The 236,680-nt window shown below is 41.8% G+C and overlaps 1 protein-coding gene across 1 annotated transcript; it reads right to left on the reverse strand.

Moving 5' to 3' along the window:
* Window positions 1-16,979: 16,979 nt before the first annotated feature.
* syt14a (synaptotagmin XIVa) lies at window positions 16,980-217,827 on the reverse strand. The gene is made up of 8 exons (XM_064925577.1): window positions 217,768-217,827; window positions 152,043-152,090; window positions 133,048-133,200; window positions 88,929-89,144; window positions 63,814-64,085; window positions 46,564-47,013; window positions 45,807-45,996; window positions 16,980-23,490 (listed from the first exon to the last, which is right to left on the reverse strand). The coding sequence occupies exons 1-8, from the start codon at window positions 217,778-217,780 to the stop codon at window positions 23,177-23,179; spliced, it is 1,656 nt and encodes a 551-aa protein (XP_064781649.1). The 5' UTR covers window positions 217,781-217,827; the 3' UTR covers window positions 16,980-23,176.
* Between the last annotated feature and the right edge of the window lie 18,853 nt (window positions 217,828-236,680).

Below are 236,680 nucleotides of genomic sequence, written 5' to 3' on the forward strand. Positions count from 1 at the left end.
ACTCAGCCTTGTCTCAGGATAGTAAGTTGGTGATTGAAGATATCCTTCTAGTGGTGTGGGGGCTGTGCTTTGGCAAAATGGGTTGGGTTATATCCTGCCTGTTTGGCCATGTCCGGGTGTATCATTGGACGGGACCACAGTGCCTCCCGACCTCTCCTGTCTCAACCTCCAGTATTTATGCTGCAATAGTTTGTGTCGGGGGGCTAGGGTCTGTCTGTTATATCTGGAGTATTTATCCTGTCTATCCGGTGTCCTGTGTGAATTTAAGTATGCTCTCTCTAATTCTCTCTCTCTTTTTCTCTTTCTTTCTTTCTTTCTTTCTTTCTTTCTTTCTTTCTTTCTTTCTCTCTCTCTCTCTCTCTCTCTCTCTCTCTCTCTCTCTCTCTCTCTCTCTCTCTCTCTCTCTCTCTCTCTCTCTCTTTCTTTCTTTCTTTCTTTCTTTCTTTCTTTCTTTCTTTCTTTCTTTCTTTCTTTCTTTCTTTCTTTCTTTCTTTCTTTCTTTCTTTCTTTCTTTCTTTCTTTCTTTCTTTCTTTCTTTCTCTTCAGAGGACCTGAGCCACAGAACCATGCCTCAGGACTACCTGGCCTGATGACTCCTTGCTGTCCCATGTCCACCTGGTTGTTCTGCTGCTCCAGTTTCAACTGTTCTGCCTGCGGCTATGGAACCCTGACCTGTTCACAGAATGTGCTACCTGTCCCCGATCTGCTGATTTCAACTCTTTAGAGACAGCAGTAGTGGTAGAGATACTCTGAACAATTAGCTATGAAAAGCCAACTGACATTTACTCCTGAGGTGCTGACCTGTTGCACACTCTACAACCACTGTGATTATTATTGTTTGACCCTGCTGGTCATCTATGAACATTTGAACATCTTGGCCATGTTCTGTTATAATCTCCACCCGGCGCAGCCAGAAGAGGACTGGCCACCCCTCATAGTCTGGTTCCTCTAGGTTTCGTCTTAGGTTCTGGCTTTTCATGGGAGTTTTTCCTAGCCACTACGACACCTACATTGCTTGCTGTTTGGGGTTTTAGGCTGGGTTCCGGTACAGCACTTTGTGACATCGGCTGATGTAAGAAGGGCTTTATAAATAAATTTGATTGATTGATGGCAGTGGCAAGATGCATCCAGACGAGTAGCAATCACCCAGCATAGAAACAGATGCATCAACAGAAGTCCCAGAGGCACCACAGCTATCATAGAGGCCATCAGACTCAATAATTTTAGGCACAAGCGAAGAGTCCCTCAGCTGAAACTTTGTCAGAGAGAACCAGAATGCAACCCTCCTCTGTTGGGACAAAAGCGCATAATTCCGAACCAAATCCAGAACTAGACCAAGAAACTGAATGCGTTGAGCCGGAGTCAAACAAATGTGAATCCCTATGAATCCCAGACACTGAATATGGGAAACCAGAATGCAGTGTTGATTGTCACCTGTTCCCTTAACTCCGCTACAGATAGGTCGATACTCTGATCCCCTGGCACCGCACCGCACCAGTGCCAAATCCACCTCCACCACCATAGAAAAGGAGCGGGAGAAAGGGGAGGCCCAAAAGGCAGGACCAGAAATTCGTAGGCCACACCCTCAAACTTAAACTTGAGAAACTTTCTGTGAGGAGGATGTATAGCCACATGAAAATACGCATCCTTCAGATCTATGGGCGGGAACCAATCGCTGGGACGCACCTACTGCAATAGCCAGCGAAGTGTGGGCATTTTGACCTTGCAAACATTGAGTTGCTTGTTTACAACATGCAAGTCCAGGATGGGACATAAACGCTCCATCGCTCTTGGGTACTAAGAAGTACCGGCTGTACCAACTGCTCTGTAATTCTGACACGGAAACCACCCAAATAGCCTGTTTTTTGGGTGGTTTCAAGACAGGCGCTAGGACCTCGTGGACCATTGATGTAATGATGCTACAAAAGGAGTAAGCACAGCGAACTGCAAACCCTGCCTTCTTGTCACCGTCTTTATAACCCATGGTGAAACTGCTCATGCCCGCCATTGAACAGAGCACACTGCCAATGTCCCATATGTGACCCGTTTCAGGAAACAAGGTGTATGACGCAGGTCATGAATTCACAGGAGAGCTATTTGAATGTTTTTTTAATCAAATTGCGTTTATTGGCAGAAATGCCTTCTAGAACATGTGAAATTTCATGATAATAATAAAAGTGTATGCCATCTGTAAATACAAATCATGGACGACGGACCTGGTGCCTTGAAAGGATCCGTTACCGAGAGGGTAAGCCACAGAAAAAGACAAAAACCTTCCCACTAGCCAGAAAAATATTAAATAGAAGTAACAAATAATTAAAGAGTAGCAGTAAAATAACAATAGCGAGGCTATAGACAGGTGGTACCGGTACAGAGTCAATGTGCGGGGGCATAGGATTGTCAAGGTAATTAAGGTAATATGTCCATGTAGGATGAGTTATTAAAGTGACTATGCATAGATAATAACAGAGAGTAGCAGCAGCATAAAAGAGGGAGAGGGGGCTAAACAAATAGTCTGGGTAGCCATTTGATTAGATGTTCAGGAGTGTTACGGGTTGGGGGTAGAAGCTGTTTAGAAGCCTCTTGGAACTAGACTTGGAGCTCCGCTATCGCTTGCTGTGCAATAGCAGAGAGAACAATCTATGACTAGGGTGGCTGGAGTCTTTGACTTGTGGTCGGAGGCCGAGCAGTTGCCATAACAGGCAGTGATGCTCTCGACTATTCAGCTGTAGAACCTTTTGAGGATATGAGGACACATGCCAAATCTTTTCAGTCTCCTGAGGGGGAATAGGTTTTGTCGTGCTCTCTTCACAACTGTCTTGGTGTGCTTGGACCATGTTAGTTTGTTGGTGATGTGGACGCCAAGGAACTTCAAGCTCTCAACCTGCTCCACTACAGCCCAGTCGATGAGATTGGAGGCGTGCTTGTTCCTCCTTTTCCTGTAGTCCACAATCATCTCCTTTGTCTTGATCATGTTGAGAGGTTGAGAGGTTGTTGTCCTTGCACCACACAGTCAAGTCTCTGACCTCCTCCCTATAGGCTGTCTCGTCGTTGTCGGTGATCAGGCCTAACACTGTTGTATCATCGGCACACTTAACGATGGTGTTGGTGTCTTGCATGGCCGTGCAGTCATGAGTGAACAGGGAGTGCAGTAGGGGACTGAGCACCCCTGAGGGGCCCTGTGTTGAGGATCAGCTTGGCGGATGTGTTGTTACCTACCCTTACCATCTGGGGGCGGCCCGTCAGGAAGTCCAGGATCCAGTTGCAGAGGGAGGTGTTTAGTCTAGTGTGTGGAGTAAAGGTGGTCTAGAATTTTTCCCTCTGGTTGCACATTTAACATGCTGACATACAGTGCCTTGCGAAAGTATTCGGCCCCCTTGAACTTTGCGACCTTTTGCCACATTTCAGGCTTCAAACATAAAGATATAAAACTGCATTTTTTGTGAAGAATCAATAACAAGTGGGACACAATCATGAAGTGGAACGACATTTATTGGATATTTCAAACTTTTTTAACAAATCAAAAACTGAAAAATTGGGCGTGCAAAATTATTCAGCCCCCTTAAGTTAATACTTTGTAGCGCCACCTTTTGCTGCGATTACAGCTGTAAGTCGCTTGGGGTATGTCTCTATCAGTTTTGCACATCGAGAGACTGAAATCTTTTCCCATTCCTCCTTGCAAAACAGCTCGAGTTCAGTGAGGTTGGATGGAGAGCATTTGTGAACAGCAGTTTTCAGTTCTTTCCACAGATTCTCGATTGGATTCAGATAAAATAACACCTTATGGAACAGCTGTGAAGCAACACAAACATTGGCACAAACATGGGCACACACACACACACACACACACACACACAATAACATACGCACTATACATACACATGTATTTAGTGGTGGAGTAGGGGCCTAAGGGCACAAAGTGTGTTGTGTAATCTGTGAATGTATTGTAATATTTTAAAATTGTACAAACTGCCTTAATTTTGCTGGACCCCGGGAAGAGTAGCTGCTGCTTTGACAGCAGCTAATGTGGATCCATACTTAATAGAAATACAAAATACTGCATCTGATCTGGCAGACTTACGAATCACAAATACTTAATTTGTAAATTATGTCTGAGTGTTGGAGTGTGCCTTGGCTATCCGTCAATAAAAAATAAAAATAAAAGCTTGTGCCGTCTGGTTTAATATGAGGAATTTGAAATTGTTTATACTTTTACTCAAGTATGACAATTTAGCACTTTTTCCACCACTGGATGTGGCTGGGGGTTATAGCATTTCTTTCACATGAGCCATCAATTTAGACAAGTATGTCTGGGTAAGATTAATCTAATATTTATAAAATCATTTTATCTGGACACTTTCTGTTTACCTGGGATTTTTTCCTTATTGTAGTTTGCTACCAGTTTTAGTCTTAATCTTTACTACACTACTCACTGTTTAGCATATGACCTCACATGTGCATCCTTAAAGAGATGGGTGGGGCTGGTTTAAGAGGGTGTGAATAATGCTGAATGGGTGTAGACAAAGGAGAGCTCTCCAGTAGGTACTAAAAATATTCAAAGGCCCTTTTCTCAAAAGTGAGTTTACAAGTTTATCAACTTTCAAAGCAGAACTACTTTCCCATTGTTCCTCAAAAATGCAGTGTGGTTAATAATATACCATGTTGTAGCTCTGAGTCTCTACTTTTATTTAATGTAAAAAAAATTATAATCAAATTTTGCTACATAAGACCGATTTGAGCCACTCAGTCACATATTATCTCCTGAAGGGGCAGAGCTCCACCCTGAGGACTGGGATCATTAGTTCATTTTGTCATGCTTGTTTTCATATCCACCACTCTTGACAACCGTGTGTCTGAAATTGGGGACGGAACTGTATTTAATATGCCCACAACTGGACAATACTGCACTCTCGATACCCCTGAACACTGAGGAACCTTGGGTAGAAACTCTGTGTTTTCGCATTACTGCTGTTCTGATTCCCGGCCCACAACTTTTACTTCGGCAACTAGTAATGTGCCCCCCCCATTGGCCAAGCCACTTGGGAGCACTGTTGCCCCATTAACTGCTTGGGGTGGAGGGCGTCCTGTTTTTATTTCTCCACGAAATAGGCTGAGCCAAACAACTTTGTTGGGGAAACTGGCTCATCAATATACATCCGTCTGTCACTCTCAGGAATCTGGGCCAACGTCAACCAGAGGTGGTGCTGAGCCACCACCGTCGCCCCCATGCTTTTCCCCACAGCCAGGATAGTACAGCGGGACAGACACAGCACAAAATCTGCCGTAGCACGGATTTTGTCGAGAAGCTCTTAAACCAGCTTTCCTGCCTCTATAGTCTTATTCAGCTCCTGCAGCAAACATGATACATATGCAACATTGTTTTAACGCCGGGAGAGTGATGGGTGTGGAGTCAGACACAGAGAGCAGAAGGTAGAAGGGAGAAAACGCTTTAATGTCCTCAATCATAGAAACAGGTACAAACATGGGTGAAGCCCAAAACACAGGCGCAACAAACCCAAAACCATTGTTACGAAAATACAGGACAGCGAAAACCCAAAAGTCAACACCACTAACGTAAAATAACCACAAGCCCGCACAAACACCAGCGGGCTAAACAAACTTAAATAACACCCATCCTAAAACCCCAACAAGGAACAGGTGAAAACAATTAGACAAAAACAAACGAAAAGGAAAAATGATCGGTGGCAGCTAGTAGACCGGCAACGACGACCGCCGAGCGCCACCCAAACATGAAGGGGAACCACCTCTGGTGCAAACACGGGGGCCTCTCTGCGGTGACGGTCAGTGTTCCTCTTCTGCCGTCCACTCGCCTGACGCAATGACTCCTGGACGGCTCTCCAGGTCTCCTTAGAGCGCTGCACCCACTCCTCCACTGCAGGAGCCTCGGTCTGTTTCTGATGCCATGGTGCCAGAACCGGCTGGTACCCCAACACACACTCAAACAGTGACATGTTGGTAGAGGAGGTGCTTAGTGAGTTCTGGGCCATTTCAGCCCAGGGGATGTATCTCGCCCACTCCCCTGGCCGGTCCTAGCAATACGACGCAGAAACCTACCCACTTCCTGGTTCACTCTCTACACCTGCCCATTACTCTCCGGGTGATAACCCGAGGTCAGACTGACCAAGACCCCCAGACGCTCTATAAATGCCTTCCATACTCGGGACGTAAACTGGGGACCCCGACCAGAAACGATATCCTCGGGCACCCCGTAGTGCCGGAAGACATGGGGGACTGCTTCCGCAGTCTATAGGGCCGTAGGGAGACCAGGCAACAGGATAAGACGGCAGAACTTCGAGAACCGATCCACAACGACCAGGATCGTCGTGTTCCCCTGAGACAGTGGAAGATCCGTAAGAAAGTCCACCGATAGATGGGACCACGGCCGTTCTGGAATGGGGAGGGGTTGTAATGTCCCTCGTGGCAAGTGCCTAGGAGCCTTACTCTGGGCGCACACCGAACAGGAGGAGACATAGAATCGCATGTCTCTCAACAAGGTAGGCCACCAGTACTTCCCTCTAAGACCTCGCACCGTCCCCAAAATATCCGGGTGACCTGACGAGTGTAGACTATGAGCCCACCGAATCAATTGATCACGAACTGCGAGCAGCACGTACCTACGACCCTCCGGGCACTCTGGAGGTGAAGGTTCCTCCCTTAGTGCCCGCTCAATGTCCGCTCAATGTCCGCTCAATGTCCACCTCCCATGCTACCAGCTTGGCAGCTGGAATGATTGGAGTGGGATTGATGGACCGGTAATCACTGTCGTATAGGCGGGAGAGCGCGTCGGCCTTAGTATTGAGGGAACCTGGTTGATACGAGATTGTAAAACGAAATTGGGTGAAATACATGGCCCACCTTGCCTGACGAGGATTCAGTCTCCTCGCTGATCGGATATACTCCAGGTTACAGTGGTCAGTCCAGATGAGGAAAGGGTGCTTAGGCCCCTCAAGCCAGTGTCTCCACACCTTCAGGGCCTTAACCATGGCCATCAACTCCCGGCCTTGAAGCGGTCACCCTCCATTACCACCCCCTAGGTGGAAATGCGATAACCCAGGAAGGAAACGGCTCGTTTGGAAAACTCACATTTCTCCGCCTTCACGTACAGGTCATGCTCCAGCAGTCACTCAAGAATCTTGCGCACCAGAGACACATGTGCGGCGCGTGTAGCGGAGTAGATCAAGATGACGTCAATATACACCACTACACCCTGTCTGTGCAGGTCTCTGAGAATCTCATCAAAAAAGGATTGAAAGATGTCTGGAGCATTCTTTAACCCGTACGGCATGATGAGGTACTCATAATGGCCAGATGTGGTACTAAACGCAGTTTTCCACTCATCTCCCTCCCGAATACGCACCAGATGATACGCGCTCCTGAGGTCCAGTTTCGTGAAGAATCGCGCCCCGTGAAAGGATGAGGTATTGGTTAACTAAAACCCACAGTGATGGAATTTAGACCTCGATAACCAATACACGGACGCAAACCACCCTCCTTTTCTTCACGAAAAAGAAACTCAAGGAGACGGGTGACATGGAGGGCCGAATGTACCCCTGTCCCAGGGCTTCCTTGACATATGTCTCCATAGCCAACGTCTCCTCCTGGGAAAAAGGATACACGTGACTCCTGGGTAGTGCAGCGTTTACCTGGAGGTTTATCACGCAATCCCCCTGTCGATGGGGTGGTAATAGGGTCGCCTTCTTCTTACTGAAGGCGATAGCCAAATCGGCATACTTAGCAGGAATGCGCATGGTGGAAACCTGGTCTGGACTCTCCACCGTAGTCGCACCGATGGAAACTCCTAAACTGCCTGAACACTCATCAGACCACCCCTGGAGAGCTCCCTGTCTTCACGAAATCCTAGGATTGTGAATAGCCAGCCAGGGAATGCCCAGCACCACCGGAAACGCAGGTGAATCGATAAGGAACAGACTAATCCGCTCCTTATGATTCCCCCGTGTAATCATCTCCAGAGGAGTCGTGGCCTCCCTGACCAGCCCTGACCCTAACAATCACCCCCTAAGGAGTGCACGGGGAAGGGGGGGTCTCCTTTAACTAATGGAATACTCAACCTCTGGGCGAGTCCGCGATCTATAAAATTCCCCGCTGCGCCTGAATCGACTAGCGCCTTATGCTGGAGAGAGGGGAAAGACTTCATGAAGCAAATTAACAAAAACATGTGACCAACAGGAAGCTCTGGGAGAGTGTGGTGCTGACTCACCTGGGGTGACCAAGGAGTGTTCTGCCTGCCCTCTCGACTCCCAGATGGACTCCTCCAGCACCGACCGGAGGTGTGCCCTCTCCGGCCACAATGGGTACAGGGGGAGCCTCCTCCTTCGGTCTCCCTAGATGCAGCCCCTCCTAGCTCCATCGGGATGGGAGCAGGGGGGCCAGGAGGTGGAGCTGACAGGACCCTTTCAGAACGTCCGCGAGCAGCCAGCAGATGGTCGAGCCGGATTGACATGTCGATCAGCTCATCCAAGCTGAGCGTAGTGTCCCGACAAGCCAGCTCCCCGTGGACGTCCTCTCTTAGGCTACACCTGTAATGGTCTATCAGGGCCCTGTCGTTCCACCTCGCTCCAGTGGCCAAGGTCCGGAATTCCAGCGCAAAGTCCTGCGCGCTCCTCGTCCCCTGCCAGAGATGGAACAACCTCTCACCTGCCGCTCGGCCCTCCAGAGGATGATTGAACACGGCCCGGAAACGGCAGGTGAACTCCAGGTAGTGGCCCCTCGCTGAGTCAGGCCCGTTCCAGACTGCATTGAACCACCCCAGGGCTCTACCCGTCAGGTAGGAGATGAGGACACTCACGCTCTCCTCGTCCGAGGGAGCCGGCCGAACGGTGGCCAGGTAGAGCTCTAGTTGTAACAGGAATCCCTGGCACCCCGCCGCCGCTCCATCGTACTCCCTCGGAGGCATGATACGCAGAGCACTGGCACCGGATCCCGGGGAGGAGATGGTAGAGTTGCTGGTGGGAGGGTAGGTGGGGTAGTAGGGAGACCACTCCTCTCCCAACGGTCCATCCTCTCCATCATTTGATCCATCGCTAATCCCATGCGATGGAGGATGGACGTATGATGAAGGACTCTCTCCTCCATCGTGGGGAGAGGGGTGGTCGCTGCGCCTGCTGACTCCATATGGTGGGTGCAGGCTTCTGCAATGCTGGGAGAGTGATGGGTTACAAAAATACCGGACAGCAAAAACCCAAAAGTTAACAAACACCACTAACGTAAAATAACTACAAGCCCGCACAAACACCAGCGGGCTAAACACATTTAAATTACACCCATCCCAAAACACCAACAAGGAACAATTAGACAAGAACAAACGAAAAGGAAAAAGGGATTGGTGGCAGCTAGTAGACCGGCGACGACGACCGCCGAGCGCCACTCGAACAGGAAGGGGAGCCACTTTCGGTGGCCGCCTGAACTTCAGCCTGGCATACTTTGTCCAGCTTATCCACCAAGAACCGGCACTGTTTATTTGGAACCACCGAGCTAGGAGTAGCCCCCTTGTTAGCCTTTGGAGCTAAGTAACTCGCCAGCTTTACATCCATCGGCGGCGTGCAAATGAGCCCAGTCTCCTCCATACCATCTACATTCATGAACTCGCCATAAACTGGCCTGGCTGAATGAGGGGTATCCTTTACCTTATTGGCTAAATCTTTAAACAGGGGGTAAGCAATGCTTCATTGCTGCAGGGACAGGAGGTAAATACCTTCCCCCAAACCTGGAGGAACTAGCCAATTCAACCCTTAGTTGAGCTGCCGCCCTACGACACATCATAAAACGCACATTAACCACCAATAGTTCACGTTCCCCCGCTAAATCCAAAGCTTTAGGCTGTTCCGGATTGATGTCATCCGATTCACACTCTAAAAACCCCCCGGAGCCAACCACGGATAGTATATCATCACCGGAATCCGGACACTGCCTGAGAAAACAGAATGAGCTTCACTCGGCCGGGATGATACCCATATCTACTCCAACCACCGCTGCTGCTTTCTCCTGACCTTAGATGACCCCATTCCCAAGGTCATTATCACCGGAAGACCCTTCGCCAGCAGCCCTAATCTTTCTCACAAAGTAAGCCCACCGTCAAATGGAAGTTGAATCCAGCCGGAGACAATGGTCAAACAAACTGGTCTGAGCATGTTCACTCCCCAGGCAAACAGGATAGCACTAGTGAGTATCTTTCATTTTCTGTGTAAAACCACGGTCGGAGGTTCAAACTTGGCTGGTTAGCCTTTTTTAACTTACTTTTACCACTGGCCATCTTACGCAAGCAAGGAAACACTGGCCACACAAGCAGTGCAAAAACAAATCCTACCCTAGCAAGAAAGAGTTAGCTACACAAGCAGAGCAGAAAGTAGTTTGCTTTTATCAAACTCAAAAACCGATACCAAGACCCAAAACTCATAGCATCTAGGGGAACGAGTACTCTCTCCCCACTATCAGACACCTAAGTCAGTGCTGAATCTCATGGTCTTCATGTGCTTGAAAAGTTTCTAAATTGCATGACACGTTCTTCCTTCAGGCGAGTTGAAGAGCAAAGAATTGAGGAAATGATTGTGAGCCCTGGTGTTATAGCCAGGAAGGTGGAGTTTCCAAGGGCGGGCTCGGCATCCATTGGCCTGTTGGGTGGGATTTCAGTTTTCTTCAGGTTCAATTTGATTGGTCATTGACTCTCCACAGTATGCTATTTAGAGTGACCGACTGAAAGGGAACCTTGTATTTATGTGGTGTTTTGACCTCAGACGCCAGAGCATTAACAGCTTACTAAAGGTGGTGTTTAGTTTATTAATTCGACCGTTTTTAAAAACAAGCACACATAAAACTTAAAATCCATACATGCACATGAATAAAATCATTGAGGATAACACACATTAAATTCAGGGACTTATTTCCATTGTGGTCCTCTTGACACAAGATGGCTAGACAAGATCAAACACAGTATGGCAGTGAAATAATAAAACAAAAGCATAGAAGAAGAACATCTATCTCGTCATTCCAGTTACATCGTAGGAGTTAATCATATGGGCACAGAAGACATATTTTTACTTTATTTTTAAAACTGTCCAGAGAGGACTTTGTTTTTATAGGCAGAGGCAACTCATTCCATTATGAGGCTCCAGTATAAAAGAAAGTACCTTACCCAGCATTACTCCTGAACCTGTATGAGCACACATCAGCAACACCTGATCTGGTGCTGTGATTGTGTGCATCCCTAACACGAGGAAAGTAAATCACTTAGATATCTGGGCGCAGGACCATGAATACTCCTGTAAACCAAACCTAGTCTAATCTGGGACACCCTAGCCTCAACAACAGTTCCAGAAAGCAGCTCCTGCCTATGCGAGTACGTGGACTCACCTTCAATATTACCCTGATCAGCATAAACTGGGCTATCTGGAGCTTCCCCTTCATAAGATTAGATATTGAATGTTTCTCGGAGGGTATTGTTTTATTTCGGAATGTTTTTTATTTTATTGTGTATTCATTTATATTTTTTTCTCAGGTCACCATTGTAAGTGAGATACTGGTCTCAATTTGGCTGAATAAATAACAGTAAATAATTTTCGATTTTATATACGGTGCATTCGGAAAGTATTCAGACCCCTTGGCTTTTTCCACATTTTGTGGAAATATTTCAGCTTAACATTTTTAATAAATTAGCAAAAATTTCTAGAAACGTGTTTTTGCCTTGTCATTATGGAGTATAATGATTCACTAAAATGTATTAAAAGATCAGAGGCAGTAAGGATGACCAGGGATGTTCTCTTGATAAGTGCGTGAATTTGACCATTTTCCTGTCCTGCTTAGTATTAAAAATATAACGAGGACATTTGGGTTTCAGAGAAAATGTGTGGTACATTAAAAAGTGCATTATCTTATTTTGGAATGTAGTGAAGTAAAAATAAATATGGTCAAAAATATAAATATTAAAGTAAAGTACAAATACCCCCCAAAAAATGACTTGTTCTAAAATATTTTAACTAAAGTACTTTACACCACTGCAAACCTACCCTCCCGAGGCTGCCGACAACAGCCAGGCATTGTCAAAACTTGTAAAGAAAGTTGTTTATTTTGACGGACGGGGGAGAGATCCATTTATCGTTTGGAGAAACAATTTGTAAGATACGGTATACATATTGGTAACCATCTGGATGTCACCGTGACATGACATTTAGCTAACATACCTGTGCTCAGGAAGAATGACCAGTGCCACTGGTGTTGAATCAAGGTGAATACCGAAGTCATTTGCTTCCTGCAGCTGTTTCACCTACCGCTGGTGGTAACTAGCGTGGCCAATTGTTTCCAGCCCACTATTTGGAGAAGGATAGCAGCCTACATGAAAAATAACTTGTAATATTGGTAGTAACAACCTCAACGTCACAGTGATAGTCTATTATTGCTCAATGGGGGAGTATGTGTTGCAAGCCGAGGCACAATTTGTCCCGCAGTATGGAGAGGGAAGTAGCTGTCTAGCAAGTATAGCCAATATCAGGGTGACAGATAAAGCACAGCTATTGCAGTGATTTTCACAAAACATTTTTTTATTACTCCATTCAAAACAGAATTATTCTGAACCTGTTGATAATGCTGCCAAATATTTTATGTTGAACAGGAAATTACGGTCTTGTCGCGACTTCCGCCGAAGTTGGTGCCTCTCCTTGTTCGGGCGGCATTCGGCGGTCGACGTCACCGGTTTTCTAGCCGCCACCAATCTATGTTTCATTGTCCATTTGTTTTGTCTTTATTGTACACACCTGGTTTCTATTACATTATTAGTTCTGGTTCCCACATGGTTTTTGTGCGTGTTTGTTCTGTGTTTAGCAGTCACAACTATATGATGAGCTGGATTGTTTTCCCTACGTGGAATTTATTTTATGGTCGTCTTGAATAAAGTCTGTTATCTCATCCTCTGTTTCCTGCGCCTGACTCCGTTACACCTGCTGCACATCGACCCATTACAAGTCTTGGGACCAAGCCAAGACCTCATTGGTTACATTGATAAAGGTCAATGCGATTGAGTATCGATTGTGTGGATTGAGTTGTATCGGCAGAGCTTACCTCTGTGACCGGGCTCTCCTCATAATGAAAAGCTCATCTCTCGAATTGAAGAGGCACATCACATCATAGCTCGAATGTGATATGCACTTGACATAATCGTTGGCACCGCTTAATACCATCATTGTGATTTTGACATCCGAGGTGTGCTTATGTTGTTTGTAACTCGACACAGCCCATTCCTTGCACCAAGTTTTCATTATACATTGTTTAATTATATAGTTAAAAAAAAATCCATAGTCCTGGAATATATGCTCTAGCATGCTTAATGGAGAATCTCCATTGAAATAGCTTTTTATGATAGAATAGGTGTAATCGGTGTCCAGACAACCAGCCGGTAAAGTAAGAAATAATTTAAAAAGGGATGTCCTATTGAACATATGATATTGTATCTAATGTAGGGGAAGTTGAATGAATGGGCTGCTGCATAAGATACCACTAAATGGTTATTGAGTTTCCTTCATCCTAAATTAAGATATTGAATTATTTTTGCCATGTCTAATGAATGTATATGATGCTACTTTCCATGATGTGGACAGTATGTGTTATACATTACACAAGCTGATGTTTTGACCACATATAATTGGACAGAATTACACATCATTTTTACCTCGAGATATATAATGTTAGCATACAAGTTTATAGTCAACACAATGACAGAAGATAAATAGCTTAATATGGGTCAATATCTTTGTTTTGTTTTTACTTAAATAGCAGCCTACCATTGTTAACAGCGATATCCTATGGCGGGTGGTAATTCGTTGAAGTTAACAGAAAAAAAGTGGTTTGTTCTGTTTTCCTTGAGAAAAGCATCCCGAAATCAACATCTGCCAATCTAAAATATAGAGATAAGCATTCTACAAGTTCTAATCTAACCAACCATATATAGTTTATTCCAAGTTACCTTGTGGCCTTTGAATTGTGGTAGTTTAAACAGCGCTACACCCCAAACGTTTGCCCCTGTTCTATTGATTTCAGCGGGATATCGATGGAAGTCATTAACAAATAAAGTGTTGCATTACACTTACTGCATTGGTGGCCTACTTTACTCAAAATACAACACTTCAAAATGTATCTTGCTGTCCTCTACAACTGGTCCTCTAACCAGTGAGGTATTCCCAGATTCCGTGTGTTTTTTTAGCTCTGTGTGTTTTTTTTAGCTTAGTTTGTTTTAACAGGACATGTAACCTCATCTTTCCCATCTTGCACAATTGTCAATTTTTGACATTTGGCTATTTATCAATATGTCTTATCAACAGGAAGCAACGACAGCATCATTTTCAACTTACCTTTTAGAAATATAAATGGAACTTTCAACATTAATTTCCAATGGTATTGTACTTATTCAGTTAAAAATTGCTGAAATAGTCCAAAAACATGCTGCAATTGATTTATTTTGATGATATACCAGAAATCACCAAAATGGGTTTGCCCTGCCTACTAATGTCTTGGTTAATGTTCTAAGAATGGACGGAAAGTATATACAAAATTAAACACTAAGACAAAGTAGTTGTGTTTGATGCCATAGAAATCCTTTTTTAATCAATAATAATCATAAAACACATTCTTACAAATCAAATCTGATCTCTAGTACACAGGTGAGTACAGAAGTACATTTACACACAGTGACACAAAGTCATAGTAATTCCCAAGAGAAAAATGTATAGAGCCGATCGAATCGGTGGTATAGGCAGTTTTTAAAAAGCAAGAAAATGAATCAAAAACTGAATAAAACTACTATGTAAATCAACTAATTGACAAAATAATAATAATGCAAAGCATATAACATACTTGTAAACATGTTACGTTTCAAGCCATGGAAGTGTGAAAGATTTACAAAAAAGGGTGCCAAACCTAAATGTTTTCCATATTATGCAGAGTCACTGTGCTGTGTCCTTTGTGCTATCAACTGCCAGCCTTGGCACTTTCTATGCACCACCAGTGCATAATGCCAGTGGTGGAAAAAATACTCAATTTTCATACTTGCTAAAAGTAAAGATACCCTACTGGAAAATTAGTCAAGTAAAAGTGAAAGTCACCCTGTAAAACACTACTTGAGTAAAAGTCTTAGAGTATTTGGTTTTAAATATACTTAAGTATCAAAAGTAAATGTACTTACTAAAATATACTGAAGTATCAAAAGTAAAAGTACGAATAATATAATTCCTTATATTAAGCAAACCAGACGGCACAATTGTCTTGTTTTTATTTATTTACGGATAGCCAGGGTCACACTCCAACACTCAAACATCATTTAAAAACAAAGCATTTGTGTTTAATGAGTCAGCCAGATCAGAGGCAGTAGGGATGACCAGGGATGTTCTGTGAATTTGACAATTTTCTGTCCTGCTAAGAATTCAAAATGTAATGAGTACTTTTGGGTGTCAGGGAAAATGTATGGAGTAAAAAGTACATAATTTTCTTTTGGAATGTAGTGAATAGTTGTCAAAAATATATCAAGTAAAGTACAGATACCCCAAAAAACTAGTAGTTAAAAGTATTTTTACTTTAGTATTTTACACCACTGCATAATGCATTATTAATAGTTTATAGTGACTGACAGTATATCACTCCATGCTGCATTATGAGCCCAAATTCCAAAGTGAATTATAAGACTATAAGCATTCATAACACCTTTTATAAAAACTTATAGGCCATCAATATATTCAGAAATAATTACATTCTGCATTCTAAAAACGTTATATACGCTTTTATCACAGTTTATGGCTCCCTATGGCAGCATGTATACTTTAAATACCTATAAATGCATTCGCATTGCGTTACACACAGGCGGGTTGTTGAGTGCAAGACACCGCAGGCTAATTCAGATTTATCTGTTGTAATGCTGGTGAAAATCTGTGAATTCTGTCATAACATGACACAAGCAGATGTCTTCTTAGTTGCTGTTTCTTTGGTAACAAAACATATAGGTCAATGGTGTTATCATTCGGGAATGTCTGTCAGCGTCTGACAAAATTTGCTGACACTAGAACTTGTCTAACAATTACAAAATGTATAGGAAAGGTTTGAAATGTGTATCATCATGCAAGGGTACATTGTAATAACAAAATGTGCCATGGGATTTCAGTGCTGGTATTTGTGGAGTCTAAAATTTGAGTAGATTTTTCTGTATATTAGGACACTGTTTACACACTGTTTACACACAGTAAATAGGCAAATACCAGTAGTAACTGTGCAAGTGGGTACATATAATGTGTTAAAAATGGCAATAGGATTGGGGTGTTACCTCATAAAAAATATTGACATCTTGAGAGACTGCCACTGGATGATTGAAACATTTGGTGGAGGACAGACACTTTCACTCTTGTCTTATTCTGCAACAAAAAGCATACACCTCTGATTGAATAGCTTTGAGAGAGAGAGAGAGAGAGAGAGAGAGAGAGAGAGAGAGAGAGAGAGAGAGAGAGAGAGAGAGAGAGAGAGAGAGAGAGAGAGAGAGAGAGAGAGAGAGAGAGAGAGAGAGAGAGAGAGAGAGAGAGAGAGAATATGTGCTGGTGTACTGTGGGACTTCTTGTGGAAGTTGACAACATATTTTCCTTTCTTATTTCTTTATCCTTTTTGGGGGGAGATGGGGGTTACAAGCTAAAGAACTGTACAAGAAATACACATTGCTTCTCTAAGTAATGCTGACAACAGCACTTAGAGACAACATCCCCCCCATACATTTAGTTTTTATTTGTATTATTCAATTCCCTACAGCATCTTATTTTGACAACAACAAAAAAAACAGGAAAAGTGTGTTGCTTTGCTCTACTGTTCAAATTATTTATCCATATATAAAGAAATAAATCAACTAAAGTGTTTGAACAACGTATGTGACTAAAAACAACTTCTCACAGAGCTATTTCCCACTATCAATACAAAAATAGATCAACATTTTCTTTAATTTATTGTATACAGGATGTAACAATCAAGAAGTGAGAAGTATCTTTGCTGTAGTCAAATAGAATAGAAGTAGTGGAACATATACAGGAATTGTGATACTCCACAGAAAAAGCAACAACCACGTACCAGCCATACTAGTTGTGCACTTTGAAATGTAATGCAAAATGATTTAATTCTGTCCGGAGTGACCGGTAGTTTCTTTTGTCTCCTTTATTAAGTTGGACTTTTTAAATTATATGCTTTTTGCAAATTTTGGCACTGTAACGTTGTGTGAGAGTTGTGAATGTGCTCCATTTGTCCTTTACCCCCACAAGAAAGCTCACTGGACTCCATTGGCCTTTGAATGGATCCTACACCAACAGGAGGATCAATAACGGGTAGAACAAGAGCAATGGCCCAATTATCTCTCCTCCCAATGTGTGCACTTGTTCACTTCTCTTCAATGATTTGAAAGGAAATTACTCGTATAAGAAATATGGAGGAAACTCCCACTAGCCCATGTCTCCACCAATCCAATGCTTTTATATTTGTTGGAAGTAGTAAACAACTGCACGCTTTAGGAGAAACCTAGAGTGTACGGCAAGTGAATGGGATTCTTGTTGTGCCACCACAGCACACAGCACCAGGGGTCAGGGAAAAGAGAAATAATAGAGAACAGATGAGTGACAATGCTATATTAGACAGACAACGGTGTGCAATGTTGAATTCAACTGAAACGGTACTAAACAACCAGTTGAAAAGCGTTGAGATTATGGTGGCCCAGAGGGTGATTACTGTATGGTGCGTTGCACAAGGTTTGCGATGTCAAATGGTCACATCCATATTTTTTAAAATTGTAATTTGACCCAGGTCACACCCATATTGATCAGGCCACATCTCGCCACACCCACCAAACGGGTGCAAAAGTACCTCAGAAGCTGTTGAAGAACAGTGCACACCATTCAAGGAAAACATGTCGTTCAGTACAATCCGTCACACAACGTAGCAAACGTTGAAGCAAACTGAATGCAGGTACAAATAACCAAGTGACACATCATTAGATAAGGCTGCTAAAGATCCCTATCCATCATCGTTATACGAAGGCTCAGAATTCCCTTGGTTTTGTGAAAAACTTGCTAAGTTGAAGGGCATGTGTGTTACTTGCACCTGCTTGATTGACCACCAACAATTATTCACATCTCCAGTTTGCTATTGTTATTAAAGTAGAAGCTCAAATATCTCCTACTAATATTGTGCACTCAAAGCGTCACTTTTTGGTAATATGACAACACACATCAGGAGTGCTATTCCCCAAGCACTTCCAATTAGAAAATGTGTGGAGAGTACATGTGCAATTGAATCTGGATCAAAACATGCCACCTTTCTAACTCAAACTCCCCACGTACATTAGGCCAGTAACGTCATTGTGAGAAACAAGCAATGCTTAAAAGTTTAGACCAACCAGTCAGATTGGTATGTGAGAGTGCAGTCACTTAGCTTAGAGCAGGGTTCTCCAACCCTGTTCCTGGAGAGCTACGGTTCTGCAGGTTTCCGCTCCAACCCTGGTTCTAATAACTAACTGGTTGATAATCTGAATCAGGTTAGTTACAACTGTGGTTGGATTGAAAACCTACAGGAGGGTAGCTCTCCAGAAACAGGGTTGGAGAGCCCTGGCTTAGACCATTCACTCATCAAGACAGTTTCCTCTTTTTCCATTGTTAATCCCGGTACAGGTACAACAGCTGAGACGAGACGGTTTTATGCTGTTTTAAAACAATGTTTTCTTGATCTGAGCAGTCTAGTTTTAGAACATCTCAAGTTGGCTTCTGGAATTTCCAAGATTCAACATGTCAAACCTTGGCTAAAGACTTGAGATGAGATGGGTCTTTTTAGCCAATCAGAGAACAGTGTGCTGAAGTTATGTGTTTAGCCAAGCAGCTGTTTTGCTGCAATCAGTTAGCCTAGTCTCAAAGTGGGCCCTGTTTCTGGTGCATGTATTTCATGATACTCGTTTGTTACAACAAATGGCAATTTTGTTTCAAACTTTTATTACGTCATTGTAAAGAGGGAACGTTACTGTGGAAACGGTCTTAACCGCATCTCTTGTATTTTTTACCTGAATGCCCCATCTTTAGTCTGCTGTTCTACAACACAACATTTTAAAATGGGCTAGTTTTTCTAATCTTGCCTCTCATTATGTCGGCTGTTGTATCTGTACCGGGCTTTAGTCTGGTACCCTATTAATAAGCATGTTTATATAGGCCTATTTGGATCAGATATTTCACTCTGGGAAAGGGACTAGGCAAGCGCTAGTCAACAATCATCAGACAGCATGCAGTTTTTCTAAACAAATTGCCACACTTGCTGAAAATTAGCCAGCTGTATGTTGGTCTTGACTCAAAATGAACCTGTGTATAGTTGGTCCCATGTTTCATGAGCTCAAATCAAAGATCCCAGAAACTTTCCATACACTCAAAAAGCTTATTTCTCTCAAATTGTGTGCACACATTTGTTTATATCCCTGTTAGTAAGCATTTATCCTTTGCCAAGATAATCCATCCACCTGACAGGTGTGGCATATCAAGAAGCTGAATTAACAGCACGATCATTTCATAGGGAAATAAAAGGCCACTTTAAAATGTGCAGTTTTGTCACACAACACAATGCCATAAGTGTCTCAATTTTGAGGGAGTGTGCAATTGGCATGCTGAGTGCAGGAATGTCCACCAGAGCAGTTGCCAGAGAATTTAATGTCAATTTCTCTACCATATGCCACCTGAAACGTTGTTTTAGAGAATTTGGTAGTATGTCAAACCGGCTTTACAACCGCAGACCATGTGTATGATGCCTTGTCTGCTAGCAGCTTGCTGATATCAATGTTGTGAACAGAGTATTCCACGGTGGCGGTGGGGTTATGGTTTGACCAGGCATAAGCTACGGACAATGAACACAATTGAATTTTATCGATGGCATTTTGAATGTACAGAGATACCGTGCCGAGATCCAGAGGCCCATTGTTGTGCCATTCATTTGCCACCATCACGCCATCATGTTTCAGCATGATAATGCAACACCCCATGTCACAAGGATCTGTACACAATTCCTGGGAGCTGAAAATGTCCCAGTTCTTCCAAGGCCTGCATACTCACCAGACATGACACACTGCATACTCACCAGACATTGAGCATGTTCGGGATGCTCTAAATTGACATGTACAACATCATGTTCCAGTTCCCGACAATATCCTGCATTGTGCTTACTTACTTTATCGTGTTCTTCTTATTTGTTATTTTTTGTATTACATTGTTATTGATTACTGCATGGTTGGTGTTATAGCTTGCAAAATATCATTTCACTGTAGTTGTGCATGACATTAAAACTTAAAACTAGACAAACTAGTTCTCTGTATCTGAGCCATTCTTGAATTCTGGTGGCATTTGGGCATGGCATTGTGAAAGAATACTTAATTTTTCATGCATTCTGGTAATCTTTACATTCTACATAAACTAATATGGCAGCTTAATTACTTTAAATAATATTGACTAATTATGAATACATTGGAACAATGTACTAAAGTGATATGATTCAATTTAGCTTACAATGTAATTTACCTTCATTTAACTAGAGTAACACCAATGGCATTTTGTATTTAGACATACTAGAAGGTTGTGATTAGCAGAGAATGCTCAAAGTCCTTGTCTATCTTTGCATTGATCGATTTTCAAGGAATAACACCAATGGCATAAACTTAGGGACACACTGTATTTGTTATTCATACAAATAAAGGTATTTTAATAGCCTTGTTTTTATTTATCTATACAATATGTTAAATCATTTTGTTTACTTTCTAGAGTAATAATTGATCGTTATCTCTAAATCCGCAAAACATGTCACTACAACTCTACCAGGTCACTGCTTGGAGAAGCCAATTTGCTTGCCCTATGTACTATAAACAATACATAAACATAAAGTTCTGCAATATAAAGGACTTGCATTATATTTTATGATTGATAGAGTTCAAAAACATGTATGATGTGAAACTATTTGCAATTTTAAAGGGTTTTCATGTTTGAAAATGCGAGAGCGCAAATGCCACCACAATTCAAGATCTGTTCTTGATGTCAGAATGCAAGCTCACAACTCAAAACACACTGCAAAACACACTGCAAGTTTTCAGACCACTAGACTTTTTCCACATTTTGTTACGTTACAGCTTTACTCTAAAATTGATTCAATTGATAAAATTGACTGTCTACAAACAATACCCCATAATGACAAAGAAAAAAGAGGTCTTAGAAATGTTTGCAAATGTATAAAAAATACAAAACTGAAATATCACAAACTACATAAGTATTTCGACTCAGTACTTTGTTGATGTACCGTTGGCAGCGAAAGCAGCTTAGAGTCTTCTTGGGTATGACACTAAAAGCTTGGCACACCTGTATTTGGGGAGTTTCTACAATTATTCTGTGCAGATCCTCGAAAGCTCTGTCAGGGTGGATGGGGAGTGACGCTGCACAGTTGTTTTCAGATTTCTCCAGAGATGTTTGATCTGGTTCAAGTCCAGACTCTTGCTGGGCCACTCAAGGACATTCAGAGACTTGAAGCCACTCCTGCGTTTTCTTGGCTGTGTGCTTAGGGTTGTTGTCCTGTTGGAAGGTGAACATTCACCCCAGTCTGAGGTCCTGAGTGCTAAGGGGCAGGTTTTCATCAAGGATCTCTCTGTACTTTGCTCCGTTCATCTTTCCCTCGATCCTGACTAGTCTCCCACTCACTGCCGCTGAAAAACATCCCCACAGCATGAAGCTGTCACCACACTTCGCCGTATGGATGGTGCCAGGTTTCCTCCAGACGTGCAGCTTGACATTCCAGCCAAAGTGTTCAGTTTTTGTTTCATCAGACCAAAGAATCTTGTTTCTCATGATCTGACTCTTAAGGTGTCTTATGGCAAACTCCAAGGGGGATGTCTTGTGCCTTTTTACTGAGGAGTGGCTTCAGTCTGGCCACTCTACCATAAAGGCCTGATTGGTGGAGTACTGCAGAGATGGTTGTCCTTCTTGAAGGTTCTTACATCTCCACAGAGGAACTTTAGAGCTCTGTCAGAGTGACCATCGGGTTCTTGGTCACCTCCCTGACCAATTGCTCAGTTAGGCCGGGCGGCCAGCTCTAGGAAGAGTCTTGGTGATTTCAAGTTCTTCCATTTAAGAACGGATGCCACTGTGTTCTTGGGGACCTTTCAATGCTGCAGACATTTTTTGGTAGGCTTCCCAAGATCTGTGCCTTGACAAAATCCTGTCTCGGAACTCTATGGACAATTCCTTGGACCTCATGGCTTTGCTTTTGCTCTGACTTGCACTGTCAACTGTGAGACCTATAAAGGCAGGTGTGTGCCTTTCCAAATCATGTCCAACCAATAGAATTTACCACAGGTGGACTCCAATGAAGTTGTAGTTATTTCTGTTTTTTATTTGTAATACATTTGCAAATATTTCTAAAAACCTGTTTTTGCTTTGTCATTATGGAATATTGTATATAGATCCACAACATTTTTTATTAAATCAATTTTAGAATAAGGTTGTCATGTAACAAAATGTGAAAAAGTCAAGGGGTCTGAATACTTTCCGAATGCACTGTAATTACTTAACAATGCAAAAGAGCACTGCTATTGTCAAAACAGAATGTATTCATATTCCTCTCATTGTAAAATTACATGAGAGAATCGATGATTCATCCAGGTTTAGCATTAAACAGTGCAGATATGCAATAAATACTGTATCTATCTTTGCTTCCCAAATACATGTGGAAACAATAGATGGAGCAGTAAGCACTCATGAAGTAATATGATCTCTTTCAATTACAGCACAGATTTTGCACTGTAAATATTTCACCCAATGTGTCAAATTGTAAATGTGTTGCAACCATGACAAGATGCTAGGACCCTGCAGGGAATTTCGTATCAGCTTTGACAAGTGTTCATCCTAATCAAAGACGATTTAAAAAATCTGGCATATTAAGTAACACTGTCAAGTCATTTGCCATCGCCTAGACCACATAACACCACCCACCATGCCCAACCCATCAACCCAGTCCACATAAAGAATGTTTCACCTGCGCAGAGACACCTATGGGCTTAGCCGTGCCCCTGTTCCCCATCCCTCTCTTCCTTCTTCTCAGCCACCTTTGCTTTCTCCTGTATTCTGTCGGTCTATGATTCCAACAGACTGTGCCACCGGCAGACCTGCTGTCCTTTGGACTCTTTCATCTGGGTCCAGTGAGTGAGTTCCTCCTCTCCAGAGCTGTTGAGGCCTAGCGAGATCCAACCGATCATCTCCTTGCGCTTCATGCTGCGCTTGTTGTACACGGAGAGGATGAGCGTCACGTCTGACAGCTGGAAGAGGGCAACCTGGAAGACAAACGTCTCCTTGTATGTAGGGTTGGGCTGGCCATGACAGATCGACGTCTTACACTTGGACATCTCCTGGCCCATTGAGTTCAATAAGGTCAGTTTGACATATGTATCTAAAAGGAAGAAATGGGGAGAATGATTAAGGACTAGAAACAAAACAATTCTATATCTCAAATGCTGAGATACAGCTTATAGTCCAAAAATAACAATTGAGTTAGATTTTTTGAGGGGTGACAAATATGAAGAAAAAATGGGGGGGGGGGGGGTACATAATACAATAAATGGATAAGCTACAGCACGGCAACATGCAGAACTGAACATACCCCCATGGGAAGGCAATTACGGAAGCATACAAAATGTATTACATCATATCACTAAAGTTATTCCTAGATCATTCCTTATTCAATTACCTCCCAGAAAAACAATGTAGGGATTCAACTCCAACTATTAGAAAGTGAATAGTCATCACTTACTTTATTTAGTATTTTATCTACAGGCAAAAAACCCTGAGACAACAACTGATGACATCCAAGGCTGCAAACCAAATTGGAAGAATCAGCGGCAAGCATAGCAAACACAAAGGCTTTGATCACGTTTCGCCTTTGGCCATATCATAACCATTTTCCATAATGTTCCATATTTCTACTGCTGTGAATGAGTGGGTAAGGCATGAATTGACAGGGCTTTTATAATGATCAGTGCCATCTGCTTTTGAAGGCCTATACTGTAGCTCTTTGCCTTGAATTCAGGGGATCTCTTGCGCTCTTTGACACTAACAAAATAGACTTCTTCTTTTTTTTAGCTTGCTGTAGAATGGCTTAAACTGTAAAACTGTTGGTGTCTTAAGAGGCCAGTCATGGTGGAGAAGTTCTTGTACCATTGTCAATGAATGAGAGGGGTTGTGACAGCTGATTAATGTGCCATTTCCATCCTCAACTACCTGTGCACTCACAACTTTGCATACAAATTCAAAACATAATTCTGACTTCACAGCTTTTAGATTCGTCAGTATAGCCAGATGTTACTATTTCTGTAAAGTCAATCACATCTGAATTTAATCAATATTCAGAAGACAAAAACTCCCTAGAGAACACCTGCTGACCGCACAAATAAATTCCCATGTGAATAGCGATATACTGTAGCATCAAATGAATGTAATAGAGCAATTACAATTACTTTTGGTTGACTGATGCTTTATTGCCAATAGATTTTCAGAAGCTTTAACTTCACTGGGAAAGCATTTACGCAAATCTCCAGAATTAAAATGGCTGTTCGTAACATATTGTAAAATATAACGTTACAATACTATAATAAAACAAAATTGTATGGAGAGACAGACAATTGTTATGAAGTACAGTGGGTTCCCAAATTGACACCTTTGATAAAGATAAGCAATAATGACTGTATAAAACAAATAGTTCAAATACTGAGCTATATTTTATGCTCCAAAAAATTGGGAAATTACAACGAACAACAATATAAATGCAACATGTAATGTTTTGGTCCCATGTTTCAATAGCTGAAATAAAAGATCCCAGAAATGTTCCATACGCACAAAAAGCTTATTTTTTTCGCAAATTTTAAGCACAAATTTGTTTACATCCCTGTTAGTGAGCATTTCCCCATTGTCAAGATAATCCATCCACCTGACAGGTGTGGCATATCAAGAACCTGATTAAACAGCGTGATCATTAGAGGTGCATCTAAAAGGACAATGAATGTGCAGTTTTGAGGGGGTGTGCAACTGGCGTGCTGACTGCAGGAATGTCTACCAGAGCTGTTGCCAGTGATTTTTTTGTTCATTTCTCAACCATAAACCGCCTCCAACAACATTTTAGATCATTTGGCAGTATGCCCAACCGGCCTCACAACTACAGATCACATGTATAGTGTCATATTGGCGAGCAATTTGCTGATGTCAACATTATGAACAGTGTGTGTTCCATGGTGGTGGTGGAGTTATGGTATGGGCAGGCATAAGTTATGGACAACGAACACAATTGCATTTTATCGATGGCAATTTGAATGCACAGATACCGCGCCATTCATCCACTGCCATCACCTTATGTTTCAGCATGATAATGCACCGCCACATGCCGCAAGGATCTGTACACCATTCCTGGAAACTGAAATGTCCTAGTTCTTCCATGGCCTGCCTATTCACCAGACATGTCATCCATTGAGCATGTTTGGGATACTCTGGTTCGACATGTATGACAGCGTGTTTCAGTTCCCGTCAATATCCAGCAACTTCACACAGCCATTGAAGATGAGTGGGACAACTTCCAACAGCCTGATAAACTCTATGCAAATTTCATGCTGCATGAGGCAGATGTTGGTCACACCAGATACTGACTGGTGTTCTGTTCTGATCCACACCCATACCTTTTTTTTAAGGTATCTTTGACCAACAGCTGCATATCTGTATTCTCAGTCATGTAATATCCATAGATACATGTTTGAATTGACTGATTTCCTGATATGAACTGTAACTCAGGAAAATCTTTGAAATTGTAGCATGTTGCGTTCATGTTTTGGTTCAGTATATATTATTTTATACTAATACAATTGCTCAGAGAAACAGATTTTGTTTAACAAGTAATACTTTTTTTCTCAAAAAAGGTTGGGGGCTAAATTATTGACACCCCTAAAACTTATTATAAATAAGTAGTCAAGTAGTATTTGGTCCCATTTTCCTGAAATGAATGGTAAATAATACAATAACAATAATAATAATCGTACAAAAAAAAAGTATGAAAATGTATGCGGTCATTATTGAAAGTCACTCTGGTTAAGATCGTCTGCTAAATTACACATTTTTAAATAATATATTGTGTCATCTTGGAATCACTTTTATTGTAAATAAATGAGACATTTCTACATTAATGTTAACAAATAACCCTGAATGAATTGTGAATAATGATGAGTGAGACATTTACAGAGGGTCAAAGATCATACCCCCAAGACATGCTAACCTCCTCTGTTATTGGTAATGGTGAGTGGTTAGCATGTCTTGGGGGTATGATCTTCGACCCATACTCATCATTATTCACAGTTAATTCAGTATTATCTGTAAGCATGGTAGCATCCACATTAATGTAGAAGTGTCTTATCTTACTTACAATAAAATCTTATTTCAACAAAATATTTTACTCTGAGTAATTATATTAGTATAAAATAATATAATTTCCAAATTTTTGGAGCATACAATATAGATCTGTACTTGAATTATTTATTTTACACACTGATTATTGCTCATCTTTACCAAGGGTGTCAATAACTCTGGACCCCACTGTAGAATATGTGCCAAAAGACTGCAATGTTTATCACCAAAGTCACCAAAAGCAAAAAGTTGGCCTGAATTACTCTTAATATGGAGAAGCAAGCTATCATGATTCCCACAAGCCCACATACAATGAAAAAAAGCAGGGAGCAAGGCTCAGGGCTGGACGGGGAAATACATACATGAGAATAACCAGGAATGGGGAGAAAGTGAAACACACACACACACACACACACACACACACACACACACACACACACACACACACACACACACACACACACACACACACACACACACACACACACACACACACACACACACACACAGAGAGAGAGATACATATACTGTTCAAAGCTTTGAATTAGCAATGTTCGGTAGCACTTTATAATAACTCCACGTAATAAAGAATTGATAATGGATTAGTAAAAAGTTTATTCCTCATTTATGAATCATTACTCCCACATTTTTAAATGTTAGTAACATAGTTATTCACACATTTATAAACAACTTTTAAAATATTGAATAATGATTCATAAGAAAATTAATAAGATATTTAATATAGGTCCCTATAAACCATTTACTACTCATTAGAGCACTAAATCTAGCAGATTCATTACTCACCAACAACAGCTGCAAATTCCAATAAAACTACAAAATGTTTTGAAGTTCACTTTCCTTGCTTTGTTTAACCACACTATCATGAATCAAGCAAAGAAGTTGTGTGCGTCAGAGAGCAGTATTTATTTAGTTTCATAGAACAAACGTACATCGTATTCGGAAAGTATTCATACCTCTTGACTTTTTCCACATTTTGTTACGTTACAGCCTTATTCTAAAATTGATTCAATTGCTTATTCTTCATCAATCTACAGACAATACGCCAATGACAAAGCAAAAACAGGTTTTTCTTCACATAAGTATTCAGACACTTTACTCAGTACTTTGTTGAAGCACCTTTGGCAGCGATTATAGCCTAGAGTCTTCTTGGATATGAAGCTACAAGCTTGGTACACCTGTATTTGGGGAATTTTTCACATTCTTCACTGCAGATCCTCCCAAGCTCTGTCAGGTTGGATGGGGAGCGTCGCTGCACAGCTATTTTCAGGTCTCTACAGAGATGTTCGATTGGGTTCATGTTCAGGCTCTGGCTGGGCCACTCAAGGACAGTCAGATTTGTCCCGAAGCCACTCCTGCGTTGTCTTGGCTGTGTGCTTAGGGTCGTTGTCCTGTTGGAAGGCAAACATTCACCCCAGTCTGAAGTCTTGAGCGCTATGGAGCAGGTTTTCCATCAATAATCTCTGTAATTTACTCTGTTCATCTTTTCCTCAATCCTGACCAGTCTCCCAGTCCCTGCCGCTGAAAAACACATGGGATGGTGCCAGGTTTCCTCCAGACGTGATACTTGGTATTCAGGGCACAGACTTCAATCTTGGTTTCATCAAACCAGAGAATCTTGTTTCTCATGGTCTGAGTCCTTTTGGGCCCTTTTTGGCAAACTCCAAGCGGGCTGTCATGTGCCTTTTACTGAGGAGTGGCTTCAGTCTGGCCACTCTACCATATAGTCCTGTTTGGTGGAGTGCTGCAGGGATGGTTTTCCAATTGGAAGGTTCTACCATCTCTACAGATGAACTCTGAAGCTCTGTCAGAGTGACAATAGGGTTCTTGGTCACCTCCCTGACCAAGGCCCTTCTCCCCCGAATGCTTAGTTTGGCTAGGGGCCAGATCTAAGTAGAGTCTTGGTGGTTCCAAACTTCTCCCATTTAAGAATGAGGGAGGCCACTGTCTTCTTGGGGACCATCAATGTTTCAGAAATGTTTTCCTACCCTTCCCCCAGATCTGTGCCTTGACACAATCCTGTCTCGGTGCACTAGGGACAATTCCCTTGGTTTTGGCTCTGACATGCACTGTCAGCTGTGGGACCTCATATAGACAGGTATGTGCATTTACAAATCATCTCAAAGGATGGAATGGAAACAGGATGCACCTGAGCTCAATTTTGAGTCTCATAGTAAAGGGTCTGAATACTTAAGTAAATAAGGTATTTCTGTTTTTTATTTGCAAAAATTAATGTATGTATGTACAGTACCAGTCAAAAGCTGACACCTACTCAATCAAGGGTTTTTCTTAATTTTTTACTATTTTCTACATTGTAGAATAATAGTGAAGACATCAAAACGATGAAATAACACATATGGAATCATGTAGTAACCCAAAAAAGTGTTAAACAAATCAAAATATTTTTGTATGTTTGAGATTGATGATGACAGCTTTGCACACTCTTGACATTCTCTCAACCAGCTTCACCTGGAATGCTTTTCCGACAGTCTTGAAGGAGTTCCCACATATGCTGAGCACTTGTTGGATGCTTTTCCTTCACTCTTCGGTCCAACTTATCCCAAATCATCTCAATTGTGTTGAGATCGTGTGATTGTGGAGGCCAGGTCATCTGATGCATCACTCCATCAATCTTCTTCTTGGTCAAATAGCCCTTACACAGCCTGGAGGTGTGTTGGGTCATTGTCCTGTTGAAAAACAAATGATAGTCCCACAAAGCACAAACCAGATGGGATGACGTATCACTGCAGAATCCTATGGTAGTCATGCTGGTTAAGTGTGCCTTGAATTCTAAATAAATCACAGACAGTGTGACCAGCAAAGCACCTCCACACCTCCTCCAAGCTTCACTGTGGAAACTACACATGCAGAGATAATCTGTTCACCTACTCTGCGTCTCACAGTTCCAACGGTGGTTGGAACCAAAAATCTCAAATTTGGACTCATCAGACCAAAGGACAGATTTCCACCGGTATAATGTCCATTTCTCATGTTTCTTGGCCCAAGCAAGTCTCTTATTTTGTGGTTTCTTTGCGACAATTCGACCTGATTCAAGCAGTCTCCTCTAAACAGTTGATGTTGAGATGTGTCTGTTTCTTTTATTTATTTGGGCTGCAATTTCTGAGAGTGGTAACTCTAATGAACCTGTCCTCTGCAGCAGAGGTAACTCTGGACTTTCTTTCCTGTGGTGGTCCTTATGAGAGCCAGTTACATCATAGCACTTGATGGTTTTGCGACTGCACTTGAAGAAACTTTCAAAGTTCTTGAAATTTTGCACCTTGACTGACCTTTATGTCTTAAGGTAATGATGGACTGTTGTTTCTCTTTGTTCTTGCCATAATATGGACCTGGACTTTTACTAAATAGGGCTATCTTCTGTATACCACCCCTACCTTGTCACGACACAAATTACTGGCTCAAAGGCATTGAGCAGGAAAGAAATTCCACAAATGTAGGCCCACCTGTAAATTGAAATTCATTACAGGTGACTGCCTCATGAAGCTGGTTGAGAGATTGCCAAGAGTGTGCAAAGCTGTCATCAAGGCAAAGGTTGGCTACTTTGAATAATCTCAAATATAAAATATATGTTTTATTTGTTTAACACTTTCTTGGTTACTACATGATTATGTATGTGTTATATGTCTTCACTACTATTCTACAATGTAGAACATAGTGAAAATAAAGAAAAACACTGGAATGAGTAGGTGTTTCCAAACTTTGACTGGTACTGTATATATATATATATATTTTTTTTTTTATACAAATGCGAAAATAGTTGTTTCATAAGTATTCAGCCCCATTTGTCTTGGCAAGCCTAATTCAGGAGTAAAGTTTGGCTTAACAAAATCTCATAATAAGTTATATGGACTCACTATGTGTGAAATAATAGGGGTTGACATGATTTTGAGTGACTAAACCTTTCTCTGCCCCCATACATACATCTGTAAGGTCCGTCAGGTATTTAATACCAAGCACATATTTAACTACAAAGACCAGGGAGCTTTTTGAAAGCTTCATAAAGAAAGGCAGTGATTGGTAGATGGGTAAACATAACAAAATTAGACAATGAATATCTCTTTAATCATGGTCAAGTTAATTCTGATGTGGATTATGTATTAAACCACCCAGACACATAAAAGATACAGTGTCCTTCTGAACTGATCTTCAGAACAGGAATTAAACTGCTCAGGGATGTTATCATATGGCCATTGGTGATTTTAAAACAGCTACAGAGTTCAATGGTTGTAATGGGAGAAAACAGAGGATGGATCAATAACATTCTAGTGACTCCACAATAATGACCTAAATGAGAGTGAAAAGAAGAATACAAATATACAGAAAAAACATATCCAAAACATGCATCAAGGCATTAAAGTAATATTAGATAAAAACACAGCAAAAGAATACACTTTTTGCCTAAATGCAAAGCCTTATGTTTGTGGCGAATCCAACAGAACACATCACCGAATAACTGCCTCCTTATTTTCAAGCATGCACCCCGGTATGGGTACGCTTGACATGGGCAAACACTAGGGAGATTTTTAGGATAAAAATTAACGTAATGGAGCTAAGCACAGTCAAAATACTAGAGGAACCTTTCAGCAGGACAATAACCTACAACACAAGGCCAAATCTACACTGGAGTTGCTTCCCAAGGACACCGTGAATGTTCCTGAGTGGATTTAAGTCTTAACTTAAATCTCCTTGAAAATCTGTCGCAAGACTTTGCTGACTAGCCATGATCCCCAACATCTTGACAGAGCTTGAATAGTTGTTTAAATTATATTTTACAATCCAGGTGTGCAAATGTCCTAAAGACTTATCCAAGAGGACTCACAGCTGTAATCGATGCCAAAGGGGTTTCTAACATGTATTGACTCAAGGAGCTGAATAATTATGCAACGACTATATTTGAGTTATTTCATTATATATATATATATATATATTATTATATATATATATATTATATATATATTATATATATATATATATATATATATTATATATATATATATATATATATATTATATATATATTATATATATATATATATATATTATATATATAATATATATATAATATATATATAATATATATATTATATATATATATATATATATATATATATATATTATATATATATATATATATATATATATATATATATATATATTATATATATATATATATATATATATATATATATATATATATATATTATATATATATATATATAGTGCCTTGCAAAAGTATTCGGCCCCCTTGAACTTTGCGACCTTTTGCCACATTTCAGGCTTCAAACATAAAGATATAAAACTGTATTTTTTTGTGAAGAATCAACAACAAGTGGGACACAATCATGAAGTGGAACGACATTTATTGGATATTTCAATTTTTTTAACAAATCAAAAACTGAAAAATTGGGCGTGCAAAATTATTCAGCCCCTTTACTTTCAGTGCAGCAAACTCTCTCCAGAAGTTCAGTGAGGATCTCTGAATGATCCAATGTCGACCTAAATGACTAATGATGATAAATACAATCCACCTGTGTGTAATCAAGTCTCCGTATAAATGCACCTGCACTGTGATAGTCTCAGAGGTCCGTTAAAAGGTTTGCTGGGGCGGCAGCGTAGCCTAGTGGTTAGAGTGTTGGACTAGTAACTGGAAGGTTGCAAGTTCAAACCCCCGAGTTGACAAGTTACAAATCTGGCATTCTGCCCCTGAACAGGCAGTTAACCCACTGTTCCTAGGTCATCATTGAAAATAAGAATTTGTTCTTAACTGACTTGCCTAGTTAAATAAAGGTAAAAAAAAAAGCACAGAGAGCATCATGAAGAACAAGGAACACACCAGGCAGGTCCGAGATACTGTTGTGAAGAAGTTTAAAGCCGGATTTGGATACAAAAAGATTTCCCAAGCTTTAAACATCCCAAGGAGCACTGTGCAAGCAATAATATTGAAATGGAAGGAGTATCAGACCACTGCAAATCTACCAAGACCTGGCCGTCCCTCTAAACTTTCAGCTCATACAAGGAGAAGACTGATCAGAGATGCAGCCAAGAGGCCCATGATCACTCTGGATGAACTGCAGAGATCTACAACTGAGGTGGGAGACTCTGTCCATAGGACAACAATCAGTCGTATATTGCACATATCTGGCCTTTATGGAAGAGTGGCAAGAAGAAAGCCATTTCTTAAAGATATCCATAAAAAGTGTTGTTTAAAGTTTGCCACAAGCCACCTGGGAAACACACCAAACATGTGGAAGAAGGTGCTCTGGTCAGATGAAACCAAAATGTAACTTTTTGGCAACAATGCAAAACGTTATGTTTGGCGTAAAAGCAACACAGCTCATCACCCTGAACACACCATACCCACTGTCAAACATGGTGGTGGCAGCATCATGGTTTGGGCCTGCTTTTCTTCCGCAGGGACAGGGAAGATGGTTAAAATTGATGGGAAGATGGATGGAGCCAAATACAGGACCATTCTGGAAGAAAACCTGAAGGAGTATGCAAAAGACCTGAGACTGGGACGGAGATGTGTCTTCCAACAAGACAATGGTCCAAAACATAAAGCAAAATCTACAATGGAATGGTTCAGAAATAAACATATCCAGGTGTTAGAATGGCCAAGTCAAAATCCAGACCTGAATCCAATCGAGAATCTGTGGAAAGAACTGAAAACTGCTGTTCACAAATGCTCTCCATCCAACCTCACTGAACTCGAGCTGTTTTGCAATGAGGAATGGGAAAAAATGTCAGTCTCTCGATGTGCAAAACTGATAGAGACATACCCCAAGCATACTTACAGCTGTAATCGCAGTAAAAGGTGGCGCTACAAAGTATTAACTTAAGGGGGCTGAATAATTTTGCACGCCCAATTTTTCAGTTTTTGATTTGTTAAAAAAGTTTGAAATATCCAATAAATGTCGTTCCACTTCATGATTGTGTCCCTCTTGTTGTTGATTCTTCACAAAAAAATACAGTTTTATATCTTTATGTTTGAAGCCTGAAAATTGGCAAAAGGTCGCAAAGTTCAAGGGGGCCGAATACTTTCGCAAGGCACTGTATACACACAGTTGAAGTCAGAAGTTTACATACACCTTAGCCAAATACATTTAAACTTAGTTTTTCACAATTCCTGACATTTAATCCTACTAAAAATTCCCTGTGTTAGGTCAGTTAAGATCACCACGTTATTTGAAGAATGTGAAATGTCAGAATAGTAGAGAGAATGATTTATTTCAGCTTTAATTACTTTCATAACATTCCCAGTGGGTCAGAAGTTTACATACACTCAATTCGTATTTAGTAGCATTGCCTTTAAATTGTTTAACTTGGGTGAAACGTTTCGGGTAGCCTTTCACAAGCTTCCCACAATAAATCAGGTGAATTTTGGCCCATTCCTCCTGACAGAGCTGGTGTAACTAAGTCAGGTGTGTAGGCCTCCTTGCTCGAACAGGTTTTTCAGTTCTGCACACAAATTTTCTATAGGATTGAGATTGAGGCTTTGTGATGGCCAATCCAGTACCTTGACTTTGTTGTCCTTAAGTCATTTTGCCACAACTTTGGAAGTATGCTTGGGGTCATTGTCCATTTGGGAGACCCATTTGCGACCAAGCTGTAACTTCCTGACTGATGTCTTGAGGTGTTGCTTCAATATATCCACATAATATTCCTCACTCTCGATGCCTGATGCCATCTATTTTGGGAAGTACACCAGTCCCTCCTGCAGCAAAGCACCCCCACAACATGATACTGCCACCCCCGTGCTTCACGGTTGTCCCCCTTATTCCTCAAAACATAATGATGGTCATTATGGCCAAACAGTTCTATTTTTGTTTCGTCAGACCAGAAGACATTTTTCCAAAAAGTACGATCTTTGTCCCCATGTGCAGTTGCAAACAGTAGCCTGGCTTTTTTCTGCCGGTTTTGGAGCAGTGTCTTCTTCCTTGCTGAGCGGCCTTTCAGGTTATGCCAACATAAGAGGGTCCTGTAAGGGTCCTGTGTGGCTCAGTCGGTAGAGCATGGCGCTTGCAATGCCAAGCGTCGTGGGTTCGATTCCCGCTGGGACCACCCATATGTAAAAGTAGTGGCCCCAGCCGACTTGTAAGTCGCTTTGGACAAAAGCGTCTGCTAAATGGGATATATTATTATTATATTATTATATTATAAGACTCGTTTCACTGTGGATATAGATACTTTTGTACCTGTTTTCGCCAGCATCTTCACAAGGTCCTTTGCTGTTGTTCTGGGATTGATTTGCACATTTCGCACCAAAGTATGTCCATCTCTAGGAGACAGAACGTATCTCCTTCCTGAGCGGTATGACTGCTGCATGGTCCATGGTGTTTATACTTGCTTACTATTGTTTGTACAGATGAACGTGGTACCTTCAGGAGTTTAGAAATTGCTCCCAGGGATGAAACAGACTTGTGGAGGTCTATCATTTTTTTTCTGAGGTCTTGACTGATTTCTTTTGATTTTCCCATGATGTCAAGCAAAGAGGCACTGAGTTCGAAGGTAGGCCTTGAAATACATCCACAGGTACACCTCCAATTGACTCAAATGATGTCAATTAGCCTATCAGAAGCTTCTTAAGCCATGACATCATTTTCTGGAATTTTCCAAGCTGTTTAAAGGCACAGTCAACTTAGTGTATGTAAGCTTCTGACACACTGGAATTGTGATACAGTGAATTACAAGTGAAATAATCTGTCTGTAAACAATTTTGGAAAAAATTACTAGTGTCATGCACAAAGTAGATGTCCTAACCGACTTGCCAAATCTATAGTTTATTAACAAGAAATGTGTTGAGTGGTTGAATAATGAGTTTTAATGACTACAACCTAAATGTATGTAAACGTCCGACTTCAACTGTATATATATATATAAATATAGTTCGAATTTTTCTTCCCCAAAAATACAATTCAATTATAATTTTAATCCCACTTTGTACCACAATAAAATGTGAAGAAATCCAATAGATGGTCGGCCGAAGCCGAAAACTTGAAGTTGATCGATCCCTGTTGAGGGAGGAGCGGAGTTTCTTTATATGACAGCAAAACATTCTTACGATGACAAAAATGTGTTAGCACCTTCAATTCTTGCACATTTTCTCATAAAAAGTATATTTCAACACTATCTGTTCAGGCAAATTTGCCAAACTGCTAACCTTGGAACCAATCAACTGCTATACCTTAAAGAAACATTATTTTATTTAACCAGTTAAGTCAGTTAAGAACAAATTAATAATTTACAATGATGGCCTACCCCGGCCAAACCCGGAAAATGCTGGGTCAATTGTGAAAGGTCCAATTGTGAACCGGTTTGTGATACAGCCTGGAATCAAACCGGGCTCTGTAGTGATGCCTCTAGCACTGAGATGCAGTGCCTTAGACCACCGTGCCACTCAGGAGCCCCCTATTCAATCATACACTTTGCATAGAAACCCATATAAAAGCACGTAGATGTGTGTGTGTCATGTATGCTAGAGTGGATGTTTAAAACAGACAGCTGCATACAGTGCATTTGGAATGTATTCAGACCCCTTCCCTTTTTCACCATTTTGTTGTGTTACAGCCTTATTCTAAAATGTATTAAATAAAAAAGAATCCTCATCAATCTACCAACAATACCCCATAATGACAAAGCGAAAACAAGTTTTTAGACATCTTTGCAAATGTATTAAAAGTAAAAAATGTATTCAGACCCTTTAAACCAAGCCATGAGGTTGAAGCAATTCTGTAGATCTCCGAGACAGGACTGTGACGAGGCACAGCTGTCTATCGTTGTCTCTGATTGAGAACCATACTTAGGTAGCCTTTCCTACCTGTGTGGTGTGGGTAGTTATTTTCTGTTTAGTGTGTTTCGCACCTGACCGAGCTGTTTCAGTTGTTCTTTTGTTGCATATTGTTCAGCTTTACCATTAAAATGACAAACACGTACCACGCTGCACCTTGGTCCTCACCTTCTTCCACCAACGGCCATTACAAGGGCCTCCAGCATTCTGAAATGGAAGTTAAGAACCACCAAAACTCTTCTTAGAGCTTGCCACCCGGTCAAACTGAGTAATTGTGGAAGAAGGGCCGAGCTCCAGAGTTCCTCTGTGAGATGGGAGAACCTTCCAGAAGGACAACCATCTCTGCGGGAGCAACAACATCTCAGCCACGAAATGGTAGGCCACACTCACGGAACGGGACTGCAGTTCTGAAACGAGTAGTGAGTAAAAATCGTCTGTCCTCGGTTGCAAAACTCACTCTGAGTTCCAAACGGCCTCTGGAAGCAACATGAGTACAATAACTGTTCGTCGGGAGCTTCATGAAATGGGTTTCCATGGCCGAGCAGCAGCACACAAGCCTAAGATCACCAATGCACAATGCCAAGCGTTGACTGGAGTGGTTTAAAGCTCACCGTCATTGGACTCTGGAATAGTGGAAATGCGTTCTCTGGAGTGACGAATCACGCTTCACCATCTGGCTGTCCAATGGATGAATCTGGTTTTGAGAACGGATGCCAGGAGAACGGTACTTGCCCCAGTGCATAGTGTTAACTGTAAAGTTTGGTGAAGTAGGAATAATGGTCTGGGGCTGTTTTTCATGGTTCGGGCTCAGTCCCTTAGTTCCAATGAAGGGAAATCTTAATGCCACAGCATACAAAGACATTCTAGATGATTCTGTGCTTCCAACTTTGTGACAACAGTTCGAGGAAGGACCTTTCCTGTTTCAGCATGACAATGCCACCGTGCACAAAGTGAGGTCCATACAGAAATTGCCCAGAGCCCTGACCTCAAACCCATCAAACACCTTTGGGATGAATTGGAACGCTGACCGCGAGCCAGGCCTCATCGCCCAACATTAGTGCCCGACCTCACTAATGCTCCTGTGGCTGAATGAAAGCAAGTCCCTGCAGCAATGTTCCAACATATTGTTTCATGTGAGACAAAAATAAAAGAATGAATAAAATAAATCATCACAGCAAAGGAGTGTTTGTGAGCTAGAAAATGAACATCCTGACAGTCTGAGGCAGGGTGCTATGCAATCCTCTGACTCTAACTATTGACAAGGATAATAATGCGACATTTTTTATTTGTCAGTATGAATGAAATGGGTCCTGCCTTGACGACTGTATTATATTTACACTACTTGTCTTATAGATTTTTGTAGTCTTAAATTATTACTTGAAATAAACTGTTTGCTAAAATGTAACTTTTTTCCGGAATGACATGCTAGCTAGTGATGAAGCTATCTGCTCCTGCTAGCAAGCAACAGTTCTACTTGTTGTACCTAGCTAGCTAACTAGTAAGCTAGCTGTATTATTAAGGTTACAGTGTTCTACGTTGGGAGTAAATGTACGGCTTGCAATGATGGTATCACGTTTCTTCTGGTATACTTTACCTGATAGCAGTTTGTCGAACAAAGAACTATCTCGAGATGTCGGCAGCTGTCTACTACTGTACCTTAGATACAGATAATGTGATTGGCAGACGTGATCAGCAGAGATAGTACCATATATAATACAGACTTTTGATTGGTTCACAGTTTAGTACTCTAGGGCGTTTGCCTGTCCAACTAGCAGACTAATAAATAATAAATATTTTGAAACAAATTGCAAGAATTGACATTTCCCAAAAAAGACGGAGATCGATCATCTCAAAAACCAAAGCATATAGCTTGCCAAGTCCCACCACCTAGAAGGGGTCTGAATACTTTTGTAAGTCACTGTAAAATTGAAATGTTGCTACATTTGCGGATAAAATTATAATTTACTCAACCTTTTAAGTATTGTTATGTGGCCTCATCTTAATTTTGGGCTTTTATACGTTATACATACTTATGTATGTACATTTATAAAATGTTTTGAGTGTTGTTGATATATAAAATTGTTGCTATATTTCTTTTAACATCCAGTGTTGTGTGCTTATTCTTTTACCAATGATATGATCTAGGCCAGGGGTGGGCAATGATTTTGGCTTGATGGCCACATTGAGATTTCCAAATTCAAAGGAGGGACAATTATTTTGCGACCAATTTCTTTAGTCAAAATCAATTTGCGGCATAGAAAAAAGGGCAGTTACTTGAAAACATACTGGTCCATTATAATTTCTACATACTTTATATCTAGTGTTAGATGTTCAAGAGTGGCCTGTAGTGTTTTGCTAACCCAAAATAATCATCCAACCCCCCCCAAATAAAGTTTTTACTCAAACCTCTCCCGTTGCCCACCACTGTTCTAGGCTATTTGGAGACCATAAGGGGCATGTCCCTCTTTTTGTGAGAAATTACACTGGTCACTCAAAACATTTATAAAGTACTTATAAAGTATAAAAGAGCCCACACTATAGATGAGGCCATGCAACAATACTTAACTAATGATAATTAAATAGTTTACAAGGACCTAAATTAAATCTTATGAATGGAGTAATGATTAATAAATAAACAATTTAATAAACAATAAACAATTTACAAATCCATAACAAATGCTTTATTACATGGAGTTATTATAAAGTGCTACCCAATGTTCTTCATGGATGAGCCATTTTTATCCAGAGCCACTTACAGGAGCAATTAGTGTTAAGTGACTAGCTCAAGGGCACATTGACAGATTTTTCACCTAGTCGGCTCGGTGATTCAAACCAGCGCCCTTTCAGTTACTGGCCCAACATTCTTAACCGCTAGGCTACCTGCCGCGTTATATGCAGTAGGATAAGGTTAACAAATTAAGGCCAAGTATTGCCTATATCTGGTTCTAGTCAGTGATCTTTATCGTTTGTGGTTGGGTGACATATAATATATAATGGTGAGCTGTAGGTTTTTTGGTACATTTTGTAGGTTTTCTCATCTTAGATGTGCCACTGTCAAATCACAATTATTCACTAAGAATTGACATTGAAACTGCATATATTTTATTGGCAGCCTGACAATCTGCATCCATGAGAATACATTGCGACTTTCTAGTCAACTTACATCTCAGTGCACAGAGAGAGAGAGAGAGAGAGAGAGAGAGAGAGAGAGAGAGAGAGAGAGAGAGAGAGAGAGAGAGAGAGAGAGAGAGTGAGTGAGAGTAAGAAAGTACAAAAGAAAGAAAACTAAAGAAAGACAGGGACAGATAGAGACAGATAGACAGTGTCCAACACTGATAGTTGGGAGCTGGCAGACACCTCAGTCTGTTAGCCAAAGAGACTCACCTCTGATAATATAAACCTGGCCACCTATCAAGTGTTTTAGGCAACAGAACAGCCCATCTGACAACAAGGGTTGGTAAGCAGTAAGAGAAACAATGGACCAAGATGTCAATAGTTGGTGTGAGAGAGTTCAGGAGCAGACAAAACAAAGAGAGAGAAAGTGGGAACACAAACAACAGCAGGAGAGAGAAACAGGGTCAGAAGGTCATCAGTATCACACAAACTTGCTGGAGCCTCTGGTCATTTTGGGGAGTTGGAAGGGAGATGAAAGGTAAAGGGGGTAAAAACAGGGGGAAAGTTTGCAGCAAGGTAGTGCTCAGACAACTTCATACGGCCTACATATTTGATAATTTCCTGAAATTTAGGTACATGAACTAAATATTTTCAATTGTGGCATAACAATAATAAAACAATAGGAAATGTCAATGACATGATCTTGCAAGGAATTTGATGGATGTGACCCAAGACACACTAACCTGAGATGTAGGTAATATTATTGTCAAACTCAAGTTCATTCTTTTTGACATGAATCAAAAAGAACTATAACTTATACCGTATGTTCTTCAAAAACAGTGTTTCCCTGAATGCGAAGGCAGGGATATTGGTTTTGTCCGAATAGCCGTACTTGGGTTCTAAATAGTAGGCATTTTGGTTACGCGAAAATAGAAAGCTTTATATTATGTAAAATTTTCAAAATGTTGTATGCTTTAAATGCCAGAATGTCTTTACTAATTTTGTCTTTTCATCTAGTAGAATGAACGAATAGCGGGAATCAACTGCATTATTTTATCTAACCTTTAATTATTCAGTGGAACCCATTGAGACCAGGGTCTCATTTACAATTGTGCCCTGAAGACAACAATTCAACAATATCAATGGATATTTCCAATAAAATACAAATTAAAACAACAATTTGCAAATTCAGCACCACAATTTCAACAATACATACACATTTTTATGCTCAATCAAAACAATTACAACTCTCATTTAACACATTCATCACTAGAGTCCTAAACTGCTGTAGAGGCACCAGGATATTTAGAGCCTTATAGGCCATTCCAAAACTTTTCCTAGCTCCGTGGAGACTAGTGGGACTTCAAGAGTTAATCAACCCTGTCAACGGGTTTGGTGCCTCGTATTTTTATACCTTAAAAGTGAGGCAAGATAAGCTGGAAGCTTGTGCAGCAGAGCTTTATAAACAAAAATGGATTCATGAAGTGATCTTCCGACCTTCTGATACAGGATGCAAGAATGTGTACTAAGACATGTAAACCTGTCACTTGTGATAAAGTGAAGAGTGCTGTGGTAAACGGCATCTAAGGGTTTTAGAGTAGTGGTTGCTGCATTCTGATAGATGGTGTCACCATAGTTGAGAACTGGCAGGACGGTTGGCTGTACACTGCTTCCTGGTGTTAAGGGAAAGGCATGATCCATAAAGAAAAGCTTTAAATCCGTATGCATTTTTAAAGTTACATTTTTGTCAATCCAAATGCCCTGGGCCCGACTTCCCAAAAGCATCTTAAGGCTACGTTCATCGTTAGAACCTTTGTAGGAGCATCGTTAAATCTTCGAGCTGTTTCCTAAAACAGTCTGTGGTAACTTTACAAGGATTATTATCCACACCCGTTTCAATGTTTAATGCCTTTACTGGCAAACTACAAAAATAAGGGGTACGGCCATGTACAAACGGTAGAAAACAGGAGTGCGATATACGCAACTCAACATGAGGTAGAGTCCCATTAATGCTGTGTCAAATCTGGGTGATGACATCACAGGCATATAAAGGTCACCACCAATGTCCATAATAAACATACCACTACCATCCCATGAATAGTAATTTTTACCTCGACTATCCGGTGCCCCCGCACATTGACTCTGTACCAGTACCCCCTGTATATAGTCTTGCTATTGTTATTTTACTGTTGCTCTTTAACTACTTGTTGCTTTTATAGCTTACTCTTATTCATATTTTTTAAACAGCATTCTTGGTTAGGGGCTTTTGAGTAAGCATTTCACTGTAAGGTATACACCTATTGTATTTGGAGCATGTGACTAATAACATATGATATGATTTGATTTGATAGTAATAATACCATACTGCAGTTAAGTACACCACCTATTCAGTAGGAATTATTTATATAGCGTCCACACTATAACACCAACGTTGCTAAAGTTGCTCTTCAAAATGCTTGTTACTTAACAACTGCCTTAGACCACTCTTACAATAGCTAAGTAAGTCGTTAGATGCGTTTTTGCCCTTCTTTTACACACAAGATCTCCACTAAACACAACATCTAAATGTTTGTCTTTCTGTGACCACTGATAACTTCAGAACGAATGTTACAGTAATACATTAGCATCCACAGTTTTTGTGCAAGGAAAGTCATACCATATAAAAAACCTGTGAGCTGTTGGCTAGAGCACACATGTCAAGACGATGTAGGCACATTTACTATTTAAAGCAACAATTTTTGTAACAAAACTAGCGGTAGAGATGAAAATGTGATGGAAACACTTTGAAATTTCAATTTTTTTTGCGGGATATTAAAACGTAGGCGAAAATGTACATTTTGTGTGCATTACCTCATCACGCACTGATTCTTATCTGCAACAAGTTTTTTTGGTGGAAACACAATATATGCAGATTTTAGAATATATGGAAAACTAGCTACAAACTTGCCCATTGCATAACAAGTGAAGATGCTTCAAAACAAAACCGAGAGGAGTGTATTAAAAGATAAATACATAGACCGAATATACAAAACATTAAGGACATCTTTCCTTGACTTTTCCACATTTTGTTACGTTCCAGCCTTATTCTAAAATTGATCAAATTAAATACAAATCCTCATCAATCTACACACAATACCACATACTGACAAAGCAAAAACAGGTTTTTAGAAATGTTTGTGAATTTATTACATATAAAACAAGAAATACATTATTTAAATAAGTATTCAGACCCTTTGCTATGAGACTCGAAATTGAGCTCAGGTGCATCCTGTTTTCATTGATCATATTGAGATGTTTCTACAACTTGATTTGGGTCCACCTGTGGTAAATTCAATTGATTGTACATGATTCAGAAAGGCACACACCTGTCTATAAAAGGTCCCACAGTTGACAGTGCATGTCAGAGCAAAAACAAGCCATGAGATTGAAGGAATCGTCCTTAGAGCTCCAAGACAGGATTATGTCGAGGCACAGATCTGGGAAAGAGTACCAACACATTTCTGCAGCATTGAAGGTCCCCAAGAACACAGTAGACTCCATCATTCATAAATGGAAGAAGTCTGGAACCACCAAGACTCTAACTAGAGCTGGCCGTCCAACCAAACTGAGCAATCGGGGGAGAAGGGCCTTGGTCATGGAGGTGACCAAGAACCCAATGGTCACTCTGACAGAGCTCCAGAGTTCTTCCGTGGAGATTGGAGAAACTTCCAGAAGGACAACCATCTCTGCAGCACTCCACCAATCAGGCCTTTATGGTAGAGTGGCCAGACGGAAGCCACTCCTCGGTAAAAGACACATGACTGCCCGCTTGGAGTTTGCCCAAAAGGTACCTAAAGGACCATGAGAAACAAGATCCTCTGGTCTGATGAAATCAAGATTGAAACTTTGGTCTGAATGGAGGAAACCTGGCACCATCCTTGAGGTGTAGATTGATGAGGAAAAAATATTTGAGAATAAAGCTGTAACGTAATAAAATGTGGAAAAGGTCAAGGGGTCTAAATACTTTCCCGAATGCATTGTATGGAGCCAGGTGAATCCAGGTGAAAGCTATGATCCCTTATTGATGTCTCTTGTTAAATCCACTTCAATGAGTGTAGATGAGGGGAGGAGACAGGTTAAAGGATTTTTAACTGAATATTAGGAAGGTGTTCTTAATGTTTGGTTTACTCAGTGTATTTGAAGGATATTGAAATCAGTTTAAAGTTAATTTATTTTATTGAGTTTTATTTATCTATTTGTACTCTACTGTCACATTTTTTGGCTCAATATAATTCATGATGTGTAATGTATGCAATGATGCAGCATCTTGAATTAGTTCATTATTGTAGGGCAAGCATTAAAATAAGCCGCCTCAATATTTGTAGCCATCGGTGATTATATCTCTATAGGAGCTGATTCGTCGTCAGTATTGTGGAATAATTCTAATGTTAAGGTAAGATTGGAATGGTAGAACACTGATCAGAGAGCAGCCCTGCCTTTCTGTCGATCCTATCAGTATCGACACATGCCTCAACAACGCACTTATCAAACGTTCTCTCTACGTGTTGTTTTGGGAAATGCATATTACATCTTTGGCAGTTGTAGGAAAGATGCATCGTTAAAACACTCTAAGCCTAAATTTCATCGCTATCGGGAAAACGGGCCAAGATATTTTTAGGCGGGAACTCAATCCATGAGAGAACCATCCAATGAATAAATGTGTAATCCATTGGAGACATTTTTGCCTGAATAAGAGAACAACATAAGTCCTCAACTGGCAGCTTCCTTAAATAGTACCCCCAAACACCAGTCTCAACGTCAACAGTGAAAACTTCGGGATGCTGGCCTTCGAGGCAGAGTTCCTCTGTCCAGTGTCTGTGTTCTTTTGCCCATCTTAATCTGTTATTTTTATTGACCAGTCTAAGATATGGCTTTTCTTTGCAACTCTGCCTCGAAGGCCAGCATCCCGAAGTCTTCTCTTCACTGTTGACGTTGAGACTGGTGTTTTGCGGGTACTATTTAATGAAGCTGCCAGTTGAGGACTTATGAGGACTTATGCTGTTCTCTTATTCAGGCAAAAATGTTGGTCGCGTACACAGATTTGTAGACATCAGTCAGGAAGTTAAAGCTTAGTCGCAGATGGGTCTTCCAAATGGACAACGACCCCAAGAATACTTCCGAAGTTGTGGCAAAATGTCTTAAGGACAACAAAGTCAAGGTATTGGAGTGGCCATCACAAAGCCCTGACCTCAATCCAACAGAAAATTTCTGGGCAGAACTGAAAAAGCGTGTGCAGGCAAGGAGGCCAACAAACCTGACTCAGTTACACAAGCTTAGTCAGGAGAAATGGGCCAAAATTCACCCAACTTATTGTGGGGAGCTTGTGGAAGGCTACCTGAAACGTTTGAACCAAGTTAAACAATTTAAAGGCAATGCTACCAAATACTAATTTATTGTATGTAAACTTCTTACCCACTGGGAATATGCTGTAATAAATCAATCTCTCTACTATTATTCTGACATTTCACATTTTTAAAATAAAGTGGTGATCCTAACTGACCTAAAACAGGGCATTTTTACTAGGATTAAATGTCAGTAATTGTGAAAAACTGAGTTTAAATTTATTTGGCTAAGGTGTATGTAAACGTCCGACTTCAACTCTATGTAGATATAATTTAAAATAAAAAACTGAATATCACTTAAAAAAATAAATAATATCCTCATAAATTGGTTCCTCAAAGCGTAGACTTCTGACTTTAGTTTTTTATACATGGCAGCAAAAGTCTAAATTGCTAATACAATTCAGCATATACTGCTGATGACAATGGTGCTATGTGTCAACAGACATTTAATTTATCCAATCCATATCGTTGGGAATTTATTTTGGATAATTTGATAATTACTTTGGATGATTATGGTATGCACGTGACAATTAGTTCACACGTGGTGTAAGAAGGTGCTATATCTGCCTTGTAAGGTGGGATGGAAAGGAATCCCCAAAATAAAGGGCCATACCTATAAATGCTGTTTCTGATTGAAAAATAACCTACACACTGAGGAATGCTGTTAGGCCAAAACGTCTGTGTATGCTATCCTGGTGCAGTAAAAAGTAAGCTTTATGCAACATCTTTTTGAGTGTGGACCCATCACACTTTTTTTTTGCTTAAATCAACAGTTGCACAGAAATGTATGATCTTGACAAACACATATTACTGCTAGTTACAAGAAAATTCCTCATTCAATGTTGCTTCAATTGATCTATCCAGTGCTACTCTGGTCCTTCAAGTGACCGAGACCAGATCTGAAAGCAAGGACTCTCATAATCGTTAAATGAAAACTGGACTCAGGTGACACTGACTATTATTGACAAAGTGTTGACAAGCAACCAGAAGAATGTCTTGGTGTACTTACTGGGTGGCTTGTTGGCAGCCAGATTTTTGAAGTGACTGCCTTTTATGATCTCCACTGAGAGACGGCCAGTGGTGGCATTGTAGACGAGCCCTACCAAGATCTCTGGTGTGGAGCCTTGGCTGGCTGACTGGAATGAAGAGGCACTTTCGCTGCAGGACATCTCCGATATACTAGCCTGGGATTCACCGCCCTGCTAGCACGTGGGTGGACAGATGGACCAACAAGAAGGTCAGTGAATTTTCAGGGTCTGCATCTCAGAGTAGGAGTGTTGATATAGGATCAGTTTTGCCTGAATTTGTCATAATGAATACAATTACATGGACAGGGGGTGACTTGATCCTAGATCTTTATAAATACGGGCCCAGGATTCAATGTTAGTGAAATTTGTAAGGAAGTAAGGTAAGGATTCTAAATTCTTATAATAAAAATGCAGAGATGCTGTAATAACAGGCAGACATGCTTTGACAAACTTTTGAGACAGCATTGGAAAGTAAAATGTGAGAGTTTGTACGAGTTTCTCTGTTTTGGACTATGTTCATTTACTACGAGCTACATAACTCAAATCAAATAACTGATGTTTGCAATGTGGAAAAGAATCCAGGCAAATACCAGAATGTCAGAAATAAAGTCTTCATGTATTATCTGGGTAAGTTTTTAGTAAGTACATGACAAAATTACCCCAGGAACAGCATTCTACCATCACAGTTGTTGTGTACAGTAAATGCTTGAGGCCTAGCTTTTACTTTGATCTACTCACAGGGAAGGCACAGCAGGGGTCCAGTATAACCGGCACCGACATCTTGCCCTGCAGGTTGAGCTTGGTGAGGTAGAACACCTTCTCTCCCAGCACCTTCTCTTTCTTCATCCGCCGCACGCTGTAGAGACGGAATCTAATGGAGTAGTTGCCGATCATCTCTGACTCCACGTGACTGAAGCGGAAGGTCTCTGTGAAGACCGGGCAGGGCCCTTTCTGGATGCACGTCTTCGCCCTCTGCTTTTTTGTGGGCAGCAGCACCAGATGTACCTGCCAGGCAACGTTGCCTGTACGCTTGAGGGCCGGGATGTCTGTTGCGGCCGTGACCGTCACCGTCAGCCGCTGGTCCTGGGAGTTGTAGTCGAACACCACATCCAGAGTGCCATATTTGGCCAGGGGTTCCGGTTCGTAGCCCTTGGGGAGCTGAGACGCTGACCCCCGGGCTGACATGTCCTAAAGAGACACATTACACCACACAAGAAGTAATGTACAAAAGATTGGCAAACACAATAAATAACATTTTTTTAATTCTACACCGCCATACGTATGATCTATCATACGTTATGCAGTCATCACAGCTCTTGGACTATTTCTACATTGCTACTCACTTGAACTAGAGAAGTACTGAACTTTTGCTTGAAACTGAAAAGCCTTGACTATCACAAACACCTGAGCTATGAGAGAGATCCTAAAGACTCAACATCTAGTTTCTACTTGGGTGAACAGGGTGAATTGGAGGATTTGAAATATGGGAGGTGAAATGGATCAGGACGATCAAAGTTACCTTATGTTTTCGACGTAGTTTATCATTGCTCTTGTACCATGACCTGTATAAGGGCTTCTGTCAGATAAAAACATAACACACATTTATGAAGGAAATCTATCAGACAAAATCCTGACAGTGGTGTAAATGTTTATAAGGCTGTTTCAAAGGCTGGATTACAATCTGATAATTTAGTTCCTCCTTCTGCCCTTGTTGGCTCCCCCTCGCAGATCTGAAAATACTTCTTGGTAGCAATATAGCAATATAGCAATAGCTCAACAATGTGGGGTGCCGTTTTCAACATCTTGTTTACATCCATCCAATCCTTCCCAATCTCTGAGGGTGAGGGGTTAACAGGGAATATATTGGATTGGAATTCAAGCAAAGAAAGTGGGACATTTATTGGGAGAAATAGAGGTTGAGAGACTTTGGCTATCTGTGTGCATGTGTGTGTGGTCGTGAAGCCCAAAATAAGTGTTCCATTCCGATCATTTCTTCCCACCACGGTAGTCTCATTTATGAAAAATCTACAGGTGCAAAAAGGAACTTTAGAATCATATTCTATAGACCACACACCAATATCATAAATTGTCAGAAAATGCAATAATCAAATTACCGAAACAGCTATACAGCCTCTGAGCTCCAGTCTTGTCTAAACCTGCAGGTTTCTCAATCAAAAAACTTCAATAACTTTTCTTATTTCTTTTAATTTAAGCCTCCTGCTCCTTTGTGAAAGAATGGGAGACTGTACTGCGTCGAAAGAAACCAAAATCATCCGGTTTTCAGGAAAAGCAGAGAGCAAAGGGTGAAGCCTGCAAACCGGATGCTTCCGGTTTCTACCGACCCCACTCAGGCGTTTCTTTTACACCTGCTTACATTCGGTTACTCTGTAGTGATTCAGAGAGAGAAGCTGAAAAGGAAAATGGCTGCAAAAGTAGAAATACAGCAGGGCAAAAAAGTATTTAGTCAGCCACCAATTGTGCAAGTTCTCCCACTTAGGTACACTTCAACTATGACAGACAAAATGAGAATTTATTTTCCAGAAAATCACATTGTAGGATTTTTAATTAACTTATTTGCAAATTATGGTGGAAAATAAGTATTTGGTCACCTACAAACAAGCAAGATTTCTGTCTCTCACAGACCTGTAACTTCTTCTTGAAGAGGCTCCTCTGTCCTCCACTCATTACCTGTATTAATGGCACCTGTTTGAACTTGTTATCAGCATAAAAGACACCTGTCCACAACCTCAAACAGTCACACTCCAAACTCCACTATGGCCAAGACCAAAGAGCTGTCAAAGGACACCAGAAACAAAATTGTAGACCTGCACCAGGCTGGGAAGACTGAATCTGCAATAGGTAAGCAGCTTGGTTTGAAGAAATCAACTGTGGGAGCAATTACCTAGTGAATGACCTGCAGAGAGCTGGGACCAAAGTAACAAAGCCTACCATCAGTAACACACTACGCTGCCAGGGACTAAAATCCTGCAATGCCAGACGTGTCCCCCTGCTTAAGCCAGTACATGTCCAGGTCCATCTGAAGTTTGCTAGAGAGCATTTGGATGATCCAGAAGAAGATTGGGAAAATGTCATATGATCAGATTAAACCAAAATATAACTTTTTGGTAAAAACTCAACTCATCGTGTTTGGAGGACAAAGAATGCTGAGTTGCATCCAAAGAACACCATACCTTCTGTGAAGCATGGGGGTGGAAACATCATGCTTTGGGGCTGTTTTTCTGCAAAGGGACCAGGACGACTGATCCGAGTAAAGGAAAGAATGAATGGGGCCATGTATCGTAATATTTTGAGTGAAAACCTCCTTCCATCAGCAAGGGCATTGAAGATGAAACGTGGCTGAGTCTTTCAGCATGACAATGATCCAATCACACCGCCCAGGCAACGAAGGAGTGGCTTCGTAAGAAGCATTTCAAGGTCCTGGAGTGGCCTAGCCAGTCTCCAGATCTCAACCCCATAGAACATCTTTGGAGGGAGTTGAAAGTCCGTGTTGCCCAGCAACAGCCCCAAAACATCACGGCTCTGGAGGAGATCTGCATGGAGGAATGGGCCAAAATACCAGCAACAGTGTGTGAAAACCTTGTGAAGACTTACAGAAAACGTTTGACCTCTGTCATTGCCAACAAAGGGTATATAACAAAGTATTGAGATAAACTTTTGTTATTGACCAAATACTTATTTTCCACCATAATTTGCAAATCAATTCTTGAAAAATCCTACAATGTGATTTTCTGGATTTTTTTCCTCATTTTGTCTGTCATAGTTGAAGTGTACCTATGTTGAAAATTACAGACCCCTCTCGTCTTTTTAAGTGGGAGAACTTGCACAATTGGTGGCTGACTAAATACTTTTTTGCCCCACTGTATATATTCTTCCCCCATGAGGTTTCCATGGCAGTTGGTCCTTATTTTCCATGTGGTTTTCATGGTTTCAGTAATGTATCGAGTGCATTTCTCTTTAATTTAGTTGTTTTGTTTTTTAACTATCGATTGGCGTACTAAAATATCTGGTAACACTGTATTTTAAGGTACACATCAATTTGGGTCTAATGTATGTAGATTAATTAATTTAAACAACTGAACTTCCATACTGTATATAATTTCATATACACTGAGAGTAAAACACTACTAATATTGAGTTTTGCCCTCAGAACAGCCTCAAATCGTGGCTACCCGTAACGGGATTCTTCCGTCGAAGGAGAGGAGGACCAAAATGCATGGTTCTTTAATAAGAGAAACTACACATGAACAGAATACAAAACAATAAACGTGGAAAAACCGAAGCAGTCCTAACTGGTGCAGAAAACACAAAGACAGGAAACAACCACCCACAAAACCCAACACAAAACAGGCTACCTAAATATGGTTCCCAATCAGAGACAATGACTAACACCTGCCTCTGAGAACCATATCAGGTCAAACATAGAAATAGAAAAACTAGACACACAACATAGAATGCCCACCCAGCTCACGTCCTGACCAACACTAACACAAGGAAAACACACAAGAATTATGGTCAGAACGTGACAGTACCCCACCACCCCCAAGGTGCGGACTCCGAAGGGTAGCTCAGGACTGAAGGGTAGCTCAGGACCGAGGGGTAGCTCATGACCGAGGGGTAGCTCATGCCCGAGGGGTAGCTCAGGCTGGTTGACGGCTCTGGCGGATCCTGGCTGACTGGCGGATCCTGGCTGACTGGCGGCTCTGGCGAATCCTGGCTGACTGGCTGCTCTGGCGAATCCTGGCTGACTGGCGGCTCTGGCGGATCCTGGCTGACTGGCGGCTCTGGCGGATCCTGGCTGACTGGCGGATCCTGGCTGACTGGTAGCTCTGGACAGGCCGGGAGACTCTGGCAGCTCTGGACAGGCCGGGAGACTCTGGCAGCTCTGGACAGGCCGGGAGACTCTGGCAGCTCTGGACAGGGCGGGAGACTCTGGCAGCTCTGGACAGGGCGGGAGACTCTGGCAGCTCTGGACAGGGCGGGAGACTCTGGCAGCTCTGGACAGGGCGGGAGACTCTGGCAGCTCTGGACAGGGCGGGAGACTCTGGCAGCTCTGGACAGACGGGAGACTCTGCTAGTGCTGGAGAGGAGGAAGGCTCTGGCAGTGCTGGACAGGGCGGGAGACTCTGGCAGCTCTGGACAGACGGGAGACTCTGGCAGCTCTGGACAGGGCGGGAGACTCTGGCAGCTCTGGACAGACGGGAGACTCTGGCAGCTCTGGACAGACGGGAGACTCTGCTAGCGCTGGAGAGGAGGAAGGCTCTGGCAGCTCTGGACAGGGCGGGAGACTCTGGCAGCTCTGGACAGGGCGGGAGACTCTGGCAGCTCTGGACAGGGCGGGAGACTCTGCTAGCGCTGGAGAGGAGGAAGGCTCTGGCAGTGCTGGACAGGGCGGGAGACTCTGGCAGCTCTGGACAGGGCGGGAGACTCTGGCAGCTCTGGACAGGGCGGGAGACTCTGGCAGCTCTGGACAGGGCGGGAGACTCTGGCAGCTCTGGACAGGGCGGGAGACTCTGGCAGCTCTGGACAGACGGGAGACTCTGGCAGCTCTGGAGAGGAGGAAGGCTCTGGCAGCGCTGGACAGGCGAGGTGCACTGTAGGCCTGGTGCATGGTGCCGGCACTGGTGGTACTGGGCCGAGGACACGCACCTCAGGGCGAGTGTGGGGAGCTGCCACCGGAGGGCTGATGCGTGGAGGTGGTACTGGATAGACCGGACCGTGCAGGCGCACTGGAGCTCTTGAGCACCGAGCCTGCCCAACCTTACCTGGTGGAATGCTCCCGGTCTCCCTGCCAGTGAGGTGAGGTGGAATAGCCCGCACCGGACCGTGCAGGCGCACTGGAGCTCTTGAGCACCGAGCCTGCCCAACCTTACCTGCTTGAATGCTCCCGGTCGCCCTGCCAGTGAGGTGAGGTGGAATAGCCCGCACTGGGCTGTGCAGGCGAACCGGGGACACCATGCGTAAGGCTGGTGCGATGTAAGCCGGCCCAAGGAGACGCACTGGAGACCAGATGCATAGAACCGGCTTCATGACACCTGGCTCGATGCCCACTCCAGCCCGGCTGATACGAGGAGCTGATATGTACCGCACCGGGCTATGCACCCGCACTGGGGGCACCGTGAGCTCCACAGCATAACACGGTGCCTGCCCGGTCTCTCTCGCTTTCCGGTAAGCACAGGAAGTTGGCGCATGTCTCCTACCTGGCTTCGCCACACTTCCTGTGTGCCCCCCCAATACATTTTTGGGGCTGACTCTCGGGCTTCCATCCGCGCCGCTGTGCTGCCTCCTCATACCAGCGCCTCTCCGCCTTCGCTGCCTCCAGCTCTTCCTTGGGGCGGCGATATTCTCCTGGCTGTGCACAGGGTCCTTTCCCATCTATGATTTCCTCCCAAGTCCATTTTTCCAAATAGTTCTGCCTCTCTTGCTGTTGCTGCTACTGCTGCTGCTGCTGCCTCTCCTGCTGTTGCTGCTTTTCACCACGCCACTTGGTCCTGTTGTGGTGGGTGGTTCTGTAACGGAATTCTTCCGTCGAAGGAGAGGAGGACCAAATAGCAGCGTGGTTTAAGTTCATGGTTCTTTAATAAGAGAAACTACACATGAACAGAATACAAAACAATAAATGTGGAAAAACCGAAACAGTCCTAACTTGTGCAGAAAACACAAAGACAGGAAACAACCACCCACAAAACCCAACACAAAACAGGATACCTAAATATGGTTCCCAATCAGAGACAATGACTAACACCTGCCTCTGATTGATAACCATATCAGGCCAAACATAGAAATAGACAAACTAGACACAAAACATAGAATGCCCACCCAGCTCACGTCCTGACCAACACTAAAACAAGGAAAACACACAAGAACTATGGTCAGAACGTGACACTACCTGTCAATCAGAGCCCAAACTGTTTTGAGCCCCACCTGTTTAGCAAAAGATTAAACAATATTTAAAAAATAAAATGTTTTTTTTACCCTAATTTGTATGTTATTTTTGCATTAATACGTGCACATATCAGTTTGCCATCAATGTAAAATAAAGCCGCATACAAATATGATCTCTTTTTTGCTTTCTTGAGTAAGACAGCTCCAAAATGCAGGTCCACTTCTGGGTTAAGGGTCTCTTTTCCAAGCTTAAAAGGACACCATGGGGCAGAAAAGGTTGAATACATTGGTCATGCTGTCAATTCAGCATGACTTTTGCCACGTTCAAAACAACTGGAAACTCAGAACTGGGAAATCTCAGACTTCCCTTTGTCATCAAAGTCTGCCATTCTATGGATTTATGGTATGTTCAAGACAACTTGGAACTCGGAAAAAATGAGCCTCGACTAGGAAAATAAGCTGTGAACTCGGACTTCCAAGTCGGGAACTCCGGCCTCTTTCTAGAGCTCCGACCTGAAGATCACTGACGTCATGATTGAACCATTCTTATTTTCAGAGTTCCCAGTTGTCTTGAAAGCACCATAAATCCAGAGAATGGCAGACTTTAATGACAAAGTTTGATGACTAAATCTGCCCACAAGAAGGATTGCCGCGCCACCTTCCTGTTCAAGTGAGAACAGCACAACAGGGTGAGTCTAAATATGAATTGTATGCTGCTGCATAACTTGTGTAATATGCCAGGGAGATATGTATACTGTAGCTAAGGAATTAACACTAAGTGTATGTTGTGTGGTAAGCTGTAAGTAGCCCATGTGCCTCACCCTAAGAATTTGGTCCCTTTCCCCCTCATAACTTAGCCGACTGTTCTGACTTGGCAGTGCACATGTAGCCTCTAGCCTGTTTTAGAAAAATACCATCATTGAATATTGTAAGAGATTTCATTGTCTGGCACCAAAGAACATGCTTGACGTTTTACATTCTTTTGTTAATCACCCTGTCATCTCAGATTTTCAAAATATGCTTTACGGCCAAAGCTAGACAAGCATTTGTGTAAGTTTATCATAGCCTAGCATAGCATTATGCCTTGCTAGCAGCAGGGAAACGTGTCACGGAAATCAGAAAAGCAATCAAATTAAATCGTTTACCTTTGATGAACTTCGGATGTTTTCACTCACGAGACTCCCAGGTAGACAGCCAAAGTAAATTTTTTCCCCAAAGATTATTTTTGTAGGTGAAAATGCTCCGTTTGTTCTTCACGTTTGGCTGAGAAATCGCCCGGAAATTAAGGTCACCACAACGACGAAAAATATTCCAAATTAGCTCCATAATATCGACAGAAACATGGCAAACGTTGTTTAGAATCCATCATGTTTTTCTCATGTCTATTTGATAATATATCAGTCAGGACAATTCGTTTTTCACTCGGACCGATTGGAGTAATGGCTACCTCTGTATTTTACGCGAGAATCTCTCTCGGAGCCACCATGTGACCACTTGCACAATGTGGCTGCCTACGGCTTTTCTTCCACAGAAATGCGTAAAACTACGTCACAATGCTGTAGACACCTTGGGGAATATGTAGAAAGCGTAAACTCGTTGATGGTACATTCACAGCTGAATAGGGAGTCATTGGAACGCAGAGCTTTCAAAACCTGGGGGACTTCCGGATTGGATTTTTCTCAGGCTTTCGCCTGCAACATCAGTTCTGTTATACTCACAGACAATATCTTTACAGTTTTGGAAACATTAGAGTGTAATATAATAATGACAGTAGATCTAGCTGGTCTGTCATAATACAATAGAGACATTAGATATAACTAAAATGTCATAATATAAAAGAGACAGTAGATCTCGCAGGTCATAATGATATATTTAACCTTATGTTCCCTGTACTCTATATATATATATATGTTTATTATACCTGTTGATACAGGGCTCATATGTGAAACTATTCTAACTGAACATTTCCTTTCACAGTGACACTGACTCCGAATGGCAGCCCCTAGGGCCAAGGTTTCCATCCCCCACTGAAGCTGGTTCATTCAGCTCCTGCCACAAGTGGTGTTCATCTGCCCAAATGTATTTCTGCAGGCATGGATGTGCCTCAGGGCCAAAAGGGCACAGCATGGAGGCATCGCTGTGTTCTTTGCAAAATTAAGTCGCCCATCACCAGCGCCACATGCTTGGTGACCCTCTGCTTTACAGCAGAAAGAGACTGCTATGGCACCTGGCATCAACAGCACAATATTGTGTAGAGCTTTGGCAAAGTGGGTGGGGTTATATCCTTTCTGTTTGGCCCTGTCCGGGGGTCTCATCGGATGGGGCCACAATGTCTCCTGACCCCTCCTGTCTCAGCCTCCAGTATTTATGCTGCAGTAGTTTATGTGTCGCGGGGCTAGGGTCAGTTTGTTATATCTGGAGTACTTCTTCTGTCTTATCCGGTGTCCTGTGTGAATTTAAGTATGCTCTCTCTAATTCTCTCTTTCTCTCTCTCAGAGGACCTGAGCACAAGGACCATGCGTCAGGACTACCTGGCATGATGACTCCTTGCTGTCCCCAGTCCACTTGGCCTTGCTGCTGTTCCAGTTTCAACTGTTCTGCCTGCGGCTACAGAACCCTAAACTGTTCATATTTACTCTTGAGGTGCTGTCCTGTTGCATCCTCTACAACTACTGTGATTATTATTATTTGACCCTGCTGGTCATCTATGAACGTTTGAAAATCTAGGCCATGTTCTGTTATAATCTCCACCCGGCACAGCCAGAAGAGGACTGGCCATCCCTCATAGCCTGGTTCCTCTCTAGGTTTCTTCTAGGTTTTGGCCTTTCTAGGGAGTGTTTCCTCACCACCGTGCTTCTACACCTGCATTGCTTGCTGTTTGGGGTTTTAGCCTGGGTTTCTGTACAGCACTTTGAGATATTAGCTGATGTATGAAGGGCTATATAAATACATTTTATTTGATAGAGGACGGAGGGTCTTCCAAATATTGAAAGTGTGTAAATAGTTACCCATGTTATTTTGTAAATGTATATATTTTTATCTTCATTTTTTCCCCCATTTTTTTTTGCGGGGGGGGGGTGTTAGAATATCATTTTGGTATTTTGTATATAGTTATTTGTTTCAAAATGTATACCTTCACCAATTTGGCCAATTGGGTGAATTTGGGCTACTTGTGTGGGATACCTGGGTGACTTCATGATATATGTCATGTAGCACACTCATTTTGGAAGTTATCATTCTGAAACTTTGCACAGGTACTGTCGCCCTCTTATATATTTCACTGTAATTGTCCCCATCATCCTATCTGAATGTTTGTTTTATCTTGTTCATTTTAAAGATGATGATACAAAAATAAAAAACATGTTTTTTTCATTGTATTATCTAAACCAGATCTATTGTGTTATATTCTCCTACATTCAATTCACATTTCAGAGTGTTTTCTTTCAAATGGTACCAAGAATATCCATATCCTTGGTTCTGTACCTGAGCTACAGGCTGTTAGATTTGGGTTTGAAATTGAAAAAAGAAGGGGGTAGCTCTAAGAGGTTTTAACAAGTCCAATGAGAAGGATATTCTGCTTTCACTGGAACAGGCCCAGATCCACGCCTTTTGCGTGAAGAAAAGACAGGAAAAGGGGCAGCAGAGTGGGCACTCTTCTGAGAATCCGTAGGCGTGCGAGTAAACTCCCATTGCCACCCATTCTTTTTGCTAGCATGCAATCATTGGAAAATAAAATTGATGACCTACGATTAAGATTATCCTACCAATGGTACATCAAAAACTGTAACATCTTATGTTTCACCGAGAAGTGGCTGAACGACGATATGGACAATATAGAGCAGGCAGAATTTTCCATGCACCGCAGAACAGAAACGCTACCTCTGGTAAGAAGAGGGGTGGGGGTGTGTGTCTATTTGTCAATAACAGCTGGGTGCGTGTATCTTGTCGGAAAATGTTATAGTTAGGGATGGCAGAGTGTGCTAAAGCAGTGAATAAAACACACTTAGGGAGGAGGCTTCTAATGTTAACATGCACGAAACCAAGGCTTTTACGGTTACAGAAGTCAACAACTGAGAGCACCTGGGGAATAGGTGTGGAGCTAGGCATTTTTTAACACGAGTTTGAATTAAGGCGGGTTCCGCCTACTCATTACTTCACATAGAAGTAGCCCATTTCAGTATTGCGGACAATTTAAGTTTGATGCTTTACTGAGCCAGACCGCACATCAAGAATACAGACATTTGCTCAGTCTTGAACAAACTGGCACATTTTCTGACTGTCGCTCACTTTCTTGCATTGTTGTTATCCTTCCAAATAATGACTTTGGACATGTGTGCGTTCCTATCAATGTAACTGCCTTATTTTCTGTATGTCATTGTAGAACAATAGTGAATACATCAAAACTATGAAATAACACATATGGAAGTGCTGAATAAATGAATAAATAAATGAAAATATATTTTAGATTTTACATTCTTCAAAGTATCCACACTTTGCCTTGATGACAGCTTTGGACACTCTTGGCCTTCTCTCAACCAGCTTCATGAGGTCACCTGGAATGCATTTCAAATAATTAACATGTGTGCCTTGTTAAAAGCTAATTTGTGGAATTTCTTTCCTTAATGCATTTGATCCAATCAGTTGTGTTGTGATAAGGTATGTGTGGTATACAGAAGATAGTCCTATTTGGCAAAAGACCAAGTCCATGTTATGGCAAGAACAGCTGAAATAAGGAAAGAGAAATTACATGAAGGTTAGTCAATGCCGAAATTTTCAAGTACTTTTGAAAGTTTCTTCAAGTACAGTCGCAGTCGTGATTTAGTCGTGATTTATTTTTCGAATTCAAGGCACACTTAACCCACATGGCTAATGTATGGAAAGTTACTGAGTGAGACAACGAGGAGTACAGAAAGATTACATTCTGTCAAAACATGTTAAACCTCATGGCTCCTAAGGAGGGAGACAAAGGACAACAGTCAGGTTTCAGTCACTGATAAGGTAAGACAGTTGTGGATTAGGGAGGAGCGAGCAAATCGGCCGAGGTCAGGTCAGATGAAGTGAGAAGGAACAGTTTTACCCCACACACATGTAATTCCATGCCCACGAAGGTTCTAGCATGAGGCAAGGTCATGACTACACCAGTGAGTGGAACCAATTAAGTTCCTGACAGAGATGTATTGGCTGTCTAGATGTGCAAGAAGTTGACTCCGCCTAGTAGGGGTGTATAAATATATGTGCTTGTGTAAACATGCATTTGTCTTTGCAGCTGTATGACCCAGTAGGTGGATAAACATGGTTTGAGCTTTTTCTAGTTGTCCGTGAGTGTGTTCAGAACCTAACAATAATTTCAACATCTTAGCTAGCAACTAGACAAGCAGTCATCATGAATCAAGTCGACAATCTACTGGGAAATCCTTTTCAATCGCTGTCATATGAAGATGAATTATGAATAAAACGTACCGGTGCACATCGGCCATTGGACATAAACATTACAAAACAAGTTGGAAATCAAAATTCAACAATGAATGGTTTGGAAGGAATCTGTGGCTAAACGCAAGCGTTGCAAAAACATCACTAGCCTGCTATTCAGTGGAGAGGGCGTGTGGACCGTGGTGCCACCTTCCTGTTCAAGTGAGCACAGCTCAACAAGGTCCAAAAATGTATTGTATGCTGCTGCATAAATCATGTAATATGCCAGGGAGATATGTATACTCTAGCTAAGAAAGAAATACTAACTTTACGTTGTGTAGTAAGCCTTTAGTAGCCCATGTGCCTCACCCTAATAATTTGGTCCCTTATTTATCCCCTTTATTTATCCTACAGTTCTGACTTTGTGTACAGGGAAAATACTGTAAGAATGGCTAATGTTCTGAACTCTGTCGCTGTACAAATAGTAATATTGACTACGTCCATTTTAGTTCGCTCATTAATGTCTTAATCGACATTACGGATTGCCTCTTTTCCGCTCATCATTCCCTTATGCCATAGTTTGTACATCTCAATTGTCAGTAGAAACCACATTTGCTTAAGCAATCAGCAATACAATCAATTTTTTTTAAAGGCAGTAAATGAGGTTGAATTAACTGTTTCGCTGCCAGGGAAGGCTCCACTGATCCCAGGTGTTAACATCTTAAGGTGTAGGGGGCAGCATTTTCCCTTTTGGATAAATAGCGTGCCAAATTTCAACTTCCTGCTATTCATGCCAAGAATATAAGATATGCATATTATTAGATTTGGATAGAAAACCCTCTGAAGTTTCTAAAACGGTTTGAATCATGTCTAAGTATAACAGAACTTATGTAGCAGGCAAAACCCCGAGGACTAACCATTCAGAATATTTTTTTTTGAGGTCTCTGTCTGTTAATTGGGTTCTCATTGGCAAACGATATTTCTTAGGAACGCTTCCACTGGATGTCACCAGTCTTTGAAATTTGGTTGAGGTTATTCCTTTGTGCAATGAAGAAGTCTGGCCATCCAGGAACTGCGTAACACTGTTGAGAGTTGCGGCAAGACTTGAAAAGTAGCTTGGTTTGTTGTGTTCCTGTATTGAACACAGATAGACCCGTCTTCAATTTGATCAATTATTAACGTTTAAAAATACCTAAAGTTGTATTACAAAAGTAGTTTGAAATATTTCAGCAAAATTTATAGGCAACTTTTGAAATATTTTGTAGTGACGGTGCAACAGCAATTTGGAAGCTGTTTTTTCTGGATCAAACGGGCCAAATAAATTGACATTTTGGATATATATGGACGGAATGAATTGAACAAAAGGACCAATTGTGATGTTTATGGGACATATTGGAGTGCCAACAAAAGAAGCTCATCAAAGGTAAGGCATGTTTTATGTTTTATTTCTGCGTTTTGTGTAGCCGCTGCAGGGTTGAAATACAGTGCCTTGCGAAAGTATTCGGCCCCCTTGAACTTTGCGACCTTTTGCCACATTTCAGAGACATACCCCAAGCAACTTACAGCTGTAATCGCAGCAAAAGGTGGTGCTACAAAGTATTAATTTAAGGGGGCTGAATAATTTTGCACGCCCAATTTTTCAGTTTTTGATTTGTTAAAAAAGTTTGAAATATCCAATAAATGTCGTTCCACTTCATGATTGGGTCCCACTTGTTGTTGATTCTTCACAAAAAATACAGTTTTATATCTTTATGTTTGAAGTCTGAAATGTGGCAAAAGGTCGCAAAGTTCAAGGGGGCCAAGGGGGCAAGGCACTGTATGCTACCCTCTTTGTTTACTGTTGTGCTATCATCAGATAATAGCTTCTTATGCTTTCGCCGAAAAGCCTTTTTAAAATCTGACATGTTGGCTGGATTCACAACGAGTGTAGCTTTAATTGAGTATCTTACATGTGTGATTTAATGAAAGTTAGATTTTTATGTCATTTGTTTTGAATTTGCCGCTCTGCATTTTCCCTGGCTTTTTCCCTGGTATAGCGTCCCCTATACCATAAGAAGTTAAGGATTCACTCCATGGGACTGAAATTAAGCTCTGCTGTTGGGATAGCTTTATGTAGGCCGGCACCGTTTGTCACCGTTATAGTCCAATTAATATATTGTTTAGTGTTGTGTTGTGTAGTGGGTTTGCTGGCATGCATCTAAAAACATTTTTTTTTGCCCCACTAAGATTTACATGCTAAAATTGTCACTGGCCTTTATACTTTGTAAATACTTGATAAATATTTTGAGTGACCAGTGTTAATTCTCACTAAAACATGGCCATTGGTAGACATTCCAGCAGTACCTGTTGTTCCTTAAAACTTCTTCGGGATAGGGGGCAGTATTCGGAAGTTTGGATGACTGAGGTGCCCAAAGTAAACTGCCTGTTACTCAGGCCCAGAAGCTAGGATATACATACAATAATGTCTGTGAGTATAAGAAAACTGATATGGCAGGCGAAAACCAGAGGAGAATCCATCCAGATTTTTTCTTTTGAGCTCACCACTCATTGAAATGGCTGTCTATGGGAATATCAATGGAATACCTCCTTTATTGCAGTTCCTAGGGCTTCCAGTAGATGTCAACAGTCTTTAGAAAGAGTTTCAGGCTTGTTTTTTGAAAAAAGAATTTGTAGAATTTGTAGTTTTTCTCGGTGGCTCCCATTTTGGCTGTAGTGTTGTGGCGTGTGTCAGTGAGGGCGCTCATTTTGTTATTTATCTCCAGTAATGTAAATAGTGCTGTCCTCAGATAATCGCATGGTATGCTTTCGCTGTAAAGCCTTTTTGAAATCTGACAAAGCGGCTGGATTAACAAGAAGTTATGCTTTTAAACGATGTAAGGCACTTGTATTTTCATGAATGTTTAATATTTTGAATTTTGTATTTTGAATTTCGCGCTCTGCAATTTCACAGGATGTTGTCGAGGTGGGGCGGCACGCCTATCCCAAAGTTAAGGTATGAAAATAGCCTAGAACAGGGACAGGCATTTTCGATGGGGGTCGGAGCCACAAAACAATGGAACTCAACATGAGGGGTAGCAGTGGCTCATGGGTCTGCGTACCCACATCCATACCCCATTTTTTTAATGAACATCCATAATGTACTTTTTACTCCATACATTTTCCCTGACACCCAAAAGTACTTGTTTATATTTTGAATGCTTAGCAGGTCAGAGAGATTTTCCAATTCACGCAAGAGAGCATCCTTGGTCTGCCCTACTGCCTCTGATCTGGTGGACTCACCAAACACACATGCTTAATTTGTAAATTATGTTGTGGTGTGCCCCTGGCTATCTGTAAATAAAATAAAAACAAGAAAATGGTGCCATCTTGTTTGCTTAATTTATTCTTAGAAGTCTAAGTCGTTGAAGGAGGCGGGTTCTAAGCAGACATATATAATTGTTTTAAGAAGGTCATACGGATCATTTAGCTACTTTATTTAGCATTTTAGGACCCCTTTAGATATAAAAAATAGATATTGAATTTGGCCTTCACTACTAGAGCCCATAGAAACACATTGAATAACACATTCATAAATGGCAAAAAAGACATAAGGGTTTGAAGCGTCTGTCCCATATCTAGTAGATATTAGAAAGGAAATAAATATTTTTTCTTTTACAAAGGAATTATAGGTATATATATATTATCTTCGCACCTATTCATTTGTATGCGTTACCTTAGATGAGTCGGAGAAAGCCATCGTGTTCGTGAGACTCTCCTTTTCTTACAGGGGGTCATATTTGGTTTTTCTAGGTCAAACCTGTCACAGATTCCCCCGGTACTGCTGCTCATTCCCTACACCATCTCTGGAGGTCTACGTCACCGGCCTCTAGGTGTCACTGAACTGTTTCATTACACACACCTGGTTCCCATTTCCCCTGATTAGTAATTGTATACAGTATTTGTGCCCTCTGTTCACCATTGTCTTGCCGGTTATTGTTCCCATGTCCGTTGGTCTATGAGTACCTGTGCTTTGTTATTTCGTGTTGCATGTACTGTGCACTTTTTATTACAGGTCTTGTCCTGTGTATTGTTGTGCATTTGTTATTACGGGTCTCGACACCGTGTCGTGTATTGCGGGTCTCGCCCCGTGTATTTATTAGGTTTTACCTCGCTCTTTTGTTTGGGTTACATCCCTGTGTTTTTGTATACGTGTTTGTTTTGGGCTTCGTGGCAGGTACTCATCAGGTACTACTGGAATGTCTACCAATGGCATGTCCATTTTTTTGTGAGAATTTACACTGGTCACTCAAGACATTTATTTAGTCATTATAAAGTATAAATATCCCACACTTAGCAGTCAAGCAAAAATATGATTAGTGATTTATGAATAAACATTTTACTAATCAATTATAAATGGAGTTACATGGAGTTATTATAAAGTGCTACCCCAAAATGTTTTTAGCATTAAGGCCTGCAGTGTGAACAAAGCATAAGAGTGCAATGTAAAACTTCACCCTGGAGTATTGATTTACTGACTGATCTGTTGGGATACAGTTTGTGTGCTTCCATGTGTTCTATCTCTCCATCCAGCCGAAGGTCTCTTGTAGGTTCTGGATAGCACAATTTCTAAAAGTGTACAAGGCAAGAGGCTAATCTCATCAGCATTTAATTTCACACCGTTTTCACATTGCACGAGGGTGGAGAGAACTTTTGCGTAAATGCACAAATGCTTCACAATATCTGTGACAAGATCAGCCTCTTGTTTTAGCACTCTCTCTGTACTTTCCTTATTTGCACCACTGTTTATGGTCATGCCATATCACTGAGTCTCAGTTTACACCTTTTTATTTTATGTTTGTGTCTGATCTCATCTCTGATTCAGACATTTTACACCTACATATTGTGGAAGGACCACCAGAGGGCAGGCTGGGCTCACGGATAGTAGCCCAACAAGGCATGGGAGACAAGGTAACCAGAGGCAATTAAGCATAGCTGACGGTACTAATGACATATTCTCCTTCCCCTATAAGAGAGAGTGTGGAACCAGCAGAGGGGGGGCGATCTCTGGAATATGGCCACCGACACAGAGGAGCTATCCATGAAGAACCACTAAGACGGTGACATTCTTGTGACTTTTGTTGTAGTTTAAAGATAATTGTATTGTGTTCCTATTTGATCTGGAGAAGAAGATGTATGTTTTTTCCTTGGGAGATTTTCATTGATTATGTTGGAGTGTTTGTGTTGACCAAATGCCCTCAATAGAGAACTGTGTTCAATCAAGAAAACCTACTCCTGACTCGTTTATTCCACCTTTCCGCTTTAGAGTGACGCCCAATTACTTGGTCCGCTCACACAATATGATAATCACAAACATGCTTCACATCTTTCAAAAATAAATATATTACAAATAAATGTTGAACAAATTACTATATTATGTTTGATTCACTATTCAATTTGCATCATTGGCATACAAACTCAAGTGGTCATTTACCTTAGACGTAGCCTACATCCTTTATACGGTATGTTTTATAGAAATGTGGACACACATTAAGCCTAGTCCTAGACTAAAAAGCTAAGAATATCCAATGAAAATGTTTTTGACTTAATCTGTGTCCGGGAAACTGGCCCTCAGGAAAAACTCTTTCTCCAATATGTTACTGGTTATGTCTTTCCAGTATGTCCTGTGGTGTCTCTCACCTCTGGGCTGAGCACAGCTGTGCTGTCGCTGGGTATGTCCTCCTCATACCCCTTGTTTAGGTAACTCTCTGTCTCCTGTCCATTGCTGGCTTCGCTCGGACACTTGCCGTAGGAGTGATGGGGACTGTCGCTGTTTTGGGACAGGTTGCACTTGGCGTCGCCCAGGTCTGATGGTGTGTAGGACATCCGCGGGGAGCCATCCTCGTCCTGGTACGGTGGTGGTTGAAGCTCATCCAGCGGGGGCGTTCGCCTCATCCTCTGGATGCAGTTCGCTGGTTGGGGGGGAAGGAGAAGAGATCATCAAACACAAACAAAATTACTTTGGCAGGCTCAAGCCCAAACCTGTCTCTTCCTGTACCCTTGTTGAGTGACAATCTCCTACAATTGTAAGGGATTGATTTGGTGTATTGTCACATTCAAGCCAATCTTAAAAATTAGTTTGACAGTTCTATCTAACTTCTGCTAGTCCTTTCTTGGATCACATTTTCAGTGTGAAACACTGATATTCAGGCAGTCCCTCCAAGATTTTTAAAATATATGCCCCCCATAATCTGTAGGTACTAAAAAGATTAACATACATATCAAATCAAATGTTATTTGTCACAGACCTTACAGTGAAATGCTTACTTACAAGCCTTTAACAAAATGCATTTTTAAGAAAAATACCTAACAAAATAAGAAATAAAAGTAACAAATAATTAAAGAGCAGCAGTAAAATAACAAGAGCGAGGCTATTTACAGGGGGTACCGGTACAGAGTCAATGTGCGGGGCACCGGTTAGGCGAGGTAATTGAGGTAATACGTACATGTTGGTAGTTATTAAAGTGACAATGCATAGATGAAAACAGAGAGCAGCAGCGCAAAAGAGCAATGCAAAATAGTCTGCGTAGCCATTTGATTAGATGTTCAGGATTCTTATTTCTTGGGTGTAGAAGCTGTTTAGAACCCTCTTGAACCTAGACTTGGCGCTCCGGTACCGCTTGTCGTGCGGTAGCAGAGAGAACAGTCTATGACTAGGGTGGCTGGGGTCTTTGACAATTTTTAGGGTCTTCCTCTGACACCGCCTGGTATAGAGGTCCTGGATGGCAGGAAGCTTGGCCACAGTGACGTACTGGGCCATACGCATTACCCTGTAAGTGCCTTGCGGTTGGAGGCCAAGCAGTTGCCATACCAGGTAGTGATGCAACCCATCAGGTTGCTCTCGATGTTGCAACTGTAGAACCTTTTCAGTCTCCTGAAGGGGAATAGGTTTTATTGTGCCTTCTTCACGACTGTCTTGGTGTGCTTGGACCATGTTAGTTTGTTGGTGATGTGGACGCCAAGGAACTTGCTCCACTACAGCCACGTCGATGAGAATGGGGGCGTGCTCGGTCCTCCTTTTCATGTAGTCCACAATCATCTCCTTTGTCTAGATAACATTGAGGGAGAGCTTGTTGTCCTGTCACCACACAGTCAGGTCTCTGACCTACTCCCTATAGGCTGTCTCACTGTTGTGTCATCTACAAACTTAATGATGGTGTTGGAGTCGTGCCTGGCCGTGTAGTCATGATTGAACAGGGAGTACAGGAGGGGGGCTGAACACGCACCCCTGAGGGACCCCCGAGTGGAGGATCAGCTTGGGTGCCGTGTTGTTACCTACCTTACCACCTAGGGGCGGCCCGTCAGGAAGTCCAGGATCCAGTTGCAGAGGAAGGTGTTTAGTTTCAGGGTCCTTAGCTTAGTGACGAGCTTTGAGGGTGCTATGGTGAGTTGTAGTCAATGAATAGCACTCTCGCATAGGTGTTCCTTTTGTCCATGTGTGAAAGGGCAGCGTGGAGTGCAATAGAGATTGCATAATCTGTGGATCTGTTAGTGGTATGCAATTTGGAGTGGGGTCTAGGGTTTCTGAGATAATTGTGTTGATGTGAGCCATGACCAGCCTTTCAAAGGACTTCATGGCTACAGACGTGAGTGCTACGGGTTGGTAGTCATTTAGGCAGGTTATCTTAGTGTTCTTGGGCACAGCTACTAAGGTACAGTCTCAGACAGGGAGAGGTTGAAAATGTCAGTGAAGACACTTGCCAGTTGGTCAGCGCATGCTCGGAGTACACGTCCTGGTAATCTGTCTGGCACTTCGGCCTTGTGAATGTTGACCTGTCTTACTCACATCGGCTACGTAGATCGTGATCACACAGTTGTCCGGAACAGCTGATGCTCTCATGCATGTTTCAGTATTACTTTCCTCGAAGCGAGCATAGAAGTAATTTAGCTTGTCTAGTAGGCTTGTGTACATAAAAACAAAAAAAAACACCTGGGGTCCAATCTGCAATTAACCCTATCAGTCCAGAGACCCCCTTTATTTTCATGATAACCAGGGCTACAAGTAGAACACCATACAATTTGGCATACGGTCCAGTAAAAGGAAAACCCTGATAAAAACAAATTTATATGAATGCTGAAATAGTTTACACATTGGGAAATAAATATCCAACTCGTCAGTGATAGCTTTGTTGAGTTTGTGACAGCAACCAATATTCTTTTTTTTATGTTGAAATAAATAATGCCTTAGTTTTAAAAATAGGAGAAAGATTGTTCAAGCACGTTTTTTCTTGTATTGGATGTTGGTGCAATTGTTAACTTGCATGCGGAAACCTCTGTTTTAAAACCCTTGGACGCAGTCTACCATTCCGCAATATGTTTTATCACAGGGGACAATTTTAGGACTCATCAAATCAAATCAAATCAAATTTATTTATATAGCCATTCGTACATCAGCTGATATCTCAAAGTGCTGTACAGAAACCCAGCCTAAAACCCCAAACAGCAAGCAATGCAGGTGTAGAAGCACGGTGGTTAGGCAAAACTCCCTAGAAAGGCCAAAACCTAGGAAGAAACCTAGAGAGGAACCAGGCTATGTGGGGTGGCCAGTCCTCTTCTGGCTGTGCCGGGTGGAGATTATAACAGAACATGGCCAAGATGTTCATATGTTCATAAATGACCAGCATGGTCGAATAATAATAAGGTAGAACAGTTGAAACTGGAGCAGCAGCACGGCCAGGTGGACTGGGGACAGCAAGGATGTCATGTCAGGTAGTCCTGGGGCATGGTCCTAGGGCTCAGGTCCTCCGAGAGAGAGAAGGAGAGAATTAGAGAACGCACAATTAGATTCACACAGGACACCGAATTGGACAGGAGAAGTACTCCAGATATAACAAACTGACCCCAGCCCCCCGACACATAAACTACTGCAGCATAAATACTGGAGGCTGAGACAGGAGGGGTCAGGAGACACTGTGGCCCCATCCGAGGACACCCCCGGACAGGGCCAAACAGGAAGGATATAACCCCACCCACTATGCCAAAGCACAGCCCCCACACCACTAGAGGGATATCTTCAACCACCAACTTACCATCCTGAGACAAAGCTGAGTATAGCCCGCAAAGATCTCCGCCATGGCACAACCCAAGGGGGGGTGCCAACCCAGACAGGATGACCACATCAGTGAATCAACCCACTCAGGTGACGCACCCCCTCCAGGGACAGCATGAGAGAGCCCCAGTAAGCCAGTGACTCAGCCCCTGTAATAGGGTTAGAGGCAGAGAATCCCAGTGGAAAGAGGGGAACCGGCCAGGCAGAGACAGCAAGGGTGGTTCGTCATTGTAGTCTGTTCAAAAATGTGGGATGGACCTCTTTGTCTGTAAGAAGAAAGCTGCATTCCCTTTTATTTATTTATTTCAAAGCAATCTTACAGAAACTCCATCTATATGTAACATCATTCATTAAGATAAGAATCATAAGTTACCAAACCCATTCACAGGAATGAATAACACTAAAGATCCCTTCAGTCTCCACAGATGTAGGAAAATCCATGTGTAGTTATTTTGCCCCTAATTTGTGGAACAGTATGCAAAGTTCACTGCAGCAAGATGAACTGTTGCCACTCAGGCAGTTTAAATGATTGATTGAGGACTTCTATGTAGTTGAATGCGATTGCTTTTATTAAATGTTTTTATTTGTTAATTGTGTGCTGAATTACATTGTTTTAAACACTTGTATGTTTTAATATTCTGTTTGTATTGTAATGTGTACAGGGCTCTCTTGTAAAATAGATGTTTAATCTAAAGGTTAAATAAAGGTTAAATAAAACAATAACATAAAACTATGAGTCTATTAAACTATTATAGACACTATGTTCTAGGATTTCCTATGATCTTCTATCTAACGACTCTTGTGTAGCTTGTCAGCATCATAGAGCAAAATATGCATTACTTGTGTGTCAGGACCCGGTTACGAACCTGGGTCTCCGGAGTGAGAAACAGTCACTTAACCAACTGAGCCACGAATAGTCAGCAAAACCCAGAAGATGAGGCAGACACAGCAGTACTTAAGACGGTGTATTTAATAAAGTAAAAAGGAGAAGTCCTTCAATACAAAAAATGGCAAATCCAAAAGGTGGTAGGAATAGCACAAAAAAGCCTCAAGAGATACTCGAAAACAAAAACAGAATTCCACAAGAGCATCCACCGGAATCGACAAGAATACACAGAACACTAGGGCTGGGTGCTAACATACAAACACAGAGCACAGAACTGAGGGAAACTAAGGGTTTAAATACAATCAGGGGAAACGAGGCACAGGTGCAAATAATAATGGGGAACAAGGGAAAAAACACAAGGTCAAAAAGCACAATGGGGGCATCTAGTGACCAAAACCCGGAACAACCCTGGCCAAATCCTGACAGAATCCCCCCCCTAGGAACGGCTCCTGACGTTCCTACCAGCTCTCTCAGGGTGGAGGGCCCTGAACTGACGAATGAGGTCAGGGTCCAGGATGTCTTTGGCAGGAACCCAGGAGTGCTCCTCGGGACCGTAGCCTTCCCAGTCCACCAGATACTGCCAGGACCGCTGCACCCGGCGGGAATCCAGTATCCGATGGACGGTATAAGCCGGCTGGCCTCCAATGACACGAGGCGGAGGGGGAGGTCTGTCTGCCGGGACAAGGGGAGAAAACAACAGGTTTTAACAATGAAATGTGAAATGTGGGATTAATCTTAAGGGATCTGGGTAAGTGTAGGCGATAAGAAACTGGGTTAACTCTCCTGGCAACCTTGAAGGGACCGATGTATTTTTGGGACAGCTTGCGAGACTCCACCCGTAGAGGTAAGTCTCTTGTGGAGAGCCAGACTCTCTGGCCGGGGCGCAGGGTAGGCCCGGGACGGCGACGTCTGTTGGCTTGTTGTTGGTACCTCTGTGAGGAACGCATAAGATTAAGACGGGTCTTCCTCCACATAAGCCGACAGCGTCTGACGAACTTCAAGGCTGAAGGCACTCTGACTTCTGCCTCCTGGTCCGGGAACAATGGAGGAGCATAGCCAAACTGACACTCGTGCGGGGACATACCAGTGGAGGAGGAGCGCAAGGTGTTGTGCGCGTATTCGGCCCAAACAATAAAGGATGACCATGTGGACGGGTTGTCACGAGTCATACATCGGAGGGTGGTTTCCAGCTCTTGATTCATCCTCTGTTTGGCCGTTGGACTCCGGATGGTACCCCGAAGATAGACTGGCAGAAGCCCCCATGAGTTGGCAGAAGGCCTTCCAAAACCTTGAGGCAAACTGGGGACCTCTGTCAGAAACCATATCTTGAGGAATGCCGAAGACTCGGAACACATGATTAATTACCAACTCAGCCGTTTCCTTGGCAGAAGGTAACTTAGTCAGAGGGACGAACCTGGCCGCCTTTGAAAACCTGTCGATTATGACTAGGATAGTAGTATTGCCATGGGATGGAGGAAGTCCAGTAATAAAGTCCAATGAGATATGGGACCAGGGTCTGTGGGGAACAGGTAAAGAGTGAAGGAGTCCTTGAGGGCGGAGGTGAGAAGATTTGCCCTGGCAGCACACGGGACAGGCATTGACGAAAGTGGCAACGTCTTCTCTTATGGTAGGCCACCAGAACTTACGCTGGATGAACTCCAAGTGGCGACCTACGCCCGGATGACAGGTGAGGCGAGAGGAGTGCCCCCACAGAAGGACCTGAGTCCTCACTGCCTTGGGGACAAACAACCGATTGGCAGGACCTCCTTTCGGGTCCGGTTCGCTAGCTTGAGCACGTCTCACGGTATCCTCAACTTGCCACGAGATCGGAGCCACAATCTTAGCAGCAGGAAGGACAGGCATGTCCGTGTCATCTCGAATGGCAGGAGCGTAGACTCGGGACAGGGCATCCGGTTTGAGATTCTTCGACCCGGGCCGATAGGTGAGGATAAACTGGAATCGATTGAAGAAAAGAGACCATCTAGCTTGTCTAGAGTTCAACCGCTTCGCCTGCTGGATATACTCCAGATTTTTGTGGTCCGTAAGCACTTGAAACGGGTGAGAAGCCCCCTCGAGCCAGTGTCTCCATTCCTTCAATGCCATCTTAACCGCTAGGAGTTCACGATCCCCCACATCGTAGTTCCTCTCAGTCGGGGTAAGCCGGTGTGAGAAGAAAGCGCACGGATGAAGCTTCTTGTCTTCACCCCTCTGAGACAGGACAGCTCCAACACCAACCTCTGATGCGTCTACCTCCACCACAAATGGTTCATCCGTAGTCGGTAGTATCAGGATGGGAGCAGAGAGAACGCGCTGCTTGAGTCCTTGGAAGGCCGTCTCAGCTTCTCTTCCCCACAAAAACCTTGCATTGCCACCCTTGGTTAAAGCTGAGAGAGGGGCTGCCACCAAGCTGAAGTTCTTGATGAACTTGCGGTAAAAGTTTGTGAAGCCCAGGAAACGCTGAACTTCCTTAAAGGATTTGGGGGTGGGCCAATCCGCTACCGCCCCTACCTTCCTGGGGTCCATTTGGACTCGACCGGGTTCCACTACAAATCCCAGGAATTGTACTCGGGATGAATGGAATTCACATTTTTCCGGCTTAACGTACAGATGGCTGTCCAGGAGGCGTTTGAGTACTTGTCTGACATGCTTAGTGTGTTCTTGAAGGGAGCTCGAAAAGATGAGGATGTCATCCAAGTAAACGAACACAAATATGTTAAGCATATCCCTAAGCACATCGTTTATGAGCGCTTGGAACACCGCTGGGGCGTTGGTCAGGCCGAAGGGCATCACCAAGTATTCATAGTGACCAGTAGGCGTGTTGAAAGCGGTCTTCCACTCGTCACCAGGTCTGATCCGCACAAGATGGTATGCGTTCCGCAGGTCAAGCTTAGTGAAAACAACTGCTTCCTGGAGCAGCTCAAGGCTGTGGCCATAAGGGGTAGCGGGTAACGGTTACGGACGGTTATGGCATTGAGTCCCCGGTAGTCGATGCAAGGACGTAATCCACCGTCTTTCTTGGCCACAAAGAAAAACCCTGCTCCCGCCGGGGAGGTGGATGGACGCATGAGGCCTGCTTCCAGAGCGTCCTTGATGTAGGTATCCATAGCAGCTCGTTCGGGTGGAGATAGGGAAAAGATCCGATCCCTGGGGGGCAAGTGCCCGGAAACAGGTCGATGGGGCAATCGTAAGGTCTATGGGGTGGTAGCATGGTGGCCCTCTGTTTGCTAAACACCAGTTTGAGGTCATGGTAACACTCGGGAACTCGGGTCAGGTCGATGGATTCTAAAGACTCGGGAGTAGAACTCGGGGAATTCTGGAAAATACAAGTAGCTTGGCACGTAGGACCCCACTGCTTGATAGTGCCCACAGACCAGTCGATGTGAGGGTTATGGCTGTGAAGCCAGGGGTATCCAAGGACGAGAGGGAACTCCGAACAGGAGATCAAATGAAAGTTCATCAATTCCTGGTGTTGTGAAACTGAAAGTTGCAAGGAGGTAGTGACATGAGTGACAAGTCCAGATCCCAAAGGGCTTCCATCCAATGTAGTGACCCTCATGGGTTCACTTAGAGGTTCAGAGGGAACGCCATTCTCCTTCGCCCAGACACCATCCATGAAGTTACCTGCGGCTCCAGAGTCTACCAAGGCTTGAAGGTGAAGCTTGTGGTTGTCCCAGGAGAGGGTGACTGGAATGAGCAGACGGGAGTTGGACGGATGGGAGGAGGTTATGTTTCCCGTTACAGTTCCCCCGGTCTGTACGGGACAGAGCGTTTCCCTGGAGCCCGGGACACGTGGAACGGAAATGGCCCGGTTTGCCGCAATATAGACAGCGTCGCTCCTCATCCGGCGGTCTCTCTCAGCCTGGGAGATGCGTCCAATCTGCATGGGTTCCGATGGAGCCAGCGAGGATAAAGGTGGGGACTCGGAGCTGGGACTGATAGGGGCTAGAGGTCTACGGTTGAGTTCTCTCGCTCTCAGACGCTGGTCAATGCGTGAGGCCAACTTGATCAGGGACTCGAGATTGTCCGGTGGTTCCCGAGTGGCCAGTTCATCTTGGATAGTGTCGGAAAGGCCTTTCAGAAAGCACACCGTGAGCGCCTCATTGTTCCAGCCACTTGCTGCTGCCACCGTGCGGAACTGGATGGCATAGTCCGTCACGCTGCGCCAACCTTGGTGGAGAGTCAGGAGCTGTTTGGCTGAGTCAGAACCACTGCTTGGGCCTTGAAACACTCGTTTGAATTCCTCAGCAAAGGCAGAGTAGCTGGCACAGCAGGAACTATGGGCATCCCACACAGCAGTAGCCCAGGCCAGGGCTTTTTCCGACAGCAGGGTGATGATATAAGCGATCTTAGACCGGTCGGTGGGAAACGACGAGGGTTGTAGCTCAAAGGAGAGAGAACATTGGGTGAGAAACCCTTTACAAGCACTTGGATCACCTGAGAACCGTTGGGGAGGTGGAAGACGAGGTTCAGCCAGGGGGTTAACTGCCATGGGTACGTGAATCTGAGGCACTGGGACGGGAACTGTTGCCGGGGTAAGACGATCAGATATTTGCTTAATGGAAGTCAGCATCTCCGACAGAAGATGAGAATGTCTAGCCATTAAGGCCTCTTGCTGAACCAGGGCGGCTTCGTGGCGTTGGACAGTCTCCTGGTGGTGGGACAGCATGGCAAAAAGGTCCTGGGAACTGGCTGCCTCTGGGTTCATTTTTGGCTCTGTGTTTCTGTCAGGACCCGGTTACGAACCTGGGTCTCCGGAGTGAGAAACAGTCACTTAACCAACTGAGCCACGAATAGTCAGCAGAACCCAGAAGATGAGGCAGACACAGCAGTACTTAAGACGGTGTATTTAATAAAGTAAAAAGGAGAAGTCCTTCAATACAAAAAATGGCAAATCCAAAAGGTGGTAGGAATAGCACAAAAAAGCCTCAAGAGATACTCGAAAACAAAAACAGAATTCCACAAGAGCATCCACCGGAATCGACAAGAATACACAGAACACTAGGGCTGGGTGCTAACATACAAACACAGAGCACAGAACTGAGGGAAACTAAGGGTTTAAATACAATCAGGGAAAACGAGGCACAGGTGCAAATAATAATGGGGAACAAGGGAAAAAACATAAGGTCAAAAAGCACAATGGGGGCATCTAGTGACCAAAACCCGGAACAACCCTGGCCAAATCCTGACATTGTGCGTGTTCGTGAGAGTCTCAGCATTTCATACATAGCTTTTAATAGTTTGTAGCTCAAACCATTCAGGCACTACTGTCACACCCTGATCTGTTTCACCTGTCTTTGTGCTTGTCGCCACCCCCCCCTCAACAGCTCGCCCATCTTCCCATCATCCCCATCATCCCCAGTGTATTTATACCTGTGTTTTCTGTTTGTCCGTTGCCAGTTTGTCTTGTCTCGTCAAGCCTACCAGCGTCTTCCCCGTACTTTTCCCCGTGTTTTCCTCTAGTCCCTGTTTTCTAGTTGTCCCGCTTTTGACCATTCTGCCTGCCCTGACAGTGAGCTTGCCTGGCGTTCTGTACCTTTCGGACTCTGCCTGTCGTTTTCCTGCCCCCTGTTTATGAAATAAACTTTTGTTACTTTAAACTGTTTTCATCTGGGTCTTCTCCTGAGCTTTTATAGCTACAGTTATGTTTCTAAAGACCCCTTCGGGACCCGCCCTTGTCCATCGCTCTAGCTCAGACCCCGTTAATCACACAGACTTATGTTGTTGTTATCTACAGATGAAGAAGAAATAGACAAATTCAATGGTACAACCCAGAAGTCTGTAACCCATTTTAAACACATAATGTTTAAAATGGGTTACAAGTTCAAAATGCTCCAGCATTATTGTGGGACTCATTGGGTTAAGACATGAATCTTAATTAAATCTTCCATGATAACAATAAGAGACAAAATACTATTTTTGGCTGTTTCTTTTATTGAACAAACACAACTCTGTCTTGGAAAATAACAGTTGGTGAGAGCCTAGCAAATCTAGGCCTAAATTTCAATGTCATTATACATTTCATTGTCCATTTCATCCTCCTTATCCTCCTCCATACCAATAGCTCCAATGCATAGTTGTTGGTTGTGGTACATGAAGACTCAAAAACCTTTTTGAGTGTTGCCAAACCAATAGCTTTGCTGTCTAGGCACACAATGGCAGTTCAGACGGAGAGTCAAAAGCTGGTTACGAAAATCTTTTTTGATCAGAGCTAGTCCCAAAAAATAAACTAGCCTAGCCTATTGCCTATGTTCTGTTCAGTTTTTGAAGGACAACACAACAATTTGAAAGAGGACTGGAGGTCAACTTTGATATATTGCTACTACTTTAATTGATTAAAAAGTATATGTTTCTAACCCATGATGTACAGTGTCTTCAGAAAGTATCCATACGCCTTAACTTATTCCACATTTTGTTGTGTTACAGTCTGAATTCTAAATGGATTAAATATGTTTTACCTATCTACACACAATACCCCATAACAACAAAGTGAAAACATGTTTTTAGAAATGTTTGTAAATGAAATACAGAAATATGTAATTTACACAAGTATTCACACCTACAGAGTCAATACTGAGTCAATACTCTGTAGAAGCACCTTTGGCAGTTAACAATTTCCAGGTCTTGTCAAATATTTTCAAGTAAATTTAAGTAAAAACTGTAAATTGGCCACTCAGGAACATTCACTGTCTTCTTGGTAAGCCACTACAGTGTATATTTGGCCTTGTGTTTTAGGTTATTGTCCTGCTGAAAGGTGAATACACCACTAGTGTCTAGTGGAAAGCAAACTCAATCAGTTTTTCCTCACGGATTTTGCCTGTGCTTAGCTCCATTCCATTTTTTTTAATCAGGAAAAACTCCCTAGCCCTTAATAATTACAAGGATACTCATAACATGATGCAGCCACCAGTATGCTTGATGTTTGGCGTTTCCCCAAACATAACACTTTGTATTCAGGACAAAAAGTGAATTGTTTTGCAACAGTTGTTGTAGAACAGTATTACTTTAGTGCCTTGTTACAAACAGAATCCATGTTTTAGAATATTTGTATTCTGCACATTCTTTGTTCTTTTTACTCTGTCAATTAGGTTAGTATTGCGAAATAACCATAATATTGATCCATCCTCAGTTTTTTTTTCTATCACAGCCATTAAACTCTGTAACTGTTGGACTCATGGTGAAATCCCTGAGCGGATACCTTCCTCTCCGTCAACTGATTTAGGAAGGACGCCTGTGTCAAAAAGCAGGCGGCAGGTAGCCTAGTGGTTAGAGCTTTGGACTAGTAACCAAAAAGTTGCAAGATCAAATCCCTGAGCTGACAAGGTAAAAATCTGTCATTTTGCCCCTGAACAAGGCAGTTAAGAACAAATTCTTATTTTCAATGATGGCCAAGGAACAGTGGGTTAACTGAATTGCCTCGTTAAATAAAAGAAAATGTGACTAGGTGAATTGATACACCACCCAATGCACTGGTATCCATCTCATTCCACGAAGGGCTGGTTTTCGCGTCTCCCTTGTACTAGATGAATTAAGGTCACTAATTGGTAAGGAAATCTCCACGCCTGGTTGTCTAGGGCTTAATTGAAAGGAAAAACAAAAACCAGCAGACACTAGGCCCTCCATAGAATGAGTTTGACACCCCTGGTCCAAAGTGTAATTAATAACTTCCCCATGTTCAAAGGGATATTCAATGTCTGCTTTTTTACCCATCTATCAATAGGTTCCCTTCTTTGAGAGGCATAAGAAAACCTCCCTGGTCTCTGTGGTTGAATCTGTGTTTGAAATTCACTGCTCGACTGAGGGACCTTATGTTGGGGTACTGAGATGAGGTAGTCATTCAAAAATCATGTTAAACACTATGCACACCGAATGAGTACATGAAACTAATTAGTTGACTTGTTAAGCAATTATTTACTCTTGCACTTATTTAGGCTTTCCATAACAAAGGAATACTTATTGAATACTTATTGACTCAAGATATTTTAGCTTTTTACTTTTTTTATATATATATATTTTTACCTCTTATTTCTTTCTTTAGGTTTGTGGTATCCAATATGTAGTTCCAGTCTTGTCCCATCGCTGCAACTCGCGTACAGACTCGGGAGAGGCGAAGGTCGAGAGCCGTGCGTCCTGTTCCCGAGTGTTACCATGACCTCAAACCGGTATTTAGCAAACAGAGGGCCACCATGCTGCCACCCCATAGACCTTACGAACTACACGGCAGGACCTGGTCAATGACCTGAAGAGAGCTGGGACCACAGTCTCAAAGAAAACCATTAGTAACACACTACGCCGTAATGGATTAAAATCCTGCAGCGCACGCAAGGTCCCTCTGCTCAAGCCAGCGCATGTCCAGGCCCATCTGAAGTTTGCCAATGACCATCTGGATGATCCATAGGAGGAATGGGAGAAGGTCATGTGGTCTGATGAGACACAAATAGAGCTTTTTGGTCTAAACTCCACTCGCCGTGTTTGGAGGAAGAAAAAGGATGAATGCAACCCCAAGAATACCATCCCAACCGTGAAGCATGGAGGTGGAAACATCATTCTTTGGGGATGCTTTTCTGCAAGGGGGACAGGACGGCTGCACCGTATTGAGGGGAGGATGGATGGGGCCATGTATCGCGAGATCTTGGCCAACAACCTCCTTCCATCAGTAAGAGCATTGAAGATGGGTTGTGGTTGGGTCTTCCAGCATGACAACGACCCGAAACACACAGCCAGGGCAACTAAGGAGTGGCTCCGTAAGAAGCATCTCAAGGTCCTGGAGTGGCCTAGCCAGTCTCCAGAACTGAACCCAATAGAAAATCTTTGGAGGGAGCTGAAAGTCCGTATTGCCCAGTGACAGCCCCGAAACCTGAAGGATCTGGAGAAGGTATGTATGGAGGAGTGGGCCAAAATCCATGCTGCAGTGTGTGAAAACCTGGTCAAGAACTACAGGAAACGTATGATCTCTGTAATTACAAACAAAGGTTTCTATACCAAATATTAACTTCTGCTTTTCTGATAAAATGCAAATTAATTACTTAAAAATCATACAATGTGATTTAATACCGGCGAATGAATGGCACAACAATGCGCCTCAGGATCTTGTCATGGTATCTCTGTGCATTCTGGAATTATGTTTGTTGTCAGTCGCTTATGCCTACCCATAACATAACCCCACCACCACCATGGGGCACTCTGTACACAACGTTGACATCAGCAAACCGCTCGCAAACATGGCACCATACATGCTGTCTGCCATCTGCCCGGTACAGTTGAAACCGGGATTGATCCGTGAATAGCACATTTCTCCAGCATGCCAGTGGCCATCGAAGGTGAGTATTTCCCACCGTTGTCAGTTATGACGCCGAGCTGCAGTCAGGTCAAGACTCTGGTGAGGACAATGAGCTTCCTTGAGACGGTCTCTGAAAATATTTGCAGAAATTCTTTGTTTGTGCAAACCCACAGTTTCATCAGTTGTCCAGATGGCTGGTCTCAGATGATCCTGCAGGCGAAGAAGCCAGATGTGGAGGTCCAGGGTTTGCATGGTTACACGTGGTCTGTGGTTGTGAGGCCGGATGGTGGTACCTCCAAATTCTCTAAAACAACATTGGAGGTGGCTTATAGTAGAGAAATAGACATTTAATTCTCTGGCAACAGCTCTGGTGGACATTAGTATAGGCAGCATGCCATTTGCATGCTCCCTCACAAATTGAGAAATCTGTATCATTGTGAAAAAACTGCACATTTTAGTGGCCTTATATTGTCCCCAGCACAAGGTGCACATGTGTAATGTGCTTGCTGTTTAATCAGCTTCTTGATATCACACACCTCTCAGGTGGATGGATTATTTTGGCAAAGGAGAATTTTATTTTTTATTTATTTGACCTTTATTTAACCAGGTAGGCCAGTTGAGAACAAGTTCTCATTTACAACTGCGACTTGGCCAAGATATAGCAAAGCAGTGCAACAAAAACAACAACACAGAGTTACACATGGGATAAACAAACGTAAAGCCAATAACACAATAGAAAAAAATATATATAGTGTGTGCAAATGTAGTAAGGTTAGGGAGGTAAGGCAATAAATAGGCCATAGTGGCAAAATATGACAATTTAGCATTAACACTGGAGTGATTTGGCGACGGATATGTAGTGAGGGCCAGCCAACGAGAGCATACAGGTTGCAGTGGTGGGTAGTATATGGGGCTTTGGTGAAAAAACGGACGGCACTGTGATAGACTACATCCAATTTGATGAGTAGAGTGTTGGAGGCTATTTTGTAAATTACATCGCCGAAGTCAAGGATCGGAAGGATGGTCAGTTTTACGAAGGATGTTTAGCAGCATAATTGAAGGAGGCTTTGTTGCAAAATAGGAAGCCAATTCGAGATTTAATTTTGGATTGTAGATGCTTAATGTGAGTCTGGAAGGAGAGTTTACAGTCTAACCAGACACCTAGGTATTTGTTGTTGTCCACATATTCCAAGTCAGAACCATCCAGAGTAGTGATGCGAGTCAGGCGGGCGGGTGCGGGCAGCGATTGGTTGAAGAGCATGCATGTAGTTTTACGTGCATTTAAGAGCAGGTGGAGGCTACAGAAGGAGTGTTGTATGGCATTGAAGCTCATCTGGAGGTTTGTAAACAGTGTCCAAAGAAGGGCCAGAAGTATACAGAATGGTTTCGTATGCTTAGAGGTGGATCAAAGAATCATCAGCAGCAAGAGCGACATCATTGATATATACAGAGAAAAGAGTCTGCCTGAGAATTGAACCCTGTGGAACACCCATAGAGACTGCCAGAAGGCCGGACAACAGGCCCTCCGATTCGACACACTGAACTCTATCTGAGAAGTAGTTGGTTAACCAGGCGAGGCAGTCATTTGAGAAACCAAGGCTGTTGAGTCCATGGTGATTGACAGAGTAGAAAGCCTAGGCCAGGTCGATGAAGACCGCTGCATAGTACTGTCTTTTATGGCGGTTATGCTATTGTTAAGGACTTTGAGTGTGGCTGAGGTGCACCCATGAACAGCTCGGAAACCAGATTGCATAGCGGAGAAGGTATGATGGGATTAAAAATGGTTGGTGATCTGTTTGTTAACTTATTACTCGTTAACTAGCTTTCGAAGACTTTAGGAAGGCAGAGCAGGATCGATATAGGTCTGTAACAGTTTGGGTCTGGAGTGTCTCCCCATTTGAAGAGGGGGATGACCGCAGCAGCTTTCCAATCTTTAGGGATCTCAGACGATACAAAAGAGATGGTGAACAGGCTAGTAATAGGGGTTGCAACAATTGCGGCAGATAATTTTAGAAAGAGAGGGTCCAGATTGTCTAGCCCAGCTGATTTGTAGGCGTCCAGATTTTGCAGCTCTTTCAGAACATCAGCTATCTGGATTTGGGTGAAGGAAAAGCGGGGGAGGGAGGGGGGGCTTGGGAAATTTGCTTGGGAAATTTGCTGCAGGGGGTGCAGAGCTGTTGGCCGGGGTAGGGATAGCCAGGTGGAAAGCATGGCGAGCCGTAGAAAAATGCTTATTGACATTCTCGATTACCGTATATTTATTGGTGGTGACAGTGTGTCCTAGCCTCAGTGCAGGGGGCAGCTGGAAGGAGGTGCTCTCCATGGACTTTACAGTGTTCCAAAACATTTTGTAATTTGTGCAACAGGATGAACATTTCTGTTTGAAAAAGTTAGCCTTTGCTTTCCTAACTGACTGTGTATATTGGTTCCTAACTTCCCTGAAAAGTTGCATATCGCAGGGGCTATTCGATGCTAATGCAATACGCCACATGACGTTTTTGTGCTGGTCAAGGGCAGTCAAGTTTGGAGTGAACCAAAGTCTACAGTGGGGCAAAAAAGTATTGAGTCAGCCACCAATTGTGCAAGTTCTCCCACTTAAAAAGATGAGAGAGGCCTGTAATTTTCATCATAGGTACACTTCAACTATGACAGACAAAAAAAAAAGTCCAGAAAATCACATTGTAGGATTTTTAATGAATTTATTTGCAAATTATGGTGGAAAATAAGTATTTGGTCAATAACAAAAGTTTATCTCAATACTTTGTTATATACCCTTTGTTGGCAATGACAGAGGTCAAACGTTTCTGTAAGTCTTCACAAGGTTTTCACACACTGTTGCTGGTATTTTGGCCCATTCCTCCATGCAGATCTCCTCTAGAGCAGGGATGTTTTGGGGCTGTTGCTGGTCAACACAGACATTCAACTCCCTCCAAAGATTTTCTATGGATTGAGATCTGGAGACTGGCTAGGCCACTCCAGGACCTTGAAATGCTTCTTACGAAGCCACTTCTTCGTTGCCCGGGCGGTGTGTTTGGGATCATTGTCATGCTGAAAGGCCCAGCCACGTTTCATCTTCAATGCCCTTGCTGATGGAAGGAGGTTTTCACTCAAAATCTCACGATACATGGCCCCATTCATTCTTTTCTTTACACGGATCAGTCGTCCTGGTCCCTTTGCAGAAAAACAGCCATAAAGCATGATGTTTCCACCCCCATGCTTCACAGTAGGTATGGTGTTCTTTGGATGCAACTCAGCATTCTTTGTCCCCCAAACACGACGAGTTGAGTTTTTACCAAAAAGTTATATTTTGGTTTCATCTGACCATATGACATTCTCCCAATCTTCTTCTGTATCATCCAAATGCTCTCTAGCAAACTTCAGACGGGCCTGGACATGTACTGGATTAAGCAGGGGGACACATCAAACAGGTGCCATTAATATAGGTAACAAGTGGAGGACAGATGGCCTCTTAAAGAAGAAGTTACAGGTGAGAGCCAGTGAGAGCCAGAAATCTTGCTTGTTTGTAGGTGACCAAATACTTATTTTCCACCATAATTTGCAAATAAATTCATAAAAAATCCTACAATGTGATTTTCTGGATTTGTTTTTCTAATTTTTTCTGTCATAGTTGAAGTGTATCTATGATGAAAATTACAGGCCTCTCTCATCTTTTTAAGTGGGAGAACTTGCACAATTGGTGGCTGACTATATACTTTTTTGCCACACTGTATATCTGAGGGCAGGTTGGTCAGGATGATATCTATGAGGATGCCAGTGTTTACGGATTTAGGGTTGTACCTGGTAGGTTCCTTGATAATTTGTGTGAGATTGAGGGCATTTAGCTTAGATTGTAGGATGGCCGGGTGTTAAGCATATCCCAGTTTAGGTCACCTAACAGTACGAACTCTGAAGATAAATGGGGGTTAATTAATTCACATATGGTGTCCAGGGCACAGCTGGGGGCTGAGGGAGGTCTAAAATAAGCGGCAACATTGAGAGACTAATTTCTGGATAGGTGGATTTTTAAAAGTAGAAACTCAAACTGTTTGGGCATGGACCTGGATAACATGACATAACTCTGCAGACACTCTCTGCAGTAGATTGCAAGTCCGCCCCTTTTGGCAGTTCTCTCTCGGGAGAAAATATAATTGGGGATGGACATTTCAGAATTTTTGGTGGCCTTTCAGAATTTTTGGTGGCCTTCCTAAGCCATGATTCAGACACGGCTAGCACATCAGGGTTGGCAGAGTGTGCTAAAGCAGTGAATAAAACAAACTTAGGGATGAGGCTTCTGATGTTAACATGTATGAAACCAAGGCTTTGCGATTACAGAAGTCAACAAATGATAGCACCTGGGGAATAGATGTGGAACTGAGAGCTACAGGGCCTTGGTTAACCTCTACGTCACTAGACGAACAGAGGAGGAGTAGGATACGGTACGGCTGAAGGCTATAAAAACTGGTCGTCTAGTGCGTTGGGAACAGAGAACAAAAGGAGCAGATTTCTGGGCATGGTGGAATAGATGCAGGGCATAATGTACAGACAAGGGTATGGTAGGATGAGTACAATGAAGGTAGACCTAGGCATGGGGTGATGATGAGAGAGGTTCCGTCTCTGGAGGCACCAGTTAAGCCAGGTGAGGTCTCCACATGTGTTTGGGTTGAGACAAAAGAGCTATCTTAGGCATGTTGAGCGGAACTGAGGGCTCTACATTGAAATAAAACAATAAGAACTAGCCGAGACAGCAGTATTGACATTAGAGAGAGGAATAAAGCAATCACAGGTGTTGATCAGAAGAGGAAAGACAACAACGGGTAAATGGCGTTGAATGTGCAGAGCAGGTCAATTAGGTACATAGAGGACCTGAGTTCGAGGCTGAGGCCGACAGATAAACAAAATGAGGTACTGTGTTATTGAAACAGTCCAGGGTGTGTAGCTGTGTAGCCGAGTGATCATAGGGTCCAATGAGCATTAATAGGTGAGTCAGGGAGCTGTTCAGAAGTCAGCACTACTCCATGCAAGCGGGAGACACGGCGTTCAGAAAGCTAGCGGGCCAGGGCTAGCAGATGGTTCGTCGGCAACATCGTAACAGAATAGCCTGTTGAGACAACATCGGGAATTACGTCGGCAGACCAGTCGTGATGGATCGGCGGGGCTCCGCATCGACAATAATAGTGGGTCCAGGACAATTGGCAAAAGAGGTATTGTAGCCCTAGAATTAGTTGATACATGGGCATAGCTCGAGGCTAGCTCAAGGCTAACTGATGCTTGCTTCGGGACAGAGCCGTTAGTGGCCACTCGTTTGCAGCTAGCTAGCTGCGATGATCTGATGTAATGATTCAGAGTGGCAGGAATCCGGTGATGTGGTAGAGAGAAGCAGTCTAATATGCTCTGAGTTGATATCGCGCCGTGCAGACGGCAGGTTTTGTCCAAGCTAAGGCTGGCTGGTGTCCGAGCTAAAGGTGAAGACCTCTAGCCGTGGCTGACAAAGACTATTAGCTAGTTAGCTGGCTAGCTCCTGATGGAGATTCCAGTTCTAAGGAATAAAAATAGCAGATCCGTACCACATTGGGTGAGGCGGGTTGCAGGAAAGTATATTTCGTTCGTAGATAGAAAGTGTGATTAAAATATATGAAAAAGACTGCCTATCTACAAGGGATAGGATCGGGATAAGACAAAGGCAAACACACGTCCGACTGCTACGCCATCTTGGTTCTAAGAAATGCTCACTAACAGGGACGTAAACAAATGTGTGCTTTTTGTGCGGATGGAACATTTCTGGGATCTTTTATTTCAGCTCACGAAACATGGGACCTACACTTTACGTGTTTATATTTTTGTTCAGTGGCAAATTAATATCCGCACTAACACTACAGTCTGCAAAAACACAACAGTAATTACTATAGTATATACCAGAGGTGTGGACTCGAGGCACATATATGATGACTTGCAACTCCACATTGACTTTAACACCAATGACTCGTGACATAACTTGGACTTGAGCCTTTTGACTCGAACTGACTTGATACCCTTCCCAAGCCCAAATATAAAAAATGATGCTATTAAAAAAAGTGTGCAGTGCATCAACTCTTCATTTAACAGATTACAGTTTGAATCGGACAGCAGGAAATCAAATTGAGCCAGCTGAGAAATAGTTTCACGTGGCAGTGCAGAGGAATGTTGGCGTGTGAATTCAAATGAGCCCTTGGAAAGATGATACCACAAATTATTATTTTCAGATATAAAGACTACGCTGTATCAACAAAAACGGATTGCAACTTGCAAAACATGCGGGAAGAAAATGACAGACGGAGGCGCAACAATTTCAACACAAAGAAGCAGCACAAAGAAGGGTAAGTCGTGGCTAATATAGCTGACAGCTATATCATTCATACTTTGCTAGTGTATTATGTTGGCTAACATTAAATCAATGAGCCTCCACACAGTCAGTCAGTGCGGGAACGTGATCAACTGGCTAGGCAGTTGGTAGCCTAAATCCTGCCTGATGTTGCTGCTGGTCCTAAAGCCATTGACATATGTTAGCCTATTGTAACCACACAGTGTGTGTGTGTGTTATTGTTGGGCGATTGTGTACAAGTCTACATCGCTCGATTGCGCCCCATAGCGATCCTCGATAGTCCATCGCTATTGGGGGGGTCTTACTTATAGCTACCCATGTATTTCCATGGAAATATAACGTTTATTTGGAAAGTAATAAATATATTTTAAAAAGCATTCATGATTTGCGTAAATGTAATATACTAACTATTACTCTTGTTAAAAACATGAAATATTACATTTGGTGAAGAGCACATTATGACTAGTTTAAGACTCAAAACTCAAGGTTTAGGACTTGAGATTTGACTTGAGACTTGTTGTTCTAGTCTTGAGACTTGACTCGGACAATCGTGTCTTGACTTGACTTGAGACTTGACTTGGGACTTGAGGGCTAAGACTTGAGACTTACTTGTGACTTGTAAAACAATGACTTGGTCCCACCTCTGGTATATACTACAGTATTTAATTTGCATATACCCTGCCCATTCCCCTCCCCATGTCCAAATTTGTGCCACCTATCAGTGAGAAACCTACATGCCAAGAAAAGCCATATATTATGTTCCCTACAGGTTATAAAAAAAGAGCTAAAGCTTTGAACTATCTGTTCAGACCTCAGTTCTACCTACCTACAGGTTATGGAAAATTAGCTCTTTGAGTATTTTGTCCAGTAGGTTTCCTCAAGGACAAAGCCTCCACTGCTATGTCAAATATCATAAAATACAAACATTATAGTAAATACTACAGTGTACTACAGTCTACTATAGTATGTACTACAGTTTTCTGTTACTAAAGTAACTGTAAATACTACAGTAAAGACAGCAAAAAATGTAACCATAGTGTACTATAGTATTTCTTCATGTGGGAGGTGTGCGTGCTCTCCTCATTCTGAGTGCTGTTGGGGCCTGGGCGCGGCCTGCTGAAGAATGGAGCTCCCCACTGCCGGGTGATTCTGAAATAGAATCTACAGTGCACTCTTTGTGGCTCCCGCAGGTTAATTAACCTCTTGAAGCTAGGGAGCATTATTTTTATGCTTGGAAAAACATTCCCAAAGTAAATGGCCAGATGCTAGAATATGCATATAATTGACAGATTAGGATAGAAAACACAAGCCTCCTGGGTGGCGCAGTTGTTAAGGGCGCTGTACTACAGCGCTGGCTGCGCCACCAGAGACCCAGGCTCTTTCGTAATTGGCCGCGACCGGGAGGTCTGTGGGACGACGCACGATTGGCCTTGCATCGTCCGGGTTAGGGAGAGTTTGGCCGGTAGGGATACCCTTGTCTCATCACGCACCAGCGACTCCTGTGGCGGGCCGGGCGCAGTGCGCGCTAAGCAAGGTTCAAATCAAATCAAATTTTATTTGTCACATACACATGGTTAGCAGATGTTAATGCGAGTGTAGCGAAATGCTTGTGCTTCTCGTTCCGACAATGCAGTAATAACCAACAAGTAATCTCACTAACAATTCCAAAACTATTGTCTTATACACACACGTGTAAGGGGATAAAGAATATGTAACTAAAGATATATGAATGAGTGATGGTACAGAGCAGCATAGGCAAGATACAGTAGATGGTATCGAGTACAGTATATACATATGAGATGAGTATGTAAACAAAGTGGCATAGTTAAAGTGGCTAGTGATACATGTATTACATAAAGATGCAGTAGATGATATAGAGTACAGTATATACGTATACATATGAGATGAATAATATAGGGTATGTAAACATTCTATTAGGTAGCATTGTTTAAAGTGACTAGTGATATATTTTACATCATTTCACATCAATTCCCATTATTAAAGTGGCTGGAGTTGAGTCAGTGTGTTGGCAGCAGCCACTCAATATTAGTGGTGGCTGTTTAACAGTCTGATGGCCTTGAGATAGAAGCTGTTTTTCAGTCTCCCAGTCCCAGCTTTGATGCACCTGTACTGACCTCGCCTTCTGGATGATAGCGGGGTGAACAGGCAGTGGCTCTGGTGGTTGTTGTCCTTGATGATCTTTATGGTCTTCCTGTAACATCGGGTGGTGTAGGTGTCCTGGAGGGCAGGTAGTTTGCCCCCGGTGATGCGTTGTGCAGACCTCACTACCCTCTGGGGAACCTTACGATTGTGGGCGGAGCAGTTGCCGTACCAGGCGGTGATACAGCCCACCAGGATGCTCTCGATTGTGCATCTGTAGAAGTTTGTGAGTGCTTTTGGTGACAAGCCAAATTTCTTCAGCCTCCTGAGGTTGAAAAGGCGCTGCTGCGCCTTCTTCACGATGCTGTCTGTGTGGGTGGACCAATTCAGTTTGTCTGTGATGTGTATGCCGAGGAACTTAAAACTTACTACCCTCTCCACTACTGTTCCATCAATGTGGATAGGGGGTGTTCCCTCTGCTGTTTCCTGAAGTCCACAATCATCTCCTTAGTTTTGTTGACGTTGAGTGTGAGGTTATTTTCCTGACACCACACTCCGAGGGCCCTCACCTCCTCCCTGTAGGCCGTCTCGTCATTGTTGGTAATCAAGCCTACCACTGTTGTGTCGTCCGCAAACTTGATGATTGAGTTGGAGGCGTGTGTGGCCACGCAGTCGTGGGTGAACAGGGAGTACAGGAGAGGGCTCAGAACGCACCCTTGTGGGGCCCCAGTGTTGAGGATCAGCGGGGTGGAGATGTTGTTGCCTACCCTCACCACCTGGGGGCGGCCCGTCAGGAAGTCCAGTACCCAGTTGCACAGGGCGGGGTCGAGACCCAGGGTCTCGAGCTTGATTACGAGCTTGGAGCGTACTATGGTGTTAAATGCCGAGCTGTAGTCGATGAACAGCATTCTCACATAGGTATTCCTCTTGTCCAGATGGGTTAGGGCAGTGTGCAGTGTGGTTGAGATTGCATCGTCTGTGGACCTATTTGGGCGGTAAGCAAATTGGAGTGGGTCTAGGGTGTCAGGTAGGGTGGAGGTGATATGGTCCTTGACTAGTCTCTCAAAGCACTTCATGATGACGGAAGAGAGTGCTACGGGGCGGTAGTCGTTTAGCTCAGTTACCTTAGCTTTCTTGGGAAGAATCTGAAGCATGTGGGAACAGCAGACTGAGATAGGGATTGATTGAATATGTCCGTAAACACACCAGCCAGCTGGTCTGCGCATGCTCAGAGGGCGCGGCTTGGGATGCCGTCTGGGCCTGCTGCCTTGCGAGGGTTAACACGTTTAAATGTTTTACTCACCTCGGCTGCAGTGAAGGAGAGTCCGCATGTTTTCGTTGCAGGCCATGTCAGTGGCACTGTATTGTCCTCAAAGTGGGCAAAAAAAGTTATTTGGTGTGCCAGGGAGCAAGACATCCTGGTCCGTGACGGGGCTGGTTGTCTTTTTGTAATCCGTGATTGACTGTAGACCCTGCCACATACCTCTTGTGTCTGAGCCGTTGAATTGAGATTCTACTTTGTCTCTATACTGACACTTAGCTTGTTTGATTGGAGGGAATAGCTGCACTGTTTGTATTCGGTCATGTTTCCGGTCACCTTGCCCTGATTAAAAGCAGTGGTTCGAGCTTTCAGTTTCACGCGAATGCTGCCATCAATCCACGGTTTCTGGTTTGGGAATATTTTAATCGTTGCTATGGGAACGACATCTTCAACGCATGTTCTAATGAACTCACACACCGAATCAGCTTATTCGTCAATGTTGTTGTCTGACGCAATACGAAACATATCCCAGTCCACGTGATGGTTGCCAGGTGCACAGTGCACAGTGTTTCCTCCGACACATTGGTGCGGCTGGCTTCCGGGTTGGATGCGCGCTGTGTTAAGAAGCAGTGCGGCTTGGTTGGGTTGTGTATCGGAGGACGCATGACTTTCAACCTTCGTCTCTCCCGAGCCCTTACGGGTGTTGTAGCGATGAGACAAGATAGTAGCTACTAAAAACTATTGGATACCATGAAATTGGGGAGAAAAAGTGGCTAAACAAAAATTTTTAAAGAAAAGAAAACACTCTAAAGTTTCCAAAACTGTCAGAATATTGTCTGTGAGTATAACAGAACTGATATTGCAGGCGAAACCCTGAGGAAAATCCAATCAGGAAGTGCCTCTTATTTTGAAACCCTTCTGTTCCTATGCATGCCTATCCTCCATTTAAAGGGATATCAACCAGATTCCTTTTTCTATGGCTTCTCTAAGGTGTCAACAGTCTTAGACATAGTTTCAGGCTTTTATTTTGAAAAACATTGCGTAAGTGGATAGGTGGGGGCTCTCAGAGTGAGATTTTGGCTACAGAGTAAACCGGACATTGTTCCACCCGGTGTTATTGAAAAACCTACACACTCGGTTGATATATTATCGAATATATATTTTAAAAACTACCTGAGGAATGATTATAAAAAAAACGTTTGACATGTTTCTGTGGACATTATGGAGACTATTTGGAAGTTCCGTCTGTGTTGTCGGGACTGCTCTTTCCTGTGGATTTCTGAACATAACGCGACAAACAAACAGAGGTATTTTGAGTATAAAAATAATCTTTATGGAATAAAAGGAACATTTGTTGTGTAACTGGGAGTCTCGTGAGTGAAAACATCTGAAGATCATCAAAGGTATACGGTTAATTTGATTGCTTTTCTGATTTTCGTGACCAAGCTTCCTGATGCTAAGTGTACATAATGCTATGCTAGGCTATCGATAAACTCACACAAACGCTTGGATTGCTTTTGCTGTAAAGCATACTTTCAAAATCTGAGACGACAGGTGGATTAACAAAAGGCTAAGCTGTTTTTTGCAATATTGCACTTGTGATTTCATGAATATGAATATTTTTTAGTAATATTATTTGACTGTTGCACTATGCTATTCAGCGGTTACTGACGAAAATGATCCTGCGACAGGGATGGGTAGCGTCAAGAAGTTAACATTTCATTTTTAACTGAGACTTTTCAATGTAGTTACAAAAGACAGCACCCACACTGTGCCCACCGTTGCCCTAAGATTTTCCACCTTTGCCTTATAGACATAACCTACCGTCCTCTGCCGAGGCCTCGCTGCTGTAGCCATCATACTCGGCTGATAGGGGGCTGTACTTCTGCCTCATCTCCCAGCCGTAGCCATTCGACTGGCTGCCGCTAGCCCCGCCTCGGAGACCCTGCGATCGGTTGACTGCTTCTTGGTACTGGCCCATCACCTCATCCTCGCTGTCTGACGACGAACCCTTCAGGTCACCGTCAGGGTAGATCTTTTCTAAAGGTGGAAGATAAAAAGGGAAAGAGATATGTTCCAGTGGATTTCTGTACTTAAGATCAAATGTAGGATCAGTTTTAATTACCATTTTTTCATTTTTATTTTAACCTCTACTTGATCGGTGCCCCCTCCCCCGCGTTACGGTTAAGCTAACGTAGGCTAATGTGATTAGCATGAGGTTGTAAGTAACAAGAACATTTCTCAGGACATAGACATATCTAATATCGGCAGAAAGCTAAAATTCTTGTTAATCTTACTGCACTGTCCAATTTATAGTAGCTATTATAGTGAAAGAATACCATGCTATTGTTTGATGAGAGTGCACAGTTATGAACTTGAAAAGGTGTTAATAAACCAATTAGGCACATTTGGGCAGTCTTGATACAACATTTTGAACAGAAATGCAGTGGTTCATTGGATCAGTCTAAAACGGTGCACATACATACACCACAAGTGCACCTATATTCCTAAGTCATATATTGGCCTTTCTCTTGCATTTCAAAGATGAAGAAAAACATTAAGTAATGTTTTTTTCTTTGTATTATCTTTTACCAGATGAAATGTGTTATATTGTCCTTCTCCTTAATTTCACATTTCCACAAACTTCAAAGTGTTTCCTTTCAAATGGCATCAAGAATATGCATAACCTCGCTTCAGGTCCTGAGCTGCAGGCAGTTAGATTTGGGTATGTCATTTTAGGTGAAAATTGAAGAAAAGGGTCCGATCTTTACAACAAACGGGCCTCAGGATCTCGTCACGCTATCTCTGTGCATTAAAATGGCATTGGTAATACGCAATTGTGTTCATTGTCCATAGCTTATGCCTGCCCAGACCAGAGAACCCCACCGCCAGAGTGTGCACTTTTGATCTGAGTGTTCTGACCTAACAACAGCAGTCAAGCACCCAAGTTAACTGGCTAACGTAGCTACTTCCATACCCAAATGAGAGAACAGCTCACTCTGACCATTTTACTCATCCTAGCAGAGCTGGTTAGACTGTTTTTATGTTATCCAGAGTGTTGGTGTCTGCAACTGTGCTGCTGCTTTTTTCCCAACGTTTACTGACACCGTCCATATTCAACAGGTGTTGAGCGTTAGTAAATTTGTCAGTTGTGATTCTGCGCTCTGGCACACTCAGACGAGCTCATGAAACATGCAACCAACACTGTTGCTTTCATATTTTTGTTCAGAGTAAAAAGGCTATGTCACCACTATACATGCAGTAACTTTTCATAATATTGTTTCATAAATCTTGTATACTTTTTGTATACTTTTTGATTGTTTCACAACAACAATCAAGAGTCAAATTAGAGGCTGCTTTGAGCCAAGATGGCAGTGGACAGTCATCTGGTAGAGGCAACAAACTAACCAAAAGAGTAGAACTGACTTTGAAATCTCCTGGCCCTACCAGTATACAGTATCATATGCAGTGGTTTAAACAGTTCTACTTAAATCGTTTTTGGGGGTATCTGTAATTTACATTACTATTTATATTTTTGACTGTTACTGTTACTTTACTACATTCCTAAAGAAAATGATATACTTTTTACTCCATACATTTTCCCTTAAACCCAAAAGTACTCGTTAAATTTTGAATGCTTAGCAGGACAGAAAATTGTCCAATTAGCACACTTACCAAGAGAACATCCCTGGTAATCCCTACTGCCTCTGATCTGGCGGACTCACAAACACAAATGCTTTGTTTTTAAATGATGTCTGAGTGTTGGACTGTGACCCTGGCTATCCGTAAATAAATACAACATTTTGCTTAAAATAATGAATTTTAGATAATATGTACTTTTACTTTTGATACTTAAGTATGTTTTAGCAACTGCATTTACTTTTGATACTTAAGTATATTTAAAACCAAATACTTTTAGACTTTTACTCAAGTAGTGTTTTACTGGGTGACTTTCATGTTCTATTAAGGATTCCTTTCTTTTACTCAAGTATGAGATGATGTACTTTTTGCCACCACTGATCATATGAGGGAAAAAATGGCAGCACCCATACTACTCTACCAAGCAAAAGAGCAGTAACTCAGTGAAACTGAGAATAATGACTTCAAAGTTTTTTTAATTGTCCAGCTAAATTAATTGTAGGCAGATCAATGGAGATGTGGTTATCTGATGTCTTACTATGACGTAATTGTTTATTCATATTGACTCTGACCACTGACATGCCCTTTGACCCTAGAAGGCAGTTACTGCCTTCTTGCTTGGTACAGCCACTGGAATACGTTTCCATGACGAATTAAAAAAAATACAAACTTGTGTTACTATATTTATTTGTATGTGGCTGTCAGTGGCATATTTAAGTGATAATGCCCGAGAAGCCGGTGTTTGGAGGGTATATTGGCATGGGTGTTGTTAGGCCGGGATTAAGTCGAGGGCCAGCAAACTGTGCCAATATATACTCCAAACACTGGCTTCAAGGGTATTATCACTTTTATACAACAGGTTACCAACATATTCAAATAATGATTGACATATTTTGATTAATTTATTCATACTATTTCATCCTTCCACAAGATATAGTCCCGAAACAAATCTAGGATTGCTACTCAAGCCGGCTGGTCGTTCGTTCTATTGGTTCGGTTGCCAGAGATGAGATCCAGTTGTTCAGTTTTTTTTGTGTATCTATGGACGCGACCCAGTCGTTCGTTCTAAATGTTCCATTGACCTACTGGCTGGCAACGTTCTTATCTCTTGGTTGCTAGCTAGCCAACAGAATAACGACAGTAGATGCAGTTTTCTAGTGACATTTATTTGGATACATCCATAACAATGAGCTAATGAGAAACAATTTCGCCTGCCATAGAAAATGTGCTCTCTTGTTAGCACACTGTTGTTCAGAGGAGCTAGCCAACAACACAGCTAACACAATAACTTCAAACCGAAGCCGGAAAGACTGCAAACTAAGCTGTTTTCTAGTAACATTATATATCCATAAAAATGATGCCAGCCGATTCATGATTTCGACTGGCTAGGAAACGATGCTTGTCTCTCTCTCTCGTCCCAACTCCCGACCCATACACGTTCATTACTATGGGACAGGTGAAGAACAATGTTGCAAATGTTGGAGAGACAGACAGCAAGGTTTATACAAATCTCCGCTATTGAAAACTAGATGTTAGTCTAACAGAAATGTGAGAGAATGTCTAGATGATTTTTATAGTGAAGATCAAGTTTATAACTTCCCTGCCTGGGCTGATGAGACAATGGATTGCGTAGTCAGATGGAACAGAGTAAATAGTTATTTTAACCTCATAGATTTAGCCGGTGGTAACTTGTGGAATAGACACCAGCTGGAATGCGCTTTTAACCAATCACCATTCAGGATTAGACCCATTCGTTGTATAATTGTTGATACTTGTATGAGCAGAGAACAATAAATAATACCATTGTTTACCATAGACGCTGCAGCCCAAGCTCAGTGAAACCAAGGTAAAAGTCAGTAACTGACATGAGTGATCCCAGTTACTGCCTTTTCCCTTGATTCTACTGAAACGTTTTGCAGTTACTGCAAATATGACCCCCCATTTTCTCCATAATACAACACAATGGAGGCAGGATATTTGTCCACACGATAAAGCATGTATTTAGTCTATATAAAATATTTAAATTACATATTTTTGACCAAATGTGCAGTTACTGCACATTTAGAATATACTGTGACAAATTCTGTATCAGCCAATTACAAAAGTTGATGTAGTTGGACGTGACCGAACACTTTTTCATCAGAATGTCCTTAACCCATCAGAGTCGATAAATTACAAACTGGGCATACTTCAATTAGTCAGTAAAGATATAAAGGAGTTGAAGGCGAGCCTTGAAATGAGTGACGAAAAAGTAGCGACAATGGATAAAGAAACAAGCGAAAAGTAACAGTCAATACAATATAAATGGACGTTAATGAACTTAAAAAGGAGAACATCTTTCTGAGAGAAGCGTTACTTGACATACAGACTACATCTATGAGAGAAAATCTCGTACTTACTGGTATTCAAGAAAGACAAGGAGAAGTTCCTGAATGAGTAGTGAAGGAATTCTTTCTTACAGTGCTTCAAATCCCAAGTGTGGCGTTAAGTGAATGAGAAAGGAAACAGTTGCATATCCCAGAACCAATGTGTGGCTGTGAGCAGGGGTTGTGAGAGAGCTTTCAATTTTATGCAGATGAGGGTTCCTTTTAAAATAAATGATACATCTCATTTATTTATTGTCCTATCATGATGGAATGGTCCCCAACCCTATACCCTAGACACCCACCTGAGCGACCGATACACTAAAGAGAAGACCTTTTCTGTTTTATTGGTTTACTGTATGTTGCCTATATGCAACTGTAAGAATATGCTAAGGTAAATATCACGCCCTGATCTGTTTCACCTGTCTTTGTGATTGTCTCCACCCATCTCCAGGTGTTCCCTGTTTTCCCAATTAGTCCCTGGTGTATTTATCCCTGTATTTCCTGTCTCTCTGTGCCAGTTCATCAGCGTTTCTCCGAGCTCCTATTTTTACCAGTCTCAGTTTTTTTCCTAGCCCTCCTGATTTTGACCCTTGCCTGTCCGTACGCCGAATCCGCCTGCCTGACCAATCTGCCTGTTCTGACCTTGAGCCTGCCTATCCCCTTGTGCTGTTTGGACTTGGACCTGTTCACTGAACCCCCGCCTGTCCTGAACTCGAGCCTGCCTATCGCCTGGTACTGTTTGGAATCTGACCTGGTTTATGAACTCTCGCCTGTCCCCGACCTGCCTTTTGCCTACCCCTTTTGGTATAATAAATATCGGAGCTCAACCATCTGCCTCCTGTGTCTGCATTTGGGTCTCGCCTTGTGCCCTTATAATAAATACAGAACTTAGAGGAATAAACAATCAATGGAAATAGTGTTTTTTTCTGAAATAAGGAATTAGTGATGAATGCGTCAGATACATGGGAGGAATTTCAGTCCGGGACTCATAGCTACATGTGGCAAGTTCTCATTGGTTCGAATTGTCTATACATTGAGCCTGAAAAAGGATACATAGTATTTGGCCATGGGCCCAGTTTTATTTGTAAGGAATTCTAATTGGTCAACCACAGGCTAGGGTTGGGTGTCACCTAAAACCCTAACAAATGTTTACAGATGCACAATTGAGAGCATTCTGTCGGGCTCTATCGCCACTTGGTACGGCAACTGCACCGCCCACAACCGCAGGACTCTCCAGAGGGTGGTGTGGTCTGCAAAAAACCTGCGCTCCAAGACACCAACAGCACCCGATTTCACAGGAAGGCCAAAACGATCATCAAGGACAACAACTACCTAAGCAACTGAATAATGAATATGAATTCGGAGGGAATAAATTATTAAATATTAAAGCATTAGACATCTCACTAAAGGCTTCAGTTATACAAAAGTTATACTTAAATCCAAACTGATTGGTTCTCCAGCAAATTAATAAGAATGTCTCACCCCATGTTCAAGAATAGCCTTTTTCCCTTTATTCAGATTACAACCTTGCACTATCAGTTATTTGAAAAGGAAATATTCTTCCAAATATCACTATTTTGAAAACAAGCCATAGAAAGTTAGTTGCAATTTCAATTTAATCTACCAGAAAAAAAAACAGAACAAATAATATACCAAATATTGTGGTTAAACTCAAATAACTAATAGATTTAAAAAATATATACAATCTTTGTAAATTATATCCTAAAAAGGACTGGTGGAGTAATGTCATACATGCAGCTAACAAAAATATATGGAAGCGTCTTCTCTACCCAAAATTACAACCAACTAATTGCAGCATTGCCGCAAAAATGGAAGAGGAAAGTGGAAGGGGGGGAAGACTTGTCTGTCGGCCCTGCATTAAAGACCATAATTGGTTAAAGACATTTGTGATGAATAAGAAAGTATACCAGTTTAATTTAAGGACCAAAAAAATGACAGCTGTGCCATACAGATTGCAACATAGATTGCAAAATAGTTGGGAAGAGATTTCCGATGTACAGATTCCATGGCACATGTTTTATGAACTGATAAGAGAATTATGTTCTCAAGGTACATAACCCAATTTAATTATGTTACTCAGTCTCCAAACCCGAATTAGTAAGTTCCTGGTTGAATGAAACAGACGGAGGCCCAGCTAAAATAGTCAAAAAGGTTTATTCACGGGAACGTTCTAAAGTCAAGGATACAAAACAATTAATTTTATACTGACTTCTCAAGCACACACATTCACACAACCATATGCACACACATTCACACAAATATACGCACACAATGTCCTGCTACGCACACACATTCACACGCACACAATGTCCTGCTACGCACACACCGTCTCACTACCCAGTCGACAGAGAATAAATAGGGAGACCTTGAGTCGTACTCCCCGTTCTCTCCCAAATCTCTGGTCCGGTCGGTGCCGAATTTTGCTCAGACAGTCTATCTTTAAAATACCATAAAGACACACATTAGGCTATATTGTTTTACCCTAATTCTGACTAGAACTACACATTTATTGATTATAATTTTATATATTCTAATCAATTCCATACAATTATATGGCTTCAGGGTGGAATATATATATATATATATATATATATATATATATATATATATATATATATATATATATATATAATATTCTAATCATTCAATTAACAGATAAATCCCATTAACAATCCACCCTTAATGACTAAATAATACACACTGATACATCAATTGTATACAAGAATAATCCAGACCAATGCATTGCTTATCATATCCTGTCATATGTTACACAATCTATTCCAAGCCCAACGGTTTCCCCCCTCTCTGGTTTCCCCCGTTATCAGATTCACAGTGGTAATAAGTTATCTGCCACAGTTCCTTGTCTGCTATGATTCAAACACATTTCCATATGTTATACAGTGACAGGGTGAAATACTGTTAATTATTGCCTAAACATTAACTACAAAAAATGACACATTTATTTTTTATTTATATTGTCAATGTCACTCAAAATCAATCTCACAAAACCAATATGTGTATTTTCATTCCTTATCCATAAATGACAGTTAAAGGCCTACATTGAGGTATACTAACACTTCCTGTTAGTGTTGTTATTACAATCTTCATAAAAAAAACAGTCTTAACCCTCAAAAATAGTCTCATCCAACATTGGCTCCTCGTAGTTAAAAGAAACGGAGCCATCTACTAGGCCTGGAGGCCTGTATTCGTCATCCCACTGTCCGGAGCTCAAAATCGGTCCGTACCTCACCATCTATTGCGTCATTGACCTCTCCAGAGTCCTGGTAAGCAAACCTTTCACACAGGGGACCAAACAACATCCACACAGAACCAAGACACTCATACAGGTGAAAGTTACCCACAACACAGTGATTATGACATTTTTCAATTTCCCAAACACACTGTCAAACCAATTTGTTAGAGCTTTATCCACCCCAGAGTTCTCTGCTAATTCGTGAGCTAATGTGGTTAAACCAGCCAGGGTCTTGGTCACTGATCTGTCTGGAGCTGTGTTAGCGGGGATGAAAGTACAACATTCTGCTCCGAATATCACACACATACCACCCTTTTCAGCCAGTAACATATCCAATGCTATCCTATTCTGCCACACCATTAAACTTGGTGCTTCGGTTTGTTCTGCTAAACCTTTTATCGCGTCTCTAGTATAGTTGATGAAACGCTGTTGGTTATAGTAGATATAATTAATCCAATCTACATTTTTATTGAGAGTTGACCACAAAAAGATGCTTGATTCCAAGCCAGCCCCAATCTGATTCCTAGCTTTGAACTCATCAGGCACCCCCCTTGGAACTCCAATGCTATCAATGTAAACTCTATTGTCAAAAGATCCTGACGGAGCACTCCTTCTCTCTCTTCTACCTGGCTCTAGGTCCTTGTGTGAAGGGCATGCCGAACTGCACTAGTGCACAACTACCGGTCCAATTGGTAGGCAGGTTGGGCCACAGCTTCATACCTCCACACAACCACCAAACATCCGCTCTAGGCCTTTTTATCTCACTAAAGTCTTCGGAACTCAACCACCCAGTCCCTCATTGTCTTGTCTGTTGTAACATTCCCTGTCCTATTGCATGTTCTTACTTCCCCTATGTCCCATCCGTGTGTGATGTATCGAGCCATACAATAATAATGTCCTCCTGTAACTGTGAAAGGGGGGAGTCCGGATGTAATGGGCACATGGGGATACAGATAATGCAGATCAATGCAACTGTCATTGCCTGGCTTCCCTGCCTTCATGAACAGCTTTGCCATACAGGCCATTCGCCTGGGTGTATCAATTCCATCAAATGGAAAGGGAATGGTTGTTAACTGAGGTTTTGCTGTGGTGCAGGCATAACATTCTTCTTTTGCTACTGATCTGGCTGTATACTGAATCCATTCTAACCATAGGTTAGAATCCCCAGAACCAGTTTTCAACTCAATCACTTCCTTAAGATCTTTCGTTTACACTATCCGCACCGGCCCTTGGCTCTGGATGACTCTGCTGTCAGTATCTGTTTTGTTAGGGGCTCTGCTTGTATTCTGGCTGACTATAGAGCTATCACCTGCCCTAAACTCTTCTACCCGGAATGGCACTAGGGTATCAACCAAAACCTGGTCAAATCCAACATACCATAACCCTAGATCCTCTTTCCTTACGTTTTTAATGGTAATGCGTACCTTTATGCAATACTTCTCTTGCTCCGGATTGCAGTCAAAAACCCTCACCTTCACTATACTCCACCTCCTTCCATACTGGGTATGTGGATTTATATAGCCCTCTCTCTGTGTGTGAGCTATGACCTGTTTCCATGAACTACACAGGGACCTGCACAGATATCTTCCATAATGGCTCATAGTCCTAGACTGTCAAGGAGTCCAAGACACCATTTGGTCTACATATAACTTCACTGAGACATCCTTCCCAATCTCCACTCTCACTTCACGTTTATCCAGATCAAGTGATCTCTTATGCTTGGTTAATACAAAATCCTCATCGTCTAAACCATGGGTTAAGTTACCACCCTCTGCATTATCAGATGGGTCATGGTGTATTAGGAATATGGCCCCCACGATAAGACAGCTCAGGCCAATCAACACTCCTGTAAAGCCCCACCCTTTCCCGGAGAACATATCAGCAGCTAGAGGCCCGACCATACATTCACTTCTATGAAGGCACACAGGAAGGATAGGGCGGGGTCAGGGAATCTTCGTTAGAGAGGTAACCCGGAACGCTATTGCTATTCGGTTCTTCTCCTAACTCTGTGATTGTGTCAGTGTGTCTTACCCTCTTGCAATGTGTGATATGATTTGTGATTAATTTGTGATGAATAAGAAAGTATACCAGTTTAATTTAAGGACCAAAAAATTGACAGCTGTGCCATACAGATTGCAACATATATTGCAAAATAGTTGGGAAGAGATTTTCGATGTACGGATTCCATGGCACATGGTTTATGATCTGAAAAGTCATAGACAATACTTTTAGGGGAAAAAAACGTTTTTAATTTACAATCTGTAGAAATTACGAGGAAAGAAAGTTGAAAAATATATGGCAAATAGAAATCCAATATGGATGGTGTTAAGAGATATATGGGAGTGGTTGAATGGAGCTGAAGGCTGGAAATAATAACAACTAATAACAAGATAACTAATGTAAAACATACTTTGTCTGTAAAACGTATATTGGTTCAGACCTTTTTTGAAATAAATTGATGGGAGAGGTTGAAGTTAGAGGAAGGACAGAAGTAAAAACAAACAAAATATAACTATTGTAAAATAGAATGTGCCTGTAAAATGTATATAGTATGTATATGCTGGAAGTAGAAGCTTAAGCAATGTTGTTCACTAGTTTACTCCAATCAGGGCAGGGGTGGTATGGTTAGAAGGTAATAAAAGAAAAAATAACTAAATATTTTTGTGTGGTTTTGGTTTTTACCCCCAATTTTGTGGTATCTAATTAGTAGTTACAGTCTTGTCTTATCGCTGAAGGTTGAGAGCCGATCATCCTCCGAAACACAACCCAACCAAGCCGCACTGCTTCTTGACACAATGCTCATTTAACTCAGAAGCCAGCAGCACCAATGTGTTGGAGGAAACACCATGCACCAAGCGACCGTGTCAGCGTGTACTGTGCCCGGCCAGCCACAGGAGTCACTAGTGTGCGATAGGACAAGGACATCCCTTGTGGCCAAACCCTCCCCAAACCCGGACGACGCTGGGCTAACTGTGCACTGCCACATGGGGCTCCCGGTCGCAGCCGGCTGGACTCGAACCCAGAATCTCTATGGCACAGGTAGTGCCTTAGACCACTTCCCCACTCAGTAGGCCAAACAAAATAATATTTTTAAAGATGTCTGTGTGTGTGTGTGTGTATACAGTGCCTTGCGAAAGTATTCGGCCCCCTTGAACTTTGCAACCTTTTGCCACATTTCAGGCCTCAAACATTAAGATATAAAACTGTATTTTTTGTGAAGAATCAACAACAAGTGGGACACAATCATGAAGTGGAACAACATTTATTGGATATTTCAAACTTTTTTAACAAATCAAAAACTGAAAAATTGGGCGTGCAAAATTATTCAGCCCCTTTACTTTCAGTGCAGCAAACTCTCTCCAGAAGTTCAGTGAGGATCTCTGAATGATCCAATGTTGACCTAAATGACTAATGATGATAAATACAATCCACCTGTGTGTAATCAAGTCTCTGTATAAATGCACCTGCACTGCGATAGTCTCAGAGGTCCGTTAAAAGTGCAGAGAGCATCATGAAGAACAAGGAACACACCAGGCAGGTCCGAGATACTGTTGTGAAGAAGTTTAAAGCTGGATTTGGATACAAAAAGATTTCACAAGCTTTAAACATCCCAAGGAGCACTGTGCAAGCGATAATATTGAAATGGAAGGAGTATCAGACCACTGCAAATCTACCAAGACCTGGCCGTCCCTCTAAACTTTCAGCTCATACAAGGAGAAGACTGATCAGAGATGCAGCCAAGAGGCCCATGATCACTCTGGATGAACTGCAGAGATCAACAGCTGAGGTGGGAGACTCTGTCCATAGGACAACAATCAGTCGTATATTGCACAAATCTGGCCTTTATGGAAGAGTGGCAAGAAGAAAGCCATTTCTTAAAGATATCCATAAAAAGTGTCGTTTAAAGTTTGCCACAAGCCACCTGGGAAACACACCAAACATGTGGAAGAAGGTGCTCTGGTCAGATGAAACCAAAATGTAACTTTTTGGCAACAATGCAAAACGTTATGTTTGGCGTAAAAGCAACACAGCTCATCACCCTGAACACAACATACCCACTGTCAAACATGGTGGTGGCAGCATCATGGTTTGGGCCTGCTTTTCTTCCGCAGGGACAGGGAAGATGGTTAAAATTGATGGGAAGATGGATGGAGCCAAATACAGGACCATTCTGGAAGAAAACCTGATGGAGTATGCAAAAGACCTGAGACTGGGACGGAGATTTGTCTTCCAACAAGACAATGATCCAAAACATAAAGCAAAATCTACAATGGAATGGTTCAAAAATAAACATATCCAGGTGTTAGAATGGCCAAGTCAAAGTCCAGACCTGAATCCAATCGAGAATCTGTGGAAAGAACTGAAAACTGCTGTTCACAAATGCTCTCCATCCAACCTCACTGAGCTCGAGCTGTTTTGCAAGGAGGAATGGGAAAAAATTTCAGTCTCTCAATGTGCAAAACTGATAGAGACATACCCCAAGCGACTTACAGCTGTAATCGCAGCAAAAGGTGGCGCTACAAAGTATTAACTTAAGGGGGCTGAATAATTTTGCACGCCCAATTCTTCAGTTTTTGATTTGTTAAAAAAGTTTGAAATATCCAATAAATGTCGTTCCACTTCATGATTGTGTCCCACTTGTTGTTGATTCTTCACAAAAAAATACAGTTTTATATCTTTATGTTTGAAGCCTGAAATGTGGCAAAAGGTCGCAAAGTTCAAGGGGGCCGAATACTTTCGCAAGGCACTGTATGTATATATATATATATATATGTGTGTATGTATGTATGTATATGTAGGTGGGAAGAAAAAGTATCTGAATCCTTTAGAATTACCTGGATTTGTGCATAAATTGGTCATAAAATGTTATCTGATCTTCATTTAAGTCACAACAATAGACAAACATAGTCTGCTTAAACTAATAACACACAAACAATTATCATTTTTAATATCTTTATTGAACACACCGTGTAAACATTCACAGTGCAGTTTGGAAAAAGTATGTGAACCCTTGGATTTAATAACAGGTTGACCCTCCTTTGGCAGCAATAACCTCAACCAAACGTTTTCGGTAGTTGCGAATCACACCTGCGGTCATTCCTCTTTACAAAACTGTTTCAGTTCCACAATATTCTTGGGATGTCTGGTGTGAACCGCTCGAGGTCATGCCACAGCATCTCAATCGGGTTGAGTTCAGGACTGACTGGGCCACTCCAGAAGGCATATTTTCTTCTGTTCAAGCCATTCTGTTGTTGGTTTACTTCTGTCTTTTGGGTTGTTGTCCTGTTGTCCTAACTTCTGTTGAGCTTCAGTTGGCGGACAGATAGCCTTACATTCTCCTGCAAAATGTCTTGATATACTTGGAAATTCATTTTTCCGTCAATGATAGCCAGGCACTGAGGCAGCAAAGCAGACCCAAACTATGAAGCTCCCCTCCCTCCACCATAGTTAACAGCTGGGATTAGGTTGATGTTGGTGTGCTGTGCCTTTTTTTCTCCACACATAGTGTTGTGTGATCATCCATACAACACAACTTTTTTTTTCATCTGTCCACAGAATATTTTGCCAGTAGCGCTGTGGAACAAGTCTTTAGCTGACACTCTAGGATTCTTCTTAACCTCATTGGGCATTCTGCGCAGTGCTCTTGCAGTCATCTTTGCAGGACAGCCACTCCCAGAGAGAGTAGCAACAGTGCTGTAATTTCTCCATCTATAGACAATTTGTCTAACCATGGACTGACTTTTAGAGATACTTTTGTAACCCTTTCCAGATTTATGCAAGACAACAATTTGTAATCTTAGGTCTTCTGACATCTCTTTTGTTTGAGGCATGGTTCACATCAGGCAATGCTTCTTGTGAATAGCAAACTCACATTTTGTGAGTGTTTTGTAAGGGGCAGGGCAGGGCAGCTCTAACCAAAATCTCCAAACTCGTCTCATTGATTTGACTCCAGGTTAGTTGACTCCTGACTCCAGTTAGCTTTTGGAGAAGTCATTAGCCTAGGGGTTCACATACTTTTTCCAACATACACTTGTAACGTCGGCTTCCAACTCACACTCTCAAACACATAGATCCCCTCGGATCTATGTGTCGGAAATTTACATACACCTTAGCCAAATACCTTTCAAATCAAAAATTCCCTCTCTTAGGTCAGTTAGGATCACCACATTATTTGAAGAATGTGAAATGTCAGAATAATAGTAGAGAGAATAATTTTTTTCAGCTTTTATTTCTTTCATCACATTCCCAGTGGGTCAGAAGTTTACATGTACTCAATTAGTATTTGGTAGCATTGCCTTTAAATTGTTTAACTTGGGTCAACAATTTTGGGTAGCCTTCCACAAGCTTACCACAATAAGTTCAGTGAATCTTGGCCCATTACTCCTGACAGAGATGGTGTAACTGAGTCAGGTTTGTATGCCTCCTTGCTCGCCCACGCTTTTTCAGTTCTGCCCACAAATTTTCTATGGGATTGAGGTCAGGGCTTTGTGATGGTCACTCCAACATCTTGACTTTGTTGTTCTTAAGCCATTTCTCCACAACTTTGGAAGTATGCTTGGGGTCATTGTCCATTTGGAAGACCCATTTGCGATCAAGCTTTAACTTCCTGACTGATGTCTTGAGATGTTGCTTCAATATATCCACATACTTTTCTTTCCTCATGATGCAAACTATTTTGTGAAGAGCACCAGTCCCTCCTGCTGGAAAGCACCCCTACAACCCCGTGCTTCATGGTTGGGATGATGTTCTTCGGCTTTTAAGACTCCCTCTTCTTCCTCCAAACATAACGATGGTCATTATGGCCAAACAGTTATATTTCTGTTTCATCAGACCAGAGGACATTTCGCCAAAAAGTACAATCTTTGTCCCCATGTGCAGTTGCAAACCCTAATTAGTCTGACATTTTTTATGGTGGTTTTGGAGCAGTGGCTTCTTCCTTGCTGACCGGCATTTCAGGTTATGTCGATATAGGACTCGTTTTACTGGGGATATAGATAATTTTGTACCTGTTGACTCCAGCATCTTCACAAGGTCCTTTGCTGTTGTTCTGGGATTGATTTGCAGTTGTCGCACCAAAGTGCGTTAATCTCTAGGAAACAGAACGCGTCTTCTCCCTGAGCGGTATGATAGCTGCATGGTCCCATTGTGTTTATACTTGCATACTATTGTTTGTACGGATGAACGCGGTAGCCTCGGCACCTACATGAAGCTGAGTGACTCACTCATTCATGGCTTTGGATCAAAATAAATAAGTACCAACATTCTTTCTGATAGTCTTTAATAAAGCAATGTTTTGGTTATCCTGACCTGGACACCATGTATTATGGTCTCTAAAAGGAAAAATATTACCACAGTCTCTTGCGCATTCATTTTCCATATGGATCAATAACGATTTACTATCACTGAAGTATCACTGAATGACAGAAATATTGGAACAAAGTAGGCTAATGAAGATAAACAAATTGTTGCTTACTGGAAAATACTCTTTCAAAAGTAATGGAAGAGGCAAGTGGAAGAGGGAAAAGAGAGCATTCAGAGGTCAAGACAGCGCTGCTCTGAGACAAGAATGGCAACTGGTCTTGATAAATCAATTAGATTTTTATTTTCACTGAATCTCTGTTTGGGTATTCTGTGTTTTTATTTACAGTAGTGATGGACAGCTGGAGCCATTTTGTTCTTCAAAAGCGTAGCAGGCTGTGGTTTCTATAAACAAAGTTTCTAGGATGGGCTATAAGCAGGACAATATGTATTGGTCATGGCAACCGGAGTGGCACAGTTGTCTACGGCACTAAAAACTCAGTGCAAGAGACATCACTAAAGTCTGGTTCAAATCCAGGCTGTATCACATCTGACCGTGATTGGGAGTACCATAGGGTGGCACACAATTGGCCCAGCGTCAACCGGGTTTGTCCTTTGTCGGCCACCATTGTAACTAAGAATTTGTTCTTAACTGACTTGCATAGTTAAATGTATAAAACAACTGGCGGCAATATTATTTGGCCCCCAAAATTAATTGCGAAAATTGTTTTCATAAAAAAATGAAAATTACAAAAAAAATACTACCAAATACAATGTGCCAAGAAGGAAGTCATTGTACCTAAATTAAAAATACTGCTAACTTGTTATGCAAGTGTTGCACACCAAAAGATGGAGAAAACCTACACCAGTTGAGCAATTCATTTCAACAATAATCTTCATTTTAATTTGACTTTACAAACAAGATGGCTTAATTGGAGTCTATTTCTTCAGAGCCTAAACCTTTATAAAATGACATAGCCTACCTCAGCCTCCTGAAGCTAAGGGTCACTATTTTTATTTTTGGAAAAATAACGTTCCCAAAGTAAACAGCCTATTTCTCATGACCAGATGTTAGAATATGCATATAATTGACAGATTGGGATAGAAAACACTCTAAAGTTTCCAAAACTGTAAAAATATTGTCTGTGGGTATAACAAAACTGATATTGCAGGCCTGAGGATAATCCAATCAGGAAGAGCCTCTTATTTTGAAACGTCTGTGTTCCTCTGCGTGCCTGTCCTCCATTTAAAGGGATATCAACCAGATTCCTTTTTCTGTGGCTTCCCTAAGGTGTCAACAGTCTTTAGACATAGTTTCAGGCTTTTATTTAGAAAAATTAGCATGAAGTATCACATTGCGTAAGTGGAGAGGTGGGGGCTCTCAAAGTGAGTTGGTGTGCAATTGAGTAAACCGGCCATTGTTCTTCCCGCTGTTATGGAAAAAGCTGGGCCGTCTCCTTTGCCGAGGGTAGTTTGGGGAGAGGGATGAAGTGAGCGGCCTTGGAAAACCGGACGACCACAGTCAGGATGGCAGTGTTTCCATCAGATGGGGGAGACCCTGGATTTCATCACGGGATATGTGGGACCAGGGACGGTGGGGAGAGGCACTGGTTGCAGAAGACCAGCCGGAGCTCGCCGAGGAGTCTTATCCTGAGCACAGACTGTGCAGGCGGAGACAAAATAGGTGACATCAGAACCATCGTAGGCCACTAAAAGCATTATAGCATGAAGGCCAAAGTCCGACGGGAGCCCAGGTGGCAGGCAAGCCTGGAGGAATGGGCTCACTCCAGGACCACAGAGGGAACAGCGTCAGGCACAAGCATCCAATTATCAGGGCCCCCCCAGGGTTAGGCTGGATCCCTGCGCCTCCTGGACTTGTTTCCCTATACCCCAGTTGAGTGCCGTCACCAGGCACGAGGTGGGAAGGATGGTCTCGGGAATGGTACCCGTGGGGCTATAGCGGCGGGACAGTGCATCCGGCTTGACATTCTTGGATCCCAGGCAGTAAGAGAGGGAGAAGTTGAACCGTGTGACCAGCAGGGCCCATCTGGCTTTCCTGGAGTTGAGGTGCTTGGCAGTGCAGAGATACTCCCGGTTCTTGTGGTTGGTCCACACGATCAATGGGTGTTGCGCCCCCTCCAGCCAGTGCCTCCATTCCTCCAACATCAGAAGCTAACGATTCCCAATATCGCAGTTATTTTCCAATGCGTTGAGGTGGTGGCAGAAGAAGGCGCAGGGATTTAGCTTGAGGTCCAGGGCAGAACGCTGGGACAGGACTAACCCCACTCCGAAATCAGAAGCATCGGCCTCCATCACAAACTAACGGGAATGGTCCGGATGAACCATGATGGGACTTATGGTGAAGCAATGTTTGAGGTCCCGGAACGCCTGGTCAGCAGCTGGGGACCACGTGAATGGAAACTACAGCCAGAGTGCTGTAATCCTGGATAAAGAGGTGATAGAAGTTGATGAACACCAACACTGGAAGTAGGCTGGTGCCAATCGACCACTGCTCTCACCTTCTCGGGATCCATTTGCACACTCCCTGCGGCGATGATGAAACCCAGAAAAGGGATGGTGGAAATATGGACCCCGCACTTCTCTGCTTTTACCAACAGCTGGTTCTCCAGGAGGGGTAGGAGAACCTGTCGGGCGTGAAGCACATGTTCTTGGTTGGAACGGGAGAAAATGAAGATAAGATTATCTTGGTAGACAAAGAAGAACAGGTTCAAAATGTCGTGGAGTACATCATTGACCAGAGCCTGGAACACAGCAGGGGCATTGGTAAGGCCAAATGGCATGACCAGATACTCATAGTGACTGCTGGCCATGTTGAAGGCGGTCTTCCACTCGTCCCCTTCCCGGTATCTGCAGGTGGCAAGAGTTCTGTAGATCCAGCTTGGAAAACACGGCGGCCCCCTGGAGCGGCCCGAGGGCCGAGGAGATGAGTGGTAGCGGATAGCTGTTCTTCACTGTTATGTTGTTGTGACCCCGGTAGTCAATGCACGGGCTGGAGAAGAAGGATGGATGAATCCTGCAGCAAGGGAGTCACCAATGTAGTTCTCCATCGCCTTGGTCTCTGGACCCGACGGAGAGTACAGTCGTCCCCGGGGCGGAGTCGTGTTAGGGAGAAGTTCATTCCCGCAGTTGAGGTCAATGCGGCAGGAACCTCTCCGCCCGGGCCTTGTTCAACACCTCCTGGAGGTTCTGGTACTCCGCGGGAATGGCGGAGAGGTCCGGGGCATCTTCCGAGCCCCTAGGAAGACGTCCGGGGGCAGGATGTGCTTACTTCAGACAATGGGCATGGCAGAACGGGCTCCAGCCCATGATGGCACCAGTAGACCATTTAATGAGGGGATTGTGTTGCTGGAGCCAGGAGAATACCAATACCACGGGAATCAGAGGGGACTTGATGAGCAGGAACTGGATAGCCTCACTGTGGTTCCCTGACACACATAGATTGATGGGAGTGGTGTTGTGGGTGACTCAGCCTATAGAGCACCCATCCAGCACTCTAACGTCTATGGGAATGGAAAGGGCTGAGTGGGGATGTTCAGCTCGGATGCCAGGGTACCGTCTAAAATGCTCTAGTCGGCCCCAGAGTCAATGAGAACCTGGAGAGATTTGGACTGGTTTCCCTACAACAGAATGGCATGAAAAGGGGTCCAAGCAAGGGAAGCAGGAACGTTCTCCATATGGCCCACCAGAGTACTCGCACCTACCGGTGAGCCTGTTTTTTTTTTATAAAGGACAAGAGGACACGGAATTGGCAATAGTCCCGCAATACAGATAACTCTTCATGTCGATCCTGTATTGCCATTCCGCTGGCAACAGCGCAGCTCTGCCTAGTGGCATAGGCTCAGGTAGCAGTGACTCGGCCGTCTTCAGCAGCCATCAGGCAGGTCGGAATGCCTCGGGTTCTCTCAGCAACGAGACCGTCGGGAGCTTCCGGGATGACTCAGAGGCAAGTTCCTCTCCCTCTGTCGTTCCCGGCCATCGATATGGATGTTCAAAGCAATGAGGGAACTGAGCTCTGTAAGTAACTCCTGGGCTGCAAGCTCGTCCTTAACCTCCTCTGAGATGCCGTGCAGGAACATATCGAACGGTGCCTGCACGTTGAAAGCACTCTCCACTTTCAACGTGCAGAAATCCACTGCATTATCAGCTACACTGTGGGAGTCCTAGATTAGCTTCCAGGCGGCCTCTCGCCCGGGGAGAACGGGGCATCAAAAACCTTCCTTACTTCTCCCACGAACCCCTCCAGAATAGCGTATTTGGCCAGCTGTTGTCCCCAAATAGCAGTAGCCCAGGTGAGAGCCCGCATGGATATCAGCGTGATGAGGTAGGCTATCTTGGAGCGATCCGAGTGGAAGGAGGAGTGCTGAAGCTTGAAGACTAGGTCACACTGAGCTAGAAACGCCCAATAAGTGCTTGGCTCTCAATTGAAACGTTCTGGAGGAGGTAAGCGGGGCTCCCGAGAAGGTGGAGTGACTGATGAGACTGCACTGCTAGCAGCTGAGTCGCTGAGGAGCTGTGGAGTTACCACCGTGGTAGGGCAGCCTCCCAGACAACCCATGGAATTGTTCCAGCAAACTGTCCAGAACCTGGTCATGGTGTTTAACCAAAGTTTGGACCCCCTCCACAAAGCCACGAAGCAATTCCCCGTGCCTACCAATGGTGGTTCCATGGGTGGATATGGTGTTGCGCAGCTGGCCCGGGTCTGCTGGGTCAGTCATGGCCAGTTCGTACTATCAGGAACCAAGTTAAGACCCAGATGCAGAGAAGTCGAATTGACAATGGTTTAATATTCCAACAGTGGCAGGCAATAGACAGGTCAAGGCAGGTAGGGGTCAGTAAACCAGAGGTGGGGTAAAGGTACAGGTCGGCAGGCAGACTCAGGGACAGGGTCAGGCAAGGGTCAAAACCAAGAGGGTGAGAAAAAGAGAGACTGGGAAAATCAGGAGCTGAGAACAAAAATGCTAGTTGACTTGACAAACAGGTATAAATATACAGGGGATAATGGGTGACACCTGGAGACAATTTATTTAACTAGGCAAGTCAGTTAAGAACAAATTCTTATTTTCAATGTAGGCCTAGGAACAGTGGGTTAATTGTCTGTTCAGGGGCAGAATGACAGATGTGTACTTAGTCAGCTTGGGGATTTGAACTTGCAACCTTTTGGTTACTAGTCCAACATTCTAACCACTAGGCTACCCTGCCACCCCTGCTGACAATCACAAGGACAGGTGAAACAGATCAGGGTGTGACTGTGAGTCTATATTGCGTTCATAGAGGAAAATTAGGACTCACAGGTGTAAGTCGATCCAAACATTGTTAGCACATAAAATGCAAGTTTCTTTATTGTGTTGGATTCCTCTGAGCATGCCACCCACAACTTACACAGGGACTCGGCACTCCTGAGCGCATCCCTGATTTGGCTCGATGTCTGGAATTCAATTAGCTCAGTTTGAATTGCAGCCTCATCCAGCTAGGGTATCGTTTTCTTATCAACAGAAGGGGCAGAGATCCAGATTGGAGATTTAAGAGGAAACTTCATTCTTCAGTGTACAATGACACAAAGCCCTTGATTTCTAGCCCCCTTTATTATAGTTATATAATTTCAAGCCCCCTTTATATATAGTTATATATATATAATAGTCTTTTTTTAATAGCTAACATTTTGATGGCCATAATAAATATACTGAACAAAAATATAAATGCAAAATGCAACAATTTCAAGATTTTACTCAGTTACAGTTCATTTAAGGATATCATTCAATTGAAATAAATATATTAGTCCCTAATCTCTGGATTTCACGTGACTGGGCAGGGGTGCAGTAGTTGTGTGTTCAGTAGCTGTGTTGTTGTGGTTCAGTAGTTGCGTGGTTGGAATCAGTAATTGTTGTCAGTAGTGGTGGCCAGGTGGTTGTGATCAGAATGTGTGTGGTTGTGGTCAGTAGTTGTATAGCCAGTAGGTGTGGTCATGGTCAGTAGTTGGTATCAGTAGTTGTGAGGATGTGATCAGTAGTTGTGGTTAATATTTGTGATCAGTAGTTGTGGGGTTGTGGTCACTAGTCCTGTGGTTGGGGTCACTAGTTCTGTGGTTGGGGTCAATAATTGTGGTCAGTAGTGGTGGCCAGGTGGTTGTGGTCAGTAGTTGTGTTGGTAAGAAGATAAGTGGCCAGTTGCTACGTGGTCAGAAGCTTCGTGGTTGTGGTCAGCAGTTGTACAGTTTTGGTCAGAAAATGTGTGGTTGTGGTCAGTAGTTGTGTGGTCATAGGTTGTAGTGATTTAGATGAGTGGTTAGTTGTAGCGTGGCTGTGTTGAAAAGTTGTGTGGTTTTGGTCAGCAGTTAGATATTTGTGTGGTCAGTAGTTGCTCGGTTATGGTCAGTAGTTGTTGTCAGTAGTTTTGTATTTGTGAATAGTAGTTTTGAGATCAGAAGATGTGTGGTTGTGGTCACTATATGTGGTCAGCAGTTGTGCGGTTTTGGTCAGTAGTCAGTAGTTGTGTGGTCAGTAATTGTGTGGTTATTTTCAGAAGTTGTGTGGTTTTGGTCAGCAGTTAGGTGTTTGTGGTTCATTAGTTTTGGTCAATGGGTTTGGTCAGTAATTGTGTGGTTATGGTCAGAAGTTGTGTGGTTTTGGTCAGCAGTTAGGTGTTTGTGGTTCATTAGTTTTGGTCAATGGGTGTGGTCAGTAGTTGTGGTTGTGATCAGTAGTTGGGGTTTGTAGGTGTGGTCAATAGTGGTCAGTTTGTGTTCAGTAGTTGTGATTCAGTAGTTGTGGTCAATAATTGTGGTAAGTAATTGTGGTTGTGATCAGCATATGGTGATTAGATTAGATTAAGTGTTGTGCTCAGTATTTGTGTGGCTGTGGTCAGTATTTGTATGGCTGTGGTCAGTATGTGTGTGGTTGTGGTCAGTATGTGTGTGGTTGTGGTCAGTATGTGTGTGGTTGTGGCCAGCAGTTCTTTGGTTGCGGTCAGTATGTGTGTTTGTGGCCTGTAGTTGTAGTAAGTAGTTGTGGTTGTGGTCAATCATTGAGGTCAGCAGTTGTGGTAAGTAATTGTAGTTGTGTTGGTCAGTAGTTATGGCGATTAGATGTGTGGTCAGAAGTTGTGTGGTTGTGGTCAGTAGCTGTGTATGGTTGAGGTCAGTATTTGTGTGGTTGTGGCCAGCAGGTGTTTGGTTGCGGTCAGTATGTGTGTTTGTGGTTAGTAGTTGTGTGATTATAGTGTGTGGTTGTGGTCAGTAGCTGTGTGGTCAGTAATTGTGGCCGGTAGATGTGGCAATTAATTGTGGTCAGTAGTTGTGGCCGTCAGTAGTTACGGTCATTACGGCCTGTCGTTTGATTCCGGGAAGACCCGTGTCTGGAAGGCCTTCGTGGAATGACTGGGGGTCACGGTCAGCCTCACCTCCGGGTACCGTCCCCAATCAAATGGGCAGGTGGAAAGGGTAAATCAGCAACTGGGTAGATACATTCGTAGTTTCCATCAGGACTGGCCGGGGGAGTGGGCTACGCACAAAACTCCCTACAACACTTTGCCACTAACCTCACACCCATTCAGTGTGTTCTAGGTTATCAGCTGGCCCTGGCACCGGAGTGAGATCGAGGTTCCTGTGGCTGTCGATTGGCATCGTGGGGGGCTTCTCCATTACCTGGTCGACTGGGAGGGGTACGGTCCCGAAGAGCAGTGCTGGATTCTGGCACAGGACGTCCTGGATCGTTCTCTCATTTGGGACATCCACTGGCGTCGTCCCAACCGACCCGCACCATGTCCCGGGGTCGTCCCCAAGGTCAGCGGCGGCAACCCCCTCCTGTCCAGCTCAGGCGTTCGACTTCGCCGGCCTTCTGGCTGCTGCCGAGCCTCCTGCTGGCAAATGCACTTATCATCCCCGGACTTGTCTTGTATTCATTACACACACCTGCTTCCAGTCCCCACTCTATTACTGTGTATATATATTCCCTCAGCCATTTGACTTTGTCGGTCATTCTAAATGTTACTTTGTTTTCCTGAGAGGAATCTGTCCTACTAATTCCTGAGTACTTTATATTTTGCACTTTGGGTTCGCCATGTGCCTTTTTGTTTATGGAGATATATTTTGAGCACAACAGTTTAGTTTGGGTTTCGTCCCACTTTGATCTATGGTGCTTAAATACATTCAGTAGTTCTAAACCTATGGCTGCCTCCTGCCTACTCCTCTCTACACCAGTGACAGGTAATGTCTAAGGTATTGACGCATTTAAACACCATTTTATTTGAGCGGGCTATCTCTGAAATAACTTCTAATCCATGATATTGGGCTGGATGCTGATAGGGGAAATTGCTGATTGACCAGAAATGATAGTAAAAGCTTTTCTTTTAAGCTATTTACAGAAAAATAAGTCATGGATGCATTGCCAGCAATAGACAAGAAATCTACAGGTGATCATTTGGATCCTGGTCTGCGTAAGATTGCAGCGTCCATTATTGTTGACTCGATAACACATAATTTTTATTCTTAATAATTATCACCCCATTTCATGGCTTCCTTGAATATCTAAGATTATTGAATCCCTGGTAAAAGTACAACTATGCTCCTTTTTTCTGAGCAATGTTCACTACCGTTCAAAAGTTTGGGGTCACTTAGAAATGTCCTTGTTTCCGTGAAAACATGCATGAAATTAGTTGCAAAATGAATAGGAAATACAGTCAAGATGTTGACAAGGTTATAAATAATGATTTTTATTTGAAATAATAGTGTCCTTCAAACTTTGCATTCGTCAAGGCACATTAGAATCCTCTATTTGCAGCATTTACAGCCTTGCAGACCTTTGGCATATTAGTTGTCAATATGTTGAGGTAATCTGAAGAGATTTCACCCCATGCTTACTGAAGCTCCTCTCATCAATTGGATTGGCTTGATGGGCACTTCTTACGTACCATACGGTCAAGCTGCTCCCACACCAGCTCAATAGGGTTGAGATCCGGTGACTGCTGGCCACCACATTATAGACAGAATACAAGCTGACTGCTTCTTCCCTAAATAGTTTTTATAATAGTTTGGAGCTGTGCAACATTGTCCTGTTGTAGGAGGAAATTGTCTCCAATCAAGCGCTGTCCACAGGATATGGCGTTGCAAAATGGAATGATAGCCTTCCTTCTTCAAGATCCCTTTTACCCTGTACAATCTCCAACTTTACCACCACCAAAGAACCCCCAGACCATCACATTGCCTCCACCATGCTCCTCCAGCATCTTACCATTTTTTCAGCGTCTCATGAATGTTCTTCTTTGTGATCCGAAAACCTCAAACTTAGATTCATCTGTACATAACACTTTTTTTCCAATCTTCCTTTGTCCAGTGTCTGTGTTCTTTTGCCCATCTTAATATTATTATTTTTTTTTGGCCAGTCTGAGATATGGCTTTTTCTTTGCAACTCTGCCTAGAAGGTCAGCATCCAGGAGTCGCCTCTTCACTACTGACGTTGAGACTGGTGTTTTGCGGGTACCATTTAATGAAGTTGAGGACTTGTGAGGCGTCTGTTTCTCAAACTAGACACTCTAATGTACTTGTCTTCTTGCTCAGTTGTGCACGAGGGCCTCTCACTCGTTCTATTCTGGTTAAGCCAGTTTGCGCTGTTCTGTGAAGGGTGTAGTACACAGATCTTCAGTTTCTTGGCAATTTCTCGCATGGAATAGCCTTCATTTCTCAGAACAAGAATAGACTGACGAGTTTCAGAAGAAAGTCCTTTGTTTCTGGCCATGAAATCAAACCCACAAATGCTGATGCTCCAGATACTCAACTAGTCTTAAGGAGGACTGTTTTATTGCTTCTTTAAATCAGGACAACAGTTTTCAGCTGTGCTATCATTATTGCAAAAAGATTTTATAATGATCTATAAAGATCTATAAAGTCTTTTAAAATTCTAAACTTGGATTAGCTAACACAACGTGCCATTGGAACACAGGAGTGATGGTTGCTGATAATGGTCCTCTGTGTGCCTATGTAGATATTCCCTTTTTTTAAATCAACCGTTTCCAGCTAATAGTCATTTACAACATTAACAATGTCTACACTGTATTTCTGATCAATTTGATGTTATTTTAATGGACAAAATGTTTTGCTTTTCTTTCAAAAACTAGGACATTTCTAAGTGACCCCAAACTTTTGAACAGTAGTGTATGTTGAATGTAAACCAATCACGGTTTAGGCCGGGGAATAGCACTACTACAGTAACCACCTTAGTTATTAATGATCTTGTCAATGCTCCAGACACTAAAATGAAATGTGCTGAATTGTTTGTGGACCTGTTGAAAGCTTTTGATACTGTTAATCATGCTATTTTATTAAACAAGTTGTCCTCGATATACCTGTTCTCGGTTTCATGATTATCTTAGTGACAGAACTCAGGCCATCGTGATGGATGGGGTTAAGTCTGAATTTCTTGAAGTACATAAATGTGTACCACAGAGGCGATTTTGGGACCTGTTCACTTCACTATTTACAGTAAAAAAACATCTTTGGTCAATCTGTAAAAAATTGTAAAATACATCTATATGTGGATGGTACTATTATGTATGCTATTGTCCCGACTGTTGGTCTGGCTATGTCAAAACTAAGTCCGAGTATATAGCTATGCAGGAATCCCTTGCTGACTTAAAACTTGTGTATAATATGGGAAAAAATAAATTGATCTTGTAAGAATGTTCAGAATAATTATATAATGTGTGTGCCACCCTCTACTGCCACGCCCATCTTACTTTTTAGTGTTGTTGACGAAACCTGCTTTTACTAACCTGGGTTGCAATACTCTACAATGCCATTAACTTTTCACGTAGTGAATTTTACAATAATGCTAATTAATTGTTTGTTGTAGGCTTAACTTGGCCTGACGTTTTGATAGCGTTGTAATAGTCTCTCGGAAAAGTTGAGAATTCCCTGTTGAGAAGAGACACGGAACCCCAACTAGCCTAGCTAGCCTGTAGCCTCAAATGGAGGACGTTAACAAACATTTTCAATGCTGCAGGAGTTGAGTTTATTTTGCTCTATTCCAGGACAATGTGGACCACCCTGACTTTCAATGTAGCAACTGTTTGCTTGCAGAAGACTACAGGGGCAAAATGGCTACACATAGCAAACAAGTAGCAAACTTACACAAGATACTGGGGAATCCACGCCCACCTACTTTTTCTTCCTATTTTACCCCAGTAGCCTGACGCGGCTTTGGCCTGGTGGAAGTGTTACCGCCGTGTCGGCTCTCTACAGCCGACTGGACGGTGCTCTGCAGGGATCCCACCCTTTACAGGCTCTCCCCTTCCCTGGAGAATGGAGCTGGTAGGGTGCTTCTGGATGACTTGGTTGATGTTCCTGTTCTTGACCCTACCAACCAGCCATGGCGATGTCACTCTTCATGGAATTCGAAAGCAGCAACCTCTGGCAATGGCCGCAACCTTTGTGATCGTAAACTCATACTGGACACAGACTAGAAACAGCTTTGCCGCGCTGGATCCAGAGGTTCCAGTGCCGCCTTCCCTGGGGGAGTCTGATTCGAGATTGGTTCCGGAGGTACCTACGCCTTCGTCAGCTGTTCTGTCTCCCTCTCCGGTGGCTTCTACCTGCAGTTCAGATCCCCAGAGATCCGTGCTTCATCGGACTGTGAGTCTCTCTGAGACTCCGGCCCATTCATCACCCACAAAGGATAATACAGCTGGCTCGGGTCAACCGGACCCACCGCCCTTTGGTCCTTGAGGGGTTTGCGAAACCACTCGAGGTAAAAGAACGGCCGGACCTCCTCCAGTAACATAATTCATGTATATCTAACTCCCCTGAATGCCTCTGTCAATCCTACAGCTATTGCATGCAGTAATAATGTGCCTATGAAACAGAGTTATATTGTTATCACTGGGGTGGTGCTCCCTAGTAGGAAGACCAATGTGTGCAGCTCACCCTGCACTGTCAGCTCAAACAAAAACTTAATTGTAATGTTTACTTTTGATAAGCATCCAAGTAAAGCAATACAAACAATCAAGCATCAAAAGAGAAGTGCAAAAAATAGCCCACATGAACATATTATAGCCTAAGAAACAAGGTTCATGAAATCAATAACTTGCTAAGAACAGATGACGTTCACATTCTGACTATCTCAAACCCACATAGCTTTGATACAGTGGTAGCAATACATTATTATAGCATCTACAGAAAATACAGAAATGCCAATGGGGGCAGTGTTGTGGTCTATATTCAGAGCCACATTCCTGTACAGCTTAGAGAGGATCTCATGTTAAATATGGCTACAGGTTCACCTGCCTCACCTAAAGCCCATTCTTGTGGGAAGCCGTTATATACCACCAAGTGCTCACAGTCAGGATCTGGATAATATCTGTGAAATGCTTGCTCATTTATGTGATATCAACAGAGGTACTTTTTCTGGGTGACCTAAATATTGACTGGCTTTCATCAAGCTGCACACTCAGGAAAAATCTTCAAATGTAACCAGTGCCTGCAACCTGGACCAGGTTATTAGTCAACTTACCAGGCTATTTACAAACAGCACAGGAATGGAATCATCAACAAGTATTGATCACATTAACTAATGCTGCAGAAATCTGCTTTTTCAGCAGTATTCAAATCCATCGGATGTAGTGATCTCAATAAAGTAACCATATCTCGGAAAACCAAAGTTCCAAAGGCTGGGCCTAATATAGTGAATACGAGGTCATACAATACGTTGTGTAGTGTTTCCTATGCTGATGATGTAAGGAATATTTGCCCGTGTGTGTAAGGAGGAGCAACCACATGCTGCACTTGACACAGTTCTGAAATTGCTTATTCCAGTAACTAATAAGCATGCACCCATTACAAAAATACTGTAAAAACTGTTATATCACCGTGGATTGATGAGGAATTGGAAAACTGTATGGTTGAGAGGGATGAGGCAAAAGGAATGGCAAATAAGTCTGACGCACAACTGATTGGCAAACGTACTGCAAATTGAGAAATCATGTGATTACAATTAATTTAATGTTTTTTTTCATTGGCAAGATTAGCAAACTTAAGTATGACATGCCAGCAACAAATGCTGATACTACACATCCAAGTATAACTGATCAAATTATGAAAGACAAATATTGTAATTTTGAATTCTGAGTGAGTGTTGAAGAAGTTAAAAAAATATATTGTCTATCAATAATGACAACTTGGATGGAAAATTACTGAATATAATATCGGATGATTTGCCATATCTTCACAGCAACACTTAACAAGGAGATTCAGTTAGTTTCATAATGGGTGGCAAGGAATAAGTTAGTCCTAAATATTTCATAAACTAAAAGCATTAAACCCACTAACTAAACCCAAAACTTCAACAAAATCTTGTGATAAATATTGTGGAAATTGAGCAAATTGAGGTGACTAAACTGTCATGGTCAAAACATGTTGATACAACAGTAGCTTAGATGGGGAGAAGTCTGTCCATAATAAAGCGCGACTCTGACTTTTTATCAGCACTATCAACAAGGCAGGTCCTACGGGCTCTAGTTTTGTCGCACCTGGACTACTGTTCAGTCGTGTGGTCAGGTGTCACAAAGAGGGACCTCAGATAATTACAATTGGCACAGAACAGGGCAGCACAGCTGGCCTTTAAATGTACATGGAGAGCTAACATTAATAATATGCATGTCAATCTCCCATGGCTCAAAGTGGAGGAGAGAATGACTTCATCACTACTTGTTTTTGTAAGAAGTGTTGACATGCTGAATGTACCGAGGTGTCTGTTTCAAACTACTACCACACAGCTCGGACACCCATGCATACCCTACAAGACATGCCACCAAAGGTCTCTTCACAATCCCCAAGTCAAGAACAGACTATGAAAGGTGCACAGTACTACATAGATCCATGGCTGCAAGCAGTAGAAACAGATTTTGAAAACGGATTTAAAAAATACACCTTATGGAACAGCGGGGACTGTGAAGAGACACACTCTTAGACACTCTAAGACATGCACATGCACACTCTATACACACGTACACATGGATGTTGTATTGTAAATATGTGCTAGTGGAGTAGTGGCCTGAGGGAACACACTAAATGTATTGGGTAAAGTGTTATGAAATGCAATGTCATATAATATTTTAAATTGTATATAACTGCCTTAATGTTGCTGGACCCCAGGAAGAATAGGGGATCTTTAATACAAAATACAAATGCATGTTCCACAGTACACAAACACAACAAATATTTGCCAATGCTGGGCCCAATGTTGGCACCATTGTAACAGGTTGTAATCAAGCCCTGGTCTCCAGCATCGGAACAGAAGAGGAATGAATACAGGTTGGACTACTACAAATCACCTTGATTCTGAGACACACACACAAACGCAAGCTCTGCAGGTCCATCAACCCATTTAAATACGTCTCACACCCTACAGTAACCTGTGGATAATGAGACCTATTTATTGACACTTTATGTAGTGTCCTGTAATACTTAGTTTGAAGTGAGACACCATTGGTCATTCATAACACATCTGTGACGACCATCACACTCAGTCTGCCGAATTCTTCCTCTTTGCTCTTGTTTTCATTAATAGGATGTCAGTGGGCGGAGCCGGGAGTGTCGTCAGCAAAATGGGACGCACCTGGGCTCGGGTGTGTCCCGGAATAACTACACCTCTTCCACATTTATTGAGGAGACTCTCTCCATGCAGACAGACTTTTGGTTGTGGCATTTGTTGCTTTGGAACCTTGCAACACATTTATGCATGCAAACACTCATTTACACTACTGATTACACACACCAGTGTTAATTGTATTTAGTTTGCTTCAGTATATTTTGTTATTCCTCATCTCCACGTTGTCTCCCTCTTTTATCAACTTCGAGCTGGTTCGTGATAAGTGGGGGCTCATCCAGGATCTTGCAGGTATTGTTTGTCGGTGCTTTGTTTGCATCTTTTGTTACAGCTTGTTTGAGTTGGTTGCCTTTGTTTGTTTGGTAAACTTGCCACTGTGGTGGATAGTTGGTTGTGTGCTGCGTTGGAGAGAGTGTATTGGTTAGTTTCCATGCCCCTGCCGAGGCTGGAGACTCTTACTCTACTCACTGTTGGGACATCGGTCTGAGGTGAGTACATTAGGCTGTGTACCTCAGTGGGAGATTTGGCTAGGGTAGTGAAACTTGCTACCTGGAGCTATAGCATTTATTTTTCTGCTGTTAGGCTTAGCGATGTGTTTCACTTTGAAATGCATTGGGCATGGTTATTTTTCATTTTTGTGTGGTATGTGGACTGAGCAGTTGTCTCGGGGGCACATCTGTGGCTTGGGGGAATCTGCCAGTGTGTTATTTATTTATCCTTGCCAGAGGGCTACAGTGCGTAATTACCCACTGAAAATCTGCACGAAGACGAGGGTTGAGTTATTATAGGTTTTGGGGAATCTCCATATATATCTCCTCTTCTGTGGTTCCCAGTGTGATTGTGATTTCTCTTGTGGTCTTGTCTGGTGTGCTCAGCAGAGGGGAAGACCAAGATTAATTATTTTTTGTATTTCTTGTGACTATGGTGTCTTACGAGTTAAATCGCTTTCTATCAGGAACTGTTAAAATTATGTACTGAAGAACAGCTGTTGAAGAATGCTGAACACTACAAGGGTTGGCCTTGCATATCAACCAAATATAATTTTAACTGTTTATCATTAATTTCAACTGGGGAGACTGCAAGTCTTAGCAGAGGCTGCCCCAGTGGTAACTTCAAGAATACCACTCTCCATCAGATTGGCCATCAATATCAACCTAATATAATTTTAACCATTTATCACTAATTTCAATCTGAATGAGTGGTAGGTATTCTTGAAGTTACCACTGGGGCAGCCTCTGCTGAGGACTGTCTCCCCATTTCATTACAATGGCTGCTCCATGTTAGCCCTAGTAGTTGTCTTTTTGAACAGCAGAAATAACTTTCTGTTACAGAGAGCATGACCGTGAGAAGCTAGAGCATGACCGTGTAAAGTATAAAAAAGTATTGGCATTTAAACAGGATTTGAGCGTGCTAAAATCAAGCTGCAATAAGAGCGGCTAGAGTTGGTTAGGGAAGGAAAGCTCTCGGGAGTTCTCTTTTAGTCGTGCCCCAGACAAATGACATTGTTGGGAACTTATGATTGTAAATTTAATGAGAAGGACCCTGAGACATTATTTATGTTTGAGCGTGTTGCTGACGCTAGTAGTTGGCCTGACTCTAACCGCACTTTAATGTTGCAGTGTGTGACTGGTAAAGCGCAGGAAGCATATTCCGCTCTTAGTGTAGCCGACAGTGTCAGTTATGATAAGGTTAAACCCCTCTGGGATATGTGAGACAGTAGCGTCCCACCACGCCACCAGCCAGTGAAAGTGCAGGGTGCCAAATTCAAAACAACAAATCTCATAATTACAATTCCTCAAGCATACAAGTATTTTACACCATTTTAAAGATACAATTCTCATTAATCCAGCCAGTGTCTGATTTCAAAAATGCTTTACAGCGAAAGCACCAAACGATTGTTGGTCACCACCAACTAACAGAAAAACAGCCATTTTTCCAGCCAAAGGAGTCACAAATAGCACACATGGAGATAAAATTAATCACTAACCTTTGATCTTCATCAGATGACACTCATAGGATTTCATGTTACATAATTACATGTATATTTTGTTCGATAAAGTGCATATTTATATAAAAAAAGTCATTTTAAATTTGTCCCTTTACGTTCAGTAGTTCTGAAACATGTGGTGATTGTGCAGAGAGCCACATCAATTCACAGAAATACTCATCATGAATGTTGATGAAAATACAAGTGTTATACATGAAATTAGAGATACTTCTCCTTAATGCAACCGCTGTGTCAGATTTCAAAAACTTTACGGAAAAAGCAAACTAAGCAATAATCTGAACAGACATCATTCAAACAGTTTTTTTTTCAATCCAATACTTATTCATCCAAGCTACTCAATACTGCCCCCCTGTCACCAAGAAGTTAAAATGGCTGTTACAGATTTACGAATTGGTTCCTGAGGCTTACCGCCAACGATTTAGAACTTTAAAAAGGGATGATAAACACTCATGTTGCATTTGCGCAAGAGTTAACTTCTTGAGTGTAGGGGGCAGTATTTTCGTTTTTGGCAACAAAAACTTACCCATTTGGAACTGCCCATTTCTCAGGCCCAGAAACTAGAATATGCATAGTTGTCAGATTAGGATAGAAAACAAAGTTTCCAAAACTGTCAAAATATTGTCTGAGTATAACAGAACTGCAGGCGAAAACCTGAGGAATCCAACAAGGAAGTGCTGTTTTTCCTGAAAGCTCTCTGTTCCATTGGCTGCCTTGCCTCCGTTTAAAGGGATATCAACCAGATTCCTTTTCCTATGCTTTCTTCAAGCTGTGAAGTCTTTAGACATAGTTTCAGGCTTTTATTTTGAAAAATGAGCGAGAAAGAACCCAGTCAGTGGATGGCTGGGTGCCAGCAGAGTTTTTCAAGCGCAACAGCCATTTTCTCTCTCGCCTATGGAAAAAGCTACATTCCGGTTTACATTATCATTTATATATTGTAAAAATAACCTGAGGATTGATTATAAAAAAAACATTTGACATCTTTCTACGCTCTTTATGGATACTATTTGGAATTTTCGTCTGCGATGTCGTGACCTCTCGAGCCTGTGGATTTCTGAACATAATGCCCCCAAAAATGGAGGTATTTTGGATATAAAGAATCTTTATGGAACAAAAGGAACAGTTATTGTGTAACTGGGAGTCTCGTGAGTGCAAACATCCGAAGATCAAAGAGATTTCATTTATTGGTCACGAAAGTCCGAAAAACAATCTGTTGTTACATAAACACTTGTTATGCTTTCGCCAAAAAGCTTTATTGAAATCTGACATGCCAGGTGAATTAACAAGCTAAGCTGTGTTTTGCTATATTGCACTTGTAATTTCATGAAAATTAAATATTTATTGTAATTTAATTTGAATTTGGCTCTGTGCAATTCAGAGGATGTTGATAAATGATCCCGCTAACGGGATGGGTGCGTCAAGAAGTTCATCGCTGGTGTTCCGCCTCTGCAGTTATGACTTTCCAAGGGCTGTGTGATCTGATTATGCTAGAGCAATTTAAGGACACAATCCCTGATCACATAGTCACGTACAAGAATGAAAAGTAAAGACTGTCGCTGAAGCTGCGGTTTTGGCGGACGATTATGTTTTGACACATAAGTGTCTTTGAGCCCCGTACTCGGAGTAAGTGGGGGTGTTCGGAGAGATTTGGGCCTCGTTCACCGAGATACTCTGGTTCACAGGCAGAGTTTCATTCAACTAGGGTTGAGCGTGACTCCCGTGGTAAAGCTGACTTTGGTCAAGAGTGCCACTACTGTCAAGGTTCTCAGGGCTAGGGGTAAATTAGGTACTTGCACTTAAGTTAACTCTAAGTCTACGTCGTTGGCAGCGCCTGTTCCACATCAGTTCACTCCTGACACATTGTCTCATGCCCAGGGGCATGTGAAAATCTGGGTGAATATGGACTATGTACCTTTCATTACGGAGGGTCAGTGTCTGTTAGGAAGTAAAGATCTAGTGCCCGTGAAGATCCTGAGCCACAGGTGCCTCTGAATTGCTTGTGTTGGAGTCTGTTACCTTTGTCTACTGAGACTGATTCTGGGAATAGGTTTGAACACTGTCAGTTCCATTGCATAAACTGATGTTGGATTGTGGACTGGTGAAAGGTGAGGTTGTTGTGGGGGTGCGTCCTTCATTGCCAATTGAGGGTATCGACCTTATCCTTGGGAATAACTTGGCTGGTGAGCGTGTATGGCCTGGTTCCATTAAGCAGTCATTTGCAGGGATTCCTGATGAGTGCGCGGTGTCACAGAGGTGTTTTGGTCACTGCACGGACGAATGAGAATGGCACAAAGAAATCTGTCACTACTTCCCTGTTATCTGTACCATGCTCCAATCTCATCAAAGAACAACGGGCTGACCCCACATTAGAAGAGTTGCATGAATATATTGTGCCTGTGGAACATTTGGGAGATGGCTATTTTCTCCAAGAGTATGTCCTGAGGAGAAAGTGGGTGTCTCATGGTAGTTTTCTGGGGGAGGCGATTAGTCAGGTTGTTGTGCCAGTTAAGCTTTGTGAGCTGGTGTTGACAACTTCCCACAATGATGTTGCTGGATATATGGGGGTGAGAAACCTACAATCTCATGTTAAGACATTTTTTGGTCTAGGTTAAAGAGGGAGGTTTCTGAGTTCATCAACTTGTCACACCTGTCAATTAACTAGTAAACCTAATCAAGCTATTAAGCTGGTACCACTGTTTCCTATTCCCGAACTCACTCAAAAGGTTGGCTGATTATTGACTGTGTTGGTCCTCTGCCTCGTTCTAAAAAGGGTAGTAGTTACCTGTTCACTGTCAGACCACTAGGTCTCCTGCTGCCTATCCTCCATCACAACTAAGTCTGTGCTAAAAGCTTTGACTCAGGGATTCCAAACAGTGAGAAACTAAGGTCATTCATTGTGATCAAGAATCTAATTTCACCTCAAATCTGTTTGGTCAGGATTTCCAACAGCTCCATGTTAAACACAATTTGTCTTGAGCCTATCACGCGTGGAGTCAAGGAGCGGTGGAACGTTTCCATCAAACTTAAATCTTTGTTGAGAGCTTATTGTACTGAGATGGATAAGATTGGGAGGAGTGGTTGCCTTGGTTACTGTTAGCCGCTAGGGAGGTTTCACAGGAGAGCACAGGTTTAAGTCCAAATTAACTTGTGTTTGGACATAGGGTGTGGGGACTTCTCTGTTCTCCAGGATGATTGGAAGTCTCCCAAGCTTCTTCAGTCCTTGTTATCTTGTGTGAGATTTCTGGCGACGATCATCTTCACAGGAAGGATGAAGGGCATATTTGAACTGCGAACTGAGCCTCGTCACTTTAGTCCAGGTGAGCAGGTTCTTGCTCAGGCGACCGTTACATATCTTGGAAAGGTGGTTGGGCAAGGTGAAGTGTATCCTGTTCGGGCTAAGGTGGTAGCTATTGATGCTTTTCCTCCACCAACTACTACTAAAAAGGAACTGATGCGTTTCTTGGAAATGATTGGTTATTACTGTAGTTTATTTTGGAACTTCTCTACTGTGGTTGCTTGACAGATTTGCCAAAAGCAAAGTCTGTTTATGTATAGTCTTCTCATTGTCAACAGGCTTTTGAAGATGGAAAGAGGTTGCTTACCTCAACTCTGGTGCTGGCTGCTCCTCGCGTGGATTTGTCATTTACCTTGCCGGTGGATGCTAGTCATGTGGGGGCAGGTGTAGAATTGTCTGGTTTTGAGGCCTGTTTTTTCCCCCAAAAAGTTCAAACTTATCAGTTGAACTACTCGGTCATGGAAAAAGAAGCGCTGGCACTCATATGGGTGCTACAACAGTTCAAGGTGTATGTTGGGTCGGGAGTAGTACCTATTGGTACCCTCTCACCTTCTTGAGGTCCATGATGTGTCCTAACCAGAGGATAATGAGATGGTGTTTATTTTTATAAGCATTCCATGTCGATGTGCGGCACATCCAGGGGACTGATAATGTCGTTGCTGACGTGCTCTCTAGTGTGCCCTGTTCCTGAATGTGTATGTGACTGACCACTGTTATTGTGTTTGGTATTGTTCTGTTCTATTGCTCATGTCTGTTCTCATTTTCTTCATTCCTCTTAAAGGTTGCTTCCTGTGCACAAAGGTTGCTGAGGTCTGGGGAGGATGAAGTATCCCCCCTCATGAACTTTGGACGCAGGCAGGGTCATTTGGGATGCAGGGGGGGCCTTCTATTAGGATCCAGGGCAGTATTTTGTTTGTGTGACTGGTATGGTGTTCTGGGGTCCTTGTTGGTCCCCATGTTTATTGGGGGGGGTGGGGCTGCTGAAATCTTATATATATATATATATCCCATTTAGCAGACGCTTTTGTCCAAAGCGACTTACAAGTCGGCTGGGGCCACTACTTTTTGCATATGGGTGGCCCCAGTGGGAAGCGAACCCACGACGCTTGGCGTTGCAAGCACCATGCTCTACCGACTGAGCCACACAGGACCCCCATCTTCCTCTTTGCACTTGTTTTCCTTAATAGGATGTTGGTTGGCGGAGCCGGGAGGGTCGTCAGAGAAATGGGACACACCTGGGCTCGGGTGTGTCCTGGGATAAATACACCTCTTTCCACCTTTTATTGAGGAGACTCTCTCCATGCAGGCAGAATTACAGATTTTGTTTGTGGCCGTTTGGTTGCTTTGGCACCTTACCTTTCAACACCCTTCATAATCACATATGCATGCAAACGCTCACTTACACTACTGATTACTGACTACACACACCACTGTTAATTGTGTTTAGTTCAGTTAATAAATGTTTTGTTATTCCTTATCTCCACGTTGTCTCCCTTTTTGTTACGAACTTCGAGCCGGTTCGTGACACATCCATCCATAAAGACACTATCGCATGCCGTTGTACATAAGTTAGACCAATAAAGGTACTTCATAACACATACGTAAATGCTTTTGATCATATGACGCTCTACTTCCTTTAACGTCAGACACCTTTGGTCATTCATAAAACAAAATTTAGCCTGTTGAAAGTAAACCCAGCACAGGATGCAAACTAATTAGGGGTTGTTTATTCTGTCGACACTTATATTTAAAATAGGGTAACATAGAAGGGAATTCACCGTAAAATTCAGTCCAAATTACAATCAGTACAAAGTGAAGTGCATAAATGGTAGTCTATGCTTTCTGACGGTTGGAGTCATTAACTCGTTAACTATAGTTTTGTCAAGTCGGTTAGGACATCTACTTGGTGCTTGACAAGTCATTTTTTCAAGAATTGTTAACAGACATTATTTCACATGTAATTACTGTATCATTATTCCAGTGGTTCAGAAGTTTACATACACTAAGTTGACTAGGACTTTAAACATCTTGGAAAATTATCATGGAGTTAGCAGAACTTCTAAGGTAAATTAACATAATTGGAGGTGTACCTGTGGATCTATTTCAAGGCCTACCTTCAAACGCAGTGCCTCTTTGCGCGACGTCATGGGAAAATCAAAAGAAATCAGCCAAGACATCAGGAAAAAGAATTGTAGACCAAGTCTGGTTCATCCTAGGAGCAATTTCCAAACGCCTGAAGGTACCACGTTCATCTGTGTAAAATAAATAAAAATAGTACGGAAGAATAAACACCATGGGACCACGATGCCGTCGTACCGCTCAGGAAGGAGACACTTTCGGTCTCCTAGAGATTAATGTACTTCGGTGCAAATCAATCCCAGAACAACAGCAGAGGGCCTTGTGAAGATGCCGGAGGAAACTGATACAATTAATTTACTCTATGTAAACTTCTGATCCACTGGAATTGTGATAGTGAGTTAATCTGTCTGTTAACATGACTTGTGTCATGCACAAAGTAGATGTCTGAACTGACTTGCCAAAACTATAGTTTGTTAACAAGAAATTTGTGGAGTGGTTGTAAAACTAGTTTTAATGTATGTAAACTTCCGACTTCAACTGTACATGTCTTAACAAAAGACTCTCGCCTGAGTGTGCCAGAGCGCAGAATAACTGAATTAACAAACGCTCAACACTCGTTGAATATGGCCGATGTCAGTAAAAGTTGGCAAAAAAGCATAATTAAATTGTTGCCAGCAGCTCAGTCACCAACGATCTAGACAACATGAAAAAAGCAGCTCGCTCCGCTAGGGTGAGTAAAATGTTCAGTGGGGTATTCTCTCATTGTGTCTGGAATTAGCTAGCAAGCTAGCTTGGGTGCATGACTGCCGTAGTAAGGTCAGAATGTTCAGATCAACCCTACTCATCGGCCAGAGCATCCAGTATAAATTCCGAGGGCTAAGAGCTCTGAATGGCCAATCTGACAGCACAGTCACCAATGCTCTGGATAATATAACAGCCTAACCAGCTCTGCTAGGGTGAGTAATGTTCAGTGAGCTGTTCTCTCATGTGTCTGGAAGTAGCTAACAAGTTAGCTTGGGTGCGTGACTGCTTTATATATAAGTATTTTTGTATTATGAACAAATACAAAAACAGAAATATACAAACGAGTACATAAACCTAACATATCGAGATACATTTTCAATTTGTCAAAAGGTTTTATGATACGTATTGCGTTTCTGTGTTTTTACACTTACTGATCATTTCAATTCTATCTTAAACGATGTGAAGTGGTTTGTTCTCCGCCCACTTCATTTTATGGATACAGAATCTACCATGAAAAAAAATAATTAACAATGAAAGTTAAATCAGGGTCCTTATAATTTGGATCCAAATCAAATATAATACCAGAGTCTTTCAAATGAACATTAAACTATTTGAAAATAAAATCTAGCTCACTCAAATCTTCTGACACAAGTACAGTCTCAAAAGAAATGGTAAAGTGTCTCTGGGTCACAACCACAAAATACACATTATCAATAGCTATTTTGAATCTGTGCATAATAAAAGATCTTAACAGGGGAGTTTGACTGCTGCTGTTAGTACAGAATGCTTGGACCAACCCTTAAAAGATGGGTGGGGCTAAAGCTTAAGAGGGTGTGAACGATGCTGAATAGGCTTAGACAAAGAAGGGTTCTCCAGTAGTCGTACCAAAACATTCAAGGCCATTTTCTCAAAAGTGAGTTTAAGTTTAACCTGTTGATGCTCTGGGGGCGCAATTTCATTTTTGGATGAAAAACGTTCCCGTTTTAAACAAGATATTTTGTCACAAAGATGCTCAACTATGCATATAATTGCTACCGTTCGAAAGAAAACACTCTGACGTGTCCAGAAATACAAAGATCTTCTCTGTGCGTGCCCTAAAACGTGAGCTTCAGGCAAAACCAAGATGAGATGGCATCCAGGAAATGACAAGGATTTTTGAGGCTCTGTTTTTCATTATCTCCTTATATGGCTGTGAACGCAAGAGGAACGAGCCTGCCCTTTCTGTCGTTTCCCCAAGGTGTCTGCAGCATTGTGACGTATTTGTGGGCAGATCATTGGAAGATTGACCATAACAGACCACATTTACCACGTGTCCGCCCGGTGTCCTGCGCCGAAATTGGTGCGCAAAAGTCACCTGCCAGTATTTTTCCATGGGACACAGAGAGGAAAGCAAGCTTCCACGAACTGCATGTCAATGAAGAGATATGTGAAAAAACACCTTGAGGATTGATTCCAAACAACGTTTGCCATGTTTCGGTCGATATTATGTAGTTAATCCGGAAAAAGTTTCACGTTGTAGGTGACTGCATTTTCGGTTCGTTTCGGTAGCCAGACGCAATGTAGAAAACGGAACAATTTCTCCTACACACAGACGCTTTCAGGAAACACTGCGCATTTGGTATGTGACTGAGACTCTCCTCATTGAAAACATCAGAAGCTCTTCAAAGGTAAATGATTTTATTTATTTGGTTATCTGGTTTTTGTGAAAATGTTGCGTGCTACATGCTACACAAAATGCTATGCTAGCTTTGCATACTCTTACACAAATTAGTCAATTTCTATGGTTCAAAAGCATATTTTGAAAATCTGAGATGACAGTGTTGTTAAGAAAAGGCTAAGCTTGAGAGCAAACGCATTATTTTAATTTTATTTGCGATTTTCAGAAATCGTTAACGTTGCGTTATGCTAATGAGCCTGAGGCTTTAGTCACAAACCCGGATCCGGGTTGGGGAGTTTCAAGAAGTTAATTTTCAAAGCAAAATTGCTTTCTCAATGTTCCTCAACTGTAGTGTATGATATACCATTTTGTAGCTCTGAGTCTACTTTAATCCAATGTAAAATACACAGTTACGAATTTTGCTACATAAGACCGATTTGAGCCGATCAATACATTGCAATTGGAAAGTATTCAGAAGACTTGACTTTTCCACATTCTGTTACGTTACAGCCTTATTCTAAAATTGATTAGGGGACAATGACAAAGCAAAAACAGGTTAAGAATTGTGAAAAATGTATTCAAAAACTGAAAACCTCTTCAGCGATGTTTGCTTGGGTTCAAATCTGAGCTCTGGCTGGGCCACTCAAGGACATTCGCTGAATGACCTGCAGCCACTCCTGCGTTGTCTTGGCTGTGTGCTTAGGGTCATTGTCCTGTTGGAAGGTGAACCTACATCCCAGTCTGAGGTCCTGAGCGCTCTGGAGCAGGTTTTCATCAAGGATCTCTGTACTTTTCTCTGTTCATCTTTCTCTTGATCCTGACTAGTCTCCCAGTCCCTGCCACTGAACAACATCCCCACAGCATGATGCTGCCAACACCATGCTTCACCGTAGAGATGGTGCCAGGTTTCTTTCAGACTTGATCCTTGGCATTCAGGCCAAAGAGTTCAATATCTTGGTAACATCAGGCCAGAGAATCTTGTTTCTCATGCTCAGAGTTCTTTAGTTGCCTTTTACTTCCATCTGACCACTCAACTCATTTAAGAATGGCAGAGGCCACTGTGTTCTTCAATGCTGCAGAAATATTTTGCTACTCTTCCCCAGATCTGTGCCTTGACACAATCCTGTCTTGAAAACAATATGGAAAAGTCCTTCGACCTCATGGCCTTGGTTTTTGCTCTGACGTGCACTGTCAACTGTGGAACCTTACATAGACAGGTGTGTGCCTTTCCAAATCATGTCCAATCAATTGAATTTACCACAGGTGGACTCCAATCAAGTTGGAGAAACATCTCAAGGATGATGCAATGGAAACAGGATGCACCTGAGCTCAATTTCGAGTCTCATAGCCAAGGGTCTGAATACTTACTTACTGAATACTTACTTTTTATTATACATTTGCTAAAATGTCTAAACCTGTGTGTAGATTGATGAGAAAAAAAATACTATAATACATTTGAGACATAACGTAACAAAATGTGGAAAAGGGGAAGGGGTCTGAATACTTTCCAAAAGCACTGTATGGCGTCATTTCATGGAGCTCTTAACTTCTTATGGCTTGAAACCCGCTAACGGGATCGTTATGACAACAGCCAGTGAAAGTGCAGGGCTGCAAATTCAAAACAGAAATCTCATAATTAAAATTCCTCAAACAGAATTATTTTACACAATTTTAAGATACTTGTATTTAATCCCACCACTGTGTCCGATTTCAAAAAGGCTTTACGATGAAAACACTCCATATGATTATGTTAGGTCTGCACCTAGTCACAGAAAAACACAGCCATTTTTCCAGCCAAAGAGAGGAGTCATAAAAATCAGAAAAAGAGAGAAAATGAATCACTAACCTTTGATCTTCATCAGATGACACTCAGGACTTCACTTAATGTTACATAATACATGTATGTTTTGTTCGATAAAGTTCATATTAAATACAAAAGTCTGAGTTTACATTGGCGCGTTATGTTTAGTAGTTCCAAAACATCCGGTGATTTTGCAGAGAGCCACATCAATTTACAGAAATACTCATAATAAACATTGATAAAAGATACAACTATTATGCATGGATTTATAGATACACTTTTCCTTAACTTCTCTTGGGTAGGGGGCAGCATTTGGAATTTTGGATGAAAAGCGTGCCCAAATTAAACTGCCTTCTACTCAGGCCCAGAAGATAGGATATGCATATAATTGGTAGATTTGGATAGAAAACACTCTAAAGTTTCCAAAACTGTTAAAATAGTGTCTGAGTATAACAGAACTGATTTGGCAGGCAAAAACCCGGGAAAAATCCATTCAGGAAGTAGGATTATTTTTTTTTTTTATTTTTCTATTCAACGCCATTATAGTATCCATTGACTTATGACTCAAATTATAGTTCCTATGCCTTCCACTAGATGTCAAAAGTCTTTATAAATAGTTTCAGGCTTGTATTCTGAAAAATGATGGAGTAGGACCACTCTGAGTGGACCCTGCCGTGTCAGAGCTTTTTCATGCGCACGCCCGAGAGAGTGCCTTTCTTGTTTACCTTTTATATTGACGACGTTATTGTCCGGTTGAAATATTATCGATTATTTAGGCCAAAAACAACCTGATGATTGATAATAAACATTGCTTGACATGTTTCTATGAACTTTACGGATACAATTATTTATTTTTTTGTCTGCCTGTTGTGACTGCGTTTGAGCCTGTGGATTACTGAAGAAAAAGCGCAAACAAAACAGAGGTTTTTGGATATAAAGAGAGACTTTATCGAACAAAAGGAACATTTATTGAATAAATTAATGTCTTCAGAGTGCAACCATATGAAGATAATCAAAGGTAAGTGATTAATTGTATCTCTATTTCTGACTTGTGTAACTCTTCTACTGTTTACTGTTTAATGATTTGTCTGCTGGGCGAAAGGATCGTGAGGTATGCTTTCGCAGTAAAGGATTTTTGAAATCTGACACCGTGGTTGGATTCACAAGAAGTTCATCTTTAAACCTATGTAAAATAGTTGTATCTTTTCTGAATTTTTATAATGAGTATTTCTGTATTTGAATTTGGCGCTCTGCAATCTCACTGTAGAGAGGTTTAATGCAACCTCTGTGTCAGATTTCAAAAAAGCTTTACCGAAAAAGCACACCATGCAATAATCTGAGTACAGCACTGAGACAACGAATTAAGTCATACAGATATCCGCCATGTTGTGGAGTCAACAGAAGTCAGAAATAACTTCTGATCTTCATCAGAATTCACTCCCAGGAATCCCAGTTTCACAATAAATGTTTGATTTGTTGGTAAAATTCATAATTTATTTCCAAATACCTCATTTTTGTTTGCGCGTATAGCCCAGTAATCTAAATGCTCAATGCGTGATCGCTTAGTTCAAAGTAAAAAAAGACACATTACAGTTCGTAGAAACCTGTCAAACGATGTATAGAATTTATCTTTAGGATGTTTTTATCATAAATCTTCAATAATGTTCCAACTGGAGAATTCCTTGGTCTTCAGAGATGCAATGGAACTCAAGCTAACTCTCACGTGAACGCACGCGGTCAGCTCATGCCTCTCTGGCAGACCTCTGCCTCAATCCCCTCTCATTACCCCTCCTTCACAGTAGAAGCATCAAACAAGGTTCTAAAGACTGTTGACATCTAGTGGGCACTTTAGGAAGTGCAATTTGACCCCCTAGACACTATATTCGATAGGCAAAGAGTTGAAAAACTACAAAACTCAGATTTCCCACTTCCTGGTTGAATTTTTTTCTCAGGTTTTTGCCTGCCATATGAGTTATGTTATATTCAGACATCATTCAAACAGTTTTAGAAACTTCAGTGTTGTCTATCCAAATCTACTAATAATATGCATATGTTAGCAACTGGGCCAGAGTAGCAGGCAGTTTACTCTGGGCACCTTATTCATCCAAGTTACTCAATACTGCCCCCAGCCATAACAAGTTATTAATAATACGGAGGGTTGCTGGCGTTTTACTCCACCCATTCCATTGGGGACTGAATCACATCACATGTTTGTTTACTGCATCACAGAAAACCCGCTAACCAAACAACAGTGCTCTCTGAATTAAAGGACAACTACACAAAAAATCATGTAAGTTTCTTAAATTTTTCCCAGATCTGGTTAAAGCATAGTTGTGAACACAGAAAATCCAATGTTCTTGTTTTTCTATTAAAAAACTGGTACACCAGAAAAAAATGGAGAAATTCAAAACCTGGAAAAAGAAAACCAAGAAAACAACAGAATTTGGGGGAAAAAACAACAATTTTTAAAAAGGCCCTACCAACATTTTTTTTGCTATGCATGACTGCATTTTAGAGTGAGTAATCCTGCAGCACAGCATTTTGGAAGTTGAGGTCAGGTCCAATATTAAAGATGCACCCAAGAGAGAAAGAGGTTGGGCCATCCTAGAAATGTTTTAGTGAAATGTAATATAATATCAAATTTAGCAGACACTTTTGTGCAAAGTGACTTAGTCATGCGTGAATACATTTTTACATATGGGTGGTCCGGGGAATCGAATCCAATATCCTGGTGTTGCAATGCTCTACCAAGATGCATGACAGGGTTATAAATGCTTTGTGAAGCCTCAATATAATATGATTTATAAGGCCATTATTAAGCAGTGCTTAAGGCACCCTTTATAAAGCACAGGTTTCTGTCATATTTGACATAGTGGGTTACGCCACATTTATGAACACTTTATAAAGCATGACATAAGATTATATATGATTTGTAACATTTACGTAGTATTTATAAAGGCATTATGAAGGCTTCATGAAGCCTTTATAAGCAGGACCAAAAGGGTCATACAAAAAGAACGAGTCGTTGACAAACTAAACATCACTACTGCACATAATAAAGCTGCTCATTTGCACTCCCTGTGTCAAACATATGAACATGCCCTCAAGGCATTGTCAATTCAACCCAGGTTTCTTTACAGCTCACACACACACAGAGAGAGTTCAGATTTACCTTGCAACTCCTTGGTTTTCCTGAACTCGTCTAGGCATGGCCGGCTCCCAGCATTCTCAAGTGACAGCTTGTTGTTGAGGTATAAGAACAGGATGATCATCAGAATGAGGAAGAGTCCGATGGCCGTCAGAAACCCCAGCGTCTCTGGAGAGACTGCAAGGAGAAGAGATGTAGAGCAAAATGGTGATTGTATGAATGGACGGGGCCTCTCAAAACATCTATTTCTCAACTCATTTACGAAGCCTAAGGTGTGTACAATGATTATTGCTGCTGCAAAAATATCCAGGTTTGTTTCATTGATTTAGATGCACTATTGTAAAGTGGCTGTTCCACTGGATGTCAGAAGGTGAATTCACCAATTTGTAAGTCGCTCTGGATAAGAGCGTCTGCTAAATGACTTAAATGTAATGTAAAATTAGCTAGGTTTCCATCAATTCAAGCTAATATTCTAATATTTGAACACAAAAATATACACATACACCGGCAATGGTGTGCTTGAGTCAAACTTGTTTCTTGAGAATAAAAAGCTGTGCATAATGATGAACAGCACATAAAACACTTTTGTTCGTCATATAACTACCCATTTTCTACTCTGCCGATGGTTTTGCAACAAAAAGTCTGCAATAAACAGCTTATGTTCCCAGTCTGGTCTTGGCATGTGCTCTGCCAACCACTTGCAGATTCAGTGCAATACACCAAGTCACTTGGCTCTGTCATAACCTCACATGGTCTCTCCTATCATTGCTATGCAGACGACACACAATTAATCTTCTCCTTTCCCCCTTCTGATGACCAGGTGGCGAATCGCATCTCTGCATGTCTGGCAGACATATCAGTGTGGATGACGGATCACCACCTCAAGCTGAACCTCGGCAAGACGGAGCTGCTCTTCCTCCCGGGAAGGACTGCCCGTTCCATGATCTCGCCATCACGGTTGACAACTCCATTGTGTCCTCCTCCCAGAGCGCTAAGAACCTTGGCGTGATCCTGGACAACACCCTGTCGTTCTCAACCAACATCATGGCGGTGGCCCGTTCCTGTAGGTTCATGCTCTACAACATCCGCAGAGTTTCGACCCTGCCTCACACAGGAAGCGGCGCAGGTCCTAATCCAGGCACTTGTCATCTCCCGTCTGGATTACTGCAACTCGCTGTTGGCTGGGCTCCCTGCCTGTGCCATTAAACCCCTACAACTCATCCAGAACGCCGCAGCCCGTCTGGTGTTCAACCTTCCCAAGTTCTCTCACGTCACCCCGCTCCTCCGCTCTCTCCACTGGCTTCCAGTTGAAGCTCGATCCGCTACAAGACCATGGTGCTTGCCTACGGAGCTGTGAGGGGAACGGCACCGCAGTACCTCCAGGCTCTGATCAGGCCCTACACCCAAGCAAGGGCACTGCGTTCATCCACCTCTGGCCTGCTCGCCTCCCTACCATTGAGGAAGTACAGTTCCCGCTCAGCCCAGTCAAAACTGTTCGCTGCTCTGGCCCCCCAATGGTGGAACAAAAATATGGAACAAACTCCCTCACGACGCCAGGACAGCGGAGTCAATCACCACCTTCCGGAGACACCTGAAACCCCACCTCTTCAAGGAATACCTAGGATAGGATAAGTAATCCTTCTCACCCCCCCCCTTAATGATTTAGATGCACTATTGTAAAGTGGCTGTTCCACTGGATGTCAGAAGGTGAATTCACCAATTTGTAAGTCGCTCTGGATAAGAGCGTCTGCTAAATGACTTAAATGTAATGTAATGTAATGTGCAGAGGGTAAATAATGAGATTATGGATAAGAGCAAGGTCATTTTTATTTGTCAAATGACAGCCAAGCACCAATCATCATGTCACCAGCATTCAGTACCAGTCAAGAATTTGGACACACCTACTTATTCAAGATGTTGTCTTCTTTACATGATATGTCACATTTGGTATGTTATGTATTACAAATTATGTTACAAATTCCAATTTGTTGTGGCTAGGTGGCTAACATTAGCTAGGCTATGGGTTAGAGGTTGGGGTAGGAGTTATGTTTTGCTAACATGCTAAGTAGCTGAAAAGTTACTAATGTACTAAAGTTGTCCGTGATGAGATTCGAACACACAACCTTTGGGTTGCTAAACGTTTGCTTTATATGATCACCCATTCTCCCTGACCAAGCCCCCATTCATTTTTGTCTTTTGCCTTCTATCTTATGTAATCAAACCAAATGTAACACACACTAATTTGAGTGTGCCCGATTTATGTTTACTATGTTATGTCTAGTCTATGAGACCGGCCTTAGAAAATGTTCAAGTTCATTAAAAAACATAATTGCATAACAGTATGAAATGAGATGCTCTTTACATGAAGAGGACACATACAATCACAAAACGATAATCTAAAAAGGTGAGTATTTTGTTGTTGTTAAATTCATAAAGCTGTAACTTGAGATCAGTTTTTGTGAAAGTACTGGCCATTTCTCAACTTCTTGTATGAGGTCAGATTCAAAATTTCAGGTCAGACTTTTCTCAAGATTCTAGTATACTATTTGCCTTTGTCAATAGTTCTTACATTTTTTTTGTATAGACGCTAAATGGATATAATTTGGAAACTTCTTACTATGTCCTCACCAGAAATGTTGTATTTATCCCCATTGCACTGCCTGAAGATGACTGCTATATGGTTGAAATGCATGCCAGTAAGTCTTTCGAGTATTCCATTAATATTGTTGACGATAACATAGGGCTCTATTCAATCCATATCACTGACGCATTGCAGATTTCACTATAGAAATTTAAAGGCAATTTCCGATTGAGCCTACATATGCAGCATTTACCGTGAATTTCAATTGGGCTTTAGCGGGGAATTTCCGCGATACGTATTGAATACTTTTTAGCTCTCCTGGCTCACGCAAAAGTCTACACACCTAAAAGAACGCTTATTCACGTTTAACTATTCGATACAAGCTGTCACACCAGACATAGCCCTAGAACCACAGACGAAGACGGATATACTAAAACTATTGCACTGTATTCTACACAGTACATGTTAAACAACATGACAGAGGACTAGGAGAAATCTTTACTCAGTAATAGTCTACATTCTGACAACAGGAGATGATCTGCGATTATACTGTTACACTGGCTTAATAAATACCGTACCTTTGGGAAGTAGTCACACCCCATGGCTTTTTACAAATGTTGTTGTGTTACAAAGTGGGATTCTTTGTTTCTGATTTCTTTGTAATTCTTGGTCAACAATCTACACAAAATACTCTGCAATGTCAAAGTAGAAGAACATTTTTAACATTTGTAAATAAAAAAGAATTGTAAAAAATAAAACACTAATATATCTTAATTAGATAAGTATTCAACCCACTGAATCAATACAGTACATGTTAGAATTACAGCTGTGGGTCTTTAAGATTTTTCCACACCTGTATTGTGCAACATTTGTCCAATATTATTTAAAAAATCTTCAAGCTTTGTGAAATTGGCTGTTGATGATTGCTCGACGACCATTTTCGGGTGTTGCCATAGTTTTTCAAGTAGATTTAAGTCAAAACTGTAACTCGGCCACTCAGGAACATTTGCTGTCTTCTTGGCAACTCCAGTGTAGATTTGGCTTTGTGTTTTAGGTTATTGTCCTGCTGAATGGTGAATTAAGCTCCCAGTGTCGGGTGGAAAACAAACTGAACCAGGTTTTCCTCAAAGAATTACCCCTATCACAGCCATTAAACTCTGTAACTGATTTAAAGTCACCATTGGCCTCATGCTGAAATTCCGGAGCAGCTTCCTTCCTCTCCGGCAGCTGAGTTAAGGATGCCTGTACCTTTGTAGTGACTCGGTGTATTGATAGACCATCCAAAGTGTAATTCATAATTTCACCATGCTCAAAGGGATATTCAATGTCTGCTGTCTTATTTTTTTCCCATCTATCAATAAGTACCCTTCTTATCAAGGCAATGGAAAACTTATCTGGTCTTTGTGGTTGAATTTGTGTTTGAAATTCACTGCTCTAACAGAATATTGTATGTGTGGGGTGCAGAGATGAGGTAGTCATTAAAAAGTCACGTTAAAAACAATTATTGCAGTCAGTCCACACAACTTATGTGACTTGCACATTTTACTCCTGAAATTATTTAGGCTTGCAATAACAAAGAGGTTGAATACTTATTGACTCAAGACATTTCAGTTTTTCATTTTGCATTCTGTTTGTAAAGATTTAGAAAAACATAATTCCACTTTGACATTGTGGGGTATTGGGTGTAGCAAAGCAACAAAACATCTCGATTTAATCAATTTGAATTCAGGCTGTAACAAAACAAAATGTTAAAAAGTTAAGGGGTGTGAATACTTGAGGGCACTTTATACCATCTACTGCATCTTTGTCACGACTTCTGCCAAAGTCATTAACTCTCCTTGTTCGGGCGGTGCTCGGTGTTCGAAGTCACCGGTCTTCTAGCCATCATTGATCCATTTTTCATTTTCCATTGGTTTTGTCTTGTCTTCCCACACACCTGTTTTCAATCCCATTCATTACCTGTTGTGTATTTAACCGTCTGTTTCCCCTCATGTCTTTGTCAGAGATTGTTTTATTGTCAGGTGTAGTTTTATGTTGTATAGGTGCGCGTCGGGTACTCGTACTCATGTTTATGTATGTACCTTTTAGTGTTATGGAGCATGTTACGTGGACTTTATTAAAAGACTCCATTTTACGCTCCGTTTGACTCTCCTGCGCCTGACTTCCCTGCCACCTATACACCTATGCCTGACAATCTTGCCATCTTGATCTAATGTATCACTAGCCACTTTAAACAATGCCACTTTCTATAATGTTTTCATACCCTACATTACTCATCTCATATGTATATACTGCACTCTATACCATCTACAGCATCTTGATAATGCCGTTCGGGCATCACTCATTCATATCTTTACGTACATATTCGTATTCATTCCTTTACACTTGTGTGGGTATAAGGCAGTTGTTGTGAAATTGTTAGGTTATATTACTTGTTAGATATTACTGTATGGTTGGAAATAGAACCACAAGCATTTCGCAACACTCGCATTAACATCTGCTAACCATGTGTATGTGACAAATACATTTGATTACCCCCAAATGTTTGATTTTCACCAACAAATGCAGGTTTCTGGCTTTACTTCAATATTTTAATACCTTCATTTTTGTGTTCAAAAAGCATGACATTCTAAAATAAATTTAATTTCATATACTTCTAAATCCTAACAATGTACTTTTTGTAAAAAACACAATGGAAATTGTTTAATTTTCTCCTTTTCATCATATTTTTTAACTTCAATCAACATCTTGACATGTGGTTACATGTTTAGAGGATTGTGGGTAATGCAATTTTTTTTGACATTATGACAAACAATGTTACATGCATGTTTAAAGAAAAAAAAGTATATTTCTATATCAGTATTAAGCAGTTTTTGTGCTATGAGAAGTAATGGATCACGATGAATGGATATCAAGACAGCCGGTCAAATTGATGTTCAAAGATGACAACCCATTCCCAACATCAGTAAGGTCATGCCCAAAACACTTTATTATAAAAGGCAAATGCATCATCCTACAATGCTTGCAGCTCTACCGCCACTCACTCACTAAGGACAACGAGGCCTGTGAAAGTCAGTTAAAATGGCTTATGATCAACAACAGAACAATGTTAAACAAGATCACTGAAAATAACTAATCAAAAATATGAAGTATTTTACGTTTTGGAATTGATAAAATTAAGTTGTATGTTAGTCATTTTTTTAGATGCTGGACTTAATATATTAGTGTTTGTGAAATCCCAAAAGGTACAGTTGAAGTCAGAAGTATACATACACCTTAGACAAATGCAGTTTTTCACAAATCCTGACATATAATCCTAGTAGAAATTCCCGGTCTTAGGTCAGTTAGGATCACCACTTTATTTTAAGAATGTGAAATGGAAGACCCATTTGTGACCAAGCTTTAACTTCCTGACTGATGTCTTGAGATGTTGACTCAATATATCCACATAATCTTCCTCCCTCATGATTCCATTTAATTTGTGTTTTTTTTAATCCTCAAGCTGACAAGATAAAAAAAATCTGGCGTTCTGCCCCTGAACAAAGTTACCCACAGTTCCCCGGTAGGCCATCATTGTAAATAAGAATGTTTTATTTACTGACTTGCCTAGTTAAATAAAAAATTAAAAGGGCTATTTTACCAAGAAGGAGAGTGATGGAATGCTGCATAAGAAAACCTGGCCTCCACAATCCCCTTGACCTCAAGCAAATTGAGATGGTTTGGGATCAGAGTGAAGGAAAAGTAGCCAACAAGTGCTTAGCATATGTGGGACTGTTGGAAAATCATTCCAGGTGAAGCTGGTTGAGAGAATGCCAAGACTGTGCAAAGCTGTCATCACGGGTGGCTATTATGTGTGTGTGATGTCTTCACTATTATTCTACAATGTAGAAATTTTTAAAAACCTTGAATGAGTAAGTCTTCAAAAACTTTTGATCGGTAGTGTATTTTAGAAAAATAAATATTACTTGTTAAAACAATCTATTTTCTCTAAGGAATTGTATTAGTATAACTATCTTCATCAGAAGGCAGTTCCAGTTCGACAATAAATGACTGATTTGTTCCATAAAGTTCCAAAAAGCCCATAATTTAGCCACTTGTTGTTACCTTGTTCAGCCCAGCATTCAATCCTCAAAAAGCACGAGCAATTTTTCCAGACAAAAACTCAAAAAGGTCCGTTACAGGTCGTGGAAACAAGTCAAATGATGTATGCAATCCATATTTAGGATGTTTTAAACATTAATCAGCAATAAAGTTCCAACCAGAGAATTTCATTGTCTAAAGACAAGCATAGGAACACAAGAACACTCTCTCGTCACCGCCTGTAATGAAACCGAGACCACCCACTCAAAGAGCTATTATGAGCTCCACCTTTATAGTAGAATCATACAACCAGAATCTAAAGACGGTGACATCTCGAGGAAGCCCTAGGAAGTGCATTCTCATCCATATCTAAGGTGGATGGAAATGGCACTGTTTTCTAAATTGAGTTCTCACTTCCTGTTTGGATTTCTTCTCAGGTTTTTGTCTGCCATATGAGTTCTGTTATACTCACATACATAATTCAAACAGTTTTAGAAACTTCAGAGTGTTTTCTATCCACCAGTAATAATAATATGCATATATTCCCATCTGGGAACGAGTAGGAGGCCGTTTACTCTGGGCACGCCTTTCATCCAAAAGTAAAAATGCTGCCCCCTAGCCTCAACAGGTTAGCCTAGTTAGCGAGCATGAACCAGCTAATCTGCCACAATGGATATCAGAAATTGGCTTCGACAAAGTATCCAAACAAAGGAGTGGAGCGCGATGAGCATCAAACCACTGAGGCCGCCGCCAAGCTCAGTTAGCTCCATGTGCAAAATCTACCCACCCTTCCACAAGCGCTGCCAAATTGGCTCCACAGCTGCCTCCACCTCTGACAGTTCCTGATGATCTATGAAAAAAGGAGCCAGCCCAAGTTAGCCTAGAATTGTACCTTAAAACGCAGGTTTTCTGTCCAAAATCGTTCATTTAATAGCAACTAGTTCATAGGAAGAGAGTAGCTGGAATACTCTGTTACTTCAGATGCTCCATTTTGTTTCCCATGTCGAAAGATCTGTGTTGGGTGGGTCCAATGGTAACACAGACATTGCCTTCAGCCAAGCTGGGTATTCTAACTGGAAGAATGCTATTGATAGTACCAAAGGATTTGCTAGGCACGCAACAAGCAAAGAGCATTTGCGAGTTGATTCAGGAAACTAGGCGTATGTCACAAGTCACGACTTCACAGGAGCCATTTGAAAGTAAAAAAAGTTTATCAAAATGCATTTTTTGGGCGGAAATGTATTCTTGATCATGTGGACTAAATAGCTTCATTAAATAGTACCCGCAAAACACCAGTCTCAATGTCAACAGCGAAGAGGACACTCCGGGATGCTGACCTTCTAGGCAAGAGCTGCAAAGAAAAAGCCATACCTCAGAAAGGCCAATAAAAAGAAAAGATTACGATGTGCAAAAGAACACAGACACTAGACAGCGGAACTCTACCGTACTTTTTGTCGCCTCTTCACTGTTGAAGTTTAAATTGGTGTTTTGCTGGTACTACTTAATGAAGCTGCCAGTTGAGGACTTGTGAGGCGTCTGTTTCTCAAACTAGACAGAATGTACATGTCCTCTTGCTCAGTTGTGCACAGAGGCCTCCCACTCCTCTTTCTATCCTGGTTAGGGCCAGTTTGCGCTGTTCTGTGAAAGGAGTAGTACAAAGCGCTGTTCGAGATCTTCAGTTTCTTGGCAATTTCTCGCATGGAATAGCCTTCATTTATCAGAACAAGAATAGACGGTTGAGTTCAGAAGAAAGTTATTTGTTTCTGGTCATTTTGAGCCTGTAATCGAACCCACAAATGCTGATGCTCCAGGTACTCAACTAGTCTAAAAAGGCCGGTTTTATTGCTTCTTTAATCAGCAAAACAGTTTTCAGCTATGCTAACATAATTGCAAAATGGTTTTCTAATGATCAATTAGCTTTTTAAAATTATAAACTTGGATTAGCTAACACAACGTGCCATTGGAACACAGGAGAGGATGCTGCGGATATTGGTCCTCTGTCCGACTATGTAGATATTGCATAAAAAATCTGCCGTTTCCAGCTACAATAGTCATTTACAACATTATTAACAATGTCTACACTGTATTCCTGATCAATTTGATGTTATTTTAATGGACAAAAAATGTGCTTTTCTTAAAAATGAGGACATTTCTATGTGACCCCAAACTTTTGAATGGTAGTGTATATATTTGATACAAGAGAGACTGGTTCACTTCACAAAATAGATGGCATCATGAGGCAGAAAAATTATGTGGATATATTGAAGCAACATCTCACGACATGTAAGGAAGTAAAACTTGGTCACAAATGGGTCTTTCAAATGGACAATGACCCCAAGCATACTTACAAAGTTGTGGCAAAATGGCTTAAGGACAACAAAGTCAAGGTATTGGAGTGGCCCTGACCTCAATCCTTTAAAATATTTGTGGGCAGAACTGAAAAAGTGTGTGCGAGCAAGGAGGCCTACAAACCTGACTCAGTTACACCAGCTCTGTCAGGAATGGGCCAAAATTCACCCAAATTATAGTGGGAAGCTTGTGGAAGGCTACACTAAATGTTTGACCCAAGTTAAACAATTTAAAGGCAATGCTACCAAATACTAATTGATTGGATGTCAACTTCTGATGCACTGGGACTGTGATGAAATAAATAAAAGCTGAAATAAATCACTCTATTATTATTCTGATATTTCACATTCTTAAAATAAAGTGGTGATCTTAACTGACCTAAGACAGGGACTTTTTACTAGGATTAATTGTCAGGAATTGTTAAAAACTGAGTTGAAATGCATTTGGCTAAGGTGTATGTAAACTTTCGTCTTCAACTGAATTTCGGCGGCTGTGAGACAAGTAGACAAGTAGACAAAACATCTACTTTAATTTCAAGCCAGCCTTGGAGAACACTAAGACCTCAATCGCTGCTTGACACTCACCATAACACTCACTGGCAGTCAACTTGGTAAAGATGGTCATCATGCCAAGATTCCGGTATCTGTCAGATACCTATCAGACTAATCCCCATCTATATAGCAAAATCATTTTTTAAAGACCTGGATAGACATATCTACTTTCATTTGGAATAAAAAGGATCTCACGGTTGCATAAAGCGTTTTTGGAAAGACAGAAAGGGGAGGGAGGGTCTTTCCCTAACAAATTTCCTCCATTCCTTTTGGGCTGCAAATATTCACAAGATAACCTTTTGGGTCTCTACATTTTTAGAGGGGGAAGGACAGGTGTGGAAAATCACTCATGTCATAAATCATCCCCAGTCTCCTTAGTCTGTGTCCCCCTACCATTGAGTAAGCAATACCACTCAAACAACCCAATTGTGAAAAGTTCACTCAGGATATGGTCTCAGTTTAGGATACACTTTGGAGACAGACAAATCAAATCAAATTTTATTTGTCACATACACATGGTTAGCAGATGTTAATGCGAGTGTAGCGAAATGCTTGTGCTTCTAGTTCCGACAATGCAGTAATAACCAACAAGTAATCAAACTAACAATTCCAAAACTACTGTCTTATACAGACAAGTGTAAGGGGATAAAGAATATGTACATAAAGATATATGAATGAGTGATGGTACAGAGCAGCATAGGCAGTTTTCAGTTCTTTCCACAGATTCTCGATTGGATTCAGGTCTGGACTTTGACTTGGCCATTCTAACACCTGGATATGTTTATTTTTGAACCATTCCATTGTAGATTTTGCTTTATGTTTTGGATCATTGTCTTGTTGGAAGACAAATCTCCGTCTCAGTCTCAGGTCTTTTGCAGACTCCATCAGGTTTTCTTCCAGAAAGGTCCTGTATTTGGCTCCATCCATCTTCCCATCAATTTTAACCATCTTCCCTGTCCCTGCTGAGGAAAGCAGGCCCAAACCATGATGCTGCCACCACCATGTTTGACAGTGGGTATGGTGTGTTCAGGGTGATGAGCTGTGTTGCTTTTACGCCAAACATAACGTTTTGCATTGTTGCCAAAAAGTTCAATTTTGGTTTCATCTGACCGGAGCACCTTCTTCCACATGTTTGGTGTGTCTCCCAGGTGGCTTGTGGCAAACTTTAAACAACACTTTTTATGGATATCTTTAAGAAATGGCTTTCTTCTTGCCACTCTTCCATAAAGGCCAGATTTGTGAAATATACGACTGATTGTTGTCCTATGGACAGAGTCTCCCACCTCAGCTGTAGATCTCTGCAGTTCATCCAGAGTGATCATGGGCCTCTTGGCTGCATCTCTGATCAGTCTTCTCCTTGTATGAGCTGAAAGTTTAGAGGGACGGCCAGGTCTTGGTAGATTTGCAGTGGTCTGATACTCCTTCCATTTCAATATTACCGCTTGCACAGTGCTCCTTGGGGTGTTTAAAGCTTGGGAAATCTTTTTGTATCCAAATCCGGCTTTAAACTTCTTCACAACAGTATCTCGGACCTGCCTGGTGTTTCCTTGTTCTTCATGATGCTCTCTGCGCTTTTAACGGACCTCTGAGACTATCACAGTGCAGGTGCATTTATACGGAGACTTGATTACACACAGGTGGATTGTATTTATCATCATTAGTCATTTAGGTCAACATTGGATCATTCAGAGATCCTCACTGAACTTCTGGAGAGAGTTTACTGCACTGAAAGTAAAGGAGCTGAATAATTTTGCACGCTCAATTTTTCAGTTTTTGATTTGTTAAAAAAGTTGGAAATATCCAATAAATGTTGTTCCACTTCATGATTGTGTCCCACTTGTTGTTGATTCTTCACAAAAAAAATACAGTTTTATATCTTTATGTTTGAAGCCTGAAATGTGGCAAAAGGGCGCAAAGTTCAAGGGGGCCAAATACTTTCGCAAGGCACTGTACATATGAGATGAATAATGTAGGGTATGTAAACATTATATTAGGTAGCATCATTTCCCATCAATTCCCATTATTAAAGTGGCTGGAGTTGAGTCAGTGTGTTGGCAGCAGCCACTCAATGTTAGTGGTTGCTGTTTAACAGTCAGATGGCCTTGAGATAGAAGCTGTTTTTCAGTCTCTCGGTCCCAGCTTTGATGCACCTGTACTGACCTCGCCTTCTGGATGATAGCGGGGTGAACAGGCAGTGGCTCGGGTGGTTGTTGTCCTTGATGATCTTTATGGCCTTCCTGTAACATCGGGTGGTGTAGGTGTCCTGGAGGGCAGGTAGTTTGCCCCCCGGTGATGCGTTGTGCAGACCTCACTACCCTCTGGAGAGCCTTACGGTTGTGGGCGGAGCAGTTGCCGTACCAGGCGGTGATACAGCCCGCCAGGATGCTCTCGGTTGTGCATCTGTAGAAGTTTGAGCTATCTCATCCATGCATTTCATTTCCAACCCACTCTTCACACCCTCCCTCATAAACACAGCCTTCCAGCTATGGTTTCAGAAAGGATTGAAGACTGTAAAATACCTTTTCCATGACCGTGTATTTACCTCTTTTGAATATCTAGTTAGAGACCACAGTATACCCCAGACACACTTCTTCAGGTATCTGCAGATTCGTTAACTTTACAATAAAGATTTCTCTCTCTTTCCCATCTCCACCCACCCACCAGCTGGCTTGATGAATGTCTGAACCTGGATCCCTATGTAAAAGGGACACATTTCTATGCTGTATGATATTATTCAGAATATTGCATGCCCTACTCTTGACCATGTAAAGTGTTCATGGGAGGAGAGTTTGGAAGCGAGATTTCAGATATCACCTGGCATTCTGCAATTGACAGGATACACTCATCCTCTATCTGAATTAGACATGGATTACTACAGTTTAAAATATTTAATCGCCTACACTTTTGCAGGAGTAGACTTACCAGATTGTATCCAGGTACATTGGGGCAAAAAAGTATTTAGTCAGCCACCAATTGTGCAAGTTCTCCCACTTAAAGAGATGAGAGAGGCCTGTAATTTTCATCACAGGTACACTTCAACTATGACAGACAAAATTTGAAAAAAAATCCATAAAAATCACATTGCAGGATTTTTAATGAATTTATTTGCAAATTATGGTGGAAAGAAGTATTTGGTCAATAACAAAAGTTTATCTCAATACTTTGTTATATACCCTTTGTTGGCAATGACAGAGGTCAAACGTTTTCTGTAAGTCTTCACAAGGTTTTTACACACTGTTGCTGGTATTTTGGCCCATTCCTCCAAGAAGATCTCCTCTAGAGCAGTGATGTTTTGGGGCTGTTGCTGGGCAACACGGACTTTCAACTCCCTCCAAAGATTTTCTATGGGGTTGAGATCTGGAGACTGGCTAGAACACTCCAGGACCTTGAAATGCTTCTTACGAAGCCACTCCTTCGTTGCCCGGGCGGTGTGTTTGGGATCATTGTCATGCTGAAAGACCCAGCCACGTTTCATCTTCAATGCCCTTGCTGATGTAAGGAGGTGTTCACTCAAAATCTCACAATACATGGCTCCATTAATTCTTTCCTTTGTCTGTCATAGTTGAAGTGTACCTATGATGAAAATAACTGGCCTCTCTCATCTTATTAAGTGGGAGAACTTGCACAATTGGTGGCTGACTAAATACTTCTTTGCCCCACTGTATATGTTAAATAACATATGGTTACATGTGGTTATAATACGAGTTTTAATGACTCTAACCTAAGTGTATGTAAACCTCCGACTTCAACTGTATGTATATTTAGCAGAAATGCTGTAAAAACACAAAATATATGTGTCCTCTCGTGGATAGGTTAATAAAAAATAGGCTCACTTGATATCCTATGGACTCGCCAACCATTTACTAGAGTTGCTCATTGAACCTCTGCTGGCAAGCTAGCGACATGCCAATGATTTGTTTAACATATCAACATGGGATGAATAGAATGTACGACTGGGTCAAAACATGAGAAGAGAACGGCAACCAGCCCATTTGGCTCGGAACCTCAGAATCCCAGAACTAATTACTGGCTTTTGCCCGAACTATTTTGTATGGTGGAAGGATGAAATAAAACAAAATGTACTCATTAAAATAAACTTTTTAATGAAACATGTCGTTAGTCTTTTTAATATGTTGGCCACCATTTTATAAGAGCAATAAGACCCTTGAACCCGCAAATTATGATGTGATAACTCCCTCCGAATGGCTGTTTTCCGGCCCTCGGCTTCGCATCGGGCATTAGAACAACCCTTAGTCGTGAGTTATCACAAATAATTCCCAGGTAATCATGCCTTATTGCTTAATTCTTTGATGAAGCCAAATTAACTCTGTGATAAAGTCAGAATGTAGGCCATTTGCTTTTCTCAATGGTGACTGTTTTTTTCATTAATTCTTATTCCTTCCTTTTTAACTCCGCTTGCCTCGCTTTATGCTGTTGGCATGGTAACAGTTGCCATCCGGAAGGTCAGAAAGCACCAATCATCTCCACGCAGACACCCACATACAGCCAGTACATAATCACTCTCATAGTGCCCCCACACTATATCCCACTCACCACACACGCACACTGTCCCTGGCATCTCCTACATACAGACAAAACAAATGGTATAAAACAAACACCATTTCAATAACACACAACCAAAAGCAGTTGGTTGTGTGTTATAATAAACAACACAAGCTTACAGAATCAGACCACACAAATAATAATACATGTCCTCCGGCACACACTTGTGAGCATACTCAGTGTCCAGTTGCGGCTATTAACTTGGGTCTTTGAGTCATTACAGTGAACTGCATGAAAGATGAAGGAAGGCATTGCATTAGCAACGTTCTGCATTAGGACGTTCTGTACTGTCGCCTCATATGACGTTGATTTAACGTCTGCTGGAAATTAGCTTTGTCAGACTAGACAAACTGCAACAAGTAAAAGAGTTGGGCACGATTTGCAAGATCTCATGTATTTTCATCTCTCACTGAAACACTGTAGAGACGTTTTTTGTTTACAAGTAAACATCAGGTACGATTGATGCATGCGCATCATCGCAACAAAAAGTTATTTAGCTGGATGGCTAATGATGGTATCAGTGATCTTCAGGTTGTAGCTCTAGAAAGAGGCCCGAGTTCCAAATGTACAATTCCGAGTCGGATCAAAGTCCAACACGTCGTAGTTCGTTTTTTCCCAGTTGTCTTGAACTTACCAGTCAGATTTTGCATGTCCGAGTTAACAGTTGTTTTGAGCGCAGCACAAGTCATCCTTCATTGACAGCATGACCAATTTTGAATGTTTCATTTTAAAACTAGGAAAAGAGACCCTAAATCTTAGACTTGGGAACCCACAGCCACTCCACGGAATAGCAGGATAATGATTGCATTGCAATGCTTGCAGTTAGCCACACTGATTCCTTCCAAACCACTCATTGTTGAATTTGTGATTTCCAACTTGTTGTGTAATGTTTATGTCCCAAGGCCGATGAACACTGATACGTTTTATCTATAATTTCTTTTCATTATTTATTTTCATTTGACAAGGATTAAAAAGGACTTGCCATGACATTGTCAACTTGATTCATGATGATGACTGCTAGCTAAGATATTGAAAGTATGATGTTGATTAGTCAAATCAAAGCTACTGTAGATATAATGTGATTTTACATCATTTTATCTGTCGTCAATGACCTTGAGCCTTCTTGGATGGGCACTTCTAATGTAACTATGTCAGCACCCAAGGAGCTTGAATTTCCTAGCTCTACCCTTGGCGGTCACGTAGTGTCCCCATGAGTTACAGAACACAGCCAATCATGGGGCAACGCTCCGTATTTACCTCTGGCTTGCCCCACCACCACAGAAAGCACTGAGCTAGGCTGAAACACCTGCATTTTGGAGCTGCCTTACTCAAGAAAACAAAAAAGAGACCATGTTTGTATGTGACTTTATTAACTCAATGATATATATTTGTTTACATTGTTTGCAAACTGATATGTGACACGTATTAATGCCAAATAACATGCAAAACAGGAAAGCCCCCCCCAAAAAAAATAAAAAAATGTGGGTCTGCCCCACCTGCCCTGCACGACTGGTGGCCACTGAGTAGAGGACAGCTATTTAGAGAGTAATACATGAAACTGCATAGGAACCTTATCAATCACCTTCAAAACTGCTAGATGAGACTGAGCAAAGCAAAAACATTTGATGTGTGTACAGGTTTACATGTTTTTACTTCTTTAAACTTTATTTAACTAGGCAAGCCATTTAAGAACAAATTCTTATTTACAATGACGGCCTACACCAGCCAAACCATAACCCGGACGATCCTGGGCTAATTGTGCGTCGCCCTATGGGACTCCCAATCACGGCCGGTTGTGATACATCCTGGAATCGAACCAGTGACGCCTCTAGCGCTGAGATTCAGTGCCTTAGACTGCTGTGCCACTCGGGTGCCACACATGCTACATACAGTACTCCACCTATCAGACCATATTGGGTGTGAACTGCTGTATGGGACTCCAGCTCTTTTCTGCATCATGGAAAAAAATCAATTGGGTATGTTCTAACACACTCAGACAACAGGGTCAATGCAACTGACATGAGCTAGCATCAGGAGCATCAAAGCGCCTGCTGCTATGCTAACTACTGTATTTCAGCATCGCAAGCGTGGACTTATGTTTTTTAAATATTTGTTAACAGTCCAATTGTCAATCTTTTAATGCCTTTAGTTGATGCAACAAGTCAGACATATGGGACGTAGAACAATAGGGAACGTAGATCAAGTTTTAAGATGGCAGTCTTGTGTGGTTAACACCACAACAGGGCTTTTTTTGACATAATCATGCCAACTAACACTCTAGACCAGGGGTCTCCGACAGGTTGATCCCAAGCTACCAGTAGCTCACAGCCCACCTATGAGTAGCTCGCCATACAATTATGGAAGTACATACATTTTCCAAGTGTTCCACCGCAAACTGTCATAAACAAATCTCACAAATGTCAGACACTGCAACCTCCCAGCTTCTATCCAATCAAAGCATCATTGATATTATCCCACACCTAGTTAGCCACAATTGGCTTAAAAAGCCTGACGTAACACAATATACAGTATGCCAATTAATTTACAGCAATATTGCTTTGTGTAGGCGGTTAGCAATGTTAAAGACAGGCTTTGCCCAAAACATTCTCTTTCTAATAAATGTTAACAGCAAATTAGGCCTACCTGACAGAAGGATAGCATGATTATTTGTATCAATCTGGTGGGCCTTTGTTTTGCAAACTCTGCCATTACATGTGCAGTGCAGCAACATCACTAGCCAAGCACATCCCACTCTCCCTAGGTGCACACTTGAATTAACCTCTTGAAACTCTAGGGGCGCTATATCATTTTTGGATAAAAAGATGTTCCCGTTTTAAGCGCAATATTTTGTCACAAAAAGATGCTCGACTATGCATATAATTGGTAGCTTTGGAAAGAAAACACTCTGACGTTTCCAGAACTGCAAAGATATTTTCTGTGCGTGCCCTAGAACGTGAGCTACAGGTAAAACCAAGATGAAACGGCATCCAGGAAATGAGCAGGATTTGAGGCTCCGTTTTCCATTGTCTCCTTATATGGCTGTGAATGCGAGAGGAATGAGTCTGCCCTTTCTGTCGTTTCCCCAAGGTGTCTGCAGCATTGTGACGTATTTGTAGGCATATCATTGGAAGATTGACCATAAGAGACCACATTTACCACGTGTCCGCCCGGTGTCCTGCGCCGAATTTGGTGCGCAAACCTCAGCTGCAAGTATTTTTCCATGGAATTCAGAGAAGAAAGCATGCTTCCACGAACGATATATCAATGAAGAGATATGTGAAAAAACACCTTGAGGATTGATTCCAAACAACGTTTGCCATGTTTCGGTCGATATTATGGAGTTAATTCGGAAAAAGTTTGACGTTGTTGGTGACTGAATTTTCGGTTCGTTTCGGTAGCCAAATGTGATGTACAAAACGGAGCGATTTCTCCTACACAAAGATGCTTTCAGGAAAAACTGAACATTTGCTATGTAACTGAGAGTCTCCTCATTGAAAACATCCGAAGCTCTTCAAAGGTAAATGATTTTATTTATTTGGTTATCTGGTTTTTGTGAAAATGTTGCGTGCTAAATGCTACTCAAAATGCTAAGCTAGCTTAGCATACTCTTACACAAATTAGTGAATAGCGATGGTTCAAAAGCATATTTTGAAAATCTGAGATGACAGTGTTGTTAAGAAAAGGTTAAGCTTTAGAGCAGGCGCATTATTTTCATTTTATTTGAGATTTTCAGAAATCGTTAACGTTACATTATGCTAATGAGCTTGAGGCTATAACTGGATACAGGTTTTTTTTATAGCCAAACGTGAACAAAATGGAGCGATTTGTCCTACACAAATAATATTTTTTTGAAAAACTGAACATTTGCTATCTAACTGAGAGTCTCCTCATTGAAAACATCTGAAGTTCTTCAAAGGTAAATTATTTTATTTTAATTATTTTCTTGTTTTTGTGAAAATGTTGCTGGCTGAATTCTAGGCTTATAGCTATGTTAGCAATCAATACTCTTACACAAATGCTTGTTTAGCTATGGTTGAAAAGCATATTTTGAAAATCTGAGATGACAGTGTTGTTAACAAAAGTCTAAGCTTGAGAGCAAATATATTTATTTCATTTCATTTGCGTTTTCATGAATAGTTAACATTGCGTTATGCTAATGAGCTTGAGTCTTGAAATAGAATCCCGGATCCTGGATTGCGCGACGCAACAGGTTAAAAGAGAAATTACCCATTAAAAAAATCTGTTTTTTCAGACCTGCTGTTTATTTTTCTGATTTAAGTATTGACATGGACTCAGAATATCCAATTGTATTAATTCTATATAAATAATTGTAATTTTGAAAGTGAAACAAAAAAAAATCTGAACCCAGGAAAACTAAGACAGATTTTAAAAATTAAAAAAGATTTTATAGGGCCCCTGGAGTTGTTTATTAAGAATGTGCCTATTTGAAAGCAGAAAATGTGGAGCTTGCAACATTTCATTTTTTTTTAAATGTACTTGTTGCAGTAGCTGTCATGCTAGAAAAGGTTGTTGACCCCTGTTCTAGGCCCATTGTTACACCGTATGTGATGTTTAGGAGGCTTATTTATTTCCTGGTTTACCCCAACCTCTCACCTCAAACCACTAAAACCTTCTCTCTTCATTATCTTCTAAAACAAAACAAAAACAAACAAAAAACCAGGGCGAGGAGGCCGAACACACACAGGACAGGGACAAGGATACACCAAGTTTTTCTTGGTAAAGCAAAACAAATAGAACCAGACAAATGGACCATAAAAAAAGGCAATAAACATTGAAACAGGTGGATTTTCGACATCGACAACATGACCAGACATTATACAGTGATTCATGGGAATGGTTGTGGTACAGGGAGGTGAGGTGGGGAGTGCCCCTACCTTTTCTGATGCAGATGAGCTCATGTACTCCGCAGTTGCGCTCACCACCTGGAAAGACAATGCATTTTAAATGGCCTGTAACGCATAATGGTAGACAAACAAATAACAACCATACATGGATATACAATAAAAACAACAGGTTAAGAGTCAATGACACAGATATGCTGACAAAAATCTGGATTTCACAAGAAGAGAGAGAATACACAAGACAACAGAAATGCAGTCAAACACGCATATGGAACTTCTATATCTGTTGTGATTCCACATGACTAAACAATATTGGCAATAATGTGTGGCATTTTAGGAAATATGTACACACTTTCAGACCATCATTTGCAATTTCAGAATCCAAAGGAAAGCCTGGGCCCTATGCATGGTATCTTGAACATGCACACTTTATATGATTACATATGAACACATTTATAGTTACAGTAAACTCAATGTTTCCATGGATAGGCTACTAACTGTATTACAAAAGTAATATTGAATTTTGTCTGGTTGATAATGCAACCAAATATCAACATTTGAAGAAGATGTACTACTGCTTGGAGAGTTGCTTGGAGAGTTCCATCTGGGTCAATCCCATTCTTTAACTTGGGTTGGAGACGTGAATCCAACATGTCATTGTTAACTTAATAGGCTATTTCTTGTAATTCAAAAGTGATATTGAATTGTGTTTGGTTGTCAATGAAAGCAGAAGATACATTTCCTTGATATTGATATTTAGTTGCGTTGACAACCAAACATAATTCAATATCACTAAATACACTGTTCAAAAAAACAAAGGGAACACTTAAACAACACAATGTAACTCCAAGTCAATCACACTTCTGTGAAATCAAACTGTCCACTTTGGAAGCAACACTGATTGACAATACATTTCACATGCTGTTGTGCAAAAACAAGACTCCATGAGGGTGGTATGAGGGCCCGACGTCCACAGGTGGGGGTTGTGCTTACAGCCCAACACCGTGCAGGACGTTTGGCATTTGCCAGAGAACACCAAGATTGGCAAATTCGCCACTGGCGCCCTGTGCTCTTCACAGATGAAAACAGGTTTACACTGAGCACGTGACAGACGTGACAGAGTCTGGAGACGCCATGGAGTACGTTCTGCTGCCTGCAACATCCTCCAGCATGACCGGTTTGGCGGTGGGTCAGTCATGGTGTGGGGTGGCATTTCTTTGGGGGGCCGCACAGCCCTCCATGTGCTCGCCAGTGGTAGCCTGACTGCCATTAGGTACCGAGATGAGATCCTCAGACCCCTTGTGAGACCATATGCTGGTGCGGTTGGCCCTGGGTTCCTCCTAATGCAAGACAATGCTAGACCTCATGTGGCAGGAGTGTGTCAGCAGTTCCTGCAAGAGGAAGGCATTCATGCTATGGACTGGCCCGCCCGTTCCCCAGGCCTGAATCAAATTGAGCACATCTGGGACATCATGTCTCGCTCCATCTACCAATGCCACGTTGCACCACAGACTGTCCAGGAGTTGGCGGATGCTTTAGTCCAGTACTTAATTTCCACCATAATTTGCAAATAAATTCATTAAAAATCCTACAATGTGATTTTCTGGATTTTTTTTCTCATTTTGTCTGTCATAGTTGAAGTGTACCTATGATGAAAATTACAGGCCTCTTCTCATCTTTTTAAGTAGGAGAACTTGCACAATTGATGGTTGACTAAATACTTTTTTGCCCCACTGTATTTACAGCATAGATTACATGTCACAATACGTTGACAAATTACATTGAAATAACATTGATTCAACCAGTTGGTGACCAGTGGGAAGCCTCCTTAGTCATTAGAGTCAAACATATAATTTGACAGATAAAGACCTCAAGAGCTGTCCCAACCAGTTAAGCATTACCAGCAGGTGCAATGATTATAGAAAAAGGCCGCGAATCAGTGGTTCCTGCGCCATAGACTGTCATTTTCTTTTGAGTTGAATTTTTTTGTTGTTGATATATCTGTATGATAATCTAGACATGGCATACATGCAACACTATCTCTTGCACTTTTGACAATTTTTACATGAGGCCTAACTCACATGAAAGGCCTATGCCTAAATACTTATAACCACTACTGTCGGTAAATAAATAATGAAATATATTTTTCTTTAGATTATTTCATTAACATACAGTACAGTGGCGTGCGAAAGTATTAACCGCCCTTGGCATTTTTCCTATTTTGTTGCCTTACAACCTGGAATTAAAATACATTTTTGGGTGGTTTGTATCGATTGATTTACACAACACTTCGAAGATCCAAATATTTTTAATTGAGAAAAAAAAGAAGAAATAAGACAAAACGCACAAACTTGAGCGTGCATAACTATTCACCCCCCCAAGTCAATAATTCGTAGAGCCACCTTTAGCAGCAATTACAATTGCCAGTTTCTTGGGGTATGTCTCTATAAACTTGAAACATCTAGCCACTGGAATTTTTGCCCATTCTTCAAGGCAAAACTGCTCCAGCTCCTTCAAGTTGGATGGGTACCGCTGGGGAACAGCAATCTTTAAGTCATACCACATATTCTCAATTGGATTGAAGTCTGGGCTTTGACTAGGCCATTCCAAGACATTTAAATGTTTCCCTTAAATCACTTGAGTGTTGCTTTAGCAGTATGCTTAGGGTCATTGTCCTGCTGGAAGGTGAACCTCTGTCCCAGTCTCAAATCTCTAGAAAACTGAAACAGGTTTCCATCAAGAATTTCTCTGTATTAGCGCCATCCATCATTCCTTCAATTCTGACCAGTTTTCCAGTCCCTGCCGATGAAAAACATCCCCAGAGCATGATGCTGCCACCACCATGATACACTGTGTGGATGGTGTTCTCTGAGTGATGAGAGGTGTTGGGTTTGCGCCAGCCATAGCATTTTCTTGATGGCCAAAAAGCTCAATTTTAGTCTCAACTAACCAGAATACCTTCTTCCATATGTTTGGGGAGACTCCCACATGCCTTTGGAGAACACCAAGTGGGTTTGCTTATTTTTTTCTTTAAGCAATGGCTTTTTTCTGGACACTCTTCCGTAAAGCCCAGATCTGTGGCGTGTAAGGCTTAAAGTGGTCCTCTCTTGGAAGGTTTGTTGTGGCGCCATATTCTTTCCATTTTTTAAAATAATGGATTTAAATGCTGCTCCGTGGGATGTTCAAAGTTTCTGATATTTTTTTATAACCCAACACTTATCTGTACTTCTCCAGAACTTTGTCGCTGACCTGTTTGGAGAACTCCTTGGTCTCCATGGTGCCGTTTGCTTGGTGGTGTTGCAGACTCTGGGGCTTTTCAGAACAGGTTTATATATACTGAGATCATGTGACAGATCATGTGACACTTAAATAAAGTTCACCTGTGTACAATCTAACTAATTATGTTACTTCTGAAGGTACAGTGCCTTGCGAAAGTATTCGGCCCCCTTGAACTTTGCGACCTTTTGCCACATTTCAGGCTTCAAACAAAGATATAAAACTGTATTTTTTTGTGAAGAATCAACAAGTGGGACACAATCATGAAGTGGAACGACATTTATTGGATATTTCAAACTTTTTTAACAAATCAAAAACTGAAAAATTGGGCGTGCAAAATTATTCAGCCCCCTTAAGTTAATACTTTGTAGCGCCACCTTTTGCTGCGATTACAGCTGTAAGTCGCTTGGGGTATGTCTCTATCAGTTTTGCACATCGAGAGACTGAAATTTTTTCCCATTCCTCCTTGCAAAACAGCTCGAGCTCAGTGAGGTTGGATGGAGAGCATTTGTGAACAGCAGTTTTCAGTTCTTTCCACAGATTCTCGATTGGATTCAGGTCTGGACTTTGACTTGGCCATTCTAACACCTGGATATGTTTATTTTTTAACCATTCCATTGTAGATTTTGCTTTATGTTTTGGATCATTGTCTTGTTGGAAGACAAATCTCCGTCCCAGTCTCAGGTCTTTTGCAGACTCCATCAGGTTTTCTTCCAGAATGGTCCTGTATTTGGCTCCATCCATCTTCCCATCAATTTTAACCATCTTCCCTGTCCCTGCTGAAGAAAAGCAGGCCCAAACCATGATGCTGCCACCACCATGTTTGACAGTGGGGATGGTGTGATCAGTGTGATGAGCTGTGTTGCTTTTACGCCAAACATAACGTTTTGCATTGTTGCCAAAAAGTTCAATTTTGGTTTCATCTGACCAGAGCACCTTCTTCCACATGTTTGGTGTGTCTCCCAGGTGGCTTGTGGCAAACTTTAAACGGCACTTTTTATGGATATCTTTAAGAAATGGCTTTCTTCTTGCCACTCTTCCATAAAGGCCAGATTTGTGCAATATACAACTGATTGTTGTCCTATGGACAGAGTCTCCCACCTCAGCTGTAGATCTCTGCAGTTCATCCAGAGTGATCATGGGCCTCTTGGCTGCATCTCTGATCAGTCTTCTCCTTGTATGAGCTGAAAGTTTAGAGGGACGGCCAGGTCTTGGTGGATTTGCAGTGGTCTGATACTCCTTCCATTTCAATATTATCGCTTGCACAGTGCTCCTTGGGGTGTTTAAAGCTTGGGAAATCTTTTTGTATCCAAATCCGGCTTTAAACTTCTTCACAACAGTATCTCGGACCTGCCTGGTGTTTCCTTGTTCTTCATGATGCTCTCTGCGCTTTTAACGGACCTCTGAGACTATCACAGTGCAGGTGCATTTATACGGAGACTTGATTACACACAGGTGGATTGTATTTATCATCATTAGTCATTTAGGTCAACATTGGATCATTCAGAGTACCTCACTGAACTTCTGGAGAGAGTTTGCTGCACTGAAAGTAAAAGGGCTGAATAATTCTGCACGCCCAATTTTTCAGTTTTTGATTTGTTCAAAAAGTTTGAAATATCCAATAAATGTTGTTCCACTTCATGATTGTGTCCCACTTGTTGTTGTTTCTTCACAAAAAAATACAGTTTTATATCTTTATGTTTGAAGCCTGAAATGTGGCAAAAGGTCGCAAAGTTCAAGGGGGCCGAATACTTTCGCAAGGCACTGTAATTGGTTGCACCAGATATTATTTAGGGGCTTCATAGCAATGGGGGTGAATACATATGCGCACACCATTTTTCAGTTTTATTTACTTAAGTTATTTTTTTCACTTCACCAATTTGGACTATTTTGTGTATGTCCATTACATGAAATTGAAATAAAAATCAATTTAAATTACAGGTTGTAATGCAACAAAATTGGAAAAACGCCAAGGGGGATGAAAACTTTTGCAAGGCACCGTACATCACGTTATTTCAAGTTATCCCTTTGGAGCGCAATATCACGTTGTTAAAAAAGATGCCTAAATTGGGCATGCCTATAAGTTGGGCAATTGACAGCATTTAAAGCATATGCGTTCAGTGATTAATCATACCTTTAAAATATTTTATGCAATATTATCATCAAGTTATTTGATGCCTACTGTGCCAGAAGCTATTTAGAGAGTTGTTGAACGGGAGTGACGTGTGTTAATATAACGCAGGGTTTCCCAAACGTGGTCCTCGGAACCCCCATGGGGTGCACGTTTAGTTTTTTTGCCCGAGCACTACACAACTGATTCAAATAATGAAATAATCAAAACGTGCAATCTTGGGGTTTCGAGGACCAAGTTTGGGAAACACTGATATAACGGTCATAAAAATTCCGCTTTTAAGAACAATTCAGTACCATATGCCTGTCATGCTATTTAAAAATACCAGAATTTGAACATTTACATTTAAGTCATTTAGCAGACGCTCTTATCCAGAGCGACTTACAAATTGAACAAAAAATGATTATGAATGCCAACATATTAGGCATACGCATGTGATAGCAAAATTTCTGGAAATTTGTTTTAAAACTGAAAAAAAAAGATCTGTGAACAAAAGCATGAGATGAGCCTCCAGAGGTCTGTGCCCCGGGACTCCAAATGCGGTATTCTGGCCCAGTATAGAGTTCACAGCTGGCCTCATCGTGATTGGTTATTGCCCATCATTTGCAACCATGTCAATTAGTGTCATCAATATCTTTCCTTTGTGGTACCTTAAACTGTTGTGATTACCAGCTAAGAAACTTTTATGAGTTGATTTTACTCCTGGCTCAAGAGTTTTTGTCTGGGCAGTGTCTTGTCATCATCATAAAACCTCCTCTGAGCTGGGAGTGTTTTTTGTCTTAAAACAGGTTTTTAACATGATTCCTAGGATATTTTCTGAGATGCTTTGTGGATACATGCACAGGATTGCAAATCGACCATATTTTTTAATACTTTCAGCACAAAGCAATTATGAAACAGTTGAAGTAAGAAGGTTACATACACTTAGGTTGGAGTCATTAAAACTTGTATTTCAACCACTCCACACATTTCTTGTTAACAAACTATAGTTTTGGCAAGTCAGTTAGGACATCTACTTTGTGCAAGACACAAGTAATTTTTCCAACATGTGTACAGACAGATTATTTCACTAATAATTCACTGTATCACAATTCCAGTGGGTCAGAAGTTTACATACACTAAGTTGACTGTGCCTTTAAACAGCTTGGAAAATTAAAAAAAATATGTCATGGCTTTAGAAGCTTCTGATAGGCTAATTGACATCATTTGAGGTGTACCTGTGGATGTATTTCAAGGCCTACCTTCAAAACCAGTGTCTCTTTGCTTGACATCATTGGAAAATAAAAAGAAATCAACCAAGACCTCAGAAAAAAATTGTAGACCTCCACAAGTCTGGTTCATCCTTGGGAGCAATTTCCAAACGCCTGGCTTAAGGACTTAAGGAGTGGCTTAAGGTCAACCAAGTCAAGGTATTGGAGTGGTCATCACAAAGCCCTGACCTCAATCCTATAAAGATTTGTGGGCAGAACTGAAATAGCGTGTGTGAGCGAGGTCTACAAACCTGACTCAGTTACACCAGCTCTGTCAGAGGAATGGGCCAACATTTACTCAACTTATTGTGGGAAGCTTGTGGAAGGCTACACCAAAATGTTTGACCCAAGTTAAACAATTTAAAGGCAATGTTACCAAATGCATATTGAGTGTATGTAAACTTCTCACCCACTGGGACTGTGATGAAAGAAATAAAAGCTCAATTAAATCACCTCTCTACTCTCATTCTGAGATTTCACATTCTTAAAATAAAGTTGCAGGGAATTTTTACTAGGATTAAATGTCAGGAATTGTGAAAAACTGAGTTTAAATGTATTTGGCAGAGGTGTATGTAAACTTCTGACTTCAACTGTATGAGTGAGATGTGAGCTATTCTTTTGAGCAATTGTTTTAAACATTTGAAAGTGTCTTTCAACATAAAAACATTCTGATCCTGTGGATGGTGATCCACAATGTTTTCACAATGACATTATACGAAACCCCATTTTATCTTTCTTCATGTGCTGTTTTACTTTAAGCCGATGCTAATCTACAGATATAGGATCTTAATTTGAGCCAGTTTGCTAATGCAGGAAAATAATCCTGCAGAAAAGGAAATGTTAATTGCCATTTTGTTTTAGGTTGATACATTTTTCGTAAAGGAAAATCAAGTCTGAAATTTCAATGTGTAAATTACAAACTTTAGAAGCCTTTTAAAACCTCAAATACACTATACATTTTACATTTCCTGCAGGAAAGAAATCCTGGAACCGGGTGATCAAATCAAGATCCTACCCCTGAAAACGGCACAATATGTGTTTGTCTTGAACCAGCGGAAAGGACAGAATTTAAAAGACCACTTTATTGCTCCCTTAATGAGCACTGATGAGGCATGCAATTGTATTTTTCCAAAAATACATACTGTATGTTCTCCATTCCCTGACGAATAGCCAAATCGATCACCCTCCACACTTAGCAAGAAACATGAAGTCTTCCCACTATTGTCTTTAGTTGGACACCATGTTGTCTAAAGCAAAGTATTAATTCAAATGTTCATCCATCTTAAAGAGAAGAGGAGGAGCCTTGAAAAATGAGTGCCAGTTGTGACCGACCTGCTCAAATCGGCCTTATGTAGCAAAAAAAAAAAAAGTTATTTATTTTTTTACAATGTGTAAAAGTAGAGACTGAGAGATACAAAATGGTATATCATACATTGCAGTTGGGAAAGTAATTCGGCTTTGAAAGTTGATAAACTTGTAAACTCACGTTTGAGAAAATGGCCTTTTAATGTTTTGGTACTACTACTGGAGAGCCCTTCTTTGTCTACACCCATTCAGCATCGTTCACACCCTCTTAAGCCTTAGCCCCACCCATCTATTTAAGGGTCGATCTGAGCGTTCTGTACTAACAGCAGCAGTCGAGCACCCATGCTAACTTGCTAACTACTTCCACACAAATAAGAGAACAGCTCACTGAACATTACTCGCCCTATTAGAGCTGGTTTTGTAAGGGATGGCTGCCGTTTTACGGCCTCCTAACCAACTGTGCTATTTTGTTCGTTTTTTTGCGATGTTTGTATCATTTTTTTACTTATTTTGTACATAATGTTATTGTTACTTTAAATTTATTTTTACTTTAGTTTATTTAGAAAATATTTTCTTAACTCTTTCTTGAACTGCACTGTTGGTTAAGGGCTTGTAAGTAAATATTTCACGGTAAGGTTGTATTCGGCGCATGTGAAAAATAAAGTTTGATTTTGTTATGTTATCCAGATTGTTGATGACTGCAACTGTGCTGTCAGATTGTCTATTCGTAAATTCAGAGCGTTTCTTTCATACTCAGATGAGCAAATGGCTCTGAGATCCGAATAATACGATCATACACGTAACGTTATCTAGCAAGCCAGCCAGCTAACGTTATATAGCTCGTTAACTGTACAGTTTAACTTGAAATTAAAATACATTGATAAAATTAGAAATGTGTAATATTTGAAAATGTAGCTAGCTAGACTATCTTACCCATGGTCTGAAATCAGAGTAGATAGCCAGAACGAATTTACCAGCTAGTACGTCTATCAAAAGTTGTTGCAGTGACATTCTATTGAAATGGATAATTGCATAGTGGAATCTTTAAGATATGTAGCTAGCTAGCTAAACAATTAACCATAATCCCAGCTCATGACTTTACTACCCTGCATGAATCTGCAGGTAGCTAACCAACCATGTTCATGTTAGCCAAGAAAATGGCTCAGAGATACGAATAATAAGTTCATATACGTAACGTTAGCTAGTGAGCCACCCAGCTAACGTTAATTAGCTCACTAACATTACACTTTAACTTGAAATGAAACCACTTCCTGTCAAAATTAGAAACATGTAATTTTGAAAATGTTGCTACTATCTTACATCACGTATACATCGTGAATGGACGCTTCTCTTGTCGGATGCCATGGTTGCCCTTAGTTTGAAGTCGACCGATTATGATTTTTCAACGCCGATACCAATTATTGGAGAACCAAAAAAAGCAGATATGGATTAATCAGACCATTTCTTTTATTTATTTGTAATAATGACAATTACAACACTACTGAATGAACACTTATTTTAACTTAATATAATACATCAAAATCAATTTAGCCTCAAATAAATAATATAACATGTTCAATTTGGTTTAAATAATGTTAAAACACTGTGTTGGAGAAGAAAGTAAAAGTGCAATATGTGCCATGTAAGTAAGATAATGTTTAAGTTCCTTGCTCAGAACATGAGAACATATGAAAGCTGGTGGTTCCTTTTAACATGAGTCTTCAATATGCCCAGTAAGAAGTTTTAGGTTGATGTTATTATAGGAATTATAGGACTATTTCTCTCTACACCATTTGCATATCATATGCCTTTGACTATTGGATGTTCTTATAGGCACTTTAGTATTGCCAGTGTAACAGTATAGCTTCCGTCCCTCTCCTCGCCCCCTACCTGGACTCGAACCAGGAACACATCGACAACAGCCACCCTCGAAGCAGCGTTACCCATACAGAGCAAGGGGAACAACCACTCCCAAGTCTCAAAGCGAGTGATTTTTGAAACGCTATTAGCGCACACTCCACTAACTAGCTAGCCATTTCACATCGGTTACTCCAGCCTAATCTAGGGAGTTGTTAGGCTTGAAGTCATAAACAGCGCAATGCTTCGAAGAGCTGCTGGCAAAACGCACAAAAGTGCTGTTTGGATGAATGCTTACGAGCCTGCTGCTGCCAACCACCGCTCAGTCAGACTGCTCTATCAAATCATAGACTTAGTTATAACATAATAACACACAGAAATACGAGCCTTAGGTCATTAATATGGTCGAATCTGGAAACTGTCATCTCGAAAACAAGACGTTTATTCTTTCAGTGAAATACGGAACCGTTGCGTATTTTATCTAACGGGTGGCATCCCTAAGTCTAAATATTCCTATTACATTGCATAACCTTCAATGTTATGTCATAATTACAAATAATTCTGGCAAATTAGGCAGCCCAAAGTGTTGCATATACACTGACTCTGCGTGCAATGAACGCAAGAGAAGTGACACAGTTTCACCTGGTTAATATTGCCTGCTAACCTGGATTTCTTTTAGCTAAATATGCAGGTTTAAAAATATATACTTCTGTGTATTGATTTTAAGAAAGGCATTGATGTTTATGGTTAGGTACACATTGAAGCAACAACAGTCCTTTTTCACGAATACGCACCGCATCGATTATATGCAACGCAGGACACACTAGATAAACTAGTAATATCAACCATGTGTCATTAACTAGTGATGATTGATTGATTGTTTTTTATAAGCTAAGTTTAATGCTAGCTAGCAACTTACCTTGGCTTACTGCATTCGCGTAACAGGCAGCCTCCTCGTGGAGTGCAATGTAATCAGGTGGTTAGAGCGTTGGACTTGTTAACTGTAAGGTTGCAAGATTGAATCCCCGAGCTGACAAGGTAAAAATCTGTCGCTCTGCCCCTGAACAAGGCAGTTAACCCACCGTTCCTAGGCCGTCATTGAAAATAAGAATGTGTTCTTAACTGACTTTCCTAGTTAAATAAAGATTAAATAAAGGTGTAAAAAATATATGTTTTTATTTTATTTATTTATTTATTTATTTTTTAAATCGGCCAAATCGGTGTCCAAAAATACCGATTTCCGATTGTTATGAAAACTTGAAATCGTCCATTCCGATTAATTGGTCAACCTCTTTTGAAGATGTCATCCGGAGACAATTTTTTTCTCCATCTCCTGAGCTATAATACACGAATTACGCTGATTCAAAGCTTGGTCCTCCAGAAGTGATGAGCAACACTTATGCTGTTTTACTACGCACTACCTTTTTAAAAAAAAGCCGTGTTAGAACAGATTACCTACACATACTGCCCATCGCAAATAGACAGAAACGCGCTATATGGCAGACCAATCCAAACTCATCTTTCGGCATGTCCAGCCCACTCATTATCTCAGCCAATCATGGCTAGCGGGAAGGTTGGTGACTTTTTCTTTGGCTAAACCAACTAGGCTCAAAATTTAACAACTTAATTTGTATTTACTGATGGCATTACCAGTTTGTTATTTAGGCACATGAAAGTTCACGTTCGAGAAGGCACTTCTGCCAAAGAAATGCATTTTGAAGTAGTGACCCGCAACTTGAGCTTTGTTTCCTTGAACTGGTCACAATTGTCATTTCGGGGAAAATCTGATCATTCAGAGATCAAGAGACCTAAAGAAACAATATTTCATGTCAAAGAACTTAAATACAGTGCATTTGGAAAATATTCATACACTTTGATTCCACATTTTATTACATTCCAGTCTTATTCTAAAACGTATTTAAAAATAAATAAATATCAATCTACACACAATACCCCATATTGACGAAGTCAAAACAGGTTGACATTTTTGCAAATTTATTAATAAAAAAACTAAATACCTTTTTTTTCATAAGTATTAAGACACTTTGCTATGAGACTCGAAATTGAGCTCAGGTACATCCTGTTTCCATTGATCATCCTTGACATGTTTCTACAACATCATTGGAGTATACCTGTGGTAAATTCAATTGATTGGACATCATTTGGAAAGGCACACATCTGTCTATATAAGGTTCCACAGTTGAAAGTGCATAACAGAGCACCAAGCCATGAGGTCAAAGGAATTGGGGAAGAGGAAGGGTACCAAAACATTTCTGCAGCATTGATGGTCCCCAAGAACACAGTGTTCTCCATCATTCTTAAATGGAAGAAGTTTGGAACCACCAACACTCTTCCTGGAGCTGGCCGCCCGGCCAAACTGACCAATCGGGGGATAAGGGCCTGGTCAGGGAGGTGACCAAGAGCCCAATGGTCACTCTGACAGAGCTCCAGAGTTATTCTGTGGAGATTGGAGAAACTTCCAGAAGGACAACCATTGAGTGGCCAGATGGGAGCCACTCCTAAGTAAAAGGCACATGACAGCCCACATGGAGTTTGCCAAAAGGCACCTATAGACTCTTAGGCCATGAAGAACAAGATGCTCTGGTGTGATGAAACCAAGATTGAACTCTTTGGCCTGAATGCCAAGCGTCACGTCTGGAGGAAACCTGGCACCATCCCTATTGTGAAGCATGGTGGTGGGACTGGGAGACTAATCAGGATTGAGGGGAAGATGAACGGAGCAAAGTACAGAAAGATCCTTGATATAAACCTGCTCCAGAAACTTAGGACCTCAGACTGGGGCGAAGGTTCACACCGTCCAATAGGGCAATGGCCTTAAGCACACAACCAAGACAACGCAGGAGTGGCTTTGGGACAAGTCTCTGAATGTCCTTGAGTGGCCCAGCCAGAGCCCGACTTGAACCCGATCGAACATCTCTGGAGAGACCTGAAAATAGCTCCCCAGCAACACTCCACATAAAACCTGACAGAGCTTGAGAGGATCTGCAGAGAAGAATGGGAGAAACTCATCAAATACAGGTGTGCCAAGGTTGTAGCGTCATACTGAAGAAGACTCTACGCTGTAATCGCTGCCAAAGCTGCTTTATCAAAGTAATGAGTAAAGGGTCTGAATACTTATGTAAGCGTGTATTTTTTATATGAATTTGCAAAAATGTATAAAAACCCGTTTTTGCTTTGTCATTATGGGGAATTGTCTGTAGATTGACGGGGGGTGATTTAATCCATTTAAGAGTAAGGCTGTAACGTAACACTTTCAGAAGGCACTGTATGTCCTCTTACCATTAGCAACTGTAATTTAATTTCTATGGTAAACTAGTTTAAATTAAAAAGACAGAGAACAGAACTACTGCAATGTTACTTTTGTACCTGATGGTGGGGCGGGAGTAACACAGCCTTGGGACAGAAGTATCAGCTAGTGAAAAGTGCACACTATCCGTCTTACTTTCAGGTTTGTAATTCTTGTTATTTTCAACAAATGTACTATCAGCCATAATTTCATGTTTGTGTGGATTTGAATAATTAATGCTATAGGTTAGAAATTTAAATAAACCATAATTTTCTCAACTCACTTTAATTGGAATGTAGTAGATGTTTTTCACCATTTTCAATGACTATTCATGCTTAGCCCTACCAATTAGGTGCACTTCAACTGTCCTTGTCATGCATGCTCCTTGTGTCATGATATATTACATGTTTTTATTCTCTTCACAAATGGCAAACTCATCATGCTTATTACATTTCAATGGCTTGACACAAGGTAATTGCACCCCAGAATAAAGATGTATATTTTTAACTACTAACCTGGCAATAGAAGCTTATGTGAGAAGCTGATCCATCAAGTCAATGAAAGTATAATTCCAATAATTCCATAATTTTAAAACATTAAATCATTTCTTGATATTTTGCTAACATTCTAAAATAAATATGAACTAGAGGAGTTCTGGCCTGTTCTTAAGAATTTTTTGAAATGTTATTCCAGGTAATCAGTTTACATTGTGTTACTTTCATCCTACCCATCTCCCCTGAAACTTCTCCCAGGCTAACCCCTGAGACTAGCTAGCATGATAGGGTTTCCGTTAGGGTGGAATGGAAAATATGGCACTGTACAACGTGACGGTCGGGTGTAGGCTACAGTACTAAGCATAACATTTCCACACCCTAATTGCAAACTGGCCCTAACCAGAATAGATAGAGGAGTGTGAGGCTACAGTGCAAAGAGCAAGAGGACAAGTACATTAGAGTGTCTAGTTTGAGAAAGACGCCTCAAGTCCTCAACTGGCAGCTTCATTAAATAGTACCCACGAAAACACCAGTCTCAACGTCAACAGTGAATAGGCGAATCAGGGATGCTGGCCTTCAAGACATAGTTCCTCTGTCCAGTGTCTGTGTTCTTTTGCCCATCTTAATCTTTTATTTGTATTGGCCAGTCTGAGAAAAGGCTTTTTCTTTGCAACTCTGCCTAGAAGGCCAGCATCCCGGAGTCGCCTCTTCACTGTTGACGTTGAGACTGGTGTTTTGCGGATACTATTTAATGAAGCTGCCAGTTGAGGACATGTGAGGCGTCTGTTTGTATTTCTGATCAATTTGATATTATTTTAATGGACAAAAAAAGTTGATTTTCTTTCAAAAACAAGAACATTTATAAGTGACCACACATTTTTTGATCGGTAGTGTATTTCTTAGGAATAACATGGAATATAATTGAACATTTCCGTTTCTCCATACTTGTCTCAGAGTAGCACGAAACGGTGCTGAAATAGTTGACCACAGTGGGTAGGCTATATATAACAATATTTTTGAGATTATTTTGTTAAAAAAATAAAAACAAAGTGAGTGAGTGATTGTAATCTGAATAAAGGCCAAAATAATATTTATAAAGGCCAAAATATTTGTTTTACGTTTTTAGAGGGAGAGAAACCAAGAACATCCAGGCCAGCCAAACCCTCCCCTAACCCAGGTGACGCTAGGCCAATTGTGTGCCGCCCTATGGGACTCCCAATCACGGCTGGATGCGATACAGCCTGGAATCGAACCAGGGACTGTAGTGATGCCTCTTGCACTGAGATGCAGCGCCTTAGATGTTGTTAGCAGAATTCAGTCTGCTAAACTGGTGAAAAACAGGGTTAATAATATAATGTTAGATTATTTTAGAGGCTTTTATAAAATTCTAAATTAAATAATAACAGTAGCTTTGTTTTAAAAAATAATGCTATTTTGGAGATTATTTTGTTTTCAAAGTGAGCAAGAAAAAGGCTATTCTTGAACATGGGGTGAGACATTGTTACTAATTTGTAAATAAAGCCAGTTTGTTATTTAGAATGATTTATTTCTGTTTTTAGAGGGAAATAAATCAAAAGCCTACCATCACCTAATGGGTCTCCCTGTCGCAGCCGGCACGGTATTGAACCAGCATCTGTACCAACACAATTTGCACTGTGATGCAGTGTCTTAGACCGCTGTGACTCTCAGGCACTGTACAACGTGACCGGTCGGGACTAGGCTACAGTACTACAGTAAGAGCAAAATAATCCTAACATTTCCACACCCTAATTGTAGTCTAAGTTTCTCTTTGAATAAAAACTTTAGTTTAACAACAGTTTTAGTAAGTAATACTAACAAGTAGTAACAAAAAAATAAAGTGTATTTTCACAGACACAGTAGCACCTTGGGACCCAAAAGCATAATCAGTGCTCTAACTCCCCCTCGTCTGGAGCAATGAAGTAGTGATGCAGGGTACCGTACTAAACCACAAATTAACTTTAAGCAGTATAATCACAAAACCTTTAGTTGAGCAAACACTGTACTCATACACACGTTCCCCCACAAACAACCACAAGCTCAGATGTTCAACAGTTGTTCCATCCCCAAGCTAAACTCAAGAAAGGACTTGATGTGCGAATGCATATACATTTGCAGCAGTTTGAGAAGGCATGCAAAACTGAGCAAAAAATTTGATTAACAAATTTTAAGTCCTAGGTGATCATGATATATAAACTATAAACTACATTTATAATTTATTATAAATATTTGCATAAAATTGAAAGCTCTCTCTCTCACAACCCCTGCTCTCAAACACACATGTGTTCTGGGATTTGCAAGCATTATCCTTTTTCACTCACTTAACTCCACACTTTTCCAAACAGTATACAGTTTATCGACTACGAGTGTAACACGTTTCACTTTTAATCTATTTTCCTTGAAGATTGGGTACAGAACTTTGCGTCGTTCTGCTATTTCCTTCGGAAACTGATCATTCATGCCTATTTTTGTGCCAGCAAGTCTTTTACCCAGGCTTTAAACTATTATTTTATCTTTAAAGAATGCAAATTTGGCAACGATTGGGCGCTCATATCTCTGTCTGAAGCGGTGTACATGTTCGAGTAGGATTTTGTTGACAGCATCGCCTGGGATCTGTAGCGCTGTAAGAAAAAATTCCTTCACCACACTTTCAGGATCTTCGCTCTGTTTTGTCTTTGATACCAGTAAGTACCAGATTTGATCTCATAGATCTAGTCTGTATATCAAGTAAGGCTTCTCAAGTTAATTAACATCATCTCGAGGTTCGCCTTCAAGTCCTTTATATCTTTACTGATTAATTAAAAGTATGCCCAGTTTATCATTTCTCAACTAACATCTGTTAGTTACCATTCCCGGAGGTGAAAAGCTGGAGTATGCGCCAGTCGAGTCGCATTTCCTTTTGGGGATTGGTTCTCCATGTTTACTCTCCGTCATTTGGGTGTTGATTGTTTTTAACTAATATTGAATATTACATTTTTATCTTGAGACGATCTGCACCAATGTGTTCAGTCCACCATCTTACCTTGAATTGGATCTTAAGCACTTACACATTTGTAACATATTGTATGAATTGCAGTCGTTTTTGGTGCAGGATGTAATGTATCGTATGAAATAAATGACGCTGTACACAATTGTGCACAATTTTCGGGGATCTGGTTTTGGCTCGTGAGCACTAATTTTCAACTACTGGCTGAAATGTATAATGCACCAATAACTAACCTTTATAATGCATCCTCAATTAATAAATCAAGGTAGTTCCCACTTCAAATATTTTTAATGGAACTCTTATTGCTTACATTTTCTTTTCTTTAAAACAGATATATAGATATTTATAGAGACAGGGAGAGAGATCGGATGGGAAGGACAGAATAGAAGGTGAGTTAATCCCCCACCGTAGGAAGCTATGGAGTCAAGAAGGAATAATGGTACTTGATGCACATTTCACTGCTGTTTCGAGGACAAAACATGTAGCCCAACGGGTTTTTTATATAGTTAAAGCCAGTATTTGAAACTTTTGAATTTACTACAATGCAATATCTTCTTGATCTACAACAATTGACGTTAAGATTCATTTGTGATAAAGCTATGAAATAGAAAACAAACCAATAATAAACTGGGAAGAGTGCTGTTTTGTATCACTCCTGAAACATTTAGCTACCAATTCTGATATGCCTCTCTTGATATTGTAAGCCATTAAGGGGTGGGGGGGGGGGAGAGTCAATGTAAATTTCCGTTTTTGTCGATTTTTATGAATTGTTCATCAGTCAAATGGCTTGGGGGCAGAAGCTGTTGAGGGGCCTTTTGGTCCTAGACTTGGCGCTCCGGTACCGCTTGCCGTGCGGAAGCAGAGAAAAGAGTCTATTGCACTGCTGTAATAGAAATGTAATAGACTGGCCAGATTTCCTTTTCTCAGGGTTATTCATATCCCAGTCTTACTGTGAGGCGATATGTTTCTCAACTAAAACAGTCTTTTTAAATTCTATGAAGAGTGCAGTGCATGGGGGTGAATGAGTGACCACACACCGAGTAGGTCAACTACATGCTTAGGGCAGTGCAATTTCGTCAATAGTGTATTTCGTTGCCCACTTTACTAATTTAGTATTCTATAACTAAATCATATTCTATACATTCATTGCATTTCCATTGCAGGAAAAATCATTTTTACTTCAAATGAAAATTATATACGTCAATTAGCACATCAACTTGTGGCATCAGTGTTCTGATTAACTGCATTGTGAAAATAAATCCATCATGTCAACATTGACAATTTTTCCTATGCATTTTGAGGAAAATGACTGCTATCCATCTTAACAGGCCCTTGACAGTTGAGTCTGACATTGCACAAATTCATAAGGGTAAAATGTTTGAGCCTCGAACACAAGGATATCAATCTTGATATCCACCGTAAAATAAGGCACAATGTTCACGAGAAAATACACAAATCACTGAATGAAAGATTTTATTTTACCTTTATTTCACCAGGTAGGTTAGTTGAGAACAAGTTCTCATTTACAACTGTGACCTGGCCAAGATAAAACAAAACAATGCGACAAAAACAACAACACCGAGTTACACATAACCAAATATACAGGCATTAACATAATAGAAAAAAATATATGTACAGTGTGTGCAAATGTAGAAGAGCAGGGAGGTAAGGCAATAAATAGGCAATAGAGGCGAAATAATGACAATTTAGCTTTAACACTGGCGGGATAGATGTACAGATGATCATGTGCAAGTAGAGATACTGGGGTACAAAAGAGCAAGAAGATAAATAATATGGGGATGAGGTAGTTGGGTGGGCTATTTACAGATGGGCTGCGTACAGGTGCAATGATCTGTAAGCTGCTCTGACAGCTGATGCTTAAAGTTAGAGAGGGAGATATAGGACTCCAGCTTCAGTGCAGCCTTTTGCAATTCGTTCCACTCATTGTCTGCAGAGAACTGGAAGGAAAGGCGGCCAAAGTAAGTGTTGGCTTTGGGGATGACCAGTGAAATATTCAGTGCCTTGCGAAAGTATTCGGCCCCCTTGAACTTTGCGACCTTTTGCCACATTTTAGGCTTCAAACAAAGATATAAAACTGTATTTTTTTGTGAAGAATCAACAACAAGTGGGACACAATCATGAAGTGGAACGACATTTATTGGATATTTCAAACTTTTTTAACAAATCAAAAACTGAAAAATTGGGCGTGCAAAATTATTCAGCGCCACCTTTTGCTGCGATTACAGCTGTAAGTCGCTTGGGGTATGTCTCTATCACTTTTGCACATCAAGAGACTGAATTTTTTTCCCATTCCTCCTTGCAAAACAGCTCGAGCTCAGTGACAGATTGTCTAGCCCAGCTGATTTGTAGGGATCCAGATTTTGCAGCTCTTTCAGAACATCAGCTGTCTGGATTTGGGTGAAGGAGAAGCGGGGGGCTTGGGCAAGTTGCTGCAGGGGGTGCAGAGCTGTTGGCCGAGGTAGGGGTAACCAGGCGGAAGCATGGCCGGCTGTAGAAAAATGCTTATTGAATTGATCGTTTATCGTAGATTTATCGGTGGTGACAGTGTTTCCTAGCCTCAGTGCAGTGGGCAGCTGGGAGGAGGTGCTTTATTCTCCATAGACTTTACACTGTCCCAAAACTTGTTTTTGCTATAGGATGAAAATTTCTGTTTGAAAAAGCTAGCCTTCCTTAGCTTTCCTAACTGACTGGGTATATTGGTTCCTGACTTCCCTGAAAAGTTGCATATCGTGGGGGTGATTTGATGCTATTGCAGAACACCACAGGATGTTTTTGTGCTGGTCAAGGGCAGTCAAGTCTGGTGTGAACCAAGGGCTATATCTGTTCTTAGTTCTAAATTTTTTGAATGGGGCATACTTATTTAAGATGGTGAGGAAAGCACTTTTAAAAGAGCAACCAGGCATCCTCTACTGACGAAATGAGGTCAATATCCTTCCAGGATATCCGGGCCAGGTCGATTAGAAAGGCCTGCTCGCTGATTTGTTTTAGGGAGCATTTGACAGTGATGAGGGGTGGTCGTTTGACCATGGACCCAGTACGGACGCAGGCAATCCTGGTGAGATCCTGGTTGTAGACAGCAGAGGTGTATTTAAAGGGCAAGGTGGTCTGGATGATATCTAAGAGCGTGCCCATAGTTACGGATTTGGGGTTGTACCTGGTAGGTTCCTTGATAATATTGTGTGAGATTGAGGGCAACTAGCTTAGATTGTAGGACGACCGGTGTGTTAATTAAGACTAGGCATAATACTGCCCCCTTTGGATGAATTGCGTGCCCATCGTAAACTGAAAAAAATTCTGTCCAAAATTGCTATTATATGCATATAATAATTATTATTGGATAGAAAACACTCTAAAGCTTCTGAAACCGTTTGAATTATGTCTGTAAGTATAGCAGAACTCACAGGGCAGCCAATCTCTCAAACTAGTTTTGGCAACCTGAAAGTTGGGGCAACTTTACGTCATCGCCCCCACCCTTCCCAACCAGCTATGGATCTGGGAACATTTTCTGTCTTCCACTAGATGTCCTCATTCAGTAGAGCGTTTAATTGTGCAAGTCCCGCGAGCTTTGACCCTTTGGGAGGCAAAATAGTGGCTGTCGCGAGAAAATACATGTGCGTTAGGGCGCGCTTTGGGCACGGAGCTTCCTTTGTTCCAGCTTGCCTGAGAAGAAGTATGATTGTCCGGTTGAATTGAGAATTGTTTTGTACGTTTATAACATCCTAAAGCTTGATTCTGCACTTAGTTTGACCAGTTTAGTCGACATATAATATGTAATTTTGAAGTTTTGATGCGCAACTGTTCGGGACCAGAAGTCATTTTGGATGCATTTCAGCTGAAACTGTTAGCATATGCTAATACAAAGACACACGACTTGAAACCAAACGATGTATTGGGTAAGTATGACTCCTTCCACTACATTCTGATCGAAGACCATCAAAGGTAAGGGAATATTTATGTTGTAATTTTGTATTTCTGTTGACTCCAACATAGCGGAGAAATATTGCTTACGTCTGAGCGCCGCCTCAGATTATTGCCCAGTGAGCGATTTCTGTAACGTTAAAAATAAATGTAACACAGCGGTTGCATTAAGAAGCAGTGTATCTTTCTAACTATATGTAGAACATGTATATTTAGTCAAAGTTTATGATGTGTATTTCTGTTATCTAGCGGAGCTTTCTATAATTTCTCCGGACAATTTTGAGCCTTTTTTGAACATGGCGTCAATGTAAATGGAGATTTATGGATATAAATTGCATATTATTGAAAAAAACAAATATACTGTGTAACATGTGATACTACTGTCATTTGATGAAGATTTTCAAAAGGTTAGTGAATAATTTTTCTTTTAAACCTGCGTTTGTGATTGCATCTTTTGTTTGACAAAATGGCTGCACATCGTCTGTGTCTTTGTGGTGGTTTGACATAAATATGTGCTATGTTTTCGCCGTAAAACATTTTAGAAATCTGATTCACTGGGTAGATGAACAAGGTGTTTATCTTTCATTTGAGCTATTGGACTTGTTAATGTGTGGAGGTTAAATATTTCTAAGAATATTTTTGCATTCCATGCGCCACCGTTCCATCTGAACGGGGGGAGGTGGCGTTCCCTGAGGGGAACGCCGCGCGTCAACAGGTTTTAAGCATGTCCCAGTTTAGGTCACCTAACAGTACGAACTCTGAAGATAGATGGGGGCAATCAATTCACATATGGTGTCCAGGGCACAGATGAGGGGGCCTATAACAAATGGAAATGGAGAGAGACTTGTTCCTGGAAAGGTGGATATTAAAAGTAGAAGCTCAAATTTTTTGGGCACAGACCTGAATAGTATGACAGAAGTCTGCAGGCTCTCTCTGCAGTAGATTGCCACTCCGCCCCCTTTGGCAGTTCTATCTCGGCGGAAAATGTTGTAGTTGGAGATGGACATTTCTGGATTTTTGGTATGCTTCCTAAGCCAGGATTCAGACATGACTAGGACATCCGGGTTGGCGGGAGACTTTTAATGTTAACCTCTTGAAACTCTGGGGGCGCTATTTCATTTTTGGATATTTTGTCACAAAAAGATGCTCGACTATGCATATAATTGATAGCTTTGGAAAGAAAACACTCTGACGTTTCCAGAACTGCAAAGATATTCTCTGTGCGTGCCCTAGAACGGGAGCTACAGGCAAAACCAAGATGAATCGGCATCCAGGAAACCAGCAGGATTTTTGAGGCTCCGTTTTCCATTGTCTCCTTGTATGGCTGTGAATGCGAGAGGAATGAGTCTGCCCTTTCTGTCGTTTCCCCAAGGTGTCTGCAGCATTGTGACGTATTTGTAGGCATATCATTGGAAGATTGACCATAAGAGACTACATTTGCCAGGTGTCCGCCCGGTGTCCTCCGTCGAAATTGGTGCGTCTTTTTCAGCTGCTGGTATTTTTCCATGCGATTCTGAGGGGGAAGCAGGCTTCCACGAACTGCATATCAATGAAGAGATATGTGAAAAAACACCTTGAGGATTGATTCCAAACAACGTTTGCCATGTTTCGGTCGATATTATGGAGTTAATTCGGAAAAAGTTTGACGTTGTTGGTGACTGAATTTTCGGTTCGTTTCGGTAGCCAAATGTCATGTACAAAACGGAGCGATTTCTCCTACACAAAGATTCTTTCAGGAAAAACTGAACATTTGCTATGTAACTGAGAGTCTCCTCATTGAAAACATCCGAAGCTCTTCAAAGGTAAATGATTTTATTTATTTGGTTATCTGGTTTTTGTGAAAATGTTGCGTGCTAAATGCTACTCAAAATGCTAAGCTAGCTTTGCATACTCTTACACAAATTAGTGAATTGCTATGGTTCAAAAGCATATTTTGAAAATCTGAGATGACAGTGTTGTTAAGAAAAGGCTAAGCTTGAGAGCAGGCGCATTATTTTCATTTTATTTGCGATTTTCAGAAATCGTTAACGTTGCGTTATGCTAATGAGCGAGTATCAAAATTAACATGCATGAAACCAAGGCTTACAGAAGGTTACGGTTACAGAAGTCAACAAATGAGAGTGCCTAGGGAATGGGAGTGGAGCTGGGGGCTGGGTTAACCTCTACATCTCGAGAGGAACAGAGGAAGATAAGGAGAAGGGTACGGCTAAAGGCTATAAGAACTGGTTGTCTAATGCTTTCGGAACAGAGAGTAAAAGGAGCAGACTTTCTGGGCATGGAAGAATAGATTCAAAGCATAATGTACAGACAGGATTGTGAGTACAGTGGAGGTGAACCTGGGCATTGAGTGACGATGAGAGAGGTTTTGTCTCCAGAGGCCAGGTGAGGTCACCGGATGTGTGGGGTGTGGAACAAAAAGGGCTATGTCAGGCAAATTGGGCAGGGCTTGCGGCTCTACAGTGAAATAAGACAATCACTAACCAAAACAGCAATAGACAAGGCATATTGACATTAGTGAGAGGCATGTGTAGCTGAGTGATCATAGGGTCCAATGAATAGCAATAGATAAGTCAGGGAGCCGATTCAGTAGTCACTACTACGTTAGGCAAGCTGGAGACACGGCGATTCAGACAGCTAGCGGGCCAGGGCTAGCAGATGGGCCTCCGGCGACGTCGCAACGGAAGAGCCTGTTGAAACTACCTCGGACGATTGTGTCGCCAGACCAGTCGTGATGGATCAGCAGGACTCTGTGTCGACAGTAAAGGGTCCAGGCCAACTGGCAAACAAGGTATTGTAGCCCAAGAATTGGCTGGTGGACCTCTTCGGCTAGCCGGGAGATGGGCCTAGCTCGAGGCTAGCTCAAGGCTAACTGGTGCTTGCTTAGGGACAGAGACTTTAGCCAGGAGTAGCCACTCGGATTGCAACTAGCTAGCTGCGATGATCCGGGGGTTAAGGTTCAGAGCTTGCGGTAGAAATCCGGAGCTGTGTAGAGAAAAAGCAGTCCGATATGCTCTGGGTTGATATCGAGCTGTGCAGACTGGCATGTATTGACCGAGCTGAGGCTTTGACATTGCACTTTCGTTACTTTTCAGAAAGGACCTTCACCTCTAGGCATCAGAATGCCAACTGAGTTCAATGTTTATCTGTTTTGGGATGATTTAAGCCCTCTAGGACGTAAAAAGACCCATAATACTGTGTCAATGAGTCAATCACCCTGACAGATTCCTACAGATTCCCACAAACAAATATATTGCTGGCTGTTGTTTATGCATATAGCCTAGTTCATAAGGATGTTTGATTGAAAGTGATGAATGCCGAAACACAATTGTTACAGATCTTCTAGTCAACTTTCATTGTCCCCCAATATTTACTGACATTAACATTATCAATTTGCACCTTCATTCTTGCACCCTGGTTGGAAAGTGAGGTAGTGACCAAGCTACAGTAGGGTATACGTTTTCTCTGGTGGCTGATGAAAATCCATGTTGGGGTTAGTAAATAACATTTAAATTCCTCAATATCACACCTGTTTAGCATTATAATAACAATTTGCATGTCAAATTGATTGCCTGAATTGACAAACAAAAGAGATTTTAAATTGACCTCAACAAGTTGAACATTTAAAACAATATAGAAGTTTTGAACTATAACCAACCAATATCACAGTGTGGTACACTCTCCAAACATCCTTCTGACCAAAAGTTTCAAACAACCATTACATGTTAACACCTTGCCTCTTAGCTAGATTTAGAAATAGTCCCAAAAAAGAATGGCTGTAAAACACACCCAGACCAACTATTGTTTGCAACCAATACTCCCGAGTGGGCTCCCAAGTGGCGCAACGGTCTAAGGCAATGCATCTCAGTGCTAGAGGAGTCACGACAGACCCTGGCTGATTCCAAGCTGTATCACACCCGGCCGTGATTGGGAGTCCCATAGGGCAGCGCACAATTGGCCCAGCGTCGTCCGGGTTAGGGTTTGGCCGGGGCAGGCCGTCATGGTAAATAAGAATGTGTTCTTAACTGACTTGCCTTGTTAAATAAAGGTAAAATATATTTTTTTTAAATACAAACTAAGTCAAGCTGAAGTGTCTGCCAGACATACTGGTCCCACCTGCAGACAGTCGAGCTTGTATTTATAGGGCTTGTCCCAGTTTCCTTGAGGAATCTCCACTACCTGCAGAGCAAAATCAGGCCACAGTTGTTGTTTGCTATTGAGGACACTGTAGAGCGATGGACTCAGGCCAAAAGCTAGTAATACAAAGACAAGTCTAAAGGTACAAGAAGTAGGGTATTAACCGTATAGAGGAAATGCCTAGCAACTATCACTATATCTGAAGCAGTACTGGAATGGTTCTTATGTTGAATTAGGCCTAGTCAATAGAAATCACTAGCAAATAAGAACATAGACTTTTCAAGAGATGGCTTGAAATTAGGGTGCTATTAAAAAGTTTACAAAGCACTTCATCACATTTTTTCTCCTCACTTTCTATCTATCCCTCTTGTGGTCTTTCTCCACTCCAACCTCTTCCTGCTATGAAGTTCATTCGGACATTGTCAGTTGGATGGCAGATTGATTAATCTGTAAAACAAACAGATCTGAAAAAATCTATTAGTTGTGGTTCATTTATTGGGTTGAATGACATCACATCCTCTCAATGGAGATAAATTGCATTGTGATGTTGATTGCTTGTAGTTGCTCTGTAATAAGAATTATATGAAATATTTTATTTTGGGAAAAAAATGGAAAAATAAATATGTCACCTTTATTTAACCAGGTAGGCAAGTTGAGAACAAATTCTCATTTACAATTGCGACCTGGCCAAGATAATGCAAACCAGTTCGACACATACAACAACACAGAGTTACACATGGAGTAAAACAAACATACAGTCAATAATACAGTAGAAAAATAAGTCTATATACAATGTGAGCAAGTGAGGTGAGATAAGGGAGGTAAAGGCAAAAAAAGGCCATGTTGGCGAAGTAAATAAAATAAAGCAAGTAAAACACTGGAATGGTAGATTTGCAGTGGAAGAATGTGCAAAGTAGAGATAGAAATAATGGGGTGCAAAGGAGCAAAATAAATAAATAAATACAGTAGGGAAAGAGGTAGTTGTTTGGGCTAAATTACAGATGGGCTATGTACAGGTGCAGTAATCTGTGAGCTGCTCTGACAGCTGGTGCTTAAAGCTAGTGAGGGAGATAACTGTTTCCAGTTTCAGAGATTTTTGTAGTTCGTTCCAGTCATTGGCAGCAGAGAACTGGAAGGAGAGGTGGCCAAAGGAAGAATTGGTTTTGGGGGTGACCAGAGAGATATACTTGCTGGAGCGCGTGCTATCGGTGGGTGCTGCTATGGTGACCAGTGAGCTGAGATACAGCTAGAAAAGAATGATCACTCGCAACAAGTCATTCAGATGAATGTGGAGGTAATGAAAAAGCAAACATTTAGCGCAAAAAACTAAGCCTCACAATTTTTCCAATTTAAAATCTAGTTATTTGGGATGGATTGAAATTGACAGAATTGTTACCTGGAAGAAAATGGGGGAGGTCCATGCTTTTTCAAATTAAATCAAGGGGAGGTATTTATTTTTTAACCTAGTCCAGGTTTGGATTATGTCATTTGTAATTTATCAAATTTCAACATTTCTCAGTGTTTAAGAAAATAGCCGCTCATCTCTGATTCTCCGCTGGGCGTGCAATATCAAGTGCTATAGGCTACGAAGGGCACGCTCAGAGAAGAACACAGGAAAGTTATATTTCTAAGATAGCCGCTGAGATGGGGTAAATACAAACAGGTTGCATTACACACAGCAATTGATATTCCAACCCTGAACCCCCTGGCCTGCTCTACTGTTGCTAATCAAAACCGTTTTTTGTGTGCTTCCAATGGCTGTGCTCCCATGGCTGTGCTGTGTCGGCCTACGGTGGCAGTTCAGGAGGAGAGTCAAAGGCTTCTTCACCAATTTATTTTCGATTAGGCCTAGTCCAAAAAATGCACTATATTGCGCATGGACTAGCCTATATTCTGTTCAGTTTGAGGGGAACGCAAAGATGAGAAGGAGGACCGTAGGTCAACTTTGTTAGCTTGCTACTACGATAATTTATTTGTTTTTTGCCCATGATGAATTTATCAGAGTTATTGACCTCACAATAAGCCAAATTCGAGTAACTTACATTGTTGTGCTGAAACTTGAAGCAGCTGCAGCGGAACAATCAAATGGAAATTAGGGGTAGGGGAGGCATAATTCGAGTAGGCATAATTCATTTCAACAGTCTTCATTTTAATTAGACTTTACTAACAATAAGAGGATTTTGTGTTGGAGCCGATTCCTTCCTATTTAAGAAATAAGAGGTAGAGCTACCTGTTTGAAAGACGAAATTAGGCTATAGGTTACGACAGTGTATTCAGACCCCTTGACTTTTTCCACATTTTGTTATGTTACATCCTTATTCCTTGGTGCCCGGCACCACTTGCCGTGCGGTATTAGAGAACACAGTCTACTTGGTTGACTGGAGTCTCTGACAATTTTATGGGCTTTCCTCTGACACCGCCTATCATATACAGTTGAAGTCGGAAGTTTACATACACTTAGGTAGGAGTCATTAAATCTCGCTTTCAACCACTGGGGGTGCTTTGCTACAGGAGAGACTGGTGCACTTCACAAAATAGATAGCAACATGAGGAAGGAAAATTACGTGGATATATTGAAGCAACATCTCAAAACATCAGTCAGGAAGTTAAAGCTTGGTCGCAAATGGGTCTTCCAAATGGACAATGACCCCAAGCATACTTCCAAAGTTGTGGAAAAACAGCTTAAGGACAACAAAGTCAAGCTATTGGTGTGGCCATCACAAAGCCCTGACCTCAATCCCGTAGAAAATTTGTGAGCAGAACTAAAAAGCGTGTGCGAGCAAGGAGGCCTACAAACCTGATTGGGTTACACCAGCTCTGCCAGGAGGAATCGGACAAAATTCACCCAACTTATTGTGGGAAGCTTGTGGAAGGCTTGCCAAAATGTTTAACCCAAGTTAAGCAATGTAAAGGCTATGCTAAATACTAATTGAGGCTAAGCCAAATACTAATTGAGTGTATGTAAAGTCCTGACCAACTGGGAATGAGATTAAAGAAATAAAAGCTGAAATAAATCACTCTCAACTATTATTCTGACATTTCACATTCTTACAATAAAGTGGTGATCCTATCTGACCTAAAACAGGGGATTTTTACTGGGATTAAATGTCAGGAATTGTGAAAAATGGAGTTTGAAATGTATTTGGCTAAGGTGTATGTAAACTTCCGACTTAGGTCCTGGAAGGCAGTAAGCTTGGCCACAGTGATGTACTGGGCCGTTCACACTACGATCTGTAGCACCTTATGGTCAGATGCCATACCAGGCGGTGATGCAACTGGTCAGGATGCTCTCAATGGTGCAGCTAGAGAACCTTTTGAGGATCTGGAGACATTGCACAACCTTCAATGTTATGTCATAATTACGTAAAATTCAGGGAAATTAGGCGGCCCAAACTGTTGCGTGCAATGAACGCAAGGGAAGTGACAATTTCACCTGGTTAATATTGCCTGCTAACCTGGATTTCATTTAGCTAAATATGCATGTTTAAAAATATATACTGCGGTGTATTGATTTTAAGAAAGGCATTGCTGTTTATGGTTAGGTACACATTGGAACAACGACAGTCCTTTTTCACGAATACGCACCGCATCGATTATATGCAACGCAGGACACGCTAGATAAACTAGTAATATCATCAACCATGTGTCGTTAACTAGTGATTATGATTGATTGATTGTTTTTTATAAGATAAGTTTTATGTTCGCTAGCAACTTACCTTGGCTTACTGCATTCGCGTAACAGGCAGGCTCCTCGTGGAGTGCAATGTAATCAGGTGGTTAGAGCGTTGGACTAAGGTTGCAAGATTGAATCCCAGAGCTGACAAGGTAAAAATCTGTCGTTCTGCCCCTGAACAAGGCAGTCAACCCAACGTTCCTAGGCTGTCATTGAAAATAAGAAAGTGTTCTTAACTGACTTGCCTAGTTAAATAAAGATTAAATAAAGGTGTAAAAAATTATTATATTTATTTTTTAGGCTAAATCGGTGTCCAAAAATACTGATTTCCGATTATGAAAACTTGAAATCGGCCCTAATTAAAATCGGCCATTCCGATTAAATCGGTCGACCTCTACTAATTACATACCCCTGAGAGGCCCCAGCATTAAGGCTCAGCGTGGCAGACGTGTAGTTGCCTATCTTTACCACCTTGGGGTGGCCCGTCAGGAAATCCAGGATCCAGTTGCAGAGGGATGTGTTTAGTCCCAGAGTCCTTAGCTTAGTGATGAGCTTCGTGGGCACTATGGTGTTGAATGCTGAGCTGTAGTCAATGAACAGCATTCTTACATAGGTCTTATTTTTGTTCGGGTGAGAAAGGGCAGTATGGAGTGCGATTTAGATTGCATCATCTGTGGATCTGTTGAAGCGGTATGCGAATTGGAGTGGGTCTAGGGTGTCCGGGAGGATGCAGTTGATGTGAGCCATGACAAGCCTTTCAAAGCACTTCATGGCTACTGACGTGAGTGCCAAGGGGGCGGTAATAATTTAGACAGGTTACCTTAGCTTTCATGGGCACAGGGACAATGGTGGTCTGCTTGAAACATGTAGGTATTACAGACTCGGTCAGGGAGAGGTTGAAAATGTCAGTGAAGGCACTTGACAGTTGGTCCGCGCATGCTTTGAGTGCACATCCTGGTAATCCGGCTGGCCCAGGGGCCTTGTGAATGTTGACCTGTTTAAAGGTTTTGTTCACATCGGCTACCGAGAGCATTATCACACAGTCATCCAGAACAGCTGGTGCTCTCGTGCAAGCCTCAGTGTTGCTTGCCTCGAAGCGAGCGTAAAAGGCATTTAGCTCGTCTGGTAGGCTCGCGTCACTGGGCAGCTCGCATCTGGGTTTCCCTTTGTAATCCGTAATAGTTTTCAGGCCCTGCTACATCCGACGAGCGTCAGAGCCGGTGTAGTACGATTCAATCTTAATCCTGTATTGACGCTTTGCTTGTTGGATTTCTTATAAGCGTCCGGATTAGTATCCCGCTCCTTGAAAGCAGCAGCTCTAGCCTTTAGCTCGATGCAGATGTTGCCTGTAAATCCATGGTTTCTGGTTGGGATATGTACGTACAGTCACTGTGGGGACGATGTCATCGATGCACTTATTGATGAAGCCGACGACTGAGGTGGTGTATTCCTCAATGCCATTGGATGAATCCCGGAACATATTCCAGTCTGTGCTAGCAAAACAGTCCTGTAGTATAGCATCCGCGTCATCTAAACACTTCCGCTTTTTGCTTGTAAGCAGGAATCAGGAGTATAGAATTATGGTCAGATTTGCCAAATGGAGGGCTTTGTATGCATCTGTGTGTGTGTGGGGTAAAGGTGGTCTAGGAATATTTTTCTCTGGTTGCACATGTGACAACTGGTAAAAAATTTGGTAAAATGTATTTAATTTGCCTGCATTAAAGTCCCCAGCTACTAGGAGCACCGCTTCTGAGTGAGCATTTTCTTCTTTGCTTATGGCCTTAGAGTTGGTTGAGAGCGGTCTTCGTGCCAGCTTCGTTTTGTGGTGGTAAATAGACAGCTACGAATAATACAGATGAGAACTCTCTTGGTAGATAATGTGGTTTGCAACTTATCATAAAGTACTCTACCTCAGGCGAGCAATACCTTGAGACGTCTAATATTAGACCAAAAAAAATACAAAATAGCACAATTGGTTGGGAGAATGTAAAATGTCAGCAAGTTCTTCAGCACCATTTTTCAATGCTGCAGAAATGTTTTGGTACCCTTCCCCAGATGTGTGCCTTGACACAATCCTGTCTCTGTGCTCTAGGGACAATTCCTTTGACCTCATGGCTTGGTTTTTGCTCTGACATGCACTGTCAATTGTAGGACCTTATATAGACAGGTGTGTGCCTTTCCAAATCATGTCCACTCAATTGAATTTACCACAGGTGGACTGCCATCAAATTGTACAAACATCTCTAGGATGGGCAATGGAAACAGGATGCACCTGAGCTCAATTGAGTCTCATAGCAAAGTGTCTGAATACTTATGTAAATAAGGTTGTGCTGTTTTTGACTTTGACTAAATTTGCTAAAATTTCAAGAACCCTAGTTTTGCTTTGTCATTATGGGGTATTGTTTGTAGATTAATGAGGGGGGAAAATATATTAAAAAACTATTTTAGAATAAGGCTGTAACGTAACAACATGTGAAAAGGAAAGGGGTCTGAATACTTTCCGAATGCACTGTATATCCATAGATTTGTCGGGCAATTCCTCCACCCACCATGCACTCTTTAAATAACACTGACTGTCACTGGTGTAGAGAGGAGTAAGCAGGAGGTAGTCGCAGGTTTAGAACGAAGCAGGACGAAGCCCAAACGCTGTTGTGCTCAAAATATATCTTCATAAACAAAAAGGCACAGGGCGAACCCAAAGTATTAAGTACTCAGGAAAATGTAGGAGATTTCTTTCAGGAAAACAAGTAACATTTACAATGATAGACAAAGACAAATGGTAAAGGGAGTATATATACAGTGATAGAGTGAGGATTGGAACCAAATGTGTGTAATGATGATGAGACAAGTCTGGGGTTGATGAGTGAAGGGCGTTTGCCAGCAGTAGGTTCGGCAGCAGCTAGAAAGCCAGCGGACGCCGAACACCTGAGCTGGACAGGAGAGGGAGCCAAAGCGAATGCTGGTGTGACACTGACACAGAGGTAGGCTAAATTAAACCAAGACTTGAATGGAGGGTTTGACAGTGTAATCCGTAGGCCTACCTTTTATTAAAGAAAATAGCAAAAAGCACAGGCTTACCTGTGCTTAGCTTAAGATAAACAGATTCGATTAAATAAAGTGTTCTATGACGGCGCTTTTGTCGAGATGCTTTATGCTAGAAACAAGCTGTAAAATACATGAATCCGATGCATATGGGAATATAATCGTTCCTTTTCTGACATTCAGAGGATGATCTACAGCCTTCTATAGCCGAGGAGACAAGAAAATAGACTTTGCTTGGTGAGTACTCAAATTCTGTCACTAGCAATTGATTATGCTATTCACTTTATTGAAGACAGAAGATAGAATTTCTTTAAACCTAGACAGCTTTTAGGGAAACACTTGTGACCTTCTCTCATTGGGTTAAGCCACAGAAGAGTAGCCAGCAGTTAGTTAAAGCTTCCACTTTTCTGTCAGTAGGCCTACTTTGTCTGGGGCAGAAAGGTAGGCCTACCTTTTGACAGTACCATGCTCAGATTCCTAATAACGTCTCAACTTTCATTATTTCCAAACAGGGAGTTTCATTGCAAAGAAAACACACTGATTTGGCATTGGAGAAATATGATAAGATGAACACATACTGTAGGCCTACCTCTGTCCATTCTTAGCATGCAATTTGGGTAATTTGTGTGGTATTAAAAAAGATTCAGCTAATATGTAAAATGACTGGAATTGCATGAAATGTTTATGAAAAGACTGACCAAGAAATTAGGGTAAATGGTTGTTTTCTTTCAAGTGTTCAGGGAAGTTGTAGGTAAAATATAAATGTAATAAAGTGAGGGCCTCCATTTTAATTTCAGAGGTCGGATTTTCTCCATGTAACGGTTATTATAAATAACATTCACTCCTTTATCCATGAAGCAGTGACAACAGCAATACAGCACCTAAAGACAGGGAGAGAGAGTGAAACAGAGAGATGAGAAAAATAGTCCTTTCTTCAGTTTTAGCTTGGCTCTCTCAAAAAGACCCAGTAAAATCAATTAAGAGGAGGACGCAGCTCATGTCAAAGATTAGTGGACTCTTTGATGGGTTCCACACAGGTGCCAACACTGACAAAGACAGGAGGACTCTTTTTTTTCTTCCAGCCAAAACACCCACAATGTCTAAAAATCACTAACTCCATTGCCTTGCTTGGCCTATATGTTACATAGAGATAAATATTTCATTTCAACTATATTCATTTCAACTATATTTCAACTATAAAGCAGTAATCTATTGAAGGGTAATCCAGTTGGGTTAAGTCTTTAAATCATCATTATGGCAAATGGCCTCAAGCTTTACTTTGCACTAAATACTTAAAAATACTACTTACGTTTTTTTTTTATCTATATACTTTATTATTTATACTTTTGACAACTTTTACTCCATACATTTTCCCTGACACCCCAAAAAAATACTTACATTTTGAATGCTTAGCGGGACAGAAAAATTGTTCAATTCACACACTTATTAAGAGAACATGCCTGGTTATCCTTACTGCCTCTGATCTGGCAGACTCACTAAACACAAATGCTTAGTTTGTAAATGATGTATCAGTGTTGGTGTGATCCTGGCCATCCGTAAATAAAATAAAAAAGAAAATCGTGCCGTCTGGTTTGTTTAATATAAGGAATTTTAAATGATTTATATTTTTACTGTCAATACTTTGGTAGTCCAATTGGTAGTCCAGAACAGACTATGGGAGTGACACAGTACTACATAGAGCCATGACTACATGGAACTCAATTCTTAATCAATTAACTGACGCAAGCAGTAAAATTAGATTTTAAAAAACTAATAACACTTTATGGAACAGCGGGGACTGTGAAGCAACACAAACATTGGCACAGACACACACATACACACTATACATACACATGGATTTACATACACATATGTGGTTGTGGTAGAGTAGGGGAGTGAGGGCTCACAGTGTGTTGTGAAATGTTTTGTAATGGTTTAAAAATTGTATAAACTGCCTTCATTTTGCTGGACCCCAGGAGGAGTAGCTGCTTTAGCAGTAGCTAATGGGGATCCATAATAAATACAAATACAGTATTGTCCCATCGCTGCAACTCCCATACGGCCTCAGGAGAGGCAAAGAGCCATGCATCCTCCGAAACACGGCCCTACCAAGCCGCACTGCTTCTTGCACACTGCACACTGCTTAACCCGAAAGCCAGCCGCACCAATGTGTCCATACAACTGGTGTCCGTACAACTGGTGACCGAAGTCAGCGTGCATGTACCCAGCCCGCCACAAGGAGTCGCTAGAGCACAATAGCCAGCCAAACACGACACAGCCTGGGATCGAACCCGGGTCTGTAGTGATGCCTTAGACTGCTGCGCCACTCGGGAGGCCCATGATTTGTACTTTTATTTTTGATAATTAAGTATATTTTAGCAATTACATTTACTTTAAGTAGATTTAAGTATGGACAACAGTAAGTAGATTTAAATCCAAATACTTTTAGACTTTTCCTGAAGTAGTATTTTACTGGGTGACTTTCCCTTTTACTTGAGTCATAAATGACAATTGGGTCTTTATTCCACCACTTAATATTGGACACTGGCTTTCATTAGCAAGAGCTTTATTTTCTTCATTAGTGAAGCATAATGGCTATCCTGAGTGTCTTTGCCTTATTGAGTTTGTTAATGAATAAAGTTAATAATGTTATTGTTATTTGCAGGATATTTTTCATGAAAAACTGTAGGTCTTAAAAGTGTGAGAGTTCCACAATCACTCTTCTACCCAAATCCCTGAGGCTCTTTGAAAGTAGTCCAATTGACACAGCTTTTTAGAACTGACAAATCTATGCATTATTGCATCAAGACTGACATTTTGACATCTCACCTAACAATAACCATAGAGAAAGTCAAACTCAGAAACAATCTGCCTAATTATGTATTGCATGAGCTAAAAACATGCGCACCAAATATATTCTAATATTCACAGAGCTTACAGTGGACTGAGTTACATTATGGTTTCATTTGCAAAATCATTGGTGTTGGAGTATCAATTACCAAATTCAATTGAATTTAAACCAGTATCCACACCCATCGGATGTAGTGATAGTGTCCATATCTAGAAAAACCAAAGTTGCAAAGGTTGGGCCTAAAATAGTGTATAACAGATCATTCAAGAGGTTTTGTAGTGATTTCTACATTGAAGATGTAAAAAATATTTGCTGGTCTGTTGTGTGTATTGAAGAGCAACCAGACACCACACTTGACACATTTGTGAAATTGTTACTTCCAGTTACTGACAAGCATGTACCCATTCCTCACAAATAAATCCTGGTAGGTATCATTGGGGTGGCAGGGTAGCCTAGTGGTTAGAGCATTGGACTAGTAACCAGAAGATTGCAAGTTCAAACCCCCAAGCTGACAAGGTACAAATCTGTTGTTCTGCCCCTGAACAGGCAGGTAACCCACTGTTCCCAGGCCGTCATTGAAAATAAGAATTTGTTCTTAACTGACTTGCCTGGTTAAATAAAGAAAAAATTAAATCATCAGTCTGGTGTTTTCTGTAATGACCTTAGTGGTCACTGTTTTACAGCCTTTGTTTGCAATGACTGCTCAGTGAAACGACCTGTCCTGATTTGTCAGACACTTGCTAAAACCCTTTAATGAGCAAGCTTTCCTTCATGACCTGGCCCCAGTAAATTGGTATAGAATCAGCTTGATCCCCTCTGTCGAGGACGCTTGGACCATCTTTTTTTATATTTTCAGTGGTATTGTTAACAACAGGTTCAGCCCCTGGTTCGACCGTGATCTGGCAGAGTTACTCCATCACAAGAATTCCATTTGGCGAAAGGGTCGGCAGACACATACTCAGGCTGACTGGTTCTCGTTCAGGCAAATGAGAAATCAGTGCACTCAGGCTATCCTGAAGGCTAAAATGATTTACTTTAAAGGAGCAGTTCTCTCTGGAAAATGGTTAAAGCCCTGGAGAATAAACCCTCCTCCTCACAGCTGCCCATGTCCATTAATGTTGATGATGTACATGGGCAGATGATGTGGTTGTTACTGACAAGGAGCACCACTTCATTAAGTCAGGATTCCCATTTGACTCAGCCATGTCTCCTTGCCATCCAACATTTCCTAATCTCCCACCCCTTCTAATGTGACTATCCCAATGCTCCTCCCACTTTCCCCCTGCAAAGTTTCTCCCTGCAGGCAGTCACTGAGTCCGAGGTGCTAAAAAAGCTCCTTAAAACCTGTTAAGGAGGCTGCGAATTTTCGCAGCTTTTTGTTAAAAATCGCGCAAAATTTCAACGTCCTGCTAGTCACGCCAGGAATATAGTATATGCATATGATTAGTATGTGTGGATAGAAAACACTCTGAAGTTTATAAAAACTGGTTAAATGATGTCTGTGACTATAACAGAACGTGTGTAGGAGGCAAAATCCCAAGGAAAACTGTTCACAAAAAAACACGAAAAAAATATCAATCCGCCAGTCTCTGTATTGTCTATGGCAAGGGAAAATAGATAGCGACCGGTTTACAGTTCCTACAGCTTCCGCACGATGTCGCCAGTGTTGGGGATTGTATTGAAGTTAATCCTTGGTCAAATGAGTAATAGGCACTTCCTGTCGTCGAGTATACCGGAGGAAGTTATGAAATGTAGAATATGGACGATGATTTCAAGACTTGCTGCTATTGAATACAGATCGCCCCGTGATCAATTTGATCGTTTATTAACGTTTACTAATACCTAAAGTTGGATTACAAAAGTAGTTTGAAGGGTTTTGTCAAAATTTATAGGCAACTTTTTTAATTTAAAAAAATTACATTGCGTTTTGAAACAGAGTTTTTTCCTGGATCTGACCGTGTTCATAAATGGACATTTTGGGTATACATGGACCGATTTAATCGAAAAAAAAAGACCCAATTGTGATGTTTATGGGACATATAGGAGTGCCAACAAAGAAGCTCGTCAAAGGTAATGAATGTTTTCTATTTTATTTCTGCGTTTTGTGTAGCGCCGGCTACGCTAATTATTTTGTTTACGTCCTCTTCGTGTATTTCTGGGGGTTGCATGCTATCAGATAATAGCTTCTCATGCTTTCGACCGAAAAGCATTTTAAAAATCTGACATGTTGGCTAGATTCACATCGAGTGTAGCTTTAAATGAGTACCCTGCATGTGTGTTTTAATGAAAGTTTGAGTTGTATCGAGTACTATTAGTTGGCGCTCTGGAATTTCCGCTGATTTTGATCCCTGCACAGAGACCGCAGCCAAAAAAACATCTGGGTCAGAAGGTTTAGACCCTTCTTTAACCTCTCTGTGATATGTGGGACGCTAGCATCCCACCTGGCCAAAAGCCAGGGAAAATGCAGAGCGCCAAATTCAAATAAATTACTATAAAATCAAACTTTCGTTAAATCACACATGTAAGATACCAAATTAAAGCTAGACGTGTTGTAAATCCAGCCAACATGTCAGATTTTAAAAAGGCTTTTTGGCGAAAGCAAACGATGCTATTATCTGAGGATAGCACCTCTGTAAACGAAGAGAGAGAAGCATATGTCAACCCTGCAGGCGCGACACAGAATGCAGAAATAAAAATATAAATCATGCCTTACCTTTGTTGGCAGTCCAATATGTCCCATAAACATCACAAATGGTTATTTTGTTCGATTATTTCCGTTGATATATATCCAAAATGTCCATTTATTTGGCGCGTTTGATCCAGAAAAACACCGGTTCCAACTTACACAACGTGACTACAAAATATCTCAAACGTTACCTGTAAACTTTGCCAAAACATTTCAAACCACTTTTGTAATACAACTTAGGTATTTTCTAAAGTAAATAATCAATACAATTGAAGACGGGATGATCTGTGTTCAATACAGCAAGAAAACAAACTGACGCTACCTTTCTGGTCATGCTCCTCTAACAAACAGTACACTTGAAGTGACCCTCATTTTGAACAGGGCTACTTCTTCATTCAAAACCTCAACCAATTTCTAAAGACTGGTGACATCCAGTGGAAGGGGTAGGAACTGCAAGAAGGTCCCTTAGAAATCTGGATTCCCAATGAAAACTTATTGAAAAGAGAGTGACCTCAAAAACAAAACAAAAAACCTATAATGGTTTTTCCTCGGGTTTTGCCTTCTACATAAGTTCTGTTATACTCACAGACATGATTCAAACAGTTTTAGAAACTGCAGAGTGTTTTCTATCTACTAATATGCATATCTTATCTTCTGGGGATGAGTAGCAGTCAGTTGAATTTGGGCATGCATTTCATCCGGACGTGAAAATACTGCCCCCTGTCACCAAGAAGTTAAGGTTGCTGCCCCGAACATCACCAAGCCTATCTCTGACGTGTTAAACCTGTCTCTCCTCTCTGGAGAGATTCCCATTGCTTGGAAGGCAGCCATGACGCACACTTTATTTAAAAGGGGAGATCAAGCTGATCCTAACTGTTATAGGCCAATTTCTATTTTGCCCTGTTTATCAAAAGTGTTGGAAAAATGTGTCAATAATCAACTGACAGGCTTTCTTGATGTCTATAGTATTCTCTTTTTATTGACTTGGCCAAATCTTTTGATACGGTAGGCCATTCCATTCTTATGGGCCAGCTAAGGAGTATTGGTGTCTCTGAGGGGTCGTTGGGCTGGTTTGCTAACTACCTCTCTCAAAGAGTGCAGTGTATAAAGTCAGAAAATCTGCTGTCTCAGCCACTGCCTGTCACCAAGGGAGTACCCCAAGGTTCGATCCTAGGCCCCACGCTCTTCTCAATTTACATCAACAACATAGCTTAGGCAGTAGGAAGCTCTCTCATACATTTTTATGCCGATACAGTTTTATACTCTGGCCCCTCCCCGGACTTTGTGTTAACTTCTTATGGCTTGGGGGCAGTATTTCGACGTTTGGATGAGAAGCGTGTCCAAAGAAAACTGCCTGTTACTCAGGCCCAGAAGCTAGGATATGCATGTAATTGGTGGATTTGGATAGAACTCTAAAGTTTCCAAAACCGTTCAACTAAATGTCTGTGAGTATAACGGAATTGATATGGCAGGCGAAAACCTGAAGAAAATCCATCAGGAAGTGGGATTTTTTCTTATGTGGGTAGTTTTCAATTGAATGCCTATAGAGTATCTAATGGGTTAGGACCCAGATTGCAGTTCTTATGGCTTCCACGACATGTCAACAGTCTTTAGACATTTCAGGCATGTTTTCTGAAAAATTAAGAAGAATGAGACATTTCTGTCAGTGGACTGTAGAATCATGCAGTGCTGGTTTGCGCACATGCCCTAGTGCGTGCCCTACGTTGTTTTTCCTTTTTATTGAATACGCTATTGTCCAGTTGAAATATTAGCGATTATTTAGACAATTGACAACCTGAGGATTAATTATAAACATCGTTTGACATGTTGTTTTGACAAACTTTACCGGTACTATTAGGATGTATTCGTCTGCATATTTTGACTGCCTTTGAGCCAGTGGATTACTGAACAAAATGCGCCAACAAAACTGAGTTTTTGGGATATAAAGAGGGACTTTAACGAACAAAACACACATGTATTGTGTAGCTGGGACTACTGCAACCAGAGGAAGATCTTCAAAGGTAAGTGATTAATTTTATCGCAATTTCTGACTTTCGTGACTCCTCTACTTGGTTGGAAAATGTTTGTATGCTTTTGTAAGTGGGGCGCTGTCCTCAGATAATCGCATGGTATGCTTTTAACGTAAAGCCTTTTCAAAATCTGACAAAGCATCTGGATTAACAAGAAGTACATTTTTAAGCCGATGTATAACGCTTGTATTTTTATGAATGTTTATTATGACTATTTCTGTATTTTGAATTTGGCGCTCTGCAATTTCACCGGATGTTGTCAAGGTGGGTCGATAGCGGAACTCCTGCGCCAGAAAGGTTCAACGCTCTACAACAAAGCTTTCTTAGTGTCCAACAAGTTCTCTGCCCTTAAGCTTGTTCGGAACACCTCCAAAACAAAGGTCATGTGGCTTGGAAAGAAGAATGCCACCTCTCCCCACCGGTGTGATTGCTACCTCTGAGGGTTTAGAGCTCGAGGTAGTCACCTCATACAAGTACTTGGGAGTATGGCTAAACGGTACACTGTCATTCTCTCAGCACAAAGCAAAGCTGTAGGCTAAGGTTAAATCTAGACTTGGTTTCCTCTATCGTAGTCGGTCCTCTTTCTCCGCAGCTGCCAAACTAACCCTGATTCAGATGACCATCCTACCAATGCTAGATTACGCCATTGTAATTTATAGATCAGCAGGTAAGGGCGCTCTCGAGCGGCTGCACTCTATACTCCTCTGTAAACTGGTCATCTCTATATACCCATCGCAAGACCCACTGGTTGATGCTTATTTATAAAACCCTCTTCGGCCTCACTCCCCCCTATCTGAGATATCTACTGCAGCCCTCAACCTCCACATACAACACCCATTCTGCCAGTCACATTCTGTTAATAGTCACTAAAGCACACACATCCCTGGGTCACTCCTCTTTTCAGTTCGCTGCAGCCAGTGACTGGAACGATCTGCAAAAATTCCTCGAACTGTACAGCGTCCATCTCTTCATTCAAAGACTCAATCAAGGACACTCTTACTGACAGTTGTGGCTGTTTCACGTGATGTATTGTTGTACCTGGTTGTGCTATTGTCTGTACCCAATAATGTTTGTAACATATTTTGTGCTGCTACCGTGTTGTGCTGCTACTATACTGTGTTGCCATGTGTTGCTGCCATGCTATGTAGTGTTGTCGAGTCTCTCTTGTCCTATATTTTAATGTACTTTTGTTTTTAAATCCCAGCCCCCTGTTCCCACAGGAGGCCTTTTGCATATTGGTAAGCCGTCATTGTAAATAAGAATTTGTTCTTAACTGACTTGCCTAGTTAAATAAAGAATCAATAAAAATTGAATTAATTAATTAAGAAACTGACTATTAGAATGGCTAAATCCCTGTGGATTGATGAGGAATTTAAAAACTGTATGGTTCAGAGGGACGCGGCAAAAGGAATAGCAAATAAGTCTGGATGCACAGCTGATTACTGTAAATTGGGAAATCATGTGACTAAACTAAACAAACTGTTATACAAAACAAAGATAAATTATAAATAATTATATTATATAAAAAATTATATATAATAAATAAATAATTATAAATTAAATTATAAATTATATTTATTATATTATATTTATAAATTATATTTATTATTTATTTACTATCTTTTTGTATTTGATCTTTTGGTATTTGTTTCATTAGTCCATTGTGTGTGTATAGATATACACTGCTCAAAAAAATAAAGGGAACACTTAGGAATCAATCACTTAGTAAGCAACACTGATTGACAATAAATTTCACATGCTGTTGTGCAAATGGAATAGACAACAGGTGGAAATTATAGGCAATTAGCAAGACACCCCCAATAAAGGAGTGGTTCTGCAGGTGGGGACCACAGACCACTTCTCAGTTCCTATGCTTCCGAGCTGATGTTTTGGTCACTTTTGAATGCTGGCGGTGCTTTCACTCTAGTGGTAGCATGAGACGGAGTCTACAACCCACACAAGTGGCTAAGGTAGTGCAACTCATCCAGGATGGCACATCAATGTGAGCTGTGGCAAGGTGGTTTGCTGTGTCTGTCAGCGTAGTGTCCAGAGCATGGAGGCGCTACCAGGAGACAGGCCAGTACATCAGGAGACGTGAAGGAGGCCGTAGGAGGGCAACAACCCAGCAGCAGGACCGCTACCTCCGCCTTTGTGCAAGGAGGAGCACTGCCAGAGCCCTGCAAAATGACCTCCTGCAGGCCACAAATGTGCATGTGTCTGCTCAAAAGGTCAGAAACAGACTCCATGAGGGTGGTATGAGAGCCAGACGTTCGCAGGTGGGGGTTGTGCTTACAGCCCAACACCGTGCAGGACGTTTGCCATTTGCCAGAGAACACCAAGATTGACAAATTTGCCACTGGTGCCCTGTGCTCTTCACAGTTGAAAGCAGGTTCACACTGAGCACATGACAGACGTGACAGAGTCTGGAGACGCCGTGGAGAACATTCTGCTGCCTGCAACATCCTCCAGCAAGACGGGTTTGGCAGTGGGTCAGTCATGGTGTGGGGTGGCATTTCTTTGGGGGGGCCGCACAGGTACCGAGATGAGATCCTCAGACCCCTTGTGAGACCATATGCTGGTGCGGTTGGCCCTGGGTTCCTCCTAATGCAAGACAATGCTAGACCTCATGTGGCTGGAGTGTGTCAGCAGTTCCTGCAAGAGGAGGGCATTGATGCTACGGACTGGCCCGCCAGTTCCCCAGACCTGAATCCAATTGAGCACATCTGGGACATCATGTCTCGCTCCATCCCCCACGCCACATTGTACCACAGACTGTCCAGGAATTGGAGGATGCTTTAGTCCAGGTCTGGGAGGAGATCCCTCAGGAGACCATCCGCCACCTCATCAAGAGCATGCCCAGGCGTTGTAGGGAGGTCATACAGGCACGTAGAGGCCACACACTACTGAGCCTCATTTTGACTTGTTTTAAGGACATTACATCAAAGTTGGATCAGCCTGTAGTGTGGCAAGACACTTTAATTTTGAGTGTGACTCCAAATCCAGACCTCCATGAGTTGATCAATTTGACTCCCATTGATAATTTGTGTGTGATTTTGTTGTCGTCAGCACATTCAACTATGTAAAGAAAAAAGTATTTATTAAGAATATTTCATTAATTCAGATCTAGGATGTGTTATTTTAGTGTTCACTTTATTTTTTTGAGCAGTATATATATATATGAGTGCCTTGCCAAAGTATTCGGCCCCCTTGAACTTTGCGACCTTTTTCAACATTTCAGGCTTCAAACAAAGATATAAACCTGTATTTTTTATGTGAAGAATCAACAACAAGTGGGACACAATCATGAAGTGGAACGACATTTATTGGATATTTCAAACGTTTTTAACAAATCAAAAACTGAAAAATTGGGCGTGCAAAATTATTCAGCCCCCTTAAATTAATACTTTGTAGCGCCACCTTTTGCTGCGATTACAGCTGTAAGTCGCTTGGGGTATGTCTCTATCAGTTTTGCACATTGAGAGACTGACATTTTTTCCCATTCCTCCTTGCAAAACAGCTCGAGCTCAGTGAGGTTGGATGGAGAGCATTTGTGAACAGCAGTTTTCAGTTCTTTCCACAGATTCTCGTTTGGATTCAGGTCTGGACTTTGACTTGGCCATTCTAACACCTGGATATGTTTATTTTTGAACCATTCCATTGTAGATATTGCTTTATGTTTTGGATCATTGTCTTGTTGGAAGACAAATCTCCGTCCCAGTCTCAGGGATTTTGCAGACTCCATCAGGTTCTCTTCCAGAATGGTCCTGTATTTGGCTCCATCCATCTTCCCATCAATTTTAACCATCTTCCCTGTCCCTGCTGAAGAAAAGCAGGCCCAAACCATGATGCTGCCACCACCATGTTTGATAGTGGGGATGGAGTGTTCAGGGTGATGAGCTGTGTTGCTTTTACGCCAAACATAACGTTTTGCATTGTTGCCAAAAAGTAAAATTTTGGTTTCATCTGACCAGAGCACCTTCTTCCACATGTTTGGTGTGTCTCCCAGGTGGCTTGTGGCAAACTTTAAACGACACTTTTTATGGATATCTTTAAGAAATGGCTTTCTTCTTGCCACTCCCATAAAGGCCAGATTTGTGCAATATACGACTGATTGTTGTCCTATGGACAGAGTCTCCCACCTCAGCTGTGGATCTCTGTAGTTCATCCAGAGTGATCATGGGCCTCTTGGCTGCATCTCTGATCAGTCTTCTCCTTGTATGAGCTGAAAGTTTAGAGGGACGGCCAGGTCTTGGTAGATTTGCAGTGGTCTGATACTCCTTCCATTTCAATATTATCGCTTGCAGTGCTCCTTGGGATGTTTAAAGCCTGGGAAATCTTTTTGTATCCAAATCCGGCTTTAAACTTCTTCACAACAGTATCTCGGACCTGCCTGGTGTGTTCCTTGTTCTTCATGATGCTCTCTGCGCTTTTAACGGACCTCTGAGACTATTACAGTGCAGGTGCATTTATACGGAGACTTGATTACACACAGGTGGATTGTATTTATCAACATTAGTCATTCAGGTCAACATTGGATCATTCAGAGATCCTCACTGAACTTCTGGAGAGAGTTTGCTGCACTGAAAGTAAAGGGGCTGAATAATTTTGCACGCCCAATTTTTCAGTTTTTGATTTGTTGAAATATCCAAAAAATGTCGTTCCACTTCATGATTGTGTCCCACTTGTTGTTGATTCTTCACAAAAAATTACAGTTTTACATCTTTACGTTTGAAGCCTGAAATGTGGCAAAAGGTCGCAAAGTTCAAGGGGCCGAATACTTTCGCAAGGCACTGTATATATAGTCCCAACATTTTTTTGCATGTCAGCAATCACGTTTTCAAGATACAGTGGGGCAAAAAAGTATTTATTTAACCACCAATTGTGCAAGTTCTCCCAAGTTCTCCCACTGCTTTAGAGGAGATCTGCATGGAGGAATGGGCCAAAATACCAGCAACAGTGTGTGAAAACCTTGTGAAGACTTACAGAAAACATTTGACCTCTGTCATTGCCAACAAAGGGTATATAACAAAGTATTGAGATAAACTTTTGTTATTGACCAAATACTTATTTTCCACCATAATTTGCAAATTAATTAATTAAAAATCCTACAATGTGATTTTCTGGATTTTTTCTTATTTTGTCTGTCATAGTTGAAGTGTATCTATGATGAAAATTACAGGCCTCCCTCATCTTTTTAAGTGGGAGAACTTGCACAATTGGTGGCTGACTAAATATTTTTTTGCCCCACTGTAAATAACTTTCAAAATACAGAAATACAGCTGGTATGATGTACTTTGCATCATATCATACGGTATAATGAAATGTTGAAAAAAGCTAACTCAGCTCCATCCTTCATTGAATCAGCTGGGTCATTCATCACAAAATCCTCTGATATTGCTAACTACTTGAACAACTTCTTCATTGGCAACATTAGCAAACTTAGACATGACAACAAAATTCACAGCACTAGAGTCATGACTACATGAAACTCTTCCACCTCAGTTAACTCAAGCTGACAGTAAAATCTGATTTAAAAAATCAACACCTCACGGCACAACACGGATTGTGAAGGGACACACACACTAATATTTTGGTATTTTATTAGGATCCCCATTAGCTGTTGCAAAAGCGTCCACACAAAACATGAAACATAATACAGCACATCAATGGACAATAAATGCTCAAAGACAGAACTACATAAAAAAAAAAATTTAAAGGCAGACATATCAATGCATACACACAAACTATCTTGGTCAAAGAGGGGAGAGGGGCGTTGTGCACACTAACACACACCCACACATTGTTAATATTGTGATGTAATAATGGAGCAATGTAAATGTGAATTATGCACAATGTCAAGTATGATGTAATGTTTTATTTGTGTTTGGACCCCAGGAAGAGTAGCTTATGCCTTGACAACAGCTAATGGGGATCTTAATAAAATACTCAATTGAACCAATGGACAGTATTGGTTCGCAGTAAATCTTTTCAAGTAATTCTGAGCCCAGGTAGTTCAGCCTAATATAATATTTACTACCACTGTTAGTCAACACTTGTTCATTCATTAATCATTAGGACTACAATTATGGGACAGTCCAAACTACTTTGGCTCAGAGGGATGGCACATTACTAGAAATCCCTATAACATTCAGGGCCAGTTTCTCAGACACAGATTAAGCCAAATCCTCCTGGACTAAAAAGCATTCTCAATGGAGATTCTCAATTGACAGTGCTTTTTAGTCCAGGACTAGGCCGGATCTGTGTCTGGGAAACTGAACCTTAAAGGCATACTTCGGGGTTTTGGCAATGAGGCCAATCATCTACTTCCACAGAGTCAGAACTCACGTACACCATTTTTATGTCTCTGCGTGGGGTTTGAAGGAATTTGCTAGCCCAACTGTTAACTAGTTCTAGCGCAATTGCTAACCTCACTAGCAGATACCCATAGACTTCATTTTGCTAATACCAGATCTAGCTAAATCGCTCAGATTTTTATATATATATATATTTATATAAATAAATAAATAAATAAATAAAATATATATATATATATATCAAATTTGGCTTTGGTGCGGTCCTTGGAGGAAGGTAGCTGATCAAGGCCAAAGTGAAGAGTGCAGTCATATTAGCTGCCATCAGCTCATAAAAAAAGGTTAGAACTTGAGCCAGTAGAACTGATCTTAAAGCTGTCGACAAGGGCAAAGAGTGTAGCTGGGGCGAATGCAGCTTCTTGCACTCAGGTCTAGGCTAGTGAACTCCACTTTTCCATTACTGTACTAGTAATAAAACATTACTGTTCCATTACTGTATCTTCATACCGGTGGGTTCACTGGAGGAATCCACATCAGTCGAGACTGTCCATCGTGTATTCTAGTGGCCATGCACAAAAAAAAGATAAAGCAGGCTATTGTTGCTTTTTCCCATGAATTGGCTTACAAGCACTTTTCAATCATCAATGTTGCTGCTTTTTTGTGTCTTCCATTTTTTATTTACTCAGCTCTCCCATGATTCCTCCTGGGGCATGTACACTCTTAGACAAAAGGGTCCCAGAAGGCTTCTGCGGCTGTCCCCCTAGGAGAACACTTTTTGATTCCATTCCATTTTTGCTTCCAGGTAGAACCCTCTGTGGATAGGGTTCTACATGGAAACCACGTGGGTTCAACCTATTACCAAAATGGTGCTACCTGTAACCAAAAGTGGTTATACTATGGGGACAACCAAATAACCCTTTTTGGTTCTAGCTAAGAGAGTAGGTTTTTGTATTCGAAGGCTGAGATACTGGGCCTACACACTTGGTCAGATATTGGCTTTATTACACACACACAGATGAATGAATGCACCAATGAACACATGCACAAACACACACAAATCAATGAAATGTTATTTGTCACATGCTTCATAAACAACAGGTGTCATGGCCAATAGTTTTGAGAATGACACAAATATTAATTTTCAAATCTGCTGCCTCAGTGTCTTTAAATATTTTTGTCAGATGTTACTATGGAATACTAAAGTACAATTACAAGCATTTCATAAGTGTCAAAGGCTTTTAATGACAATTACATGAAGTTGATGCAAATAGTCAATATTTGTCACTGGGCAGCTCTCGGCTGTGCTTCCCTTTGTAGTCTGTAATGGTTTGCAAGCCCTGTCACATCTAACGAGCATCAGAGCCGGTGTAGTACAATTCGATCTTAGTCCTGTATTGACGCTTTGCCTGTTTGATGGTTCGTCGGACGGCATAGCGGGATTTCTTATAAGCTTCCGGGTTAGAGTCCCACTCCTTGAAAGTGTCAGCTCTAGCCTTTAACTCAGTGCGGATGTTGCCTGTAATCCAAGGCTTCTGGTTGGGGTACGTATGTACAGTCACTGTGGGGACAATGTCCTTGATGCATTTATTGATGAATCCAATGACTGATGTGGTGTACTCAATGACATTGGAGGAATCCTGGAACATATTCCAGTCTCTGCTAGCAAAACAGTGCAGTAGCTTAGCATCTGCTTCATCTGACCACTTTTTTATTGATCAAGTCACTGGTCCTTCCTGCTTTAATTTTTGCTTGTAAGCAGGAATCATGAGGATAAAATTATGGTCAGATTTGTATGCGTCTCTATGTGTGGAGTAAAGGTGTTTTTCCTCCCTCTGGTTGCACATTTAACATGCTGATAGAAATTTGTTAAGACCGATTGAAGGCCGGTTACTTATGCACTACTAGCTAGCTAGTTAGCTGCTAGCTAGGAGTCCAATACATTTTCAACGTAGTTTGATATCAAATGATGTAGTTATATATATACCATGTGTATGTCGTGTGAACCTCATCCTCAACAATATGCGGTCTTCAACAGTGTAACGTTATCGAGAAAATCCTCGTGAACCTCATCCTCAACAATAAACATGAGGATTACTCGATAACGTTATACTGTTGAAGACAGCATATTGTTGAGGATGAGGTTCACATGACAAAAAACATGGTAAATATAACTACATCATTTGATATCAAACAAATCTGACCCACGTTGAACATGTATTGGGCTCCTAGCTAGCAGCTAGCTAGCAAGTAATGCATACGTAAAACAGCCTTCTGAAAGACAATACGCTAGCTAGCATGATGACTTCTACTTGCATGTATGTACAGTTGAAGTCAGAAGTGTACATTTCCCTTGGCAAATACATTTAAAATCAGTTTTTCACAATTACTGACATTCAATCCAATTAAAAATTCCTTGTCTTAGGTCAGTTAGGCTCACCACTTTATTTGAAGAATGTGACATGTCAGAATAATAGTAGAGTGAATGATTAATTTCAGCTTTTTTTCTTTCATCACATTTCCAGTGGGACAGAAGTTTACATACTACCAAATACTAATTGAGTGTATTTCGGGTAGCCTTCCACAAGCTTCCCACAATAAGTTGGGTGAATTTTGGCCCATTCCTCCTGACAGAGCTGGTGTAACTGAGTCAGGTTTGTAGGCCTCCTTGCTCGCACACACTTTTTCAGTTATGCCCACAAATTATCTATGGGATTGAGGCCAGGGCTTTGTGATGGCCACTCCAATACCTTGACTTTCTTGTCCTTAAGCCATTTTCCCACAACTTTGGAAGTATGCTTGGGGTCATTGTCCATTTGGAAGACCCATTTGTGACCAACTTCCTGACTGATGTCTTGAGATGTTGCGTCAATATATCCACATCATTTTTCTTCCTCAAGGTGCCATTTATTTTGTGAAGTGCAACATTCCTTCCTGCAGCAAAGCACCCCCACAAATTGATGCTGCCACCCTCGTGTTTCACGGTTGGGATGGTGTTCGTCAGCTTGCAAGCCTCCCCCTTTTTTCTCCAAACATAACGATGGTCATTATGGCCAAACAGTTCTATTTCTGTTTCATCAGACCAGAGGACATTTCTCCAAAAGAGAATGATCTTTGTCCCCATGTGCAGTTTCAAACTGTAGTCTGGCAGCATAGCCTTATGGTTAGAGCATTGGACTTGTAACCGAAAGGTTGCACGTTCGAATCCCCGAGCTGACAAGGTACAAATCTGTCGGTCTGCCCCTGAACAAGGCAGTTAACCCGTCATGGGGCGGCAGGGTAGCCTAGTGGTTAGACTAGTAATCGGAAGGTTGCGAGTTCAAACCCCCGAGCTGACAAGGTGCAAATCTGTCGTTCTGCACCTGAACAGGCAGTTAACCCACTCTTCCTAGGCCGTCATTGAAAATAAGAATTTGTTCTTAACTGACCTGCCTGGTTAAATAAAGGTAAAATAAATAAATAAAAATTGAAATTAAGAATTTGTTCTTAACTGACTTGCCTATTTAAATAAAGGTCAAATAAAAATATAAAAAAATGTATGGCGTTGTTGGAGCAGTGGCTTCTTCCTTGCTGAGCGGCCGGTTCAGGTTATGTCGATATAGGACTCGTTTTACTGTGGATATAGACCTTTTGTACCCGTTTCCTCCAGCACCTTCACAAGGTCCTTCGCTGTTGTTCTGGGATTGATTTGCACTTTTCACACCAAAGTACGTTCACCTCTAGGAGACAGAACAGAACGCGTCTCCTTCTTGAGCGGTATGACTGCTGCGTGGTCCCATGGTGTTTATACTTGCATACTATTGTTTGTACAGATAAACATTGGTACCTTCAGCCGTTTCTAAATTACTCCCAAGGATGAACCAGACTTGTAGAGGTCTACAATTTTTCTTCTGAGGTCCAGGCTGATTTCTTTAGATTTTCCCATGATGTCAAGCAAAGAGGCACGGAGTTCGAAGGTAGGCCTTGAAATACATCCACAGGTACCCCTCCAATTGACTCAAGTTATGTAAATTAGCCTATCAGAAGCTTCTAAAGCCATGACATTTTATGGAATTTTCCAAGCTGTTTAAAGGCACAGTCAACTTAGTGTATGTAAACTTCTGACCCACTGGAATTGTGATACAGTGAATTATAAGTGAAATAATCTGTCCGTAAACAATTGTTGTAAAAATTACTTGTGTCATGCACAAAGTAGATGTCCCAACTGACTTGCCAAAACCATAGTTTATTAACAAGAAATTAACAAGAAACACTCCAATCTAATTGTATGTAAACTTCCGACTTCAACTGTGTGTCATTATTATACTTTTTGATCTAGACTCTTATGTTGGATCTTATTTTCTTTCAACCAGGAGAAAAAGGTGCAAAAGGGGTTCCAGCCTTCAGAGAGGAAAACTCTGATCCAGCACCAAAGGTAAGTAAAGATTGTCTTGTCACCAAATAAAACCAGTGCCTGTTAATTTCCTGGGCCAATATGCATAAAGCGTCCTCGAGGTGGTCAAGGATCATTTCCCACCTGTTTGTTATCTCCAAAATATGGGGCCTTGTAATTTTCACTTCCTTCTCAACACTATCCTATAGCCCTCTAATTCAAGAGGATGCCTATCCAGCTGATTTCCTATCATATAACAGGACAATATCTCTAAGTAATGATTGGTTGAGAGCCTCTAGGTCTGTGTGAGGGACATGCAAGAACACAGTCCTGCGCACTTTTAATATGAGTAGTTAGCTAAGATGATCAATAAAATAATTTTGCACATACACCCCTGTAAAAAAAAGATTACATCTTGAAACAAAGCAGTGTTTCTATAATATTTTCAAAAACATCAGATATGACATTTATCCACCCCTACAACTCACTGCACTTCACTTTTGAGAGTTTCTGTTAAAACCAGGGAATTCTGTGAACTCTCTGCCTGGATGGGTTTGAACAGCTATGTCTCCCTGACAACCTCCACAAGGGATAAAATGAAGAGGCTGAAAAGATTTGGCATGGGCCCTCGGATCCTCAAAATGTTCTACAGCTGCACCATCGAGAGCATCTTCACTGGCTACATCACCACTTGGTATGGCAAATTCACCGCAAAGTCCTACAGAGGGTGGTGTGGACAGCCCAGTACATCACTGGGGAAGAGCTCCTTGCCATCCATCACCTCTATATCACACGGTGTAAGAGGAAAGCCCGAAAAATTGCCAAAGACTCCAGCCACCCAAGCCATAGACTGTTCTCTCTGCTACCGCACAGCAAGCGGTACCGGAGTATTGCTCTCGGACCAACAGGCTCCGAGACAGCTTCTCCTGCAAGCCACATGATTGCTAAATAACCAGAAAGCTAAATAGTAAATTAATGGAACCCAAACTATCTTGCACTGTCCCTAAGCACACTCACTAGACTGTACAGTATACACACACACACACACACACACACACACACACACACACACTACATTGACACTCCCACATACACACACACATACACATTACAAACACGCACACTCACAAACTTTTACACATCATTTGCTGCTACGACTCTGTTCTTTATTTTACTCTTATTATTATCTATCCTGATGCCTAGTCACTTTACCCTGCCCTGTACATATCTACCTTAAGTACCTCTGCACATTGATCTGGTACTGGTACTCCCTGTATATAGCTCCATTCTTACGTAATATTTATTCCTCGTCTTACTATTTTATTTATATATATTTTTTAAACTCAACATCGTTGGGAAGGGCTCGTAAGCATTGTTGGGAAGGGCTTGTAAGAAAGCATTTCATGGTAAAGTCTAGACCAGTTGTATTCGGTACATGTGACAAATACAATTTGATTTTGATGTCCTCGGTCTGGCTGGCAGCATGATGGACACATCTAGACTTTGATGCCTCCAACTCAGCATCTGTGGTGTCCATCAAGTCCTTCATGACACCAATGGACTTGCTAATCCTGTCTGCTGCTTTCTCAGTTATGTTTAGACCCAGGCCCTTCAAAAAGGAAGTTAATGAGTTATTCCAGGTGAAAGTCAAGGGGGACATTGAAAGGTTCAGTAGAAGGGTACTGTAGGCATATTGGCTATGACCATAGGCCTTGTAGAATAACAGAGATCAATGTATAACCTCACCCTTGGCATTTTTCAATTTTGTTGCATTACAACCTGTAATTTAAATATATCTTTATTTGGATTTCATGTGATGGACATACACAAAATTGTCCAAATTGGTGAAGTGAAAAAAAGTACTTGTTTCAAAAATGTCTAAAAAAATTAAAAACAGAAAAGTGATGCATGCATATTTTAATTGTTTTTATTTCACATGTATTTAACCAGGTAGGCCAGTTGAGAACAAGTTCTCATTTGCAACTGCGACCTGGCCAAGATAAAGCAAAGCAGTGCGACACAAACAACACAGAGTTACACATGGTATAAACAAACGTACAGTCAATAACACATGTACTCACCCCTTTGTTATGAAGCCCCTAAATAAGATCTGGTGCAACCAATTACCTTCAGAAGTTACATAATTAGTTAAATAAAGTCCACCTGTGTGCAATATAAGTGTCATATGACCTGTCACATGATCTCAGTATATATACACACACCTGTTCTGAAAGGCCCCTGAGTCTGCAACACCAGCAAGAGGCACCACCAAGCAAGCGCGACCATGAAGACCAATGAGCTCTCCAAACAGGTCAGGGACAAAGTTGTGGAGAAGTACAGATCAGGGTTGGCTTATAAAAAAATATCAGAAACTTTGAACATCCCATGGAGCACCATTGAATCTATTATTAAAAATGGAAAGAATATAGCACCACAACAAACCTGCCAAGAGAGGGCCGCCCGCCAAAACTCACAGACCAGGCAAGGAGGGCATTAATCAGAGGGGCAACAAAGAAACCAACAATAACCCTGAAGGAGCTGCAAAGCTCCACAGCGGAGATTGGAGTATCTGTCCATAGGATCACCTTAAGCCATACACTCCACAGAGCTGGGCTTTACGGAAGAGTGGCCAGAAAAAATAAGCAAACATGTTTGGTGTTTGACAAAAGGCATATGGATAAAGGTACACTGGTTAGATGAGACTAAATTTGTGCTTTTTGGCCATCAAGGAAAACAAGGAAAACGCCATGTCTGGCGCAAACCCAACACCTTTAATCACCCTGTGAACACCATCCACATAGTGAAGCATGGTGGTGGCAGCATCATGCTGTGGGGATGTTTTTCATCTGCAGGGACTGGAAAGCCAGTCAGAATTGAAGGAATGATGGATTGCGCTAAATGCAGGGAAATTCTTGAGGGAAACCTGTTTCAGTCTTCCAGAGATGAGACTGGGACGGAGGTTCACCTTCCAGCAGGACAATGACACAAAGCATATAGCTAAAGCAACACTCGAGTGGTTTAAGGGGAAACATTTAAATGTCTTGGAATGGCCTAGTCAAAGCCCAGACCTCAATCCAATTGAGAATATGTGGTATGACTTAAAAATTGCTGTAAACCAGCGGCACCCATCCAACTTGAAGGAGCTAGAGCAGTTTTACCTTGAAGAATAGGCAACAATCACAGTGGCTAGATGTGCCAAGCTGATAGAGACATACACCAAGAGACTTGCAGCTGTAATTGCTGCAAAGGGTGCTCTACAAAGTATTGGCTTTGGGGGGGGGTGAATAGTTATACAGGCTCAAGTTATCCGTTTTTTTGCATCTTTAAAAAGTGGTAGGCATGTTGTGTAAATCAATTGATACAAAACCCCCAAAAATCTATTTTAATTCCAGGTTGTAAGGCAACAAAATGGGAAAAATGCCAAGGGGATGAATGCTTTCACAAGCCACTGTATGTGTATTAAAGTAGTAAAAAGTGAAGTATTTGATCCCATAAGTTTATCCATAATCATGGTAGCATACACAATAATGTAGACGTATTTTAGAAACATATCCTATTCTTATTTACAATAAAAGTGACTCCAAAAGGACACAATATATTATTTCCTATGAATTTCCATTGGGCAATAAATAATCGGAAACCCAACCAAAACAAACAGCAAATGCATCCAACAAGTTTGTACAGATCTAAAAACTTTTACAGATGCACAATCGAGAGCATCCTGTCGGGCTGTATCACCGCCTGGTACGGCAACTGCTCCACCCACAACCGTAAGGTTCTCCAGAGGGTAGTGAGGTCTGCACAACGCATCACAGTGGGAAAACTACCTGTCCTTCAGGACACCTACACCACCCGATGTCACAGGAAGGCCAAAAATATCATCAAGGACAACAACCAGCCGAGCCACTGCCTGTTCACCCCGCTATCATCCATTAGGCGAGGTCAGTACAGGTGCATCAAAGCAGGGTCAGAGAAACTGAAAAATAGCTTATATCTCAAGGCCATCAGACTGTTAAACAGCCATCACTAACATTGAGTGGCTGCTGCCAACATACTGACTCATCTCTAGCCGCTTTAAAAATAAAAAAAATCGAATGTAATAAATGTATCACTAGCCACTTTAAACTATACCACTTTATATAATGTTTACATACCCTACATTACTCATCTTATATGTATATACTGTACTCTATACCATCTACTGCATCTTGCCTATGCCGTTCGGCCATCGCTCATCCATATATTCATTCATTCATTCCTTTACACTTGTGTAAATAAGGTAGTTGTTGTGAAATTGTTAGATATTACTGTATGGTCGGAACTAGAAGCACAAGCATTTCGCTACACGCGCATTAACATCTGCTAAGCATGTGTATGTGACAAATAAAATTTGATTTGATGATCATTTTTCACATTAAAAATACATCTTTATAATAAAAGCATTACATGCATTATTGCATTTGCAGTCACTTTTGAGAATACTGTTTTCCTGCTAATTGACTGGATTTTGCGCATTGCTGCGCTTATGTGAAGAAGTAGCATAATCGTTTATCAACATTTTAAGCTTAACTTTCTGATCTGTTGCATCAGCCTCAATGCTTTTAAAACATTTTTTGATGCAAGTGATTGTATTAATTTGGGATCTATCGCATCAAACAACTGTCCCCGACTATGTTTGGAATATTTATTTCTCATAGAATAGGTCAGCTTTTGTACTATGGGGGAGAGTAGACTGACATAGGCTAGTGCTTTTGCTATTTTTTAGGCCTATTCATCTTGTTGGCTGACGAAAAGTAAAATGTGGACAGTTCTTCCAACATCTTCAATATGCACCTCGGAATTTGATAAGGACGTTCGCAGTTGCATCCCCGATGTGTCGGTCTTCATTTGTAGCCTGTGAGAACGACCCGATCACGTAACGGGCATTGGCTAATAAGAATTGAGAGGGCCTATCAAGATGGCAGAACACAGCAGTGCAGATCACCTCAAGATAAAAACATAATATTCAATACTGTAAGTTAGACTAAATATTAGCACTTCACATACTGGTGGGTAATAAATAACCTTCAATCTGTATAACAACACAAAATGAATCATAAGGCTAGAGAAATGTATCTACAAATATTATGAAAACAAGCAACACCCAAACATGACGGAGAGTAAACAAGGAGCACCAATCTTGAAAAGAAAACGCGACTCCACGACGGACACAGACAATTAAGCTTTTCGCCACCGGGAATGATAACGGTGGAAACTGATCTGTGAAAAATGTATAAATGACAAACTGGGCATACTTGAATTAGTCAGTAAGCATATAAAAAGAAGTTGAAGGCGAGCCTCGAGATAAGTGATAAAAAAGCTGCGGCAATAGAGGAACAAACAAACAAACATACAAGCTAAAAGGTACCGTCAATAAGACTGAAACAGATGTTAATTAACTTTAAAAGGAGAATATCTTTCTGGGAGAAGCCTTGCTTGACAAGCAGACTAGAACTAAGTGAGAAAAGCTGGTACTTACTGGTATCCAAGAGAAAGAAGGATAAGTTCCTATGGGCGTAGTGAGGGAGTTCCTACACCGCTTAGGACAGAGATATGAGTGCCCAATCGTTGCCAAATTTGCATTCTTTAAAAATAAAATAATGGTTAAAAGCATGGGTTTAACTTCTTGAAACTCCCCAACCCGGATCCGGGTTTGTGACTAAGCCTCAGGCTCATTAGCATAACGCAACGTTAACGATTTCTGAAAATCGCAAATAAAATTAAAATAATGCGTTTGCTCTCAAGCTTAGCCTTTTCTTAACAACACTGTCATCTCAGATTTTCAAAATATGCTTTTGAACCATAGAAATGGACTAATTTGTGTAAGAGTATGCAAAGCTAGCATAGCATTTTGTGTAGCATGTAGCACGCAACATTTTCACAAAAGCCAGATAACCAAATAAATAAAATCATTTACCTTTGAAGAGCTTCTGATGTTTTCAATGAGGAGACTCCCAGCCACATACCAGATGCGCAGTGTTTCCTGAAAGCGTCTGTGTGTAGGAGAAATTGTTCCGTTTTCTACATTGCGCCTGGCTACCGAAACGAACCGAAAATGCAGTCACCTACAACGTGAAACTTTTTCCGGATTAACTACATAATATCGACCGAAACATGGCAAACGTTGTTTGGAATCAATCTTCAAGGTGTTTTTTCACATATCTCTTCATTGACATGCAGTTCGTGGAAGCTTGCTTCCCTCTCTGTGTCCCATGGAAAAATACTGGCAGGTGACTTTTGCGCACCAATTTCGGCGCAGGACACCGGGCGGACACGTGGTAAATGTGGTCTCTTATGGTCAATCTTCCAATGATCTGCCTACAAATACGTCACAATGCTGCAGACACCTTGGGGAAACGACAGAAAGGGTTGATTCATTCCTCTTGCGTTCACAGCCATATAAGGAGATCATGAAAGACAGAGCCTCAAAAATCCTTGTCATTTCCTGGATGCCATCTCATCTTGGTTTTGCCTGAAGCTCACGTTAAAGGGCACGCACAGAGAAGATATTTGTATTTCTGGACACGTCAGAGTGTTTTCTTTCGAACAGTAGCAATTATATGCATAGTCGAGCATCTTTTTGTGACAAAATATCTTGTTTAAAACGGGAACGTTTTTCATCCAAAAATGAAATAGCGCCACCATAGATGTAAGAGGTTAATACTTGCTGGCACGAAACTAGGCATGAATGATCAGGTCCCGAAGGAAATAACAGAACGACGCAAAGTTCTGTACCCAATCTTTAAGGAAAATAGATTAAAAAGGAAATGTGTAGCTCTAATAGTCTAATAGCCTCTCTCATCTTCTTAAGTGGGAGAACTTGCACAATTGGTGGCTGACTAAATACTTTTTTGCCCCACTGTATATATGATCCCCATCAGCTAGGACTTAACAAATCTCAAATCTTAACAAATCTCCCCATTTTTGTTACATTTTCCATGCCTTGTCAAGCATTTCTAAATCAAGTCCTTTCTCGAGTTATCCCACAACTGTTGCTAGGTAGTGAATATGTTAGGGACAATATAGAAAGAATCACAATAATTGTATGCTATAATTGTATGCTAAGATTCTGAGTTGCCACCCATTGCCTTGATGACAGATTTGCACACCCTTGGCATTCAACCAGTTTCACCTGGAATGCTTTTCCAACAGTCTCGAAGGAGTTCCCTCATATGCTGAGCACTTGTTGGCTGATTTTCCTTCACTCTGCGGTCCAACTCATCCCAAAACATCTCAATTGGACTGAGGTCGGGTGATTGTGGAGGCCAGGTCTTCTGATGCAGCGCTCCATCACTCTCCTTCTTGGTCAAATAGCCCTTACACAGCCTGGATGTGTGTTAGGTCATTGTCCTGTTGAAAAACAAATGATAGTCCGACTAAGCGCAAACCAGATGGGATGGGGAAATCGCTGCAGAATGCTGTGGTAGCCGTGCTGTGTGCCTTGAATTCTAAATAAATCACTGACAGTGTCACCAGCAAAACACCTCCTCCTCCATGCTTCACAGTGGAAACCACACATGCTAAGATCATCCGTTCACCTACTCTGCGTCTCACAAAAACACGGCTGTTGGAACCAAAAATCTCAAATTTGGACTCATCTGACCTAAGGACATATTCCCACCGGTTTAATGTCCATTGTTCGTGTTTCTTGTCCCAAGCAAGTCTCTTCTTCTTATCGGTGTCCTTTAGTAGTGGTTTCTTAGCAGAAATTCAACCATAAAGGTCTGATTCACGCAGTCTCCTCTGAACAGTTGATGTTGAGATGCATCTGTTACTCGAACTCTGTAAAGCACTTATTCGGACTGCAATTTCTAAGACTGATCTACTCTTATCCTCTGCAGCATAGGTAACTCTGGGTCTTCCTTTCCTGTGGCGGTTCTCATGAGTGCCAGTTTCATCATAGCATCATACATTTTCCAGATTGACTGATCTTCATGTCTTAACTTCTTGAAACTCCCCAAACCGGATCCGGGTTTGTGACTAAGCCTCAGGCTCATTAGCATAACGCAACGTTAACGATTTCTGAAAATCGCAAATAAAATTAAAATAATGCGTTTGCTCTCAAGCTTAGCCTTTTCTTAACAACACTGTCATCTCAGATTTTCAAAATATGCTTTTGAACCATAGAAATTGACTAATTTGTGTAAGAGTATGCAAAGAGCATAGCATTTTGTGTAGCATGTAGCACGCAACATTTTCACAAAAGCCAGATAACCAAATAAATAAAATCATTTACCTTTGAAGAGCTTCTGATGTTTTCAATGAGGAGACTCCCAGCCACATACCAAATGCGCAGTGTTTCCTGAAAGCGTCTGTGTGTAGGAGAAATCGTTCCGTTTTCTACATTGCGCCTGGCTACCGAAACGAACCGAAAATGCAGTCACCTACAACGTGAAACTTTTTCCGGATTAACTACATAATATCGACCGAAACATGGCAAACGTTGTTTGGAATCAATCCTCAAGGTGTTTTTTCACATATCTCTTCATTGACATGCAGTTCGTGGAAGCTTGCTTCTCTCTCTGTGCCCCATGGAAAAATACTGGCAGGTGACTTTTGCGCACCAATTTCGGCGCAGGACACCGGGCGGACACGTGGTAAATGTGGTCTCTTATGGTCAATCTTCCAACGATCTGCCTACAAATGTCACAATGCAGACACCTTGGGGAAACGACAGAAAGGGCAGACTCATTCCTCTTACGTTCACAGCCATATAAGGAGATCATGAAAGACAGAGCCTCAAAAATCCTTGTCATTTCCTGGATGCCAAGTCATCTTGGTTTTGCCTGAGCTCACGTTAAAGGGCACGCACAGAGAAGATATTTGTATTTCTGGACACGTCAGAGTGTTTTCTTTCGAACAGTAGCAATTATATGCATAGTCGAGCATCTTTTTGTGACAAAATATCTTGTTTAAAACGGGAACGTTTTTCTTCCAAAAATGAAATAGCGCCACATTAAGTGTAAGAGGTTAAAGTAATGATGGACTGTCATTTCTCTTTGCTTATTTGAGCTGTTCTTGCCATAATAAGGACTTGGTCTTTTACCAAATAGGGCCATCTTCTGTATACCACCCCGACCTTGTCACAACACAACTGAGTGGCTCAAACGCATTAAGAAGGAAAGAAATTCCACATATTAACTTAACAAGGCACTCCTGTTAATTGAAATGCATTCCAGGTGACTGCCTCATGAAACTGGCTGAGAGTGTGCAAAGCTGTCATCAAGGCAAAGGGTGGCTACTTTGAAGAATCTCAAATATATTTAAAATTGTTTAAACTTTTTTTTGGTTACTACGTGATTCCATATGTGTTATTTCAGAGTGAGTAGGTGTGTCCAAACTTTGCACTGGTACTGTGCAAACATTTTGCAACCAATATGTTATATATATGGAGGACACAACCATCCCAGCTCTGCAGATTTTAGATAAGATTTTACTGTCCATATGTGGCTTGTTTTTGATCGCAGGTCCAGGAATGGCTGAAGAAATGCAACATTTACCTGGAGCTAACTCTGCAAATAGCACTGCTGGGTGATTTGAAAAGTCATAGTCAATTGATAATAATAACAATTATAAAGTTGAAAAATATATGGCAAATTGAAGAAAATAAATGGATGATGTTAAGAGATAGATGAGAGGGGTTGTATGGAATAGAGAGGTAAAAAATAGTTGGTCAGTAAAATGACAGTGCCTTTGGAAAACATTCAGACCCCTTGACTATTTCCCCAATTACAGCCTTATTCTAAAATGGATGAAATTGCATTTTTTCTTCAATCTACACACAAGGAAAAGCAAAAACAGATTTGTTTAAATGTTTGCTCATTTAAAATACAACTGAAATATCACATTTACATAAGTATTCAGACTCTTTACTCAATTTGTTGAAGCACCTTGGCAGCGATTACAGCCACGAGTGTTCTTGGGTATGACACTACAAGCTTGGCATACCTGTATTTCGTGAGTTTCTCCCATTCTTCTCTGCAGATCCTCTCAAGGTCTCGGCGTTGCTGCACAACTATTTTCAGGCCTCTGCAGAGATGTTCCATTAGGTTCAAGTCCGGGCTCTGGCTGGGCCACTCAAGGAAATTAAGAGACTTGTCCCAAAGCCAATCTTGCGTTGTCTTGGCTGTGTGCTTAGGGTCATTGTCCTGTTGGTAGGTGAACCTTCGCTCCAATCTGAGGTCCTGAGCACTCTGGAGCAGGTTTTCATCAAGGGTCTCTCTATAGTTTGCGCCGTTCATCTTTGCCTTGATCCTGACTAGTCTCCCATGTTCTTGCCGCTGAAAAACATCCACACAGACTGATGCTGCCACCACCATGCTTCACCGTAGGGATGGTGTCAGATTTCCTCCAGACGTGATGCTTGTTAGTCAGGCCAAAGAGTGCAATCTTTGTTTCATCAGACCCGATAATCTTGTTTCTTATGGTCAGAGTCCTTTGGGTGACTTTTGGCAAAATTCAAGCGGGCTGTCATGTGCCTTTTACTGAGGAGTGGCTTCCGCCTTGCCACTCTACCATAAAGGCCTGATTGGTGGAGTGCTGCAGAGATGGTTGTCCTTCTGGAAGTTTCTCCCATCTCCACAGAGGAACTGTATCAGAGTGACCATCAAGTTCTTGGTCACCTCCCTGACCAAGACCCTTTTCTCCCGATTGCTCAGTTTTGCCAGGCGGCCAGCTCTAGGAAGATTCTTGGGGGTTCCAGACTTCTTCCATTTAAGAATGATGGAACCCACTGTGTTATTGGGTCCCCAAGAACACAGTGGGATCCATCATTCTTAAATGGAAGATGCTGCAGAATTGTTTTGATACCCTTCCCCAGATCTGTGCCTCGACACAATCCTGTCTAGGAGCTCTACGGACAATTCCTTTGACCTCATGGCTTGGTTTTTGCTGTGACATGTACGGTCAACTGTGGGACATTATATCGATAGTTGTGTGCCTTTCCAAATCATGTCCAATCAATTGAATTTACCACAGGTGGACTCAAAGTTGTAGAAACATCTCAAGGATGATCTAGTGATCACTAGAAACAGGATGCACGGGAGATGAATTTCGAGTCTCATAGAAAAGGGTCTGAATACTTATGTAGATAAGATTATTTTTTTAATATCAGAAATTAAAAAAAAAAAATAAAATCTAAAAACCTGTTTTCGCTTTGTCATTATGGGGAATTGTGAGTAGATTGCTGAGGATTTATATAATTTCATCCATTTTAGAATAAGGCTGTAACGTAACAAAATGTGTATAAGTCAAGGGGTCTGAATACTTTCTGAAGGCACTGCATATAGGTTCAGAACTTTTGTGAAACAGCACAGGATAAAAATATATGGCAAATAAAAATCCAACTGGAGGGTTTTCAGAGATAGATGGGAGGGGTTGAGGGTATTTGAAGGATGGGATAAAAAAAAAAAAAGATAACAATTGTAACATACATTGTATCCGTAAAATGTATATAGTATGTATAAACTTGAAGTAGAAGCCTGTGGACAGGCGTTGTTGTCCATTAGGTTAGGGTAAAATAATAAACAAAAAAATATATATATTTTTTTTAAACAATGGCATATGTGTTTCTTACAATCAATTAATACATGTTTTACGGTGGTATTTATTTTGGTTGATAACAACACTGTGCCTAGGATACAGGTGGTGCCCGAACGAACACACACTCTTGGCTGGTACTTGTAGGTTCTGAAGGTCAGCGGACCTAGTGTTAAGGTTAGGATTGGGGAAGATTCTTAGATCTGTACCTAGGGGAAACCTTGTCCCGAGGCCAATCTGCCACATTGTAGTTCACTGGCACATCGAGATGAATTTCTCTCTGCACTGTCAGTTCACAACAGCTGTTCATATGTTCATATTGTTTCCAAGAATCAAATGAAACACTGATCCAATCCCATTGCCAGTTCACTCAGAATGTTGACAAGACATGTATGGTTTTGCATCAATATCCAAATACAATGTACATCAGCTCACTAGCGGTGGGAAGATAAAAATCACAGTGGAAGCCTAAAAATGCCATATTACAACCTGTGTGTAGTGATAATTGCATTGTTTGCTCTATAACCTGTTAGTTCATATGGCTTGCCACCTTGATATATACAATGACCTAAGGCCAACACAATAAGAAGACACTGTGGCAGAATAAATTCAACCACACCTTTGTTTCATTACAAAACCTGAGAGCAACATATTTTTGGTAAAGTCCACAAAGCATATTGCATGTAACACAGTTACATGACCTACAGCATGGTCAATCAAGTTAATATTTCTGATATTTTCGGACTACTAATCAACTATTGATTTAGATGTGTGTGTTTAAGTAGAAAAAACTAAGAAACACCAATGCCATCCTCCTCTCTTTCATGTTACCAAAACGGTCTATAACTGTCATATTGTACACGCTTTTAGTTGTTGTCCTCGGCTACCTGGCTCATAACTATGAGCCAGCTAGTTAACATTAGCCAACGACATTAAGCTACATATTGAACTTCCATCCTTTCAGGCCAGGGGCGTAATGTATGAATTTATGGTTGGATCAGAATCAACGTTATAATCATTGGCTGGTACGGAGAATTATGTCTGGGTTTTTTTGGTCCAAATCCCTATCTCCATCCATGGCTGATTTAGGAAAGGGACTATTTTAGCTACCTAGCTAGCTAGCCAGCCAGCCAGCCCGGAGGACAACATCACAACGAGATGCAACAATTCAAGTTTTTTCTATCAATGACGTTTGGCTTTGGATGTGATGTGATTGGTGTGAAGCCAAATCCTTGTTTCAACTGGTTTCCCATTTCACTTTTTTTGGTGTGCCAATTAAGTTCACTCAGTTTGGCTCAAAGTTGATTTTTTTATTTAAAAATGATCATCATCAAGGGAGGCCAAATGCTCACTGGCTTGTCTTGCATTCAATGCTTGGGCGGCAACAACATCATACTCTTTTTAACCAGACAGCATTAGATGGGCTACATAGATGGGCTACACATACAGAGACAGAGGGGCGCTGTTTTGCTTGTTCGGATGCTTTCTCCAATGAAATACTGTACATTCAGCCTCTTGTGAATTGAAGGAAAATTATGAAACACAGAGAGAAATTTGGCCTCCCTTGATAAATAATTGTATATGTTTTTTCTTTTATTGGTACATTTTGGGGGAAGCCTGGCTATCCTTGGCATCCATCAATACACACCACTGCATCAGCTTGCAATGTATTGCTTTAAATTCATGCCACTGCTTTTTATTTATCCTCCTGTTTTATTCTTATGAACAACCAAACTGAGTTTAGAATGGGTTAGTGATGGTCAAACCATGTTTTTTTTATTGAATAGCAAAATGCTCTAATTCCATTTTTTTTATCATGTTATTTCAATAAACATTGTAGATAAATCACTTACAAGTTATACATTTTACAAAGGCTATTTTTAGAATTGTATCAAGAAAAAGAGAGGTGTTACAAAAGTATTAATCGTGTAATAGCAGATACAGTCAGTGGTCAAAATGAAAGTTATTCAAACTATTGCAGTGAGAAAGCAACCCTGTGTGTGTGTGGGGTGTGGGAGATTAAGTGGAAACTACGCAGAAAGAACAGCATAAACTAGACCAATCTGCAAAATGTCAAGCTCCCCCGAGAGGACATATTTAGAAACAGATGTTCCTTGTAAACAGGTCAACTCTACACAATATACACTGAACAAAATTATAAAAGCAACATGCAACAATTTCAAAGATTTAACTGATAATAAGGAAATCAGTCAATTGAAATAAATTCATTAGGCTCTAATTTATGGGTTTCACATGACTGGGAATACAGATATAGGTAATCAACTATTGATTTAGATGTGTGTGTTTAAGTAGAAAAAACTATGTTGACTCACCCTACTTGTAAAGAAACACCAATGCCATCCTGCTCTCTTTCATGTTACCAAAACGGTCTATAACTGTCATATAGTACACGCTTTTTGTTGTTGTCCTCGGCAGGGTAGCCTAGTGGTTAGAGCATTGGACTAGTAACCGGAAGGTTGCAAGTTCAAACCCCCGAGCTGACAAGGTACAAATCTGTCGTTCTGCCCCTGAACAGGCAGTTAACCCACTGTTCCTAGGCCATCATTGTAAATAAGAATTTGTTCTTAACTGACTTGCCTAGTAAAATAAAAAAATAAAATATGCATCTCCTGGTCACAGACACAGTATCTTAAAAAATAAAAAAGGCAGGGCCTGGATCAGAAAACCAGTCAGTATCTGGTGACCACCATTTGCTTCACGCAGTGCGACACATCTCCTTCATATAGAGTTGATCAGGATGTTGATTGTCACCTGTGGAATGTTGTCCCACTCTTTTTTATATAATTGTGTAACCTTTATTTAACTAGGCAAGTGAGTTAAGAACAAATTCTCTTCAGTGGCTGTGCGATGTTGCAGGATATTTGAGGATACTGGAACACACTGTCAAACACATTGATCCAGAGCATTCCAAACATGCTCAATGGGTGACATGTCTGGTGAGTATGCAGGCCATGGAAGAACTGGGACATTTTCAGCTTCCAATAATTGTGTACAGATCCTTGTGACATGGTGCAGTGAATTATCATGTTGAAACATGAGGTGATGGGGTGGATGGCAAGACAATGGGCCTCAGGATCTGATCACGGTATCTCTGTGCATTCAAATTTCCATCGTTAAAATGCAATTGTGTTTGTTGTCTGTAGCTTATCCCGGCCAGCACCATAACACCACCACAACCATGGGAACTCTGATGTCAACGTTGTGAACATCAACCGCTCGCCCACACGACACCATACACTTCTCCAGTATGCCAGTGGCCATCGAAGGTGAGCATTTTCCCACTGAAGTTGGTTACGACACTGAACTGCAGTGAGGTAAAGACCCTGGTGAGGACAATGAGCATGATTGATTTTCTGACAGTTTGTGCAGAAATTCTTTGGTTGTCAAGGTTATGTTTATGAAGCCGGTTGGAGGTACTGCCAAATTCTCCAACATGATGTTGATAGTAGAGAAAGTAACATTCAATTCTCTGACAACAGCTCTGGAGGACATTCCTGCAGTCAACATGCCAATTGCATGCCCCCTCAAAACTTGAGACATCTGTAGCATTGTGATGTGTGACAAAACCGCACATTTTAAAGTAGCCTTTTATTGTCCACAGCACAAGGTGTGCCTCTAATGATCATGCTGTTTAATCAGCTACTTGATATAACATACCTTTCAGATGGGTGGATTATCTTGGTGAATGAGAAATGCTCACTAACAGGGATGTAAACAAATGTGTGCACAAAATGTGTGCGAAATAAGCTTTTTGTCCATATGGAATATTTTTGGGATCTTTTATTTCAACTCATGAAATATAGGACCAAGACTTTACATGTTGTGTTAATATTTTTACATGCTGCGTTAATATTTTTAAGCTAAAACAGGAAGAACCCAATCCAAAACCAGCAAACAAGTTAGTTCTTCATGTACCACTATACGAACACATTGTGCTTTGCTTTATTTGCCCGCAGATTAAACGCATTTGATAAACGACATCCAGACACCTGCTTGCCGACAGCACTTTCCTGCTTTGTGCACGAGTACACATCTCACTATTTATTCTGGCTATTTATTTAAACTTCAGGTCTCCACCATTTCCTCACTACATGGCAACAGTTTTCCAATCGTAGCCTAAATATGAAACACTCGATATCGTAGTCAAAAGTTGAATGGGTTAAAACATAGCATTCAACAAACAACTCGATATCTTCTCAATCGAAAATAGCACACAGAAAGGGTGGAACAAAATCACAGTATTTCGGGGGAAGCTATCTTTTCAGCACCACAGAAATGACATGCAGAGGAGGCTACATGATCTTTGCAGTGCTGCTATAAGATTTCACCCGTTTACAATGTAAACCCCATCGCGACGTTGCAAACGACAAAAACTTTTGCAAATGTCATAAATCAGTACGTTCACTAAATATATTCAATCACGTTTGTCGTGCCACTATTAATTATTTTCAATGGATGTTCATTATACAAGACGAGGTGACGCGTTATTGGCCTTACTTACCATCAATCGCCATGATGTTCTGTTTTGGATTCAACCAAAGCGATCGTTGAAGAAGGGGAGAGGCGCATTGTAAACGAAAGGGAAGGGGGGGTCACTAGATGGTTGGTGTATCACGAAGCTTACCTTCTGTTGGTCTACTCCTATTCACCGAGACTTGAGGCCCAAAATCTGTCTTCTCCAGCAGGTGGCGTTTTTCGCCCACAATGCAAGGGTGTTTGAATGGAAGTCAATGAAAGTGTGGAATTTGGTCAACAAAAGAATGTAAATATTTGCTTATTTGCTACGTGAGGCTTAGTTGATAAGTTCCGTAATGCTTAGGTTGTTACACATTGTACTGATATGGAGAAAACTATTTAACATCGGAGTTGTGCCTTTTGTTCACACACGTGTCTACCCTCTCATTGGACCATTTTAGCCAACCTGCTCTCGCCTCCTCCCGACTGCTCTCTGTCTTTGAAGATATGTCCTTCCAATTGTGAGCTCGGCCATTTGATTATCTGGTCAATATAATGGATAATCTGTGGGCACGACGAATTGTTTTACAGTGTGCGCAAAATCATGCATTCTTAGGGAAAGAATTTAACCTTTTACTTAACCAAGAGACCCATTGAGGTTAAAAACCTATTTTGCGAGGGCGACGTGGCAAGAAAGCAAAACATGTTTTCAGTGAGTGGAATTAAATTATAGTGGATCTCAAATACATTTCCAGATAAAAATAAAGGTTATTATTTGTATATTCGTCAGCTTAAAAAACAGCCCATTTAAGCATGCAATAAAAAATAACATGACAATAATTAATACATTCACAGTCTAAACACACCAGCACACTAAAATAATGTATCACTTTAAAAGCAATATGGATGTTATTGAAAACACAATCAACAGGTTCATAGGCTACCACTATTGTTAATGTAATCCAGTCTGTTTCAGATCTAGTGTTGGCTACTGTGATTCCTACAAATGTGACAAATGATGGTTGCTTTTAGATTACAAAATTCAAATCAAATGTTATTTGTCACATACACATGGTTAGCAGATGTAAACGTGAGTGTAGCGAAATGCTTGTGCTTCTAGTTCCGACCATACAGTAACATCTAACAAGTAATCTAACAATTTCACAACAACTACCTTATACTTTACAAGTGTAAAGGAATGAATAAGAATATGTACATAAAAATATATATGGATGAGCGATGGCCAAACGGCATAGGCAACAGTAGATGGTATAGAGCACAGTATATACATATGAGATGAGTAGTGGCATAGTTTAAAGTGACTAGTGATACATTTATTACATCAAATTACATCAAATTTTTAATTATTAAAGTGGCTAAAGATTGAGTCAGTATGTTGGTAGCAGACACTCAATGTTAGTGATGGCTGTTTAAAATCAATACCTTGATGCAATATGCAATATGTAAGCTAATCAAAAATGTTTTTTATTACATAAAGGTATATTTTCTCTGTCATTAATATAGTATTTATATCAAACAGTTTATGAAGAACATGACATGTCTGGTTCAGTCGATTGTGGCTGCTTTCACATTGGCCTCGCGGTACAAAAGCAGACTGACCAACTCTGCCCGGCCCTGGAAGCAGAACAGGGTCAGTGCCTTGTGGCGGTTGGTCTCGATCTGAGCCTTGATGTCTGAGCCCATGTCCAGCGGCAGATTGACTGCAGGGACATGGCCAGTCATGGCAGCCAGCCTCAGAGGAGAGATACCCAGTGTACGTCAAGTCCTGAAAGGAAACAAATACAGTGGAGAGAGGAACACAGGGAAGGGGGAAACATGTGGACAGGAGTGATTATACACACACATTTAAAATCATTCAGAGTCTATTGACACACCTGTGCAATCTAATTAACATAATCCAAAAATCCCCATCAAAATTCCTCCGTTTAAGCGAGAGATGTGTTTTTTTTTGCATGAGCTGTGTCTCAGTCCACCGCATCCGCTTTTGTCTGCCTTTCCCATCTGCGGTGGAAAGAGGCAGAGCTAAAGCGATGTTTGTCAGACTATGAGACATCCCGAAAATCAGTCTTCTCCCAAAAACATCTGTAGCGTCTGAACGGTTTGACCTACAAACTATTATGACCACTCTCACTATAAGTGCATAAGGCGAGATCCAGATGCAGACACGGGAGGCAGATGGTTTGAGTCTTTGATATTTATTATATCCAAAAGGGGTAGGCAAGTGAATGGTTGTGGACAGGCAGAAAGTCAAAACCAGTTCAGAGTCCAGGAGGTATAGTGTGGCAGGCTTGAGGTCAGGGCAGGTATAATGGTCAGGCAGGTGGGTACAGAGTCTAGAAAACAGGCAAGGGTCAAAACAGGGAGGACTAGTAAAAGATAATAGAAAATGCAGGAGCTCGGGAAAAACACGCTGGTTGACTTGGAACATACAAGACGAACTGGCACAGAGAGATAAGAAACACAGTGATATATACACCAGGGATAACAAGCGACACCTGGAGGGGGCAGAGACAATAACAAGGACAGGTGAAACTGATCAGGGTGTGACAGTACGCCCCCTACCTGGGCGCATACCTGGTTGACCGGGGTGTCTGCGGTGGAAGTTGGGGATGAATCCAGGAGGTCTCTAGCAGGAACCCAGCACCTCTCCTCCGGGCCGTAACCCTCCCAGTCAACCAGATATTGGAAAACCCTGCACCTTAATCGAACACCCAGGAGACGTCTCACCGTGAATGCCGAATGGCCATTAATGACACGGGGAGGGGTGGGGGGCTGGGGACAGAAGACAAAGGACTGTGAGACACTGGCTTAATCCTAGACACATGGAACGTAGGGTGAATACAGAGGGTACTGGGTAACAAGAGACGGACAGCAGTGGAACTAAGTACTCTAGAGATGGGAAACGGACCAATGAAACAGGGGGACAGTTTGCGGGACTCTACACGAAGGGGCAGGTCCCGTGTGGACAGCCATACCCTCATGCTGTAGCAGGGAGCTGGAGTCCGGCAGCGGTCCACTTGTTGACGATACCTGGAGTTGGTCTTGAGAAATGCTACCCGAGCTCTTCTCCAGGTACGTCGACAGCGGTGGATGAACATCTGGGCCGAGGGTACGTTGACTTCTGGTTCTTGTTCTGGGAAGAGCAGAGGTTGATACCCCATGGAGCACTCAAAAGGGGAGAGTCCTATTGCTGAACAGGGAAGAGTGTTCCGGGAATACACCACCCAGACCAGTTGTCGGCTCCAGGTAGCGGGGTTGGTTGGGACCAGACATCTTAGGGTGGTTTCCAGGTCCTGGTTAGCTCACTCCAACTGGCCGTTCGACTGTGTTTGGAATTCGGAGGATAGGCTAGCCTACGCCCCAATTAGGGTGCAGAACGCCTTCCAAAACTGAGCTAAATATACAGGACCGCGGCTGGACACCATATTCACCGGGAGTCCATGGATCCGGAAGACTTGCTGTACCATGAGCTGGACCATTTCTTTGGCAGAGGGAAGTTTGGGGGAGAGGGATGAAATGGATGGCCTTAGAGAACCGATCCACCACTGTCAGAATGACGGTGTTGCCATCAGACGGGAGAAGCCCAGTGACAAAGTCCAGAGAGATATGGGACCAGGGACGATGAGGAACTGGTCATGGCTGAAGAAGGCCAGAAGGAGCCTGCCATGGAGTCTTGTTCTGGGCACACACCGTGCATGTGGCGATGAAGGCAGAGACATCAGGAACCATTGTGGGCCATCAGAAACGTTGGAGGAATGCTAGGCTACGGTGGGAACCTGGATGACAGGTTAGCCTGGTGGAATGAGCCCATTCCAGGACCCGGGACCGGACTGAGTTAGGGACAAACAGCCGGTTAGCTGGGCCCCCTTCAGGTCCAGGCTGGGAGCGTTGTGCCTTGTGAACCAGGGTCTCAATACCCCAAACCACTGTGGCTGCAAGGCATGAGGTAGGGAGAATGGTTTCAGAAACCGAGGGTGTGGCAGAGGAACTGTATAGGCGGGACAGAGCGTCAGGATTAACATTTTTGGACCCTGGGCAGTAGGAAATGGTGAAGTTGAATTTAGTAAACAAGAGAGCCCACCGAGCCTGCCTGGAGTTATCGGTTCAGACCAAGAATGGCTGTTCTGCTCCTTTCAGCCAGTGCCTCCACTCTTCCAACGCCATATAGTCTGCCAGGTGTTCTCGGTTGCCTACGTCATAGTTCCTCTCTGTAGGATTGAGACGATGGGACAGAAAGGCACAGGGATGAAGCTTTTGGTCCTGGGCAGATCGCTGGGGCAGGATTGCCCCCACTCCAACGTCAGAAGCATCAACATCTACCACAAATTGCTGAGATGGGTCCAGATGGAAGAGGATGGGTGCTGTTGTGAACAGATGCTTCAGGTCCACAAAGGCTTTGTCGACAGCTGGAGACCATGTGAATGGTACTTTGGGAGAGGTGAGTGCAGAGCGGGGACGCCAGGGTGCTGTAACCCCGAATGAAATGGCAGTGGAAGTTACAAAGCCTAGGAATCGTTGCAACTGCACCCTGGACGTAGGTTGAGGCCAATCCACCACTGCTTTCACCTTTCCAGGATCCATCTGGACATAACCCTCAGCAATGACATATCCCAGAAAGGCGATTGTAGAGTGGGGAAACTCACACTTCTCGGCTTTCACAAACAATTGGTTCTCCAGGAGGCACTGAAGGACCTGACTGACACGAAGAACATGTTCTTGGGCAGACCAGAAAAAAACTGGATGTTGTCAAGGTAGAGGAACACAAAATGGTTTAGCATGTCCCGGAGCACATCGTTTACCAAAGCCTGGAAGACAGCGTTGGCTAGTTGGTGAGACCAAATGGCATGACCTGGTACTCATAGTGTTTTCTGGCTGTGTTGAAGGGTGTATTCCACTCACCCCCTACGCGTACCCGAACCAGGTGGTAGGTGGTCCAGCTTGAAAAAAATGGTGGCCCCCTGGAGAGGTTCAAAAGCCGAGGAGAGGAATGGTAGGGGGTACCAATTTTTAACCGTAATGGCATTCAGTCCCTGGTAGTCAATGCACAGACACAGGGTCTTGTCCTTCTTTACAAAGAAAAACCCTGCACCAGTAGGAGATGCAGACGGATGGACAGCCTCAGTAGCCAGAGACTCCTCTATATACTCCTCCATAGCCTTGGTCTCCGGCCAGGATAGAGAATATAGACGACCCCGAGGTGAAGTGGTGCCTGGGAGAAGAACAATGGCTGCTGGTGCGGCAGCGTAGCCTAGTGGTTAGAGCGTTGGACTAGTAACCAAAAGGTTGCAAGTTCAAATCCCTGAGCTGACAAGGTAAAAATTTGTTATTCTGCTCCTAAACAAGGCAGTGAACCCACTAGACCATCATTGAAAATAATAATTTGTTCTTAAATGACTTGCCTAGTTAAATAAAGGTATAATAAAAAATAATAAGGATGGTGTGGGGGAAGGGAAGTAGCACGTGCCTTACTTCATCACAAAACCATGGGCCGACTCATGTCTGCTACACATAAAGCAACATAGATACAGTAATTAAATGCAATGAGAAATGCCATCAGACATTACATGATTAAATCAATGGCATTGGCACTGCATTAGACTTGATTTAGAATTTAAATAGATTGTGTTCATATTATTAAATTAAAGGCCATGTTTTAAACCTTAAAGGGGAATTTCACACTGGGGTAAAAGCTTGTTTTCATCATGTCTGGGGCATTTCTAGGACAGTGAGTTGGGATTCATACATAATTGCCCAGGAGGAATGCAGGTCAGGCCTTCGCTCGCTGAAAGATACACCTTATGAATGTAGTCCTGTTTGTGGCATTTCGCAAAGGCTCTCTGTAATACTGATTGCACTATATGTTTTTGTGGGTGTAGATATGGTTGTCCTTGTTCAATGGAGCCATTGGACGTCTTTCATTGATGTTCCTATCGGCGGATTCATTGCTAAATATACAAACATTGTTTCCAGTCTCTGGAAGACTACAACTTGCGTTGGGCGATGCTTCGTGCTCTGGACTCTTTCCCTCCCCGAAGGCGGGCTTTTTTGAAAAGAGGGGTGGACACCAACAACAATTCTTTGGGCAAAGCTGAAAGAACTGACCAGATGCAATGGCTTCAAATGATTCCTCTCATCTACACGAATTCGACAATGGAGCATCTATTAGCTACATGGTGATATTCAGTCATAAATATTTCAACCGGAATATAGTGAAGTAGGATTTGAAGCAAAGAGTGGGATTTAGTTAACGTTAGAAGCTACGCTACAGCTGAATCCGGCACCAAGAGGGCAGATGAAAAAAACGGTACCTAGCTAAGTAAGTTATTTTTCCTGCAAGCAGTCTAGCTAACTTTAGTTTATCTACTGAAACGCATATTTTGTAATGCTGGCTAACATACTACTGTGTTACAGTGTGGGAAAATCTAACAATTTTTCTGTGTGCTAAGTTGGCTAGTTAAATAACTACCGGCAGCCATATCTATGACACAAAATAGAATGGGTTTTACAATCGGAGCTCTTTTGTATCCTAATTGTAAAAACCTACTATCTTATTAGTCGTAGATTTGGCTATTGAACAGCAAGTTACAAATTACAATCAGGTCACCTAAAGCTAGGTTTACCAGCATTAGCACATGACTGGAGTTGGCTAGCTAGTTAGCCTGGCGCCTGCTAAATTGTGTAGCTTGTTATGCACTACGCCTCGCATTTGTGACTTGTTTGCAAACATGTAACCTCAGAAGCTGTAAATAATTTTACTAGCTATTTATGTAACATAATTGACGAGGGTTGACATTGGTTATGATTATGACCATGGATGAAGGTCCGATGACACGGATGCTACTCTACAGGACTGTTTTGCTAGCACAGACTGGAATATGTCCCGGGATTCATACAATGGCATTGAGGAGTATATCACATCAGTCACCGGCTTCATCAATAAGTGCATTGACAACATAATCCCCAGAGTGAACGCACATCCATATCCAAACCAAGAAGCCATGGATTGTTGGCAACATCCACACCGAGCTAAAGGCTAGAGCTGCCGCTTTCAAGGAGCGTGATACTAATCCAGACGCTTATAAGAAATTTCGCTATAACCTCAGACGAACCATCAAATAGGCAAAGCATCAATACAGGACTAAGATTGAATCCTACTACACCCGGCTCTGACGGTCGTCGCATGTGGAAGGGTTTGCAAATGATTATGGACTACAAAGGGAACTGCCCAGTGATGCGAGCCTACCAGACAAGCTAAATGCCTTTCATGCTCACTTCAAGGCACGCAACACTGAAGCATGCATGAGAGCACCAGCCGTTCCGGACGACCGTGTGATCACGCTCTCCATAGCCAATGTGAGCAAGACCTTTAAAAGGTCAACAAGGCGCGGGGCCAGACGGATTATCAGGACATGTACTCAGAGCATGCGCGGACGAACTGGCAAGTGTCTTCACTGACATTTTCAACCCTTTCCCTGACCTTGTCTGTAATACCTACAGGTTTCAAGCAGACCACTATATTCCTTGTGCCCAAGAAAGCAACGGTAACCTGTGGTAACTACCGCCTCGTAACACTCACACCATGAAATGTTGGTCATGGCTCACATCAACACCATCATCCCAGAAAACATAGATCCACTCCAATTTGCATACTGCCCTAACAGATCAACAGATGACACAATCTGAAGAGCACTCCACACTGCCCTTTCCCACCTGGACAAAAGGAACACCTATGTAAGAATGCTGTTCATTGACTACAGCTCAGTGTTCAACACCATAGTGCCCACAAAGCTAAGGACCCTGGGACTAAACACCTCCCTCTGCAACTGGATCCTGGACTTGCTCACGAGCTGCCCCCAGTTGATCAGGGTAGACAGCAACACATCTGCCACGCTGATCCTCAACACGGGGGCCCCTCAGCGGTGCGTACTTAGTCCCCTCCTGTACTCCCTGTTCACCCACAATTGCTTGGCCAAGCACGACTACAACTCCATCATTAAGTTTGCTGACGACACAACAGTGGTAGGCCTGATCACCAACAACGATGAGACAGCCTATAGGGAGGAGGTCAGAGACCTGGCGGTGTGGTGCAAGGACAGTAACTTCTCCCTCAACATGAACAAGAAAAATGAGATGATCATGGACTACAGGAAAAGGAGGGCCGGAAGACTACAGGAAGAGGAGCTAACCTCTTGTAGGTTTTCATTCCAACCCTAATCTAGCACACCTGGTTCTAATAATTAGCCTTAGTAAACCTCCCCCAGCCCATTGACTTTGACAGATCATTTTTGTCAATAGTACCCCTTTGCAGGGTAATTTTGTAGCTGTCTTTGTATTGTGTTTTGAGAATCTGCAGAGAGAAGAATGAGGTGGTAGTGTCATTAGTTGTAGTCTTGAGTGTATACCTTTTAGTGTCCCTTGCTGGTTTCTGTCCCGCAATCGTGTTGTGCTCCATAGCCGCAAGGTGTGTCCTCTCCCTCATGCTTGTGTACTCAAAATGCTCCCGCTTTGGGGTATTTTTCAGCAGGGCACTGTCTAATGACTCCAGTTATCCAGAGTTGTACAAAAAGAAAAGATAAGACTAAATTGATTACATGTTCTTGATGTTCTGGATGTTCTGGAAGGTACTCTGTGGTCCTCGGGCTTCCTCTAACCACCTGTAACTCCATAACACAAACCATACAAACACTCCCCAATTGAGGTTTATACCATGCTTACTGTAAATGTAGCTCTTTGCCGTCAACTTGGATTATTTTTTTCCGGGTTTGTGACTAAAGCCTCAGGCTCATTAGCATAACGCAACGTTAACGATTTCTGAAAATCGCAAATAAAATGAAAATAATGCGTCTGCTCTCAAGCTTAGCCTTTTCTTAACAACACTGTCATCTCAGATTTTCAAAATATGCTTTTGAACCATAGAAATTGACTAATTTGTGTAAGAGTATGCAAAGCTAGCATAGCATTTTGAGTAGCATTTAGCACGCAACATTTTCACAAAAACCAGATAACCAAATAAATAAAATCATTTACCTTTGAAGAGCTTCTGATGTTTTCAATGAGGAGACTCTCAGTTACATACCAAATGCGCAGTTTTTCCTGAAAGCGTCTGTGTGTAGGAGAAATCGTTCCGTTTTCTACATTGCGTCTGGCTACCGAAACGAACCGAAAATTCAGTCACCTACAACGTAAAACTTTTTCCGGATTAACTACATAATATCGACCGAAACATGGCAAACGTTGTTTGGAATCAATCCTCAAGGTGTTTTTTCACATATCTCTTCATCGATATGCAGTTCGTGGAAGCTTGCTTTCCTCTCTGTATCGCATGGAAAAATACTGGCAGGTGACTTTTGCGCACCAATTTCGGCGCAGGACACCGGGCGGACACCTGGTAAATGTGGTCTCTTATGGTCAATCTTCCAATGATCTGCCCACAAATACGTCACAATGCTGCAGACACCTTGGGGAAACGACAGAAAGGGTTGACTCACTCCTCTCGCATTCACAGCCATATAAGGAGACAATGGAAAACAGAGCCTCAAAAATCCTTGCCATTTCCTGGATGCCATCTCATCTTGGTTTTGCCTGAAGCTCACGTTCTAGGGCACGCACAGAGAATATCTTGGTATTTCTGGACACGTCAGAGTGTTTTCTTTCGAATGGTATCAATTATATGCATAGTCGAGCATCTTTTTGTGACAAAATATCTTGTTTAAAACGGGAACGTTTTTCATCCAAAAATGAAATAGCGCCCCCATAGATGTAAGAGGTTAAAACAGAAATGTGCATCATGTAGCACTAATTCCAAAAAGGTTTGGGACACTGTAAAGTCCATGGAGAGAAGGAGCACCTCCTCCCAGCTGCCCAATACACTGACGCTAGGAAACACTGTCACCAACAATAAATCTACGATAATCTGTCATTTCAAAAAGCATTTTTCTATGGCTGGCCATGCTTTTCATCTAGCGACCTCTGGACCCCCTCTTTCTTTCCCGATTGGAATAATGGCTACCTCTGTATTTTACGCGAGAATCACTCTGAGAGCATCAGGTGACCACTTGCACAATGTAGCCAGTATTCTTCAACATAAATGCGTAAAACTATGTCACAATGCTGTAGACACCTTGGGGAATACGGAAAAAAGTAATCTGGTTGATAGCCTATTCACTGCTCAATAGGGACGCATTGGAATGCAGCGCTTTCAAAACATGAGGCACTTCCGGATTGGATTTTTCTCAGGCTGTCGCCTGCTAGTGTCGTCCGCAAACTTGATGATTGAGTTGGAGGCGTGCATGGCCAAGCAGTCGTGGGTAAACAGGGAATACAGGAGAGCGCACCCTTGTGGGGCCCCAGTGCTCAGAACGCACCCTTGTGGTGTCCCAGTGTTGAGGATCAGCGGGGTGGCGATGTTGTTACCTACTCTTACCACCTGGAGGGCGGCCCGTCAGGAAGTCCAGTACCCAGTTGCACAGGGCGGGGTCAAGACCCAGGGTCTCGAGCTTGATGACGAGTTTGGAGGGTACTATGGTGTTAAATGCTGAGCTGTAATCGATGAACAGCATTCTCACATAGGTATTCCTCTTGTCCAGATAGGTTAGGGCATTGTGCAGTGTGGTTGCGATTGCATCATCTGTGGCCCTATTGGGGCGACCCACTCCCATTGGAGTGGGTCTAGCGTGTCAGGTAGGGTGGAGGTGATATGGTCCTTGACTAGTCTCTCAAAGCACTTCATTAACAATGTCTACACTGTATTTCTGATACATTTGATGTTATTTTAATGGACAAAAATGTGGTTTTCTTCTTTCAAAAACAAGGACATTTCTAAGTGACCACAAACTTTTGAATAAATCAAATAAAACTATGTCCCTCTGCTAAAATATACTGGAATGCAGCCCTAGGACAGCCTGCTGCAACAGCAGCAGCAGCGATGTCAGGACTCCTGGACATGGGAGGACATTTTGGGCGGCAAGGGTTGCTACACATGGGAGGAGATCCTGGCTGGAAGGGATGGCTTCCCATGGGAACAGGTGGAGGCAGCTAGGAGAGCAGAGGCAGCCGGAGAGAGGAGCCAGCGATACGAGGTAACACGGCTGGAAGGGAAGCCCCAAAAATGTATTGGGTGAGGGGCACATGGGTAGTGTGGCTAAGTCAGGTAGGAGACCTGCGCCAACTTCCCGCGCTTACCGGAGAGAAAGAGGGACCGGCAGGCACCGCGTTATGCGGTGGAGCGCACGGTGTCCCCGATGCGTGTGCATAGCCCGGTGCGGTACATTCCAGCTCCTCGTATCGGCCGGGCTAGAGTGGGCATCGAGCCAGGTGCCATGAAGCCGGCTCTACGCATTTGGTCTCCAGTGCATCTCCTCGGGCCGGCGTACATGGCACCAGCCTTACGCATGGTGTCTCCGGTTCACCAGCACAGCCCACTGCGGGCTATTCCACATCGCCACACTGGCCTGGCTACGGGAAGCATTCAACCAGGTAAGGTTGGGCATGCTCGGTGTTTAAGAGCTCCAGTGCGCCTGCACGATCTGGTCTATCCGGTGCCTCCTCCACGCACCAGCCCTCCGGTGGCAGCTCCCCGCACCAGGCTGTCTCTCTGTCTTCTCCCTGCAGGTGATCCCGCCAGTCCAGTGCTGCCAGAGCCTTCCTCCTGCCCAGCGCTGTCAGATTCTCCCGTCTGTCCTGAGCCGCCAGAGTCCCCCGTCTATCCTGAGTCGCAAGACTCTCCCGTCTGTCTTGAGTCGCCAGAGTCTGCCGTCTGTCCTGAGCCGCCAGAGTCTCCCGTCTGTCCTGAGCCGCCAGAGTCTCCCGTCTGTCCTGAGTCGCCAGAGTCTCCCGTCTGTCCTGAGCCGCCAGAGTCTCCCGTCTGTCCTGAGCCGCCAGAGTCCCCCGTCTGTCCTGAGCCGCCAGAGTCCCCCGTCTGTCCTGAGCCGCCAGAGTCCCCCGTCTGTCCTGAGCCGCCAGAGTCTCCCGTCTGTCCTGAGCCGCCAGAGTCTCCCGTCTGTCCTGAGCCGCCAGAGTCTCCCGTCTGTCCTGAGCCGCCAGAGTCTCCCGTCTGTCCTGAGCCGCCAGAGTCTCCCGTCTGTCCTGAGCCGCCAGGGTCTCCCGTCTGTCCTGAGCTGCCAGAGTCTCCCGTCTGTCCTGAGCCGCCAGTCTCCCGTCTGTCCTGAGCCGCCAGTCTGTCCTGAGCCGCCAGAGCCGCCAGTCAGCCAGGAGCCGCCAGAGCCGCCAGTCAGCCAGGAGCCGCCAGTCAGCCAGCCAGCCAGGAGCCATTAGCCAGCCAGGAGCTTCCAGAGCCGTCAGCCAGCCAGGAGCTTCCAGAGCCGTCAGCCAGCCAGGAGCTTCCAGAGCCGTCAGCCAGCCAGGAGCTGCCAGAGCCGTCAGTCAGCCAGGAGCTGCCAGAGCCGTCAGTCAGCCAGGAGCTGCCACAGCCATCAGCCAGCCAGTAGCTTCCAGAGCCGTCAGCCAGCCAGGAGCTGCCAGAGCCGTCAGCCAGCCAGGAGCTGCCAGAGCCGTCAGTCAGCCAGGAGCTGCCAGAGCCGTCAGTCAGCCAGGAGCTGCCGGAGTCGTCCTTCACTCCGGCGCTGCCGGAGTCTCCCGCCTGTCCGGCGCTACCGCAGTCTCCCCCCGGTCCGGCGCTGCCGCAGTCTCCTGCCTGTCCGCCGCTGCCAGAATCTCCCGTCCATTCGGGACCCGTGGTGAGGGTCCCCAGTCCGAGGTCGGCGGCGAAGGTCGCCGCTCATAAGAGGCCAAGGGGGCGGTTGAGGAGGCGGACAAAAACTCTGGTGAAGTGGGGTCCACGTCCTGCGCAAGAGCCGCCACCACGGACAGATGCCCACCCAGACCCTCCCTTATAGGTTCAGGTTTTGCGGCCATAGTCCGCACCTTTGGGGGGGGTACTGTCACGTTCTGACCATAGTTCTGTTATTTTATTTTTTGTTTTAGTATGGTCAGGGCGTGAGTTGGGATGGGCAGTCTATGTTTGTTTTTCTATGTTGGTTTTTGAGAATCATACTTAGGTCGCCTGGGTTTCACTTTTGGTTTGTGGGTGTTTGTTTCCGTGTGAGTGTATGGGCCACACGGTACTGTTTTCAGGTTTGTAATTTCACGTCATCGTTTATTGTTTTGATTCAGTGTTCAGTGCTTTCTTTAATTAAAATCATCATGAACACTTACCACGCTGCGCTTTGGTCCGATCCTTACTCCTCTCTATCTCCAGACGACATCCGTTACAAGACCTTTATTATACACAGACTCAAAATAGCTATTGATAACAAATGTTTGTTTTGTGGTTGTGACCCAGAGACTCTTGACCATTTATGTTGGGACTGTTCATATGTCGGAAGATTTTGGAGTGAGTAAGAAGATTTTATTTGAAAAGAAACAACTATTAATGTTCATTTGAAAGACTCAAAGATCCAAATTATATGGACCCTGATTTAACTTTCATTGTTAATTTGTTTATTTTTCATGGCAGATTCTTTATCCGTAAAATGAAAAGGGCGGAGAACAAACCCCTCTTCACGTTGTTTAATTAAGATAATTAAGAATATATTTTTTGTTGTTGAAATGATCAGTAAGTGTAAAAACAAATAAGCAATACGTACTATAAACTTTTTGACAAATTGAAAATTGATCTCAATATGTATGTCTGTTAGGAATAGGTACTTTTGTTTGTATATTTCCATTTTTGTATTTGTTTGTTCATAATTACCTGAATTATTTTTGAGAAACTATTCATGGTTGATGGGTCAATCAATGGGTCAACGGGTCAATCAGCTGCTGTCTTCTTTAGTGATGTGGGGGCTGTGCTTTGGCAAAGTGGGTGGGGTTATATCCTGCCCGTTTGGCCCTGTCTGGGGGTATCGTCGGATGGGGCCACAGTGTCTCCCGACCATTCCTGTCTCAGCCTCCAGTATTTATGCTGCAGTAGTTTAAGTGTCGGGGGCTAGGGCCAGTCTGTTATCTGGAGTATTTCTCCTGTCTTGTCCTGTGTGAATTTAAGTATGCTCTCTCTAACTCTCTCTAACTCTTTCTCTCTCTCTCTCTTTCTCTTTCTTTCTCGGAGGACCTGAGCCCTAGGACCATGCCTTAGGACTATCTCACCTGATGACTCCTTGCTGTCCCCAGTCCACCTGGCCGTGCTGCTGCTCCAGTTTCAACTGTTCTGCCTGCGGCTATGGAATCCTGACCATTTCACCTGATGTACTACATGTCCCAGACCTGCTGTTTTCAACTCTCTAGAGACAGCAGGAGCAGTAGATACTCTGAATGATCGGTTATGAAAAGCCAACTGACATTTACTCCTGAGGTGCTGACGTGTTGCACCCTCGACATCCACTGTGATTATTATTATTTGACCCTGCTTCTACACCTGCATTGCTTGCTGTTTGGGGTTTTAGGCTGGGTTTCTGTACAGCACTTTGAGATATCAGCTGATGTACGAAGGGCTTTATAAATACATTTTATTTGAAAATTGGATTCTTTCATTGTAAAGCAAATCTACAACAAACTATAAATAAACTTATATATATATATATATATAAAACAACATTCTATAGGTTGAATGATTACTGTTTGCAGCTGATCACATTCCTCACTTGAATACCATGTAAAGCGATGTGCTCGACAATACACGTCTTTGTCACATCCTGACCTTAGTTCCTTTTTTATGTCTCTGTTTTAGTTTGGTCAGGGCGTGAGTTGGGGTGGGCATTCTATGTTTTGTGTTCTATGTTTTCTATTTCTATGTGTTTGGCCTGGTATGGTTCCCAATCAGAGGCAGCTGGCAATCGTTTTCTCTGATTGAGAACCATACTTAGGTAGCCTGTTCCCACCTGGTGTTTGTGGGTAGTTATTTTCTGTTTAGTGTGTTTTGCCACTGACGGAGCTGTTTTTGGTTGTTGCATTTAGTGTTCAGTTTATTAAAATAATGATGAACACTTCCCACGCTGCATCTTGGTCCTCACCTTCTACCACCAACGGTCGTTACAGAACTACCCACCACAACTGGACCAAGCAGCGTGGTAACCAGGAGCAGAGGGTTCTGGAGTCTATCACTAGGAGAAATTAACATTGGATAACAGAATAAGAAAACAAAAACAAAGCTCAGCTCTCTCAGGGTCTCTCTGGCATGTCCAAACTCAAATGGATAACCTTTGTCACAAGGAAACAGAGATTGTATTAGGTTAATTAATGGGCACATCTCTGCGCAACCTTCAAAAACATGCCACTTTGAGAGTAAATAAACAATGCAATCATGTGGTTATGATTAACTTGAATGATATGAGAACAAGAACAGTCAGATGTTGTAGATATTTTTTAGATTGGTGTTTTTGTTCTGTAGATGTAGCAGTCACTTTGCTATAATTGAAATCAGAGCAAAATCCTTGGGGCAGGGTAAGTGACCCCATTCTTTCTAGAGACACATTTTTGCAACTGTTAAGAGTACACAGATTGGATACAGTGGTATTTCTGGCCTGGCTGTGGCCTGAGGGACAACTTGGACAAAGTCAATGGAAAAATGTATCAGCTATGTATAAGGGGCCTGCCATGCCAAATAATGTTCCCAGGCCAAAAAGTGTACCCCTCTGCGTCACAATGGGATTCAATAAACTGTGTTACCGTCCGTTGCTATATCAACGGTGTGATGACCTAATGATTAGAATTGGAGATCATTACAGCCTAAATTGTTATTTTCATCATCGCTATGCAAACCAGGCTGATTTCCATGACAATTTCGCTGTTTTAACAAGTTTTGTTAAGCTAATAAAATGAAAGCATAACTTCAAACTACTTTTGGGTATCTTGTTAACATTATAACATGAAATCCATGTCTTAAATGTTGCTATGTTTCGGGAAATGACAAAGAATACGTTATCTACTTGACAAACTTGTTACTGACCTTACAGATAAAAGTCAGATAATTTCCACTCCATTCATATGCAAATCCATTTGATTCATACACTGGCTTGTCTGGCTGTCATGTTTTTATTTTAACCTGCCCGTCCCTTATCTACACTGAACTAATATCATTTCAGTAGTCCTCTATTAGGATAAAAAAAAAAAAAAATCTCGTATAGCTCATTAATACACCCTTGTGGTTGAATATATGTGTATCTATTGTAGGTCCCAGGATACAACAATGAATAATTTGGAACAAATAAATACAGTCAAAGGAAACCTTACAATTAACCAACCTGGCAATATTTAATATTTTAATACATAAATGTTTATATTTTTTGGTACAGTTGTGTCAGTAATTTATTTTCAATTTTTTTGTACATTCACATGGCAATCAGACTAAAATACTGAATTCTGGAGTGTGGAATATAGAGGAGGTGGTTGCTGTGTGGGTGGGAGGTCCTGCTGGTCACTTCTCAACAGGCAGCCAGTCTTGGAAGGGGAAATTGAAGAGGGAGACTGCAAAGTCTGGGCACTGCTGCTCACTTTGTTCTGAGTTTTTGCAGTGCTAGTGTTTTTAGTTAATCTTTGCATCTCACATATTACATGCCCAGTATGATAGAGCCAGAAAAATATCAGTGTTAGGGAAACTAAAACTAGCTTCAGGTTATTTTGTGTGCAAATGCAAATAGTTATTAGCTGAAATTGTATATATTCACTTTAACAGATGGTGACCCCAGCTAGGAGTGAAAGAACAGCAAGGTTCCCCAGGTCTCGCCTTCCTTTCGTTCTTCTTCCAAACCAAGTAGTTCGCTTGGATGTCGTAGCACTTGCTCCTGTGCTTGATTCTGCTCTGGTAGCTCTCCTTCTGTTTCTCCTGCGCCTTGTTGATGTTTAGTCCACCTTGACTGATAACAGGAATACATGCAATTATGCTTCATATTACAAATACATTTCTTACATATCTCTTGGAGGACGAGAAAATAAATTAACAGCAATCATTTTAACCTGGTCAAAAACCTCCACATCCTTCTTAGCCTATGCCTGAAGGTGGTCCTCAAAGGCATTCTAAACTGATTTGACAACTTCCACCACATCAGCTGGGGTTTCAAGTGATCTGAAAGTACGTTATACAAAAATAGCAATAGACAAAGAACAACACTCAGTCAATCACAAATTTGAAAGACTATATGCAATACATAAAAAATGTAATTGCATTGTTTACCTCAGTCAACAGCTGCGGCTCCTGTCCGTACTCGGTGGAGGCCTGGATGCTGCTGTTGTGTAAAGAGAATTACCTTCAGGTTGTTTGCCCACCCTTCCTGGTACCAATCAAGGGACTTGCCCATGGCAGTCTTGAGGGTCTGGTTGGTCAATTCACCAAACTTGGAGGAGGGGGTAGGAAAGCAATATCTATTGACAATCTAAGATATTGAAATATGTCCGATTATGTACCATAGGAAAACAAAAATAAATTGTAAATAAATAAAACAAACCATTGTGCTCCCACAGTTGATTTCTTCAAACCAAGCTGCTTACCTATTGCAGATTCAGTCTTCCCAGCCTGGTGCAGGTCTACAATTTTGTTTCTGGTGTCCTTTGACAGCTCTTTGGTCTTGGCCATAGTGGAGTTTGGAGTGTGACTGTTTGAGGTTGTGGACAGGTGTCTTTTATACTGATAACAAGTTCAAACAGGTGCCATTAATACAGGTAACGAGTGGAGGACAGAGGAGTCTCTTAAAGAAGAAGTTACAGGTCTGTGAGAGCCAGAAATCTTGCTTGTTTGTAGGTGACCAAATACGTATTCTCCACCATAATTTGCAAATAAATTCATAAAAAATCCTACAATGTGATTTTCTGGATTTTTTTCCTTCTCATTTTGTCTGTCATAGTTAAAGTGTACCTATGATGAAAATTACAGGCCTCTCATCTTTTTAAGTGGGAGAACTTGCACAATTGGTGGCTGACTAAATATGTTTTTGCCCCACTGTAAGTACAGCAGCCAGCAACGTCAACAGCTTAAATTATTTCTTCCTATTCAACAATATTTTCTTATTTAAAGACAAATATATGGTAAAGAAAGCGTGTTCTCTTTTCGGTCCTCTGAAGCAGCACGTAGTCAGCAGGTTGTCACCGTCAAAAACAGCATTGTTGGAGAGCAATTCTGAGGTAATAATTTTGCGAGGACTGAGCGAGTGTTTATGAAGTGAAATAGAACTGGAACTGCCCTCATACTCCTTCCTTCGTGACCGCTACGAGTAAAAATAGAGCCAACCAGCATAGCAACAGACGCTTTGGTTAATGACATAATCCGGTCAGTGTTTTTTGCTAATTCTAGCAACAGCCCTAGCAACAGAAGCTGGAACTCATCGAATTTCATGAACTGTGCCCTCATCAGGCTGAGTCTAATGAAAAGGAATGTGACATCATGGGGCAGTTTCAGCAGGTAGTTCATCAACATGATGTTTGTGGTCTGATAAGCAGTGTTGCCAACTCATTTTCAGGGTAAATTGCTAGAGGCAGGTTGATTTGTTGCTAAAAGTTGCTAAAAGATGTTGTGATGTCATTGCGTGATAACGTAAAACTGCGCCATCACGTAGAATACACAGTAAAGTTACTGAAATTGACTGGCCATCTCAGAGAAAATGAGGTTCAGGTACAGACTCCCACTCTTTTCTGTACATCTTTTGATTGATGTCGGGAGTTCTGTTCAAGATCAAAACATTCGTGACCAACTATATTCATTGGTTTTGGCTCGTCGAACCCGTACTACTACTGCTGCAGTCAGCCAACAATGATTTGCAATTTGCTGAAATTGCTGCTGGCCTGCTGTTTCCTGTGCACGAGCTGAGCGCCCTGCTACTGACGTCACTCACAATGCACTTTCGCAGCCAGGCACGTGTGTTGTGACTGAGTGTGTGACAGAGAAAATCGTTTTTGTCATTTTGAGGGAAAATGCGTGCATTTTAGCGTTTGAGTCACTTTTCAAAAGTTGCTAAAAGTTCAAAATAAATTTTTACAAGTTGCTAAAAATGTTG

Source organism: Oncorhynchus masou, chromosome 2, assembly GCF_036934945.1.
Source record: "Oncorhynchus masou masou isolate Uvic2021 chromosome 2, UVic_Omas_1.1, whole genome shotgun sequence".
NCBI lineage: Eukaryota > Metazoa > Chordata > Actinopteri > Salmoniformes > Salmonidae > Oncorhynchus > Oncorhynchus masou.

Bases quoted from the DNA above. Each gene is read 5' to 3' on its own strand.
- syt14a (XM_064925577.1), bottom strand. The intron at 64,086-88,928 runs GTAGGTTATGTC...CCCCCCAACCAG, and splicing joins CGAGGCCTCGGCAGAGGACG to CGAACTGCATCCAGAGGATG. The intron at 23,491-45,806 runs GTAAGTACACCA...TCTTCCTTTTAG, and splicing joins GGCTGCCAACAAGCCACCCA to ATACATATGTCAAACTGACC.